The sequence below is a fragment of the Choloepus didactylus genome, chromosome 1 (assembly GCF_015220235.1).
Source record: "Choloepus didactylus isolate mChoDid1 chromosome 1, mChoDid1.pri, whole genome shotgun sequence".
Lineage (NCBI taxonomy): Eukaryota > Metazoa > Chordata > Mammalia > Pilosa > Megalonychidae > Choloepus > Choloepus didactylus.
The window spans coordinates 77,405,608-77,672,807 of NC_051307.1; the positions used below are offsets into that span (position 1 = coordinate 77,405,608).

The window sequence follows — 267,200 nt, forward strand, 5'->3', positions numbered from 1 at the left end:
GAGCAAAAACATTCCAAGTAGAGGGAGCACCCTATACAAAGAAGTGGAGTGGGGGTGGGGTGGGGTGGGGTGGTGGGTAGCAATAGAACAGGGTAAGTCAGGGCAAGCCTGGAAGTGGGACCTGGTAACACCAGTGGGGTCTACTGACTATTGAAAGTCTAAGAAAAGAAGGAAGGAAATCTAGATTTCAGTTAATTCAAGGGAAGGTGTATGTACAGCTTTCTCTCTCTTTGAATGGGAGGCTGACCCCGGTCTGTATCCCCAGATTGCCATGGAAGTCACTGGCAGGTGGGAGGAGAGAGAGGTCAGGTATCTACTCCTCTTCGCTCTCTTGCTGCCTGGCAGTGGTTCTGTCAGTGGCTGCATCTTTCTGACTTCAACTCCTGTCAGGAGGCCCCTCTTCGGTGGCTCTAGCTCTTGCTTTCAACTAGGCATAGGGGTGCTGATGGCTTCCTGCTGTTGTTAATCTCTGGGTGCCTTTGCTCTCTTTGTCAGCTCCCTCATCCTAGCTCCTTCATTCGAGAGCCTGTTCAAAAATCCCAGCCAAGATGCAGCCTGATAGTTAGCATGACTCCATTCAGCAGGCAGATGGAGTCCAAAGTCCACTGATCTGGCAGGTGGCAGGAGACACAACTAGAGACAGGATAAGTGGGGTCAGGGGTCTAAGCAAAGTGTCCGATAGTTAGCAGAGAAGGGGCCAGATTCTGGACACAAGTCAATCTTCTGAAGTGGAGCTTATTTATATGCTTCTTGTCTATGTTCCAAACTGGTCTCAGAATATGTTTGTGTGCATGTGGGGGTGGTGGGGGTGGGGGTAGGGTGGGAAGTGATGGGGTGTGTGTGTGTGTAAGCCTTGGGGGGATGGCAGGTAAGGGGTAGGGAGCAAGGCTGTTCTGAACAGACACCTAAAAGGTGGAGCCTTAGGATCAGCACACACCATGGTTAGCAAACATAATCCAGGCCCATAAACCAGAAGTTCTGAACTAGGATGAAGCACAGTGAAGACTGTGTGTTTGTGCATGAGTGAGTCCTGGTGTGCTTTTTTTTTTTTCTGAGGGGGAGGGGAGCTATGACCTCCCAAAGTACATTTCAGCCAACCCTTATGAGTGCTTGCTGTTAGTAACTGTTCTGAGGGCTTTACTTACATCAGCTGGTTAAGCCCTAGCAACAACTACATTAGGTGGGTACTGACATTATGCTAGCTTTCTCCACATGAGGTGAAACCCCAGGTCTCAGTTAGAAACCTGCTGAACAGGAATTAACCCTGGCAGCCTCGTTCCAGAATCTGCTGTCCCCACCACTACTCACTACTGTCTCTCTGCCTGACATTGAAATTGGTATAAAAGGAAATAGTGCGTTGGTGTGTATTATTCATCTTCACGCGCTCAGGACCTAGCACAATGCCTGGCACGTAGTAGATGCTTCATAATTATTTGTTGACTAAATGAATGAACTTTTGCTAGGCAATAGACGGCGTCTCAGAACGGAATGCAAACTTTCCTCGGTGGAAAGAGTTTCTGCCGGGCCCTTCACTCGGGTCCTAAGCGGAGCTTCTGGTTCGCATTTGCATGAACAGGTAAAAGCACAGCAAGCAGTGCCTGAACAAACCAGAAAAACAGCCCTCCGCTTCGGAGCCCCCAGCCTCCCTACCTTGCAGGGGCGAGCCAAGCCTCCTCAGCGCGATCGCGGGCCTTTTGCCCGCCTCGTCCCGCCTCTGCCTCCTCGCTCCGCCCCTCTCGTCGCACCGCGCCGGGTGGGTGGAGTGAGAGCCGGGGAGGCAACTTGGACTTTGCACCTTCAGGTGTGTCCTACCTCCCCTCCGAGCCACTCAGCCCTGCTCTGCCCTTCCATGGAAGGCGCCAAGTGCCCATTGGCCCGGGAAGAGCTGGAGCTCGCGGTGCTCGAGGGGCAGCCAGACGAGCAGACGCTGCTGAATGGAGCCGTGCAGGTCATCCCTTCCTCGGCCGAGGAGCTCCGCCGAGCCCAGGTAAGATCGTGGCTCTGGCGGTAACGCGCTGGCTGCGTGTTCTGAGCGCGCTCTGGGCGAGGATCCGGGCCGGGCAGGGGGGTTTGGCATCGGCAGGGAGTTTCGGATTTCCACCCAGCTCTTCTGGCGTAACAAACAGCGAGGGAGAGTGGCTGGCGTTGGAATATCCTGAATGAAACGCACTGGAAGGAAAGTGGTTCGACTTGAGCTCGCCGGATGACCCTCCGACCCCCGTGGGACCTTAGGAATTCTGGATGTGAGGCGTGGCCGCTCCTTTCCTCTGTCTTAAGAAGTAGAGGTGGTTTTTAAAAGTTAGGTAACTTTTACTTTAGTTTTTCAAGTTGGGAGAACTAGAATGATAGACGGAGGCCCCCCTGTCTTCAGAATCTCTTCTTTCTCTTCCCTTGCACTTTCGCCGATCCTCCCCTTACCTCCCTAGCCCTCCCCCCATCATCACCCACACGCGCTCCCCCACCCATCTCCCACTCTTTCTCCCAGCTCGGCTACTTGACTCCGCAGATAGGAAGAGGGGAGAAAACCTCAAGAGCAAGAAGGGTTTGAGGTGGTGGCGAGGGGAGTGATGGTAAACTTTCCCTGCCCAATTCAAGAAAAATAATTTCAAAGCCCTTATCGCAAAGAACCAGACCGGTCCTCTTACGCTTCAAAACCCTAACGCAGTCCCTGGTGATGTTTAGACTGAGCTGCCTCTCTGATTCAATTCTAGCAATGACGCTAGATTGAGCATTATTAATCTCATCAAATACTTGTAAAGCAGCAAAGACTTAGAATTTTGTGCCATCCACCTTCTGATGAACCCCCCAAGACTGGCTTGAGCTGTATATATGGTCCTTTCTAGGTCCCACTGTCCACCTTACCTCTTTGGCTGCACAACTCTTGCTTTCAGGGATAAACAGGAAGTTCAAAATAGGAGCGCATTGCTTTTGCTCCACATTGATTCCTGGAAATACTGAAAGTCTTTTTATAGGTACCCTGAGAGTAACTTGGTACCTTGTATTTGAATGAAATATGAGCACAACAGAAGAATGAAGATTGAATGAAAATGGACTGGCCACTACTGCAGGTGACCACAACCACGGACTTGCTGTATGGCAGGCAATGCCTAGGCAGCATCTAGGAGTGGGATCTGGGAATACCTGCCTCAAGTTAGATGCATCCAGAACATCCCCAAGACTCTAAGGTTTGGCTCTGACTCCAGAGATCCGAGTTCTGGTGACAGCTTCACTACAAAAAAAACATGTGCCCACGGGCAACATGCTAGCGTCTGTATTTTCCCAGCTGTTGAAGGGTGCTAATGTAATGTGCCCACTGGGCTTCGGTGAGGACTGGGGATGCCTTTAGGAACATGATTGAGAAGTAGAAAATGCTGAGCATATACATGTAGGGTATCAGTATTTTATAATTGTTTAATACCTACCCTGTAGCTATTACTCTTTCCTGGTCTAATTACTTCCTCCTAAGTCAGGTACGGACAGATCCTAGACTTCCTTGTGAGTTAGCTTTCTAGATCACCGAAAGGAAAGCTCTAGTGAGCAACTGGAAGGAGTGAAGTGAAGGTAACGTTAACACAGGAGGGCATTCTAGAGATGCTTGAACAGGAAAAGAAATTAAAAAGAAGGGGAAAAAAATTTCCCTCACTAACATGTGTTAGTCATTCTTTTTGGTTCTATAGAATAAGTTGAAGTGCATTTCTTGAAAAGTCAGTTAATGTCAGGTGTTGACTAGCACACACACGAGGTGTGGGCACTTGAGTTTTGTGTGTAGGTCTCTTTACACTCTGTGTTGAGTTACAGTTTTAAAATGTAGCTTAAGTCCATGTGTTTTCATTAACCTTATGTTTTGTACCTATTGTGTGCCATGTTATTTGGATGGATAAATGCATTTAATGACCACAATAAACCTAAGTGGAAAGTGTCAGTATTCTGATTTGACAGATGAAGAAACTGAGGCTCAGAGGAATTACCTGAAATGATCATGTTCACACAGTGGCGGTTCTGGGGTTTATGAACTCAGGTCTTTTTAGTTCTCAAACCTATTCTATATACATGTAATATATATAATATATAACATATGTAACATTAATATGTATAATTTAAAGATAATTTATACTTGTTTATAATTACCTACATTATAAATTGCATGTTACTATTTTCTATAAATCAGGTAATTGATAATTAGGTAATTTAAGCAAAATGTGAGGAGTTGAGTAGCACATCTGGAATGATGAGAGGTTATGGGTGGATGGGTAGATGGGTGAGGGGTAGGGAACAGTTCTGGGATCATTGGGAAGAAGACATCCTCTATTGTGGGTATTTTCCTGCTTGGAAGTGCTGGCTTAGGGGATTATACAAAGGCAGTTGGAAGAACTTCTTTCCTTTTCTTTATCTGGATTTGGGGTTTTAGGAAAAGTAATACAAGCCACTCAACTCTACTTTGCCTGCCATCACTGTAAACGAAGCAATATTGTTGACTGAAAAGTGAGAAAGATATTATGGGTGATAGAGTGAGACTGGTTTTCTATTATGTCTCATTACATGGGCTCTGACCTCAGTTTCCAGATAGAAGTCTGAGGGATGTTTTAAGTGATGACAGCATCATGAGAATATTAATCAACCAGTAAATTGATGGTTTGGAGGCAGGCAAGATTTATTTGAATGGGCTAGCTAAAAATTAGCCACTTTGCCATACCTTGGATAGCTGTTTAGAATTTAGGGCAAGAATAAATTGGCTCTTTTTTGCTTGGATCAAAGTGAATTAAATCACACCATGAAGATGACAAAGTATAGGTTTTCCTGTGTGCTAAGAAACTTTTCCTTGATATCTATAATAACTGCTCCTAATTGAGCCAAAGAGAAGAAAAGCGTTTTAGATCCAAGAGGTAGTCCTCCCATTCTTGCAAGATCCTACACCATGGATTTAGATCCTGAAGTGAAGAGGGATGCATCTATCTGAGGAATGTTCAGAGGAAAGCCGTGAAAACCCTTAAGCCCTATGATGCTATCATAGAATGTAAGATGCAGTTTGGAAAAATCTCTGGAAGGCACCCTGCCAAAGAACCTGCCTGAGTGGCCTCTCCTAGTGACCTAGAATTTGGGCAAGAGAGAATGAAGAAGCCGGAGAAGGAGGCAGTGTGTCTTTGTGATCCAGTTTTGAGGGGAGACTCAGCACAAATCTACCATACCCTCAGAGCATATTGGAATCTCCTGGGGCACTTCTAAAAACACTAACTCCTTAGTTGAATCTAATGTGAAGATGGCTGAGAAGTGCTGTATTCTATGGTTTGGTTGGGATTGGCTGAAGGGCCATGTTATAATGACCTGAAGTCTGTTACGATTAATCATGCAAGGGAGAGTGGTCAGTGGTCTCTCTCTTGGCTTTGGGCTGACGGGAAGAGGCATTTCCTGTAGATGAGGGCTGTGTAATTCTGGGCTGAGTTCCTCTGGGAAGTCATGGAGTGACAATCTTCCCATTCCACCCCAGTCCTAGTTTATAATCTTTAAGCGACAGCGTAAGTGAAGGCACAAGAGGCCAAGAGGTGCCATGAAACTCATACAGTGCCTCGTTTGAGACTCCAGATCATTCTTCTCTGCACTCATCTTTATGGTTCTGGCTGTTTCTTATCTAAGGACTAAAACAGAACTAGATCTTTTTTGTCTCAGGGGCTCTTAAAATGGAGACAGACATTTTCTGTTCTCTGCCTCATGAATTCCTAATACTGGGGCTCCTTTTTTTTGTCTTGTTTCTTATGGCTCCCTTGGCTTTGGTGGCTTTGGGACAGTTCTGCAGTGTTTGGTTGGGGTAAGAGGTTGCTCTGTCCCTGGACTCCAGAAACACACCTAACCTGGAGGGTTTTCCTCTGTCCTGATATCCTCAGGGCCTTTAATCCTCTCCTCACACCTCACACCTGTGGCAGGCTGGGCCTAGAAGCCAGGGGAAAGTGCACTCAGGGGATCCAAGATTGAACCCTACTCTAGGATTTCTCTAAGTATACTCTTAAAAATCTTGGAGCTCTCAATGACTAAGCAACATACATTTATTAAATTTCTATTACCTGCATGAGGTACAAGTATGGGATATAAGAACAGGTAGCTAAGAACCAACCCCTCCCTCTTTGTGGTTTCAATTTACCTAGGAAGATAAGGCCAGTATCTGTTTGTATTTCAGCATGAAACTAGACAAGGCGGACAGCTCACATACTGGGAGATCTCTCCGTGGGCTGGGCTGGGTAGTAAGGGAGGCCTCCATAAAAGGTGACGTTTCACCTGGTTCCTGAAGGATGGCTAGGCCTCAGACCAGGTGTCTGAGCCCTGGTGTTTCAGATTGAATTGTGTCCTCCAAAAAGAAATGTTCAAGTCCTTACCCCTGGTCCTGTAAATGTGACCTTGTAAGTGTCAATAGGATCTTTGTAGATGTGATTAAGATAAGGCCAAACTGGATTAGGGTGGGCACTAATCCAGTATGACTGCTGTCCTTGTAAAGAGAGGAACTTTTGACACAGGCAGTAAAAGACAGAGAGAGGGACAAAGAGAGAGGGATGACTTTGTGACAGATGCAGAGATTGAGTTATGGATTGCTGGCAAGCCAACCCCAGAACTCTGATGATGGAGGAAGCATAACCTCGCCAATATCTTGATTTTGGGCTCCTAACTTCCAGAATGGTGAGACATTAAATTCCTGTTGTTTACATCAATTAGTTTGTGGGACTTAGTGGGACTTAGTTACAGCAGCCTGGGCAAACAAAGACACTGGTAGAGCAATTTATTCACCTTTGGAGGTTTAAAAAGACAACCAGGGTCTGTCCCGACCTCCCCTACAATCTGATCCACTAGGTCCTGGGTAGTCTAAAATCCTTCCCAGGTGATTCTCATGTGCAGCCGGGCTTGAGAATCTCTAATTTAGAAATTTTGAAGTGTAGTCCCAATGTGGCCTAACAGTTTCCTTTCTGATGGCAACCACCAAAATAAAGAGAGGAAGTCAATGAAGTGTTGATCCAGGGTGTCTCATAAAGTGCCTGCTGCTGCAAGCACTTTACTGGGATTGGGAACTCTCTAAGTACTGACTAATGATTGCTCCCATTTGGTGAGTTCCTAATATTTGCTTATTTTTTATTTTTAAAATTAAAAAAAATCAAAATCTTTTCCAAGAAGTTATAGGTTTACAGAAAGAATAGAGTTTCCAAATAGTACCTAGTTTAGTCTGCTAGTGCTGCTGAAATGCAGATACCATAAAATGAGCTGGCTTTTAACAATGGGAATTTATTAGTTTACAAGCTTACACTTTTAAGCCCGTGTAAAATGTCCAAATCAAGGCATCATCAAGATGATACCTTCTTCCTGAAGATAGCTGCTGGTAATCTGGACTCCTCTGTCAGATGACAAGGCACATGGCGGCATCTGCTGGTCTCTCTCTTCTCTTCAGCATTTCATTGCTTTCAGCTTCTGGCTTCCATGACTTTCTCTCTTGGCTTTCTCTCTGTCTCTTTCTCTGAAATTTTTCCTCTTATAAAGGACTCCAGTAAGAGGATTAAGACCTATGTGAGGCACACCTCAACTGAAATAACCTAATCAAAAAGTTTCTTTTACATTGGGTTCACACCCACAGGAATGGATCAATTCTAAGAACATATTTTTCTGGGATCCATAAAGCCTTCAGACCATCACATTCTGACCTCTGGACCCCAAAAAGATGTGTTCTTTCCTTATGAAATACGTTCATTCCATCACAATATCCTAAAAAAATTTTTTTTAAATCATTTCAGTAACAGTATTAAGTTCAATGTCTCATCAAAATCAGTTACAGATATGGACTGTCCTGGAGAACAATTCTCCTCCATCTGTGGACCTGTGAAACTTAGAACAAATTATCTGCTTCCACTATACAAAGGAGGGCAGGCATAGGGTAAACATTCCTATTGCCATAGGAAGAAATTGGAAGGAAAACAAGGGTCATGGGTTCCAAACAATTCTGAAATTCCAGGGCATATTCCAGTAGATTTTTTTTTTTTCCCAAAGAGAGAAAGAATTTATTGCTATGCAAAAAGCAGATCAGCTGGCCTATCAGCCCAAGAATCTGTCTTCCCCAGTCTAAGGATATATATATATATATAAATATATTTATTGAGATTGTTCACATACCATACAACTATCTAAAGATAGAAAGTGTACAATAAATTGCCCATGATACCATCATACAACTGTGCATCCATTACCACAATTAATTTTTTTTTCAATTTTTAGAACATTTTCATTACTCCAGAAAAGAAATAAAGACAAAAAAAGGAGACTCAAATCCTCCCATACCCCTAACCATCCCACCCCCTCCATTATTGATTCATAGTTTTGGTATAGTACATTTGTTACTGTTGATGAAAGAATGTTAAAATACTACTAACTGTAATATATAGTTTGCAATAGGTATATATTTTTTTCCCTATATGCCTCTCTATTATTAACTTCTAGTTATAGTGTCATACATTTGTATGAGAGATTTGAGAGAGATTTCTAATATTTGTATAGTTAATCACAGACATTGTCCACCACAAGATTCACTGTCTTATACATTCCCATCTTTTAACTTCCAACTTTCCTTCTGATGACATACGTGACTCTGGCTTACCCTTTCCACCACCTTCACATACCTTTCAGCACTGTTAATTATTCTCACAACATGCTACCATTACCCCTGTCCATTTCCAAATGTTTAAGTTCACCCTAGTTGAACATTCTGCTCATAATAAGCAAACACTCCCCCTTCTTTAGCCTCATTCTATATCCTGGTAACTTATACTTCATGTCTATGAGTTTACATATTATAATTAGTTCATATCAGTGAGATCCTGCAATATTTGCCTTTATATCTGTCTTATTTCACTCGATACAGTGCCCTCCAGGTTTCTTCATCAACCCCTTTCTTTTAAGATGGTTTTGTTCACACACCATACATTCCGTCTTAAGTAAACAATCGTTGGTTCCCTGTATAGTCAACGTATTTATATATTCAGCACCATTGCCACTATCTATATAGGGACATCTGCATTTCTTCCCCAAAGAGGAGGAAGAGTCAAAGAAGGCAGAGAGACAAAAGAAAAAGAAAAGAGAAAGAGGAAAAAAAAGAAAAAAAAATTACAGCCAGAAAGCAACAAAAGGAAAGATAACATTAACCTAAAGTAGAATAAAGAGTCAGACAACATCACCAATGCCAGGAGTCCCATATCCTTCCCCTATCCCCACCCCACCCCCACCCCATATGCATTTAGCTTTGGTATATTGCCTTTGTATATTAAAGGAAGCATAATACAATGTTTCCATTAATTGTAGTCTCTAGTTTGCATTAATTGTATTTTCCCCCCAATCCTACCCTATTTTTAACACCTTACAATGTTGACATTCATTTGTTCTACCTCATGTAAAAACATATTTGTACCTTTTATTACAATTGTAGAGCACCCTAGGTTTCCCTGAGTTACACAGTCCCAATCTTTATCCTTTGTTTTTTGTTCTGGTGTCCCACTCCATTAGATTTTTTTTTTTTTTCTGATACGAAAATATATTTATTCATAATATCCTGTTGAACAGAGGAGAAAAGAGTTTTAAGTTAGAAAAACATGTACAGTCTAATCTTATTTTTTAGAAAAGTTGCTTAAGAAGTCATGTGAAGGTGGAAGTCATTGTGACACCTAAATGGCAACTGTCAAAAGTGATTCAGAGTAATTTATCATTCCCGGCTCCCAAACCCTGGGAAAATGGCTGGCACTGGTATCACTCAGAAGGCAGTCTTTAAACTGTTTTAAAATTCTGCAATAAAATCAACCATTAATTTCATGTTTATTTTATACAGGATCTTTGACAAGTTTATCAGTTTTTAAATGATCAATTCATAACATTTAAAGACAAATTTTCCTCTCAACTAATGATTTTCATCCTGCAACCTATAGTTCAGCTTACCAACTTTTCTCTATAGCCATTTTTCATTTCACAGGATGTGAAATATACAATTATGTATTATAGACAAAAATTGTTCGTTTGTTTTCAAATGATATCTATAAAGAGTAAGTCAAGTTATCAAGCTTACATAAAACTATACTGCACCAATATACCAATATAAATCTCAATTTTCCAATCCATTTATCCCATTCTGTTAGACAGCAGCACTAAGTAAATTCTTACCGCATATACCTCCAAACACCTCTACTCTTTCCCTGTGCCATCATTTTGACACTTACATAAGAATACCTCAATTCAGCAACCAAATTTTTCAACTGCTGTTAAATTAAATGGTGATACATCAAGAACCCAATCTTAGAAGAGTTTTAACATATTAATAGAGTAATACATTATTTACCTAGACTAAATGACTGTGCCTTAGTTTATAAAAGACAAAGATGGCCACATCAATTTAATTCCATATATGATGCTACCTATTCAATTTATTTAAAATTTTAATAAACATAATAATCAAACTAGTGCTCCAAACTTATGCTGTTCACATGGAAAACACTACAAGAGAAGACACAAGAGAGACTGCCTTGCAATAAGAGGTACATATTCCTTCTACAGAGATGGAGAAATAAAAGGACAAATCTAGTTGTCTGAAAGGCAATTCACTGTACACATTTTATTTACAGTTTTGTACACTGTCTTAATATGAACGGGACCGCTTCTCTACTTGAGCCATTTTAACCAAAGCAAAATAACCTACGTAATACAAAGTGTTAAAATACAGCATAAAGATACAAAAACAGACATTCTAATTCTAGTTAGGAATGTAATTATGATGTTACATTTTTAAAAATCCACAATTATGTTTAGGAAATCACACAAACATAGATCACTGATTTGAATGAAACGCATAAATTTGTAGCAAAGCTTTGTAGTTACAAAAAAAAACAAAAAAATTACCAAAGAATGCACAAATTAATGTTTATTCCACCTTTGTGTCATATTCCTGGATCCTTCACCAATGTTACATGAAGAAAAAAACAAAAGCAAAACAAAATGAATAACTGAAATCAGAATCACTAATGTTATCAAGTAGGGAAACAAACAAATTAAAATCTAGCAGCCATCAGCAAGAGTACAGCAAAGACAATGCTGTAAAAAGAAACAAAGAAAATTGCTAGAAAACTGTATGCATCATATTCTTCCAAACCAGCAAAATATGCTCCTGCATACAATGGAACATTGAATTTTTTTTCCTTTAAGGTATAGAAATGCCAAGTTCTTTTTTGAATATAGTGGATGGGTAAATGTGTTTGTAATGTAATTCTACTAAGCTATTACAGAGTGGGCCAAGAACACATTTATGGATTCTGGGGATGATGTGTACTGTAATTCTTTGATTAGGTAGTGGATATGCTAGCCAAAATTAAAAAAAATAATAATAATATATGAACACAGAAGTACAAGACAAAGACGAATGAGACTTCTCTTATATCTTAGCAACATTTAGATGGAAATCAAATTTAAATGCAGTCCACTCTGCTTTTGAAGAGGCTTTGGTTCAGCTTCCAAATCTCGATTGCTTGATGCAGTCTCCTATGAAAATACTCAGAAGGTGTCTTCTTAAACAACAAACCTATTTTTAGTGGTGGAGCCGCTCTTAGTAGCTGTGTCTGCATGGGACTGATAACCAATCACTATCTTTGGAGGAAGTCCTAACCTTTCCTTGTATACCCTCCCTATATGTGTAACAGCTGCTCTGTTTTCACATTCAGTAGTCCATATTGCTATCTTATCACCTTTAGTTCTAACATTAACAACGGCTCCACATACATCATCACTGTAGTCATCAAAAGATTCTCCAATAAGGCACTGCAGTGTCTCTAGCCAAAAGCGATCGAGGTCACTTCGTCTCTGCTGTTTGTTCAATGTAATTAGCTATCGTCCTCCTCTTTTGTTTTTTTCATCTTCCCACATGGGCTCAATACCATCCTTAAAAAGTGAGTAGTCACAGCCAGGCATTAAATTACTAGACAACTGGATATGGTTGTACAGAGCCCAAAAGTCTTCAACAGTATCAAATTTAGAGATCAGTCGAAGGTTTGCTTGCCAAGTTTTGCTTTTATCATTTTTAAAAAACCAAAGCGCCCATCTGTTCTGTAGTGGATGTTTAATATAGTGTTCTGGGTTAGCAACCTCCTGATTAGATTCTGTTTTCTCTTCTTCTGTAGGTGGGGGATTAGGAGTTGGGGTGGTTTCCGGTTCCACAGTCGCCATCTTAGATCGATCTGTCCATTAGATTTTAAGGTCTGAGAGTCATCTATAGAAGGATTCCTTGTCCTCAGGGCCTAATGGAGTGGCAGCCCCACCCATTGCTAGTGCTTGCACAGTTGCCATACTCTTGGCTCCCTCTTATCAAGCAGCATTGGGGTGGTGGCTGAACATTCCCAAATCTCTGGGGTTTAGGCTTAACCCCCTCAGAACAGCGGAGTGGTGGCCAGACCCTCCCCAACCCCTGGGGAATGCACTCCACCCTCTCTGAAGACTGCAGCACTCTTCCTGAACATTGGGGTGGAAGGCTCGCTCTCTGCAACCTCTGGGGCAAACACATCCTTTCCACACACATGGGTGGTTCCACTCTCCTGGCCCTAGGTGTCTTTGCCCCAGGCCTCAGCTTCTATGGTTCTGCCTTTGAAGTCATTTTTCCTTCAATCTGTCCCCTTTCTGTCCCTTTTAGTCTGGGCTGGCTGTGGTTCCATTCATACAGATCTCACAAAAAAGCTTATCATTTTCTCATGCAATACACAGGGATCCAACTGTCAGACAGTAAGACTGTTCCAGTTTGCTAATGCTGCCCATTATGCAAAATACCAGAAATGGATCAACTTTTATAAAGTGGGTTTATTTGGTTACAAAGTCAGAGTCTTAAGCCATAAAGTGTCCCAGCTAAGGGGTTACTTTCACTGGAGGATGGCCATTAGTGTCTGGAAAACCTCTGTTAGCTTGGAAGAATCATGGCTGGCATCCGCTTGCTCCCAGGTTACATTTCAAAATGGCATTCTCCAAAATGTTGCTTTTGGGGCATTTTGTCCTCTCATAGCTGCATCTCCTCTTCAAAATGTCAATTTCAGTTGCTTTCAGCTGTCTGTGTGTTCTTCAAAGTGTCCCTCTTGGCTGTAGCAAGCTCACTCCTTCTGTCTGAGCTTATATAGTGCTCTGGTAAACTAATCAAGGCCCACGCTGAATGGGCGGGACACCTCTACGGAAACTATCCAATCAGAGTCATCACCCACAGTTGGGTGGGTCGCATCTCTGTGGAAACACTCAAAGAATTACAATCTAATCAACATTAATATGTCTGCCCACACAAGATTACGTCAAAGATAATGGCGTTTTGGGGGACATAACACATTCAAACTGGTGCAAAGACCTTCCACAGAACCTCCCTGTATAACTGCACTTCTAATTCTCACTTGCACTGAGAAGTCTGATTGGTTCCATGTTTGGTTAAATCCTCACATGGAGCACTATTCTCTGGGTACTCATTTTCCAGAAGCTCAGAATTTTCCAAACCGTCAATTTCTGTTTTCTTTGTACCCAGGAGTTCAGTTTTCAGTTTATTCCTTTCCTCTCTTATTTTACTATAAGCTGCAAGGAGAAGCCAGCCTGCACTTTCCACATTTAGTTTGGAAATTTCCTCAGCTAAATATCCAAGCTTGTCACTTTCAAATTCTGCCTTCCATCTGACACTAGAACTCAATTTTATCAAATTCTCTGCCACTTTCAAACAAGGACCACCTTTCTTCTAGTTTGCAATGACACATTCATCATTTCTCTGTAAAGCTTCCTCAGAAGTACTTTTAGCACCCATATTTCTATCAACAGTCTCTTCAAAGCAATCTAGGCCTTTTCTATCAAGCCCCTCACAGTTCTTCCAGGATCTCCCCCTTATCTATTTATAAAGCCTTTCTAGCATTTTTGGTATTTTCAATCTCAGCACCCCACTCTTGGTACCAAAATCTGTTTTAGTCTGCTGCAGCTTCTGAAATGCAGATGCCATAAAATGAGCTGGCTTTTAACAAGGGGAATTTATTAGTTTACAAACTTACAGTTCTGAGGCCATGAAAATGTCCAAATGAAGGCATCATTAAGATGATACTTTGTTCCTTCTTTCAGACAGGCTGCTGGCTATCCTGTACCTGTATGTCAGATGACAAGGCACATGGTGGTGTCTGCTGGTCTCTCCCTTCTCTTCCGGGTGTTGTTGCTTTCAGCTTCTGGCTTCCATGACTTTCTCTCTCAGCTTCTGTGGCTTTCTCTGTCTCTCTCTCTCTCTGAATTTCTTCCTCTTCCTCTTACTCCAGTAAGAGGATTAAGACCCACTTGAGGCACAACTCAAATGAAATAACCTAATCAAAAAATTCCATCTACAATAGGTTCACACCCACAGGAGTGTATCAACTCTAAGAACTCTATAAAGCCTCCAAACCATCACACTATTCCTCACCCCCACCCCCTGTATTACCTAATATTTTCATTTTGCCTTAGTGTGGTACGTTTCAAAATGAACTAATGTTATTTTAATTATATTATTAACAAAAGTCCATAGTTTGGATGAGGATTCAACTTTGTGTTGTGCAGTAAAAATGTTTCATTCTGGTAATATATATACAACATAAGATTTCCTATTTTAACCACTTTCAGGAACACAATTCATTGGTGTTAATTTACATTCACAATGTTGTGCTACCATCAACACCACCCATTGCGAAGACTTTTCCATCTTATTTGTTCAGCTGATGTTAATATTTGTTTAGCAAGTGCCTCGTGTACATTATCTCTAGTTTTTGTAACAGCCCTGTGAGCTAGATTTATTATCTATATATTTTACAGTTGAGGACTTTGGGGCCAATGAGTTTCAGTCAACATTGAAGGTTACAACACCTTTAAGTGGTATAGCTAGGACTGGAATCTACATATGTCAGATGTAGAAACAGATTTTTCTCCCACATTACGTTGTTTCTTTCCCAGGGTCTCCAAGTAGGACTTTTCTAAGGGAAGGGTGCAGCAGGAAGTAGAAGAGTCGTGGTATTTTTAGTGGCCGGGGGAGGCTGAGAGTGGGAGTGCCACCAGGATAGCCAGCCTCTTTTGTAACCTGGAGCTCTCCACAGTGATGATGGGGGGAGCAGCAGGGTGGGGTGATGTGGTGTGGGGGTGGCTATGGACAAAAGGGAGAGTGTGTGAGCTTTGCAATCACATGGCAGGGATCGGTCCTGCATCTCTGAAATGGGTTAAATCCCACTTTGAAGTCCTGTTAGTATGAAATGAGATGGTGTTGGGGCTCAGTAACCACAGCAGTTGCAATTGTTTCCTTTGATGCCCCACCTGGCCTCACTGCACCTGTTGGAGCTTATGTCCTAGTGTCTTTTGCATTTGTCCCTTATTACCTAGAGTGTGGGCCATGATAGTAGCCTCTTAGCTTTTTCGTGATGTGCCTCTAAACTATACCTCATTTATTCTGTTAATCTTAAACACATCTCTTGTGCTCCAAAATCTCAACAACTCCGCAAAATGTACCAAATTAAGTCCAGATTCCTCTGGCAGCATTTAAAGCCTTCTCAAATATACTCCAGCCTTTCATGAACTTTCTCTAACCCTGACTCTCCTTGCTCGCCTCTGAAACCCATGTTCCAATCCAGTCATATTATGGATCAACACTGTGGATACTCTTTACCTGTTTGGAATGCTTTCCTCTATTCATCCTACATAATACCTCCTATCTCCCCCACCTCAGGACCTCCAGACCATTTTCTTGCTAACTTCCCTGTGAGGTTCTGCCCCTTATTACATGTATTTGTAGAGTGTAAGTCCCTTGAGATTAGGAAACTGCTGTCTTCATTTCCATATCCCTCGCTCATAGGAGGTAGTCAGAAATGGTTCTTGCAATCAAACAACTGCCTCACACTCTCCCTCTATTTTCTAGGTTAGCCCCAGAAGCTCCTGGAGCTCCTGTAATAAGAATTTGGTGGGAAAGTATAAACTGTGGATGGCCATCACCTCCATTTTCCTAGGTCTCGTTATAGTGATCATCATAAGCTTATGTCTTATTGGAGGTAAGAGTTTTTAAACGTGAGTAAGTTGGCACATTTTAAGAACTTGTTTAAAGCTTATGACATATTGAAATGGAGGGTGGATTTATTGCTATTTCATTATTTATAACATGAATTTGAGACTGGTTTGGAATATGTAGTATGGGTGGGAGATATAAATGAATCTTGACTTTTGTTTTATTTTGGTTGGTTGGTTGTTTTGTAAACTCTGGAAGAAGTCAGCAGACCAGAGTTTTAGTTCTAAACTCTACCCATTGGACCTTGGAGATATTTCTTAAATTTTTATCATACTTAAACACTAATTTATATTTTATTACACCTTCTATACCTGCTTGGTTGAGATTTTTTCTTAAAAAAATTTTTTAGTTGAAATTTTTACTGTACTTTATCTGTTATATCTGTTATATTGTTACAATGACAAAATGAAGATTAATGTATTTGAAATAGTTTTTAAAAAAACTTGATAAAACCCTGTATGCCATTATTATTTTACCTTATTTTAGAAATAAATTTTTTTATAATTGTGTTGTATATGTGTATAAATCAAATACTTTTATTGTGCTGGCTATACACTTTACATATATCTCATTTTATGAATGTAAAAATTATACACAGTTACCCATAAAGTGCATCCACATTATTAACGTTTTGTTATTTTTTCTTATAGTCTTTAACTTATCTACATTTTTTAACATAATTTGAGATCAGATCTTTTTTTTACAATTTTGTGGCCTTCCTTTAGGATTTTAATGTCATATTGAGATCATTTTGAAAAGTCATTAAAAATTCTTTGTGAATATCATTTTTTATGACTGCATGATTTAGTCCTTCAAACCATTTGTTGAACTTCTTGTTTTTAGTCTTTTAGATGGTTATCAACTTTTTATGGTTATTGTATTATTAAGGTTTTTATGATGCATACATATAGCACCTTACAGTGTGTTCCGGTTTGCTAATGCTGCCATTATGCAAAGTACCAGAAATGGATTGGCTTTTATAAAGGGGGCTTATTTGGCTACAAATTTACAGTATAAAGGCCACGAAAATGCCCAAATCAAGGCATCAACATGAGTATACCTTCACCAAAGGAAGGCCAATGGTGTCCGGAAAACCTCTGTTAGCTGGGAAGCACGTGGCTGGCATCTGCTGATCCTCAGTTGTGTTCCGGCTCCTGTCTCAGTTTCTGTGCGTTCTTCAAAATGTTGCTCTTGGGGCGTTTTGTCTTCTCTTAGCTGTTCCAGAGCAAACACTGGGCTAGCATCTCCAAAGTGTCAACAAAAGTCTGCTTTCAGTGGTCATCTCCAGAATGTCTTTCTCAGCTGCTCTGAGGTCCTTCTGTGTGTGAGCTCTTTTTATAGGACTCTAGTGATTAAATCAAGACCTACCCTGATTGGGGGGGCCCATATTTCCATGGAATAATTTAATCAAACGTTTCACCCACAGTTGATTGAGTGACATCTCCATGGAAACAACCAAAAGATTCCAACCTAATCAATACGAATATGTCTGTCCACAAAATTGCATTAAAGAATATGGCTTTTGGCGGGACATAACATATCCAAACTAGCACACAGTGGGTAATCATTTGAATTTCAAAATAGAAAGAAGAAAATTAGTTTTATTTGTATGTGTGGTGTTGATGCTGGAGGGGGGTTCCTATGGAACTGGGTAGTCCTGAGGGAGAGCCAGTCTCCCTGAGGGTTTGACTCTCAGTAGTGGGGGGCACCTGAGTGGCTTGAGAAGGAGTCTGGGAAGTTTTCCCCAGGAACCACATTTGTTTTTCCCTCCTCCCAAGCCCTTAATCTCCTGTTTCAGGGCTTGATCATCCTCAAAGAATAGGAAAACTGTGATGACATGTGCCAACCCCCAGCATGTTTCTCAAGCACAGGCACTGTGTTTACTTGCGAGGCATAGTTAGGTGAGTAGTTGATTCTTTGAGGCCATAGGCTCACTTCAGGTAGGAAGAAGTTAGCAAGAGGCACCACACCTCCTTCATCAGGCTGAGGACAATCATTTGATGTCAACATTGATGCTTCCTCTTCATGTCACCTCCCACATGTGAGTGTTGAAACTAAATTTGAGTCACATGATCCTGTCCTATCACAGCTTCTTGGTGCTATCCTGAAAGGTGGCTGATTTGTCTGTCTGGGGCCTGTAACAAAGGATGATTCAGCCAATCTAGCTGATTTAATATTCAGGAATTCTAAAGCATAAGACCCAATAGCTACCTTCCGTTCTCAAAAAGTCCTTCTCTCTCAACTCATAAAGAACAACCTGCAGATGAAGGTATTCCATTTCCCCCCCAACAGTTTCTCAGGAATACATGAAAGTTCATAGGAAGATATAAGGGCAGGATTTTTTAACATTTGTGGTACAAACATTTCCAATTTGATTGTAAATTTGTGTTTTAAAATATGTTAACATTGTTAGAAAGATTTAGTGTGTGTGTATATATATGTGTATATATATATTTTTTAATTAGGGAAATACTTTCATTTTACTCTGCAGTTCAGCGCTGGCAGGCCATGTGGAAAGTCGTGGTAGACAGCAGGGGAGTGCAGTAGGTTTTTCAAAAAAGGTGCGGGGACAGGGCTCCCTTCTGCCAGCCCCAGCCCCACTGGGAGCAGCTCTGTAGTCACTTCTGGGATGGCAGTCTGCAATAATCAGCCACTACATAATTGCCAAACCCATTGATATGAATCATTTATTTGCAGAACATCTGAGCACCTCCTTGAAACTGCGGAAAACATTGCTCCCTGGGAGAAGGGCAGTGCTGGGAGAGTCAAGGGCAGTGCTGGATTTGTCAAGAAGCTAAGGTTCCTCATGAACTGTATATGCCTCCTGCTTTCCCTCTTCCCAACCCCTTAATTGCCTGTCTCAAGGCTCTGCAGCCGCCAGCCTGGGGCTCAGAGGGTGGTGGATTGTTAATAAGTGTCCAGTTTAGTTGGCGTAGATATAGCAGAAGACAGGAAATGCACGCCAGAATGGAAAGGGTAACTAGGAGGGGACAGTGGAGTACCAAGGGCAGGGTGTTTGGTGGGGAGGATTGTGTCACTGGCAATGTAAGAATTGTGAGCCTATGGTGATAATATAACACCGAACAACTTGCAATCAGTTTTATTATTGTTGTTAACTCTAAACAGATGGTGCATCCAGTTTCACGGGGCTTTCCACCACTCTGCCCATTGTCGATGTGAAGACAAATTCAGGATTCTGGGTTCAGCTTAGGGAATTGAGGGAGGGGTTGCCTGCCCAGTGTGGAGGAGAGATTAGCACTCCATCAGGTTCATAGTAGACACTGAAATCCTTTTAAAAATGGCAATTTTACGGGCAGAACCTGGGGAATCCTGTTGAGTCTGGAGGCCTGGTTTTGTCCCAGTTCTTCAGGGAAAAGATATTAGTGGATTTTCTCCTTCTCACTAAGGAATTATGAACTCTTTGGTATAACGGGAAACCTTCAAAAGGCTGTTTTGTCCTGCTTCCTTGAAGTCATTTTCTTTTTGGATTATTTGGAGAACCAGCTAAGTGTCCTCAGGGGTTTTGCTTTTTATGGTAATTTGCCCCATTCTGAGTGTGGAGAGACCTTGAGTAACATCTGAAGAATGAAACCCTGCCTTGGTTTGGTCAAAAGATTCTAAATGTTGCTAAAACCAACTGTGGCATGCAAGGAGATGCTTAGAAATATGATTTAAGGGTGATTTAACTCTGTGGGGACCCGTATCTGCTATTCCCCAGCATTAAAGATTCTGCCTGACCCCTTTTCTATCTTAACCTACAGGTCCTTCTGTGAGTAGGAGATGTAAGCTGTGGTGCCGAGATGTAAGCAGGGACTTCCAAGTGACACAGTGTTGAGTGGATTTGTTTTGCCTTTGAGTCGGGAATTGGAGCCACATCTTACGAGGTCACATGGTCCTGACTGGCAGGTTTCACAGGGCAGGTTTCCCATGCTGTAGGGTGACTCATGGGAAAATCCACGGCAGATAGCGTGAGCAAGCTCTAAGCTACCCAAGGTCTTTGGGGTCAGGAACACAGTAGCAACTCTGTAGTCTCAGTCTTTGAAATTTTTTTCCCGTTTTCACATATGTGTTCCTCTTTCTCTCCAGTCTTTGATGTTTCTCCACTTCACCAAGACTTACTTCTTCACTGGTGCTTTCCAAAGCCTCCCCTCCAGCTTTTTCCAAACTGTGGACCCTCAGGAACCCTGATCTCTCTCCAGTCATCCTCAGGTGTTTCCCAATTTAGGCTTCTTTAAGAAGATGCTAACATCTTCTCTCCTTCCAAACAATCTTCCCTCAGAATTATGTGCTGCTTTATTTAGATATATTAAATTTTATTAGATATATTTTTCTCTCTCTCCTTTCACTGGCAAACTTCTTGAAAGAGAAGCCTGCATTTGCATGTCACCTTTTCCTCACTCCTAAACCATTCGTATCCATTTTTTACTTCCCAAATTTTACTTCCTGAGGTCACCAGCAATTTCTTGGTCATGAAATCCAATGGCCTTTCTCCCACCTCCTGCCTTATTTGCAGCTTTCAGCTCTGTCGACTGCACTGTACTTTCCTGGGTCAGCAGAACTCCTGGATCTTAGGTGTCTTTTGCTATTTTAGCCTTTTGCCTCCACAGCATGGGTGCCTGAGGCTTGTTCTCAACCTCCTTGCTTACCTCAGTCTTCTTTATTTCCCTTGGAGAGCTCATTCACTCCCAGGGCAGTGGCCATCCCCTCAAGGAGGTGACTCCTAGATCTACATCTACACACTTTTCCTGAGTTTTAGTCCTTCTCTTTGCTCGAGATCTCTACCTGGACATAACCGTCATCATCTCAATCATTATCCATGTGAAACTACAATCCATTTGGATCCCCTTCTCTAATTAGCTCATCCTTTATAGTTTCACAGAGAATCATGGCACCAAGGTTTAGTCCAGCTCTGTCAACATCTGCTTGTATAAGTTGAGGCAAGTTTGTTAATCCTCTGGGCCTCAGTTTCCATATTTGCACAAAAGTAAATAATTTCTGAGTTTGAGTCCATAAATATACCCTGGCTCTGTGACTTACTAGCTTGTTGATTATGCATTTCCTCTAGGCTTCAATGTCTTCATTTAAAAATGGGAACAATAATACTTTAACTCATAGGGTTGATTTGAGGATTACATGAGAATAATGACTATAAAGTGCTTAGTGGAGTGTCTTAATACAGTAGCCATTATTCTTCCTGTTACCCAGGCTTGATGTTTTGAAACTATTTTTGATTTCTTCTTTTCCCTCTTATTTAGGTTATGACCAAATCTTAGCAATCCTTCCTTGGTAATGTCTTGAAATTGACTTTCATCACTGAGTGCCTCCTTTGTGCAAGGCACTGCTCTGGGTACATTACATGTGGTTGATTCTCATTCTGCAATACAGGCATTAATATTCCTATTGAGGAAACAGCCACAGAGATTTAAGTGAGTTGCTCAAGGTCACACAGCTAATAAGTAGCTGAGCTGGGGTTCAAACTAAGTCTGGCTGACTTTAAAACTCGCTCTGTTCCCATGATCCTGGGCTTTCTCATTCATCCCTTCCTGTTCCCATAGCTGTCAGTAAAAATTGGTCTCCCACCATCTTAAGTCTAATGGCCTCTCTGTCTCCCATCTCTCTTGGTTCCATTTCCTCCCATACCTCATCACCAGATTAACCTCCCCAAGTGCCAGCCTCCACCTCCCTCCTAGGAGACATGTAACACCTGGTACTAAAAGCCTCCTTCTCTGGCCTTAGTTCTTATACTCCAGCTGAAGAGCTGGTTTCATTTTACTCCAGTGTACCTTGTATGTTTTTGTGAGTTTTTTTTTTTTTTTTTAATTGTGAAATCACTTTAATTTCTCACAATAGTGGCTTTCAAGCCTGTTCCAAAAGAGCTCTCTTCCTATTCCTGGACAGTATGTCAGGCAGATCCCATAGCTTTTCAGTTGCTTACAGTTTTTAGTGAACAATCTCAATCTATTTAAAAATTTTTTTATTGTGGTAATATATATGTAGTATAAAATTTGCCGTTTAAACTTTCATACGTGTTCTGGTTTGCTAATGCTGCCATTATGCAAATACCAGAAATGGATTGGCTTTTACAGAGGGGGTTTATTTGGTTACTAATTTACAGTCCTAAGACCATAAAGGTGTCCAAACTAAGGCATCAACAAGAGGATATCTTCACTGAAGAAAGACTGATGGCTTCCGGAACACCTCTGTTAGCTGTGAAGGCGCGTGGCTGGCATCTGCTGATCCTTTGCTCCCAGATCGTGTTGCTTTCAGCTTTTGATTCCAGTGGCTTTCTCTCTGTGTGTCTGGGAGCCCTCTCTTAGCTTCTCTGGGGAAAACTGTGGGCTTCATTTCTTAGCATCTCTGAATGTCCTGTCTGTATCTCCAAGCGTCAGCAAGCATCGGGGTCTGTGTTGGCTCTTAGTTTCTCTCTTAAATACTCAGTGAACTAATCAAGACTCACCCTGAATGGATGGGGCCACATCTCCATGGAAATAATTCAATCAGAGGTTCCACCCTAATCAACAGACTGATAAATCTGCCCCCACAAGATTGCATTAAAGAACATGGCTTTCTGGGGGACATAATATATCCAAATAGGCACAATGTGTACAACTCAGTGGCATTAGTTACGTGCACAATGTTGTGCTACCATTACCATCCATTACCAAAGCCCTTTCATCACCCCAAACAGAAACTGTACCAATTGGGCAACGACTCCCCCATTCCTAACGTACTTTCTGTCTCTATGAATTTGCTTATTCTAGATGTTTCATATAAGTGGAATCAAAACAATGTTTGTCCTTACGGGTCTGCACTGTTTCACTTTGTGAGTTTTTCTTTTCTTTTTTTTTCTTTTAAACATGTTTTCTCTACATGGAAAGTGCTACCCAGATTAAGTCTCATTAGTGACGTGAAAACTCCCCTGACTGGCCAAGTCTAATATTTTGTTTTTGTTATTATTTTAACAAATGCGACTAGATAGTCAGGTCTTTGTACAGATTCATTATTTGGATAATTCAAGATAAGTCTGTCATTAGAACTATTATTGGAGACCTCTTTTCAAACTTGGCATCTCTTCTTGGTGTCCTTGAGTTTAGCAGTTAGTTGAATCCTGTATACACCATTTGGTGTCCTCTTGTTTTCTCAGGTGTTGATATATGCTATTATAATCTGTGGTGGTGGGACATAGAACTCAAAGATGTCCACTGCAGTATTATTCATAAACAGTAGAAAATGGAAAACTCTCAATGTCAGATTTAGGAGAATGGGTGAGCCTTTTATGAACATTAGGCAGTTATTAGAATAATATTTGCAAGGAATTACAAATACATGGTGAATGGCTTTTGATATCTTAAACAACAACAAAAGAATCAAGACAAATTAAAATCATGGAGAAAACAACCAAAGCAGGATACAAATTATCTACTCATTAAGACCTCAACTATGTAATATAAAATGTATGGAAAAACTCTGGATTAAAGAATTATTAGCATTTTTATTGCTTTGGTACAATTTCCTATACTTTCTAATTTTTTTGCAATGAGTGTATAACTTATCAGACAAAATGTAATGACTTACAACAAATAAGGATGCAGGGATAATGTCCTATATTGAGGATTCCCAAGACCTCTCCTAAGTTCAGTGATTCACTAGGAATATTCACAGGACTCAGCATAGAGTCTTAGTTAAAGCTATGATTTATTATAGCAAAAGGATATAAAGCAAATCAGCAAAGGGAAAAGGTGGACAGGGTGAAGTGTGGAGGAAACCAGGCACAAGCTTCCAAAAAGTCCTCTCCCAGTGGAGTCACACTTAACTCTTCCAGCAACAGATGTGACACTATGTGTGAAATGTTACCTACCAGGAAAGCTCACTAGAGACTAAATGTCCAGGGTTGTATTGGGGCTGGTCACGTAGGCACTCTCTGCCTAGCACATACCAAGATTGTAGATTCCCAGAGGAAAGCAGGTGTTGCATAAGCCACATTGTTTGAACAAACAGTTTAGGCTCCTGAGCCACTCTTCTTTTGTTGTTGTTGTTGAGATATATTCATATACCATACAATCATCCATGATGTACAGTCATCTGTTCACAGTACCATCATGTAGTTGTGCATTCATCACCCCAATCTATTTTTGAACATTTTCCTTATACCAGAAAGAATCAGAATAAGAATAGAAAATACAAATAAAAAAGAACACCCAAATCATCCCCCCCATCCCACCCTATTTTTCATTTAGTTTTTGTCCCCATATATCTGCTCATCCATCCATACACTGGATAACGGGAGTATGATCCACAAGGTTTTCACAATCACACTGTTACCCATTGTAAGCTACATTGTTAAACAATCAGAGTCAAGGCTACTGGGTTGCAGTTTGTTAGTTTCAGTATTTACTTCTAGCTATTCCAATACATTAAAACCTAAAAAGTGTAATCTAAATAGTGCATAAGAATGTCCACCAGAGTGACCTCTCGACCCCATTGGAAATCTCTCAGCCACTGAAGCTTTATTTCATTTCATTTCGCATCCCGCTTTTGGTCAAGAAGATGTTCTCAATCCCACGATGCTGGGTCTAGATTCATCCCTGGGAGTCATATCCTGCGTATATCCCCTGGGAGTCAGGTCCCAGGTAGGGAGGAGGGCAGTGAGATCACTTGCCAAGGCTGAGCCACTCTTTTAGTTTATGGTGGGAACCCTCTTGGAATCCAAGTTCCCAGATGTCAGCCAAGGGCCAGCTTTGCAAGCAGGTCTTTCTAAGGCTAGCAGTCTCAGGCCTGGTGTGCTAACTTTTTTCAGCACACCCCCTTGCTCCCTAATGCTGCACTTTTCCAGATTTCCTCATGGAATAAGTATCAGGATTCTTATGTCTTTTCACCTGCTCTTTCATCATAAACACTGAATTTATTCCACTATGGTTTTCTTGAAGTCCAGGAAAAGAGGCAGATTGCTGTTATGTTTGGAGCATAGGATTTGAGGGAAAGATCTGCGGCAACCTTATCCACCCACGCCTTTCTCAGGGGCAGGGAGGTGGTCCCCTGTGTGGGCCCAGCTGGTGAGGCTGGTGTGGAGCCAGGGAGAATAATTAGTAGCACTGGTGCCAGCTTCTAGCTCCCAGCTCCTGACTTTGTATGTTTTGCCTTTAACACTGTTTAAAAATCAGTTAGCTAACAGTCATTAGAACACAAGCAGCAGCACAGGACTCATTGTTCCAAGACTGTAATTACTGTGTGCCCTCGGCCCCCGAGACCTGCTTGGTTTCCCTTCTGCAAATATTGGGTTAACCTTCTCCTGTGGGACACATTCCAGAGGAGTGACTTCACAGTCTCCACAGACTTCACTCCGCCGTCTTCCCTGGGAGACTGGAGATAGGGGCTCACATGCTCATTTTCCAGTCCCACCTTTGATCTGTTCGGTGATGTCACTTCCTCACCATGGCTCTTGGATAGCACAGAACTGGAGTGTGATGCAGTGCAGTGACTTGCTCCCACTCCCTGTCCCCCATCAGTCATTGTCCGCGTCCTCAGTACTGTAGCCCAGCACCTCCCTTGACACCTGTGTACGTAGCTAAGCTGCAGGTTCAGTTTCACAATGAAGTTCATGTTCTTTGCACGCCTTCCAGCCTGCCTTCCTCTCAGCCTGTATGCAGTAGAATCTGGACCCCTTAAAGCATAAAACAATCAAACAAAAATTTTATCATGGTAGTGACAAGCTTCCTGTTATCATTTCGTCTTATTGAGAGGAGAAAACATTTCTGTTTTTAAAAAAATAAGCATTATTTTTAGTTGCCAAGAGATGGAAACAACCCAAATGTCCTTCAACAGATGAGTGGATAAAGAAAATGTGGCATATACACACAATGGAATACTACACGGCAGTAAGAAGGAACGATCTCGTGAAACATGACAACGTGGATGAACCTTGAAGACATAATGCTGAGCGAAATAAGCCAGGCACAAAAAGAGAAATATTATATGCTTCCACTAATGTGAACTTTGAAAAATGTAAAACAAATGGTTTATAATGTAGAATGTAGGGGAACTAGCAATAGAGAGCAATTAAGGAAGGGGGAACAATAATCCAAGAAGAACAGATAAGCTATTTAACGTTCTGTAGATGCCCAGGAATGACTATGGTCTGTTAATTTCTGATGGATATAGTAGGAACAAGTTCACAGAAATGTTGCTATATTAGGTAACTTTCTTGGGGTAAAGTACAAACATGTTGGAAGTAAAGCAGTTACCTTAGGTTAGTTGTCTTTTTCTTACTCCCTTGTTATGGTCTCTTTGAAATGCTCTTTTATTGTATGTTTGTTTTCTTCTTAACTTTTTTTTCATACAGTTGATTTAAAAAAGAAGGGAAAGTTAAAAAAAAAAAAAGAAAAACAAGGAAAAAAAAAGATGTAGTGCCCCCTTGAGGAGCCTGTGGAGAATGCAGGGGTATTCGCCTACCCCACCTCCATGGTTGCTAACATGACCACAGACATAGGGGACTGGTGGTTTGATGGGTTGAGCCCTCTACCATAGGCTTTACCCTTGGGAAGATGGTTGCTGCAAAGGAGAGGCTAGGCCTCCCTATAATTGTGCCAAAGAGCCTCCTCCCGAATGCCTCTTTGTTGCTCAGATGTGGCCCTCTCTCTCTAGCTAAGCCAACTTGAAAGATGACATCACTGCCCTCCCCCCTGCGTGGAATCAGACACCCGGGGGAGTGAATCTCCCTGGCAACGTGGAATATGACTCCCAGAGAGGAACGTAGACCTGGCATCGTGGGACGGAGAACATCTTCTTGACCAAAAGGGGGATGTGAAAGGAAATGAAATAAGCTTCAGTGGCAGAGAGATTCCAAAAGGAGCCGAGAGGTCACTCTGGTGGGCACTCTTACGCACAATTTAGACAACCCTTTTTAGGTTCTAAAGAATTGGGGTAGCTGGTGGTGGATACCTGAAACTATCAAACTACAACCCAGAACCCATGAATCTCAAAGACAATTGTATAAAAATGTAGCTTATGAGGGGTGACAATGGGATTGGGAAAGCCATAAGGACCACACTCCACTTTGTCTAGTTTATGGATGGATGAGTAGAAAAATAGGGGAAGGAAACAAACAGACAAAGGTACCCAGTGTTCTTTTTTACTTCAATTGCTCTTTTTCACTTTAATTATTATTCTTGTTATTTTTGTGTGTGTGCTAATGAAGGTGTCAGGGATTGATTTAGGTGATGAATGTACAACTATGTAATGGTACTGTGAACAATCGAATGTACAATTTGTTTTGTATGACTGAGTGGTATGTGAATATATCTCAATAAAATGAAGATAAAAATAAGCATTATTTTTAGAGTGGGTTTAGATTTATAGAAAAATTGCACAGAAAGTAGAGAGAGCTCCCAAATACTGCCCCCCCATATAGTTTCCTCTATTATGAACATCTTGCATTATGGTGGTACCTTTGTTACAATTGATGAACCAATATGGACACGTCATTAGTAATTAAAGCCCATAGTTTGCATTAGGGTTCACGCTCTGTGATGTATTGTTCTGGGGGTTTTGACAAATGTACAATGTTATGTATCTGCCATTATGGTATCATACAGAATTGTTTCATTGACCTAAAAATGCCCTACACTCCACCTCTTCATCCCTGCCATGCCACCCCCAAACTGGCAGCCACCGATCTTTTTACTGCCTCTATCATTTTGCCTTTTTCAGAATGTCATACAGTTGGAATCATACAGTATGTAGCCTTTTCAGACTGGCATCTCTTACTTAGCAATATGCATTTAGGGTTCCACCATGTTTTTTGTGGCTCAATAGTTCATTTCTTTTTATCAGTGAATAACATTGCATTGTATGGAAACATTTCTGTTTATTCTTGGCTTACCATGTCCAGATTCTACCCTTGAGGAATGGGCATCATTTTTTTTTTTTTTGAAGTGTAGCAGCCAGCAAAAAAATAAATTTATTATTTTATGTGTGTTTAACTTTATTTTTGTCCCCCCCCCCCACTCTTTTTAGCAACTTACATTGATGAAGATGAAAATGAAATACTTGAATTATCGTCAAATAAAACATTCTTGGTCATGGTGAAGATTCCAGAAGAATGTGTTACTGAGGAGGAGTTGCTTAACCTGCTTACTAAGAGGGTAATTATGTCTATGTCTAATTATGTTTACTGAGTTTTTCTCATCAAAATATGAGTTGGCATAGAGCTATAGAGTAAGTAGCTTCAGTCTTGGGCTCCTTATCTGGATTTGGGCAGAAACTGATCCTTAGAAATCTATTTCCTGTAGTGTGAAAGCCAGAGGGAGGAGCCCTGGTCTCTGGCTAAATGCATCCTGGCTGATGATGTTCTATTTACTCACCCTTGCTTATATTTGATTTGACCTGTAGTATTTGTTGAGGGTCTACAATGTGCTGGATGACACTCCAGGTGGCAGGCCCATATAGTCTGTGCCCCAAATGGACTCACAGTCTAAGTAAAGGAAACAACTGAATGATTATAAGACAGTGTGATGTATTCTACCATTGAGATACACACAATGTTCTATGGAAGTACAGAGGAGGGGCATCTAAATTCCCTGAGGTGGGGATGGAAGCTTGGAGGGCCTCCTGGAGGAGGTGATACTCAGATTGAATCTTAAAAGTTGAGATAGGAGTGTTCTAGATAAAAGAGCGTGACACGTTAGTGGATCTGCAAAGGGTGTGGTGGGGACCTGCTGAAGAGTTAGGCTGAAGAGAAAGGTGGGGGTCAGATCATAAGGCACTGAAAGATTTTACTGGGGATTGACAAGGTCAGATTTTCATCTTAGCCTGGCTGTCTGATGGTGGAGCAAGACTGGAGGCAGTGAGCTCAGTTTGAAGGCTACCACGATAGTCTGGTTGAGAAATGACGGGGACCTGAATGAGAGCAGTGCCAGGGAGGATAAGGAAGATTTAAGTGAGGTTTAGGAGGTCCTCTCAATTCCACAGGACTTAGTGAGTGATTGAATTTGGGGGTGAGGGAGAGCGTGACTCCAGGCTCCTGGTTGGGGGGCTGGGGAATGGATGGTGGTATCATTCGTGAGGTGGGGAATGCGGGAGAATGAGCCCTTTGTGACACGTGGGGCCCTGCAGCCAGGCCACGAGGATTGGTTGGGGTGTTCTTGGTCATCTCATCAGCATCTGAGCGGCTCACGGCCAGACCCAGAGAATGTTTTGGGAAGAAAATTCTGAACAAGGCCAGCCTGCCGCCCACTAGACTTTCCTCTAGTTGATAGGTCCAGTGGAGTGAGCCTTCTTTATTTGGCTTCCATTTGGTTCCTACAAAAACTCCTCAACAAGGCAATTTCATTTGGTCACCCCAATGTGAGTTTCTAGGTACCCAAGAGCAGGACCTTTGATTTCTCCTGTTCTTATGAGTCTGGACCCTGCAATGATTATTCTGCGCTTCTCTTCTTCCATCTCCTCCTTATTTATATCTTATCTGAAGTTCTTTTCCTCCTTTCCGTTGACCTGCTTTCCAGAGCAAGTTACTGAGTGAATAGTCCCTTGCTACTTTCCTCTTCTTTTTCAGTTGAGGGGTTTTGCAATTTCTAGGCAGAAATGTTACCTGCTACAGACGGGACATTCTATGCCAAAAGGAAAGAAATGCTAATTATTCACCGTGGAGCCATGTCTCTTGCAAAGAGCCAGGCATGAGCAGATTTTCCAGGGTTTTTTTTGTTTTTTTTTTGAATCTCATCCTTGTGTAATGACAAGGGATCAGGGAATCATAATGGTATGGGGCAAGTAACAGGCCTCTTTGAGCAAGTTCCATCTCTGATAAATGAAAATAGCTGTACCTGTATACCTCACAGATGCACATGAGATTGCACATAAAGAACTTTGAAAAACATTTTTTTTGAAGAATTATCTGATTTACAGATGAAGTAAGGCACAGTGAGGCGAGAAGTTTCCTGCCTCCTGCTCCCCAACCAAATATGTTAAGGCACAGAAATGAAGAACTCAAGAGATTTTACTGTCTTATAATCAGGTCAAGAGCCCCTTCCTTCCACTTAGGCCAGCTTCCACAAGTTTCTGGATATGGAAGGTAAATTGAAAAATTATGTTCTTTTCCTTATTTGCTTTTCTAAATACAGTTTACCTAGTTCCTTTTATGTCTCACTGTCAAATTTTTCTTCTCTCAAGATTGAAACTGTTACTCTGCTTAATTCAACCTGTTAGCTATGTGATATAATACCTCTTCCCTTCCTTAATTCAGGAGTTAACGATGGCACCTCTGATAGCCTAGGGAAGACATCTCCCTTACTCTGGAAGCTGGTTTCTAATTAGCCATGGTGTCAGACACTGGTCATCAGCTCCCCGGGATCCCAGGCCTTGTAAGCACAGTGTGGGAGACACCAAAGAAGGGGTGAGGGGCCCCTGTTTGATCCTCTTGGGGCCCAAAGTAGACAGTATGATTAACAACCCCCACATATTTAAATATGTCCTAATTATAGGAGGGGAGCATGCCACCAATGAGAATCTTAGAATGGCACTGTAAGTTATCTAGTTCAGCACTTCATCAATTAACCAGTTAAATTTTTTTCTGAGAACCTACTATGTGCAAGGAAGGAAGGGAGGGAGGGAGGGAAGGAGGGACAGAGGGAAGGGAGGAAGGAAGGACAGACAAGATGCCTGCCATAAGAAGCTCAATCTAAAAGGAAGGCAGGCACATTATTATTATTAATTTTTTTTAGTGCTTGAAAAAAAATCCCCTCTATAGCATCCTCCTCTTTCTCACTGTCATTCTGAGCAGTCCTGAGAACACTGCTTTCCTAGTTCCTAAGTTCTATGTGACTCTTGGCCTATTGTCACCATTCTTTTCTGTGGGATCCAAGAATTTTAAGATTGCGGAGGTTTTATTCCAAAGTTCCTATTTTATACTTTTTTATTGTCTTCTTTGATATTCAGAAGGTGACAATTTCCTTTATTGTGTCAGCCTCACAGGGTAGTGTAGTGAAATGTGAAGAACCTGGGGTTCTAGGATTGAATTTTGGCTTCACCACTTGCTAGCAGAGTGACCTTGGGCAGGTTGCTAAACCTCTCTGAACCTTGTTTTTTTATCAGTTAAAAGGGAAAATTTATTATTGCCTGTTATGTGTGGTTCTTATAAAATCCCCACAGTAATAAGATTACAGCAGTATGAACAGTAGGTACTCTCATTCCCTGTTATGTCTTTGAGAGATTGAATGGAGAGAAAGGTGGGTTAAGTGGGAATGTGCTGCTGGAAGCACAGCCTGCTCGAGGCTTCATTCAGCATTGGCTGGCAGACAAGATGGGCAGTGTGCTCCTCTGGGCACTGCCACTGGGCATGTTCTGCTGCTGCTACTGGATCAAGTCATGGGCCACTAAGCAGTAATAGGTGCAGCTGGGTGCAGCTGCCTCAGCACGTTGGTACCTTTGGATGCTGGAGAGATTTCCAGAACATCCTCAAGACTGGGGCTTCAGGCTGGGATAGAGGGGCTGGGCATGCTCTCAGAGGCCTGGCCATGGACTCACTCCCACCCTGGAGCTGGGTCCATGTGAGGGAGTGTAACCAAAACCCAGCACAGTCCTCTTGACGTATGCTAGAACCGATCTGCTAGAAGACAGGCCATTTAATCTTCAAGTGTAAACTTAAGAGAAATACAATAAATGACTTCAGCCACATGTCCTGGAGTACTACTAGGTTTGGATTCACATCTCTGAAACGTGAAGAAAAGACTAAGCAAAGCCTGGGAGAAGATATTGGTAGCATAAAAACTGACAGCTAATATCCAGAATATAAAACCAACCACTTCAGATAAATAAGGAAAAGACAGACACCCCTAGTGAAAGTAAGGAAACTAATATCAGAGGTGAGAAATCTCAAATACTTAATAAACACATGAAAAGATGTTCAGCCTCACTAGTAAGCAAGACAATGCAAATTAAAAGATGGGAAATACCATTTTATACTGTTACCATTTAAAAATCTGGTAACACTAAGTGCTGGAAAGGATGCAGGAAATGGAACCCTTATACATTGCTGGGAGGAGGGTGAAATGGGGAGCAATTTGGCATTATTTAGCGTGTACCTACACTTTGACCCTTCCATTCCATTTCTTGGCCTGTACCCAAGGAAAACTCTTGAACACTTGCAAGAAGAGGTACACAAAGGCATTCAAGGATGGTTTTGAGGTTTGCTAATGCTGCCAGAATGCAAAATACCAGAAATGGATTGGCTTTTATAAAGGTGGTTTATTTGGTTACAAATTTATGGTATGAAGGCCATGAAAATGTTCAAATTAAGGTATCAACACAAATATACCTTCACTGAAGGATGGCCAATGGCATCCGGAAAACCTCTGTTAGCTGGGAAGGCACATGACTGGTGTCTGCTTGCTCCCAGGTTGCGTTTCAAAATGGCATTCTCCAAAGTGTCAGCATTAGCTTTCAATGGCAGTCTTCAAAATGTCTCTCTAAGCTGCAGCAGTGAACTTCTATCTGAGCATTTATAGGGCTCCAGTGATTTAATTAAGACCCACACTGAATGGGCAGGGTCACACCTCCTGGAAATAATGTAATCAGAGTTATCACCTACAATTGAGTGTATCATATCTCCATGGAAACAATCCAGTCCAAAGGTTCCAACCTAATCAAGACTAAATACATCTGCCCCCACAAGATTGCATTAATGAACATGGCTTTTTCTGGGGGAACATAATATATCCAAACTGGCACATTCCACCCCATGGATCCCAGAAAAACATGATCTTTCCATATCCCATCACAATATCACAAAAACTTAAATCATTTCAGTAACAGTGGGTAAGTAAACGATCCCATCGAAATCAGTTCCAAGCATGGTCTGTCCTAGTGCAAAATTCCCCTTTGGCTGTGGACCTGTGAAACTCACAACAAGTTATCTACGTCCAATATACAAAAGAGGGACAGTCATAGGATAAACATTCCCATTGCCATAGGGAGAAAGTGAAAGGAAAACAGGGTTCACAGAACTAAAACAATTCCTAAAACCTGCAGGACAATACATTTGATTTTAAAGTCTGAGAGTCATTGATAGAATGACATTTTATCCTTGCGATTTGAGAGAATGGCTGTGCTACCTTTTCCAAAGGCTTATGCAGCAGCCCTTTTCTCTCCAAACGCTGAGGTGAGTGCTCCAACATATCCACACACTGGGGAGACCACCTTCTTCTTGGCCCCACCTGCCTAAAACATTGGGTTGCTACCCAGACTCTGCCTCTCTGGGGCAAAGGCCATCCCCTCTCCAAACAGTGGGGTGGCAGCCAGGCTCTCCCCAATCCCCAGGGAATGTGCTCCACCCTCTCTGGGGCCTGGAGTGGCAGCACTCTTCCTGAACATCAAGGTGGAAGGCCCACCCTTGATCTCTGGGGCAAACTCACCCTTTCCATGTGCATGGGTTGCTCTGCTCTTCTTGCCTGAGATTTCTTGACTCCAGACCTGATTTGCCATGATTCTGTCCTTGAAGAAATTTTTCCTTCAATTTGTTCCTTCTCTGTCCCCTCCAGTCCAGACCGGCAGTGGTTCCTTTTGTACAGATCTCACAAAAAATTTGTTAGCTTGGCATGAAGCATACAAGGGTCAAAACCATCAGATAATAGGACTTTCTGCAAATCCTTTCTGTATAGCTCCGTCTCCAATCTTGGCTTGTACTGAAATAGCAGTTGGCTTCCATGTTTGTTTAAATCCTCACATGGGGCACCATCCTCTGGGTTCTCACTTCCTGGAAGCCCAGAATCTCCCAAGCTATCAATTTCTGATTTCTTTGTATCCAAGAGTTCATTTTTCAGCTTATCCCTCTTCTGTTGCATTTTACTATGAGATGCAAGGGAGAAGCTAGGCTGCATCCTCCACATGTAGTCTGGAGAGCTCCTCAGCTAAGTATCTCAGCTTGCCGCTTTCAAATTCTGCCTTCCATCTGGCACTAGGACACAATTTTGCCAAATTGTTTGCCACTTTAAAACAAAAATCGCCTTTCTTCCACATTCATCATTTCTGTTTAAAGCCTCATCAGAAGTATCTTTAGAGTCCATATTTCTACCAACAGTCTCTTCAGAGCAGTTGAGGCCTTTTCTATCAAGCTCCTTACAATTCTTCCAGAATATTCCCCTTATCCATTTAAAAAGCTGTTCTAACATGTTTGGTATTTGCAAACTGTTTCTGTTGGTCCTTACTAACAGCTATTGAGAAAAAAGCATTTGCCAGCTCAATAGCTACCAGGTACCAGAGGATGTGTTGATTTGTTCAAGCAATGATGCCACATCTGGAACAACAGCTGCAATTGGAGTCACCACTTAGTTAAGCTTATGATAATCTATTGTCATCCTCCAAGACCCATCTGTTTTCTGCACAGGCCAAATAGGAGAGTTGAATGGGGATGTGGTGGGAATCACCACCCTGCATCCTTCAAGTCCTTAAGAGTGGCATTAATCTCTGCAATCCCTCCAGGAATCTGTTGTTGCCCCTGGTTTACTATTTTGCTAGGCAGGGGCAGTTCTAGTGACTTCCATTTGGCCTTTCCTACCATAATAGCCCTCACTCCACAATGTGAGGATTCTGCCAGTTGCTGAGTATGTTTGTTCCAATTGTGCTTTCTGGAACTGGGGAATAACCACAGAATGGGTCCGAGAACTCACTGGACCCACTATGAGATGGACCTGAGCTAAAACTCCATTGATCACCTGACCTGCATAGCCCCTACTCTGACTGGTGAACCACAGTGACATTTTGGGTCTTCTGGAATTAATGTCACTTCTGAACCAGTATCTAATAATCCTTGAAATAGCTGATCATTTCCTTCTTCCCAATGCATAGTCACCCTGGTAAAAGGCTGTAGGTCCCCCTGGGGAAGGCTGGGAGGAAGATTAACAGTATAAATTTTGGGCAGTGTAACAGGGTCCTTCTGCAAGGGTACCCGGCCTTCCCCTTATTCAAGGGGCTCTGGGTCTGTAAACTGTCTCAAGTCTGGGAATTGATTAAGGGGCCATGACTCTGTTTTTGTAATTCAAGTTAGACTTTTGTTCACTTGACCTAGAATTCTACTGCTTATACAGATCAAAGAAGAATTTAGTAGACTGCCCATCTATTTTTTTTAATTCATTTTTATTGAGATATATTCACATACCAAGCAGTCATACAAAACAAAGTGTACATTCAGTTGTTTACAGTGCCATTATATAGTTGTGCATTCATCACCAAAATTATTTTGACATTTTCATTACCACACACACAAAATAATAAGAAAAAAAATTAAAGTGAAAAAGATCAATCAAAGTAAAAAAGAACACTGGGTGCCTTTTTTTTTTTTTTTCCTTCCCCATTTTTCTACTCATCCACCCATAAACTAGACAAAAGGGAGTGTGGTCCATATGGCTTTCCCAATCACATTGTCACCCCTCATAGCTACATTCTTATAAAATTGTCTTCAAGATTCATGGGTTCTGGGTTATAGTTTGATAGCTTCAGGTATTTACTGCTAGCTATTCCAATTCATTAGAACCTAAAAAGGGTTGTCTATATTGTACATAAGAGTGCCCACCAGAGTGACCTCTCAGCTCCTTTTGGAATCTCTCTACCACTGAGGCTTATTTCATTTCCTTTCACATCCCCCTTTTGCTCAAGAAGATGTTCTCCATCCCACGATGTCGGGTGTAGATTCCTTCCTGGGAGTCATATTCCATGCTGCCAGGGAGATTCACTCCCCTGGGTGTCAGATCCCACGTAGAGGGGAGGGCAGTGATTTCACCTGCCCAGTTGGCTTAGCTAGAGAGATATGCCCATCTATTTTACTTCTAGTTACTCCATGATCTGCTAACCAATGCCATAAGTCTCTGCGAGTCAGATTATTTTCATTGCTGCTTTGAGCCTGTTTTCCACTATGGTAGCCATGCCCACCTAGTCTTTGGTGATTAACTGCTGCTGCGTGACTTCTGCCAACTTGGGATCCAATTATCCCTATTGTGTTTAAGGATTCCAGCTCAGTGACAGCAGTTCCCACAGAAATATCTGACCTGAGGAGCGACTATGGAGCTCTTCAGGGATGATGGAGCTAGTCTCACAAGTTTATTTCCTCACAGGCCTGGTAAAAGGTGTGTCCTCTGAACATTCCAGGGGTGTGTGAGCAGGTCTTCCCTGATAAATCCACTCTAACATTCCAATCTAAGCTTTTTTTTTTTTTTTTCAATTAAATTCAGTTTTATTGAAATACATTCACACACCGTACAATCATCCATGGTATACAATCCACTGTCCGCAGTATGATAACACAGTTATGCGTTCATCACCACAATCTATCTCTGAACATTTTCCTTACATCAGAAAGAACCAGAACAAGAATAAAAAATAAAAGTGAAAAAAGAACACCCAAATCATCCCCCCATCCCACCCCGTTTGTCCTTTAGTTTTTATCCCCATTTTTCTACTCATCTATACTCTAGATAAAGGGGGTGTGATCCACAAGGTCTTCACAATCACACTGTCACCCCTTGTAATCTACATTATTATATAATTGTCTTCAGGAGTCCAGACTGCTGGGTTGGAGTTTGGTAGTTTCAGGTATTTACTTCTAGCTATTCCAATACATTAAAACCTAAGACATGTTATCTATATAGTGCATAAGAATGTCCACCAGAGTGACCTCTCGACTCCATTTGAAATCTCTCAGCCACTGAAACTATTTCGTCTCATTTTGGATCCCCCTTTTAGTCAAGAAAATACTCTCAGTCCCACGATGCCAGGTCCACATTCATCCCCAGGAGTCATATTCTGCATTGCCAGGGAGATTTACACCCCTGGGAGTCGGGTCCCATGTAGGGGGGAGGGCAGCGAGTTCACCTTTCGAGATGGCTCAATTAGAGAGAGAGAGGGCCACATCTGAGCAACAAAGAGGTACTCAGGGGGAGACTCTTAGGCACCATTACATGCAAGTTTAGACTCTCCTTTGTGGTAATGAGCTTCATAAGGGCAAGTCCCATGCTCGAGGGCTCAGCACATCAAACCGCCAGTCCCAATGTTTGTGACAACATCAACACCAGTCCAGGTGAGGATGTCCAACACATCCGCACCTTCCCCCAGATCCTCGGGGCTGGGGAGGGGGAGGCTGTAAATATATTTTTATTATCTGCCCAAATTACTCTGGGATGTGTCACTATTTCACTCCAGCCTATACTGACCTACCGTATCTCACTTCTTATTCAAAGTTCCATGCAATTGTGGTGTTTGAACAAATCGACTGTAGAGTTGTACCATTTAGAAAATTTAGATCCTGTACCAAATAGATATCTCTTCCCTTGGTCTCATATGGAAGTTGAAGTTTTAAAACACAATCAGTTTCAACCTTTACCCTTTGGCCTGGCTTGCCCTGGTCTTGTCCAGACCTGCTTCATTCATATCACTAATTGAAGTCTGGGCTCTTTTTCAGCCTTTTTTTTTTTTTTTTTTTGACAGTGGCTGTATGCACTAATACTGACATTCATATCTGCCGAGCTCTAGCTCTGTGTTTCAGGTGTCTCAGAGATATGCATTGTTCAGAGACCAATCAGGTTATACGCTAGGGGATCAGCATCTCAAAGTTTAGAGATAGGCATTACAATTCAGGGATAGAGTTAACTGCTGTAAGAGCTTACAATCTAGGAACTATTACAATTATTATGTCCATGTTAGGCTATGTTCTAAGAGTCAATTCTTGAGTTTACACATTGTAGTTAGTCCGTATTGGTGAGGCATCATCCCTCTCACCATGTTTTCTCTAACACTTTTACTCCTATATATATATTTTCCTACAATTTTATAGATTTATATTCACATACCATACATTTATCCAGTGTACAATCAGTTGTTCATGGTATCATCATAAAGTTGTACATTTATCACCACAACCAGCACCTGAACATACTGATTACTACAAGAAAAATTGTTTTTTTTTTAGCAATAAGAAAAAAATGATAAAAAGAAAAGTAACATGTCATACAATACAATATACTAGTAAGGACAGCAAATAACACAGCTACCAAGAATCCCATATTCCTCCCCTATATCCCCCTCTCATATACATTTAGCATTGGCATATTGCCTTTGTTACATTTAATGGAGGTATATTACAATGTTACTGTTGACCATAGACTCCAGTTTGCTTTGATTATGTTTTTTCCTGAATACCATCCCCTTTTCAACTCTCTACATGGTTGACACTCATTTGCTTTCCCACATGCAAAAACATTTTTATATTTGTATATTTAGTAACAGTCATTGGCCACTCCAGTTTTTGCCACGTTATACAGTCCCAGTCTTTATCATCTATCTTTACCTCTGGTGTCATACATTCTCCTATCCCACCTCTTTCAGCTTTACTCACAGACATCTTTGTTCAGTGTACTTACAATACCGTGCTACCATCACACAGTATTATGCTATCTATTTTTGGATCTATGCAATCAATCCTAAACATTCTGTAGTCCTTCAGCATCAAATGGCTGATCTCTGCCCTCTTTCTATCTCCTGGTCACCTGTGTTGTCAGCTTTTAACTCCCAAATTTTGTTCATTAATGTCTGTTTGTATTAGTGAGACATACAGAATCTGTCCTTTTGTTTCTGGCTAACTTCACTCAACATAATGTCCTCAAGGTTCATCCACATTATTACATGATCCATGTCTTTGTTCTGTCTTACAGCTGCATAATATTCCATCATGTGTATATACCACAGTTTGTTTATCCACTCGTCCTTTGATGGACATTTGGGCTGTTTCCATATCTTGGCAATTGTGAATAATGCTGCAATAAACATCGGTTTACAAATGTCTGTTTGTGTCTTAAGTTTCAGTTCCTCTGAGTATATACCTAGCAATGGAGTAGCTGGGTCATATGGCAAATCTATATTTAGCTTCCTGAGGAACCTCCATACTGTCTTCCAGAGTGGTTGCACCATTCTACATTCCCACCAACAATGAGTAAGTGTGCCTCTTTCTCCACATCCTCTCCAGCACTTGTCATTTTCTGTTTTTTTGGATAATGGCCATTCTGGTAGGTATGAGATGATATCTCATTGTGGTTTTGATTTGCATTTCCTTAATAGCAGTGAAGTTGAGCATTTTTTCATATGTTTTTGAGCCATTTGTATTTCCTCTTCAGAAAAATGTCTGTTCATGTCTTTTGCCCATTTTTTAATTGGATTGTTTGTCTTTCTGTTATTGAGATGCAGGATTCCTTTATATATTTGGGATATTAAACCCTTATCTGATATGTGGTTTCCAAATATCATCTCCTATTGTGTAGGTTGCCTTTTTACTTTTCTGACAAAGTCCTTTGATGTACAAAAGTGTTTAATTTTGAGGAGATCCCATTTGTCTATTTGTTCTTTGGTTGCTCGTGCCTTGGGTGTGAGGTCTAAGAAACCACTTCCTATCACAAGATCTTTAAGATATTGCCCTACATTTTCTTCTAAGAGTTTTATGCTCTTGGTGCTAATGTTTAGGTCTTTGATCCACTTTGAGCTAATTTTGGTATAAGGTGTGAGATGGACATCCTCTTTCATTCTTTTGGAAATGGATATCCAGTTCTCCAAACACCATTTATTGAACAGGCTGCTCTTTCCCAGTTGCTTCAGCTTCACTGCCTTATCAAAGATCAGTTGTCCGTACATGCAAGAGTCTACTTCTGAGCACTCAATTTGATTCCATCGATCAGTATATCTGTCCTTATGCCAGTATCATGCTGTTTTGAGCACTGTAGCTTTGTAATATGCTTCAAAGTCAGGTAGTGTGAGACCTCCCACTTCATTCCTCTTTCTCAAGATATTTTTGGCTGTTTGGGGCATCTTACCCTTCCAAATAAATTTAGTTATTGGTTTTTCTATTTCTGTAAAGTAAGTTGTTGGGATTTGAATTGGTATTGCATTGAATCTGTAAATCAGTTTAGGTAAAATTGCTATCTTAACTATATTTAGTCTTCCAATCCATGAACATGGTATGTTCTTCCATTTTTTCAGGTCTTGTTCAATTTCTTTTGGCAGTTTCTTATAGTTTTCTATGTAAAGATCTTTTGTGTCCTTGGTTAAGTTTATTCCTAAATACTTGATTCTTTTGGTTGCTATTGTAAATGGAATTTTTTTCTTGATTTCCTCCTCTTGTTGCACATTACTTGTGTATAGGAACACTACGGATTTTTGTGTGTTGATCTTGTAGCCTGCTACTTTGCTGTATTCATTGACTAGTTCTAGTAGCTTTGCTGTAGATTTTTCTGGATTTCCTACATATAGAATCATGTCATCTGCAAATAGTGAAAGTTTTACTTCTTCCTCTCCAATTTGGATGCCTTTTATTACTTTTTCTTGCCTAATTGCTCTAGCTAGAACTTCCAGCACAATGTTGAATAACAGTGGTGATAGTGGGCATCCCTATCTTGTTCCTGATCTTAGAGGAAAAGCTTTCAGTCTCTCCCCATTGAGTGTGATGTTAGCTGTGGGTTTTTCATATATTGCCTTTATCATATTGAAGAAGTTCCCTTCTATTCCTATCCTTTGAAGTGTTTTCATCAGGAAAGGATGTAGAATTTTGTCAAATGCCTTTTCTGCATCAATCGAGATGATCATGTGGTTCTTCTGCTTTGATTTATTGATGTGGTGTATTACATTAATTGATTTTCTTATGTTGAACCAGCCTTGCATACCTGGAATAAATCCCACCTGGTCGTGGTGTATAATTCTTTTAATGTGCTGTTGGATTTGATTTGTGAGTATTTTGTTGAGGATTTTTGTGTCTATATTCATTAAAGAAATTGGTCTATAATTTTCTTTTTTTGTAGTATCTTTGTCTGGTTTTGGTATTAGGGTGATGTTGGCTTCATAGAAAGAGTTAGGTAGCTTTCCCTCTTCAATTTTTTTGAAGAGTTTGAGCAGGATTGGTACTAGTTCGTTCTTGAATGCTTGGTAGAATTCACATGTGAAACCATCTGGTGCTGGGCTTTTCCTTTTTGGGAGCTTTTTGATGACTGACTCAATCTGTTGGTTTGTTGACGTCATCTATTTCTTCTTGAGTTAATGTTGGTTATTTATGCTTTTCTAGAAAGTTGTCCATTTCATCTAAGTTGTCTAGTTTATTGGCATATAGTTGCTCATAGTATCTTCTCATTATCTCCTTACTTTCTGCAGGGTTGCTAGTTGTATTTCCTTTCCCATTTCTGATTGCATTTATTTGCATCTGCTCTCTCTTTTTTTTCTTTGTTAGCCTAGCCAGTGGTCCATTGATTTTATTGATTTTCTCAAAGAACCAACTTCTGGTTTTGTTGATTCTTTCTATTGTTTTCCTGTTCTCAATTGCATTTATTTCTGCTCTAATCTTTGTTATTTCTTCCCTTCTGCTTGCTTTGGGGTTAGTTTGCTGTTCTTTCTCTAATTCCTCCAGGTGAGCAGTTAACTCTTCAATTTTTGCTCTCTCTTCTCTTTTAATATAGGCATTTAGGGCAATAAATTTCCTTCTCAGCACCACCTTTGCTGCATCCCATAAGTTTTGATAAGTTGTGTTTTCATTGTCATTTGCCTCGAGGTATTTACTAATTTCTCTTGTAATTTCTTCCTTTACCCACTGGTTTTCTAAGAGGGTGTTGTTTAGCCTCCATATGTTTGTGAATTTTATGACCTTCTGCCTTTTATTTATTTCCAACTTCACTCCGTTGTGGTCTGAGAAAGTGTTTTGTATAATATCAATATTTTTAAATTTGCTGAGACTTGCTTTGTGACCCAACATGTGATCTATCCTAGAGAATGTTCCATGAGCACTTGAGAAAAAAGTGTATCCTGCTGTTGTTGGATGTAGTGTTCTATAAATGCCTGTCATGTCTAGTTCATTTATCATACAATTCAACATCTCTGTTTCTTTAGTGATCCTCTGTCTAGATGTTCTATCCATTGATGAGAGTGGTGTATTGAAGTCTCCAACTATTATTGTAGAGGTATCTATTTCTCCTTTCAGTGATCACAGTGTTTGCCTCATCAATTTTGAGGCATTCTGGCTTGGTGCATAAATATTTATGATTGTTATGTTTTCTTGATGAATTGACCCTTTTATTAATATATAGTGTCCTTTGTCTCTTTTAATTGTTTCACTTTTGAAGTCTAACTTGTCTGATATTAATGTAGCTACTCCCGCTTTTTTCTGGTTGTTGTTTGCATGAAATACCTTTTTCCAACCTTTCACTTTCAGTCTATTTTTGTCCTTGTGTCTAAAGTGAGTTTCTTGTAGACAGCATATAGATGGGTCCTATTTTTTAATCCATTCTGCCAGTCTGTGTCTTTTTATTTGGGAATTTAATCCATTTATGTTTAGTGTTATTACTGTAAGGGCAGTACTTTCTACTACCATTTTGTTTTTTGGAATTTATATATTATATCTTATTTTTTCCTCTCCTTTTACCTTTCCTGATAATCTTCATTTCTGCACTCTTCTCCAACTCTCTCTCTCCTGTCTTTTCCTATCAGCCTGTAGCACTCCCTTTATTATTTCGTATACTGCCGGTCTCTTATTCACAAACTCTCTCAGTGTCTGTTTGTCTGAAAATGTTTTAATCTCTCCCACATTTTTTTTTTAATCATCATTTTATTGAGATATATTCACATACCACGCAATCATACAAAACAAAGTGTACTTTCGATTGTTTACAGTACCATTACATAGTTGTACATTCATCACCTAAATCAATCCCTGACACCTTCATTAGCACACACACAAAAATAACAAGAATAATAATTAGAGTGAAAAAGAGCAATTGAAGTAAAAAAGAACACTGGGTACCTTTGTCTGTTTGTTTCCTTCCCCTACTTTTCTACACATCCATCCATAAACTAGACAAAGGGGAGTGTGGTCCTTATGGCTTCCCCAATCCCATTGTCACCCCTCATAAGCTACATTTTTATACAACTGTCTTCGAGATTCATGGGTTCTGGGTTGTAGTTTAATAGTTTCAGGTATCCACCACCAGCTACCCCAATTCTTTAGAACCTAAAAAAGGTTGTCTAAAGTGTGCGTAAGAGTGCCCACCAGAGTGATCTCTCGGCTCGTTTTGGAATCTCTCTGCCACTGAAGCTTATTTCATTTCCTTTCACATCCCCCTTTTGGTCAAGAAGATGTTCTCTGTCCCACGATGCCGGGTCTACATTCCTCCCCGGGAGTCATATTCCACGTTGCCAGGGAGATTCACTTCCCTGGGTGTCTGATCCCACGTAGGGTCTCCCACATTTTTGAAGGAAAGTTTTGCTGGATATAGAATTCTTGGTTGGCAGTTTTTCTCTTTCAGTATCTTAAATATATCATGCCACTGTCTTCTTGCCTCCATGGTTTCTGCAGAGAAATCTGTACATAGTCTTATCGACCTTGCCTTGTATGTGATGGATTGCTTTTCTCCTGCTGCTTTCAGAATCCTCTCTTTGTCTTTGGCATTGGACAATCTGACCAGTAAGTGTCTTGGAGTAGGTCTATTGGGATCTATTCTATTTGGGGGTACATTGTACTTCTTGAATCTCTAATTTTCTGTCTTTTATAAGAGTTGGGAAATTTTCAGTGAATATGTCTTCTATTACTCTTTCTGCCCCTTTCCCCTCTCTTCTCCTTCTGGGATACCCATAACACGTATATTTGTGTGTTTCATGTTGTCACTCAGCTCCCTAAGACCCTGCTCATATTTTTCCATTTTTTTCACCATCTGTTCTTTTGTGTGTATGAATTCGAATGACCTGTCTTCCAGTTTACTGATCCTTTCTTCTGCCTGTTCAAATCTACTGTTGTGTCCCTCCATTGTGTTTTTCATCTTCTCCATTGTGGCCTTCATTCCCATGAGTTCTGCCATTTGTTTTTTTAAGTTTATGAATTCTTCTTTATGGTCATGCAGTATCTTCTTTATATCCTTCAGCTCTTTTGCTACATCTTCCTTCATTTCATTGAATTTATTTAGCATTAGTTGCCTCCACTCCTGTGTCTCATCTGAGCTATTAGTTTGTTCCTTTGGCTGGTCCATGTTTTCATGTTTCCTGGTATGGCTTGTTATCTTAAGTTGTCTAGGCATCTGATTTTCTTGATTAGTTTATTTTGGAGCTTGTTTTCTATCTTTTACCTAGCGGTTTTCTTGTTGGTTGGCTTTGTTCTCTGGCCTCTGTTACTCAGTTCAACTTATTCTAGACCTCTAACTTAGGTTCTATTTAGTTGATCAGAATTTTTCCCCTCTTGTTTTTTCTGTTTCTTGCTCTGCCTCTATGTAACCTTTTTTGAGTGGGTCTCCTCAGATATGGTCGACCCTAGTCAGATTTTCCCAGTCTAGTGAGGCCCAGGTCTCATTGGGAGGGTATGGAGTTTTCCTGAGAATGAGACCCTTCTATGAGGCATTTAGAATTGGTGCTTTTCCTTTCCTGTCCATCAGGTGGCGCTTGCCAGCCCACAGCTCCCCCACCAGTGTAAGGAGGTATGTAGACTTTAGTTCTCCTGGTGACTCTGATCCTGTCAGGGGCGTGGCTGACTGAAGCTGGAATCTGAATTCCAGCCCCTGGGGTCTGAGTTCCCAAAAGGAGGACTGCCAGTTGAGCTGGACCTCCCTCCACTCTCCCAATCCTCAGAACTCCAGTTGTCTCTTAGGGGCACTATTCCCTTCTCCCCTCTCCTCTTTGGGGCCTCTCCAGGTAGATTCCTTGGTCAGCCTGAGTTGCCAATTAAAGACAGGGGTGGAGACCTTCAGTAGTGAATACAGAACTCAAAGGCACTGTGGGTACTCTGTCTCCCCCAAGCCCAGCCTAGTCCCTCAACCTGGGCCTTCCAATAGAAAATAACCACATATCTTACTTTTAGATTAAAAAAAAAAAAAATAGAAATGAAAAACAAGAAAAAGAAAAAAGAAAAAAAAAAAAGTCTCTTTTAAAAGTCTTTCCCCAGCCTGGAAGTTTTGTCAGCGTCAGAATAGAGCATTTAAAGATATGCTTTGGGCTATTGTCTGATAATTACTCTCCAACAGCTTCAGTTCCACCCCTGCCAGGGGGCTATTGAAATGCAAAAAGATAAGGGATCAGTGAGAAGCCAGAAGGGACAAAATGTAGGGGAAAAAAAAAATGGCTTTTTTGGAGTCTGGGAATGGGTGCCCGCTTTTACGTGCCCCCACTTCTCGGAGCCCAGCCCTTCTTTAGCACCCCAGCTCCCAAAATTAGTTAATTAATTTGTTAATTAATTCTGCAGTTGAGGCTGGGTTGAGCCTCCCCTCTTGCCCTCAGCAGATTGCTGTTTTTTGTTTTTTTTTTTTCTCCCCCCCTTTCAGGGAGAAGGCAGCAAGACAGTCTGTGAGGTCTGGGTGGGGAGGGGCGCCAGACCCCTGATCCGGGGATCTTACAGTGTTCGCTGCGATCTCAGCTTTTCCTCCAATTCCAAACTTGTGTCCAAAGTGTGACTGGTTACTGGAGACCCCGAAAACACTGTTTCATATAGTTCTTGGGTAATTGCCAGCTGCTTGCCACGGTTTTCCCCTGGGCAGGCCTGGCTTAGGGATGGATAGTGACATAAGGACATCAAAGCTGCTGAAGCATTTAAAGACACAAAGCTCCAATCTAAGCTTTTGAATGCCCTCCTTTACATTATACCTGGGCACTTCTGGCATTCTGACTTCATGTCATGTCAGCCACCTTTTGATCCATGTTTTAGCCAACCACCCAACCAAACTGTTAACATCTTCTCTAACCCCTTGAGCTACAATGCTGAATGCAGAATCTCTGCTTTGTGGGCCCATATCATTAAATTCAGCCTGATCCAACTTTATATTCCTTCCACCATTGTCCTACACCCTTAATACCCATTTCCACACATATTCCCCTGATTTTCTCTCTGTATAAATTGGAAAACTCTTGCAGTTCTTTTGGAGCATAGTGTACTTCCTCATGGGTCACACTTTGTACCTAACCCTTTGGGGTCTGTTGGGACTTTAGCCTAGTTATAGGTCTTGAAGCAAAGGCTAGTGGTGGGGGTGGGTCATGAAAAAAATTAGAAGTATCCCTCAAGCCATTTACCTCAGGACATTCTATTGTAGTTTCATCTTGTGAAACAAGATTAATCTCTCCAGACAGAGGAATGGGGGCTGCTTCCTCAGGGGAGGTGATTATAGTTTAGGAGGCACTGATGGTTGATCGCTTTAGGTGGAGTTTGGATGGCAGACTCCTCAGGGCAGACTGGAGATTGGGAGGCTGTTTCCTCAAAGCAGGCTGGAGGTTAGGTAGCTGTCTCCTCAGGGCAGACTGGAGGTGGAGGGGCTGTTTCCTCAGGGCAGACCATTATGGGTGTATCTAGCAAAGACTCAGCAGAATCCAGACTTCCAATGTCCTCACTGCTATTATCATCAATCCACATGTTCCCATCCCAAGTTTCAGGATCCCATTCTTTTCCAATCACCATCTTTACTTTAACAGCAGACACCCTGTGAGGTTGAGATTTTAGTTTACATTGTAAATCTGCTACTTGCACAATGAGACTCTGGGTCTGGTTTTCAGAAATCTCAAGTCTGTGGCCACAGGAAATAAGCTTTTCTTTCAGGGCACACATAGAAACCTTTACTTTTTTTTTTTTTTTTAACAGCACTAAGTTTCAAATTTGAAACCTTTAGCTCATCCCTTTCTCTTATAATTTTATCTAGCATATCTAAGAGCAACCAGCCAACATCATTATACCTCTTAATTCTGCAAAACTTTGTTAAGGTGTCAAAAACACTGTCACCCAGAGCTGTGCTTTGTACAAGAGTATGATTAGGTGAATCAAATGGTGATATTTTGCATATCTCCATTGCCAACTCACTCCATGGACTGTCAGTGCCATCTTGAGTACTGGAAATGGAGTCATTAGTGACCTTGAATCTAATCACAGTAGAAAACCAATTGTAAAACCCATTTTAAGATTCTGTTTCTCAAGAATCACTCCTGGTACCAAGCTGTTAGGGTTCTCTAGGGAAACAGAACCAACAAGAGATCTGTAAATATAAGATTTTATATAAGTGTCTCAAGCAACTGTGGGGATGCACGAGTCCAAATTCCATACAGCAGGCAGTGAACTGGCAACTCCAATGAAGGTGTTCAATGAACTCCTCAGGAAATGCTTTACTGGCTAACCAAAGAAGAAGAAATGAAGGTCTTCTCTCTCTGTCTCTTAAAAGTCTTCAACTGATTGGATTAAATCCAGCCGATTGAATTCTCTCACTGTGGAAGACACATCCTTTGTTGATGCACTCATTCACAGCTGCAGTCAATTGACTGATGATATAATAAACCAGCCTTCTGGTTTATTAACCAGCCACAAATGTCCTTGCAGTAATGGTTAGGCCAGTGTTTGCTTGACCAGACACCTGGACGCTATCATCTGGCAAAGTTGACACATGAACCTAACCATCACAGATGGTTTCTTTAACATAATATGTAATAGCAGAAAATTGGAAACAACTTATGTGTGCATTGGTAGGGAAGAATAGAAGCTAGTATAGCCACTTAAGGGAGAATCTATGGGAGTTAGATTGAGTGAACTCCATCTGTACGTACCAGTATGGGTAAACTCAAATGTAATTTACAGTGTAAAAAAAAAAAGCAAGGCATAGAAGATTATGTAGGGTATGGTACCTTTTGTTTGAATAAAAATACAAATTGTTATTTTTATATGGCGGGTAAGACATTTATAAAAATATGCATGGAAAGTATACGTGCCAACTTCAGAATAATGGTTACTGCTAGGAAAGGGAGGGAGGGGAAATGGAATAGTGTGTAGGAATAACTGGTTTTATTTCATTTCTTAAAGAGTTGAACTAAATATGGCAAGATGTGAAAGTATGAATCTAGGTAATGGGAACACATGTGCTGTGCCAGTTTGGATGTATGTCCCCCAAAACGCCATGTTCTTTAATGCAATATTGTGGGGGGAAGAGGTATTGGAATCCTTTGATTTAGTGTTTCCATGGAGATGTGACACAATCAACTGTGGGTGAAAGGTTTGATTAGATTGTTTCCATGGAGGTGTGGCCCTGCCCATTCAACGTGTGTCCCGATTAGTTTACCAGAGCCCTAAGAAAGCTCAGACAGAAGGAGCTTAATGCTGCAGCCAAGAGAGACATTTTGAATAATGCACAGGAGCTGAGAAAGGAGCTGGAACACAACCCAGGATCAGCAGACGTCAGCCAAGTGCCTTCCCAGCTAACAGAGGTTTTCCAGACACCATTGGCCTTCCTTCGCTGAAGGTATACTTGTGTTGATGCCGTACGTTGGATGCTTTATTGCCTTAAGACTGTAACTTTGTAACCAAATAAACCCCCTTTATAAAAGCCAAGCCGTTTCTGGTGTTTTGCATAACAGCAGCATTAGCAAACTGGAACACGTGACTTTACTTTTTATATGTAATATTTCATGCATAAAATCAAATCCTCATATCATGTTGATTATAGACCAGCCACACTTTGTCCCTTTGTCCTGGGGAAGGTGCTATACCTGTTGCTTAGCATGGCTGCGTTGCCTTGCAATGTGAAGCTCTGGAGAAAGGAGAGGAGAAGCCCTGTCCGATGATGTGCTGGGTGCTTAGTGGTCTCTGCCAGTCCTCCCACAGCCACTTTGGGCGTTCTCTTCTTCCTGTTCTCCTTGGGCTCTGTGTGGGTCCAGCTGCTCACCACTCTCACCATTAAGGCCACAAGGTGTATCAGTGCTGAGAATTCCAGCCTCATTGCTTGGTCCCTATTGGATTCTTTTAAATGAGTGTTCACTTGAGTTCTGGTTTAGGGTAGGCTCTATTTCTTGGTCCAGAGCCTCTAGGCAAGTAATGCCTAGCTAGGAATTACTTTATCTGGGAGTCGTTTTGTCTTTTCAGGTGATATGCAAAATTATCTATCAGGAGTATGTATGGTGGTTGTTTTATTTGTTGTTGTTTGTTTTAGCTCACAGATGTGTACAGTTCATCGCCATCTCTGAGTCGTTACTTTACTTCAGTTGAAATAGTGGACTTCAGGTAAGCATGTGGAGTGTTACATTTTAGCCTTTTTCCCTGGAAAGAGTCCTCCCCTCCCCCCTTTTACCTGGCATGACTTTTCTGAGTCTCAGAACACTAAGAGGACCAATAATAGATAGAATCCAGAGTTGTCAGGGCTGGGAGGGTCACTTATGAACCACAAAATAAACTCCATTGTTTTACAAATGAGAAAAAATGAAGCCCAGATTAGTTACATGATTCAGCCGAAGTCAAACAGAAGAAAGAAATGCCAGTTCCCTGTAAACCATTCCTTTTGAACAGTGGATGCTCAAATAAGCTAAGGAAAGAAATAGAATTGGATCTCAGATAATGATGTGATATAAGTGATATACTCCTTATACTGGCCTTTGCTTTCAAGGAATACAAGTAATATTCAAAATATAAAGATACATACTAGAGAAAGAGTCACCTTCTGCCCCCTACCCCTACCCTTAGACAATGTATGTGCCAATCAATTCCACACACTTAATCAATTCTACTCCCTTCTACAGAATTAACAACTATCAACAGTTTGGCGTGATTTCTTCTATACCTGTATTTACTGTATATAATATACCTGTATGCATATGCACACACACATATATTTCTTCTTTTTTAATTTCCCTCAGCTATTTAATATTCTTGAGATATCAAAAAAACAGTATATGCAGGTAGAGGAATCATTTTACTATCTTTTTGTATCATTAGGACTGTTGACGGGGATTTAAACAAGATTTACATGACCAAGTATTATTATCCACTCTTCCTAAGTTATCCCTGGAATGTGACCATCAAAGACTATATTAAATTGGGATCTCCCTCTCAAACCGTACATTTTCCAGAGCATAAACTTAGTAGACGTGGGAGGGGAAGCATGTAAAGCAGGCTGTCGTGCTGCGTGGTAGTACCAAATGGGCCTGAAGCCTGTAAACACATACAGTTGCAGGTTGCCTTGGCAACAGCATTATTTCTCCCTCCTTAGAGACTCCCAGTGTGCATGTCGCCTTATGCTGACATCTTCTGACGTTGCTCATTTTAATCATTTTAGCCAGATACCATTGGTATTAAAGTGTCGGCAGAAAAGGGAGAAATGCATAAAATGTTCCGACCCACCACACTTTCCTCCATGCCCTCACCCTAACTGAGCAGAATTAAGAGAGGAAAACCCTGAAAGCCTTAAGGGTCTTTGCAAGAATCCAGTCCCATTTTATGGGTCTAGAGGGGGAGGGAAGATGTAACAGGGGTGGGGGGAAAATCTGTCAGAAAGCTCAGTCAAACATGGCTAGAAATGTGTGGCCAAACAAAGTGAGAGAATTGTTTTTAAAAGTTATTTGAAAGAAAAACCAAGGGATGTTTAGTATTTTGGCTAAAGAAATTCTGTCTGGAAGATATTTTTGTTTGTGTTGAGAAAAGTCCAGGCACAGTTTCTAAAACATTGAATTGAGAAACAAAAAACATTGCCTCCAAAAGGATATCTCTGCTGCTGCTGCCGCTGCACTCAGTCCTGGGCTGGTCCAGCTGGAAACTGAGAAAATACCTGGCTCACAGGACCTACTCCAGCGGTGGGCAGGTGCAGCCCACAGGGTTCCTGAGATCCGGCTTCTCCCTCGGAAGTCGTAAATTCACCCGATGGCCTGACCCAATGGGACCAGTCAGACTGGGTCAGGCTGGGTCAGGCAGCCTGAGCCTCTGACTCGGCTTCTGACCTGACCTTCTGAAAGTCAGCCTCTGGTGCTTTTCGTAAGCTGGAGTCCTTGCCTGTGGGAGTGCAGAGTGACAGTCTGTAAAGGCGTTGACTATCATTAGCGATAATTGGAGAGGGTGGAGCACAGGGAACTAGTAATGACACCTGCAAACTAGGGTAGCTGGATTCAAGTTTGGAAGTGCATTTTCTGCTTACCTGTAATACCTAAAAGTGTCACTCCTAAAAGCATTGCTCAAGAGTCCAGACTGAATCTTACTCATGTTTGAACCAGCGTTTGGCACACTTCTTGCCACCAGGAGAGTTTATAAACAGTTCTGTCAGCCACATCAATATGCAAGGATTGACCTATGCAACCTGTGGCCACAAGAGGGAGCTCCTTGCCTGTCTGCAGCAGGGCAGCGTTACGATTCCCTCTAGTGCCCTGGGTGTCCATAAAACTTGTCCTGGGGTGATATCCCAGATGCGGCCACCTGTTAATTATTTTATTGCTGGCTCTTAATCTGGGCCATCTTGAATCACAGTAATTGCATAAGTGTGAAAAACCTAAATGTTGAGGTAGTATTTAATTAGCAACATAAGCCATTAATTAACTGATAACTTTATGATTATCTTTCTTTTGGAAATGGGAAAGATGAGTTCTAGGAAGATAGAAACTCCTCCCTTTCCTTAGGTCACATTACTGAGAGTTCCACAACTTGGTCCTGCTGCTGTAGGGGCCTCTGGACCTGTAAATGGGACAAAAAGCTTCTCACATTGGGGACAAACTGGTAGGTCTGAGTTCCTGCTGTGCACAGGCAGTCTCTGTGGCGTTCAGGGGTTCTGGACCCTGCCTGAGGTGGGGAGCTTTGGGGCCATATTTAACCATGTTTATAGGCTAAATAAAGAACTGGTTAAACTGAATAGCACTGACACTTGCTGGGGCAGGGAGAGAATATGGAGAAGGGAATATATGAGGAGAAAAGGGCAGGCTTACCTAGCTTGTCTTAGGGAATAAAAGATTGGCATTGGGGCAGACAATATGCATGACAAGCCTTGGGATCTTCCTTGATAGCTTGGCCCCTTTTCTCTCTTTGGTGGCCTCTCCCAGTGGGAGAGGGGGATGGGTACTGGGTGGAAGAGGGAAGTTAGAATCACTGCAGTTTATGTGGACCAATGGGAGGATTCTTCTAGGACTGCACTTTCTTCCAGGACAGAATATCACTTGCATTTTCCACTGGAAGAACATGCTAAACTAAAAAATGTTATTGCTAAAATTGATTTCCTGAGTTGCAACATGATTTTCTTCATGTGTTTTACTATCTCTGTTTGGTTTGCCTTATAGTGGTGAAAATGCTACAGTAACTTATCACCTGCAATTTGGAGTTCCGTTGGAAGATGACAGTTTTATGAAGTATATGATGAGTGAGGAGTTGGTGCTGGGCATTTTGCTGCAGGATTTCCATGATCAGAACCTATCTGGTTGTGAAACTCTGGGACTTGATCCAGCATCCCTCTCTCTCTCTATGGTAAGTAAAGCAGGTAAAGAAGATGATAAAAAGTAAACATGTTGAGGGCCGATAGTCACCTTTGGTGACTTGGTATTGTGTCAGACCATTCATTCGTTTATTCAGCCCATGCTGTCTATGTGTGGGTGATTGTTCTGGTTTGCTAATGCTGCCATTAAGCAAAATAACAGAAATGGATTGGCTTTTATAAAGGGGATTTATTTGATTACAAAGTTATAGTCTTAAGGCCATAAAGCATCCAAGGTAAGGCATCGACAATCGGGTACCTTCACTGAAAGATGGCCAATGGTGTCCAGAAAACCTCTGTTAGCTCAGAAGGCACGTGGCTGGTGTCCATGTGCTTCCAGGTGGCATCTCAAAATGGCGTTCTCCAAAATGTCAGTGTCAGCTTCCAATGGCCGTCTTCAAAATGTGTCTCTCAGCTATAGCTCTCTGCTCCTGTGCATTCTTCAAAATGTCTCTCTTGGCTGCAGCTCTCTCCAAAATGTCATTCTCAGTTGCTCTGAAGTCCTCCTGTTTGTGAGCCCCTTTATAAGATTCCAGTGAACTATTCCAGGCCTACGCTGAAGGGGCAGGGCCACACCTCCATGGAAACATTCAATCAGAGGTCACACCCTAACCAAAGGTGTCATTCACAGTTGGGTGGGTCACATCTCCATGGAAACAACCTAATCCCAATAACCCAACCTAATCAACACTAACATGTCTGCCTCCACAAAATTGCATCAAAGATAATGGCGTTTTGGGGGACATAATACATCCAAACTGGTACAGTGATGTTCCAGGTTCTACAGAGGTAACACAGTCCCTGCCTTCACAAACCAGGTAGTACAGCTGGAAAAAAAATCATGGGAAGAAGAGACTATGAAGATGAGGATTTTTAAGTGTTTCCTTGTCCCAGTTGACCCACATTCTAAGGCCCATATCCCACTTGACAATACATTAGCAATCTTCATGGAAACAGTGAAGTAAGTGTTGAAGACTTTGAATTAAAGGGTTTAGCAAAATTGTTGAAAGATTATCCCAAGATGGGGAACTTATTTTTTTTCTGTTGAAGGCCATTGAGTCCTTTAAGAAATTAATAGAGGAGCATAGAAAGGCAAAATATTTTCTTTTCTTAGAAAACTATAACATATTTACTCATCTACTTTAAAATTAAGAACAGAATAAGGAAATTTATATTTATTTAATATATGTAGCAAACACCCCACTTGTCAGGTTCTGAGGTCTTGAAACTCTGTACAAACACAGCAAAAAGGAAGGCGGGAGGGAAAATGACTCCAAGCCTTTGCAATGTCCTTCTGCATCTCTACTGAAGCTTTACCCCTCACTTCTCTCTTTTCTTTTTTCACCTCTGATTCCTCACTTGGAAGCATGTGGGATTTTGTTGTTTTAATGCTAACAGTCTTGGATATTTTGTTTTCTCCGTCACAATTCTTCAGAAACGCTTTCTGACACATTAATAGCTGCTGAATAAATATCAATTGAGTTAATGGAAAAAACAAACGAGAAGGAACTGTAGTTAGCACCAGGCCTTGCACCTGCATCTAGAATCAGAGGAATAGGGCAGAGTGATTATAAGTACAAACATGTTACTATGTAGTGAAAGGACAGGTGTTTGTTAGGGTGACAATTTTTTTTGATGAGGGGAGGGGAAAGTAGACTGATCTTGGCTTAAGAAGGCAGAAAATTACATAAAGCTGTTCTTAAAGATTTCTTTTCCCAAATGAATAAAAAGAATGACCTTCAAGGAGCCAAATTTTAGCTGATTGGAAAAATCTCATATAATGAGATATGAAAGGTATATGAATGTTACCATCACAGAGCATCTTGAGGAAAAAATGTGTGTCTTTGGGCCAGGAAGACGACATACATGTAGAGAGTGAAGTGGCTGTGCTCTATTTACAAGAATTTTTTTTAAAAAAACAAAATTTCGACCCTGATTTGTACATAGGCAGGAGGTCAACCCCGTGGCAGCTGCTACTGTCCCGTGACGTGTCTTGTGTCTTCTGAGGCCCTCTCTATTAAATGGCAGCACCAGCCTTCCAGACGCAGGCGGAAGAGGTGGGAGGAGGGTGAAAGCGGTTGAAGATGATGAATTTGGGAGGTCTGACAGGGTGCAAGAAAGGAGGACTGTGTGCTCAGTCAAAGAGCCTCAAAGACATTTCCTCTGGCAGACACTATGGCAGCCTCTGGGAATGCAGCCGCAAGCTAAAAATGTCCCTGCTCCTCAGAAAGTTCTACTCTTTTTCTCTCAGAGTTTCTTCTGTGGGGTTTTTCTAGGATCCCAGGCCCTAATTCCAGGGCAAGAATTTGCATATCTGAGGTATTTTGTATTTTCAGGAATATTTACCAGTCCCCACTCAAATCAGAGGTTAGGTATTGATGAGTTGGAATGTGGGGGAGGAAGAAAAAAGAACCAGAGAAAACAGGCCCAGGGAAGGGGTTAGTTCAGAGGCAAACCCCAGAGAGGGAAGAGATGCTGAGGGGAAGGGGCAGGGGGTGATTTGGAGGCTGCTGGGAGGGATCAATGAGGCCAAGTGGATTCTTAGGCCAGCTTCCCCCATTCACATGAGCTGTGGGTGTGGTGGGGTCACACTCAGTCCCCATGACTAGTGGGGCAACCAGTTTCTCACAGTGATAATGTTCTAATTCTTCAAAGAACAAAGATTCTTAAATCTGTTTGGCTCCTATGCCCCCTTCAAGAATTTGAAGACAGCCATGTACCTTTTCCCTAGAAAAAAAATTCCCACACAGAGTCCCTCCCTTCATACAAAATTTTGCAACTAGTTCCAGGGATTCCAAGGCTCCCCGAAGCCAGACCTGCATGTCTGTACGTTAGAGGCGGAACCTTAAATTAGATGGCAGTTTGGATTTGTATGTGTCTGCATGTGTGTGCCTCTCATTTTCTAATTTGCAAATGCAGTGGCTGTTTTGACATGGCTGTGGGCATATTTTTATGCCTTATGAAAATAAAAACTTCCCTTAATGTATTATTATAAAGCAATTTTGAAAGACTCCCTTACCCCACCCCTCACCCTGACCCTATCTTCAAACTTCACCTCATGAACAGGGTAGGGCCGAATAAAGTGGGGAAGTCTGTTTTCACAGATGTCAAAGAATAACTCAGTGTTAGTTATTTTTGGACATGGGTTAGTTATTTTGTGCTGTTTTTCTCACACGTGAAAGAATCGGCTAGTAAAATGAGTAAGAGAGAGGAGGAAAAAGTTCCACGCAGTGGGGACAGTGAATCTTGTTTGCATATTTTGGGGATAAACCGATGAGCCAGCTACTGGCAGGCAGGCTAGTGCGAGTGTTGTATCCTTGAAAAGGTTTCCTGGGTTATCCAGGAAAACCATTTTGGTTGTTTATGGATTCTCTGGAAGACTTGGAGAGTTTAGAGGCAGAGCAGTTCTTCTCCAGGTTGGGGGTTGGGGGACGGTTGTTGTCTTCCAGGGGTGTTTGGAAATGTCTGGAGACATTTTTGAGGCCAGGGGTGCACACGACTGCACTCCACAGCAAAGAATTATCAAGCCCTGAATATCAGTTGTGCCGAGCTTGGGCAGCTGCTCCAGAGCACACAGGCGTCTCTGCAAAGATCTGCTCCTGTTCTTGGCAAGAGCACCTCTGCCTTAGGCCAGAGCTTTGCCATTTCCCTCCTCCTAAGTTCTCACATTACATTGTGCAAATTCTTAAAAGCTGAAAATTTATAGGTATTTTTGTGGTTAGTTTATGAGAAAGGGTTGAATACTAAAATGTCCCTGGCATCAAAAAGGCCACATCAAAATAATTGCCGTATGTCATAAATTATACCCAAACAAACAACAAATGATAAATATTTTTGCCTTTTGAAAAGTAATCAGAGTTGTGTGTGTGTGTGGGTACACATTGACTGAAGAGTCAACTTCCTCTGTTGGGAATTTACAAACATTCTGATTTTACTAACATAAGGCTTTGTCAGTGATTTAAAAATTAGTGACTTTTACTTGTCTGCATTTTCTTTACAGAATGAAGGTCTGTCTATGTCTGAAAGCAGCCCTACACTGAGTTCTGGAGATGAAGAAAATTCATTCCACTTTACAGAAAAGATTCCATGAATTAATGTAGAAGTGCTTGCCCGTGGCTGGCGGGGTGGAGGCTGACCGTTATCTCGTTCTGCTTGGTCACGCAGCCTGGCTCCCTGCCCAGCACAGCAGTGCCCGAGTGATGCCCAGGCTGGGTGGTGTCTTGAAAAAGGCATGAAGCTCGAAGCCTGATGGGGCTGGGGGGCGGTGGGGTGGGCAGACTGTGCAGCATGAAGTCTCTGCTGTTTTGCAGCAGCGGCTGCTTGCACCCACACGTGGACACTTTCCCTTTAGTGTCAGGGTGCTGCTCTGCATGGGGTGCCTGCTTGCAGACGGGAGCCCACTAACCCGTGCTGGTGGAGAGGGAAACGGGTAATGTGAGCCACCGGGACCAGGGAGAGGCGAGCAGCTGGCCAGGTGAGGGAGACCTGAAGCATTTCCTCACTGAAATTCCTCCCCCTCTCCGTTATACGTGATCTACCTCTAAGCAAGGCTGTGAAGAAGAGGAAGGCGCTTCACAGGACCAGCGCAGCATAGTTTTGTGTCTACTTTCATAACCTCTAGCTGGATATCCTAGCAAACCTGTCTCCGTCACCTTGGAATATGTTACTGTGTTATAGAAATATGTATTTATATATATGTAGCTATGGAAATATGTGTTTATTAATCATTTCTTAACTTCACGTTGTTCCTGTCCCTTCTGAACACCTGTTTTGGAAGCATGGGTCTGTGTGAGTTTTGGACATATTACTATCATTTTGGATAGTCTACCGATTTATATCCTCATAAACTTCCACCAGAGAATCGCTAAGACACTTGACATCTGCTGTGGATAGTGCACGTTGGCTTTTCATTGCCCAGAGTGAATTCCCTTCCTTAAGATCCAGTGCCTCCAGGCAGTGACTGTGTATCTTATTAAAGGTGTTTGTGAAGCAGGAACAGGCATTCTCTTTTTGAAATGAACTGTTGGAAGCTTAATGCCAGATCATTTGGGGGTGGGGGTAGTTTCAGCGACTGTGTTGGTGAGCTACAGACACAGAACTGCCTGTCGCGGTGGAAACGGCCCTTGTTTTGTGGGGGGAATTGCTTTGCTGGTGATTTTTCCAGCAGAAAGGGTTTTGTGGTCATATAATGAGATCGCTAGGCTGGAAGTCAGGGGGAGGCACAGCTGCCTGTAGGTCAGTGTGTGTATCTCAGGCCAGATTTGACCTGAGCTCTTTATCACACATGGAACTGGACAGTGTGAATTTGCTTTCGTATTTAACTAGAAGAGACATTTATTGTAACTCTGTCTCATTTTAAGGATAGTTCCTTAAACTAGTGAAACTGATGAATTTCCCCTCTTCCTCTTTATTTTTTACATGTCAAATGTGAACTGCCTTGTGTTTGTATTTTCTGCAATATAATTAAGAACTTTAAAAGAGATTGATTTTAAAACATTTGCAATAAATTATTTTTATGGATGCCTTGTCACACTCGTGTACTTCATAGGTGTTGCCTCGCCAGCCCGTGCTTTGGGCTGGCGTTTTCTTGTAATGGACGGTGTTGGAAGTGATCTTTTCATTTCCCTGAGGGGTAGATTCCTCTTCTGAGTGGATCAGATGGGGCTGGACAGGGTTCTCCCTCCTGTTCCGGTGAGAGCCAGGAGGGGCCTTCCATCCCTGCACTTCCCCTGAGGCCCCCCTTTGGCAGGGCCACGTGCCTGGAAGAATCTGGGGCTGGAACACGGCCGCTTTGTCTAGAGACAGAGTGTGATTTTGTCCTTCCCTTCTACGCTGGAAAGCACCAAGATGCAAGTACCTTGTTTTGGCTTTTGACTACTTTTCAAGTCAGGGAGGACTTAATATAGCTTTGACTTTTTTGCCCACATGGGTAGAAAGAAATGACCTTTGTGACTAACCGTTTTGAGGAGTGTGAAAAATGACAATTTACATACACACTTCTGCTACTGGAGGTAAATTTCTCAGCCATCACACATCTTAATAACAAGCACAATGCCTGGTGCATAGTAAGGTTTCAGCATACAACTGTGAAATAATTGAAGAATTGGAGAAGAAAACTGTTCTTTTCTGGCAAAGCCTTAGATATGAATAGAATGGATACAACCTGACCAGCAGAACCTCCTCCCAATAGAAATGCTATCCACAAGTTCAATTCTTTTTTCATTTTCAATTTAATTTACTTCTATAGATTTTCTTAATGGTGTGTTCTGTTGAAGGCTGTAGGGGATACCACAGAAGGGTAAGCCAGTAATAAAAGAACTTGCTAGTTTTAAAAGGGAATGACTTTTATTATCTTGGAGGGTCTTCACAGACAAAACAGAAAACAGCAGGGAAAAAATACCCAGTAGTAAAAATAAAGCCAAAAATGTAAGGTTGTGTGTGGTCAGAAAAAAAGTGGTCAGTGTAGTTTAACTGGAGAAGTGTTCACGTAGGAGGGAGACCTCAAGCTGAACCCTGAAGCACCAGTGGGGTTTGGATGAGCAGATCTTTCTTCCTTTACACGTTTGTGTCTTCTTTGTATGTTGTGCAGGGTCTCTACTTTTCCTTCTAGATATGGACTCGGGGTATGGGCCCCTGTCCTATTCAGAGTCTGATCTGATCAATGCTAAGGAAAACAGGAGAAAGCTCTCAAAGTTCTCCCTTCTCTGCTCTCATTTCTGTTTCATTGCTTTAAAATAAGTTATTTGACAATGTTATTACATTGCTGGCAGCTTCATCCATAGACATCTTTATTTTATGATTAGAGATCATAGACCCTTCATGTCAGAAGGCGGTCCCTCACCTTATGTTTGGGAAGCCAAGGTCTGGAGAAGTAAAAGGACCAGTCCAAGGCCCTGTGGTTTGTAGCTGGCATAGCCTGGCTGCTGTATATCCATGTATGATGACCTGCCTCTGGCCGTGGCAGGCAACCCAGGTTGACTTCTGGGAATCTATAAGGAGTACGAGTGGACAGAGGAAGGGATGAATTGGGAGGGTTGACCACCAGATTCTAGAAGACTGTATGATGAGAATGATCACTCAAAGCATTGCAGCATGCCTTGCAAAGAGCCCTCTGTAGGAAAGTGGGAGTGTCTTGCATTCTCCACTGATCAATTTAACAGTTGGCAGAACCCAGGTACACTTGGACCAAGTGGCTTTCTTAGCTAAAGGAGCCAAGCTTAGAAAAGAACAGTCAGAAAAAAGTAAGCCAAGTCTTTTATCTGAAGTGTCCTGCAGAATCCCAGACACTCATCTGTCATCCTCGTCTGCCTCTACCCTTCCATCCCTGAGCATACTTGAAGCACCTGTCCCCCATGTTGGCTCCAAAAAAATCAGTGTTTGCACTAATTTCTAGTCAATGGTAGATTTCCTGACCTGTGTTTATCCTCTTCCTGTTGCCCTCATCTGTTATAAGTGAGAATTTATTCACAGCATAAAGGATTATTTATAGATGCTGGTATGAATGTAAAACGGAAACCACATTAAACCGTTGCTGCATAAATTGAAACTGCCCTTTGTGAACTCTGGCTATGTACATTTAACAACATTGTGGTTGGGGGTTTCCTGCTTGCATTTGTGAATTGAGAGAGTAATTGAAATGCTTGGCCTCAGTTTCTTCATCAAGAACAGGGATTCTTAAACTGAGGGGTTACATTCCTAACCCTTGAAAATGTCTACACATTGCATGTATGGTTATACTATGGCCATCTTCTGGGAAGAGGGTCCATAATGGTCATCAGAAATCCTGAAATCTTTGGAAAACAGGAACAGTGTTCTGTACTGACATGTAGGTATTTTGAAACACTCCCAAGTGGCTCTCCTACTCAAAAATAATTCCCCAAATAATATATTATGTATTATATATAATGTCTCTAAATTTCATTATAAGAACAACTTTCCTTGGGTAAGCCTTTATACCTAGTGTGTTCCTGGCTAAAATGCAAATGAGACAGGTAATACTTTTGCAGGTAAGGACCCAAACAAATATGACTTATGTGATGCTAAGAATATTGAAAACAACCAATTTCCACAGTGATACAATATTAATGTGAAAAATTCTGGCACAAAACACTAGTGATACCATGTTTCTGTTTCATTGGAAAGAATGGCTTCACAACCTCAGCAGTTTTTCTCCATTCATCATAAAAACTGTTTTGCTTGCTCTTTGATATTATTTATTTGGCATGTGTGACAGATGATTTATGTATGTTAGATATAATCCTCCCATTTATGAAAAAGAAAGCCAAACCTCCAAGTAATTTATGTACTCAAGGTAACAGAATGAGGAAAAAAATAGAACCTGGATTTAAGTCATTGGTTATCTGACTCCAATGTCCACAATCTTTCCCCTAAACCATGGTACTTCTGCAATATTCCCTGCTACCACATATGCATCCTTTTGAACATAAGTGAATCTTTACCAAGAGTCAAAGTTAGGGTTCTAAATTAAGGAATTCTGTTAAGAATAGGAATTTTTAAAATGCAATTTTATTGAGATTTCACATACCATACAATCATCCAAAGTGTACAATCAGTTGTTCACAGTGTCATATATAGTTGTGCATTCATTACCACAATCAATTTTTGAGCAGTTTAATTACTCCAAAAAATAAAAATAAGAATAAAAAGAAAAACAAAAGTAAAAAAGAACACCCAAAACATCCCATCCCTTCCTTCCCTCCATTATTCATTTACTTCTGGTCCCCATTTTTCTACTCATTTGTCCATACACTGGATAAAGGGAGTGTGAGACACAGTGTTTTCACAATCACACGGTCACACTATATAAGCTTTGTATAAGCTATATAGTTATATAAACATCTTCAAGAAAAGAGGATACTGGATTGCAGTTCAACAGTTTCAGGTATTTCCTTCTAGCTATTATTACACTAAAAATGAAAAAAGGATATCTATCTATGTAATGTATAAGAATAACCTCCAGAATGACCTCTTGACTCTATTTGAGATCTCTCAGCTACTGAAATTTTGTTTCATTTCTCTTCTCCCTTTTGGTCCAAGAAGGTTTTCTCAAGCCCATGAAGCCAGGGCCAAACTCATCCCCATGAGTTATGTTCCACATTGCCAGGGAGATTTATACCCCTGGGAGTCATGTCCCATGTAGAGGGGAGGGCAGTGAGTTTACCTGCAGAGTTGGCTTAGAGAGAGAGGCCACATCTGAGCAACAAAAGAGGTTCTCTAGGGGTGACTCTTACGCACAATTATAAGTAGGGTTAGTCTCTTTTGCAGTAACAAACTTAATAAGGGCAAGCCCAAGTAGGGCTTGGCCTGCTAAACTGGTAGTCCCCAGTACTTGCGAGAATATCAGGGATTTCCCAGGTTGAAAAGTTTAATATTTCCACATTTCCCCCCAGTCCCTCAAGGGGGCTTTGCAAATACTCTTTCTTCTCTGCCCAGATTACTCTGGGATGTATCAGGGCTTCATGCTAACCTATACAAACCAACCAGATCTCACTCCCTTTTCAAGTTTCCATGTAATTATGGTGTTTGAATAAACTGACCATACAAGTTAAATTATATAGTGTGCTACAGAAAATATAGATTTTCCACCAAATAAGCATCTCTTCCTCTGGTCTCACACAGAAGTTGAAGTTTTAAAACACAGTCAAAATATCATCCTTTACCCTTTAGTCTGATTTACCTTAGTCCTAACCAAGTCCATTTTGTTCATATCTCTAATTGAAGTCTGCTCTCTTTTACAGCTTCTTTAACATTTGCTGTATTGGGTAATGCTGGCATTCATAGCTGCCGAATTCTGCCTCTGAATCTCAGGTGTCACAAAGATACCCGAAGTTCCAGGGACTGACCAGGGTATAAACAAACAGCTCAGCATCTCAGAATTTAGAAACAACTGTTACAACTTATGAATAGATGTGACTGCTGTAAGAGTTTGCAATCTAGGAACCTTTACAATAAGCTTTCCCTGATAACCTATGCTTTCAGATTCAATTCGCAGAGTTCACACATGATAGTCCATATTAATGAGGTATTATACTGTTTGTCTTTTCTTTTCTGGCTTATTTCACTCAACATACTGACCTCAAGGTCCATTCATCTAGTTGCATACCTCACAACTTCATTCCTTCTTGCCTCCGCTCAATACGCCATTGTATGTACACAGATCACCATTCCGTTTACCAGTTGATGTACCCTTAGGCCACCTCCATCCATTGAAAATTGTGAATACTGCCACCATAAGCACCACTGTGCAAATGTCCATTCATGTCCGTGATCTCAGTTCTTCCAAGAATATACCCAATAACAGGGTTGCAGGACCATATGGCAACCCCATGCTTAGCTTCCTATGGAACCACCACACTGCCTTCCAGATGGGCTGCACCATTCTACTTCCTCACCAATGGTAATTAGGTACATCCTTCTCACCACACTTTCTGCAGCACTTGTATCCCTCTGTTTATTTTTTAAACAGTTTTATTCACACACCATACAATCCATCCTAAGTATACAATGATTCCTGGTATAATCACATGGTTATGCATTCACCACCACAATCTATATGAGGACATTTCCATTTAGTCCTCAAAGAGGTAGAGGAGAAAAAAAATGAAGAATAAAAAAATAAAACATGGAAGAGAAAATGAAACTAAAATAAAATACAATGAAAAGGTCACAACAGCAACAGCACCGAGAATCCCACACCACTCCCTTATATCCCCCTCTTTAAGACATTCAGCTTTGGTACATTGCTTTTGTTACAATTAATGGAAGCATATTACAATGTTACTGTTAACTACAGTCTCTAGTTTGTATTGATTGCATTTTCTCCCCTATACCTTCCAGCTTTCAACATCTTGCAAAGTTGACGTTCATTTGTTCTGCCTCACGCAAAAACATTCTTGTATTTGTACATTTAATCACCATCATTGACCACTCTAGGTTTTGTTAAGTTATACAACCCCAGTCTTTATCTTCTCTTTCCTTCTGGTGTCATACATGCCCCTAGCCTTCCTCTTTCAACTGTACTCACACTCGGCTTTGTTCAGTATACTTACAATATTGTGCTATCACATAGTATTGTGCTATCCATTTCTAGATCTATGCAATCAACCCTGTTTAACATTCTGTACTCCTTCAGCATCAAATGGCCAATCTCTACATCCTTTCTATCCCCTGATAACCTGTATTCTCAATGCTAACTCTCAAAGTTTGCTCATTAATGTTACTTTGTATTAGTGAGACCACAGAGTGTTTGTCCTTTTGTTTCTGTCTAATTTCACTCAACATAATTTCTACTGTCTACAGTTTTGTCTTTCAGATTTTATATGTCATCTCTTGTTTCATTTGTCTTCATCTCTACACTCTTCTCCAAACCTCTCTCTCTTGTCTTAAGAATAGGAATTTGGCAGAGGACAAGACACAAAAATGTGACTGACTCTTGCTGAAGACTGTCAGCTGGCTGAAGTCTCAACAAACCTGAGTTGACACATCAAACATCAAACCACTGTGTTTATCCTTATTAGGTTCTTAGCACATTTAAAATAAAGTTATTTAGCTTTTTTTTAGCTAAGATAACAAAACATGAATTAAACATATAATGCATGTACTGCTTATCTCAACAAACCTAATGTTATTTTAACATCCCTAAATTAGGTCAGTGGCCATGAATTACATACAATAGTAATTTGAGAACAGAGGTCTGAACATAGAAACATTCTAATTTGCTAATTGTTTTCACCTGACTCATATCACATGTGGTTTAATATTTCCTTACCATGTTATTGGCACCAGATCTTATGAGTTCATATCCGTAACCTCAAAATTTCTATTTGTTTAAGTTTAGCTTTGGGTATGATCATTTAGGGCAGGGGCCTCAAAACTTTTTTCTGTAAAGGGCCAAATAATAAATAGTTTATGTCTTCGTAGGCCCTAATATCTCTTTTACAACTCATCAACTCTCCCATGGTTGAGTAGCCACAGAGAGTAGATAAACAAATGAGCATGGCTATGTTCCAATAAGACTTTATTTATCAAAACAGATGGTGGGCCAGATTTGGCCTGTGGGCCATAGTTTGCTGACATCTGGTTTAGAGGATAGACATTAATTCTAAGAAAGCTGAAGGAAAGGTGAGGGAAAATAAATAATCAGGACATGAAGAGGAATGCTTACTAGAGAAGGTGTGTGTGTGTATGTGTGTGTGTGTGTGTGTTGTTTTCCCACACAGTCATTTTATCTGTACTTTATACATAACACTATTTAATATATAACTATATCATATGATTGAAGTTCTTATATGTAATATATGGGAAGAGCATTGAATTGGAAGCCAGGATATCTCAGTTGCAGTTCAAGGTCTGCCACTAATTTGCAGTGTAACATTGGGCAAATTACACTCTCTGAGCCAAAAGAAAAATGGGATTAGAGGATCATCTTGAAAGGTCCCTCTACTTCATCATTCTTTGATGCTAGGCTTTTACCTACTGAAATTTCTAGGAAGAAATGTAAAGTTATAAAAATTAATATATGGTTAAAATTATGACAAGAACCTGGTCTGGAACCTCCTGATTCAACTCCCATAATCAATCTGGGTTCAATGAGTCAAAGGACAGTCACATGGAAGGACACTGCTTGGAAGTTTGGAGTGAGAGGGAGGCCACAGGCTCCCATCTTGGGGCTGAGCTGAAAGGCCACAAGTGAAGAGCCAGACCACAGTGGAAGAAGTGGACTCGTACTTGGGTACACTTAGCATTATGGATCAAGATTCCTAGTGACGTCATGGGACAATTTTGTTAACATTGCATAGTAAGAATCGGAAGAGAAGAGACAGTAGGGCACTGAGAGCCCTTCCTACTGCTGAGAAGAGCAATCCATTTCCTAAACTACTTAGAGCCAAAGACGGTAGCTGCCATCTCAAATAGTGGTATTCACTGTTTGAGTTGATCTTTGGATGCAGGATGCTGAATGGGATCTAAGGGGCCCACTGGTTTGTAAACCATGCTCTGCAGAGACCTCTGTGGAAGGTAAGCTGGAAGGGCTCTGTGCTCCAAGTCTGTTTCAATCAGAATCCCCCCAGCCACCCACTTTTATTTGCTTCACAGTTGGGTTGACCGCTGTGAAACAAATGTTGGTCCAACCACTTCATTATAAATAGGAAAACTGAGTCTGAGAAGGGGCCATAAATAGACACGGCGGTTGCAGTGAGTGAGGGGTGATTCCACTGGGCGTGAGCAGTTCATATTCTGCTTCTGGGGAAGGTGGCAGCCTAGAGGTGGAAGGCACACGGAGAAGTGAATACTCAGTCTCAGTTCCTCCCCAGGACTCTCTGGGCCTCTCAGCATGGGGGAAAACGTTCTCATAGTCCCCTTCAGCTGAGTTCCCTGACGGCCTTCTCGTGAGGACTCTGTGATTGATGAGGGTGTAGCACAGTTCCTCCGAGGAAGTCTGCTCAGCATTTTCCTGCTAGTCAAAAGGACACTGATGATCATTAAGGTTTGACCCCATTGCCTTCCCGCTACACCTAAACCTCCACACAGGACTGACCCTGGGTAAAATCTGTCTTCCATGACCACCATCTTGGCCTCCCCTCCTTTTTTTGGCCATTTTTCCTAAATGGCTGCTCCCATCCCAACTACTAGTCAGGGAGCCAGTGTTCTCATGCTGCCCAGAGCTCACAGCCTACCCTGTGTGTCCCCTCTGCCCCATGCTCCAGAGTGACCTCCAACTACCCCAAATGATTCCTACTGTCTCCAGGCCCTGTGGACAGTCGTTAGAGAATGATCTGGTGACATCTCAATTAACCATTCATTCTAAAGATATTTGCATTTTTAAAAAGGGAAACAACACAAGGGAGGGTCTCACTCCCTTGGTGGAATCTCAGGAGACAAAAAGTGAAGCAGCTAAGTGAAGAGGAAAGGATATGGATTTTGGAGTGAGACTTGGTTTTGAATTCTGGCTCTGCCTTCTTGTCAGCTGTCTGACCTTGGGTAAATCATTTAACCTATCAGTTTTCTCATCTGTAAAATGGGAAGGTAATAGTAGTACCAGTTTTATATGGTTGTTGTGGTAGTTACATGAGAAAATACATGTAAAGCGCTCAATATACCGCCTGGCATAAACTAAGTGCCCAATAAATGTTCGTTCCTTTCAATAAGCTGTACAAAGACGGTGGCTGCTGCTTTGACCTCCAGGCCCTGCACATGGTCCCTGGGTCCCAAGCATGGACATTTGACATCTTTCTTCTATGTTAAGGTCAGAAGGGGTCTGGGAGCTAGCTTCTCCTGCCCTCTGGGGTATTTGCATTTCTACCATCATTTCAGAAAGACTCATTACCTGGATGGGAGCAGATGACATCCCTTCATCTGGAGAAAGAAAAAACACTCAATGAATTTCAGGTCATGGGGAGATTTGAGGGGACAGGAGGAAGGGGGGCTGGAATATAAGCAACCAGAGAGCTAAGGAAAAGCCGGAGTAGCCCCCATCAGGCCATCCTGATCGATAGCAAGTCTCTGGAGAGTGACAGGGACACATAAGCAAGAAAGAGCCAGAGCTGTACTGAGGCTGAGAGGCTGAGGTGGGGAGACACACTCGTGGGTCTTTGGATAAGAAATAACACGTCCATTCCTCCCTCATTCCTTCCCTCCCTCTCTCTCTTCCTTCTTCCTTCATTTTAAACCCACCCTGTACCAGGCACTTGGGGGACAAAGAGGAATCCAAGCAGTCTCTGATTTCAAGGGGCTCACAGACTAGCAGACAAGAGGTTATGAGAGATTCACAAGGCAGAGAGGAGAGAGATCACTTCAACCCAGGTGAGAAGGGATGGTGCTTGTGTAGGATCGGTGGCCAAGGAAAGCTTTACACAGGAAGACACTCTTAAGCTGTGCATTCCTTTTCTTGTACTGCTGGCAGATTTTTCAAAATCCAATTTACTTAAAATCTACTGGCCCTGGCCACTAAGCAAAGAAGCAAACTGACACACTTGCTAGCCCCTTGCAAACATGACAGCTGGATAAGTACACATGTGCTCTCCCATGAAAGCCTCATGCTATTGCCCTACACAGGGGGCAGGTGTGTCCATGCAGGCCACTGTGTCATATGTGAGAGTACATCCCCTCATCAAGGACATCAGAGGTTCATACGTCTGCACAAGCTCCCAGGGTCATTCAGGACTTCCCAGATTATCACTACCAAAGAAAGGGTCTGCGGGGTCTCAACATTAAGCATCTTATTTCTACCATGTTTTGCTCTGATTGTGTTTGAGGTTTCCTGGAACCTACAATTTCCCTAAGTGAAATGGCAAGGGGTGGGATGGCTATGTTATTCATTTACACACCCTAAGAGACTAGTTTTGAAGATTCAAAGAGAATGAACTAGGCTTCCTCTTTAAACTCAGGAAAGCAAAGGCAAAACTGCATTGTCTTCCTAAGAATTGCAGTGGCCTGTCATCAAGCCTATGCTTTCTTATTCTGTATCTTACATATGCAGCTATTCACTACCCTTCCTCTAGAATTTTCTTTCTTACTTCAACACTGTTCTGTCACTGGAGACTATTGTACTAGCCTCCTAAATGGTCTTCAGACATCTGCTCTTGCATTCCCTGCTACAGTTTGTTCTCCACATTGCAACTGGGGTGATCTCTTTAGCACAGATCTGATCATACCTGCCCCTGTTTAAAGAATTTCAGTACTTCCTGTAGTTCTTCAAAACAAAGACCCAAATCCTTAACGTAGCCACAAGGCTCTTCCTCTCTCCCCATCTCCCTGGCCTCCTCACAGTTCCTAATGGTGCTTGACCATCTCACTTTTCATCCCTCAGATCTCAGGGACCAACTAAGGGATATGAGATCACAGTCTAGTGGAGAAAAAGGGATGCAATTGGCTAAATTGCAGCAAAATGTGTTAAGTAGGCCCAAGTGACTATGGGGGCAGAGAGTAGAGGCAGTTTGGAAATGTAATTCTATCAAAAGTGAAAATGTTGGGAAATCAATTTCTTACCTTCCTTTTGGGAATGTTGTCTCTCTTTAAAAATATGTATTCTTTTCCTGTAAAACAAAAGGAAAATAAGTTGGTTGCATCAATATTCAGAAACCTTTAAAGAAAATAATTACACTACCTGATAAAAACTTATTTTTAACACTTCAATTTGTGTTACCATCTCTTTCAGCATAAAGAAATTAGAGGATAGAAAAGAAGGAAATTGAAGGATGAGACCAAGTAGAAATCAATTTCTTTGTATTCCTTCCTCTTTCTCTCCCTCACTCTTGCTTTCTCTCTTTTCCTTTTCTAAGTCTGACATGGAATTGATTTATAAATGGAGAACTGTGGTGTCATTATAGGCAACATAGTTTTGCAGATTTTTTTGTTCTGACAAAATAGCAATTTCTTTTATACCATGCGAATGAAGGAGCCAAGATTTTTTTTCCAATCCCAATCTATGATCTCCTAAAGAAAATAACAAACAAACATCTCTTGCATGAGCACAGAGGAAACTCCACCTATAGATGATCTAGGAAAACACACTGTAGATAAAATGGAAGGCATTATCATCTGTAGGAAGGGTGACCATATGCCCAGTTTGCTCAGATGGTACTGGTTAATGACAGTTATCAATCACCACGCGGCTGTTAACTATTTTTAGCATCCCCATTCACTCTCAGAGGTGTCCTAGTTTGGGTGATAAACTATGTGATCACCCCAGCAATAAGTCCTCGGTGCAAGTGACAGAGATGTGGGGACTCTGGGATTTACAGTGTGACTCAGGGGTCTGTCTCCACACCAGTAGCCAGTTTCATCCTTGCTTCTGAGGCTTCCCTGTCTGAGAGAGGGCACTACCCTTGACACCACTGTTCCTGTTTTCCACCAGACTTGAGGGGGCTGCTTCCTGGATCGACTCTCAGGTGACTGTGTCTGGAGAAGCGACAGGCCTCGGCCTGCAGGGAATTCACAGAGATATCTTCAGGTAACTGAGAGCAACACCACATTGAAACCACAATTAGGGAAATAACTCCTGCAAGCAACTCTCCACTCACCACGGAAGGCAGAAACACCTTTCAGCGATGTGGCAATCCCAGCATCTAAAATATCCAAGAGACGACATAAATCACCAGGTTGTTTTCGGCAGCTTTGTCATTTCTGTGGAAAACACCTTTTCCCCAAGAAAGCATTCATCCGAGGTGACTTGGACACATCTATCATACTGGAATGCTTTCATTGCACTGGCACATCAACTGGCCCTTTGGAAATATGAAGGTGACACTACCAACTCCTAATCACTACTTTCTCACTCACATCCTACCTGCATTTTGCTTTAATTTTCTTCTTAAGACAGTTTTTTTTTTTTTCCTTTTTGTTTCCAATCATACATCTAACACATACTGAGTCTTTCTATATACCAGAAAAAGTGCCAGGAACAGGGGGTTGAAATGTGAATAAGAAACAGTCTGTATATTTAAGGAGCTAATGTCTAGGCATAAAATTAAGAATTTATATTCCAGTAAAAGGGTGCTAGAGTTATTGGGTGAACAAAATGCTGTGAAGATCCAGGGAGGATACGTCTCAGACAACACTGATTCTCAGGGAAGGTCAGGCCATCAGATATTCCATGGAGCCCCCATCTCCTTTGGCTGGTGGCATTTCAGATCACCCTCTTTTCCTATGTCCCACCTCCCAGGGGAATGAACTGACACCTGGGACACCAAACCTAATCCTGTAAAGAGCCCCTGGCCAGCTCTCATTTCCCAAAACCCTTACCTTGTATCCTAGGGATTCCTTTTACTGGGGTATAACTCAATTTTACATGATGATAATGAGATGATCATCGAAGAAATGAGAATATGTTCCAAATTATTGAACTCTACTAAGTGTCAGGCTCCAAGTGCACATCACACACACAGAACCCTTCAAGGTATGCATTGCATTATTTTTCAATTAAAAATGAGGAAACTTAGGTTCAGAAAACTTAAGCCAATTTCTCTACCTCTTTAGATGATTTCTGCTTACCTGCTTGAAGGGAGTATGTACCAGATTAGACCTCATGGTGGCAGGAAGATTAGTATTTATTTTGATCTTAAAATAGCAACTAAAAGGGTGGTGTGTCTTTGAGCTCTTTGCAGAGCATGAAGGACTCAGGAGAGCAGCTACTCCCCGGGCCCTCAGAAAAATTTTTCCATTTCTTAGCTGGTAGCCTATTGCATAGACCTCTTTTGATAAAGTCCTTCTGCCCTTCAGCTGTTCTCTGCCAGCTGCTGATTGCCATGCTGGGAAGAAGGCAAACCTATAAGGGGTTTAACGTAGTAAACTTAATGCCTGTCAGGTTCCTTCCCAATCACCTAACTCCCACCCCAAAGAGCAGCTGTCTTTTTCTCTTTCTTGCCGTGTTGCTCCTTCCCCCATTCCATCACCCCCAGTTCCTCGTAGGAAGTTTGGACTCACCTGTATTCCCTCAACAGATGGTTCCCCATCTTCTCAGTCCCCTCGGCACCTTGCCTCCAGTCCCCTTTGACACTTCCTTCTCAGCCTGCTTTGTACTCTGAGAGGGCAGCCCCTGACTTGAAGAAGGGGCTGTGTTGCTCTGACCACCAGTGAGAGAGCCGAAAGGAGAAGGTTATCACTCTTCACAGGGAAGGAAGAACCCAGGGGGAGGAGATTACAGGTGTACGTATGCAGAACTTCCTAAAACGCCGGAGCCTGACAGGCTATTGGCCTTAACCAGAACTGACGGTCAATGACAGCTTTGAGCCTCTGGGGAATCCCAGATCCGCGATTACAGAAGGGCCATGGGATTTTATAGATGGGCCATGGGATTTCTCACTTCAGATACCTAAATTTATTAGGCACAAACCGCTTTGTCTTCTTAGAAATGTCAGAGGGGGAAATTTTGTTTAAATAAGGGAAAGGTTAAAACAAAAAGTCAAACCACAGATTTGTAGAAAGTATTTGCAAAACATATATCTGATTAAAAAAACTCACATCCAGAATATATAAAGAACTTTCAAAATTTAATAATGATAAAACAAATACCCAATAACAAAATGGACAAACTATTTTTTTAATCATCATTTTATTGAGATATATTCACATACCACGCAGTCATACAAAACAAATCGTACTTTCGATTGTTTACAGTACCATTACATAGTTGTACATTCATCACCTAAATCAATCCCTGACACCTTCATTAGCACACACAAAAATAACAAGAATAATAATTAGAGTGAAAAAGAGCAATTGAAGTAAAAAAGAACACTGGGTACCTTTGTCTGTTTGTTTCCTTCCCCTATTTTTCTACTCATCCACCCATAAACTAGACAAAGTGGAGTGTGGTCCTTATGGCTTTCCCAATCCCATTGTCACCCCTCATAAGCTACATTTTTATACAACTGTCTTCGAGATTCATGGGTTCTGGGTTGTAGTTTGATAGTTTCAGGTATCCACCACCAGCTACCCCAATTCTTTAGAACCTAAAAAGGGTTGGACAAACTATTTTTTGAACAGATACGTCACCAAAGAAAATACATGGATGTTAAATAAACAACTCATAAAAAGATACTCAGCATAGTTTGTCATTAGGGAAATGTAAATTTAAACTGCGATGCAATACTTCTACATTAGAAATGCTAACATGGAAAACAAACCAAAAACTGATAATACCAGTGCTGATAAGAGACACAGGGCAGCTGGAACTCTTCACGTGTTGCTCTTGGGAGTGCAAACTGGCACCACCACTTTGGAAAACAGAACGGAAGTTTCTTATAAACATAGACTTACCTTACAACCCAGCAGTTCCACTCCTAGGCATTTATTTATCCTAGTGAAATGAAAACATATATCCTCTAAAACCTGTATGCAAATGTTTATAGCTGATTTATTCATAATTGCTAAAAACCTGGAAACAACCCAAATAATCTTCAACTGGTGAACAGCTAAACAAACTGTTGCACCTACACAATGAGATACTGCCCAGCAATAAAACAGACTGGATCGCTGATATGCACAACAGCATGGATGAATCGCAATTGCATCTTGCAAAGTGAAAGAAGCCAGTCTCAAAGCCTATCTTTTGTGACATTCTGTAAAAGTCAAACCAATAGGAACAGAAAACACATCAGTGGTTTCCAGAAGCAGGGGACAGGGGAGGGTTAACCTTCAGAGGTGCATGAGGGGCATTTTTGATGTTGTTGTTCTGTATCTTGATTGTGTTTGTGGTTTTACATGACTGTATATATTTCTCGTAATTCATAGAACTGCATATTGAAAATGGTGCATTTTATTGTATGTAAATAATACTAATAGAATAAAAGAGTTTGAAAAAGAAGGAAATGATCTTGGGGATAGGAATCATGGACTTTTTTTTTGTATTATCCTTACATTTGATGAGTGGTTCTAGTTTGGCCACGCATTTGTTCTGCCATTCCTTCAACAAGTATATGTCGAGTTCCTACTATATCCTGGGCACTCTGGGTTTAATGGTGAGCAATACAGGGGCCCTCATGGCGCTCCTTCAAATGAAATAAAGTCCACAGATAGTTTATTGCTTGTCCTTGAGTAATAGAGAGGTGAGGCCTCAGAACAGGCAAAAGGATGGACAGGGGGCTTAGAAAAGACAGGTTTAGAGAAACTGGGCTGCTAGTTGTGCAACACTAGGCACGTCACACATCATTCTCTTCATGTTCCGTCACTGCTCTACAGACTTCAGACTAACTCGGTGGGGGATTTCCAGGAGCCCTTTGTCAGAAACTTACAGAGAGGTGGACAACCCCAGCCAAGGAGACAAAAATATTCAGGAGTAAGGGGGGCCTGTGAGGGAAAAGAGGGCTTCATGTATGATGCGAATCATATTATTATTTACAACAAAATATTGTCACCATTCAATTTTTCATTAATCCCCTAGGTAATTAACTATAGGAAAGATGTTGGAGCAGCAGATTTTCTTATCTTGGGAATATCTGAAATACAGGAAAACCCTCTTATCAGTAAATTAGATGAAATAGAGAAGCAACAAAAAACTACCAAAAAAAAGCTTTATTAAAAATTTCGGATGTCTACTGTATATAGGTCTAAGGAAACTGGGGCTGCCCAATCTGTCTCTTCCATTCTCCCTTTGCCAAAACCATTTCCTTTCCCAGGCTGCTAAATTACAATAAATTTTAGGGAAAGTCTTCCAAGTCCTCTAAGGCCTACTTTTCTGCATATCAGAAAAAGTACCTTCCAGTTTATTAGAAATTCTGGGATGGCAGCCATCGGTTTCCCATTTGGTGCATTAAGAAGGTGTGTGCAGGTGAGAGAAAGAAAGAAATTGTGAGATAGACCATGTCTTGACACACTGTTACAACTAACCCTTCTCTTCCTCATCACTTTCAAGCAAATACAAACAAATAAATAAAAACTAAAAAAAATCATTACGGTTTAAAAGTCCTCCTCTCTAATGTGCCCCAGCATTGTGGAGGAGGGCAACGGGCTTAGCAGGTGAGTGGGGCTGTCGGTGACTTCTCACCAGTATGAATTAAGACATCCCCAGCCCTGGGTAGGTCAGCTTGTGCAGACAGCCTAGAGGCTGTCCCACGGGGGGCTGAATTACTTCCAAAGTTGTCCGAAGACTGCTTTGAGTCCAGAGTCAATGTAGTAGGGGTGAGGCTTGGAAATCAACCTGTCATTGTGTCGTAACTTCCTAACTTTCAAGCTTCAGGTTTGATTAGGCCACTAGATGGAGAAGCTGAGCTGTGGAAACACTAGCTGCTAATAATGAAAATTTCTTATGATTGTATGAGGTAGCAGGAAAGATTTGGACATTTATAATATGCACATTTATTGTAATAAAACCAACTCTGAACTAAATAATCTACCTCTACTCTACAAATGAAAGTATAGCACCACCCACACAGAGAAGCCAAAAATACCACAAATCTTTGAATCATAGCCAGCCCTGCCTTTCTTTATAGAATTGAACCAGAAGTAAAAGGCAGATGATGGAGAAATTGTGGAAGATTGAGTTGAGATCTTCAAATTGGTTTCCCTATCCTTTGGCATTACTGTATAAGATTCATTACGATCGATGAAAAAATGTGTTGCTATTTCTCTAAGATTATCGGATAATATAATCAAAGTAACCATTTACTGGGAACTTTCTATAATTGAGGCACTGTATTAAATGCTTTAGATTGAGTTTCTCATTTATTCATGGATGAATTTTATGAGATAAATATCTTTCTTTAACAGACAGGGCACCCAGGTTCATAGAGATTAAGGACATCCCAATAGGAAGCAACAGAAGTAGGATGTAAACTCAAAGAAGGCATGAACTTTTTCTATTCATTGTCCTTTTCGATAAGTACTCATTGAAAGATGAACTTGGCTTTGAACCCTGGTCTATAAAACTCCAAAGTGTTGGGAAATATGCAGCATATTGGGTGTGAATTGAGTAGCTTTCAAATTCTGAGCAGGCCTCAGGCCAAGGCAGGTGGGAGGCCTTTGGGATTAGATTCTAAGAAATCCCCTCATTCTTAAAGACTTGAATGGGGATGAATCCAGCCCAAACTCACCCCTTTTTAACTTTTCTGAAGAGAGAAGGGGTCTGGGAGAGCTATTTAGGTACAAGAAAAATTCTTTGGAGTATTTTATGATAAAAGAGTTAGTTTACTTAAGATTTCTTATACAGCCAGGAATTTAATAGCTCAGTTAAGGCTTCCCTGTTGTGTTTCTTAAAAAAGCCTTATAGAGAGGGTGAAAGCTACAATAGTGGGATAATATTGAGGAACATTCCTGAGTATAACTTTCTGCCTTTTTCCTTCCTAGCCCAGAATATGGGCTGGGTAGGAGTCCTGGCTAATGTCAGAGAGTTATATGTTTGAAAACTATGACTATAATTGCTGATAGTCCTCATCAGGGAGTGTTTGGTTTTAAAGAATAGATAGCAACAGAGTTCCAGTTACTTTCTGGGTGAATTTTGGAGCTGGGCTTTGGTTTTCTTGTGGAGGGAATAGCATATAGTTGCACTAACTTGCCAGGAGCAACGTTTTTCCCAGAAGGTTATTTTTAGCAGTGGTAAGTGGGACTGCCTGGAAACAAAACAGTGACCCGGTTCATTGAAAGGGCTCTGATAGAGGACACCAGCACGTGGGGGTCACAGCCCTTCACTGTCATTGTTTGGGCTATGAATGACCTTGGGAATAATTTTTCCTGGTTCTCATTTGCAGGACTAAAATAGAATATGGACACTAAGATAAATATCAGGAGAAAAAAAATTAAAAACAAAATCCGAGACAGAAGGACCTTGGAAAACATGTTAGCTAAAATTTTAAAAAGAGGACAGTGTTCTGGGCATCATAAGCAAATCAGTGGGTTTCCTTGGACAGGCTGTCTAGCACCTTCTCAGACCAAAGTCTGTGCATTACATGCTTTCAGGAAAAGGCAGAGCCCTGGGTATGCAATCACCCATACCTTTCTGATGAGGGTGACACTAATACTGGGATTATCTCATATTTCAGTGCCTAGTGCAGAGAGCTTTTCCCCTGTAGAGATGCATACAATCCAGTACGTAAGTCTGGTATGACACAGACAATAACTAATATTTTGGGAGTGTATCTTTCCTTTCTCCAGTAAAATCTAGAGAACCTAAAAAAATTATGACAAATATGCTTGGAAGCTTTGAGTTCTAGTATCATCATGTCTAATTGAGTGACTCTGAACAATTTATCTGGATTCTCTAGGCTTCATTTGGTCATCTGTAAAATGGATCTAATGATGGCACCTATCTCCTAAAGCTCTTTTGATGATTGCATGGGCTAGTGAGGGTAAAGCATTCAGAATAGTGTCTGGTGCATAGTGAGCGACAGTTACTTTTGGTGGAGAGCACTTCTTCTCCCTCTTTGTGCCTTGTTCCCAAATGAGGGCTTAACTCTCTACTGCCTTAAGGTCCTAGCCTTTTGCTACCTTTTCATTCATTCTACTGAGGTGGAGTGGCCTACCTGGTTGATGAGTTTGGAAGCAGAACTTGGACATTCTTTGCCTCGCCCCTTCTTCCTGACTTCTTCTGAGAGTGAATCTGCCCTTAGAAATCTTGAATTTTCTACTACTCTCAGCTATGCGGTAAGCTTGTTGATAAATACCTGCGGTAGTCATTCTGTCCAATTCTGGAAGACAGAAGGCAGCCATGTTCTCATGTTCTCATATGCCAGCTTAATCAGTAATAAAGGTTTTAGTGTGAGTGTGTGTTTAATCTGTAACTGCTTCAACCCTTTTTATTAGTTTTCAGTTGGCTCAGAACTCATTAGTGGACTTCCTCAAAACTCCCAACGATTATTACTGGGGAAAAACTACACACATACAACAAAACTGGTTGAGGTTAGTTTTGGAGAGAAGTGCTAATGTTTTGATTTGACTTTCCAACAGAAACAAACCAAATTGTCTTCTCCACAATTACACCTTTGTGAATGAGTCTCAGTGCCTACCATATTTGGTTCTCTGAATATGTGCCCACCACAAATTGTAGCAAGAACAGACCTCTCTCTCTCTCATATATATATCTTTTTAAAATTCAATTTTATTGAGATACATTCATATACCATAGTCATACACAGTGTACAATCAGTTGTTCACAGTACCATCATCTAGTTGTGCATTCATCACCACAATCAATTTTTGAACATTTTCATTATCATAGACAAAAAAGAATAAGAATAAAAGTTAAAGTAAAAAAGAACACCCAAAACATCCCATACTCTCCATCCCTCCCTATTATTCATTTACTTTTTGTCCTCATTTTTCTATTCATCTGTCTATACACTGTATAAAGTGAATGGGAGCCACAAAGTTTTCACAATCACACGGTCACACAGTATAGGCTACATAGTTATACAATCGTCTTCAAGAATAAAGGCTACTGGACTGCAGTTCGACAGTTTCAGGTATTTCCTTCTAGCTATTCCAATACACTGAAAACTAAAAAGGAATATTTATATAATGAACTAGAGTAACCTCCAGAATGACCTCTCAACTCTATCTGAGATCTCTCAGCTACTGAAATTTTGTTTCATTTCTCTTCCCCCTTTTGGTCCAATAAGGCTTTCTCAATCCCTCGATGCCAGGTCCAGGTTCATCCCAGGGAGTCATGTCCCACACTGCCAGGGAGATTTATACCCCTGGGAGTCATGTCCCATGTAGGGGGGAGGGCAGTGGGTTAACCTGCAGAGTTGGCTTAGAGAGAGGCCACATATGAGAAACAAAAGAGGTTCTCTGGGGATGACTCTTAGACACAAGTATACGTAGGCTTAGCCTCTCCTTTGCAGTAATAAGCTTCATAAAGGCAAGCCCCAAGATTGAGGGTTTGGCCTTCTAAATTAGTAGCCCCCAATGCTTGTGAGAATATCATTAATTTCCCTGGTGGGAAATTTAATATTTCCACATTTTCCCCCAGTCCCTCAAGGGGGCTTTGCAAATACATTTTTATTCTCTGCTCAAATTACTCTGGGATGTATTGGGGCTTCACATTAACCTGTACAAACCAACCAAATTTCACTCCCTATTCAATGTTCCATGTAATTATGTTGTCTGAATAAACTGACCATACAAATTAAATTATATTATGTGCTACAAAAAACATAGATTTTGCACCTAATACACATCTCTTCCTTTGGTCTCACACAGCAGTTGAAGTTTTAAAAACACTGTCAAAATTGTCTCTTACCCTTTAGTCTGATTTACCTTAATCCTAACCAAGTCCATTTTGTTCATATCTCTAATTGAAGTCTGATCTCTTTTTTCAGACCCTTTAGTATTTGCCATATGGGGAAATTCTGATATTCAAAGTTGCCAAACTCTGGTTCTGAGTCTCAAGTGTTGCACAGATACCCAAAGTTCCAGGGACTGACCAGGTTATACACAAAGAGCTCAGCCGCTCAGAATTTAGAAACAGCCATTACAACTCAGGAATAGTTGTAACTACTGTAAGAGTTTACAATGTAGGAACCTTTACAATAAGTCTTTCCCTGAGTTGCTCTCAGACCCAACTCTCAGAGTTTGCACATTATAGTTAGTCCATATTAGTGAGGCCTCATAATGTTTTTCATTTCTGGTTTATTTCACTCAACATACTGTTTGTTCTCAATGTCCTTTCACCTCACAACTTCACTCCTTCTTGTTGCAGCTTAATATTTTATTGTATGTATACACCACAGTTTGCCATTCCATTCATCAGTGGATGTACCCTTAGGCCACTTCCATCCACTGCAAATCGTGAATACTGACATAACAAAGCCCACGGTGCAAAAGTCCATTTGTGTCCCTCTTTTTAGTTCTTCCAAGTATATACTCAATAAAAGAGTTGCAGGACCATATGGCAACCCCATGCTTAGCTTTCTGTGGTACCACCACACTGCCCTCCAGATGGGCTCCACCATTCTACTTCCCCACTAATAGTGATTAGGTACATCCTTCTCTCCACATTTTCGGCAGCACTTGTATCCCTTTGTTTATTTTTTAGATGGTTTTATTCACACACCATACATTCTATCCTAAGTAACCTACCTTATGGGGTTGTTACGAAGACTATATGAGTTCATAACTGTATAGAACTTGCTACATACATAGCCTACAGAAAGCACAAAATGACTCTTAAATGTTAAGATTATTTTGAAAATAATGGGCCAGGTATTGTGCTCATTGTTGTAAATACAATGGTGAAACAAAATGAATAATTTTTTGAAGTTTCGTTTAGGGCTGATTTATGTGGTTCAGTCTGAATCCATTTCCATTCTTTAATATTTTTACTCTCTGAGAGCCTCCAGTTTTGTAAAGTGCAATGAATGAAAAAATCAATACTTGGATCAAAAGCAACATCTAAAAGACATTTTAATAGTGTTTTATTTTTCATAAAACTTGTACAATGTACAAACTATCTGGGCAGCAAAAGCTTATTTTCTGGTTCTAAGACAAAAACTTACTCTAAGATATTATAATAGAAATTTAAAAATATGTTTTAAACTAAAAAGTTGGAAGGTCCAAACTTTTTTTCTGTGTGGCACTAAGAGCTTCCACATGGGATGCCAGCTTGAAGTTGTTCCCTCTTGATTTAGAGAAACAAGTTTCAACAACAGGAAGTATCTCAATATAGAACCAGATTTGTTTCAGTCTTCAAAATATTCATGTCAACCATTCCTAACAGAACTGGGAAGGAAAAAAAAACACAAAAAAGCTTTAGAATCTTTCAACATTATACCACAACCCAAAATATGTTGTACTAAAAGATGAATTTCATTCACACAATAAAACTCTCTTGATCATTATTGTTACTATTTCCACTCCCTTTCCCCGAACTATTATTGCTGGATATCATGGACAGTAGGAAAGAACAGATAATTTTCAAACAATTTAACTTGATTCATTTCTAATAGTTTTATAATCATTTTTTTTTCATTATAAGGGTGACAGAATCACATAAAATAAGAGGCAAACAAAATATTTTTAATCTCATGATCATTTAACCATTTAGATTTGTTTTTTTCCTCACGTTTTTCATGTTAAAAAATGTTGCATGTACAGTTTTGCTTTCCCTTTTACAACTGACCTTTATTTTCTTGTTTGGATGTCTGTTGTGAAATTATATACTTTCTTATTGTTGGACAAGCACACATCTGTTCTACACACAATTTAAAAACTCATCAAAAGGGAGAAAATGCTTGGTAAATTTAAACCCATAATCAAGGATTAAATCAAGCAAACCGTAACAGGATTAGGGACTCTTCTAATGGAAGGCAAGAAAAGGGCTAAAAAATGGTCTACATCCTTATGATGTTCAAATAAAGAGATTATAAGGCTAGTATAAAATGTTTTAATTTAAGAAATTAAATGTGTTGATCTTCAGAGTGGAACATGCACAGAAAATTATGTTTATGAAGAATTTTTAAAATTTGGGGAATTTTATAATACATAAAGTAAAAATGGATATAAAGCCATATATATACAAAGACACAAAGATATAACAAGCAAAGAAAAAATACATGAGAGGAACATATTAATATTTGAGTAATTATTCCTGGGTGATGGATTATGAGTAATTTTTGTTTGTTTATAATCTTCTGTATCTGATAGGCTTGTCCACAAGAGTATACTACTTTTATATTTGAAAAATTGATGTCAATGAACATCAAATGTATCAATCAAATTTATCATTAAATCTTACGATTATTAAGGATGACAGATCTTTTCAAAGTTAAAATTACACACTTTCATTTTAAATTAATTATATAACATTTTAAAAATAACATTTATATTTTAGAATGTGTTTAGAGTTACAAAAAAAGTGCAAAGATATTACACCAATGTTCCTCAGTTTCTCCTATTATTACCACCTTAAATGTGTGGCATATTTGTTATAATTAATGAACCAATATTGATACATTATTATTAAACAAAGGACATAGTTTATTCAGATTTCCTCAGATTTACAAAGGTCCTTTTTTTTGGTCCTAGGATTTCATCCAGGATACCATATTACATTTTTTTAAATTCAATTTTATTGAGATATATTCTCATACCATGCAGTCATACAAAACATACATTCAGTTGTTCACAGTACCATTATATAGTTGTGCATTCCTCACCAAAATCAATTGCTGACCATTTTCATTACCATACACATGAAAATAATAAGAATAAAAATTAAAGTGAAAAAGAACAATTAAAGTAAAAGAGAACATTGGGTGCATTTTTTTTTTTGCCCCCATTTTTCTACTCATCCATCCATACACTGGACAAAGGGGAGTGTGGTCCATATGGCTCTCCCAATCACATTGTCACCCCTCATAAGCTACATTTTTATACAATCATCTTCAAGATTCAAGGGTTCTGCGTTGTAGTTTGATAGTTTCAAGTATTTACTGCTAGCTATTCCAATTCATTAGAACCTAAAAAGGTTGTCTATATTGTGCATAACAGTGCCCACCAGAGTGACCTCTCAGCTCCTTTTGGAATCTCTCTGCCACTGACGCTTATTTCATTTCTCTTCACATCCCCCTTTTGGTCAAGATGTTCTCCATTCCATGATGCTGGGTCCAGATTCCTCTCCGGGAGTCATATTCCACGTTGCCAGGGAGATTTACACCCTGGGTGTTAGATCCCATATAGGGAGGAGGGCAGTGATTTCACCTGCCAAGTTGGCTTAGCTAGAGAGAGAGGGCCACATCTGAGCAAGAAAGAGCATTCAGGAGGAGACTCGTAGGCACAATTATAGGCAGGCCTAGCCTCTCCTTTGCAATATGCTGTGTGGTTTTTTTTTTTTTTTTTAATTTTTAACCCAGTGGCATTTGCACTAACATAGAGTAATATTAAGCACATATACAAACACAAATATTTCCCCCTAGACTACACATTTTGAACAGCCAACAGTCAGCCTGGTCTACTTACAGAGTGCCACAGATCTTTATCTCATGTCCTCTATTAGAAAACCCTCCCCCTCTCTCCTTAAAGGCTGTTTATTCTCAATAGCCAGCTGTTTTTCTTTTGAATTCCTTTAGCTTTAGTTGGCACTATTCATAGTGTATCTCATATTATGTAATTTTCTTCTGGTATGTTTTGTGTTCCTAATTAGAACATCAACTCTTGAGAATCAAAGTCATAACTTATTGCCTTTCTATAGTTTCCACAGTACATGGCAGCCTGAAAAATGACCTGCTGAATTGGGAGCAGCCAATATTGCATGTGAGATTAAACAACAGAATACAGGAGGGAAACCAGGTAACAATAAAGTTTCAGGAATCTAGATAAAAGAATCTATTTTTAAATTAATTTTCCAGATTAGAATTTAGAAATATTGTCATTAGAAGAATCATCTGACTAGAGGAAAGTGCTGAGTCACTCCATCACACAAAGGGCAAATTAACTCTGGCTTCGGTCTGTATCTTCGAGGGACAGGTGCACTTCTGTTCAAGTTAGGAGAACTGAGGCAGCTTACCAGATGTTATTCGAGGGGGACCTCAAATGCAGAGATCTCATTATTGTCATTATTATTATTCTGTTTCATGTCTCCATGTGATTCTGCAGGTTGTTGATTCTAGAAATTGAGATAGGAGGGGGGATCAAATTGTTAGACTGTTAATAAGGTCAGATTTATACAGCAGGATTGGTGTCGAATCTGGTCTACAGAGAAGGGGACCCAGAACTGGACTTCCAGCAGAGGGAGCACTCCGTGCTCCATCCTGAGGACTGAAACACTTTGTAAGGAGCTGCCTGAAGTTGTGAGAAGCCTTTGACAGGCCTTTTCATTATGCAAAGGTAAAGCCACAATCCTGGGGGAGTGGTAGGGAAAGGGTTTGTGGGGAGTGGAAGGGAGCTGAGCCAGAAACATAACCAGTATCTAACATCAGGGAGGAAAAGTATCTACTAAACAACACAATTTGATGACCTTCTCTATATGTCTCACTAGCTGATGTTTCTACTATCTAATGGGCTGACTCTCACTCGCACACTGTTTTCTCTATTAACAACCATCATACATCATCAACATTCTTTTTAACTGATGAAAAAGCAGCACTTTCTGAGAATATGTACAGGAAGAACATTAGCTCCTCTGGTTCTTCTCTCCCCCCTCATGTCTCCAAATATGCTATTAAGATGAATCTTACAAGCATAACATCAGGCTGGGGCTAAAGGGAAAGATGGTTTAATTGATGAACTGTAGAAGCTATTAATTTTTGTCTTAAGACCTCCTCATCTTTTTTTCACATTGTAATTTCCATTTGCTGTTCCCTAGTCTTCCCCAGCAGCAGCGTTTTGGATAATTATAGGAGGTGCCCGCACCTTTATTTTTTAGAGATAAGTAGTTTATGACGTTAGGAAGGGATTAGCAGAGAATGATGGTACTAATGTTTGTGGATTGCTTGCTGTGTGCCAAGCACTACATAATATACTTTCTGTTTCTTCAATCCCTACAATAACACTATGAGATAGGTCTTGCTACAGTTCCCGTTTTATAGATGGGGAAAGTGATGCTTAGGCAGGTTAAGAAATTTGCCCAAGGTCACCCGGCTAATAGGTGGTGGGACCAAGAGTCAAAGCCAGGGAGTCTCATGCCGGAGCCCATATTTGTAGCCCCAGACTATTCTGCCAGCAGTTCCAGGCCGAAAGCAACAATCAGGGAAAGTTCCAGGAAAAGTTTCCCCAGGAAGTCTCCAAAATGTCTAGGGAGGGACTGAACTTCCTGCTTTCCTGCAGGGTGGGAACTTTGGTATTAAAGAAGAGTGTTGGTCTCTTGAAGGCTAGAAAACTTGGACTTGACCTAAAGAGAGAAGTGAGAGAAACACCTTCAAGTTTCCCACAGAATTTATAATCTCCTTGCATTTAATATACACTGGATGAGGAAAGATTCAGGGGAGAAAGAGTTTGTGGTCTCAGATCACACCTAATGCTAACAGAGCAAATGTACTTAACTGATATTAAATTAAGTTAATATTCTTAACAACCAAATATACAATCTTCTGGCTAGTGTATTTATAGCAGAATTTTCTCAGATTCTAGGTATTATAAACAGCATCTCCTGGAGGTAATACAATAAGCCTGGCAAAAATTAGAATTAAAAATAATTCTCAATTCCATCTGGAGTGCCCTAAAATCCAGACACAGGTAGGTGTAGTGAGGTCCTCTCACTATATTTTTCTGCTCAGTTTCAATTCCAGGGCCCTAAAGTCTTTTTATAACTTGGGATTCTGTTACAAAGTTGCACCAACATTTTGGAAATCATAAGATATCCACATGACCTACTCAAATTACAGTGGATCCTGAAATTCATATTTGTGTGACTTTCTAAACAACCTGTGTTAGACTGGGATAGATTAGATTAGAGCATTTATTATTCAACTCCTCCTTCCTGCTAGGCAGTGTGGGTACAGGGGCAAATTGCCTTTGTGTTGGAAGATCCCACTTGCACAGCCTGAGGTAGCAATGGAAGTCTAAAGACATGTACAAGTTGGAGAAACGGAAGGAGCTCATGTACACTACAGCTGTAGTTACCCATGGTAGCTCCTGGCTGTTAATGTGACTCAGAAAGAACATTCTGGCATCCACTGAACTTTGCTTATATTTGTCATTTCCTTAATGTTTACCTAAAAATTACAATTTCCACTGTACCCTGCTAAAAGAAACTGTTCTCTCAAAAATCTACAAAATAATTAGGAGGTGAACTCCTTCAGAATAAGAGAAAGACATGGTAGTTTCATAAATTCCAGACTCTTTTAGTCAAAATAAAACTTTTTAAAAGACTTCTTTAAATTTACCTCTTTAAAACTTTCTTTATCTTGAGGGTCTTCTTCCCATTTTCTATTTTCGACTGGTTCAAGAAAAACTGTGTTAGTTCAACCACAGAAACAAGTGATTGGTTTTCAGTTTAAACCAAATTTAAGCATGGTTCAAATCACTCACACTCAAGACCCTGATGTGAAATTGGTGGTAATTTCAATTGATTGGAAGAAGGGTCACTTTTTAAAAAGGAATTGATAGTTCTAAAAATATACAACAAATGTGCAGAAAGTTTGGCAAGTAGACAAAATCATCTGTAGCCCCACTATCCCCAAATACTTTTACATTTATATGAATTATGAGTGCCAGGCTCTAGGGTAGCCAGTGGAGATACATAAGAAGGCAAAAGAATTAAGGTCCTTGTCTTCTTGGAGTGTTCAGTCTAGTGGAACAGACAGACCAACAAACACACAAATACAAAATGATGTCATAGAAATAGGGCTGTGTCCACAGCATACTATGGGAGCATACAGGAGAGTCACAGCATGGTTTTGTGGATTTAGGATGTATTTGTGATGGCTTCTTGGAGAAGCAGCTGAGATTTAAAGGATAAGAAGGAGTTAGCCCAGTGAAATGGAAAGATGGTGGGAGAGGCATGTTTTGAGGGTTTCTGGCAGAGGGAATAGTGTGTGTAAAGGCTCAGGAATGAGAGAACTCCAGATGTAGTAGGGGAACTAATAGTGACTTTGTATGGCTAGGGTTTGGAAAGTGAGGATCAGAAAAGGGTGGTGAAGGAGCAGGTAGTGAATGTTCCAATACCTCCTGTTTATGCTTATCTTAAGGTCAATGGGGAACCACAAGATGATTGTTTTGTGTCCATCTGGATTTAAAATTACTTAATGGTAATGTAATAAAGCTACCATGCACTTAAAATTAGCATTATACCATTATGCAATTTCACATTGATATTTTTACTTGACATATACCATTGGTATATTCCAAGTTTCTACATGGAATATTAATTTTTTAATGCCTATACAACATTCAATCATGTTGATTGATGTGTTACTTTAATTACCCATTTGTTTATCATCATTTTTATTACTTATAATTTTTCATTCTTATAAATAATGCTCAGTTACCATTTTCATTCTTTTATTTCTTTATGATAAATGTATAAGATTAATTAATCAAAGGATGCTTTATGGTCAATGGGTATGATAATTCTTTAAAAACTCACTAGTAAAGTAGACCAAAAATTTAATTACTGCTTTCTTGAAATATCAAAGTTGAGCATTTTCCAATATTTTGTTTTCAATGAACATTCTCTTCTGTGAATTGTCCTTTGCTTATCTATTGATCTATAATATTTTTATTCAGCAGAATTTGTAAATTAATTTCTAAATTTCTAAACTTAGAATATTATTTCCCCTTCCATGAAAGGATAAATATTAAATTCTATTATTATTAGTTATTCCATAATTTGGTTCTTTACTCTTCAAGTTTTAACTCTATCTCAAATTTATTTTCCAAATTTTAGTCAATGGCTTATTAGTAGTTATTAAACAGTCTTTTATGTAATGATTCATCATATACTATGTGAAATTCTTATAAAGAATAGGCTCTATTTCAAGGTTATCCATTAAGGTTTGATGATTTACATCTTGTTCTGACAGTAAACACTTTTTATTATTAGTATGGATGTAGAAAATATTCTAGTTTTTGAGAGGAACTAGTAGTTCCTTCATTAATCTTTATTTCATATTATTTTTATAATGAATGTTTTTTCTTGTAGATGAAATACAGAATAAGTGCTAACCATAACCTAGATATTCATAGTCTGAATTCATACATTGGATATCAAATATGGCAGTTAAAAGAATTCCTTGATACTCCAGGCAGAATAGATATATGGTTATTTTATAAATAGATATATGGTTCCAAATAGATACATGGTTATTTCATACAGAGAAAGTAAGTTCTCACAATTGCTCAAAGAAATCTAACTCACCTGTTGATACTGATGAATAAGAATGTTTACATGAAGGTACATACTTTTTAATGTTCCATCTGAATTTTTTCATATCAACTGAAGTTTGAACAATCATTATTTTTGTGAAATTTTCAGTGCCTTGTAGCTGAAAGTCCACAGAATACAAATGAATTTCTGAGCAAATATCCAACAGTGAAATTATCACTGGCAAGCTGCTATCTTAGTCCCTATCCAAATATCTGAGAGCAAATGGAAAATATCAATAGATATAGATGTCTTAAAATACCTGGATACATTGAGTTTGTAAAATTTGATTCCACATACTCCATTTTTTTTTCATTTTTTCTTCATTTCTCTTCCAAATGAGAAAAATTATCAAGACTTAATCACCAATGGCCTCTTAAAAAAATCACCCAGTTTTAGTAGAGTTTGTTAGAAAGATAGACTAAAAAACTATAGATTTCAAGAAACCATTTCACCTTGTGGTTGTGTTCACTATGCTTTGAATCACATCAGCACCTCAATCCACAGTGAGCAGGGCTCCGAGCCTAGGTCAGTAGGCAGAGCTGGGCAGGTTTCACGCTGCTTCAAGTAACCCTTGCTTGACTATCTAAATTCCTAACCAGCACTCAAACCAAAGTTCTGTTATTACATATTCAAGAACAGAGGTAAGGAGTGCCAACGTTAAGAATAATGTTTCACTTCCACTCTTTGAGCATCATACCAGCAATGTGGCTTCCACTTAGAAAACTTTCTTGTGACAGTTTTTCACTTCAGGATCCCTCCTATCCCCATCACACTTTTTCCTTGTGTCCCAAATCTACCCTGTAAGTACTTCTGTCACAGCTGTCAACATTTTATAGATGTATTTACATATATATTTCTTTCCATTTGGTTGAGAGAGCTCTTGAGGGCTGACTGCAAGTTTCATCTAGCACTGTTTCTGTCAAATATTAGCTGCTTAAAAACATATATGGCTAATTTAATAGACTCTAGGTCCCTCTTTCAATTTTTCTATAGTTGTATTTTTTGGTCCTCCAATTCCTCCTCATGTGTGTCTCTGACTCTTCCCCAACATACACAAGCACACAAAAACACAGTCTTCTTTCTTTCCCACCTCATATGGTGCAGGTTCTCATTTTGATTGAGAACTCAAATAACTGGAGAATTCAATTAACAGCTTACACAGGAGACATCACAGACACATCTACTGGGCATCTTCCAGTTGAAGCCTAGTGCCCCACCCTTCTATTTTGTGCGGGACTCTACGTTAAACCTGAAACCTGGAACAAGAGGTTCCAGCTGCTTCTCAGGGGGCGGGGGGAAATCTCAGTGTCAGCCCCTCCCTGGAGTTATATGATACCCTGCCCTTGGCAGCACAGCTTTGTCTTTCCTCTCCAGACTCCAGCTGAGGCGTGCAGAACTGCCATCCACTGGCCCTGGTAGGCCACAATGGGATCTCCTTCCCTGCTTTTTGGGACCCTTTGTGCTGGGTAAGTAAGAAAACGATTGTCTGCAGAATGTTTCTGTTGTGCCTGAGCCTGTCCCACATGCACCATACAGCAACTCACCCCAAGCTTCACTTTTACAATCACTTTGGCAGAAGCTAGGCAAATACCACTGGAACTCAGTTCAGCGTGGGACTGGTAGAACCTTCTTAGGTTACTGATGGCACAGTCCTGAGAAAGTGGTCCTTCTGGTATGTATGAATGATCTTAGGACCCTCTTCTGCTGTGTAAGACTGCAACAAAATCTAACTATGGCTGAAATATACAATCTGGCTTACTTTGTTGACATTAGACTGGAATAGCTTGATTCTTGGGTTGCCCAGTGACAAAGCAAGCAATGAACATGTGTGTGTGTATTTATGGAGTGGTGGGGGAGAGGGAGAGGATGGGAGGGTGGAAAGGCCAATATTGTAGTGAAAATTTTTCTCATGTTATTACATTGTTGTATGTATGGCATATTGGCTGAAGATATGAATTAGTATTTCTTTACCTGATGGCATGTTATAGGAATTAAAGAAGGTGCCCTATAAGCTTTCCGTAACTGACAATCTTCTACAGCTCCGTGTATGAGGATAACATAGATTACAGCTTCATCGTAAATATTAGTTTTGGTGTTCATTGGTATATCTTTTACATAAACATTACCAAGCTTTAATTGCATCTTGTAGTTCCAATCCTATAAGTAAAACACAATTTCATAGTCTATTATTTGTTTGTCAAGTTTATTATAAAATCCTGAACAGTTAATTTCTAACAGTATTTTAATGTGATTCCAGTTGAAGAGAAGGATGAAATCACATAAACAAGCTCTTACCTCATAAGATAAATTTTCCCTGATTTTTTTGGCAGTAATAGAAAGTCCAATTTTTAGCCACATTTTATATTCTATGAGAGGACAGCATTGCTCAAAAGCTTCATGCAAGTGTGCTTTGGAAATAAAACATGTCTAGAAAAAGGAGGGTATAAGGAAAGTTCAATATTTCATTCTGTGAACTTATAGTTTAAGGAAGAAGGTTTTCTCATTTATATATATATATAATTAAGGTTAAGAATTTAAAAAATATATATCATTAAGATTAAGAGTTTAAATTATGTAAGATACATGTTTATGACCTGGAAAATGTACATTATGTTAGTAAAATGCATGTTAGTAAATGTTTATGCAATCTTGTCATATGTTGAATTTTAAAAGGTCACATGGTCCAATGAGAGGTTCATTATTATACTTACAGGTTCTGAAATAATAGAAAACAAATTACAATAAAATAAAATAAAAATCATTTGACCTTTGAAACTAAAGATGTAAATATGTTCAAAAATCCATTATTTGAGGGGAGCAAACTTTTTGGGCAACAGTAAAAGACTGATGTTAAGAATGAACAGATAATTGGCTATTAGGAGTAAAGCTGCTATGAACATTCACTTTAAATCTTTGAGTATATATATATTTTTATTTCTCTTGGTTAAATATCTACAAGTGAGATTTCTGGGTTGATACGATAAGTGTATGTTTACTGCCTGTTTTCTGAAGTGGTTGTAACATTTTACACTTCCATCAGCTATGTGTGACAATTTCAGTTGCTCCACATTCTTTCCATCACTTGGTATACCAGACACTTTATTTTTAGCCAGTGTAGTAGGTGTGCAGTGATACCTCGTTGTGGTTTTAATTTGCACTTCTCTGAAAACTGACAATGTTGAACATCTTCATGTGTTCAATGGCCATTTGTATGTTCTTTGGTGAAGTGTCTGTTCAAATCCTTTGCCCAATTATAAACTGGGTGATTTGTCTCCTTATTTGTGAGTTCTTTATATATCCCTATGTCAAGTCCTTTGTCAGATAAAGGTATTGTGAAAAGCTTCCCCTGTCTGTGGCTTTCCCTTTTTTTGTATTCTTCATGGTGTCTTTTGAAGAGCAGACAGTTTTAATTTTGGTGACATCCAGTTTATCAATATTTTTTCTTATGGTTAGTGTTCTTTGTGTCCTGACTGAGAAATCTCTGCCTAATTCAAGATTTCCTATTTTTTCTTCAAGAATTTTTATAGCTCTAGGTTTTGTGTTTGTGTCTATGATCATTTCAAATTAATTTTTGTGCAGAGTATATGGGATTGAGGTTGCTTGCTTCTACATGGATATTCTGTGTTTTCAGTAACATTTGTTGAAAGCACTATTGTTTTTCCATTGAAATATTTGGGGCCTTTGTAAAAAATCAATTGACCATGCATGTCTTAACCTGAAGTCAATACCACATAGTCTTGATTACAATAGATTTAGAATAAGTCTTTAAATCAGGTAGTTTGAAGCATCTAATGTTAATCTTGTTTTTCAAATTGGTTTTGTTTTTCTAAGCCCTTTGAATTTCCATATAAATTTTACCAAGTATCTTGTAAAGTTCTACAGAAAAACAGCCTGTTGGGATTCTGATTAGAGTGCATTGAATCTATAGATCAATTTGGGAAGAATGGACATCTTGATAATATTTTGCCTTCAATCCATGAATATAAGATTTCTCCATTTATTTAGATCTTCTTTAAGTTCTCTAGAAACTATTTTGTAGTTTTCATTGTAGAGGTTTTGCACATCTTTCGTTAACTTTATTCCTAATCATTTTATGTATTTGGGTATTTTTTTTTAAACGTATTAAAAATTTCATTTCCAATTGTTTGTTGCTAGTACATGAAAGCACAATTAAGTTTTGGAATTTGAAGTTGTACATTGACACCTTGCTAAATTCACTTACTAATTCTTGTTTTTGATTAATTTTTGAGGATTTTTAAAATGCTGATATTATGTCATCTGCAAAGAGAGACAATTTTAGTGCTTTCTATTTTTTATATTTATTTCTTTTTCTATCCCTATTGCACTAACTAGGAACGCCAGTATAATACTGAATGGAATTAGTGAGAGTGGATATTCTTGCCTTATTCCCAATCTTATGATCTTAGTTTTTCACCACTAGGTATGATGTTAGCTACAGGTTTTTCAAAGATGATCTTTGTCAGGCTTAGGAAGTTCCCTTATAATCCTAGATGTGAAGAAATTTTATGATGAAATGAGTGCTGAATTTTGTCAAATTGTATGATGTGGTGAAGCACGATGATTGCTCTTCAAATGTTTAAGCAAGCCTTGCATTCCTGAAATAAGCCCTATATAGTTAATGTCCTATCTTTTTATATACTTATGGACTCAATTTGCTAATAATTTTAAAGTAATTTTTGTAACTATGTTCATGAGGGATAGGGGTTTTTGTCAACTTTTCATATTGGGTTACACTAACTCCACAATATTAGCTGTGAAGGTTTTCCTTGTCTTCTGTTTTCTGAAAAAGTTTATGTAAGTTTGTTATTATTTAATGCTTAAAGGTTTAGTAGAAGTCACCAATGAAACCATCTGGAGTTTTCTTTGTGGGGAGGTATTTGATTACAAATTCAAAAGATTTTAATAGATATAGGGCTATTCAAATTTCCTACAGATATATGTTTGTGTTTCCCAAGGAAATTTGTCCATTTCATCTAAGTTGTCACATTTATTTGTATAAAATTGTTTATAATATTTTCCTTTTACATTTGAAATGTCTTTGGGATTTTTGGTGATATCTCCTCTTTATTCTTGATATTAATTTGTGTGTGTGTGCATGAGTGCGTACACACATTCATTCTCTCTCTCTTTCTACATTAATCTTGTTAAGGATTTATCCATTTTATTAATATTTTCCATGAACTAACTTTTGACTTTGTGAATTTTCTCTATTGTTAATCTTTTGTTCCTTATTTACATTTAGTGCACTCTTCCTTTTCCAGCTTATTAAGGTGGCAAATTAGATAATTTATTTTAAACATTTATTCTTTTCTAAAAAAAGTATTTAAAACTTCAAATTGTCCCCTTAGCACTTACTCTTTAACTATGTCTCACACATTTTGATATGTTGCATTTTCATGAAATTTTCATCATTATATATTTTCTAATTTCCCTTGTTATTTCTTCTTTGACCCAATAGGTTATTCTGAAGAATATTATTTAATTACTTACTATTTGGGAATTCTCTAGGTATCTTATTGTTATTAGTTTCTAATTTAATTCCATCGTGCCACTGTGGTCAGAGAACACATTTCCATCTTTTAAATTTTTGAGACTTTTTTTTTTTTACAGAGCAGCATATGGTTTATCTCAGTGAATATTCATGTGCATTTGGAAAGAATGTGTATTCTTCAGTTGTTGGATGTATTAATCTATAAATGTTGACTAAGTTGAGTTTCTTGATAGTGTTATTTGATTGTCTGTTTCCATACTGACTTTTTTTTTGTTTCTGATCTGCTTTTCTATCAACTGCTCTTATGGGGAGTGATAAAATCCCTAAAAGTGATTATGGATTTGTCTGTCCATTTCTCCTTTTAGTAATGCCAGCTTTTGCTATAAGAATATTGTAGTTGTGTTATTAAAGGTATCAATATTTGGAATTATATGTGTTCCTGAATTGCCCCTTTTATCATTATGAATAGTTCCTCTTTATCTCTTGTAATATTGCTTTATTTGAAGTCCACTTAGCCTAATGTTAATATAGCTACACCATCTTTCATATGCTTACTGATTCAACACATTCATATCTTTAAATCTAATATACATTTCCTGTATACATAAATAGGGGGATCTTACATTTTTCAAAATTCCAAGATGACAATCTCTGCCTAAGTGTTTAGATGATTTACATTTAATGTAAATATTAGTATTATCTGCTTTAAACCTACCATCTTACTATTTGCTTTTCATTTACGTGTTCTTCTTTGTTCATCTTTTACTCCTTTCATATTTTATTTTGGGTTAATTGGATTCTTTTTTATCCCATTATTTCCTCTATTGGTTTCTAAGCTATATCTAATATTATTAGATTTCATTTGTTGCTCTAGTGCTCACAATCCATGGCATAGTACCACTTCACATTTCACACCCAATCCTTTACCCTTTCCACTCCTAACTTCACACCAGATACTTCACAACTTCCTCTTTCCATTTTACAAATGTATTACCTTTACAAGAAAATAATTCCAAGTACGCACCCCCATTCTGGGTGCTATTGTCATATCTCTTACTCTATATGTGATATAAACCCCTCTTACGACTGTTTAAAGCAAAAAATTGTATTTCAAGGAAATCAGTGAAAGGAAAAAAAAAACAACAACTTGTTTATAGTTATTTATTTATTTACCATTTCTGATGTTTTTCTTCCTTACTTAGAGATCTGATTTTCTGTCTGGTGGCATTTCCCTTCAGTCTGAAAATATTGTTTAACATTTATTATAGTGCAGGTCTGATGAGAAATTCCCTAAGCTTTCATTTATCTGTAAATTATTTTTTTTCCTTTCCACAATTTAAGATATCATTATATTATTTTCTGGCCTCAATTGTTTCAAGAATTTGGTGATAATTTTTATCTTTGTTCCTCAGGATATCACATGCCCTTTTACTCTCACTGCTTTCCAGACATCTCTTTCTCTTTGGCTTTTAACACTCTGATGTGCATGTGTGTATGTGTGTGGGGGTGAGGGGAGGAGTTGGGGGTAAGTGTGGGTGAGTGTATTTGTCCTGCTTGTCATTCACTCAGCTTCTTGGTACTGTAAGTCAAAGTTTTCATCAACTGGGAAAATTTTGGTCATTATTTAAAAAATAATTTTTCATGCCCATTATCGCTCTCTTCTTTTGCAACTTCCATTCACAAATATTAGGCCATTTTAAATCCTCAAACAGGTATCTCAAGTCTGTACATTTTTAAAAATCATTGTTCTCTTTGTTTTTCAGTCTATAATATTTCTTTTATGTATCCTTCCATTCACTGACTCTTTTTACTGCCATCTCCAATCTGCTCTTTTTAATTCTGAAATTTCCATTTGACTCTTTTCTATCTCTTCTCTCATTAAGAACATATTTTCCTTTAATTATTTGAACATATTTCTCTTTAGTTTTTTGAATCTATCTTTAATGATTGCTTTAAAGTCTTTGTCTGCCAAGCCATATTCTGGTCAATTTCAGTGTTGATTTCTATTCACTGTACCCCCTTTTTTTCACACTGTGGTTTACATGTTTCTTTGCTTGTCTAGTTATTCATGATCACTTACTGAACATTTCTGATGATACACTGTAGAGATTCTGGATTCTATTATCTTCCTCTGAGAAATATTGATTTTTGTTGTAGTAGAAAGTTCATTTACTGTCTGATCACCTTGATCTTTGTTGGCTGGGTATTATGATTTGCTTAGGTAAATATCAGTGAAAAACCTTAAGTATTTTCCAAGCCTGTGTAACTTATTGGTACTTAACCTGCAAACTCTGCCTCCACTGTGGATTCTGTCGGGTTTGATCTTTGGCTTTGTTAGAGTGGACTTAGGGCAGGCCTTACTTTAGGTCACAGTCCTTACATCTGAGGCCTATTCTTTCTGTTTCTCAGCTGTATGCCTGAAGTGTTAAAGGACTGAACTTTCAAAGTACCTAATCCCTGGCACTCCTTGATCTCATGGCTTTGTTCCATTCTTAACAATCAAAAAGGACAAGTCTAGTTTTGTGTCATCCTGTTCATGTGCAACCCAGCCCTCAAACAGGGACTTGCGGAGAACCACACACAGACTTTTAGAGTCTGAGCGTAACTCTTTCTCCTAGGCCCTGCACTGCAGCTTCCAGCATTGCAGCTGCTCCCATTTCTGATTGTTTCCTTCTCAGTTCAGCAGGATTATCAGCTTCTGCTTGGATTCTTGTTTGCTGCATCACGGTTGGTAAACTGTCCTAGGAAAACATCATGGTGGACATGGGGCTTACCTGTGAGTTTCCCTTCTTTCAAGGATTTCAGACTTACAGTGCCTGTTTTCCAATGGTTGAAAACATTTGCCTCATGCATTTTGTTAAGTCTTATGGTTATTTATGGTAGTTGTGCAGCCAGAAGCAGAAGGCTAGAGTATTTTTATGCAAATCCCAGGCATCGTATAATTTCACTTGTAAATATTTTAATATGCATCTCTGAATCATAGACATTTTAAAGATATAATCATCATGTGATTATCATACCTAACAAAATTTAAAAATGTTCTCTTAATATCATCTAAAATTCTGTTCATATTAAAATGTCCTCAAACAGGTCTCTTTACAGTTGGTTTGTTCAAATTGGAATAATTCTATTTGGTTATTATATCTCTTAAGCCCCTTTTTAAAAGCTTTCCCTTGCCTCCTGCCCTTCCTCCTACACATGCATTCCTCACACTTTTTATTCCATTGACTTGGTGGAGAAATGAGATCATTTGTCCTAGAATGTCTCTCATTCTAGATTTAGCTGATTTCCTTTTGATACCATTAAGCTTGCTTCTCTCTTTCTTACATTGCCTGCAAACTGGTTAGATCTAGAGACTTGTAGAGTTTCAGGTTATCTCCTTTCTTGTGCAAGAAGACTTCATAGGTAAGATTGATCAGTGTTCTTAGGTGGTATCAGTCAGTTCTCTTCATTATAAAGTTTCCTATTAAATTCCACATAATAGTTTTAGTAACTATTGATGATTGTTGCCTAGGTCCATTATTTCATTAGAAATGGCAAAATGGAGATTTTCTATTCCTCTGATTCTGCATTTGTTAGCTGTAATTCTTCCATAAAGATGAACATTTCCTCTTCATTTTTTTCAGATTCCTTGATAAAGTTCTTAGAGGAAAGGCAGGATAAATGTTTAATTTTGTTCCTTTTTAAAAAGAACAATCCATTTTCAGAATAATAAGTTGAAATCCTAGCAACCTCTACGAAAATTAAAAAAAAAATGGTATCATTATCAACTAATGGACTTTTATATATGTGATGGATTTTAATTGATTACAGTCATTATTCTTTTTGATATTCTGATTAGGCCAGTGCGAGCCCCTGGTACCTAGAGGATTCTGTCTTCAATTATGCCAAGGAAAATTTCCATCAACTCTGCTTAACTTTCTGTTAATAGATTCTAGCTCACTGACTTGTTCCCTTTCCTTGCTGTGAAAATTATGGTATTCATAGTTAACATATCCCACCCAATTTCTCCATGAAAGAGCTCATATAATAATTTTTTTTTCCTGATTTAATCCTTGTTAGGTTAACTTTCACAAGCCATTTTGTCAGGACACTTTACTGGATGAGTATAATTATATAACAAATTTTTTTTCTCTAACATTCCTTTTTCTTTTTTCTTTTTTTTTTTTTTTTACACTATTCCTATTTAAAAAAAATAGACACCAAACTTTCAACATATACTAAGTACAGAAACAATCTCAAGCAACAGATTTAACAAGGGACAACGGTAAGACATACAGTGATATTTTCTGACCTCCACTACAGTTTTGCACTTGGCAGAATATTTCATAGGTTCATTGGTTAGGCAGTTTAACTCTCCTATTATTTCTCCACTGATCAAATAGTCTGTGTAAGTTATCTGATTATCTTTTTCCTCTGATTCCCAGAGTATTTGGTCAATTCCCAAACCTGGCTTTGATCTTTGAAGCTGTTGTGGACAAAGAAAGAGAAAAATACATATATCAATTAACTGTCTAATTTATGACCATTTTTCCTTTGGTTTTAAAATTTTGAGTATATATATATATATTTTGAGAATACCTTTACTCCCACCTTTATAAGTAAATTTTCCAAATTAGCAATGAGTTGGAAACAAGGCACTGTTAAATACCCTGACCTTTCTGGTTGCACCTGCTCAGCCAACCATGAGCAGCCTTAGATTGTGTAACAATTCATATTATAATTTCCTATCTTAAAATATTATCCTTTTGATGGTTTCTTGTTATCTGTGAAAAAATATGGCTAAAAAGGTGGATAGATGGTGTTATCCATTGTGTCTGAACACAAAAATTGTAATTTGGACTAGCTGTGGTCCTAAGAAAGAAACAATGCAGTTCTTAACATGGAAAGCGATTAATTCCAAATTTTATAAAGTTTTAAACTAATATTCACAAAAGCATTTGTAACTCTGCCTTACCTTAACCATGCCTGAAATAATGATAAAGATTCCCCTGGGCTCATCATCCTCCTCAAATATATCATTTCCGCAATCAAATGTTACAACTCTGACTCTTTCCTAAAAAATATCACCAAATACATGGGATGTTGACATTTACATTAAAAAAAGACTTTTGAATTTTTAAAGTAAATATCACTTAACAAGTCTCCTGAGGTATTGCATTAGTAATAAATTTGTAAGAGGAAACAAGGATTATGAATAGCAAATAGAGGAAGGTATCCACTATTAACATAAATTATATTCATGGATGTATATAATTTCAGATGGAATATTTATACATGGATTGGTAAATAATCTAGGGGTAAGAATGCAAAGGGTTTCATCTGGATGAAAAGTAATGGGGAAAGATGCAGGCTAATGGCACATAAATGTCTCATACATATTCATGCTCTAAATGACTGGTAAAATAAATAAATAATTCAATACTTCAAAATACTCTAAGCAGGTAGAAAAATATAATTGGTGTTTCAGTACCAGGTAGGAATAGAAAAAAGAATGTTACGAAAGCAAGTTAGATCCATTATTTGTTCATTCCACAAATGCTTCTTAAACACTCACTTGTATTATTCAAATGTTAGGTGCTGGAGAATTTAAAAGATGAATGAGCTAAAAATTATAGTAGAGGAAAGAGATGAAACAGTAATTGTAATGTAAAGTACTCAATGCTATAATAAAGGTATATACTGGATACATTGTTGGCATCTTTGGTCCTCCAAACTTAGGACAGATCATGGATTAGTCTACAGGTGGCATTTTGACCCCCAAACCTACTTCTTTGAACATCTTTTCACTCACCTTCCCTTCTGTCTCCTGTATCTTTAAGCTCTATCTCTTTATGACTCTTTTCCACACAATAATGCATCTCACACAAGTATTTTTCACTCTAAAAAAAATTCTCTATTGATCATGCATCTTCTATGACCACTTACCAATTTCCCTTTACTCCCAAATATCTTGAAAGAATAGTCTATATTCATTGTTCTGATTTCTTTCCCACTCCAACCTTTGCATTTCATCTCCACTATTCTACTGGAGTTGTTATTTTAGAACAACCAGTGTTGTTCATATTATCCAATACTAAAGATATTTTTCAGTTCATATCATATCAGAACTTTCTGATGCACGTGATGGTGTTACTACACATCCTCCTCTTAAAGCGCTCTACTCTGTGGCCTCCTTGACCTTGCATTTTCCTGGTGCTCCACACCTTTGTGACTACTTCTCTCTAGCTCTCTCAAAGACAACTATTCAATGCCCTAAGGCACTTTTGCCAACCACTGCTCCTCTCACAACATGCACCCCCAAAGGACAATCTAAACACTGTGTGCTGATAATTCCTCAGCCCCCACTGAAATTTGGATTTACTCATTGCACTGCCACCTGGGCATTCTACTAACTACTATTCCTTGCAAACCAATTCTCCTCTTGGATTCTCTTTTTCATTGGTAATACCATTATCCACCCAGACACTCATGCTTTAAAATTAATATGTGTCTCTCTCCTTTCTTACTTTCCCATGATAGCCAATCCATTACCAATCCTTAATATTTTATTACCTTCTAAACATTTTCTGAATCTGTCTTCTATATTTCCATGCCCACCATTGCTATCCCAAATCAGACCTTTATTGAATCATGCATATTGCAGTGGCCTCCTAACTGGCATCCCTGTAGGCAATGTTTTTACTCTGATATAGGTCATGCACAGAACCAACAGAGTCATTTTTATCTAAAAAGTGAAGCTAACTATCTCTATTGCAGATAATCCTGTTATGGTTCTCCATTACTGGCAAAATATAATCTAAGCTTCTTATAAGAACTCTTGCCTTCCTCTTTTTATTTCACACTTTGATTTGACACACTCAAATGTTGTTGAACTCTTAAACCCTATGCTTAATTCCCTTAACAGGTTATGATTTATTCTTCCCCTCATATGACTCTTTACTCATGTTTTCCTTACTTCCTGGAATGCCTTTTATTTGCCTTGTTGGCCTGATTAATAAACTAGACTGTGAACTTATTGAGACTGGGATTTTATACCTCATTTATTTGGGAGTACTAGAGTACCTTTAATCATTTGATTAAAAATTGTAGGCTCTAGAATTAGATTGTCAGATATTGAATCCTACTCCACCACTAACTATTTGTACTTGAGAAGTTATTGAATCTTTCTTTACATTGATTTCTTCATTTGTAGAATGGGGATATGACTGTTCTTATGATATAGTGCTGTTGAGGATATTAAATGACATAATTCATGTAAAAATCTTAGACTATTGCCTGGCAAACAGTGTGGATTCAACACATGTTAATTTTTATTATGCACATTCCCAGGTCTTACTTAACATTATGTCTCACAAAAAGTAGTACGACAATACTACTTATAATAATTTATGAAATGGATTCATTCATTGTGAACAAATAAATATGAATTATGAATGAATTCAATAATCATGAAGGACTTCTGTTATATAAATGAATGAAAAGGGCAATAAGCATTTCAGTGGCATGGTTTCCAGAGGCACAACAAATAGGGAAAGTTTGAAAAAAGAGAAAACAAAGAGCATTTTAAGAAAAGTAAATAATATCCTGTGGTAGGCTGAATTATGTATCACCTCCAAAACACGTTTTTGGTGTTAGTCTGCATTCCTGTATGTGTGAGCCCATTGTAAATGGAATCTCGTAAAGATATTGTTTTAGGTAGGGTGTGTCTCAACTGAATGAGGGTGGGCCTTAATCTGATTACTGGAGTCCTTTAAAGCAGAAGAAATTCAGACAGTAAGAGAGAAAGCCATGGGGAGGAGCTTAAAGCCAGAAGTCAGCAGGAACCTGGAAGAGAAAGCAGAAGACGTCACCATGTGATGATGGGTAAGCCAAGGAACCGCAAGGATTGCCAGCCTGTCAGAACACTGCCTACCTGGGAGGAAGAAAACCATCCAGCCTAGGAAACAGTGAGACAATAAACTGTCATTGTTTAAGCTAACCCATTGTGTGGCATTTGTCATAGCAGCCTGGAAACTAAGACACACCCACAAAGGAATAGGAAACAGTGTAAAGTACTTGGGTCACCATGAGTGGACGTTGTAGCTACAAAATAGAGGGTGTGTGGCACATGGGCAACAGAAGATGAATGTGGAGAGGGAGGCAGGAAGCAGATTGTAGAAGGACTTTGCATATTACTCAAAAGTATTTTAATTTTATCCTGTAGCCAATAAGGAACATTCAAAGACTTCCAAACTGGAAAGTATCATGGTTAAACCTTTATTTTTTAAAAGATAATTTGCTGGCACACTGAAGATGGTATCACTAGGAAATAAAAATGTTACCTGAATGAAGTTTATATGGTCCGGGTCTTTATCTAGCCATGGAATGTGATACAACACTTCTTCAATGGTAAGAGGCCTGATAACAGATTGAAAATCAAGCACCTCTCTCTTTTTGGCCATGATTAACTAAAAATCACAAAATTTTAGAAAGTAGATGAACCAAATTGGCATTCACAGAATGTTTAGAACAATTATGGTCTTGTATGATTTCCTATTCTTTCTCTTTTGGATTTTTGTTCTCCCAGGGAAACCACCATCCTCTCCCCTCTTACAGTATTTGTTTTCTAACTCCTTATATTATCATTATCCTGAAGTCATAGATTAAACTATCAAATATAAAGACCTATTAAATTTCAGTAATTAAGACAGTGTGATATTGGTTCAATGTTAAATAAATAAAGCAATGACTCAAAATAGAGTCCAGAAACTCAACCACACATGCAGTCATTTAATTTATGACTAAGATTCCACTGTAGTGCTATGGAAGATGACAGTCTTTTCCACAAATGATGCTGGATCAGTTGATTATCCATATAGGAAAAAATGTTGACTTTGACTTAGCACTGTTATGTAAAGCATTCTAAATGGCGTTGCTTCTGTTCATTATTTCTATTTCCTACAGGGTAAACTTTCCTCATAATCAGGTAAAATGGTCTTGGTTTTCTAAGTTCAAAACTCATAGTCTTTTTTACTCATAAACACATCCATCTCTTTCTATTCTGGGCTTTTGACAGTGTTACGTTCCAGAGCATGGGCTCTGGAATCAAAAAGCTTGCATTGGAATACAACCTTCACACTTCATGGGTGTCTGACCTTAGGCAAGTTTCCTCTCCTATAAAATAAGGACAACAAGAATACCTAAATCACAGGGCTGCTGTAAAGATCAAATGAGTCAAGATTTACTACTACTGTTTATTAAGCTTTTATTTTTATCCTCTATATATTGTTTTACCATGTTCTTCTGCAGGTTTTCTTCTAGTGTTCTTTTTTTCCCTTTCAATGAAGATGCTCCTTTTTTCACAGGTCCTCTCATTATAGTCAAGTAGAATTACACACTGGACCATTAAACTGTAAAGTAAACCTCACACTAAAACAAAAGTCTGCATTGATCATGGTGAGTTTGTTTATTCATGCAAGACACACAGGCATCCTGTGGTAATGTAGTAGCCTACAGATGTGGTAATGTAATTACCTATAGAAGCCAGACTACTTGTGTCTTCGGGATATTCTTCCGAAGACCTCAGGAAAATTATGGAACTGGGGTGGCAGGGGGAGCTGAGAGACAATATATCAGTACAAAATCTTCTTTTAAAAATTAGTTCATTAATTATACAAGTGACCCATAGGAACATTTCTGAGAAAAAATTTCATTCTCCCTCTCTCCTGCCCACTCCTTTCTCCAGGTGTAACCAATATGAAGAGTTTGGTATATATTTGTGTAAATATTTTTCTAAGTATTACATAATATATGTGTATATAGAAGTTTTTAAAAAATCATGTTAGTCTTATTATGCATATTGTTCTACAACTTACTTGTTTCTATACTAACAATATATCTTGGTGAATTTTTCATGTCAGTACATGTAGATTTATCTTATTCATGTTAACATATATCATGCTTATTTGCATGGATGAATCATAATTTACCTCATTATCCCAAAATTGATGGATTCAGTTGTTTGTAATGTCTCTGTTTGAGTATGTATCTTTGATTTTAAACGTCTATAGGACAGAATTCTACATGTGTAATTGCTAGTTCAAAGGGTATACATATTTCAAACTTTCATTTGCTAAATTGCCCTCTGGAATAGTTGCATTTATTTGCATTTTATTTGGGCATATTTTAATTGTGATTGTTCTCTCATAACTTCACCAGCATTCATCGCTGAGCATATGTTTTCCATTATTGCTGATCTAACGAGCAAAACAAATGGCATCTATTAATGTCTCAGTTTCTATTTCCTTGGTTTACTAGAGATGTCAAACATCTTTTCAAATGTTCTTTGGCAATTTTTTCTTTTTACATCTGTGAAATGCCAGTCTCATATCCTGTTTTCACTTTCTGTAGTGTTCTTTACCCTTTTTTTCCATTGATTTGTGGGAACTCTCTAAGGATAATGGCTACTACTATTTTGTGTGTAATTTTTGCTACAAATGTTATCTTTTTTTTTTTTAAATCTTCATTTTATTGAGATATATTCACATACCACGCAGTCATACAAAACAAATCGTACATTCGATTGTTCACAGTACCATTACATAGTTGTACATTCATCACCAAAATCAATCCCTGACACCCTCATTACCACACACACAAAAATAACCAGAATAATAATTAAAGTGAAAAAAGAGCAACTAAAGTAAAAAAGAACACTGGGCGCCCTTGTCTGTTTGTTTCCTTCTCCCACCTTTCCACTCATCCATCCACAAACTAGACAAAGGGGAGTGTGATCCCCATGGCCCCCTCAATCTCACTGTCCCCCCTCATAAGCCAGATTTTTATACAATTGTCTTCAAGATTCATGGGTTCTGGGTTGTAGTTTGATAGTTTCGGGTATCTACCACCAGCTACTCCAATTCATTAGAACCTGAAAAGGGTTGTCTATATTGTGCGTAAGAGTGCCCACCAGAGTGACCTCTCGGCTCCTTTTGGAATCTCTCTGCCACTGAAGCTTATTTCATTTCCTTTCACATCCCCCTTTTGGTCAAGAAGATGTTCTCCATCCCATGATGCCGGGTCTACATTCCTCCCCGGGAGTCATATTCCACGTTGCCGGGAGATTCACTACCCTGGGTGTCTGATCCCACGTAGTGGGGAGGGCAGTGATTTCACCTTTCAAGTTGGCTTAGCTAGAGAGAGAGGGACACATCTGAGCAACAAAGAGGCATTCAGGAGGAGGCTCTTAGGCACAATTATAGGGAGGCCTACCTTCTCCTTTGCATCAAGAGTCTTCCCAAGGGCAAATCCCGTGGTAGAGGGCCCAATCCATCAAACCACAGTCCCCTATGTCTGTGGGCATGTTAGCAACCATGGAGGTAGGGCAGGCCAATACCCCTGCATTCTCCACCAGCTCCTCAAGGGGGCTCTGCATATTTTTTCTTTTTTTAAAAAAACTTTTTTTTCCTAAGTCAACTGTATAAAAGCTAAAAAAATTAAAAAAAAATTAAAAAAACATACAATAAAAGAACATTTCAAAGAGACCATAACAAGGGAGTAAGAAAAAGACAACTAACCTGTTCTAGTTTGCTAATGCTGCGGAATGCAAAACACCAGAGATGGATTGGCTTTTATAAAAAGGGGGTTTATTTGGCTATACAGTTACAGTCTTAAGGCCATAAAGTATCCAAAGTAACACATCAGTAATCGGGTACCTTCACTGGAGGATGGCCAATGGCGTCCAGAAAACCTCTGTTAATTGGAAAGGCACATGGCTGGCGTCTGCTCCAAAGTTCTGGTTTTAAAATGGCTTTCTCCCAGGACGTTCCTCTCTAGCAAGCTTGCTCCTCTTCAAAACGTCACTCACAGCTGCATTCCGTTCCCTCTCCTTGAGCCAGCTCATTTATGTGGCTCCACTGATCAAGGCCCACCCCGAATGGGTGGGGCCACACCTCCATGGGAGTATCCCACCAGAGTCACCTCCACAGCTGGGTGGGGCACATCTCCATGCAAACAACCTAATCCAAACATTCCAACTTAATCCCCACTATTCTGTCTGCCCCACAAGATTGCACCAAAGAATATGGCTTTTTCTGGGGGACATAATACATTCAAACCAGCACATAACCTAAGATAACTACTTTACTTCCAACATGTTCCTACTCTACCCCAAGAAAGTAACCTAATATAGCAACATTTCTGTGAACTTGTTCCTACTATAGCCATCAGAAATTAACAGACCATAGTCATTCCTGGGCATTCCCAGAACATTAAATTTAGCCACGATAGCTTATCTGTTCTTCTTGGATTATTGTTCCCCCTTCCTTAATTGCTCTCTATCGCTAGTTCCCCTACATTCTACATTATAAACCATTTGTTTTACATTTTTCAAAGTTCCCATTAGTGGTAGCATATAATATTTCTCTTCTTATGCCTGGCTTATTTTGCTCAGCATTGTGTCTTCAAGGTTCATCCATGTTGTCATATGTTTCACAACATCGTTCCTTCTTACTTCCGTGTAGTAGTCCACGTGTGTGTATATACCACATTTTATTTATCCACTTATCTGTTGAAGGACATTTGGGTTGTTTCCACTTCTTGGCAATTGCGAATAATGCTGCCATGAACATTGGTGCGAAGATATCTCTTTGTGTCACTGCTTTTCGATCTTCCGGGTATATACCAAGAAATGCAATCTCTGGATCGAAGGGGATCTCTATATCTAGTTTTCTAAGGAACTGCCAGACTGACTTCCAGAGTGGCTGAACCATTATACAGTCCCACCAACAATGAATAAGAGTTCCAATTTTTCCACATCGCCTCCAGCATTTGTAGTTCCTGTTTGTTTAATGGCAGCCATTCTAATTGGTGTGAGATGGTATCTCATTGTGGTCTTAATTTGCATCTCTCTAATAGCTAGTGAAGCTGAACATTTTTTCATGTGTTTCTTGGCCATTTGTATTTTCTCTTCAGAGATCTGTCTTTTCATATCTTTTGCCCATTTTATAATTGGGCTGACTGTACTATTGTCATTGAGTTGTAGGATTTCTTTATATATGCAAGATATCAGTCTTTTGTCAGATACATGGTTTCCGAAAATTTTTTCCCATTAAGTTGGCTGCCTCTTTACCTTTTTGACAAATTCCTTTGAGGTACAGAAACTTCTAAGCTTGAGGAGTTCCCATTTATCTATTTTTTCTTTTGTTGTTTGTGCTTTGGGTGTAAAGTCTAGGAAGTGGCCGCCTAATACAAGGTCTTGAAGATGTTTTCCTACATTATCTTCTAGGAGTTTTATGGTACTTTCTTTTATATTGAGATCTTTGGTCCATTTTGAGTTAATTTTTGTGTAGGTTGTGAGGTAGGGGTCCTCTTTCATTCTTTTGGATATGGATATCCAACTCTCCCAGCCCCGTTTGTTGACAAGACCATTATGACCCAGTTCAGTGACTTTGGGGGCCTTATCAAAGATCAGTGAGCCATAGACCTGCGGGTCTATCTCCAAATTCTCAGTTTGATTCCATTGATCTATATGTCTATCTTTGTGCCAGTACCATGCTGTTTTGACAACTGTGGCTTTATAATAAGCTTCAAAGTCAGGGAGTGTAAGTCCTCCCACTTCGTTTTACTTTTTTAGAGTGTCTTTAGCAATTCGAGGCATCTTCCCTTTCCAAATAAATTTGATAACTAGCTTTTCCAAGTCTGCAAAGTAGGTTGTTGGAATTTTGATTGGGATTGCATTGAATCTGTAGATGAGTTTGGGTTGAATTGACATCTTAATGACATTTAGCCTTCCTATCCATGAACATGGACTATTTTTCTATCTTTTAAGGTCCCCTTCTATTTCTTTTAGTAGAGTTATGCAGTTTTCTTTGTATAGGTCTTTTACATCTTTGGTTAAGTTTATTTCTAGGTACTTGATTTTTTTAGTTGCTATTGAAAATGGTATCTTTTTCTTGAGTGTCTCTTCAGTTTGTTCATTTCTAGCATATAGAAACATTACTGACTTATGTGCATTAATCTTGTATCCCACTACTTTGCTAAATTTGTTTATTAACTCTAGTAGCTGTATTGTCAATTTCTTGGGGTTTTCCAGATATAAGATCATATCATCTGCAAACAATGACAGTTTTACTTCTTCCTTTCCAATTTGGATGCTTTTATTTCTTTGTCTTGCCGGATTGCCCTGGCTAGCACTTCCAGTACAATGTTGAATAACAGTGGTGATAGCGGGCATCTTTGTCTTGTTCTTGATCTTAGAGGGAAGACTTTCAGTCTCTCACCATTGAGTACTATCCTGGCTGTGGGTTTTTCATATATGCTCTTTATCATATTGAGGAAGTTTCCCTCAATTCCTACCTTTTGAAGTGTTTTTATCAAAAAGGAATGTTGGATTTTGTCAAATACTTTTTCAGTATCTATTGAGATGATCATTTGATTTTTCCCTTTTGATTTGTTAATGTGTTGTAATACATTGATTGATTTTCTTATGTTGAACCATCCTTGCATGCCTTCAATGAACCCCACTTGGTCATGGTGGATGATTTTTTTAATGTGTCTTTGGATTCGATTTACAAGTATTTTGTTGAGGATTTTTGCATCTATATTCATTAGGGAGATTGGCCGGTAGTTTTCCTTTTTTGTAGCATCTTTGAGTGGTTTGGGTATTAGATTGATGTTAGCTTCATAAAATGAGTTAGGTAGTGTTCCATTTTCTTCAATGTTTTGAAAGAGTTTAGGTAAGATTGGTGTCAATTCTTTTTGGAAAGTTTGGTAGAATTCCCCTGTGAAGCCTTCTGGCCCTGGGCGTTTATTTGTAGGAGGCTTTTTTATGACTGCTTGGATCTCTTTGCTTATGATTGGATGGTTGAGGTCTTCTGTTTCTTCTCTGGTCATTCTAGGTTGTACATAAGTTTCCAGGAAATTGTCCATTTCCTCTACATTATCCAGTTTGTGGTCATACAGTTGTTCATAGTATCCTCTTATAATTTTTTAAATATCCTCGGGATCTGCAGTAATGTCACCTTTCTCATTCATTATTTTGTTTATATGGGTCTTCTCTCTTTTTGATTTTGTCAGTCTAGCTTGGGGCTTGTCAATCTTGTTGACCTTCTCAAAGAACCAACTTTTGGTGTTATTTATTCTCTATTGTTTTTTTGTTCTCTATGTCATTTATTTCTGCTTTAATCCTTGTTATCTCTTTTCTTCTACTTGGTTTAGGATTGGTTTGCTGTTCATTTTCTAGCTTCTTCAGTTGATCCATTAGTTGTTTGATTTTGGCTCTTTCTTCCTTTTTAATATATTTGTTTAGTGCTATAAATTTCCCCACTCAGTACCACTTTTGCTGCATCCCATAGGTTTTGGTATGTTGTGTTCTCATTTTCATTCAACTCTATATATTTAGCAATTTCTCTTGCTATTTCTTCTTTAACCCACTGATTGTTTAGTAGTGTGTTGTTTAACCTCCAGGTATTTGTGAATTTTCTAAGTCTCTGATGGTTATTGACTTCTAATTGTATTCCATTGTGGTCAGAGAATGTGCTTTGAATAATTTCAATCTTTTTAAATTTATTGAGCCTTGTTTTATGTCCCAGCATATGATCTATTCTGGAGAAAGTTCCGTGAGCACTAGAGAAGTATGTGTATCCTGGTGATTTGGGATGTAATGTTCTATATATGTCTGTTAAATCCAATTCATTTATCAGATTGTTTAGGTTTTCAGTTTCCTTATTGGTCTTCTGTCTGGTTGATCTATCTATAGGAGAGAGTGATGTGCTGAAGTGTCCCACAATTATTATGGAAACATCAATTGCTTCCTTTAGTTTTGCCAGTGTTTGTCTCATGTATTTTGTGGCACCTTGATTGGGTGCATAAATATTTATGATTGTTATTTCTTCTTGTTGAATTGCCCCTTTTATTAGTATGTAGTGGCCTTCTTTGTCTCTCAAAACATCCCTGCATTTGAAGTCTATTTTATCTGAGATTAATATTGCTACACCTGCTTTCTTTTGGCTGTAGCTTGCATGAAATATTTTTTTCCATCCTTTCACTTTCAAGTTCTTTGTGTCCCTGTGTCTAAGATGAGTCTCTTGTATGCAGCATATTGATGGTTCATTTTTTTTTAATCCACTCTGCAAATCTATATCTTTTAAATGGGGAATTTAATCCATTTACATTCAATGTTATAACCATGAAGGCATTTCTTGAATCAGCCGTCTTATCCTTTGGTTTATGTTTGTCATATGTATTTTTCCCTCTCTCTATTAATATCCTTTAATGTACCCATAACGAATCTCTTTAGTACTGAACCTTTCTCCATGTCTCTCTCTCCTTTCTTTGTTTCTCTGTCCATAGGGCTCCCTTTAGTATCTCCAGTAGGGCTGGTCTCTTGTTAGCAAATTCTCTCAGCATTTGTTTGTCTGTGAAAAATTTAAGCTCTTCCTCAAATTTGAAGGAGAGCTTTGCTGGATAAAGTAATCTTGGCTGGAAATTTTTCTCACTCAGAATTTTAAATATGTCGTGCCACTGCCTTCTTGCCTCCATGGTGGCTGCTGAGTAGTCACTAATTAGTCTTATGCTGTTTCCTTTGTATGTACTGAATTGCTTTTCTCTTGCTGCTTTCAGAACTTGCTCCTTCTCTTCTGTATTTGACAGTGTGATCAGAATATGTCTCAGAGTGGGTTTATTTGGATTTATTCTATTTGGAGTTCACTGGGCATTTATGATTTGTGTATTTATGGTGTTTAGAAGATTTGGGAAGTTTTCCCCAACAATTTCTTTGAATACTCTTCCTAGACCTTTACTCTTTTCTTCTCCTTCTGGAACACCAATGAGTCTTTTTTTTTTTTTTTTTAATCATCATTTTACTGAGATATATTCACATACCACGCAGTCATACAAAACAAATCGTACTTTCGATTGTTCACTGTACCATTACATAGTTGTACATTCATCACCTAAATCAATCCCTGACACCTTCATTAGCACACACACAAAAATAACAAGAATAATAATTAGAGTGAAAAAGAGCAATTGAAGTAAAAAAGAACACTGGGTACCTTTGTCTGTTTGTTTCCTTCCCCTACTTTTCTACACATCCATCCATAAATTAGACAAAGGGGAGTGTGGTCCTTATGGCTTTCCCAATCCCATTGTCACCCCTCATAAGCTACATTTTTATACAACTGTCTTCGAGATTCATGGGTTCTGGGTTGTAGTTTAATAGTTTCAGATATCCACCACCAGCTACCCCAATTCTTTAACCAATGAGTCTTATATTTGGATGTTTTACATTATCTATCATATCCATGAGGTCCATTTCGATTTTTTTTATTTTTTCCCCATTCTTTCTTTTGTGCTTTCATTTTCCATTCTGTCATCTTCCAGGTCACTGATTCGTTGTTCAACTTCCTCTAGTCTTGTACTATGAGTATCCAGAATCGTTTTAATTTGGTCAACAGTTTCTTTAATTTCCATAAGATCATCTATTTTTTTACTTAGTCTTGCAATGTTTTCTTTATGCTCTTCTAGATTCTTCTTGATGTCCTTTATATCCTGTTCCATGCTCTTCTTGATGTCCTTTGTATCCCATGCGATGGTCTCATCATTCATCTTTAGTTCTTGATTAGTTGCTCTAGGTACTGTGTCTCTTCTGAGCTCTTGATTTGGGTGTTTGGGCTTGGGTTATCCATATCGTCTGTTTTTTTCATATGCCTTAAAATTTTCTGTTGTTTTTGGCCTCTTGGCATTTGCTTAACTTGATAGGGTTCTTTTAGGATTTGTAGACCAATTGAAATCCTTATCTCTAATTTGTCAGAAGTATAGCTTCATGGAGTACACTTTCTGTGACTAACCAGCAGGTGGCGTCCACGAGCCACCTGTTCCCCTCAAGGCAGTTCTCCCCTGTTTTGCCTCTGTGGTGAGTGGGGGAGTAAGTCTTGTGGGGTCCAATTGGTGTACCAAGCTTGAGTGTGTAGTTGGTGTTGCCCGTCCTGTATAAGGGGCATGTGTCTGGGCTGTCAGGGAGGGGGGTGACTCTAACAATCAAATCTCCCTGGTGTTCCTGGAGTTTTATAGCTGCTGCAATTGTCTAATCCTTCAGTTCAGTCCTGCCACAGTTTGTCTCTGCCGCTGACCCACAAGTCCTTGGTATTGGTGTGTGGCCCCTGAGACTTGCATCTGGGTCCCTCTTCCAGGCCTTGAACCCTCTGGTCCTCTGTTGAGGGATGACTGTGCTATGTCACTGGTGAGTGCCGTCCCCCCAGGGCAGTTCTGAGCTGCCAGTCTGTGTAGGGAGGCTCCCAGTCTGCTGAAATGATGTCTGAATAAGGCTTGTTAATTCCCACTGCCCCACCTTCCCAACTCTGGGACAACCAGCTGAGGGTGCAGGGAAGGCTAATGTCCATGCCCAATTTTGTGGTGTATGTGTGTTATTGGAAGCACTTCTGTCATACTCGGTTGTCTGGGGCAGCTCTGGGCTATGGGGCCGGCGATGGGCAGGAGTGTTTCCTGTCCACCAGGATGATGGCTGTGAGCTGACACCCCTCTTTTCTTGGGAAGTTGTGGTGTTTAGTGAATTTTCTCAGCCACTGGATTATTGCCTTTTGTGTCAGAGCTCTCTTAGTTCTGCTCTTGTCTTGACCTGCCCAAATTGCACGTCTTTGAGGCTTTCTGTATTGGGCTTCTTAGAGTAGTTGTTTTAGAAAAAGAAAAAAATAAAAGGCCCTCTTGGCAGATCTCATGGGTTTTTGAAATGCTAAGAGACAAAGCAATTAGGGCTATTAAGGAAAGATCCAGGGGGCAGAGAGATCAGTTTTTCTTCGGGATTTGCAAATGAGCCTCAGGGCCTGAGCTCTGCCCTTCCCCTTTGTATGTTCACCAGAACTCCAAAAAGCCTCCGCTTTTATTTTTGGGTTTGTCTTGCTGTTTTTTGCTATGCCTATCTCCTCTCTGCTGGGCTGGCTGCTCTCAGATTCTCTGGTGTCTGGTCTCAGTCTATCTATGGTCAGAGTTTGGATCAGTAGAATGAGTTTCCGATAACTGCTGCCACTGCAGTTCTCCCTTCTCCTTCCCAGAGCTGACGGCCCCTCCTCCCACGGGACTGAGCCTGGCAGGGAGGGGCATGGGTCCCCTGGCCGCAAAAACTTACAGATTTCGCTGATCTCAGCAGTTCCACATTTTCATGAGTGTTGTATGAAGTATGCCCAAAGTCAGATTGCTCTACGGTGTCCAGTCCACGCAGTTCCTGGCTTTCTACCTACTTCCCTGGAAGAGTAACTAAAACATACACCTCACCAATCCACCATCTTGCCCTACCTCTGACATATGTTTTTGAAAAAAGTTTTATTGGGACACAGTCATGCCCATTCATATACATATTGTCTATAGTTGTCCTGGCAATACAATGGCAGAATTGAGTTATTGTGGCAAGGACCATATGGTGTGCATAGCATAAAAGATGTACTATCTGGCCCTTTACAGAGAAAGTTTGCTGACCCCTGTCCTGCAAAAACATGTATTCAGGTCTTCAGTACAGTTTTTCAGATTAAAAACACCCATGGGTGTTGCATATTTTATGTTAGGTACATACCTAAGGATTTTAGAATTTTTAATTGCTATTGTAAAAATAATATTTTTCTACATTTTCTTATTTTGCATTAGAATTTTGATTATTGGTCCTGTTTATGGATACCTTTTTAATTATCCTGTGGGTTTAAAGTTAATTCCTTAGAATTTTAAATTAAACAATAAACTAATATCAGCTTTCTGTCCTTTCTTTCCAGAATTTCCATTTCTCAATGTTCTTTCTTTCCTTCTTGACCTGGCTAAGGCCTCCAGTATAACATTCAATACATAGAATGACAGTGGTCAAAAGTAGGCTATATATCAAATTATCTATCTATCTATCTATCTATCTATATAGATAGATAGATAGATATAAAATAAGTATATCTTTTAAAAAATATCTTACCTTATTAATTTCAGAAACTTCAACTTTATGAATAATTCCTTTTGACCTGAAAACCTTAACAATTTCTCTAGCCATACTGAGCATAACATTAATTTCCTCCTTCGTTTTCATAGTGATGGCAATTTCTGGGTGATCATATTCTAAGTAGCCTGAAGATAACAAATTATTTTCAGATGAAATAAAGACAGTATTTTAAATATTTCATGGAGTACACCTGTCAACATAGGGAAATGTATTTCTCCCTTATGGGATTGCTGTAATCAAGCTTTATTTACTGGTAGTGCCAGAATTCTGCCTGTCATTCTCTTCACAGCAGCTCATCTCTGTGCCTAATCCTATGGAGGACTGATGGGTCCAGTCCCAGGATTAACAGTTACACTGATCTTGCCTGTACTGGACACTGAGTAGCCATTCTGGGCTCTATGGCTGGAGCTCATGACTTACTTTCCTATTCCATTTGAACCAGAATTTGTGACTACAGACTGTGTGCTTAGATACTGCTTCTGATCAAGTCCTCTCACTTAGCCACAGTCGTTGTCCTCTCACCCTGCCTGTGCATCTGGATGGCTTATCCATCTGTGCTCTCCTGCCTGTCTGATCTGGATTCTGGACACCCACCATAGTTTATGTTCCTAGAGACTACATGTGACTTCTAATATGAGTCTTTAAATAAGAACTAAAAGGCCTTCATTGGGGCATAAGGAAGAGAGAACAAGTGTGGAGAGATTTTACACTCTTTCCACTCAAACTAGAAGATGAAGACATTTTGATTGCTGAGATTTTCCCTTTTAGTACTAGTAGTAACTGGGTTTCCTCAAAGATCAGTATAGTTATCAAAACCATTGCCTTTTTAAGGTAGTGATGATAAGAGATAGTCATGCTGAATCTTTGGGATGAGAGATACCTACCTAGCTCTTTCATAGCACGTCCTGTATTCCTTGTTATCCGCCTTACTAAAATCTATAAAACAAAAGAAATGATATCACCATTGGGAAGACAGATTGCTGTAAAATATCCTTATATTTGCAAATGATAGATTTTGTAACCTAAATTATAGCTTGAAAGAAAAATATGATGGAGAGCTTTTCAAGGGTTAGAATTGAATTTTGTGCAATGAAAGGTTTCTTTGCTCCAGGAAGAGTGATAGAGAGGATAAGAAGTGACACTACTCAGGTCAACTTTGAAAGGCCTGAAGGTGAGTTGTACTTTGGTGCTACGAGTTGTAGGATACTACTGATTCTAAACTCTGCAAGCATGATTAGGTACTTTCCCATTTAGCTTTGTGAGAGTCTCCAAAGTTGAGACAAGGAGGCAGCTTTCAACCTTTAGTGAGGTAGACAGCTTAGCCCAGCAATGTGAGAGCTGAATGAAATCTAAAACTGGACAACATTTTAGAGATTCAAGACCTCTCTTATTTTTTTACTGTGTGACCTCAAATTCCTGTGCTAAATATGAATAACTAGAAAGGGTGATAAATTTCAGGAAAAAGAGTTTTAAAGTCAAAGTTGGTGAAGAGGGGAAGGATACTGTTTTCTGTATTCTATCACATGGTGAATGTTCAGTTTTCTCAACTACAAAGATTTGGGCATAGGAAATATAACATTCAAATGTTCTAAACTACTCTGAAAAGCAATTATTTAACTCCATGTGGCCAATCAACTTTTGGGCACAAGTTAGTGTCAATGTGCCTCAGTCTAGTTCTAAAAAATCTAGAACTTATGCCCTAGAACTCTCTTTGCCGTTTACTAGTATACAATGCTTGGCACAGTCACTTAATGCCTCTTGCCCTCATTTTTCTCACCTGTATAATGAGGGAACTAGTCTAGGTTTCCCTCCAGATTAATTATTGCTCCCCTTTTCCATTTGCCATATCACCTATCTTTACTTCCTTTACTAATTACTGTGAGAAAAACAGGGATAGAAAGAGGTGGAAAGAGCCTTTGGTCATATGAGGAAGCTCTGTCTCTCCAATGCAGCCATCACCCCTCAAGTTCTGGTATTTCCTATTTCATACATCTGTAGCCTGGCTGACCCTGGAGCTGGCCTTGGGAGGGGGCCAACCACTGCCCATGAGTTTCACGGTAGCCTCCCCAAGGAGAGAAAGGCACCTTCTAAAAGCTCAGAACTTGCTACTATGGCACAGACATTTCTTTAAGGAGGCATTTGAGTAATTTTAATGTAGACTAGTTTATTAAGTTTTTACAAAATTAATTAGCAAACCAGGGATCAAAGACCACTCTACATAATAGACAGAGGAAAGACTAGAACATGATGGGGGAGGCTAATAAAGGAGTGGGGGAATTAACCATTTTCTTAGTATTTAAGGTTTTCCTTACCTGTTTAACCTGTTTAGAACTTGCAATCTGATCAATTATAGTCATTATGTCTCCTTCACCTTGGACATATCCTTTTAGTATAGCATACCTGAAGGATAGCTGATGACTCATTCTTTTGTCTATTATCTGCAGCAACTTTGGTGTTATGAGCTGAAAAAAACAGGACTATCATTTAATATAAATTATACAAATTTTAGTTGATTAGTTTAACCAAAATAGATAAGAAGCGAAGCACTCTCAAAGTTAACTACCCTAGCCTATCAAGATTCTTATTTATTTTATTTGTGGTGTCTTTAAAACTTCATGACTATAGCTACTTCCCTATAACTAATAATGTTGGGCACCATGTGAAGTTTATGACTTTATTCTTCTTATTTCCCTCACAGAGAAGCAGATGCTATTTTCAAATGGCTTAAATTCTTAGAAAACAATGTGATTAATCTGGACTTACATCTTTGTGATGAAGTCCATAAAAGACTGCAGGTTTTATATACTAAATCCCCTACTAAACCTCCTATTAGGGGGGCCACTGGGGTTGGGACCTCCCCTTTCTCCCCATGTTCTTTGTTAAATTCCACAATTAACTTCTCTCCAGTCAATTTATTTGCTGAGGGTTTAAGTCTCTAGATCATCCTTTAGCATTTTGTAGCCTCCATCTCCAACAGAGCTAGTTGTTTTCTGTTTTCCCTGTATGTGCTCCATAACCCCTATATTCTGCCCTCCAACCACCTGCTAATAATCCCCAAAGAGCTTATATTCATCTTTTAAAATTCAGCTCACTTAACAGCTCAAGTATCACCTGATAAAGGAATTCTTTTCTATCCTACCCAGCATTCTTGCATACTGCTGCTTTGCACTTATCCTACCATATAACATTGGAATATGGGGATTACTTGTCATTTCCCTTCTAAAATAAGCATCTTAGGGAAAGAGCCTATATATAATTTGTCTTCATATTCCAAGGACCTGCCATTTGACATAAGGTAGGGTTCAAAGTTTCCTGAACATATAAACAAACTTCTTAGGGGGTTTAACAACTTCTTTACCTAAACTGTTCAGTAGACTCTTTATATCCTTCTATCGGAAGAATTAACTAGTCGTTGGAATACATTAGACTTGCCTCCTTGGATCTAATTACACAGTAGAATTACTTACAGTCCCATATGCTACTGCTTGCATACTTTTAGACCTGGTTGATTCCTTAGAACATAACTCCCAGTGGCAAAAGTAATTTTTAGACATATATAATAAAGCTGTAAATGTAAAGATTCTAATCTGTTAGCTTTAGTTCTCTAGATGAACTATGCCTTATTTGGTTTTATATCTCTCATATCTCTGGACGTGCTTTTATGTGTTATCTTGTTTGTATATGAAGAGAGAAGGTAGAGGGAGGAGAGTATATCTGTATCCATATACACTTCATCTGCTGTGTGAAGGAAAGTTCAATGTCATTGAAATAATCATACAGAAAACAAATAACCCACCATAATTGTTACATAAAGGATTTATGCATTGTAAAAAAGACATACTAGATAATCAAAGGTAATTTCTGATGCCATGATTTTATAATTCTATAAATTTATATAATAATGAAAGTGTATTATTGGTTCTTAATTTGTATGAATGCATGCTATATGCTTTGTCACTCTGAATGGATTGCATGGATGTTTGTCTTCTTGATTTCTGTCTTTTATTCCCATGGTGTATTAGTTAGGATTCTCTAGGGAAACAGAATCAATGAGAGGTGTCTCTGACTATCAAATTGTAAAAGTGCCTCACGCAACTGTGGGTATGCATGAGTCCAAATTCTGTAGAGCAGTCAGCAAACTGTCAACTCCAAGGAATATGTCCGATGAACTACTCAGGAAACGAACCGGCAACTTCGACGAACTCCTCAGGAAATGCTTCACTGGGCAGCCAAAGAAGAAGTGAAGGTCCTCTATCTGTCTTCCTTATAAGTCTTCAACTGATTAATTGGATTAAATCCAGCCAATTGCATTCTCTCATTGTGGAAGGCATGCCCTTTGGTGAGTCGTCAGTCACAGCTGCAGTCAATTCACTGATGATTTAATAAACCAGCCTGTTGGTTTATTAACCAGCCTCAAACGTCCTCACAGCAATTGTTAGGCCAGTGTTTGCTTGACCAGACAGCTGGGTACTATCACCTGGCCAAGGTGACACATGAACCTAATCATCACACATGGTATCCATAAGAATAAGCAGTACCTTGGGGTTAATTTGTATTTGTATTAATATGAAATTTCTCATGTGCTCTCTGTTCACAGGAAAAGTCGTATTTCTACACTCAAGTGCTAAATGAATTTCTAATATAATTCAGATATTCTTAATAAAAATGTTATAAAACTTAATTTGTCAAAAGTTAACTAAATTTAAAATATAACCTAACAGATAGTGTTGATCATAAAACTAGTAAACTGATTTCAGTCCATATTTCATGAAATACTCAGCAGAAATTTGAAATTGCATGATTTAATTGTTTCTTACCTTCAAAATGCGTAGTATACGAAGAAATCGAACAATTTTTATGAAGACTACAGTTTGAATCCAGCTAAAAGTATAATTAATGAACTCCGTCTCAACAAGTATTAAATCTATGATGCCAGCTATTGTAATTGATAACTCAAACAGGTTCCAAAAATGTGAAAAATAATCTTTTCTCATTGCTCCTATCTGTTGATTTAAAAAGAAAGTACATTTATTGTGGGTTTTTTTGTTTGTTTTTCTTTTTTTTTGCTTTACCACATCATTTTCCATAATAACAGAGATATCACAGTTAGGTTTTTCTCTGATCTACCTTGAGACTCTACTTGTCTGGAATATCACCAGGAAATCAAAATTAAACAGACAAACTAAATTCATCAACTTTATCCTGTAGTAAAAGAGAGGAAAATTCAGGATCATTGATTTAGGATTGGGTATGTAGTGCAGGAATAGATGTAAAGAAATGGATTTAAATAATGACGCCACTAATAAGTAGCTGCAATGGAAAGGCAGACAAACTCACACACAAACAGTTTGCCCAGGTCCTTCAGTTTAACAAAAACAGCTCTGTATACCACAAAAGTCCTGAGGGTGATATTTCATTTTACAGTAGAATATGATTGAAAGCCACAAAAGTTATGAGTAATCAAGAAAAAGATTCAATTTGTGATACATTTGGGCAAGATTTTTATTAAAGTAGTTCTAGATTTAGAGTTTATTTATTAAAAGGTTATGTTTTTATTCACTAAATTCAATTTGTGTAATTTCATTCTGGGATGATGGTGAATAAAAGCCATCTTTAATCGATTATCCAAGCAAAAGTCTATATTTTATTAGAAGTACCTTGGAAATTGCACAAACTCTTTTCTCCATTTCAATAAATATGTTTGTAGGGCTAACATGCAAATTCATTAATGCATGCATGTTCAAAGTACAATTCAGAAGATATTTATGTTTTGCTCAATAAACATATATTCCTACACTAGAGGCCTCTATGAGGATTTCTAAAAAAATAGGTCAAGTAATATGAAAGTCTTTTTAATCAGATAACTTTAAGCTGAAAAATTGCCTCTGCTTTTTTTTCCTAAGTTTATTACTTGGTTTTTCTAATTTCTCCCACACACATCTAAAGAGCTAGTGATGACTGGAAGTATTTGTTGATTCAGAGAACATTCTTTACAAATGCCTGCAAAGGATAATATTTTTATTATTGCACATGGCAATTTTCTAGCACTAGGCATAAGACCACTTCAGAATATGCAGTTCCCTTTCCTTGTATTAACTACATAAATTTTAAGGCATTAATATTATAACTTAATCTGAATTCTGGAAACAAAGATTTCATTGCCTTGAATCCACAGCTTAGAAACTTTTTCTGGACAATTCAGCAGGGTAAGCTGAATGCCAACTAAAGGAATAGTTGAGGTAGGTTTCTCGTTGAATATGAAATTTCTAGTAGAATATGAATGTTTTGGAAGGAACTTATTTTATAGGTTAAAGTGAAATATACGTGCAAGTTTTAGATCTCAGGTCTATACCTTCATGTTTCATTTCACTTTATGTCACTATTGATTCTTCTAATAATTTTTCTCCTGAGTTTGTAATACTGGAACAAGTAATCTGTAAATATTATGGAATTATGATATAATTTGATGGTTTAATATAATAGCACGTCTTCTTAAAAATGATTTGAATTTAGACATGTTAAAGTAAAATATATGCTCATACTAGTAAATGATTATATCAATTTAAAATGAAAATTGTTAAAATATTGAAGCATTTATTCCAAGACAGAAAATATTCAAAATACCTAATATTTTATGATAGTTCATTCATTTCTTTCTTTTTTATTTCAAAAAGAAACAAAAAACAACACATTGAAAACCCACTATAGCTAAGAGAGTGGGGATGTGCCAAAGATCATTGTGGATTCCACCTTGAGAAACTGTGTTTCCAGTGTATGTTTAGAGAAGATAAATTTGTTTTGACCATGCTGTTTTGAATGCTTGCACAGTGTTTGTTGGAGAGATCTAGTCAGCTGTTATCTAGACGGTCTGAGGCTCTAGATAACATTTTAGCTGGAGACATAAATTTAGGAGTCATTAGATTATTAATAGCAGTTGACGTCAAGGAAGTGGATAAGACAGCATGACCTGTAAAGCCTTTTATTACTATGTCTCCTGCTTCATTTCTATATCCTCCCTATGAATTTAGCATCTCACCAGTCCCCACCCCCAACTAACCCTTCCTTAAGCACTAGTCGTTGGGAATGATGTTCCTTGCATGCATCATATTATTGCCTCCAAGCTTTTCCTTGTTCTGTTGTCCAGAATGCCATATATGCGTCCTATTCTTTGACTCATTCATTATTCAAAATTTAGCTCAAGCATCTCCTTCCCTGGAAAGCCTTGCTTCTCTGACCCCACTATTCTAGGTAAGGAACCACTTCTGTTTGTTCCCAAGGCCCCTTGTATATATCTCTACTATAATACTTAAGGTATAGATCAATTTGCCTTTTCTTACCAGCCTGATTCCCTGACCCCCACCTCATTCTGATTCCAAGAAATTGTAGGATATACATATATACTTAACTCAAGAAGAGCATATGGGCCATTATAAACTAAGAAGTTGCCTTCTTGTTTATAAGCAGACTCTTGTGATAGCCGTTGCTCTGGAGCTTGCCTATATTTGGCCAGGCTGAGGAAACTCATTGTCTGAATATGAGAAGCAGAGGAGTAGATCTTGGTCTTGTGAAGTCCTGCCCAAGTCACCCTTTAATCCTCAGTAGATGTCTCATTTCCTTTGTATTAAAACACAGTATTGGTTGGGTTATTCCCTCAGGAACTTAGAAAGAACTCTTGTAAAGAAAATGATTTTATGCCGATGTCAAGGATCCAGAAATGTGAAGGAGTTACCTGGACGTCACTAGAGTATAGTAACAGGAGATGAAGTGGCACAGAATAAAAGGATTGGGTAAGTTTCAAAGGAGGAAGTATTTATTGAATGCAAGGATGTCAAATAATGGTTGGAAGTTCAGGCAATCCTATCTTCTGGCCCAAAGATGCAGAAGAATGATCAGCATGCATTCCCTTGAGAAAGAGACCAATTTCTCTAATAGAATGAAGAGTGTTTTAGGAAAATGTTGAAAATATAAAGAAGGAGATTTTAAGACAGACTTGTATATTGGAAAGAACAGGGACTTTGAGGGTTTAGATCACAACTCTACTATTCATTTGCTATGTGACTTTAGATAAGTTACATAACATAGCAGAGACTGTGGTCCCTCATCTGTAAAATGCATGGTATAATATTTACCTTTATAGGATTACTTTAAATATTTGAAATGTTATAAACCAGATGACTGGTGATACATGGTTGCTGATCATTTATCATTATTGTTATTAACATAATGAAGATTTTAAAATGTACAGTAGGAAAGGGCAGAACTGAACTCAATAGAAAGAAGAATATATGAAAGGATAAGTGACTGCAAGGTAGCAATTTGGGCAGTGAGGATAAATCCTGAGTTAACTAGAAGAGAGAGACAAGAAGAGGATTTGCCAGATTGGGAGGATCCTCTCTGCTATGAAGTGTCATATTATCTCTGCAGTTGGTTCTTGCATCTTAAATGGAGCTGACTGCTTTAACCCCACCCTTGGCAAAAGACAAAGACTAATGGAGCCAGAGGGACCTTCTTAGATCATTTAGGTCAGCCCTGTCGTTTTATAGAAGAGGAAATTTAAGTTTGGAAAGGTTGGAAAAGTTGGTCAAAAAACCAGAGCTCTGTGCTATTTCTACTGTAATGCATTTTAAATGATTGCAGGGGAATCTGCACCTTCACCCTCACCCTATTACTAACTCTAATCCCAATTGCTTTATTTGCTCAGACTTCTTTCCAACTAACTTTGAATTTACAAATATAATATGATTTTATTTGAGCTCATTTTTTTTCCTCCAATATCATGGCTTTGCAATAGCCTTGTAATTTTCCAGCAAAGATTTGAGATTTATTCATTTTATCTAAACATAAGATATAATTCCTATATTTAAATTTTCTGACTAAAATATTTTACATTTCAACTTGTTGGTCTATATGATGCAATACTACTATCAGTTTGTGGTCATGTATTTCCATCATTTAACAATTACCTTTTAATTGGAGTTAAAAATCAAATTATGAAAGTTTTTCAAGTATAAAAGATACCTATCTATTGGCATATATATATACATATATATATATTATAAGAATAATGTGAACTTTTTTTGTAAGCCCATCAGGTCACTTTATTGCAGCAATAACACTCTATTTAGAAATTAGAAGGGATCAATTTTACTGGAAAACTAAAGTAATAACTCTTGGTCCAAAAGAAACACAAATCTTTATATTAGCATTTTTCATTTTCTTGGTTTTCTTGTATATTTTAGACTTTTAGAGCTTTTCTTACCAAACAACATATTGCTAATATGAATATTGCTAACAGGAATATTGCAAATACTTTTGAAACTCACTCGGCATCTCTCTGACACACTTCATTTAAAATTTATTTTTGAAAATACAAAATCAATGCTTAAAACATTCATATTTTCTGTTGATTCACCTTGAACTAACATGAAAAATTAAAGTTAATTTGTCTTGAGAAGTGAGGGAGAAATTGTCTGTATTTAGTATTTAAAAATAAAGTTAGGAAATCTCTCAGACATATAACATGTTCACATGCAAAAAATATTTAATTACCTTTATTATGGCTTCTAGGATATAAATTTGAAGAAAATAGGAGTTAGCATGTCTTAATTCATGCTCATAGATTTCATTTATTTGGGGTATCCAAGAAATTATAATTGGGAACATATTCATGATAATCACAAGGTATCCAACACATTCAAATTCATCAGTAAATACTATTTTATGGCATAGACGAAAACAGCAATATCTGTCAAAAAAAGTTTGATTTGATAAAAGAATTACATCAAATGATTCTCCCTATATACTCAGTTCTGCTCCAATAAACAATAGCTACAGAGCCTTGTTTAATTCTGGGAAGCAGCCAACATTAGCCAACAATTTCTGGCACCCTGCTTCGGATTTTGTCTTTTTAATTTCCTCCTCTGCTTAAAGTTTTTTTTTTTTTTTTTTTTTTTTGAAATACATTCAAAGTTATAGGAACAGTTGCAAAAACAATACTAACCCCATACACAGAATTCCATCATACCCTGACCCCCCTCCCCCGATAGCCCAATCCACCAACTTTAACATGCTGTCACATCGCTATTTCTTTCCCTCTCTATCTATCATCCATCATCTATTGCTCTGTCTTCTGAACATATGAGAGCTAGCTGCACACATCCTTGAACAAACACTATAATTCACATATACACTTCCCATGAATAAGAATATTCTTTTATGCAATCCCATTAAGCGCAGTTAAGAAGTACAAGAGATTCAACAATGATACAAAGTTTACATTCCATATTTCCTTTTCCTTATGTCTCAACTGTGTCCCTTTGAGCCTCCTGTCCTCCATCCTCCAATCCCATCCAAGTTCATGCTTGGCATTTAATTGTCATCTATTTAGACTGTCTTTTTTTTTTTTTTTAATTGTGGAAACATATATACAACCTAAATCTTCCCATTCCATCCCCTCCCTAGCCTTCCATTAGTGGGATTAATCACATTTAGAATGTTGTAATGCTCTTTCTCACCATCCATTACTAGAAATTTCCCTTCACCTCAAACAGCAACCCTACACTCATTTCTTAACTCCCCATTGCCCCTTCCCCCATTTCTCTTAACCCATACTCTACTTTTCATCTCTATGGCTATATTCTCTGATAATTTCTTTGTGTTTCCCGTGGGGCTTAAAATTAACCTCTTAAATCCATATCAGTCTTGTTTTTCTTTGATACCACCTTCATTTCAATAGAACACATAAACTATGTTCCTATACTCCTCCATTCCCCCACCTTTATATAGTTATCTAAAATAACATATTTTATGTTGAGTTCAAAACCACCGGTTTGTCATTAGAGTTTGTGTATTTTACATCATGTAGGAAGTAAATAGTGGAGTTACAGTTCAAAAATTATTGACTTCTATTTGTATTCCATTATGGTTGGAGAATGTGCTTTGAGTATATCCAATTTTCTTTTTAATTTATTGAGGCTTTTTATGTCCCAGCTTATGGTCCCTTCTGGAGGGAAAGATTCATGATCCCCAGAGAAAAATGAGTGTCCTGGTTATTTGGGATGTAAGGTACTACATATGTCTGTTAAAATTCTCTATATCTCTTTCTCCTTTCTTTGTTTCTCTGTTGGTAGGGCTCCCTTTAGTATCTGAAGTAGGGCAGGTCTTTTATTGGCAAACTCTCTCAGCATTTGTTTGTCTGTGAAAAATTTAAGCTCTCCCTCAAATTTGAAGGAGAGCTTTGCTGGATAAAGTATTCTTGGTTGGAAATTTTTCTCTCTTAGAATTTTAAATATGTCATGCCACTGCCTTCTCGCCTCCATGGTGGCCACTGAGTAGTCACAACTTAGTCTTCTGTTGTTTCCTTTGTATGTGGTGAATTGCTTTTCTCTTGCTGTTTTCAGAACTTGCTCCTCAGTATTTGACAGTCTGATCAGAATATGTCTTGGAGTGGGTTTATTTGGATTTAGTCTATTTGGAGTTTGCTGGGCATTTATGCTTTGTGTATTTATATTGTGTAGAAGGTTGGGGAAGTTTTCCGCAACAATTTCTTTGAATACTCTTTCTAGAACTTTACCCTTCTCTTTCCCTTCTGGGGCACCAATGAGTCTGAAGTTTGGACGTTTTATTTTATCTGTCGTATCCCTGAGATCCATTTTGATTTTTTCAATTTTTTTCTCCATTCTTTCTTTTGTTTTTTCATTTTCTGTTCTGTGGATTTCCAGGACACTGAGATGTTGTTCAGCTTCCTCTAATCTTGTATTGTGAATATCCAGAGTCTTTTTAATTTGGCCAACAGTTTCTTTTATTTCCATAAGATCTTCTATTTTTTATTTACTCTTGCAATATCTTCTTTATGCTCTTCTAGGTCTTCTTTATGTCACTTATATCCTGGGCCATGGTCTTCTTGATGTCCTTTAAATCCTTTGCCATGTTTTCATTCCTCAATTGTAGTTCTTTGATTAATTGTGCCAGGCTCTGTGTCTCTTCTGATATCTTGATTTGTTTGCTCGGAATTGGATTCTCCATATCGCCTGGTTTTATCATATGCATTAAGATTTTCTGTTGTTTTTGGCTTCTTGGCATTTGCTTTGCTTGATAGGGTTCTTTCAAGTTGTAAAAAAAAGATACCAATCTAATTTTTCAGAAACACAGTTTGGTGATGTACACTTTCTCTAACTAACCAGCAGATGGTGTCTGTGAGTCACCTATACCACTCAAGTCATTTCTCAACCTTGTTCCCGTGGTGTGTGGGGAAATGATTCTTGTGGGCTTCAGTTGGAGAACTCAGTTTGGGTGTGTTGCTGGAACTATCCGCCCTGAATGTGGGGCATGTGTACGGGTGGCCAGGGAGGAAGGGCAAAATTCAAATCCCCCAGGTTCCCAGAGATTCAAGGCTGCTGCAAGAGTCTAAGCCTTCATTTCATTTCAGCCCCAGACCCTCTCTCTCACTGTCCACAAACCACCAGACTTGGCATAGTGTCCCTGGGTTCTCCGAGCAGGTTCCCCCTCCCAGCCATGATCCTCCAGGACCTCTGCTGAGGGAATGTCGTGCTATGTCACCAGTGCATGCCATCCCTCAAGGGAAGCCCCGGGCCGCCGGGCCATGCAAGGGCGCTCTCAGCCTGATGCAAAGATGGCTGAACGGGGGTCTCAACCCCCTCCTTCTCTCACAGTTCCTCCTTCCCAGCTCCGGGACAACTGGTGGGGCTCTGGGCTGTGGGCATGGCCCTGGGCAGGAGTTTATCCAGCCCTCTGGGGAGCCAGCTGCTAACGGCGGGGTTTCTTTCTGCTTCTGGCTCTCCCCTCTGTTCCTCCAGCCCCGAGGGTATCTGCAGCGGGCTATCTTCCAGGCCAGACACTGAGAGGCCAGCCCAGCCCCCTCTTGCTGTGTTTTACTGCGTGGTTCCCACTATCGCAACTGCAGCCGTTCCTGGGTTTTTCCATTTTTTTTTTTTTTTTTTTTTTAAAAAAGAGCCAGTTGGTCTCCAAATGCCAAGCCCTGGCTTCCCCAGACCGCCACACGGCTGCGGGTCTTCCAGCCAGCTTACTCACTCGTTTCAGAATGCAGACTCCCGGTTTCACCAAGTATATGGCCCCTGTGGTACTAGGAGACCTCATCCAGCTGGTGTATCGCTGTAACCAGTATTCTGGGTCACTTCCTGGTTTTTATCTAGTGTTTTTCATGGAGGTGTTTTTTTGCCCTGTCTTACCTAGCCACCATCTTAGTTTCTCCTCTGCTTAATGTCTTAAGGCTAGTTTCCTCTCTTTCCTTCTTTCCTTCCTCACCTCTCATTAATTTCCTTTTATTTTACTTTTAATAGAAATACTTGGAGACATAAGAAGGGATAATTCAAACCAGAAATACTAAAAATATAAAAGAAAGGAAATCTCTCCCAACTTCCAATAATTCCACTTTACAGAGATGACTACAATTAACAGTTTGAATATTCTAATCTTTTTAAGTTTATATAATCATTATCTATAAACACAAAGGGAATTATATCACACCTTTTGTTCTGTAACCTGCCTTTTTTCACTTAACTGTGTATCATGAGCATCCTCCCTTGTCAAGGTATAACGTATGGAACAAAGCCCAGGATGTGTGGTAGTGTAATAGTATAGATCCAAATTTTATTTTTAAAAATTTAAATTAATGTAGATATTTGGAAAACAATTTCCATACCAAATATGCTAAAGAGTGGAATTTTGGAAGTGGGAGGGGGTATTTACTTTTTATATAGTTTTATTTTCTTTTTAATTATTCAATGCATTATCATTATTGAAACTGAAATGAAATGATTAATCTACTGAAAGAAGATTGTATAAGTACTGGATCACTTCCTTATTCTCAGGGGTAGATCTGTGTTATGTATGGCCTGAAGCTTTTACAATTTGGGGCCCAATTTAAGAAAAAGAAAATGAGGTTATGAATAAGAAACATGATCGTGTGATCACATCATGCAGACCCTCCAAGGCCTTGACCAGTGCCTGTGTGGGGAGGAGCAATGTAGTGCAAGCCTTGGCAGCTTCCTGGTAACACCGCCTCTGCCCATTCTTGGTCCTCTCTCCAGGCTCCTTTTCTTGATCTCTTCCAGGAACAGTACCACATACGTCAAAGCACTGCAACTGAGGTTACCTTTGATTAAGTTTTTGGTTGGCTATAATCTGTCATTTATGCCAAATGTGAATTGAAGGGGATAGGCTGGGCAACACCCATAATTCCTTTAAATCTTTAATGTTAATGATAATTTCTGCAATCCCTCCTGAATGCTATATTGACTCTTATCTACTATTTTGTCTAGGGGTTCCACTTGCCCACTTGGCCCTTTCCACCATAATCGTTCTTTTTCTTTAGGTCAGAGATTCAAGGAGTGTTCAGCTAGACAGTAAATGTATTCATCCTAATAATACACTCAGGGACTAGGGGAAAAAAAAAACCCTGAAGTGGATCTACTGGACTCTATTGGACAGATTGGCCCAGAAACTCCATAAATCATCTATCTTTCTAAAAGTTCCACTTTAACTTGAGGACCATGGTAACATTTCAGGTCTTTGGTGTCAGCATGGTCTTAAATTTCATATTCAAAAGTCCTAAAAAATCTGGGTATTCTGTTTCCCTCAGTGCACAGTAACTGGTAAAATGACTGAACAACATTTGAGAAAAGACTGATAGACTGTTTATCATATATTCTTGTGGTGTTGTTGCAGGTTTTTTCTCAAGAGCTCTGGTACTGAAAACTGACTTAGATATAGAAGGGGGGTGGTGAGGGATCATGGTTTTCCTTTATAGTAGCTCATCTCATCACTTTGTTCACTAGTTACCTCTTGCTTTCTCTTTGGACAAGTCAAATGGCACCCTAGTTAACTAACTGTTCATCTATAGTGCCCTTTATTTGTTAGCCATTATTTGTTAGCCATCTTCATAAATTTCTGTAGATCAAGGCTTTCTGATTGCCACTCCAGGTTTGTTGCTTATAAGATAAATTATTCTCCCCTTATTTCTGATACTAAAATGCTTCCATCTGGTTTCTGTTATTTCTGAATCCTAAAAACACTTTTGATATTGGAGAGACCAATTCCATGGCAGCATCTCCTACTGTCAACAATGGCCTGCAGAGGATATCTATTGTTGAGCTTATCAGAGAGCTTCTCTATTGCCTTAATTAAGGGAATGTCCTCTGGGTCTTCCCAGGGAGCAAGGTCATGTGATTGTTTCTTACATAATAAATCTAGCTAAACATTCTCATTTTTATCAACTGCATTTCATTTACTGTAGGTCACTGGCATGGTCAAACTTCAAAGAACCATTGTAGGAATGTAATAATATCAGGAACAACTGTCCTTGATAGGCTCTTCTTGAAGTCAGAGTATTCATGAGAATGAGGGGATTCAAGATTCTTGGGTTTGTCCAACCAAATTTTACCATTTCAGGTCTCAGGGCTCTGGTCATTTTTCTATCAGGTCCTTGACATTAACATTAAAATCCTGTCAAGGCTGTGCATTTATTCTCCTTTGTGTAGCTCTAGCTGCCTCACAAAAGATTAGATATACTATGTTGATTTTATTATTCAATTCTGAGTAACTTAAGTTGCATTTTTTAATTTCAATAATTATATATATTTTTTCCACTTTTCTAATTTGGTCTATTTTAAAGTTTGCTTTGTTCTTTTGGACTTGTTCATGTTTGTGATCATCTTTTATTAATTTAAACATTTCAATAATATTTATTTTATAGTCTCCATTGAGTAATTCTAATAGCTGATGTCTTTGGAATATAAAACTATTGTAATTTCTACTGACTCTTTTTCATTGGTTTGTGTGTTTGTTCATGCTTGATGGTAGCTTCATCTGTTGACTAGAGAGCTCAATCATGAACTGAATGCTATTTAGGACTTAGCAATAAATGCTAACATAAGTGCTTGCCTAGTGCCAGTCCCTGAGATAAGAACACATACACCATTTATGTAATCTTTATAACAATTCCATGAGGTAGGCAGATGACAAGACAATTAACAAATTTTAGTACTTACTATGTGTTAGCCACTTTGCCAGATGCTTTATACATATCAGCTAGCTTCTATAATACATCATAGATATAATTTTAACATGAGAAAACTGAAGCTTGAAGAGCTAATTCAGCTAACAAATGATGTATCCCAAGATTCTAAACCAAGTAATCTGTAGTCCTACTCACTTTAATTAAGATAAATGATATTTATGATATAGTCTAAAGGACACATTGACTGTTGGGGATCATTTTCCTAATATCTCTCTCTACAGTTACATCAACAAAAATAATTACTCAGGAAGTTGTAGCTTTATCCATTCTAGAAGGCTTTTAAAGAACTGCAATGCAAAAATATGCTTTCATTATTTGAGTATTGTAGATTGAAGATGGCCACAAATTCTTCGATACTTTTATTGAGAAGAAGGGTCCATATTTCCACCGCTTAAATCTAAGAAATTTCTCTCACTGCTTTGACCAGCAGAATACAGTAAAAGTGATGCTGAGCTTTGTGGAGGCCAAGATATTAAGAGACCATTAACCTCCACTTGTCTCTTTAAGCACTCACTCATGGAATCCCATCACCGTGCTACAAGAAAACTCAAGTAGTCCAGTGGCGAGGCCTACATGAAGAAGAACTGAGGCATCATCCAGTTGCCTTTGTTGTGTTCCCACCTAACAGCCAGTAATAACTTGATATTCATATGAGATTGCATCTTGGAAACTCGTCTTCCAGTCTCAGTTGCGTTATCTCTGCAGATGCTGTATGGGGCAGCAAAAAACTGACTCCACTAAACCCATATACATTGAAGATTTGTGAGCAAAATAAATGACTGTTATTGTTTTAAGCCACTAAATTTTGGGGTGATTAGTTATGTAGGGATAGAGAGCAACAATATTGAGAAATAAAAATGATTAAAATGTAATCACAGAAGGAATAGTTCTGAGTCATCTGCAAAACTGTCACCAGAAACATTGTCCATAACTTATTCAATATGTTTTACTGTTAATCTACTTGATAGTTTCTTCATAAGTCTTGGTTACAGAAAAGAAATCTCTTGCAAAAAACGTCATTACAGAGTGACATCATCAGAAAAGGTGGAGTAGAAAACTCCAGAACTCCATCTCTCCCCAAACTCAACTAATGCAGTGGCAAAAACTGTCAGAATCAACTTCTGAAGAACTCTGGAATCCAGTAAAAAACTTAAAACAGTCAGGAGAAAACTTGGTAAAGAAAGAAGTTGCTTCTTTGTGTTAAGAGAGTGCTGTGGCATTTTAAATTGCCTGCCTTCCATTCCTCACATCCCAGATTGGCAGCAGTCATGAGGACAGCAGCCCAAACTCCTGGCACAGATTTCCAGAGGGAGAAATACAGACTTTATTCAAAAAAATATTATGGTTGTATTTTTCTACCTGTCTGCCAGCTCTCTCAAGGACTTGTGCAAAAGCTTCCCCTTGTGTGGCCCTATGTGGAGCTTTCCCAGGGCTGGCATTGCTTCCTGAGAGTCTTTAGCTGAAGGAATTTAAAGGCACAGGTATTGACTGCACAAGCCTGGGGCAAGGAACAACACCTGAGACAAGTAAAAAACAGACTGAAACACTGATACATGTGGGAGTAAAACCTTTAAAAAGCTCCTGTGTATACAGGAGAATTGAGAAAGTTACACACATGCCTAGGGTGGGATACATACTCATAAAAAGCCTGAGAAAACCCCAAACTTTCACCACTAGCTGGTCTTCAGGCTTCACACAACTAGGAAGAAAGTGCTAAGGCTGAAATGTAAACAGCTTGGATAAGCACTGAATAAGTGCCCCAAATAGAATAGAGTCAATCTGGAAAGACTGGAAGTGCATTGTTCTTTCTTTCTTTCTTTTTTCTTTCTCCTTTCTTTCATTTCATTTTTCTTTCTTTCTTTCTTTCTCTCTTTCTCTCTCTCTCTCTCTCTCTCTCTCTCTCTCTCTCTCTCTCTCTCTCTCTCTCTCATTCCTCCTTTCCTTCTTTTCTTCTCTCTCTCCCTTGCCTTCCTCCCTTCCTTCTTTCTTTCTTTCCTTCTCTCTCTCCTCTCTCTTTCTCTTTCTCTCTCTTTTTCCTTTGGCTCAGGCACTTAAAGTAACTCTGTAAAAGTAACTCTTAAAAGGACCACTCAGCTAAGAAATACAGACTTCAGTTACCACACATGACAAAGAATACAGTCTTTACAAAAATATTTTAGAAAAGTCACTAGACTTTTCTTTTCCTTTTTATTCAAATAAAACCCCAGAAGAGGTAGCAATAACAAACCCTGGAGAGGAGAGAGAATCTGATTTCCAAAATTGCTACATTATAATAGTCAAAATATCTAGTTTCCAACAAAAAGTTACAAAACATGCAAAAGAACACCAACATGTATGGCCTATACACAGGAAAAAATAAATTAATGGAAACCATCCATGAGAAAGCCAAAGCTTTGGACTTACTAGACGAAGACTTTAAATCAACTGCCTTAAATACGGTCAAAGATGTAAAGGAAACCATGGGCAATGAACTAAAGGAAACCAGGAGAATGATGCCTCAACAAATAGGGAATATCAATAAAGAGATAGAAATTATAAAAAGGAACCAAACAGAAATTCTGGAGTTGAAAAGTACAATAACTGAAATGAAAATTTCACCAGAGGGGTTCAAAGGCATATTTGATCAATCAGAAGAAAGAATCAGTGAATTTGATGATAGATCAATTGAGATTATCCAGTTTGAATAGCAGGAGATAGAAAAGTGAAGGAAAAATAACAGCCTGAAAGACCTATGGGAAATCACAACCATGTTAACATACATATAATGGGAGTCCCAGAGGGAAAGGAGAAAGAGAAAGGGGCAGAAAGAATATTTGAAAACATTGTAGCCAAACACTTTCAATTTGATGAAAGACATGAATCTTCACATCCAAGAATCACAATGAACTCCAAACAGGATGAACTCAAAGACACCCACATTGAGACACATTATAATCAAATTGTCAAAAGACAAAGAAAACATTTGAAAGCCATCAGAGAGAAGTGACAATACAAGTGATCTTCAATAAGATTGACAGCTGATTTCTCTTCAGAAACCATAGAGACAAGAAAGCAGTGGGTTGACTTATACAAAGTGCTGAAAGAAAAAACTTCCAACAAAGAATTTTAAGTCAAGGAAATCTTCCTTCAAAATAGAAGGAGAAATTGACATTATAAGACAAAAACAGAGAGTCTGACACTAGGAGAACTGCCATACAAGAAATGCTAAAAGGAGTTCTTCAGGCTAAAAGAAAAGTACACTAGACAGTAACTCAAATCTGCATGAAGAAATGAATAATGGTATAGCTAGCCACATACCTTTATACATAATATAAAAGCTAGTAGTATTGCATATTTAGCTTGTAAATCCTCTTTTATTTTCCTACATTATTTAAAAGATAAATGCATAAAACAATAATTATAAAGCTATTTCAGTAGGGACACAAAATATAAAGATCCAACTTGTGATAATAGCAACACAAAGGGTAGAGGGTGGGCAGACTTGCAAGAAGCTGAGTTTTTATACTATTGAAATTAAGTTGGAATCAATTAATTACTGAATAAAAAACTTTGTTTTAAAGTTAAGATGTTAATTGAAATATCCTAGGTAAAATTAAAGAAAAGAAAATCTAAAAATATGTACAGAAAAAGAAAGAGATGTTATCTTAGTTTTCCATCTGCTATGACAAATACAAAACAATGGGAATTATTTGGATCATGGTTTTGAGGCTATAGGAAGTCCAAAATCAAAATTTCACAAGACTTCTTTTTTCCTATAGTATGCACATTCTGGTGCTGACTGCTAGCAATCCTTGGCTGGTATCTCTGGTTCTTTCACATGGTGATGTCATCTTCTTTTTCACTTCTGTGACTCCTGGTTCTCTTTATAAGAGCTCCACTAATCTAGACTAAGACCTGGCCTCATTCAGTTGGGCTACACCTTAACTAAAAATAACATCTTCAGGAGCTTCTATTTTCAATGGATTCACACAGTAATTCAGATTAAGATTAAGAACATGTCTATGTTGGGATACATAATTCAATCTATACAAAGGTGATTCAAAGTACTACAGTAGGAAAAATAACAATTAATCACTAAAACAAGACATGACCCAACTATATTCTGTTTACAAGAGACTCACTTTAGATTCAAAGGCACAAACTAGTTGAAAGTGAAAGGGTGGAAAAAGATATTCATGCAAATAATAACCATAAGAGAGCTGGGTTGGCTATACTAAATCAGACAAAATAGACTCTAAGCCAAAAATTGTTTCAAGAGACAAGGAAGGACATTATATATCAATAAAATGGTCAGTCCATCATGAATATGTAACAATTATGAACATATACACACCTAACAACAGAGCCCCTATATGAATCAAGATATGTTCCTAGAATAAAATAAAGAAAAAAACCCATTGGATTATACAACACAGTGAACCCTTTTGTAAACGATAGTTAATAGTACAATTATGAAAATGTTCTTTCATTAATTGTAACATATATGCAAGGTATTAATAATAGGATGGTATGTGTAAATTTTATTTTATGCAGGATTTTTCTGTAAACATACAACTTCTGTAATAAAAAAAATTGACAAAAGAAATGACAGAATTGAAGGGAGAAACAGACAGTGCTACACTAATAGTTGGAGACTTCAATAACCCACTCTTTAATAGACAGAACAACTAGAAAGTAGATCAGTAATGAAATGGAGGATTTGAGCAATACTGTAAACCAACTAGGCCTAACAAACATATAGCACACTCCTCCCAAGATCAGAAGAATATATATTCTTCTTCAAGTGCACATAAATATTGCCTAGGATAGAACATATATTATACCTCAAAACAAGTTTCGATAAATTTAAAAATTGAAATCATACAAACTATCTTCTCTGATCAAAATGGAATGCTACTAGAAATCAAAAACAGAAGAAAAATTGGAAAATTCACAAATATGTGGAAATTAAACAACACACTCTTAATCAACCAATTGGTCAAAGGAGAAATTACAGGAGAAATTAAAATAGAATTTCAAATTAATGAAAATGAAAACACAACATACCAAAACCTATGGGATGCAGCAAAACCAGTACTCAGAGGGAAATTTATAATTTAAATGCTTTCATTAAAAAAAGAAGATGCAAAATTAATAACCTAATTTTAAAGAAGAGTAAGTTAAAACCAAAGCTAACAGAAGGAAGGTATAATAATTTTCTAGGGTTGCCATTACAGAGTACCACAAACTGGGTGGCTTAAAATAAAATTATTCTCTCATATTTCTCAAGAAGAAAAGTCAGAAATCAAGGTGTTGCTAGGGCCATACTCTGTCTTAAGTCTCTAGGGAAGAATCTGTCCAATGCCTGTCTTCTGGCTTATGATAGCCTCAGGCTTTCATTGGCTTATATGTCAGAACAACTCCAGTCTCTGCCTCTGTATTCACATATTCTTATAAGGAGACCTGTCATACTGAATTAGGGGTCTACCTTGTTCAAATATGACTTCATTTTAACTAATTACACTGCCATGTCCCTATTTCAAAGACAGACCACATTCTGAGGTACTAGGGATTAAGATTTAAGTGTATTTTTTGGGGGTGGGGACACAATTTGACCCATAATAGAAGGAAATAATTAAAATTAGAGCAAAGATAAAAGAAATAGAGAATAGGTAAATAATACAGAGAATCAATGAAACTGAAAGTTGGTTCTTTGAAAATATCAGAAAAACTGACAAACATTTAGCTAGATGGACTAAGAAAAAACAGAGACAAATTTCTAAAATCAGAAATGGAGATGGGCAAATTGCTACAGACTTTACAGAAAGAAAAGGAGTTAGGATAATATGAACAACTGTATGCCAACAAATTAGTTAACCTAGAGGAATGGACAATTCCTATTAACACCACCCAAACTGACTGAAGAAGAAATAGAAATTTGGAACAGAACTATAACAAGTAAAGAGATTGAATCAGTAATCAAAAACTTTCCAACAAAGAAAAGCCCAGACTAGAGAGTGTCCCTGCTGAATTAGGCCAAATATTTAAAGAAAAATTAACACCAATCCTTTTCAAAATGTTCCAAAAAATAAAAGAGGGGGACCACTTCCTAACTTATTCTATGACGCAAGTATTACCCTTATATCAAAGCCAAAGACACCACAAGGAAACAAGACTATAAACAAATATCAAGTATGACTGTAGATGCAAAAATCTTCAACAAAATGCTAGAAAACAAAATCCACCAGTATATTAAGAGGATGTTACATCATCACCAAGTGAAAGTTAATCCCAGAATGCAAGATTGATTCAACAAAAGAAAAATCAATGTTGTACACATTAACAGAATGAAGGAAAAACAACATATATTCATGTCAGTTGATGTGGTAAAAGCATTTGACAAAACCCACCACATTTCATGATAAAAACATTCAACAAACTATGAATATAAAAGAACTTCCTCAACAAATAATGAGCATTTATGAAAAACTCACAGTTGACATTATCCTCAAATTCCTCCTAAGATCAGGAACACTTCTATTCAACATTATACTGAAGGTTCTAGCTAGAGCAATTATTAAGAAAAAGAAACAAAAGTCATCCAAATTGGAATGGAAGAAGTAAAATTATCTCTATTTGCAGATGACATGATCCTATAAATAGAAATTCCTAAAAAATGCACAAAAAACTATTAATGGTAATAAGTTCAGAAAATTTGCAGGATACAAAATTGTCACACAAAATCAGTTGTATTTGTGTACACTCATAATGAAATACCTGAAAATGAAATTAAGAAAACAATTCTATAGAATCAATAAGAATAACATATTAGGAATAAATTTAACCAAGAAGTGGCATGACTTGTACAATGCAAACTACAAAACATTGCTGAAAGGAATTGAAGAAAACCTAAATAAATGGAAAGACATAAAAGCTGTTCATGGATTGGATGGCTTAATATTGCTAAATGGTAATACTAGCCCAAGTGACCTCCAGAATAAATGCAATCCCTATCAAAATCTCAATGGCCTTCTTTTCAAAAATAGAAAGATTGATACTAAAATTTATATGTAACTGCAAGGAAACCCATGTTTCCAAAACAATCTTGAACAAGAACAAATTTGGAACACTCACACTTCAGAATTTCAAGTCTTACTTCAAAACTACAGTAATCAAAACAGTGTGGTACTGGCATAAGGACAGAAACACAGATCAATTGAATAGAATTGAGAGTCCAGAAATGCACCCATACATTTATGGTCAACTATTTGCCACAAGGAGGCCAAGATCATTTAATAGGGGAAGAATAGTCTGTTTAACAAATGGTGGTGGAGCAACTGGATATCCACATGTAAAAAATGAAGTTGGACCCAACTGTTGGGGATTGAATCATGTACCACACAAAAGATGTTCAATTCTTAATCTGCATTCCTACAGGTGTGAACCTATTTGTATATTTAAAGTGAGTCAGGGTGTGGACTCATTTGTGACTAGGATATTTGAATATCCTGTTTACATAAGGTCAAATTGAATCAGGGTGGACCTTAATCTAAATTACTGGAGGTCTCATAAAGAGAGGAAATTTGGATGCAATCGGTCAGAGAAAGCCGTGGGAGGAGACCATTTGACTGAGACAGAGATGAAAGTCAAGGAACCTGAAAGATTATGGCAAGCCAGCACCAAAATGCTACAGATTTGGGGGAGAAAGCATCTCCTGCCAAGACTTTGATGTTGGACTTCGAGTCTTCAAAACCATGAGACAATAGATTCTTTTTGTTTAAACCAACCCATTTGATGGTGTTTGTCATAGCAGTTCTGGCAGACTAAGACACTGACCTCACACCTTATATAAAATGTAACTCTCAATGGATCAAAGACCCAAATGTAAGTGCTAAACTAAAATACTCTTATGCGAAAATATGAAGGTAAATCTTCATGACTTTATATTAGCAATGGATTCTTAGAAATGATACCAAAGGTACAAAAAACAAAAGAAAAATTAGATAAATTGGACTTCATCAAAATTAACAACTTATGTTTATCAAGGACACTATCAAGAAAATGAGAGGAACTGTGTGGACTGGACACCACAGAGCAATCTGTCTTTGGGCATACTTCATACAACACTCATGAAAACGTGGAACTGCTGAGATCAGCGAAATCTGTAAGTTTTTGCGGCCAGGGGACCCGCGCCCCTCCCTGCCAGGCTCAGTCCCGGGGGAGGAGGGGCTGTCAGCTCCGGGAAGGAGAAGGGAGAATTGCAGTGGCTGCTCTTATCGGAAACTCATTCTACTGATTCAAACTCCAACCACAGATAGACTGAGACCAGACACCAGAGACTCTGAGAGCAGCCAGCCCAGCAGAGAGGAGACAGGCATAGAAAAAAAACAACACGAAAAACTCCAAAATAAAAGCAGAGGATTTTTGGAGTTCTGGTGAACACAGAAAGGGGAAGGGCGGAGATCAGGCCTTGAGGCGCATATGCAAATCCCGAAGCAAAGCTGATCTCTCTGCCCTGTGCACCTTTCCTTAATGGCCCTGGTTGCTTTGTCTATTAGCATTTCAATAACCCATTAGATCTCTGAGGAGGGCCGTTTTTTTTTTTTTTTTTTTAAATCCTTTCTGCTTTTTCTAAAACAATTACTCTAAGAAGCTCAATACAGAAAGCTTCAAAGAATTGAAATTTGGGCACGTCAAGTCAAGAGCAGAACTAAGAGAGCTCTGAGACAAAAGGCAATAATCCAGTGGCTGAGAAAATTCACTAAACAACACAACTTCCCAAGAAAAGGGGGGTGTCCGCTCACAGCCACCATCCTGGTGGACAGGAAACACTCCTGCCCATCGCCAGCCCCATAGCCCAGAGCTGCCCCAGACAACCCAGTGTGACGGAAGTGCTTCAAATAACAGGCACACACCACAAAACTGGGCGTGGACATTAGCCTTCCCTGCAACCTCAGCTGAATGTCCCAGAGCTGGGAAGGGGGAGCAGTGTGAATTAACAGAGCCCCATTCAGCCATCATTTGAGCAGACTGGGAGCCTCCCAACACAGCCCAGCAGCCCAGAACTGCCCTGGGGGGACGGCACTCACCTGTGACATAGCACAGTCATCCCTCAACAGAGGACCCAGGGTGCACAGCCTGGAAGAGGGGCCCACTTGCAAGTCTCAGGAGCCATACGACAATACCAAAGACTTGTGGGTCAGTGGCAGAGACAAACTCTGGCAGGACTGAACTGAAGGATTAGACTATTGCAGCAGCTTTAAAACTCTAGGATCATCAGGGAGATTTGATTGTTAGGGCCACCCCCCCTCCCCGACTGCCCAGAAACACGCCCCACATACAGGGCAGGCAACACCAACTACACACGCAAGCTTGGTACACCAATTGGGCCCCACAAGACTCACTCCCCCACTCACCAAAAAGGCTAAGCAGGGGAGATCTGGCTTGTGGAGAACAGGTGGCTCGTGGACGCCACCTGCTGGTTAGTTAGAGAAAGTGTACTCCACGAAGCTGTAGATCTGATAAATTAGAGATAACGACTTCAACTGGTCTACAAACCCTAAAAGAACCCTATCAAGTTCAGCAAATGCCACGAGGCCAAAAACAACAGAAAATTATAAAGCATATGAAAAAACCAGACGATATGGATAACCCAAGCCCAAGCACCCAAATCAAAAGACCAGAAGAGACACAGCACCTAGAGCAGCTACTCAAAGAACTAAAGATGAACAATGAGACCATAGTACGGGATATGAAGGAAATCAAGAAGACCCTAGAAGAGCATAAAGAAGACATTGCAAGACTAAATAAAAAAATGGATGATCTTATGGAAATTAAAGAAACTGTTGACCAAATTAAAAAGATTCTGGACACTCATAGTACAAGACTAGAGGAAGTTGAACAACGAATCAGTGACCTGGAAGATGACAGAATGGAAAATGAAAGCATAAAAGAAAGAATGGGGAAAAAAATTGAAAAACTCGAAATGGACCTCAGGGATATGATAGATAATATGAAACGTCCGAATATAAGACTCATTGGTGTCCCAGAAGGGGAAGAAAAGGGTAAAGGTCTAGGAAGAGTATTCAAAGAAATTGTTGGGGAAAACTTCCCAAATCTTCTAAACAACATAAATACACAAATCATAAATGCTCAGCGAACTCCAAATAGAATAAATCCAAAAAAACCCACTCCGAGACATATACTGATCACACTGTCAAACATAGAAGAGAAGGAGCAAGTTCTGAAAGCAGCAAGAGAAAAGCAATTCACCACATACAAAGGAAACAGCATAAGACTAAGTAGTGACTACTCAGCAGCCACCATGGAGGCGAGAAGGCAGTGGCACGATATATTTAAAATTCTGAGTGAGAGGAATTTCCAGCCAAGAATACTTTATCCAGCAAAGCTCTCCTTCAAATTTGAGGGAGAGCTTAAATTTTTCACAGACAAAGAAATGCTGAGAGAATTTGCTAACAAGAGACCTGCCCTACTGGAGATACTAAAGGGAGCCCTACAGACAGAGAAACAAAGACAGGACAGAGAGACTTGGAGAAAGGTTCAGTACTAAAGAGATTCGGTATGGGTACAATAAAGGATATTAATAGAGAGAGGGAAAAATATGGCAAACATAATCCAAAGGATAAGATGGCCGATTCAAGAAATGCCTTCACGGTTTTAACGTTGAATGTAAATGGATTAAACTCCCCAATTAAAAGATATAGATTCGCAGAATGGATCAAAAAAAATGAACCATCAATATGTTGCATACAAGAGACTCATCTTAGACACAGGGACACAAAGAAACTGAAAGTGAAAGGATGGAAAAAAATATTTCATGCAAGCTACAGCCAAAAGAAAGCAGGTGTAGCAATATTAATCTCAGATAAAATAGACTTCAAATGCAGGGATGTTTTGAGAGACAAAGAAGGCCACTACATACTAATAAAAGGGGCAATTCAGCAAGAAGAAATAACAATCGTAAATGTCTATGCACCCAATCAATGTGCCACAAAATACATGAGAGAAACATTGGCAAAACTAAAGGAAGCAATTGATGTTTCCACAATAATTGTGGGAGACTTCAACACATCACTCTCTCCTATAGATAGATCAACCAGACAGAAGACCAATAAGGAAATTGAAAACCTAAACAATCTGATAAATGAATTAGATTTAACAGACATCTACAGGACATTACATCCCAAATCACCAGAATACACATACTTTTCTAGTGCTCACGGAACTTTCTCCAGAATAGATCATATGCTGGGACATAAAACAAGCCTCAATAAATTTAAAAAGATTGAAATTATTCAAAGCACATTCTCTGACCACAGTGGAATACAGTTAGAAGTCAATAACCATCAGAGACTTAGAAAATTCACAAATACCTGGAGGTTAAACAACGCACTCCTAAACAATCAGTGGGTTAAAGAAGAAATAGCAAGAGAAATTGCTAAATATATAGAGACGAATGAAAATGAGAACACAACATACCAAAACCTATGGGATGCAGCAAAAGCAGTGCTAAGGGGGAAATTTATAGCACTAAACGCATATATTAAAAAGGAAGAAAGAGCCAAAATCAAAGAACTAATGGATCAACTGAAGAAGCTAGAAAATGAACAGCAAACCAATCCTAAACCAAGTACAAGAAAAGAAATAACAAGGATTAAAGCAGAAATAAATGACATAGAGAACAAAAAAACAATAGAGAGGATAAATATCACCAAAAGTTGGTTCTTTGAGAAGATCAACAAGATTGACAAGCCCCTAGCTAGACTGACAAAATCAAAAAGAGAGAAGACCCATATAAACAAAATAATGAATGAAAAAGGTGACATAACTGCAGATCCTGAAGAAATTAAAAAAATTATAAGAGGATATTATGAACAACTGTATGGCAACAAACTGGATAATGTAGAAGAAATGGACAATTTCCTGGAAACATATGAACAACCTAGACTGACCAGAGAAGAAATAGAAGACCTCAACCAACCCATCACAAGCAAAGAGATCCAATCAGTCATCAAAAATCTTCCCACAAATAAATGCCCAGGGCCAGATGGCTTCTCAGGGGAATTCTACCAAACTTTCCAGAAAGAACTGACACCAATCTTACTCAAACTCTTTCAAAACATTGAAGAAAATGGAACACTACCTAACTCATTTTATGAAGCTAACATCAATCTAATACCAAAACCAGGCAAAGATGCTACAAAAAAGGAAAACTACCGGCCAATCTCCCTAATGAATATAGATGCAAAAATCCTCAACAAAATACTTGCAAATCGAATCCAAAGACACATTAAAAAATCATACACCATGACCAAGTGGGGTTCATTCCAGGCATGCAAGGATGGTTCAACATAAGAAAAACAATCAATGTATTACAACACATTAAAAACTCGAAAGGGAAAAATCAATTGATCATCTCAATAGATGCTGAAAAAGCATTTGACAAAATCCAACATCCGTTTTTGATAAAAACACTTCAAAAGGTAGGAATTGAAGGAAACTTCCTCAACATGATAAAGAGCATATATGAAAAACCCACAGCCAGCATAGTACTCAATGGTGAGAGACTGAAAGCCTTCCCTCTAAGATCAGGAACAAGACAAGGATGCCCGCTGTCACCACTGTTATTCAACATTGTGCTGGAAGTGCTAGCCAGGGCAATCCGGCAAGACAAAGAAATAAAAGGCATCCAAATTGGAAAAGAAGAAGTAAAACTGTCATTGTTTGCAGATGATATGATCTTATATCTAGAAAACCCTGAGAAATCAACGATACACCTACTAGAGCTAATAAACAAATTTAGCAAAGTAGCGGGATACAAGATTAATGCACATAAGTCAGTAATGTTTCTATATGCTAGAAATGAACAAACTGAAGAGACACTCAAGAAAAAGATACCATTTTCAATAGCAACTAAAAAAATCAAGTACCTAGGAATAAACTTAACCAAAGATGTAAAAGACCTATACAAAGAAAACTACATAACTCTACTAAAAGAAATAGAAGGGGACCTTAAAAGATGGAAAAATATTCCATGTTCATGGATAGGAAGGCTAAATGTCATTAAGATGTCAATTCTACCCAAACTCATCTACAGATTCAATGCAATCCCAATCAAAATTCCAACAACCTACTTTGCAGACTTGGAAAAGCTAGTTATCAAATTTATTTGGAAAGGGAAGATGCCTCGAATTGCTAAAGACACTCTAAAAAAGAAAAACGAAGTGGGAGGACTTACACTCCCTGACTTTGAAGCTTATTATAAAGCCACAGTTGCCAAAACAGCATGGTACTGGCACAAAGATAGACATATAGATCAATGGAATCGAATTGAGAATTCAGAGAGAGACCCTCAGATCTATGGCCGACTGATCTTTGACAAGGCCCCCAAAGTCACCGAACTGAGCCATAATGGTCTTTTCAACAAATGGGGCTGGGAGAGTTGGATATCCATATCCAAAAGAATGAAAGAGGACCCCTACCTCACCCCCTACACAAAAATTAACTCAAAATGGACCAAAGATCTCAATATAAAAGAAAGTACCATAAAACTCCTAGAAGATAATGTAGGAAAACATCTTCAAGACCTTGTATTAGGAGGCCACTTCCTAGACTTTACACCCAAAGCACAAGCAACAAAAGAGAAAATAGATAAATGGGAACTCCTCAAGCTTAGAAGTTTCTGCACCTCAAAGGAATTTCTCAAAAAGGTAAAGAGGCAGCCAACTCAATGGGAAAAAATTTTTGGAAACCATGTATCTGACAAAAGACTGATATCTTGCATATACAAAGAAATCCTACAACTCAATGACAATAGTACAGACAGCCCAATTATAAAATGGGCAAAAGATATGAAAAGACAGTTCTCTGAAGAGGAAATACAAATGGCCAAGAAACACATGAAAAAATGTTCGGCTTCACTAGCTATTAGAGAGATGCAAATTAAGACCACAATGAGATACCATCTAACACCGGTTAGAATGGCTGCCATTAAACAAACAGGAAACTACAAATGCTGGAGGGGATGTGGAGAAATTGGAACTCTTATTCATTGTTGGTGGGACTGTATAATGGTTCAGCCACTCTGGAAGTCAGTCTGGCAGTTCCTTAGAAAACTAGATATAGAGCTACCATTCGATCCAGCGATTGCACTTTTCGGTATATACCCGGAAGATCGGAAACCAGTGACACGAACAGATATCTGCACGCCAATGTTCATAGCAGCATTATTCACAAATGCCAAGAGATGGAAACAACCCAAATGTCCTTCAACAGATGAGTGGACAAATAAAATGTGGTATATACACACGATGGAATACTACGCGGCAGTAAGAAGGAACGATCTGGTGAAACATATGACAACATGGATGAACCTTGAAGACATAATGCTGAGCAAAATAAGCCAGGCACAAAAAGAGAAATATTATATGCTACCACTAATGTGAACTTTGAAAAATGTAAAACAAATGGTTTATAATGTAGAATGTAGGGGAACTAGCTGTAGAGAGCAATTAAGGAAGGGGGAACAATAATCCAAGAAGAACAGATAAGCTATTTAACGTTCTGGGGATGCCCAGAAATGACTATGGTCTGTTAATTTCTGATGGATGTAGTAGGAACAAGTTCACTGAAATGTTGCTATATTATGTAACTTTCTTGGGGTAAAGTAGGAACATGTTGGAAGTTAAGCAGTTATCTTAGGTTAGTTGTCTTTTTCTTACTCCCTTGTTATGGTCTCTTTGAAATGTTCTTTTATTGTATGTTTGTTTTCTTTTTAACTTTTTTTTTTCATACAGTTGATTTAAAAAAGAAGGGAAAGTTAAAAAAAAAAAAAAAGAAAGAAAAAAGACAAACAAGGAAAAAAAAAAAAAAAGATATAGTGCCCCCTTGAGGCGCCTGTGGAGAATGCAGGGGTATTCGCCTACCCCACCTCCATGGTTGCTAACATGACCACAGACATAGGGGACTGGTGGTTTGATGGGTTGAGCCCTCTACCATAAGTTTTACCCTTGGGAAGACGGTTGCTGCAAAGGAGAGGCTAGGCCTCCCTGTATTTGTGCCTAAGAGTCTCCTCCTGAATGCCTCTTTGTTGCTCAGATGTGGCCCTCTCTCTCTGGCTAAGCCAACTTGAAAGGTGAAATCACTGCCCTCCCCCCTACGTGGGATCAGACACCCAGGGAAGTGAATCTCCCTGGCATCGTGGAATATGACTCCCGGGGAGGAATGTAGACCCGGCATCGTGGGATGAAGAACATCTTCTTGACCAAAAGGGGGATGTGAAAGGAAATGAAATAAGCTTCAGTGGCAGAGAGATTCCAAAACGAGCCAAGAGATGACTCTGGTGGGCACTCTTACGCACACTTTAGACAACCTTTTTTAGGTTCTAAAGAATTGGGGTAGCTGGTGGTGGATACCTGAATCTATTAAACTACAACCCAGAACCCATGAATCTCGAAGACAGTTGTATAAAAATGTAGCTTATGAGGGGTGACAGTGGGATTGGGAATGCCATAAGGACCAAACTCCACTTTGTCTAGTTTATGGATGGATGTGTAGAAAAGTAGGGGAAGCAAACAAACAGACAAAGGTACCCAGTGTTCTTTTTTACTTCAATTGCTCTTTTTCACTCTAATTATTATTCTTGTTATTTTTGTGTGTGTGCTAATGAAGGTGTCAGGGATTGATTTAGGTGATGAATGTACAACTATGTAATGGTACTGTAAACAATTGAAAGTACAATTTGTTTTGTATGACTGCGTGGTATGTGAATATATCTCAATAAAATGATGATAAAAAAAAAAAAAAATAGACAGTTGGGAATAACAACTCCTAATGGATTAATTTACCTTCCCCTACCTCACACACACTCCCACTCCTGTGAGCTAGTTAAATTGAAATGGGTTGATAATTTAAATATTCCATAATTTCATTCAGCTTTAGTTGACTGGGTTGTTTGAGTGCTACTGGCTCAAGGAATTAAGATTCTCATTGTATGACTAAATTAATGGGGATTTCTCCCTAGTATCAAAGTCATTATTTTTCTAAAAAAAAAAAAAAAAGAAAATGAAAAGACAATCCATGGGATGGAATAAATTCAACGCAAACCATATATGTGACAAGGGGCTTGCATCCAGAGTAAATAAATAATTCTTACAATTAAACAACAAAAATATATACACCCCAATTTAAAAATGGACAAATGACTTGAATAGACAATTCTCCAAAAATGATCAATGAGCACATGAAAAATGCTTTACATCACTTGTAATCAAGGAATTGCAAATCAAACCACAATGAAATATTACCTCATGCCCTCTATGATGGCTAGAATAAAAAGTCAGATAATAGCAAATATCAGTGTTGATGTGGAGAAATTGGAACCCTCTTACATTGACAGTGAAAATATGAAATGATGCAGCCACGGTGGAAACAGTTTGGCAGTTCCTCAAAGAGTTACACATAGAATTACCATATGACCTAGCAGCTCCACTCTTAAGTATATACCAAAAGAATAAAAGCAGGTATTTATTCAAAAAAATAGTTGTACATTGATGTGCATAATAGCACTATACACAATAGTGAAAAGTGGAAACATTTCAAAAGTCTATCAATGGATGAATAGATAAACAAATGTGGTATACCCATACAGTGGTATATTTAGCCCTAAAAAGGAATGAAGTATTGACACATGCTACAATGAGGATGAACCTTGAAAATATTATGCTAAGTGAAAGAAACCAGACAAAAAAGGACACATATTGTATTATATTAAACATCCCGAATAAGTAAATCTATAGAGACAGAAAACACACTGGTGGTTGCCAGGCCTGTGGAGGTAATGTAGAGTCACTGTTTTATGGGTATGGGATTTCCATTTGGAATAATGAAAAATTCTGGAACTAGATAGAGCTTACAGTTGCACAACATTGTGAATGTACTTAATTCCACAGAATGGTACACTTTAAAATGGTTAATGATTTATTTTATGTTATGTGAATTTTACCTCAATAAAAATATTATTATACCTATGTCTTCTTTTCCTTAAGTAACTTTTTGCATGAATATAAGTAATTTAGTTGTAAACCACTCCAAAATATTTTTCAAAATATCCAAAGTGATTAAAAATTAAATAAACAGGTAACCAACCTAATATGAAATGTAATAGCTCTTTTTCATTACATTTAAAAGCACTTACCTTGATGGGACCCCTTTTTCCTTTTTAGTATTGTATACCCAATTGAGCAGTATTTTTCTGATAAAGGTAAGTGATTTTTGACTTTCAGAGTAGCTCTTTATTGTCTCATGACTCATATGCCTAAAATAAAAAGAAATCTTAAAACATATTTAATAATATTTTGGGATAGGTTTAATGCAGTACTGTCAGAAAGTGGGAAGATGACTTTTGCCAGGGATGACTGGGAATGAGACACTTTCATAGCCATAGGTCTAAGTCACGAAGTTTTAGAAATCGAGTAGTGATATAATCATGAAGTTAGATTGTAGGGCTCACTCTCTGAGTGTAAAAAATTAGAGACACATACTTAAAAAAAGAAAGAGTTCAAGATTCAGGGAGATAAAGCAAACCATGAGTCAAGTATTTTGGATTCAGACACATCTGAGTTTTCATTTTGGATTTCCAGTTCTCTGGTATGACAATGAACAAATTACCTCACTACTCTGTTTGACCCATATCCAGCTGGGATAATTAAATGAAAAAGTATATATAAAGCATCCAGCCCATCTCACACATCTTCCTGTCTCTTTCTTTTGCCTTCAAGGCAAGTAGTCAGGGAACTTATGGGTAAAACACACGTGGTAGAATAAAAGGGTTAAAATGGCAGTGTCAGGTAATCAGTGGTCATAAAACCCTCCAGAGAGATTTTGGTAGTACTTGCCTCATGTTGTCAGCAGGTTTCTGATGCTTTTGTATTGAGACAGCTCAGATCTGTATGCTGTGGTTTGGTCTTGCTTAGCCAATTCTCTTGGCTTTACATGAAAAGTTATCTGCTGCTAACCAGATCATTTCATTGTCTTCCTCAGGATAACTTGGGCCTAAGGCCTCAGGGTCTGAGGACCTAAACTAGCAATGTGGCTTAAAAGAAGGCACTGGTGACCTAAGTTCAAAGGTGGACTTTGGCTTTCCTATTGATTATATGTCCTCATTATATGGGCAGTTTGCCTGCTACAGAATTATTGATGCAATTTAAAAGAATGAAATCATTCAATTCTCCATGATTCAATATAATATAATATAATATAATAATGCATATAACTATAATATATAAAATATTATAATAATGTTGTAGGTACATGGGAAATCTTGAAAATGTATACAACTGATTGATTCATAAATTAAAAAGACATTTATTGAACACCTAACTATGTTTACTAATTGCAGGGTATAAACCATAAGCAAACAGCATCCACTACCCTAAAGGATTCAGCAGACTAGTGGGGAAAAACATGCAAATAAACTATTGAAATAATGTGTAATGGGTATTGCCACAGAGATAAATAAGATAGCACTCTGGACCCACAAAGACAAGCAGTTAATATAGTCTTGGGGAGTCAGGAAACTTTCCTGAAGGAATTAATGTCTAAGCTAAAATATGAACATTTCACTAATCAATAAGTGTGTGAGGTTTTACAGCCAAAATTCCTAGGTAATTCAGGCTCCCGAATTTCTATTTTATCATTTCCATTGTTTAGATCTGATTTCAGAAAACAATATCATCTCTTTAACTATATAGCAAGGCAGCTTGACTTTGAATCCCAGCTCTGTAAATTATAAATTAAATAACAGTAAGCAAATTATTCTTTGGGCCTCACTTTTGTTACCTTTAAAATGAGGATGATAATAGCACCTATCTTATAGGATTTTTATAGGATTACATTGGTTAATACATGTAAAGTGCATAAAATTGTGCCTGCCTATTTCCAAATTTTCACAATTGTATAGACACTTAGCACAGGCTCTGGTGCTTTTGTCTTCTACTTCCTCCTCCTTATTATTCACCTATTCTGTTACTTCTTGCAAATGTTTTGAGCTTGACTTCTCATATTGTTCATGACTACTAAATTTCATCTTATTGGTTTTAGCTCATCTTAGAACATAAAATAAACATCATTTTGAATATTCATTTTATCCCCTAGTATATTATAATTAAACATTTAATCAAATAGGTTCATTTTGTTCTATTTCTCTTCCTCTACTCCTGGAGCCTGCGGGCCAGGGAGCTTAAGTGACTAGCCTAATGTCACACAGCTCTTTAGTTGCCCAGTTGGAACCAGATTGGTTTCTGTTTCAGTGCTCTTCTACTACACCACATCATAGCTCCTGGCTGTGTGTCATCTGCAAATTTGATAAACATGCCTTCTATCTCATTGTCCAAGTCACTGATAAAAATAAACAGGACAAATACTTCTTAAACTTCTTCTTGAAGCAATGATGCTAAAGATTCATTCAACACCCACTATGTGTGCTTGTTCACTCATCTGTAAATCCATCCTACCCAAATGTTATGTACCCACTAAACCAGAGATCCTGGGCCTTTTCCCTTCACATGCCAAAAGTCTCCTATCAGTCTCTGTGGATTTAATAGATTTCTTACTTTCTCTTGGGAGAATGATGGAAATAACAAGTTGACCTATTAATTATTGTTCTCAAACATATCACACTAAGATTTGCACACTCTCTGAGAAAGATGGTCACATTATTGCCAGAAAAAAAATGCTATCATGTAAATCTTGCAAATCTTTGCATAAAAATGGCAGAGACTGCTGTTTGATGTTACTACTGACAGCAGAGTGGCCATTAATCTGCCCAAAATGAGGTAGAGGGATTATGATTGGATTGGCAAATCATTTCTTCCCTAAGAGGGCTTTTAAGAGGAAGCAAAATACAGTTCAGCTTTTAAAAAGACATGCTGTTGCAAACAATACCCACCCCAAAGTGTGGACATGTGTGTTTTTCTTTTGAGGGAGCAGGTATTCTTGGATGAATATAACAGAAATAGTTACAAAGCAGAGCGGAGAAAGGAATGTGAGTAATTTATAACTGTTGTTTAATATTGTTTTGGATAGAAAATAAAGGAACAATGGAAAATCATTTTTAACTAGTCAGTAGAGCTTCTGGTATCTTGATATTTCTCTCTCATTGTTCAACTTCAAAGAACTAAAATTAGTCCTAACCTAGAGAAGGTAAGCATCCTTGATTTTTGCAATAGCCAAATATAATTATTTAACCTGAATTCCTACAATTTGTTTCCAGAGCCAAAGTAAGATTCATCATGTGTTTTTTAGATAATGATTGATAAATTCGGTGAATGTTCCATTCCCCAAATTTACCAATCATTATCTAAAAAATGGAAAAAAAATTGACATGACTTATTTTTAGTGAAATTGTGCTGGTTTCTAAAAACAAAAACTTTATCTTATTCATGCTTACACACTATGATTTAAAAAATATGCCTCAGAATTTTGCAAAGGGCAGACATGACCTTTGCTAGGGACAGATATGAACTTTTGGTTCCTTAACCCTATCTTTGGTCCAAGTCCCCTTAAAAACATCAACAATTATGTATGTATATAGAAAGTTAGTAGGTAAACAAAGCCAGTTTTCATTCCTTTGCCCTCAGAACAGAAGTAGCCAAGGTGGTCAGGTAAGTCAGACCCTCTAGCAGTCATCTATTGTTCTGATTTCCAGGGCACAGCACTAGGCCTCTAATTTCCATAGGCTTTCTTCGATGGTGGCTCTTTGGGAAAATAGTGGCTTTCCTCTTCGTAGTTCTTTTACACTTCTCTTGGAGCATCCATTGTTCCTCTTGCCCCTGTCTAAGCTCTCCACCCCTTTCCTCATTGGACTTGCTTTTCTTGTCACACAACATCCCAACACATAGAGCTATGGCAGGAATGATCAACAAATGGCTAAATCAACTTCAAGGCAGCCAAGGAAAGAAGCAAGTACTAAATACAAATGTAGTCAACAGAAAGTTCTCTGGGGGTTAGAACATTGTTTTACTAAGCTTGATATTCCCCATGGTTACTGGCATATAGCTTTGTACATACTAGAATTCAATATGTATCTCTTACATGTATGAATAACAATGTAATATGTTCCCAAATTTGCTTTCATCCTTCTTTATAAGCCCTTTCAACCCTTTGCCTCCCCACTTCCTCCACTCCTGCCCCAGCACTGTTAACCTTCTCTTTGTGACCATTTACTCCAGGTCATCATAGGCATATATTGCTTCTGCCTTGGGGATTTAAAGAGGAAAAATCAAGGCAGTGGGTTGAATTTCTCAATACTTGTTCTTGCTGTTAACATCTCTTGGATGATGCAGTGATAATACTTTTCAGCATGTCATTCATTCATTTAAAACCTTCCACTGTACACTGCATATCTGTATTCTTTAAGGTACTTATCATACTGCTTTAAATTGATCACATTTCTCCAATCCTTCCCCCACTTCCCCAAGTCTACTCAGGTCCCCTAAGCATTTGAAGGGCCCGGAGTAAGAGGACAAATGGAGATCTTTGTACCATTTATGGAAATATTTAAATATTAAATAAAGAAAACAAGATTTTAAATAAGATATATTTCTCTTTTTGCTTTGGCATATATAAAGTTGTAATGATTTTCAAGGCTTGAAATGAAGTTAAAACTCAAGATTCCTTGAAATTCTATACTTGAACTTCAAGGAGAAGATGCTCTATTTTCTGACAGCTTCTCTTTCTACACACAGCTTTATCACTCACTGTACCACAAGTAGCCTGCCATACATATGAGTGGACAGCAGGCTGGCACATTTAAACTCCATCCATAACCCTGTGCAAATAGCCACCTCTTGGCAATCCCTTAAGTTTAGGGGTATGCACAGCAAAGGCCCAGTTTGCTTACGGGATGATGGACTAGGAGAAGAGGCCCAAGTAGACTCTGGAAGTGATCTTGGAACCATTTCAGTGGGGAATTTTGGTGTCCTTGTTACCAGGAGTGTGGTCTAGAACTAGAAGGTAGGTCTGGGCTTGTAGTGAACATTATTGTGACTGAAATTGGAATTCAACTCTTGCCCCTGCCCAATCATACATCCTTCTCTCCTCCAAAGGGACTTATCTGAGGGCATTCCCTACTACATTGATTTTGAGGAACTTACTGATTACTAGGGAGATTTACCTCTAAAGAAATCATTACAAGCATATACTGAGTATTAAGAGAGGATGACAATGAAATGCTACCTGTGCATTTGGAAGATGTGCTTAAAAGGAGTACAGAAGAATTTGCCCTTAGTAAGGCATGTGAACAGTCTAAAAGGAAGAGTAACTCACCATAGTTCAGCTTTCGGGGACAAAAGGAGCACAGCAAGAACATTCCAGTGAGAAAAAGCAGCTTTTTACAAAGGATAGTTGAGGCAGCTCAGCTTGTGAGAGCTCTCGACCTGCCTTTCCAACCAGCTGCTATACGTGAAGGCTCACGGCACACTGTGACTCTGAGATGGATCAGCAGGTGCTATACCCATCATCCTGTGCACCGAGCACATCTGCTAATACAGCAAAACTGGGATATTAAAAAAAAAAAAAAAAAAAAAAAAAAAAAGCAGCTTTTTAAATGCACAGAGGTGTGAATAGTCAAGTAAGTCTGGGAAACTGAAAGTAGATGATGTGGCCTGGGTGTGGAGTGCAGAGCAGGCAGTGGCTTGGATACATTATAGTGGATGATCACAAGTTACCAGACAAAAGCAAGATAAGTCATTTGCACAATTCCCTAAATGCAGTGGATTAGAATGGATGTCCTCTCTTGACAATATACTTACTCTCCCTTCTTCTCGCCAAAGCTTCCTGCTGCACCTACCAACACCTGGACTGCACTCTGGCTCAGAGTTTCATTCCTGTATTGCCTCTGGTAGCTAGCCTTAAAAGAAACGTTGAGTCAAATCATTATGTGTCATGGAAAACAATGACAACTTATTCTTCCCTTTACAATAAAATACTTTGTGATAAAGAAGTCAAATCATTCCTATGAGTCTCATAGCTTTATGAAAAGACTCTTTCTTTGGAGTCCAGTCCATGAGATTAGTTCAGATCAGCATGTCCCAAACTGGTTCTGCAGGAAACAAGGGTCCATTTTCTGACAGCTACTAGATGTTAATTAGGTTTCAAAAAAAATATATGGAGGTCTGTGACCCAAGTCTGGAAACTGCTACAAGCTGTATCCCCATCTTAAAAGTTCATAATGCATATTAGAATATTAAAAGTTTGGAGAAAATCCTGTAAGAAAGGACCCTGGTTTACATCTTTATTTAATTCCATTTTCCTTAATGTTTGACAACAGAATTCTGCTTTCTTCAGTCTGTTATAAGCCCCTCTTTACGGACTGCAGCTAATCTGCAGAACACATTCCTTCATTCAATAAACATATATTGAGAACCTATTCTGCTCTGGGCACTAAGTTTGATGCTGAGAATACCACTGTGATCGAGATAGACACTGTCCCTGGCCTCAATGTGCTGAACATGGTTGGAATCACTGTATAGATTGACTTTCTAAGCCAGGATGTGGGATATAAGCAGAGGTTCCACAGTTCTCTAGAAGGCATGGATAATAAAGCACTGTTTTGTTCTTGGGGAATATTAAAAAGGGATAGCAATTTAGATTTGAAGTTGAGAGAACAAAGGTTTTTTTGTCCATAATGACAGGAATTAAAAAGAGTAGCATTCTTCTCCTTAAATTTCATTAAATACTTATAAAATAAGATTAAAACATCTTCAGTATTCCTTGAAGATAAAAATTGTAGTTAAGGGAAAAATGAGAAAGCAGAAAATAATAGGGGACCCATGAAAGTTTGGCAACATAAAGTCAAGGCTGTCAGATACAAGGACAATTTTAATTCTTAGAAAATCCCCTAAAATTTAAAATCTAAGAAGAATTTAGGGAATGGCTGATTCCTAAAAATAACTGCCATTTATTGAGCTCTCCACTACTCTACTGAACTAAGTTATTTATATATGCTTTATGTAAAATTAATTATTCTTTGAAATAACTTTATGAGGAAGGTATACTTATCTGTATTTTATAGGCTCATAGAGTTAAGTCGTTTCCCTAAGTTAACATTACAAACCCAGATCCCTCTGAATTTAAAGACTGTCTTCTCCCCATCATATTTTGCCTCTATGGCATCACTCTGTTTTTTCATGCTGTGCTTCCCTCTTCCAATATACAATGACAGTGAAAATACTGCCTCAGTAAAACAAGAACTGGCTGAAATTTAAATAAAAGACCTTAAATCTTTGAAAACTATAATAGGCCAGTTAATATTACTGTTGGGAGCAGAGAACATTAGAATTGAAACTGCACAAACCAAATCAACAAACCAAGATAAACATGAACATATATATAGAATAAAGTTGGACTAAAAAGATGTGTCATGATCTGAGGATCTAGAGAACAGAGCAGAGAGATTCTACCTGCTTAAAAAAAACATAGGAGTTCCTGATCAAGGCATAACAAGTAGCACAAAATCATCAATCAGGGATACAATAGAAGAAAACATAGCTAAGACATGAAATCAGAAAGCTATATTCATGGAATATGTATCACAGAGAATGTAGGATATTAGAAGTGGAAAGAACCTAAGAGGTCATTCAGTCAGCATAGGTTTTCCCTTTTACCGATGGAAAAATAAAGACTAGAAAGAAAAAGTCCTAAGTCCAAATCATATTAATAGAAAAAAGCAAGACTCACAATGGAGCTGCCTGCCTTGTGCTTGAAGGCTCTTAATTCTATATTTTCCTGAAAACAAGTAAACATGTTCTCATAAAACGTTTAAGCTACAAGGAAACGTTTAAGCAGGAAAGGAGGCCACTTTTAATTTCATGCATACTAATTCTATAAATATTATTCCATTGTTTTCACATGACTGTATCATGAGTTAGATTTAACTTTCGTATTTTTAGGTCTGAAAAGACTTTACAGATTTACTAATCAATCACTCTTTCTACAAAATGAGCTAGAAGCACTTGCCAAACTGTGAGAGGGTGGATTTTAAATACATTCTTGACTGAAATGTTGTTGCTGGAAATAATCAGTGAAAATTATAAAATAATATCAATTAAGAAAGCATATTTAGAAAAGGTTTGTTGCTTATAAGAATAACTAAAAAGCATAATTGTTAGAACAAATCTTAAGTATAAAATATAAAAGTTAACATTAAAAGAATACAAAGGAAGTTATAAAACATCAAACTAAATTCACCTTTGTATTCTCAGCCACTAGTGAAGAGCCTAGTAAATTATTTCTTTATTTTGTTAATCAAAGTACAGGCATACCTTGTTTTATTGCACTTCACTTTATTGCACTTTGCAGATATCATGTTATTTACAAATTGAAGGTTTGTGGCAACCTTGAGTCAAGCAAGTCTACCAGTGCCATTTTTCCCACAGCATGTGCTCACTTCATGTCTTTGTGTCACATTTTGGTAATTTTTGCAATATTTCAAACTTTTCATTATTATTATTATATCTGTTATGGTGATCTGTGATTTTTGATGTTAGTATTGAGATTATTTTGGGGTGCCAAGAACTGCACCCATATAATGGCAAACTTAATTGATAAATGTTGTTTTGACTGTGCCACTGACCAGCTGTTCTCAGAGACACAATATGGAAATTAGGCCAGTTAATAATCCTTTGGTGGCTTCTATGTGTTAAAATGAAAGGAAGAGTTGCACATCTCACTTAAAATCAAAAGCTAGAAATGATTAACCCTATTGAGGAAGGCATGTCAAAAGCCAAGATATGCTGAAAGCTAAGCCTCTTGAGCCAAATAGGTAGCCAAGCTATGAATGCAAAGGAGAAGTTCTTGAAGAAGTTGATTCCAACCCTCATGGAAGACTTTGAGCGGTTCAAGATTTCAATGGAGGAAGTGACTGCAGATGTGGTGGAAATAGATAACTAGAATTAGAAGTGGAGCATGAAGATGTGACTGAATTGTTGCAATCTCATTATAAAACTTAAATGGATGAAGAGTTGCTTCTTACTGATGAGCAAAGAAAGTAGTTTTTGAGATAGAATCTATGCCTGATGAAGATGCCGTGAACACTGAAGAAATGACAACAAAGTGTGTAGAATATTACATAAATTCAAGTGATAAATCAGTGGCAAGGTTAGAGATGACTGACTCCAATTTGGAAACACTTTCTATTGTGGGTAAAATGGTACCAACCAGCATCACATGTTACAGAGAAATCTTTTGTGAAAGGAAGAGTCAATTGATATGGCAGACTTCATTGTTTTCTTCTTGTAAGAAATTGCCACAGCAACCCCAACCTTCAGCAACCTCCACCTTGATCAGTCAGCAGCCATCAACATTAAGGCAAAACCCTCCACCAGCAAAAAGATTATGACTTACTAAAGGCTCAGATGATGGTTTGAATTTTTTTTTTTTTTTACCAATAAAGTATTTTAAAGTTAAGGTATTTGTATTGTATTTTTAGACATAATGCTATGCACACTTAATAAAATACAGTATAATGTAAACATAACTTTTATATGCACTGAGAAACCAAATAAATCCATGTGACTAGTTTTATTGTGATATTTGTTTTATTTCGGTGATCTGGACTGAAACTGCAGTATCGCCTAGGTATGTTTTTATAGGAAGATTGAGAGAAGAGAAAAATGGATAAATGTGTCCACTCTAAAAGGGAGCCTACATTCATCATTTTAATTAGAAAGTTATAGATACATAGAGAATTCTTGATGTTTATAATACTTTATAAGATATGGTTAGATATCCGGGAGTCACTTTAAGGTTGGTTTACCAGACAGAAACAGGATATATATTCCAGTGACAAAAGAAGAGGAGGTAAGGAAAACAAAGGAAAGGAAAGGAAAGGATAAGGAATAAGGCAGGCAGACAAAGGAAAGGAAGAAGGGAAGGGAAGGGAAGGGAAGGGAAGGGAAGGGAAGGGAAGGAAAGGAAAGGAAAGGAAAGGAAAGGAAAGGAAAGGAAAGGAAAGGAAAGGAAAGGAAAGGAAAACTGTAATAGCAAGAGAGGCATCAAAGAAGACAAAATTTGGGATGCCAAAAATAGACCAAGTATTAATTCTTATAATAAATATTAACTAGTCCGAAGAGGTTCAGATTAATTAACTAAATTAATGAACACTAATTGAGCATGTACTATATACTACACATTATGTTATTCACTAAAGATATACTGATTAATAAACCATAGTCTTTAAACTCAAGGAGATTGCCTAGGTTTGCTTGCTGTGCCTAGGGGGGGAATGAACTCTATTAAAACGCAAAATTCAACAACACAATGCACAAAAAGAGACAACAAGCAAAAAGACATATAGTTTTTTCAAGCCTGAGAAAATCCTGCATGCATGTGTACATGTATACATGTACAAAATATGTGTGGCAACAGGGGTAGAGGTGGTGGTGGTTATGGTGGTAGTGGGATATCCTTGAATCTTGAGTCAGGCTGGAAGAGTTATTACAAAATTTGGTTAGCCAATGCATTACTTAGTTGGAAAAAACAGAATTATTTGGAAAAGTCAACTGAGTGATGGGATGTAGCAAATTGTGTTTGATGCAATGGCATCAAAGGGAGAACTCATGGTGAAGCTGGTCAATGCCATGGAAAAGATACAGAGTTCATAGATGTTACAGGTCCTGGTCTGAAAATGGTCATCTTTACAGACATTTGAGGGTCATATTTAGCAGGAGTCAGACATTTGGACAGACACAGATTATGTAAATGTGCCACTGGTGCGTCTTTCCACAAGATGCTGTTACATTTTTCTTTGTTTTCATTTTCTATTTCATTGAAAATATTTTGATTTGGGGGCTTTTGCAGAAAAAAAAAGAAATGTGATTTATATTGCCTAAATGACATACCAAATTGCATGTACTTTTGGTTAATTCTATAACATTTTTGACAATTACAGGCTATTTTCTGCAAACTCCCCCTTATTACTCTCCTAACCCAAATGAGCAATTGTTTCAACTTAAAGAAGCAAGCTTAGTTCCTCAAATTCACCCAGGACAAACCCAGGACTAACCCTACTCCACTTGTTTCTGGATCCCTTTTCTACTCTGAAATCCTGATCTAGATTTTCTTTTACTCTGTTCCACTGCTTTCTTTGACTAACTCCCCCCCACACACACACTCATTTCTGTTGGCTGGACAAATTCAGACAGCTTGCCCACTTTGTCTTTACTTCAGGAGCTTCTCTCAGAGGCTGCTCCCCCACCCCAGGAGGAATTCAATAACTGGCTTTTGTCCATTTACCTCACACATCCATGGAGTTAACAGGTTTAGAAGAGATGGAAGAGCTGGCAGGGCTTTTTTTTCCCCCATGTTAATTTAATCAGTGGGAGGAAATTATTGCCCTGAAGGTGCCAATCTAACTTGGAAAAACAAGCAGGAAACATGTGGAAACAAGTGGAACAAAGCATAATGTAGGCATAAGCTTCATCCTTCTTGGCACTGCCTCAATTGCTTAAAGAAGTTATTCAAGTCCCCGGCAAAACTGCTTTTGAGACTTAACTTGTCTGCCAGGACTGCTTAAGAGGGAATAATCATACCTTAAAGACTTCCCATTTCCTAAGTTAGACTGAGCAGGTAGAGTGCTTGGAATCTGCATGGCTGGAATAGTTGAGAAATATCTGCTAGCCCTGTACGTAGGGGAGAAGGCCCAACGTGAACATTCTGAGAGCTTGCGGAGTGAGTCATAGCATTTGGTCAAGAGCCCGACCGGAACAGAAAACGGTAATGAAGCTATTAACAATTTCCCACAGAGACCTATATGCTGAGATGCTACAGAGTTTCTCTAATTTTTCCATGACAAACTAGCTTGGACCCGGGGAAGGGCAGTGTCATGGAACTGACTATGTAACATCTAGATGAAGGTCAAGTGTCACTGTAATTCCTGCCTTTGGGATCTGTGAAATTCCCTATTCCTCATAATAAAGCACTTTTAGCTTAAGTTATCTAGATGTTTTTCTCCCCAACCAAATTCCTAAGATAATGCCAAACTTCCTTTTGCCTTTGGAAATAATCTATGAAGTTATGCAGGTGAACATAATCAAGATGTCTTCAGCAAGGTAGAAAATATACAGTATAATTTAGGTCACAAATAATTTTAAAGAATATAATAAAATACTGACTATTTGTGCCGACAAAAGACGCTTGTTGGCCAGCTCCATTGCTTCAATGTTAAGGGTTTCATCTATTTCCTTGTTACAGTCTGGACATTTCACCTTTTGATGTCCTGTTGTTTCTTCTTGGCTCAACTAAGTGAAACACAAATCAAAGATATAAAAGGAATACATGAATATTAACATATTATTAGCATAAACCTCAAGCAATTGGCATGCCAGTTTGGTTTGACAAATGAGAGAAAATCTGGCACATATACACAAATGTTCAGATGTCTTTTGCCACAACGTTGTTCAGTTATCCTGTGTTGTCATTCTTTGGGGGAAGAGATTATATCATATCCTTACTTTTACATAGCATTATTAATAGTTTATAAAAGTTACTGCATATATGATCATCCATTTAACCAGTGGTTATCAAAGCATGGACCCCCAGAAGCATCAGTATCACCTGTGAATTAATTGTTAGAAATGCATTTTCTCATTTCCCACCAGAGGCCTACTGAATCAGAAGCTCTGCTTGGTGGGCCCCAGCAATCTGCATTTTAGCAAACCCATTAAGTGATTGTGATGTGGCTCAACGTTGAGATCACTGCTTTAAATTAATCACTTAAAGTAGATAGAAAGTGAAAATGGCATTAATGAAATGAAAATACGGATAAGCCTATAATGCACATTAGAAAAACCAAAGCTTAGAGAAAATAAATGATTTGCTCAAGCTCTTAAAGCTATTTATTAAATGGCATAGCCAGGATATAAACCTAGGTTTTCTGAGTCCCAAACGAGTGCTCTATGTATAACATTTTAAATCCCTCAGGCTGTTGTTTGATCGTCTGCTTTCTGAAACTGAGCAAATAACAGAGTGATGGTCACTAACCCTGAATCAGCATTAAAATCTTCTGGATAGTGGGTTAAAAACACATTCCTGGAACCCTCCCCAGACCACCTGCATCAAGTATCTTCTGAGTAGGAGCTGGGAAATCAATATTTTTGACAAGCTTTCCAGATGATTCTGATGCAGCTAGGTCAGCAAAAAGGCCACAGTCTGATAGATTTGGGAGCTATTAAAGAAAATCCTTGGGTTTGGCTTGGTACTTGTTCCATCCAGAAATCCTGGCAATATTCTTGAAGGTACAGAGTTAGGTTCTGAGTCTTCACCTGGAGCTTCAAGCACTTTTTTGTGGATTTAAGATGGGTTTGAGGGGATCTCTTTCCAAAGACACCAATTATCTGACCTTTGTACTCCGAGAAGTTGGGCCCTCATATTGTGTGATGCAGAAAAACATTGCAACGAAAACTGAAAGTGACATAGCAGATGGCAAAACAGCAGCAGCACATTAAGGTCCTTGGACGACCTTTGCTATTTTCCCTTCTGGAAACCAGACTGATTGATGACTGAGAGCTCTTGAATGATTAATAAGTCTGACCACAGAAATTCCAAAGCGTATCTCAGAAACAGATGACATTTCATCCACAGCTAAACTTATGACACTGGCTTTGAATTCTATTTCATAAAAAATATTAACCATAATCTAGGGCCTAGTAAATGCTTATTTAGGGATAGGTAGTATCCTAAGTAAATTCTGAACAAATGATTGAATGAAGACCTGTGCTCACCTTGAACATGGTCAAGAACTAGCCACTTTCTAAGGCCCACTCTCCTCCTCTATGATACCTTTTAAAACCAGCTCTAATGTACTGTTTCATCTTTTGAATTTACAGCATTATTTATTGTCTATATACTCAAAGCAGCTGTGACTTCTACTTTGCCTCACAGTGATCACAAAATTCCTTATGCATAGTAGGAAAGCAATATATATTTGTCATTGATAGATGATGTTCAAAGATCTCTTCCTATTATGGTAAATAAGGAGTTACAAATGCAACTCGTCTTTCAGTTACAAGTATTAAAATATGAATTAATATTTATAACATGATTTATACTTATATAAACTCAAATCTGTCTAATTTGAAAGAATAAACAAAGATACTACTTGCTTACAGCATGTGGGTATTGAAGTATAATTGCTCTCTCAACCATATTCCAATCAGCATTAGCAAGATCTTTGTCAAATTTGAGTGTGGAGGCTGTAGATTTGATTAGCTCTTGGAAGTGTTGAAATGTACAATGAAATGATTTATATTTTGTTGATGTGACATCACGAAGACCTTTGATAAAAGAGCAAATTTCATAAATAGTAAGAATACCACCATTTTGATATGGATTATAAAGCTTCCTTTTGTCCTTATCTTAATATATTGTCACTAAGTATTTTAAAAATTTAAATATAGACAGCATATATTGTTTTATAATGGTAATACTAACAATTTCAGATGTTTCTATTTTCATGCCCCTTATCATAAAAGCTAAGGTACATAATAATAATAATAATAATAATAATAATAGTAGCTAATGTTTATTGAGTACATACTAAATCTGGGAAGTTATCTGTACTAAATGTAACACTTTGTGTGTATTAAGTCTTTTGACCATCTCCACCACCTTTTAAAGTCAGTCCTTTTACCAGTTGAACAGATGAGGTAGCAGAAGCACAGACGTTTTAGGTAAATTGCTCTGGATCACACATCTGGCTAGTCAGTGGCAGACAGCTTGACTCCAAATCCTATGCTTTTAATCATTATGCTAAATGATTGATTAACTCACACACCAGAAACAACTTTCAATATCAATTCTGAAATTCATGGAATGCAAAATAACTTGCACAAGGTAGACAGTAGACACATATTTGTTCATTAAAAGAGACCTAAGGCCTCATTAAAGTTTGAAGGACCCATTCTATCAGACACATATTCCTTTGTTATTCCATAGAAGCTTCTGTGGAAAGCAATAATGTTCTGGGAGCAAATACTCATTGTTTTCAGGGCAAGTAAACAGATGCTGCATGGTAAGAATTTTAGGTTTATTTAGCTACTAAGAAGAACATATGATACTCCTTGCAAAACCTTACCTCTTAATCTGTTCTTCCCACTTTTCTATTTTGAGGCTCAGAAAATTAAAAAAAAAAAGATTTTGCTTTGTTGTTTAAGAGGGAGGAAGGGAGGCTGGGAAATGTGATATCAGATTCATAAAAACCACCTTTAGAATGAAAACTCTGTAACAGAAAGAACTAAATAATAGTTCACAAAAAAAAATGGGTTAATAGCATCAGAACAGTTTATTTCTATCTCTTTAACTGCAATTATCTAGTTGCGCAAACTTGGCCAAGAACCTTTGACCCTGGACCTCAATTTCTTAACTGTTAAAAAGTAGGGGATCAAAATAGGCAGAGGTTCTTAATCAGGGTGTGCATAAGCATCATCTGAGAATTTTTCCAAAATATGCTGAATGTCTTCTGTTTCCCCTCTAAATGCTCTTCTCCACACTTCTGCACCTGCTCTCTGGCCCAAGAGGCTGAAAAGTATGGATTACATCAAACAGTTTTCCTACTCTGAGACTTTATGTTGGCTTGGATCAGGAGATGAAAGGGAGAGAGATGAGTGAGGTTGTGCTATTTTTTCCCTCACTCCATCCCTGCAGACTAGTTGTATTCCTTGATCAGAGTCTACTGCTTCTCTTAGGCTGCTGACTGCATGATTCTCTTCATTCTGGTTGTGGTAATTGTTCCCACACGTTATCTTTACGAACTAGGTGTAGCAATAGTTCATTTTTACTAGCCCTGGTTATCGCACTATCCCTTGTAGTTTCCACATCTTTATTAGACTTCTCTTTGTTAATAAATCCTGCTTTAATTACCCTAATTTGATTGTGCCATTTGTTTTCTGTTGGGACCTGGTTTGGTAAGCATTTGTTCAGATTGTAACCCAGATCTATAGAATTAGAATATCTAGTTTGGGGGCAGGCATACGTATTTTTAAACAGTCTTCTCCAGAAAAATCTTATCTGTTCTTCTTAAAAGTTATAGAATACTTCCCTAAGCTCTCCCTCATCCCTTTAAATATCATCTATTTGCTAATAATTTCCAAATTTACATTTCCAGCATAGACTGCCTTCTTAAGAAAACTTATACATGGATGCTCATAACAGCATTATTCTTAATAGCCAAGAAGTGGAAATAACCCAAATGTCCAGCAACTGAAAAACGGATAAACAAAATGAGGTGTATCCATACAATGGAATATTAGTCATTAGGAATGAACTGCAGTTACATGCTACAACCTTGAAAACATTATGTTAAGTGAAAGAAGCCAGATGCAAAAGATGGCATATTATATAGTTCCATTTATGGGAAATACCCAGAATAGGCAAATCTCTAAAGATAGAATGTAGATTAGTGGTTTCCAGGGAATGGGAGGGGAAATTGAGACTGACTGCTAACGTGTACCACTTCTTTTTGGAGTGATGGAAATGGTCTGAAATTACACACCTGTGAAGGTTGCCCAGCATAGTGAATCCACTAAAAATCACTGAATTGTACACTTTAAAATGGGGAATTTTATGTTACATGAATTATATCTCAAAAAAAAGAAAGACATAAATTATAAATTTATCATCTGCCCCTTCTTTTTTAGCATATACTTTTGACTTCCTCTTCTTTTTTTAGCACATACTTTTGACTTATTTTCTTAGAGGTGAACCTGGGAACTGTAATTAACATCTTAATTTACAACAATCTAGTTGAGATTAATACAATTTAATTCCAATAATATACAAAAACTTTGCTACTATATAGCTTCATTCTCCCCTTTATATTGTTATTGTCACAAATCATATTTTTATACATCATGTGCCCCTTAATATGCTGTATAATTATTATTTTATGCATTTATCTTTTAAATCATATGCAAGAATAAAAGAGGATTTATGGGCCAAATGAACCACACTACTAGCATTTATATTTACCTATGTAGCTAGCTTTGCCATGTTATTTATTTCTTCATGTGGATTTGATTTAATGTCTAGTGTACTTTCATTTAGCATTTCTTGTAGGGCATGTCTGTTAGCATCAAACTCTCCCAATTTTTATCTTGGGATATCAATTTCTCCTTCATTTTTGAAGGATAATTTTGCTACATTTAGGATTCTTTACTGACAATTTTACTTTCAGCATTTTAGATATGTTATCCCACTGCCTTCTGGCCTCCCTGATTTCTAATGAGAAATCATTTTTTAATCCTATTGTGGCTGCCAGATTAATGGCAAGTCTCTTGCCTCTAGCTGCTTTCAAAATTCTCTTTGTCTTTGTCTTTTGATAATTTAATTACAATGTGCCTAGATGAGGATCTCTTTTTGAGTTTAACCTACTTGGAGTTTGTTGAACTTCTTGGATGTATAGATTAGTGCTTTCATCAAATTGGAAAGTTTTGAGCCATTATTTGTTCAAATACTTTCTTCCCTGTTTCACTTTCTCCTGTCTTTCTGAGATTCCATTATGCATATATTGATTGAGGTTACCAATGCTGTATGAAGCTCTGTTCATCTCTTTTAAAATTTTTTTTGTTGTTCTTTCTGTTCATTAGACTAGATAATCTCATATGACCTGTCTTGAATTTCACTGATTCTTATTTCTGACTTCTCAATTCTGCATGAGCTCCTCTAGCGGGTTTTTCCTTTTGGTTATTGTACTTTTCAACTCCAGAATTTGTATTTGGTTCCTTTTTATAATTTCCATCTCTTCATTGAAATTCTCTACTTTTTAAGACATTGGTATCTTACTTTCCTTTAGTTCTTTAGACATGGTTTTCTTTGACTCTTTGAACACATTTAAAATAGCTGATTTGAAGTCTGTCTAGAAAACACAATGTCCAGTCTTCAGAGATAGTTTCTATTGAATGCCTTTTTCTTGTGTATGGGCTATACATTTTATTTCTTTGTATATCTCATTTTTTGTTGTTGAAAACTGGTCACTTTTAATACTATAATATGACATTTCTGGAAATCAAATTATCTCCTTTCCACAAGGTTTATTTCTGTAACTACTTATTGTAGTTGTTGTTTGTTTGTTTAGTGTCTTTTCTGAGCCAATTCTGTAAAGACTATATTCTTTGTCCTGTGTGGCAACTGATTTCTCTTCTATTAACTTAGTGGTCAGCTAATGATTGGACAGAGATTTAGATAAACACCTCAAATCAAAAAAATGTTCCAATCTTTGTCTAGGGGTTCTACGTGCATGTTGGAGCATACCTTCAATACTCACCCAGGCAATTTGCAACTCTGCCTTAGCATTCACTTCTTGCTTTCACCAAGACTTGAAATCAGCTGGAGGTGGGCGCTTATGCTTTCTTTGGTCTTTCCTGAGCATGTGCACAGCACTGATCATACATGTGACCTATAGATTCTCAGGACTATGTTAGAACTTTACAAAACCCTTATGGACATATCATTCCTCACCCTTTCCTCCCAAGGCTTTTAGTCTATTCTTTGACCCAACTATTATCTGTCAGGCAATGGGAACTAAAACATTTGCTTGTAATTGTTTTTTAACAAACAACTTTCACCCTCCCTGGGTAGCAGCTTTAGCACTAGACCTGTTCCAAGTCAGGTGAAATAAAGACATTGCCTTTTGATCCAGTCTCCTAGGGAGTTGTTAGACAGATCAAAACACATAATTACAATTCCTTGTGAATTTAGGTCCTTTCTGCTCCTCTGGTACTGGGAATGCATGCTCTTATTTTTAAGGCACTGGCTGATCTGGAGAGCTGGAGAGGGGACTGGGTTAAGTAAAATGCCACAAAGCTCACTGTTCTTGCTGCGATTAAGCCATTTCTTCTTTGAATTAATGTTCCCTGGGTAACAAGAAATCTTTGGTTTGTTTTTATGGTCTTGAAGAAATTGATTCTGACAATTTTGCTAGTTTTTGTTGTTGTTGTTGTTTTTCGGGGGGGGGGGATGGAATTTTAGTGTTCTTCACTCTGCCACTTTCACTGACATCACTTATCTTTCTGGAGTTGATTAAAAAGAAGTTCTCAAGGGACTTGGGAATATTCTGGTCTCTTTTTAGCTGATTAGAAAAAGCTGCCTGAGGCTAAGATCAGGAAATTATCACTCCACCAGCATAGAAAAAACCAGTTACTGGACAAATAAATATAGGAGCCCTATTTTAAATTAATATTACTTATAGTCTGTTACTGTAATCAAACAATTAAGCATAAGAAGTCCTGGTTAAAGAAGAGCACTAGAATTCCAAAGAAATGTCAAAGGAAATGGGAAAATGACAAGAAAAATGCTAATAAATTTTGCATTTTAAAATGATCAAAACGGGAAATACTTAAGAAAAAATGTTCCCATGCTGTGTTTACATTCCAACTTTCATTATATGAATGCTCTGAACTTTTTCAGGGAATAACATATATTTAAGAAATAGTTAAATGTTAATAAATATAAATAACAGCTACATTTTAACAAATAATTTGATTTTGATGAGAGCAGAAACGTGTTTTAAAAAGTTCTTTCTATAGCTAATGGTCTAACAGGTTGCAAAAAAATAAATTTAGTATTTCCTAAACTGTTTTCCTATGTTCATATAAGGTCAAAAGTAATTACACAGGTTTCTTTACTACAGGACTTCTCAGTGCTTGTAAGATATTACTGTATACTTTAAATCTTCCAGATGGGAATACGATATACACAGCTTGCTAAACCAATCTCTCCTCTCCTATCCTCACAAAGAATACATATTGGCCTCTGTGCAGGTTTGTATATATTATGTCCCCCAGAAAAAGCCATGTTCTTTGATGCAGTCTTGTGGGGGCAGACGTATTAGTGTTGATTAAGTTGCAATCACTGGATTAAGTCACTTCCATTGACATGTGACCCACCTAAAAGCAAAGCCTTGTAACTAACATTTCTGCTTCTTCTTTCCCATAACCCCCAGTAAGTTATCCACAGCATCTAGACTGGTCTTTTTAAGACCTTACTCATATAATGATTCTTACTTGCTTAAACCAATCAAATAACTCCTTTTACTCTTAAAATAAAATACCAACTCTTTATCAGGATTTACAAGGCTCTTCATCATCTGACTCCTTCCTACCTCTTCCATCTGGCCTTCCTCAACTCTCCACTCTATTCTCTAAGTTCCCAACCCTTCAAACCTTTCTATCTATACTTGAATTTACCCTCTCTTTAGCTCCTCAGGAATTTAGCACCTCTTGTGTCCTATGTTTTATTTCATTTTGTGGTTTGTGTCCTTTGAGACCCATATAACTCTTTGGTATTACCTTATTTGAATTGTGTAATGTCTGTTTCTCTTCACTCTAATATAAGCATCAGCTCAGAAATGCCTTTAAATAGAGACTCAATGTCCTCTTCAATTAGGCATTGTTGACTTGTATTTATATAGATTCATCATTATTAGTACTTCTTTAGCATTTTTAGTTATCTTCCTCTTCACTCACCATACAAATTAGTAGATCTTACCTAGTTTAGTAACTGCCATTGGCAAAATAAATCTATTGAAAATCAGGGTAACTAAGCATACTGCCACTCCATGAAATAATATCTAGAATAAAAAAGAATGCAGAGTAAGTAATCATGGTAATTTCACATAATACACTCCATATTTAGTGATGTAAATTAAGATAGGTTGTACTATATCAATGGATGATCTTAGATGGGGAGGAATTTGGATGTGAGGCATGAGGAAAGTACTCTGGAGATTCTCTGTCTTCCTGCATGTATGTTGTCTAAAGTATTTGTAACCAAACCAAAAATCAGGACCCATGGTCTGACAAGTAAATATGTGCTTATGGAGATAAAAGAACACTTGTCCCTAAATTCCACTGCTGTACTTCTTGGGCTCTGGGAATATGCCCGCATTTCCTTTATCAATTCTTACCCACTGTGCATGGCTACATTGTCCTCTGCCTAGCATTACCAGTATTTGTGTGCCGAATAAATCCCCTCACCTGGGAAGAGAGAATAACTGAGAGGCTTTGATATGTTTGCTCCACCTCATAGTTTGTCTCTCTTGCACTCTTTCACTGTCAGCAGGGAGGAGAAATTCATGTCTTCGGTGCCACATGATTTCTTTCTTCACTTAAAATACCATGACAATCTCACAGATGTGTGGAGAAACGCTTTCTAGACTGACTCTACATATTTGTGCTGATTTATGGAATTCTTTCTTGCAGAACTTTCATGAACCCCCCAGGCACTACTCTGTTCTATGACCACAGAAGGAGTTTGGTAACACAGCATGAAACCAGGTTAGACACTCTCAACCCCCCACTGCACTATAGAATCACTTGGGAAACTTTAAATATTAGTGCCCAGGATGCTCCCAGTGAATATTCTGATTTAATTATTCAAGGTGCAGCCCAGGCATTGGTAAAAAACAAAAGAAAACAAAACAAAAAACCCTGAGATATAATCTACATACAGTGAAATGTACAGTTTGATGAGTTTTGACAATGCATACACCCATGTAACCCACAATTCTATCCAGATGTAGAGCATTTTCATTTCCCCCAGAAATTTCTCCAGTGCCCCTTCCCAATCAAACCCCCACCCAATGAGAGGCAACCACTGTTCTGATTTCTATTTGTGTAGATAAGTATTGCTAATTTTAGAAACTTCATATAAATTGAACCATACATTATGTGTCTCATTGTGGTTTTAATTTTCATTTCCCTGATAAGGAATGTGATGTTGGACATCTTTAATGTGCTTATTTGGTATATATCTTGCTTTGTGAGGAGTTTGTTCAAATCTTTTGCCCATTTAAAATATTGGGTTGTTTTCCTTTTTATTATAAAACTTCAGGGGTTAAATATATATATGCTTTGTACATATGCATACAAATATATGCATTGTGAATAATGTCTCCCACTCTGGTTTTTCTTTCCATTTCCATAAAAGTACCTTTTGATAAACAAAAGTTTTTGATGTTGTTGAAGTCCATGTTTTTCTCCTTTTATACCTAGCATTTTTTGTGTCTTAAGAAACCTCTGTCTATCCCAGAGTCACAAAGTAATTGTCTTATGTTTTCTTACAGAAGCTTTCAATACTTCAAAATTAAATTTATGTCTATGATCCATCTTGAATCAATTTATATTTAGGGTGTGAGCTAAGAATAGAAGTTTTATTTTCTTTTTTCTAATGACTATAGCTATTTCTTTTCCCCATTGAACTGCTTTGGCATATTTGTAAAAAATAATTTATTATAGAAATGTGAAACTTTGCTGTACTTTTTATTGTATTCCATTGATCTATTCATTTATTCTTATGGCAACACTCTGCTAGTTTGATTACTATATCTTTATAGTAAGTTACAGTAAGTCCTGAAGATGGATAATGTTAGTCCTTAGACTTTGTTATTCTTTCTCAAAACTTGTTTGTATATTATAGGTCTTTTGCATTTACTTATAAATTTTAAAATCAGCTTTTCTATATCTAAAAAAAATCTGATGGGATTGAGATCATGTTGATTATAGTGTTCAGTATGGGGAAAACGGACATCTTAAAAATCTTATCTTCCAATCCATGAATGTGGTATATTGCTCCACTTATTTACATCTAAATTTCTATCAATATTGTTTTGTATTTTTCAATGTACAGGATTTGCACATGTGGAAAGGAGCCCCTTAGATGGCTCTCAAGGATCTCCACCCCCTTGTATCTACATCCGCATGAAATCCATTCCTCTTGAGTGTGGACTGGGCTTCCTGACTCAGTTCTAATAAATAAAATATGGCAGACATGATGGGTTGTCACTTCAAAATTAGGTTATAAAAAGGCTATGGCTTCCATCTTGGGCACTTGCTGTTTCTATATCTCTTGCTCATTCTGAGTGAAGTCAGCTACCATGTCTCTATGGAGAGACCCAAATGGCAAGGGACTGAGGAAGGCTTCTGGCCAAGAGCCAGCAAGTAACTGAGGCCTTTAATGTAACCATTTGGAAGGAACTGAATTCTGCCAACATCCACATGAGTGAGCTTGGGAGCAGGTTTTTTCAGCCACAGTTGAACCTTTTGATGATTGCAACTCCAGTTGATACTTAACTAAAACTTCATGAAAGGAACTGAATCAGAGAGCCCCAGACAATCTGCACTCAGATTCCTGGTCCACAGAAACTGAGATAATAAATGTTTGTTGTTGAAGCAGTTAAGTTGGGGGATAAATTGTTACCTAGCAACAGATAGCTAATAGACATATTTACTTTATTACTAAGTATGTCATATCTTTATGCTATTGTTATGTTATTTTTATTTCATTTTCATGATTGTTGCTAATATGTAGAAATATACTTGTTTTATATATTGAACACGTATCCCATGATCTTGCTAAATTCACTTATTAATCTAGTAATTATTTGGTACATACCAGTATGTATGCCCTTTTCCCCCCTATTGCACTGCATATAGCATTGAACGCAATGTTGCATGAAGTGTAGATAGCAGACATTATTGTCTCATTTCCAAACTTAGAGGAAAAGCATTCAATATTTTACTATTAAGTATCATGTTAGCTTTAGGTACTTATAATGCCCTCTATTAGTTTAAGGTAATTTCTATCAAATTCTAGGTCCCAGGAAGTTTTTTTTTTAAAACTCATGCATGCCTTTTTGGCTCACCACTGCCTTCCTCACTCTGAGATGACTGGTAGCAGGTGCATGCAGGGCTGTCTTCCACACCAGATGCTGAGGTGTTCATACAGCCCATTCCTGCCGTGTTTCACTGTGCGGTTCTCACTGCCTTATCTGCAGCTGCTTTTGGGTTTTTTAAAATAGAACTAGTTCTCCTCCAAATGCCAACCCATGGTTTCCCCACACCGCAGTGTGGTAGCAGATATTCAGTGGGCTTGCTCACTAGTTTCAGAACACGGACTCCTGGTTTCACCAGGTGCATGGTCCCTGTGGATTTGGCAGACCTTGTCCTGCTGGTGCAGCTCTGGAACTGGTGTTCTGGGTAACTTTCTGGCTTTTGTCTAGTGTTTTTCATGGAGGTGTTTTTTTGCCCTGTCTCTCCTAGCTGCCATCTTAGGTTCTCCAATGCCATGTTCTTTAATGTAACCTTGTGGGGGTGGCCATGTTAGTTTTGATTAGATTAGCTTATTTGGATTAGGCTGTTTCTATGGGGATGTGACCCACCCAACTGTGGGTAATACCTTTGATTAGATCATTTCCATGGAGGTGTGGCCCCACCCATTCGGTGTGGGTCTTGATTTTATCACTGGAGTAGTATAAAAGTTTGTAAATAGAAGACCTCTGAGCAGCTGCAACTGAAATAGACATTTTGAAGATGTCCATTGAAAGTAGACTTTTACTACTCCAGAGTTTGCCTGGGAGAAACTAAGAGAATGACTTCAGATGCCTAGAGAGAAACATCCTGGAAGAAAGCCATTTTGAAACACAACCTGGGAGAAAAGGAAGAAAATGCAGGCCATGTGCCTTCCCAGACAACAGAGGTTTTCCAGATGCCAATTGGCCATTCTTCTGTGAAGGTACCCTATTTGACACCTTAGTTTGGACACTTTATGGATTAAGACTCTAACTTTGTAACCAAATAAACCCCCTTTATAAAAGCTAAAAAAAAAAATCATAAATGGAAGTTAAATTTTGTCAAATGCTTTTTCTGTATCACTTGAAATGATCATATATGTAATGATATTTTATTGTGGCAATTTAGGGAAATATATTGATTGATTTTTGAATGCTAAACTAACTTTGTATTTTGGGGATAAAAGCAACTTGGTTATAGTGTATTATCCTTTTTATGTATTGTATATTTTGTTAACTAAATCTTTTTCTAAAGGACTTTTGCATCATGTTTGATCAGTATTTTATTTTTCTTGTTATGTCTGTTGGTGTTTGGTATCAGATAGGATGGTCACATAAAATGGATAAGGAATTGTTCTCTTCTACTTCTATTTTATGGAGAGTTTGTGTAAAATTAGTATTGTTTATTCCTTAAATATTTGCTAGAATTCACTAGTCATGCCATCTGAACTTATATTTTCTGTTTCTTCTTGTGTCAGTTTTGGTAAGTTGTGGTTTCTGAAGAGTTTAACTATTTCCCCTAAGGTGTTGTATTTCTTGGCATAAAGTTGTGCATAGTTTCCCCTTTTTACTCCTATAATAATTGTAGAATTTGTAGTGAATATTCATTTTCATTAACGGTATTGGAAATTCTTTCTTCTTCATCTTTGTCTTTGTCTTCAATTTCTCCCTTGTCGTCTTCATCTTCTTCATCTTCCCCTCTTCCAATCCTCCTCCTCCCATTCTTTTACAAATTAAACATTTAACTTGGATATAATTGTATTATTAGTATAATGAATGTAATAGTGATTCAGTTTCTCAGCATCCTCACCAGCATTTAGTGTTGTCACTATATTCATTCCTAATCTTACAGGGGAAAGCATTTAAGTCTTTAAGTCTTTCATTAGTAAGTAAAATGTTACCTGTAAGGTTTTTTTTTGTTTGTTTGTTTGTAGCTTTTCTTCATAAATTTTAGGAAGTTCTCCTCTATTCCTCTTCTTTTGATGGATATTTTATCATAAATGGATATTGAATTGATTCAAATGCTTTTTCTGCATCACATGATTGATCATGTGATTTTTCTTCTTCAGTCTGAGTATATGGTGGATTATACTGATTGATTTTGAAATATTGAAACTGCCTTGCTTTCCTGAAATAAACTCCATTGGGTCATAGTGAATAATTTTCATATATTGCTGAGTTAAATTTGCTAATATTTTGTTAAGGACATTTGCATATATATTCATGAGGGATATTGGTTAATGGTTTTCTTTTTTTGTACCATCTTTGGTTTTGGTATCCAGGTAATTCTAGGTTCATAAAATAAATGGGAAAATATTCCCTCATCTTCTGCTGTCATTTGAGTTGTTTTTATAAATAAAGTGTTCTTTCTCTTTCCCTGCTTTTAAGATTTTTCCTTTGTCTTCAGTTTTCAAATGTTTGACTATGATGTATCTTGGTTATCTTGTCTGGGGTTCACTTCTTGACTGTATGCTTTTGTCTTTTGCTAAATTTAAGAAGTTTAAACATTATTTCCGAGTTCTTTCTTCAGTCCTGATCTCTTTTCCTCTTCTTCTGATACTCTGGTAACACAAATATTAGATTTTTTGTTATATTTTTGTTTATATTTTTGTTCCCAGTTTATTTTCTCTATGTTGTTCTGATCTGGTAATTTCTATTGTTTAATCTTCCAGTTCTCTGAACCAGTCTTCTGTTCCCTCATTTCTTCTCTTCAGTCCATTCTATGAGTGTTTTTAATTGTTACTCTATTTTTCATTTTGTTTTTCTATATGACTTCTATTTTTTTGCTATTTTCACTTGTCTTCATTTCCTTCAAGTGTGTTCATAATTGCTTGGTGCATATTTTTTATGATGGCTATTCCAAGTTCTTTGTCAGATAATTCTAATGTTTGTCATTTTGGCAACTTATAATTATATTTTTCATTCAGTTTGATTTCTGACTGAAACCTGAACACTTTGGTACATGTTATTAGACCATGGATCTCATGTAAATTTTCTTTTTGGGCTGGTTTTCTTGGACTCTGCTCTGTGAAGAAATGTGGGGGTGCCCCCTCATTGTTGTCAGATGGAAGTGGAAATCCAGGTTCCCCAATAAGTCTCCATTGAAACCCAAGGGGGAAGACTCATTGTAATTTCTAGGCAGAGGTGGAAGTTCTTGCTCCTCCAATTATACCACTGATATTGCCTGATCTTGATAGTTGTGGGGATGACCTTACTGTTGAGTACTGGTGGGAGTTCTGACTCTACACTAGTCATCTTCTTTCTAGTGGAGAGGGATAAGGGCACCTTGGTACTGCTGGGTGGGGATGGAATTTCAGGCTTCCCACATAGTGTCCACTGACACTGTGGGTGGGAGCCTTGCTGCCACCCAGAAGGGATGAAAGACCCAACTCCCTACTCCACCTTCTCTGACACCAGCAGAGCAGGGAGGTTCAGGCCCCTCATTACAGCCTGGAAAGGCATTTTACTCTTATATATGTTGTCAACCTCATAATATATTACTAACTTTTAATTAAATAATTAATTGTCCTTTAACAATTAAGAAAAGAGGAACAAATGTTTCTGTAATTATCACATATTTATAATTTTTGACTTTCTTTGTGTAATGCTGTTTGTATCTGATATCATTTCTCTTTAGTCTGAAGAAATTCCTTTAGCATTTCTTACAGTGAAGATATACTGGTGATGCATTCTTTCAACTTTTGTTCATTTGAGAATTATTTTACCTTTTTGTTTGAGGGATATTTTATCTGTAAATAGAATTTTAGGTTGATTTTTTTCCTCCCCCAGCATGTTAAAGATACTATTCCATTGTCTTTTGGATTGCATTGTGTCTAATAAGAAGTAAGTGGTGCTCTTACTTATCTGTGTGTGTGTGTGTGTGTGTGTGTGTGTGTGTGTGTGTGTTTTACTCTGGCTGCTTTTAAGCTTTCTCTTTCTCTTTGGTTTTCAGCAATTTGACTAAAATGTGCATTGGTGTGGATTTCTTTTTGATTTACCTGCTTCAGGCTCATTGAGTTTATTGGATCTGTGGGTTGGTTTTCTAAAATCAGATAGGAAAATTTTGGTCATCATTTCTTCCAATGTTTTCTCTACCTTAATCTTTCCCTTTCCTTTTTGGACACTGCATTAGTTAGGGTTCTGTAGGGGAACAGAATCAACAAGAGATATCTATAAATATAAGATTTATAAAAGTGTCTCAGGCAACTGTGGGTATGCACAACTCCAAATTCTGTAGGGCAGGCAGCAAACTGGCAACTCCAATGAAGATGTTCAATGAACTCCTCAGGCAGCAAACCAGCAACTTTGATGAACGTGTTCAATGAACTCCTCAGGAAACAAACTGGCAACTTCGATGAACTCCTCAGGAAATGCTTCACTGGTCAGCCAAAGAAGTGAATGTCCTCTATCTGTCTTGCTTCAAAGTCTTCAACTGAATGGATTAAATCTTATTCTCTCTTTGTAGAAGACATGCCCTTCATTGACATCATCAGTCACAGCTGTAGCCAAATTGGTGATTTAACAAACCAGCCTTCTGGTTTATTAAGCAGCCACAAATGTCCTTGCAGTAATGGTTAGGCCAGTGCTTGCTCAACCAGATACCTGGGTACCATAACCTGGCCAAGTTGACACATGAACCTAAACATCACAGACACCAATTAAATGTATGCTCCCCTGCTTGATATCATTCTAAAAGTCATTGAGCTGCTATTCATTTTCTAAATAGTTTTTTTCTCTATATTTCAGTTGTCTAATTTATGTCAATCTATCTTAAAGTTGACAGATTCCTTTTTTTCTTCCATTAAGCTTATGAAGTTAATTTTTCATTTCAGATATTTTTTCACTTCTAGAATTTCTCTTTGATTCTTTTTTGTAGTTTCAATTTCTTCATTGATACATCCCATGTCTTTACTCCTTAAGTCCATTTTTCCCCTTTAAATTCTTGAAAATATTTGTAATAGTTCTGCTAGTCCAACATCTGTTCCATCTCTGGGTCTGCATCAATTGAATAATTTTCTCTCCTAATTATGGGTTACATTTTTCTTCTTCTTCTTCACATGGATGGTAATATTTAATTTTAGGCTGGACTTATGGATGCTACATTGTCGAGATTCTTGATTATGTTGTCTTTCTTTAAAACATCTTGAGTTTTGTTTGGTAGGTAGGCAGTTAACTTACTGGCAGGTCAAATTATCTCACCAAGGTATGGTTTTGGTCTTTCTTAGAGTGGGTCTAGAGTAAACCTTACTCCAGGGCATATAATCCCTATTTCTAAGGCATAGCCTTTCTGGGTCTTACAACTCAACCCATGTGATATTCATTGAGGTTTCTACACTGTGGCTAGTCAGAACTTCAGTGTCCATTACCATGTGGCCTGCAGAATCTCCATTCAGCTCAAAGCTCTCTTAAAGCTGTTTTCTGCTGGTCATTTCCAATTCTCTTTTCACACATGCACAGATTACTGTTGGACTAATTATTCCATGGGCCCCCATGCAGATTTTTGGTGTTCCTACATAGTTCATCCTTTCCTGATATCCTGAAGTTGTTTCAGTAGATTTAAAGAATTATATTTATCTCCCCCTTTCCCCACTCAGGGACACTACTTTTCTGTTTGTCTCCACTTCTCTGTGCCACAGTTTGGAAGAAAGTCAGCGTGAACATTAATTCACCTCATGTGTTTCATTTCTCTTAAGGATCTAACCATACAATGTCTCTAGTCCAATACCTGAAATCAGTTGCTTCATATAAGTTTACCAGTTTTTGAGTTATTACCATGGAAGGTAAATCTCATATCTATTATTTATCATGCCCAAAGTCAGAATTCCACAGGTATTGTATTTTTTCTAAAAGCTCCCCAAGGATTCTAAAGTTGAGGACCACTAAATTAATTTAATGTTTTAATAGTAATAAAAGCTAACACTTATATAGCAGGCATATAATAGGCATACAACCTTCTAGGTTTATTTAATCCTTACTATAATTCTGTAAAGAAGATAACAATACTGTCCCAATTATAACATGGGGAAACTGAGGCACTGTAATTTATCCAAAGTCTCATAACTTGTGAGTGGTAGAGGCAGGATTAAAAAGGAATTCTGTCTTTGAAATTAGTATTTTTAATGCCTCAATGTTATGCCTCTCAATCAAGTTTAACAAGATACTGTAGGGTTAAGCTAGATTAAATTGAGAAAGGAGTATTAATTTCTTTTCAAGTAATTATTGGTAGTAGGGAGATCTGACCCAGTGCTTTGATTTACTAAGGTTTTATTTCAAAGCAGGTCTATGTGGTATCATCATCATCATCATCATCATGATTATCTTTCTATTTCTCACAATAACCCTTTGGGGTAGTGGTGTGCTAGAGCCAGCTTGTATCAGTTCATGAGGACTGACTGCTAAATTTTCAGAAAATTTGTGAGCTGACTGACATTCTCTTGGTAGGAGTGATTATACTGCAGAAATTGACAAATTCTACAAAACAAGGCTTCTCACCTGTGCCCCTCCATCTAAGAAAGTTCATTCTTAAACACTTCCCAGCACACCAGTGGTATTATTGTTAAATCTGTTTGGAGATGAAGAAACTGACACTTGGGGGTGGGGTTGAGAATTAAACTTGCTGAAGGCCACACAGCAAATAATAGTCAAGGTAAAAGTTTCAGAGCTCATATCTGTGTGCAATGCTCGCTATTACAATGGGCAGTTTGTATGGTGATGACAATGATCTTGATTATTTAATCATGCAGAGATAGGTTAAAAAAGTAGAGGGAGGTCATGTAATATTAGACAATTTTGGTTTTAAAAGCCATGTTTCAGAATTTGGTGTTTTAGTGGTTGAACTGACTATTATTTAATTAGACATTGGTAATTACTTTATAATCTTTTCTTTACAATTGGAGTTTATGTGGAATAAAACAGAATGGAAGTGTTAGTGTGATGAAGGAATTTAGGAATCCCTAAACTTGAATGGGGAAATAGAAAGTTGCCAGTTATTTCTCCTCTCCTGAGTATTGCTATCATAGCATCCTCACAGCCCAAGTAGGGTTGAGCTCCCTCACAGCTGTGTATTTTTTGTGCACAGCGACCGTCTTATAAACTATTCAAATAAAATTACAGCTTTCTTTACTTGAGATTTTTCCCTCTGAGATCCAGGGGCATTGTCAGAGTAGGCAAGTAGAAGGGCCATGTTTATATTAGGCGTCCCTCTCATTTCACTGCACACCATTATGAAGGCCCAGCGCCAGCTGAACCCATGACCAAGTCGAGACAGAAGAGGACTCAGTAGTAGAATGACCCCAAGTCTAGAAGACAAAATAATTTTTTTATGTTATTTTTATCACAGACATTTCTTTCCCTTTCATTCCACTTTATCCCAATCTATTCCTGTGGAGTTGCCAACTCTCAGACAAATGTGCCATTCTTCATGCCCTGTTGACATAGCACAAAGGAAGACAGAGAAGTTCTACACAGTCATAAGAATGGCAATAGTCTTTTTGTTTCTTTTGCTAGGTGAATAATAGGGTAAACCCACATCACCCTTGAGTGGTGCTTTTTCAGGAGGAAAAACAAAATCTAGATACAGTTTTGTAGGTGTATTCTGGATCCCACAAAAGGAATAAAAGTAAATCTAATGAGTAAGAAGAGAGGAAAATGTCCAGTATTGGTCAATTCATTTTTATTTCTTTTCTATGCCACACATCATTCCTAAAATTTACATTAATTGTACCTGATAATTTGGGACTAATTTCCATTTACTTGACACTAGCAGACTTGATATCAACAACTCAACTAATTTTCCAATTCTAAGAGGCAAAAAGAGTCTGTCCATGTAGCTGAAAAGGAGATGACATAGAGGAGAAAAAAACACTTAAAAAGGAACCTCCCATTTCTTCAATCTTCATCACTCAAATTGCTAACATTTTACTTCCTACCTAGGAAAAATTCAAATGACATTCTTACCTTAAAACAACCAAGGTGAAGTAGATATTTAATGAATAATATATATCAGCAAATGATATATATAAATATGTATATGCAGGAATTAGAACTCCAGTGAAAGTAAACACCATAAGAAAAGATACAAATGATAGACAATTCCAGAATCTGCATTTAAAAAAAATTTCACAGTTAATTATAGTTAATTAATCTAACATATATATTGTAAGTTTTATCTATGCTTGCAACCACAAATAAAGATGAATAAGGGATTTACTGACAATCAAGGGGCTTAAAATCCAACTGGTCAAAGAGAAGCACTAAGGCAACTAAACAAATAATTCTAAAGCAATTTTAACCAGTTTACACTGCCTACATATCAGTGTCATTTTTTTTAGACTGACTTCGAAATAAATGTTTTGCTTTAAGCTATGCTATTTGATAGAATTCAATCATTCAGGTATCATAGTGATAGAATTAAGGCTTTGCCTCTAGTCTAGCTAGCACTCAGAAGATGTGACTCTCTTATTCATACGAATGTCCTTTGAGATTCTCCATTTTGAACTTGTGTCAGTGTGATAATTCAAGTGCTCCAGAGCCCTGAAAAACTCTGCATCATTCCCAAAGCTCAGGAATCAGTTTCTAATCAGCAGCAGGAAGAACAATTTTAACATCAAATACCAATATTGGCCATGAAACTTCAGTGACATGGTCCGGACGCCTATAAAATCCTATACCTTTAAGCTTCAGACTTCTGAATTCATCCTATTTTCTGTAGCGTTCTCCAAAATTGCAAATATCATGATTTCCACTCAGAGTCTCTGTTAGCACATCTGTTGCCTTTGTGTGATTTAGGTCAAGTTCCTCCTCTATGTGTGGAGCATTAGAAAAAATGCCTTTGCATGCTGCCAAAGATTCCACCCTCCTCTCATTTGAGTGTCCTTGAGAAGGACACAATTTTGCACAGTTGTACTCATAGTCTTGCTTTAATTTAGTTTAGCCATACTTTCTTGTACAATACTACCAACCCTCTTCAAATGCCTTAGTCTTAATCTTTTAATCTGCTCTTCATGGCATCATTTCATCATCTTAGAACACTAGTCTTCTATCCCTATTGGCAATACCATGCTGAGTCATATCAGAGTGTGAGGCAAAAGGAACTGTCAGTAATACTGATTCTGTTTTTATTTACATTTTTGATATTTTGTCCATAGTAGATTTTTCATATTAATTTCAAATTTTAAAAATATTTCATTAAAAATTTAAAAATATTCATCAAAAATCATTACTTATCATGATTACTGAATTTTGGACCACCCTCTTAAATTTTGTGCCTGAGGCAAGTGCCTCACTTGCTTCACCCTAATCTCAGTCCTGCCTTGTGGATATAAGATTTAGACTGGAAATTACTGAGTAGATGGTCAGAGACTTGAGGACTTAGTGGAGCAATAGAGCCAGCATGAACCCCAGGGGAGGTTACAAATTTAGTCTAAAATTAGAGGAGAAGAAGGCACAGGCAATAGAGTTCTTACAAAGAGTTTTAGTTGAGTAGTTTGCAAGTTGAGAACTTTCTTTGACCAAGTAGATTTAGTTGTGGTTACTACTATAATATTACAGGTTCCAATGTATGAAGTAAAGTGAAAATATGCTAGCTACTCACTTGAGAAGGAGTGCTGCAATTCCTGGTTTAAAACTGGTAGAATTTAAAAAAAGTCCCATAATAGACAGAGTAAATATTCCAGACATTCCACATAGCTGACCTATTTTAAAAAGAAATAAACATAAAGCATTAACTTAACATCAGTAGTGGCACAGATTTCATCAATGATGATAATATATATTTGATAGTACAGTTACTTTATAGAGAGGCTATAACACTATTATCAATTGGAAAATATTGCAAATTATTACCATCACCCATCAACCTTTTTCCTAGAGAGCTTCACACTTTCACTTTTGTAGTAAAGTCTATACTGGACATCTTTGCATTGCTTTGGTTCAGATCACTGGCAAAAATATGGAACTCACAGAACTCTTCATAGGATGTAGAGCCTGCTCTACAAGGTCTAACTGCCCTCTGCAAAGTCTAATTGTCCCAGAGGGTGATGCTTGGGTAGAATGGAAAGAAACTGATGATTTTTTTTTATGGGCTAGCCCATCCATATACTTTTTTCTCATGAGATAGTAAGAGATTGGAATGGTTTGGCCCTGTGATTGGACTAAGGAAGTCGAGCCAGCAGAGACCCTAATGAATCTACTTCCCTAGTTTAATTTTTTTTGGGGGGTACTGAAAAGTATAAAGAACTGTTTGTGGAATATTCTTAAAAGTAGCTCTATTAGAGCTGAGGTTTCCCACCAGCCTTAAGAAAGCAGAATGTTATTGCTGTGAAAAATTTTTAAAATATGGTACAGTATAGAGATTATATATATATTTTTAAAAACTGCCCATAACTCCACTCCCAAGACTGAAGACGTAAGAGTTAAAGAAAGTTTTGATTAGAATATCCATTAAGGAGAGTACTGTATTGGCCTAGAAGAAATAATTTGATAAACTACTTGAAAATAGAGAATGACACCCAAAGTATACCTTCAAGCATTAAAGGGTTTTTGACAAATTTCTATACTTGAGACAAGTAGTGAAAATTAAGTAGGTAAGTTGGAAAACTGAGGAAATAGAGGTAGTCATCAGCTCTCATACAACTGTGAACTACATTATGCAACTTTCTCTGTGAGGTCCCCTTATCCCAATCTTCAGAAGAATTTACTAAGAATCAGAAATTGCTGTATATTCAAGAGAAGACAGAAGAAATTATGAGAAAGTAAGCCTCAGAAATTTTCAGAAATCATGAAGACATCTTTGGATTTTCATAGACTATAGAAGCAGGAATTCAAAATAATTGGATCTAGAGCTTTGAAACTAGTGAAGAACCCAGTGAACACCAAGGCTATATATGAGAGTGTAAAATTCTTTATATATCTTATAAGCCAAGCATATAAATTGTTATTTAAATCTTTTTGTAGCCATACTTAATTTTTTTTGTCCAATTGTTATTAAATTCCCTGGAGAGGCATGTTAAAATATCTCAGTGAAATTGTGATTTTTGTCAAATTCTTTATTTTCTAATGGTATTTGCTCTCTATATTTTGGTACATTGTTTTCTTTTGTATAGCTATTTAATCTGTTATCTCTTTTTGTAGATTCTTTTAACCAAATCTTCCTTCTAGGTCAACTGAATATTTTTTACTAGCTTTTGCCTAGCACACATTTTCTCACATCTTTATTTTGAATTTTTCTGTCATTTAGTTTTAGGGATAGGCCCCTCACTTACAAATATAAAAGGTGAGGTACAAAATTGAAAAGCTAAGGCTTATATGATTCACATCATCACCAAAAACAGTTGAAATCCACAGCTGGATCAGTTTTGAACTTAGCAATCCACACATGAAACTTCCTAGGAAATGTGATGCCATTTCATCAGCAACATCATGTACTGTAAGAAAGGGGAGTAAATAAAAAATAGTTAATAGACCTTATTTGCCCTTAAAATTAAGTGATACTACGGGTCAACTTTTCTTCTTGTCATTGTCTTTAAAAATAGCTCATAGACTTTGAGTAGATGTGTAGAACTTTTTTTCTTAGTTGAAAGAGTTTCTTTTCAAATATTGAACGCCATGTATAAGTTTGTAAAATCCAGTCAGTTTAATTTAAAAACTTCTTTCAGTCCTTTTTAAGGAATATTTATTTATTGAGTCTCTACTCTGTGTCAGATGGTATAATAAATTTTGGAAATACAAGAGTGAAAAAAAAAGTGGAAAATATCTAAACTCATAGAATTTATATTCTAGATCTAAGGTAATATATACAGGAAATACAGAAAAAGAAATGCCACAGTAGCTGCACCATTTTACAACCCCATCAACAATGCACTAGACTTCCTATTTCTACTACAGGTAGTTTCAGAGTGGAAAGCTCTGTGAGTACCAAAATGGGTCATATTCCTTTACACTCTCCAAACTTTGGGAGGGATTGTGTGTATGGTTATCTGGCTTTTTCACACATCACAGATGGCTAATGTGGAGCATTTAAATAAGATCCACTTTCCTGTGCTAAATTGAATTTCCAGGTTCACCACAGATATTCTCAACTTCCTGGATCTGAGAAAACTAACATTGGAGACAGTATCTAGACTGTCTGAAAGAGACTGAAAGGAAGAGATGAAAGGGGTGGATATCCACAAAATGGGTCTTCTTGGGAAAGAATGATCTTCACTTCTGAGTTTTAGGCATCTGTTATAAATATGTAAGGCAGGGGTCAGAGTAATGGTAAAAAGGTCCCAGGATGCTCAACACTGAAGTATCCGCCAGGGACAAGGAAAACCGTTACAGCTAAAATCTCCCATTCTTGAGTGGCTGGGAAAGTAATTTGGGATATTGACTTGGGAAAATACTAAATGATCTGCTGGTCATAATATTTGGTGATCCTACAAAAGCTGCTTATTCTTTATTACTGGGGGAAGAGGGTAGTGGAAGGATCATACCGCATAATGATAGCTGGATAGATAGAAAAAATACTCAATATGATTCTTTAGCTAGAAAATGCTTAGTATAGTCTTCAGTAGCAAAAAAACAAAAAACCTGTTTATTAAGACCACTGCACTCAAGCAGCCTTGAGTTATCCTAAGCATATAGAAGCCCTTGTTAAAATAACTAGCTGTTGCTCTATTCTCAACAACAATAAAAAATTTATTCTCTGTTCCCGGGAACTTTCCCAGCATTGTGTGCAGGAGGATGTGAGGGATGTAACCATATGGTCTCATAAGCAGGACCTTCTTAAAACACAAGTCTGAATGAGGCGAGGACTTCAGGATAGCAGCAGATGTGACCAAACAGCTTTCTCTCTTCTATTTTTTTCCCCTTCTGCTTTCTTCTGGGTTCTGGCCATTTCTTTGTGTGTTTGGGGTTATAAAAGACCAAACCACTCTTCTCACTCTGAACTGGTATTGGAAAGTTTTTTTTCTTCTAGTTCTTGGTAATGCATCTTCAATAAGCTCACCTTCTCACCAAAACAAAGAGACTTGTTTCTCTGTTTGATGTGGGATCAGGTGGGCCTGACTATTTAAAACCATGCTATGTAACATTAACAATAACAGTGGATTATTTGGCATCAGCCAGACTTCTCAGTGTATGTCTTAGTTTGCCAGGCTTTTATGACAAATACCACACAATGGGTTGGCTTAAACAATGGGAATTTATTGGCTCATGGTTTTGGGGCTAAAAGTAATCCAAAATCAAGTTATCAGCAAGGCTTGTTTCCTCCAGAAAATCTGTAGCCTTCTGGTGCTGGTTGCCAACAATCCATGGAGTTCCATGGCTTGTATTTCTGACTCCCATCATGTGGTGATGTCCTCTCCTTTCTGGCTCCTGTTACTTTCAGATTCTTTTTTTAAGGCCTCTAGTTATCTGGATTAAAGCCCACCCTGGTTCAGTTCACCACACTTTAGTAATAACATCTTCACAAGGTCCTGTTGACAATGGGAGCACACCCACAGGGATGTGGATTAAGATTAAGAACATGTTTTTCCTGGGATATATAACTCAATCTACCACAGTAAGTAAGAAGTTGGAGTAAACCAACTTCTTAGTATTACTATGAAAATATTTTGACTTCAGGGACACCCTGAAAAGGTTTTGATGGTCCCTTCCGCCTCCTGCACTAACTCTTCCCCCCACCCCTTGAGATTCAAAGATCACATTTTTTTTTTCTTTTTCAGATGGGCTGCCCCATTCTACTTCGCCACCAGTGGTGTATCTCTCTGTTTATTTTTACACGGTTTTATTCACACATCATCCATTCCATCCTAAGTAAACAATGGTTCCCTGTAGAATCACGTAGTTACTCATTTACCACCACTGTCTATATAAGGACATTTCCATTTCTTTCACGAAGAGGAAGAGATGAAAAAGGTAGAAAGACAAAAGAGGAAGAAAAAGAAAAAGAAATGACAACTAAAAAGCAACAAAAGAAAGGATAAAATTAAAATAAAATACCATAAAAAAGACAACAGCACCAATGCCAATAATACCAATACTGGTACTATGTTTCTTGATGTTTCCAACTCACTGCATTTTCTCTTTCTTTCTCAGAAAAACTTGAATTCTCCTTAAAAAGTCAGAAATGATGTTTTCTTCCAATTAAACATTTTATTAAACATTTTTCACCCAAGTAATTTATGCTTTTTGCCTATACAATTTCAAAGATCACATTTTGAGAACCTCTTTTCTAGGAGGAATGTTTAGGGTTTTGATCAGGGAGGGACACATGAGATACTTCTGGTGATATCAGTAAAACTGTTCTTCTTGTTCTGAATGACAATTACAGAGCCATACACCTTATAATCATTCATTAAAATTTACATACATCTTTTATTTTATATTCACACATACACACTCACACACACATACAAAAAAGGAAAAAAATACTTATGGCTCAGGGCTATATGGCTGTGACAAAATGAAAGAGCTCATGGGAACTCTTATAATCCCTCTGCTTACAAGCGCTGCTATCAGACCCAGTAGGTAACCACATAACTCATAATTCCTACCTGAGTTGACAGTTTTCTATGTTCTCTGTAGAGAGACAGTCTCAGTTAAAAGGAAAGGGAAGCCAACTGCTCTTACTACTAGTGGATGCACTACCTGGCTTATCTTCCAGGCTCACCTTCAACACATAAAATATAACATCTCCCATCCTTCTTGTTAAGCATTCTGGTTCATCTCAGGCTTGTGGAATGGTACTCTAAGCATCATCATGAAAATTCCCAACTCAGCCTCATAAGCAAAATCACAATGAACATCAAATAAAGCATGTGTGACAGTCCTTTGCAAAGGCAAATTTACAATTATACCAATACGCATTATTATATTTCTACAAGCATAACTTATGGTAAGATCTTACAAAATCCATGTCAGCTTTCAGAAAATACAGGATTATGATTTTTTAAAATGTAGGAAAAAATAGATCCTTACCTAAGGAATAGTTCATCTTACTATGCATGTTATCGCTGACATGCAAAACAATAGTAAATACAACTAAAGACATAACAGAGGTCATCAAACTTTCGCCATTAATTAAAGTTGTGAGGACTCTGGAAAGACCTATGGAAGGAGAAAGATTTTTTTTTAAAGTGTGAAAAAAATTCGTCCTTATTAAAGAATAACATTTTATCAGTGTATCAGTTTCTTAGGGCTGCCATAACATTATACCATAAACGAGGTGGCTTAAAACAACAGAATTTTTTTTGTCTCACAGTTCTGGAGGCTGGAAGTCTGAAATCAGTGTGTTGGCAGGGCCATCACACTTGGCATTCCTTGGCTTGTAGATGCATCACTCCAATCCCTGCTTTGATTTTATTTGTTGTCTCCACATGGCCTTCCTTGTTATCGCCATCTTCACATGGCATTCTCCTCTCTGATGTGTTTTCAAATTTCCTCTTCTTGTACAGACATCAGTCACATTTGATTAGGGACTGCTCTAATCCAATTTGGCCTCATCTTAACTAATCACATCTTAAGAAACCCATTTCCAAACAGGGACACATTTATAGGAGCAGGTCTTAGGATTTAACCATGTCTTTTTGGGAAACACAATTCAACCCATAACAATCAGCAAGTGGAAGGATCTACTTTGCTATGGATTTATGCCACATCATTTACTGTAGATACTTGAATAAACATTAGTCATGGTTGAGAACTCCTTTCAAGGAAATTTAGCTATATATTAACTGCAAATTAAGTCTAGACCATCATAATTAGTTACTAAATTAATTGTGGTTGATTGTAGTTTATATAAATCAGTTAACTAGACCCCTCATCCCATGTTTCACAGTACATATGAAAACATGATATTCATTATATATTTTTTATTTCAGTGATTTGGACTGTATAAATACATCTATCGTGAGTCACATGCATTTAAGGTAAGATAGAGACCAATGACTAATGGATAAAGTAAATTCATAGACCAATGCTTTATAACATGGCATGAAGTGAAGTGTTAGGTAATTCAAGATAATCTAGCTATAGCTAGAAGTTGTCTGAATTTCCTATATATTCCTTTCAGTGGTTTTAGAAGTCAAGCTCAATATATGGAGAGCACTCTGATATTACCTACTTCATCCTAATTTTACTCTATTTGTGACTATATACTAAATTTAGATATCTTTCAGTTGTCATTTTTCTATCATTAAATGTGCCTGCAGTGGCAAAACTATATCTTTGAACATCTTGAGTGATTTTTCTAAAAGTTCATGGGAAGGAAATGTCATTACATGGTAAAAAAGTCCTTTTTGTGACCTGATGTTCTAAATGTGACCTCAACCTAACTACAATAAATGTGCTGATGGGAGACCAGGAATTCCAAGGTAGACTGTTTCTGTGGTAGATCCAGTGCCTTGATAATTCAGTTCTTCAACTCTCCCTGTATCTACCTTTTGCTCTTAAGACTCTGCAGTTTCTCTCACTAAAGAAGTAGAATCTGTTTGGTTATGAGGCTTGATACATGCAGAGTCTTGAGAAAGCCCTTGAGCATTTATGCTTCCTCTCTCAGATGCTTTCCACCATCATGGCAACATTCCCCGGCTACCTTATTGGAGGAATGTGAGACACACATGGAGGAAAGCTGCGTCTTCTCATTTGAGGACATCCTAGGTTACTTAGCCCACAGATGATTCTCCAGCTAATTGTAAATTAGTGAGCCTCACTGAGGTTCAGCAGAGCCCAGACCATGTGATCACAACTGCTCAGACTCACAAGAAATAATAAATTGTTGTTTTAAGCCACTATGTTTTGGAGGTTGTTTGTTACTCAGAAAAACTTAGGTGGCACTCTTGTATTATTATTCCACTTTAGAAAATGCAACTATAACAAAATGTGAATATTCTGAAGTAAATATTAGATTTTGGGACCTAAGAGGAGTCAACAGACCATGAAAAGCTCAAGCTACATAAGTGTCTTCATGTACTCTACTGATAACCCGAGGTGGATTTTTTTTAAGGATAAACTAAAAACTATAAAAATCTTGCTTTGAAAGCTCAGGCAAAAATGTTTTCAAGAATAAAGTACTTAAATTTTTTTTTTTCTGAAAGATGCAATTTGAGGAGAAAAAATTCCAAAAGTAATGGTAAGTATGGGATAACATATATTAGAGATAGCCAAAATTTATGAGAATGACCTTTCAAGTACCCAAAGAAATTATTTGTATTCAACAATGGCCAGCTAGAAAATCAGTAGAACACTAGATTATGAGATTATGAAGTGAAGTATGACATGCTTTCAGGTAGCTTAGAACTCCTCCAAATCTTTTGAGTAGAAAAGGGGTTGGCATTGACAGACAAATAGAGGCAGGAATGTGGTGTAAAAGTAGGGTGGGGAAGAAGAGAAGAATCAAGTTTGGGTGATGGGTGCTAGTATTTCTTTCTTTCACCTCACTTTCACCTCTGTCTCTTAGCCTCCCCTTCTCGAAGAACCAGTTTCCCTTTATTCATATATTTATACTTGATGTCTCTCTTTGCCTACTGTAGTTCTACTACCTCAGACAGCTCTTTTCCTTTTAAACGGACATAAAATGAAATTGAAAAGAATGTATATATGTATGTATATATTCACACATACGTTTATGTGTGTGTATTTGTGTATGTGTGTGCCACATTAAAATTCATTTTAAGACCATCCTTTAAATTCTTGAAAAGTGGCTGAGGAAAAACAAATCAGGTCATTGTTTTTCTTGTACAAGAATCTTGTATTCTTTTGTTTTTCTAGGTTAAACTCACATTTTACTTTTTAAATATAGATTTTTTTTCTTCCAAAATAATATACACTGAAAAACACTATATGGTTGGTGATTTTACTGTTTTTTACTTTGCAGGCTTTTGGTCCTAATGGTGGCAGTGACTCCAAAAGTTAATTAAAAAAAAAATGGCATTATCCTAATGACAGTTTTTTAAAAGGAAAAGTAATGTTGGCCAACAGTGATATCACAATGTATATACAATCTTGTCATGCCCCCGAAACTGCTCTTTTGGCTCAAGATAGAAGCACATATAAAGCCAAGGATTCCAAATAACCTGTTGCCCTATTCCATAGTTAGATATAAGGCTTTTTGGAAATAAAGTAAACTCATCACTGGCATTTCCGTCTGTTCTAAGCATCACCACCAGAATCCCTATGCTCAGTCCTCAGTCCCTCACTATCCCACTTCACTATCCCACTTCAAATACTGAAAACATACAATGACTAAAATATCTCACAGCAAAGATAAGTTAAATACAAAAGATAATATTTTAAATATAGGAAAAGAGATATACCTACCAAGGTCTCTTATAGTAGCTGCAGTCAGCATGGGATCTGAACTCAGAAGGACAGCTGAAAATAATAATCCTGGGGTGGTCTTCAAAAGCAATTTATTCACAGATGTCAGATGCCAAAAAATTAAGGCATAATTCACCAAAAAGCCAGGAACTGTAATTAAAACTATCTGCAAAGAGATTTTACAAAAAAGAAGACTCAACCTGCCTTTTTATTCCATTTTAAAAAGCAAATGACAAAGAATTATTGGAGCTGTAGAATCATACTCAGTCCATCAGAGGGAAATTTCAAGTTATCTAAACTTAGCAACTATGTGCTTGCAACTCTGAAAATAGAGTCAAAGATTTCAATGAGAATTATAGGACCTAAGAGATACCAGTTGTATCAAATCTCATAATAAAATAAAAAAGGAACTTCTAATCTTCTTTATGAGGCAATTGAATATAGATACATATGAATGTGTGTGTACATATATAAGTGTGTAGGTATAAACACATTGTTTTAACTATGCATAGGAACCAAGACATATAATAATGTGGCAAAGAGAACAGAAAGTTTAGAAAGAGGTCACAAAGGAGAAAAAGGAAAGGGGGACATGACCATAGAAAGAATGTAGAGAAATAGCAGAGGTCTATAGAAAAGCTGAGAAGAGAGATACAATTTATTCTAGCACTGGAATGTGGCTTTTTTGTACTTCATGTACTCCATTTATTCTAGCACTGGAACTGGAATTGGAACTGGAACTTTATGCTTTCCCACCATTGCCTTGCACTTGATAACTCTTTTTCTACGTAGGGTGGCCATTGACCAAGATGCCATTTCCAATGTGACTTGGAAAAAATGTGATGATTGTGCCTGAAGGCACCTGTGAGAATTCAGATGAACTGAACAACTTAAAAGCTGTCTTTTCTGATTATTTTTCTCTTTCATTTGTTCAAGACAGTCATGCAGAGTGAGTGTGGGGAATGAGCACTGGACACTTAATTCAGGAGACCTGAGTACCAGTGCTGAGGGGTTTTGGCCAAGACATTTAAGTGACAGAACAATGATAGAATGCTTATATGGTGCAGTGGCCAGGCACTCCTGACAGGGGGGCTTTGGTGGTTAAAGACTGATGACAGCATAAGGATGGTGGAAAAAAAGCAAGACCCCCTAGATGAGTTAGCTCTGGGATGGCTGGGTTCTCATTTTAAAGATTTGGTAGTCAGGAAAGTTGTATTACTAACTCCTGTTCAAAGGAACAAATTGAAATGAGGCTCTGAGACAAGAGGACTGAGAATCAGGAGGCCCTAATCTTTTTCACCAAAATAGCTGTTGATACCTTAATAAATTGAATGGCATTGTTTGCCAAAATGGCTGCAGTAAGACTGTGAACGTAATTAACACTACTGAATTGTATATTTCTAAGTGGACATAATGAGAAATTTTAGGTTGTATGTATGTTACCAGAATAAAAATTAAAAGAACAACATAGAACTGTATAACACAAGTGAACCCATGTAAACCATGGACTATCTTTACATTTAATAGTATAATTACAGTAATATTGTTTCATCAGTTGTAACAAAGGTACCACACTAATGCAAAATGTTATTAATAGGCAAAAGTATGTGTGTGGGGGTGGTTTATGGGAATTCTGTATTTTCTCATGATTTTTCTGTAAACATACAACTGCTCTAATTAAAAAAATAAAGTGGTTGTGGTAATTCTGCTCCATGTATCCATGGCATTGGGTAGACCCTTCCCACATGGATTTTAGGTTTAGGTGACAACCAGCACTAAGCATATCAACCAGTAGACACAGAGTGAGGCCATCAGCATCATCTTGTTGCCAGCTGACTCCCCAGCTGAACAGACATGCAGGGGGTGTTCCAGCAGAGATCATCTGAGCCAGCCCAAATCACTTTTATATTTCTATTCTTTTCCATTTCATTTTGTGTGTGTGTGTGTGTGTGATTTGTCTGAACTCCCTGTGCCTGTATTCTGTTTAAAGTTGATAAATTACTCTTAATATTTTTGCTTCTAATATAGTTTAGGTAACGAGCTTATGTTTACAAAACTTTGATTACTTTGAAAGAAAGGTCCACTTTACTTAAGATGTGGAACATTTTTGTACTCAGAGTTTTTCCTTGAAGTGGCCGAAATCTCACATGATTGAAAAAATCTTTAGTGTTTGTGAATTAGGATTATAGCTGTTTATTGCTTTCTTCTCTGTTTTTGTTCCTTTACACTGAGGGCAGAAACTTTAGAAAGCAGATATTTAAAACATCACTTTAATCAATAATTTCCTCTTACTGGACTTCTTTTAAAACATCTCAGATAAAAATTATAAACTGGTATTAAGTTTTTCCAGTCAGATTTTCAAATTAATTTTTCCTCAGTAACATTTTCTTATGTTTTCAATATGCTAGGCATTTGCCAAGATATTGTTTGGTATCTAAAATATGAAGCTGAATTTACTAGTCCCCCCAAACCCCACCCCATCCTCTCTTTTTCTTTGTTTCCCATTTTGTAGCAAATTTTTTTTAAAACCTGAACATGATAACATAGCAATTAATTTGCGAATGATATTATAAAAAAAGAATATTTCTTACCTGCCAAAGTAACTTTTGGAGCATGTATACATCTATGTCAAATGCTACATTAAAAATAATTATTGGTGTAAATATATCAAAAAATAGTTCTGGATTCATCCATTGTATGGCATTTGCATATCTTTGAACCTAATAATGTAAAAAATAGGTTATTTTCTCATTTATCCATTTCTCCATACTCTATTAGTAAAGAATACATGCCAGACACTCCTATCTCTAGCAAGAGAGACAATTAAAAAACATATATAGCAACATAAGTGCTAAGTCTTAACTCTGTTAAATTTTCATAAATTTCCATCATATTATTTCCAGTTACAGAGGAAAGTTAATGTGTAACCCTCTGCCCATTTTATTATTTTTAATAGCATATAGGAAGTATATTGACATGAGTGCTAGAGAATATGTAGGAGATTTTCTGGAATACAAGAGGTAGAAAAATTTCACATAGATGGCTATGAGACCATAAAGGAGTAAATGCTCATATCAAATTTCAGAAACTACAAATAATTAGCCATGGTTTATATAGAAGATATGTGTGGTGTGGAAGAACGGTAAGATTAGAGACTGGAAAGTTTTGCAGTTCATGAAAGAACTAAATAATGATGTTTATGATGAAATACTTAGTTGATTTTTGTAAATCCCGTTATGGACATTCATTCAGCCCATTCAGAAAACACTGAGTACCAATTACAAGTGACATTGTATTTGGGAGATAATTCTCCATGGGTCTCTTGTGCTTCCCCATATCTTGTGTTTCTCCATATTTCGCTTTTCTTCTGAACTATCTTTTCAAGAATGTATGTAAGGCTAACAGCTTTGGAAGACAGAACAAGTTTCTTCCTCCAGAACAAAGGGCATGCTTGCTACTGTCCGATATAATAAAGATAATGTCTTCCTCTGGGTCAAGAGGGTAAAGAAGCTTACTATCCCTTGTAAAAAATTCGTGTTCTCTAAACTCAGGTTTCTTCTGTAATGGAACTCATTGTGGGTGTCTGTGTGTTTCAACCGGCCTGCTTTGCTTCTCCTTATGGGAACTGGGGTTCAGGGACTCTGCACAAGATAATGCTGATATTCTGGCACTATTGCTGCTATGTAATAAAGTCTTTGTCTCTGACCTAGGAGTCCCATGTCTTCTGCCAGTATCCATGGCTGGCTAACTTGTTAGCTTGCAAGAAAGGTCAAATCTCAGACCCTTCACGAGTCTCGACCTATGGTCTCTTCTTTTAAAGAGTTACTGACAAATAGGTAAAGTTAAGTTCATAGGTGTATTTAAAATTGTAATTATGTCAAAAGCATATGGTTTTAAAATCTGTTCATGATTGAAAATTGAGGTAGTTCCATTTCTGGTTATTATGTGAATACATGTTTCCCACATTTAAAAATTTTTTAAATGTCACTGGCTACATTTGTTTGGGAAAGTCAATACTTTTCAGACAAGGTCTAATTTACACTCTGATTAATTATAACAGGGGTTCACAAACTATGGTTCATAGGACACCTTTGGCCCAATGCCTGTTTTTGTAAACAAAGTCTTACTGAAACACAGACATGCCAATTCATTTATGGCTGCTTTTGTGCTACAATGGAAGAGCTGAGTAGTTAGAACATGGACTGTATGGCCTGTAGAGTGTAAAATACTTACTCAATGGCCTTTTGCGGAAAAAATTTGCCAACCCCTGGGCTAGAGGACTATTTAATATGTCAGTAATGCATTTTATATCCCTTATAGTAAGAATTCTCTTTCTCCCTTGCCCGACTTCAACTGTTCTCAATTATTTTGTAATACTGTACCTGCTTCGACTCTACTATAGTATGCTGTTCTTCTCACTTCCCACTCCAGGCAAGAGGTTCCAACTTATTTCTCTTGGTATATTTTAAGCCAGGCACATTTAGACACTGGCCTCTATTCTAATGTAAACCCTATAAAAGATTCCTAAATGTGGAAATGGATTGGTTCAATATCAGATTTTTTTTTTTTTTTTTTTTTTTGTTACTACAAAAGTCCTGGACCAGCAGCACAAAGTCTCCCTGGGCCCTTATCATGTTAGTCAGACTCTTGCCTGCGCTTTTGAATTCTGCTTAGAAAGTTATTGGCCACTCAGACTCTCAGAACTTGGATGTTGGCTCTTTCTGAACTGCCTACCTATTTTCAGACTTAGGCTCTGTTTTGACTATGTTTAGATAGATCTCAACTCTTCCAGGCCTGGTTCTTTTTCCTACATATTAGATCTGATGCCACACACTTTGTAAGCAGTGGGAAAGCACTGAAGCAAAGAGTATTTAGCAAATTTTCTCAAGTCATTTTTATATTTATATGACTCTTACATATAATGAAGAATATCCATATTCACTGTACCCACCTGGTCAGATGTAAAACTTAATATTTCAAAGCTGCATCCAAGTAAAAATAATATCACAGGGAGAGGAATTGGAAAGTCTTTCAAGTGCATGTTCAAAAATGCTGCAAAAAATATGTCATTACTGAAAGGCAATGAAATATCACATTTATAGGACTTATTTATGTGGCATGTTTTCTTAATACCGATGACAATGATATAATGTTCCATACTCATTTCCTATTTTCCTATAAGGAAAACCTTCCTTCACACTTAAGCATACAAACAGTGTAACTGCTAATCTAACAGGTTCCTGATTCACTTCTTCTCTGATTTATCTAATTTTCTTAATGTTTTTTAATAACTAATTCCATCAATTCTTGACTCTTGTGTTACTACTGAAATATTTATAGTACAAACAAATCAGAGATTAATTTCTTTAGCAATCCTGCAATGAGAAGTTAATAAATAAATAACTTAAACTTCAAAGAAAACTCCAGACTAGTTAAAAAGGAGGAACCAGCTATAATAATTTGTCCAACGAGAAAAATGTATTATATATAGGAGTGACATCAACAAGATGGTAGAGAAAGATGTCCCTGGCAACTCCCTCCCAGAAAGAGTGAAAAATAGGCAGAATCTGTAAGAACCAACTTCCCAAGAACTCCAGAAAGTGGTTGAGGATAGGAAACAACATAGTGAATGCCAAATCAGGAAGAAGAAAACCTAAAAACAGTAGGAAAGAGGTGTGATGTATTTTCTTGCCCTGACCCCTCTTTCTCCCTTGGCTTAGTGCTGCAGGCTGTGAGACCAGCAGTGACTTGGTGGTCCATGCACATTCCTAGTGTGGGCCACTGTTGCACGGTTATTGGCATATCTAACTGCAAATTTGGTGTGTGTGGATGTCCACTCCAGCCTGCTCCCTGGAAGACTGATTCAAGGTACTCTTTTGGGTCACCTAAACAGTAATTTACCCTAGGAAGAGATGTGGTACAGAGCAGTGGAGTGGAGCCAAGCAGACTGTAGCTGCCTGAGGCAAAAGACTGATAATGAAACATAGAATACAGTGCCTGGGTCCCTGGAAGAGAAGTTGGCATGAGAATCTCATTTTTAGGAGAAAAAACATTCACACATACTTAGGAATTCTTGGACCCTACCCCACATTGTCAGGGCAAGAAATGTGCTCAAAAATATATGAGAAGATCTTAGCTGTTCACCCAGGCTGGTCTGTGAGTTTGGTATAAACTAGGCTAAGCATTGAAGAAGGACATCAATACAGAACCCTTGGGGAAGGGGAAGAATCTGACTTTCAAAATTAACATATCAAACTTTCAAATTCCCAGACTTCAACAACAACAAATCACAAAGCACACAAAGAAACAGGAATAGAAAACCCATTCAAAGGAACAAAAAAAAAAAAAGCAACTGAAATTATCTTTGAGGAAGTTCAGACTTTGGGCCAACTAATCAAAGATGTTAAGCCAACTCTCCTAAATAAGCTCACTGTTGAAGGAAACATGGATAAGGAATTTCAGGAAATCAGGAAAGCTATTCATGAGCAAAAGAAAGAATTAGAAACTATAAAAAGCAATCAGACAGAAGTTCTAGAGATGGGAAACATAATAACTGAAATGAAAATCACACTAGAGGGAGTAAAAAACAAATTTGTACAGACAGAAGAAAGAATCAGTGAACTTGAAGATAGGATAATTGAAATTATTCAGTCAGAGATGCAGAAAGAAAAAAGAATGAAAATATGTGAGCAGAACATAGGGGACTTGTGGGATACCAGGAAGCATGCAAATATAAGCACAATGGAAGTCTCAGAAGGGGAAGAGAAAAAGTAAAGTGCAGAAAGAAAATCTGAGGAAATAATGGCCATAAATTTCCAAAATGCCATGAAAGACATGAATATACATATCCATAAGCCCCCAGAATTCCATATATGATATATTCAAAGAGATCCACTCTGAAACGTATTATAGTCAAACTGTTGAAGGACAAAGACAAAGAGAATCCTAAAAGTGGCAAGAGAGAAGATATTCATCTCATATAAGTGATCCTCAATAAGATTAAGTGGTTTCTCATCAGAAAACATTGAGGACAGAAAGCAGTGGGATGCTATATTTAAGGTTCTGAAAGGAAAGAAATTGTCAACTAAGAATTCTATAACTGGCAAACTGTCCTTCAAAAATGAGGGACAAATTAAAATATCCCCAAATAAACAAAAGCTGAGGAGGTTTGTTATCACTAGAACTGCCCCAAAGCAAATTCTAACAGGAGCCCTTTGGGATGAAAGAAAAGGACACTAAACAGTAACTTGAAACCATTTGAAGAAATAAAGATACACAATAAAATTAATAATATGGGTAAATATAAATTCCAGTATTATTGTATCTTTGCATGCAATGTTACCTAGTATCTCTTACATCATCTAAAATACAAATATTTAAAAACTAATCATATTTATATGTTTTGAGACACAAAATATAAAATGAAAGATGTAATTTTTGACAAGGATGACATAAAGAGTACAGACAGAGGAGTATAGGAACAGAGACCATGTACGCTACTGAAGTTAAGTTTGTATAAATTGAAACTAGATTTTATGGATTTAGGATATCAAATGTAAACCCCATGGTAACCACAAAAAGTATCTCAAAATATACACAGAAAATGAAATGAGAAGGAGATCAAACTGTTTTGTTACAAAATATAAAGTACACACAAAAGATGGCAGCAATGGAGGAAATTAAGGACAAAAAAGGTATGAGATACAAAAACAAATGGTAAAATGGCTGAAGTAAATCCTGTATTAAAAATTACTTTGAATGTAAATGTATTAAATCCTCCAATCAAAAGGCAGAGCTTGGCAGAATGGATAATGAAAACATGATCCAACTGTATGCTGTTTATAAGAGATTCATCTTAGGCCCAAAGGAAAAATAAGTTGAGAGTGAAAGGATGTAAAAAAAATATTCCATGCAAATAGTAATCAAAAGAGAACTGGTACAGCTACACTAATATCATACAAAATAGACTTTAAGTAAAAACAGTTAAACAAGGACAAAGAAGGACACTATATATTAATAAAATGCTTACTCCACTCAGAAGATATAACAATTATAAACATATATGAACAGAGCCCCAAAGCACATAAAGGAAATATTAACAATTGACATTAGAAATAATAGTTGGAGCTTAAATACTCCACTTTCATAATGGATAGGACAATTATAAAGTAGATAATCAAGGAAAAATAAGACTTGAACAACTCTATCAAACAGACACCTATAGAACACTCTACCCAATGAAAGCAGAATACACCTTTTTCTCAAATGCATGTGAAACATTCTCCAATATAGAGTATATGTTAGTCCAGAAAACAAATTAAAATTATTTAAATCATACAAAGTATGTTCACTGACTACAGTGGGGAATGTAGCCAGAAATCAATAACAGAAGGAAATTTGGGAAATTCACAGAAATGTGGAAATTAAACAACATACTCGTAAATAACCAATGGATCAGAGAAAAAAATAAGGGAAACAAAATACTTTGAAATGAATGGAAATATAAACACCACTACACACCTATGAAACATTTCACACACAATAACAGAATACACATTCTTTTCAAGTGGACATAGAGGGACCATGTGTTGGTTTGGAGGCTGTATGTATCTTCAGAAAGATTCATGTTCTTTTAATGCATTACTATTGGTGCAGACCTGTTGTAGGTGGGGATCTTTTGATTAGGTTACTTCAACTGAGATGTGACCCACCCCATTCATGGTGGGTCTTAATCCTTTTTCTGGAGTCCTTTATGAGAGGATAAAAGACAGTGAAAGCCCAGAGAGCTCAGAGAGAAAAGCCCTGGAGAAGCTAAGAGAGGACACACAGAGGAAGTCACTGGAACCAGAAGCTGAAAGCAATAAAACTTGGAAGTGAAGTAAAAGCAGACTCTGGCCATGTGCCTTCCCAGGTGACAGAGTTGTCCTGGATGCCAGCAGTGTTTCTTCAGAGAAGTTACCCTCCTGTTGATGCCTTAATTTGGACATTTTCATGGCCTTAGAATGGTGACTTGGAAGCTAATAAATTCCCATTGTTAAAAACCAGTCCATTTCTGGTATACTGCATTTTGACAGCTTTAGCAAACTGAAACAGACTAAGTTAGGTCACAAAATAAGTCTAAATAAAGTTCAAAAGATTCATTAGAAAATCAATATCAGAAGGCAAATTAGAAATTCACAAATATGTGGACAGTAAACAACACATGCTTAAACAACCAGTGAGTCAGAAGAAATCACAAAGGAAATTAGAAAATTCTTACAAATGAATTAAAATGAAAACAACATGCAGAGGGGCAAGATGGCAGCATAGAGAGGAGTGGAAGCTAAGTAGTCCCCTGGAACAACTACAAAAAAACAGAAACAACTAGTAAATAATCCAGAATAACTGCGGGGGGACAAACGAGACCATCCACTCATCATACACCAACCTGAATTAGGAGGAATGCCCGAGAACACAGCATAAAATCTGTAAGTAAAACCTGTGGAACCAGGTCGGGAGACCCCCTCCCCCACAGCCCGAGCTGCGGAGCCTCATGGTGCCAGAGAGAAGCTCTCTCCCAGCAAGCGAATACAGCTCAGCTGAGCTCCAACTGGGGTTTTAAGTAGCGAATGTGAACTGCTCACTACAGGTATGCAGCCCCAAAAAACAGACAGAGGCTTTGGGTGACGACTGAGCTGGGAGAGCCAGAGGGTCACCTTGACTGGGTCTGAAGGGGACTATCTGTTTCTTTTTCGGCTCAGTGGAGAAAGCCCCAGTCATTTTAAGTTTCCAGGGCTGTGACTAGGGGAAGGGCGGAGACAGCACAAGCAGAGAGCAAGACCATTGAAATGCTAATGACCTCCACCTGGGGGCTCTGTCTTCTCTAGGAGGAAAGGGGTGGGGCCCTTTCCATTCAGAACCAGACCCCAGAGCCTGGGGGAACACAGCCATACTGCCTCACACCAGTCAAGAATTATAGGCTAACAGGTGTCACCTGCTGGGCAGAAAAGCACAGTGACCTGAGGCATCAAAGGGTGGAGCAATTTTCTGAGATACACCCGCAGGGAAACCAGATACTGAATATTTCTTCCCTCTGGGACCTGAGCCTGTTCTGGTCTGGGAAAACCTGATTTGGATAACCAAGGAAACCATGCTTAGACAACAGAAAATTACAACCTACACTAAGAAAAACAAAGTTATGGCCCAGTCAAAGGAACAAACGTACACTTCAACTGAGATACAGGAATTTAAACAACTAATGCTAAATCAATTCAAAAAGTTTAGAGAAGATATTGCAAAAGAGATAGAGGCTGTAAAGGAAGCACTGGACATGTATACGGCAGAAATCAAAAGTTCAAAAAAACAACTAGTAGAATCTATGGAAATGAAAGGCACAACACAAGAGATGAAAGACACAATGGAAACATACAACAGCAGATCTCAAGAGGCAGAAGAAAACACTCAGGAACTGGAGAACAAAACACCTGAAAGCCTACACGCAAAGGAGCAGATGGAGAAAAGAATGAAAAAATATGAGCAACGTCTCCGGGAACTCAAAGATGAAACAAAGTACAATAATGTATGTATCATTGGTGTCCCAGAAGGAGAAGAGAAGGGAAAGGGGGCAGAAGCAATAATAGAGGAAATAATTAATGAAAATTTCCCATCTCTTATGAAAGACATAAAATTACAGATCCAAGAAGCGCAGCGTACTCCAAACAGAAGAGATATGAATAGGCCTACGCCAAGACACTTAATAATCAGATTATCAAATATCAAAGACAAAGAGAGAATCCTGAAAGCAGCAAGAGAAAAGCGATCCATTACATACAAAGGAAGCTTAATAAGACTATGTGCGGATCTCTCAGCAGAAACTATGGAGGCAAGAAGGAAGTGGTGTGATATATTTAAGAAAACAACATGCCAAATTTTATGGGACGCAGCAAAGGCAGTTCTGAGGGAAATTTATAGCTGTAAATGCCTATTAAAAAAAGAGGAACGACCCCCAAATCAATAACCTAATGTCACATCTTGAGAAACTAGGAAAAGAAGAACAAAGTAAACCTAAAGTTAGTATAAGAAAGGAAATAATGAAGATTAGAATGGAGATAAATGGCATAGAGAATAGTAATACAAATAGAGAATCAATAACACCTAAAATTGACTCTCTGAAAGATCAAAAACATTGACAAACCTGATAAAGAAAAAAAGAAAAAGATGCAATAACTAAAATCAGAAAATGAAGATAGATAATCTACTACTGATCTTGTGTAAATTGAAAGGATTATAAGAGAATACTGTGGAAAATTATAAAACAAATATTATTTAGATGATATGGACCAATTCCTATAATTATACAGAAATAAACTGACTCAGGAAGAAATAGAAGACCTCAACAGACCTATATCAAATAGAGATTGAATCAATAATCAAAAAACCCCCCCAAAAAACAAAATTCCAGGGCTACATGGCTTCATTGGTGAATTCTACTAAACAATGAAAGAAGAATCAACTCCAATATTTCTCAAACTTTTCCAAAAAAATTGAAGAGGAGGGAAGTCTTCCTAACTCATTCTATGAAGCCTTCATTACTCTATACTAAAGCCAGATAAAGACATGAGAAGGAAAACAGAACAACAAACCAATTTCCCTAATGAATAGAGATGAAAAAAATCCTCAAAAAATACCAGGAAAATGGAATTCAACAGCATATTAAAAGGATTATACACCAAGACCACATGGAATTTATCTCATGAATGCAAAGGTGATTCAACATATGAAAATCTAACAATGTAACAAAACACATTAATAGAGTGAAAAAAACACACACACATGATCATAGCAACTGACACAGAAAACAGCATTTGCAAAATGCTTTGATGATAAATACAGTCAGAAATCTAGGAATATAAGGTAACTTCTGAACATGATAAAGGGCATTTATGAAAAACACACTGATAGCATTATACTCAATGACAAGACTGAAAGATTTCCCCCTAAGATCAGAAACAAGACAAGGATACCTGCTCTCACCACAGCTTTTCAACAGTGTACTGGAAATTCTAGCTAGAGCAATTCAGCAAGAAAAGAAATAAAAGGCATCTAAATTGGAAAAGAAAATGTAAAACAATCTCTGTTTGCAGATGACATGATTCTTTCTATAGAAAAATCCCAAAGAATCCACAAGTGAACCAATAGAGCTAATAAACAAATTCAGCAAGGTTGTAGGCTACAAGATTAACATTCAAAAATCAGTTGTGTCTGTTTAAAAAGCTGAAAAAGAGTCCAGACTTCTATTAGAAATATGAATGAAGCATATCTGGTTAGGACTAGGGCAAATTGGGCCAAAAGGTAAAGAACAGTACTGACTGCATTTTTAAACTTCAACTTCCATGTGAGATCAAGGGAAGAGATCTATATTTCCTATACAATTTAACTCATACAGTTTGTTCAAACACCAAAATTACATGGACCTGGTAGGTTTGTATAGGTTAATGTGAAATAGTGACACATTCCAAAGTAATTTGGGTAGAGAATAAAAATATATATGCAGGGTCCCCCTGAGGAGCTGGAGGAAAACATGGAAGTGTTGGACTTCCTCACTTGGATTGCAGCTGATGGTCTTACAAACATTGAGGACTGGCAGTTTGGTATGCCAATCCCTCTATCTTGGGGCTTGCCCTTATGAAGCACATTACTGCAAAGGAGAGGATAAATATGCTTATAATTGTTCCTAAGAGTCTCCTCCTGAGTACCTCTTTATTGCTCAAATGTGGCCTCTCTCTCTAGCTAACCCAACCTGGCAGGTGAACTCACTACCCTCCCCCCCATATACAGAATCTGACTCCTAGGGGGGTAAATCTCTCTGGCAACACAGGATATGACTCCTGAGGATGAATCTGAACCCAACATTGTGGGATTGAGAACATCTTCTTGACCAAAAGGGGGATGTGAAATGAACCAAAATAAAGTTTCAGTGGCTGAGAGATTCCAAATGGAGTCAAGAGTTCACTCTGGTGGGCTCTCTTACACACTATATAGATAACCCTTTTTAGGTTTTAATGTACCGGAATAGCTAGAAGTAAATACCTGAAACTATCAAACTCCAACCCAGTGGCCTTGACTCTTGAAGATGACTGCATAACAATGTAGCTTATAAGAGGTGACAGTGTGATTATGAAAGCCTTGTGGATCACACTCCCTTTATCCAGTGTATGGATGAATGAGTAGAAAAATGGGGACAAAAACTAAATGAAAAATAGGGCAGGGGGGATGATTTTGGTGGTTTTTTTTTACTTTTATTTTTTATTTTTAATTTTACTTTTTCTGGTATAAGGGAAATGTTCAAAAAATAGATTGGGGTGATAAATGCATAACTATATGATAGTATTGTGAACAGTTGATTGTACACCATGAATGATTGTATGATATGTGAATATATCTCAATAAAACTGAATTTAATTAAAAAATCAGTTATGGGTCAGTGAGAAGAGGAACAGATAAAGAACAAAACAACCAACAAGAAACCCTAGGCAAAAGAGATAAAAACGACCTCCAGGATAAACTAAGCAAGAAAATCAGATGCTAAGACAACAGAAAATATCATGACTCATACCAGGAAGCATGAAGATATGGCCAAGCTAAAGGAACAAACTAACACCTCAATGGATATATGGGAGTTGAAACAACTAATTAAAGATGTTCAAACAAATCTTCTAAATCAAATTAACAAGTTGAAGGAAAATATGGCAAAATAGATGAAGGAATAACGAAAACACAGGGTCTCCAAAGAGAAGAACTAGAAAGCTTGAAAACAACAAATGGCAGAACTTATGGGAATGATAGTCACAATAGAAGAGATGAAAAACAAAATAACAGCAGTTTTGAACAGGCAGAAGAAAGGATTAGTGAACTAGAAGGCAAGGCATCTGAAATCAAACACACAAAAGAACAGATAAGAAAAAGAATGGAAAAATAAAAGCAGGGTCTCAGGGAACTGAATGACAACATGAAGCCCAAGAATATATGCATTATGGGTGTCCCAAAAGGAGAAGAGAAGAGAAAAGGGGCAGAAAGAATAATGGAGGAAATAATCAATGAAAATTTCCCAACTCTTATGAAAGACATAATATTATAGGTCCAAAACAGATTCAAATAGACCTACTCCAGACACTTACTGATCAAATTGTCCAGTGTCAAGGACAAAGAGAGAATTCTGAAAGCAGCAAGAGAAATGTGATCCATCACATACAAGGGAAGCTCAATAAACTTAAGTGTGACTGCCCTCCCCCCTATGTGGGATCTGACACCCAGGGAAGTAAATCTCCCTGGCAATGTGGAATATGACTCCCAGGGAGGAATCCAGACCCAGCATCATGGGATGGAGAACATCTTCTTGACCAAAGAGGGATGTGAAAGAAATAAGCTTCAGTGGCTGAGAGATTACAAAAGGAGCTGAGAAGTCACTCTGGTGGGTACTCTTATGCACAATATAGACAACCCTTTTTAGGTTCTAATGAATTGGAATAGCTAGCAGTAAATACCTGAAACTATCAAACTACAACCCAGAACCCATGAATCTTGAAGACAATTGTATAAAAATGTAGCTTATGAGGGATGACAATGTGATTGGGAATGCCATATGGACCACACTCCCATTTGCCAAGAGTATGGATGAATGAGTAGAAAAATGGGAGCAAAAAAAAAAAAAAAAAAAAAGGCACCCAGTGTTCTTTTTTTACTTTAATTGTTCTTTTTCACTTTAATTTTTATTCTTATTATTTTTGTGTGTGTGGTAATGAAAATGTTCAAAAATTAATTTTGCTGATGAATGCACAAATATATAATGGTACCGTGAACTGAATGTATGCTTTGTATGACTGCATGGTATGTGAATATATCTCAATAAAAATGAATTAAAAAAAAAAGCTTAAGTGTGAATCTCTCAGCCAAACCCATGGAGGTGAGAAGGCAGTGGTATGATATATTTAAGAAACTGAAAAAAAAATTTCAACCAAGAATTCTATATCTGACAAAACTGTCCTTCAACACTGAGGGAGAGTCAAAAATGTTTATAGATAAACTGACACTGAGAGAGATCGTGAACAGGATATCTGCTCCCTACTAAAGGCAGTGCTACAGACATATAAGAAAAGACTGGAGAGAGACATTTGGAGAAGAGTGTAGAAATGAAGATTAGCAGTAGGGATAACTAATAGGGTAAAAAGAGAAAAAAAAGTAAGATATGACAGAAAAAATGGTTGAAAAAAGTACTGCCACTATAGTAACAACATTAACTGTTAATGGATTAAACTCCCTTATAAAAAGACACAAATTGGTGGAATGGATTAAAAAAAAAAAAAACAAAAAAATCAAAACAGGATCCATCTATATGCTGTCTACAAGAGATTCACTTAAGATCCAAGGACAAAAACAGGTTGGTAGTGAAAGGTTGGAAAAATATATTTTATGCAAACAACAATGAGAAAATAGTGGGGGGTAGCTATACAAACATCAGACAAATTAGACATCAAATGTAAAACAATTAAAAGAGACAGAGAAGGATACTGTGTATTAATAAAAGGAACAATCCATCAAGCAGGCATAACAATCATAAATATCTATGCACTGAGCCAGAGTGCCCGAAAATATATGAGGCAAACACTGACAACACTGAAGGGAGAAGTAGACACTTCTACAATAATAATTGGAGACTTCAATACACCACTCTCATCAATGGATAGAACATCTAGACTGAGGATCAATAAGGAAACAGATTTTGAATAATATAATAAATGAACTAGACTTAACAGACATTTACAGAACATTGCACCCAACAACAGAAGGATATATTTTTTTTTCTCAAGCACTCATGGATAATTCTCTAGGATAGACTACATGTTGGGTCACAAAGCACGTCTCAAAACATTTAAAAAGATTGAAATTATACAGAACCCTTGCTCAGATCATAATGGAATTAAGTTAGAAATCAATAACAGACAGAAAGCTGGAAAAGTCACTAATATATGGAGGTTAAACAACACATTCTTAAACAAGAGAAATCAGTAAATATCGAGAGGTAAATGAAAACAAGAACACAACATATCAAAACTTATGGGATGCAACAAAAGCAGTGCTGAGAGGGAAATTTACTCCCTAAATACCTATATCAAAAAAGAAGAAAGGACAAAAATCTAGGAATTAACTCCTCACCTGGAGGAACTAGAGAAAGAACAGCAAACTGACCCAAAGCAAACAGAAGGAAAGAAATAACAAAGACCATAACAGAAAAAATGAAATTGAGAACATGAAAACAATAGAGAGAATCAATAAAAACAGAAGTTGTTTTTTTAAGAAAATCAGTAAAATTGATGGACTCTTACCTAGGCTGATACAGCAAAAAAGAGAAAGGTTGCAAATAAATAAAATTAGAAATAGGAGGAAGGACATAACTACTGACCCCGCAGAATTAAGGGAGATAATGAGAGGATATTATGAGGGGATATCATATATTATGAGCAGCTATATGCTAACAATCTAGACAAGTTAGACAAAATGGACAACTTCCTAGAAAGCATGAAAAACCAACATTGACTAGAGAAGAAATAGAAACCTCAACAAACCAATCACAAGTAGATACTGAATCAGTCATCAAAAGGCTCCCAAAAAAAGAAAAGTCCAGGACCAGATGGCTATACATGTGAATTCTACCAAGAATTCAAGTAAGAATTAGTACCAATCCTGCTTAAACTCTTCAAAAAAATTGAAGATAGGGAAATCTACCTAACTCATTCTCAGAAGCCAACATCACCCTAATACCAAAGCCAGACAAAGATACTATAAGAAAAGAAAACTACAGACCAATACTCAACAAAATACTTGCAAATCAAATCTGGCAGCACATTAAAAGAATTATACACCATGACCAAATGGGCTTTATTTTAGGTATGCAAGCGTGGTTCAACACAAGAAAGTCATTTAAAGTAATACATCTCATCAATAAATTAAAGAGGAAAAACCATATGATCACCTTGACTGATGCAGAAAAGGCATTTGGCAAAATTCAGCATCTTTCTTGATGAAAACACTTCAAAGGAGAAATAGAAGGAAACTTCCTCAGCATGATAAAGGGAATATGAAAAACCCACAGCTAACATCATACTCAATGGGGAAAGACTGAAAGCTTTCCCTCTAAGATCAGGAACAAGACAAGGATGCCCACTGTCACCATTGTTATTCAACATTATGCTGGAAGTTCTAGCTAGAGCAATTAGGCAAGAAAAAGAAATAAAAGGCATCCAAATTGGAAAATCAGAAGCAAAATTTTCACTTTTGCAGACGACATGATCCTACATGCAGAAAATCCTGAAAAAATCTACAGAAAAGCTACTAGAGCTAATAAATGAGTACAGCAAAGTAGCAGGATATAAGCTCAGCATCCAAAATCAGTAGTGATTCTATAAACCAGTAGTGAGGACTCTGAGGAGGAAATCAGGAAAAAAAAATCCATTTAAAATAGCAACTAAATGAATCAAATATTTAGGAATAAATTTAACCAAGGACATAAAAAAAACCTACACACCCTTCACAATCACACTGTCACCCCTTGTAATCTATGTTATTATATAATTGTCTTCAGGAGTCCAGACTGCTGGGTTGGAGTTTGGTAGTTTCAGGTATTTACTTCTAGCTATTCCAATACATTAAAGCCTAAGAGGTGTTATCTATATAGTACATAAGAATGTCCACCAGAGTGACCTCTCTACTCCATTTGGAATCTCTCAGCCACTGAAACTATTTCGTCTCATTTTGCATCCCCCTTTTGGTCAAGAAGATACTCTCAGTCCCACGATGCCGGGTCCACATTCATCCCCGGGAGTCATACTCTGCATTGCCAGGGAGATGTACACCCCTGGGAGTCGGGTCCCACGTAGGGGGGAGGGCAGCAAGTTCACCTGTCGAGATGGCTCAGTTAGAGAGAGAGAGGGCCACATCTGAGCAACAAAGAGGTACTCAGGGGGAGACTCTTAGGCACCATTACATACAACTTTAGACTCTCCTTTGTGGTTATGAGCTTCATAAGGGCAAGTCCCTTGCTCAAGGGCTCAGCACATCAAACCGCCAGTCCCAATGTTTGTGACAACATCAACACCAGTCCAGGTGAGGATGTCCAACACATCCGCACCTTCCCCCAGATCCTCGGGGCTGGGGAGGGGGAGGCTGTAAATATGTTTTTTATTATCTGCCCAAATTACTCTAGGATGTGTCACTATTTCACTCCAGCCTATACTAACCTACCATATCTCACTTCCTATTCAAAGTTCCATGCAATTGTGGTGTTTGAACAAATCGACTGTAGAGTTGTACCATTTAGAAAATTTAGATCCTGTACCAAATAGATATCTATTCCCTTGGTCTCATATGAAAGTTGAAGTTTTAAAACACAATCAGTTTCAACCTTTATCCTTTGGCCTGGCTTGCCCTGGTCTTAACCAGACCTGCTTCATTCATATCACTAATTGAAGTCTGGGCTCTTTTTCAGCTTTTTTTTTTTTTTGACAGTGGCTGTATGCACTAATACTGACATTCATATCTGCCGAGCTCTAGCTCTGAGTTTCAGGTGTCTCAGAGATATGCATTGTTCCAGAGACCAATCAGGTTATACACTAGGGGATCAGCATCTCAAAGTTTAGAGATAGGCCTTACAATTCAGGGATAGAGTTAACTGCTGTAAGAGCTTACAATCTAGGGACTATTACAATTATTGTGTCCACGTTAGGGTATGTGATTGGATGTTTCTTTGGAGTTGTGATCACTCAACTGTAAGCAAGATATTTCATTGGATAATTTCCATGGAGGTGTGGCCCTGCCCATTCAGCATGGGCCTTGATTAGCTCACTGGAGCACTATAAGAGCTCAAACAGAAGGAGCGAGCTTGCTACAGCTAAGAGGGACACTTTGAAGAATGCACAGAACCTGAGAGGGTAGCTGCAGATGAGAGACAGCACCATTGAAGATGGCCATTGAAAGCAGACTCTTGCTCCAGAGAAGCTAAGAGAGGGCAAACACCCCAAGGGCAACTAAGAGTGACATTTTTGAGGAACAGCAGCCTAGAGAAGAACATCCTGGGAGAAAGCCATTTTGAAACCAGAACTTCGGAGCAGACGCCAGCCACATGCCTTCCCAACTAACAGGTTTTCTGGACACCATTGGCCATCCTCCAGTGAAGGTACCCAATTGTTGATGACTTACCTTGGACACTTTATGGCCTTAAGACTGAAACTTTGTAACCAAATAAACCCCCTTTATAAAAAGCCGAAAAAAAAAAAAACCTACACACAGAAAATTACAAAGCATTGCTAAAAGAAATAAAGGAAGACTTCAGTAAATGGAAGACCTATACTCAAAATGATTTATAGATTTGATGTAATACCAATTAAAATCTCAACAACTTACATTGCAGAAATAGAAAAATGAATAATCAAATTTATTTGGAAGGGCAGGGTGCATCAAATAGCTAAAAATATCCTGAGAAAGAAAAATGAAGTGGGAGGTTTCACACTACCTGACTTTAACGCATATTACAAAGCTATGGTGGTCAAAACAGCATGATACTGGCATAAAGATAGATGTACTGACCAATGGAATTGAACCGAGTATTCAGAGGTGGACCCTCCCATATACAGACAACTGGTCTTTGATAAGGTGGTCAAGTCAACTCAACTAGGACAGAGCAGTCTCTTCAACAAATGATGCTTGGAGAACTGGATATCTATATCCAGAAGAATGAATGAGAACCCCTATCTCACACCTTATACAAAAATTTATTCAAAATGGGTCAGGGACCTAAACATTTGAGGTAAGACCACAAAATGTTTAGAAGAAATTGTAGAAAATACTTAAGGAACATGTGATAGGTGTTGATTTCCTAGACCTTACACCCAAACTGCGAGCAATGAAAGAAGAAATAGATGAATGGGATCTCCTCAAAACTGAATACTTTTCTACATCAAAGGACTTTGTTAGGAAAATAAAAAGGGAGCCTACACAATGGGAGACAATGTTTGGAGGCCACATATCAGATATGGATTTACTATTCAGAATATATAAAGGGATATTAAAACTCAACAACAAAAAGACAAGCAACACAATTAAAAAATTGGCAAAAACATGAATAGACACTTTTCCAAAGAGGAAATACAAATGGCTCAAAAACATTTGAAAAGAAGCTCAACTTCAGTAGCAATTAGAGAAATGCAAATCAAAACCATAATGAGATATCATCTCACACCCACTAGAATGGCATGTGTGTGTGTGTGTGTGTGTGTGTGTGTATAAAACAGAAATAAAAATCAAGTTCTGGAGAGGATGTGGAGAAATAGATACACTCATTCACTCTTGGTGGGAATGTAGAATGGTCCAACCACTCCAGAAGGCAGTTTCACGGGTCCTCAGGAAGCTAAGTTTAGAATTGCCACTTGATCCAGCAATCCCATTACTAGGTGTATACCTGGAGGAACTGAAAGCAGGGACATGAATGTACATTTTCACACTGATGTTTTTAGCAGCATTATTCACGTTAGCCTAGAGATGGAAACAACCCAAATGTCTATCAACAGATAAGTGATAAACAAACTGTGGTATATACACACAATGGAATACTACACAGCGATAAAACAGAATCAAGTCACAAAGCATGCAACAATGTGGATGAACTTTGAGGATATTAGGTTGAGCGAAATAAGCCAGAGAAAAGGACAAATACAGTATTGTCTGACTAATATGAACTAACTATAATGAGCAAATTCTAAGAGTTAAAGTTGAGAACACGGGTTATCAGGAGAAAGAGGGTAGAGATCGGGCACTTGATGTGAAGGAGTACAGAACATTCAACAGTATTGATTGTAAAGATCCAGAAATAGATAGCACAATGCTATGTGATGGTGTCACAATATTGTAAGTATAATGAAGAAAGCTGGATGTGAGTATGGTTGAAAGAGGAAGGGTAGGGGCAGATACCAGAAGGAAATAAAGAGGACAAAAAAGGACTGTATAACATAATGAGACCTAGAGCGGATGATGATGGTTAAATGCAAAAATACAAGAATGTTTTTACTTCAGGGAGAACAACTGACCATTGCAAGGTGTTATAAGTGGGATGGTATATGGAAAAAATATAGTTAATGCAAACTAGGGTATATGGTTAACAGTAACATTGTAGTATTTTTTCATTAATTGTAATAAAGGCAGTACACTAAAGCTAAATGTCAATAAGAGGGGGACTTAAGGTAGGGGGATGGGATTCTTGTTTTTTCTCTTTTCTCTTCTCCTTTCTTTGCAGAAAAAAATGGAAATGTTCTCATATAAACAGTGGTGCTGAATGCATAACTATGTGATTATACTGGGAACAACTGATTGTACACTTAGGATGGATTGTATGGTGTATGAATATAACTGTTTAAAAAATAAACAGAAGGATACAAGTGCTGGAGAAGATGTGAAGAGAGAGATATATCTATTCACTGTTGTTGGGGAAGTAAAATGGTGCAGCCCCTCTGGAGGGCAGTGTGGTGGTTCCACAGGAGGCTAAGTATAGGGTTGCCACATGATCCTGCAATCTCGTTATTAGACAACTTGGAAGAACTGAAAGCAGGGACATGAATAAGCATTTGCAAACTGCTGTTTATGGCAACATTATTCATGATTTGCAATGGATGGAGGTGGCATAAGTGAAAAATCAACTGATGAACAGAAGGGCAAAAAGCAATGTATACATATGATGGAATATTGAGTGGCTGCTAGAAGGAATGACATCATCTGTATTTTAAAACTTTAACTTATGAGTGAGACTAAAGGAAGAGATGTTTATTTGGTCCCAAGTTTAAATTTTCTACAGCACACTATCTAATTTAACCTATCTGGTCAGTTTATTTAAACAACTTAAATACATGGAACCTAGAGTAGGGAATGATATCCTTTTATTCTGTACAGGTTAATGTAATATCCAGATACATTCCAGAGTATTTTGGGTGGAAATAAAAAAGTATCTGCAAAGTCCCCTTGAAGAACTGGGGAAAAATGTGGAACTATTAAACTTCCTCACCTGGGAAATTTCTGATATTCTCTTAGGCACTAGGGACTCAAAATTTAATTAACCAAGCCCTCAATCTTGAGGGTTGACCTTAGGAAACTTATTTCTCTAATGGCAAAGCTAGGCCTGCATGTATTTATGCCTAAGAGTCACCCACAGAGAGCCTCTTTTGTTACTCAGATGTAGCCTCTCTCTTTAAGCAGACTTTGCAAATAGACTCATTATACTTCCCTCTACAATGCACATGACTCCCAGGGATGTAAGTCTCCCTGGCAACATGGGAGAAGACTCCCAGAGAAGGGCCTGGCCCTGGCATTGTGGGATTGAGAATGCCTTCTTGACCAAAAGGGGGAAAAGAAATGTAATAAAATAAAATGTCAGTTGCTAAGAGATTTCAAACAGAGTCCAGAGGTCACACTGGAGGTTAGTTACTCTTACGCAAGCTTTAGCCAGATATTGCAAACCACCACAGTATGCCAAGCCCCAACCAACAGTATTCCTGAAAACTCTAGTCTCTATAAAAATTTTTCTTTGTAAGTTTATTTTTTCAGAAACTTAAGGCCTCCAGATAAGCCCTGAAACCCAGAGGTACCAGTCTCTCCAAGTATGTCAACCAGTTTCATTCCTCTACACCCCATAAGGTCAATACCCCTTTACAGCATGAAGAAATTTTAAATGGTCATTGCCCAGACATCCCTGAAGATGGAAAGAAATGTCATATGTGAGAGAGGAGGTGTGACTGACAAATTAGGATTAACAAATGACTGTGACTACTGACTCATTACATAGTTAATTCTTTTTAGTGTCTAGTGTTTTAGAATAGCCAGAAGGAAATACCTGAAGTTGTTGAATTGTAATCCAGTAGTCCTGATCTTTGATAATGATTGTTTAACTACATACCAAAAAAAAAAGTCAGTTGCCCTTGTTTGCATGGATCTACTTCTGGATGTTTTGCTCTGTCCCACTGATCTTTTTTTTTTTTTAATATTCATTTTATTGAGATATATTCACATACCACACAGTCATATAAAACAAATCATACATTCGATTGTTCACAGTACTGTTACATAGTTGTACATTCATCACCAAAATCAATCCCCAACACCCTCATTACCACACGCACAAAAATAACCAGAATAATAATTAATGTGAAAAAGTGTGCTTCAGGTTTTAAAGCAGGGAAGGATAGTGAGGCATTTGCCTTGGGCCCCAAATTTAAGGGGCACCAAAAAACTCAGGAAATAGTATTTGAATGCAAGGTTTTAAAAAATCAAAAGTAATGCAAAAAGTCCATGGTGAACAAAATATCAAAATTTCAAATACAGATAACATTGGTAATGGTGCCATGCCAAGCCATTTAAGAGCATGATGCAAAGGTAGAATATCAACAATACTAATTTTTTTTTTTTTTAGAGATAACAGTAAAAATAATGTTTATTGTTTATTTTCTGATTACAACACAAATATATGCTCCTTGAATAAAATTTGGAAAACATATAAAAGTTTCAAAGAGAAAAAGTAAAAATTAAATATAACCCAACTTTTTAAAGTAACCAAATTTCTTATTATATTTCACTGAGTTTTTTTTTTATCTTCATTTTACTGAGATATATTCACATACCACGCAGTCATACAAAACAAATCGTACTTTCGATTGTTTACAGTACCATTACATAGTTGTACATTCATCACCTAAATCAATCCCTGACACCTTCATTAGCACACACAAAAAAATAACAAGAATAATAATTAGAGTGAAAAAGAACAATTGAAGTAAAAAAGAACATTGGGTACCTTTGTCTGTTTGTTTCCTTCTCCTATTTTTCTACTCATCCATCCATAAACTAGACAAAGTGGAGTGTGGTCCTTATGGCTTTCCCAATCCCATTGTCACCCCTCATAAGCTACATTTTTATACAACTGTCTTCGAGATTCATGGGTTCTGGGTTGTAGTTTGATAGTTTCAGGTATCCACCACCAGCTACCCCAATTCTTTAGAACCTAAAAAGGGTTGTCTAAAGTGTGCGTAAGAGTGCCCACCAGAGTGACCTCTCGGCTCCTTTTGGAATCTCTCTGCCACTGAAGCTTATTTCATTTCCTTTCACATTCCCTTTTGGTCAAGAACATGTTCTCCGTTCCACGATGCCGGGTCTACATTCCTCCCCGGGAGTCATATTCCACATTGCCAGGGAGATTCACTCCCCTGGGTGTCTGATCCCACGTAGGGGGGAGGGCAGTGATTTCACCTTTCAAGTTGGCTTAGCCAGAGAGAGAGGGCCACATCTGAGCAACAAAGAGGCATTCGGGAGGAGGCTCTTAGGCACAACCATAGGGAGGCCTAGCCTCTCCTTTGCAGCAACCGTCTTCCCAAGGGTAAAACTTATGGTAGAGGGCTCAACCCATCAAACCACCAGTCCCCTATGTCTGTGGTCACGTTAGCAACCATTGAGGTGGGGTAGGCGAATACCCCTGCATTCTTCACAGGCTCCTCAAGGGGGCACTACATCTTTTTTTTTTTTCCTTGTTTTTCTTTTTTTTTTTTTTTTTAACTTTCCCTTCTTTTTGAAATCAACTGTATGAAAAAAAAGTTAAAAAGAAAACAAACATACAATAAAAGAACATTTCAAAGAGACCATAACAAGGGAGTAAGAAAAAGACAACTAACCTAAGATAACTGCTTAACTTCCAACATGTTCCTATTTTACCCCAAGAAAGTTACATAATATAGCAACATTTCTGTGAACTTGTTCCTACTATATCCATCAGAAATTAACAGACCATAGTCATTCCTGGGCATCCCCAGAACCTTAAATAGCTTATCTGTTCTTCTTGGATTATTGTTCCCCCTTCCTTGATTGCTCTCTATTGCTAGTTCCCCTACATTCTACATTGTAAACCATTTGTTTTACATTTTTCAAAGTTCACATTAGTGGTAGCATATAATATTTCTCTTTTTGTGCCTGGCTTATTTCGCTCAGCATTATGTCTTCAAGGTTCATCCATGTTGTCATATGTTTCACGAGATCGTTCCTTCTTACTGCCGCGTAGTATTCCATCGTGTGTATATACCACATTTTATTTATCCACTCATCTGTTGAAGGACATTTGGGTTGTTTCCATCTCTTGGCAATTGTGAATAATGCTGCTATGAACATTGGCGTGCAGATATCTGTTCGTGTCACTGCTTTCCGACCTTCCGGGTATATACCGAGAAGTGCAATCGCTGGATCGAATGGTAGCTCTATATCTAGTTTTCTAAGGAACTGCCAGACTGACTTCCAGAGTGGCTGAACCATTATACAGTCCCACCAACAATGAATAAGAGTTCCAATTTCTCCACATCCCCTCCAGCATTGTATCATAGTACTTCTGTTTTTTGTTTTACTTTGTTTTGTTTGTTTTTACTGTGCGGCCAGTGTCTTTGGGCATGATGCTATCTAACCATTGTCAATGTGAGAACATTTCTGAGGATGAGAAAGACAAAAATATGTAGTTCACAAACTGTTTGTTTAATGGCAGCCATTCTAACCGGTGTGAGATGGTATCTCATTGTGGTCTTAATTTGCATCTCTCTAATAGCTAGTGAAGCTGAACATTTTTTCATGTGTTTCTTGCCCATTTGTATTTCCTCTTCAGAGAACTGTCTTTTGATATCTTTTGCCCATTTTATAATTGGGCCGACTGTACTATTGTCATTGAGTTGTAGGATTTCTTTGTATATGCAAGATATCAGTCTTTTGTCAGATACATGGTTTCCAAAAATTTTTTCCCATTGAGTTGGCTGCCTCTTTACCTTTTTGAGAAATTCCTTTGAGGTGCAGAAACTTCTAAGCTTGAGGAGTTCCCATTTATCTATTTTCTCTTTTGTTGCTTGTGCTTTGGGTGTAAAGTCTAGGAAGTGGCCGCCTAATACAAGGGCTTGAAGATGTTTTCCTACATTATCTTCTAGGAGTTTTATGGTACTTTCTTTTATATTGAGATCTTTCGTCCATTTTGAGTTAATTTTTGTGTAGGGGGTGAGGTAGGGGTCCTCTTCATTCTTTTGGATATGGATATCCAACTCTCCCAGCCCCATTTGTTGAAAAGACCATTATGGCTCAGTTCAGTGACTTTGGGGGCCTTATCAAAGATCAGTCGGCCATAGATCTGAGGGTCTATCTCTGAATTCTCAATTCGATTCCATTGATCTATATGTCTACCTTTGTGCCAGTACCATGCTGTTTTGGCAACTGTGGCTTTATAATAAGCTTCAAAGTCAGGGAGAGTAAGTCCTCCCACTTTGTTTTTCTTTTTTAGAGTGTCTTTAGCAATTCGAGGCATCTTCCCTTTCCAAATAAATTTGATAACTAGCTTTTCCAAGTCTGCAAAGTAGGTTGTTGGAATTCTGATTGGGATTGCATTGAATCTGTAGATGAGTTTGGGTAGAATTGTCATCTTAATGACATTTAGCCTTCCTATCCACGAACATGGAATACTTTTCCATCTTTTAAGGTCCCCTTCTATTTCTTTTAGTAGAGTTATGTAGTTTTCTTTGTATAGGTCTTTTACATCTTTGGTTAAGTTTATTCCTAGGTACTTGATTTTTTTAGTTGCTATTGAAAATGGTATCTTTTTCTTGAGTGTCTCTTCAGTTTGTTCATTTCTAGCATACAGAAACATTACTGACTTATGTGCATTAACCTTGTATCCCGCTACTTTGCTAAATTTGTTTATTAGCTCTAGTAGTTGTATCGTCGATTTCTCAGGGTTTTCTAGATATAAGATCATATCGTCTGCAAACAATGACAGTTTTACTTCTTCTTTTCCAATTTGGATGCCTTTTATTTCTTTGTCTTGCCGGATTGCCCTGGCTAGCACTTCCAGCACAATGTTGAATAACAGTGGTGACAGCGGGCATCCTTGTCTTGTTCCTGATCTTGGAGTGAAGGCTTTCAGTCTCTCACCATTGAGTACTATGCTGGCTGTGGGTTTTTCATATATGCTCTTTATCATGTTGAGGAAGTTTCCTTCAATTCCTACCTTTTGAAGTGTTTTTATCAAAAAGGGATGTTGGATTTTGTCAAATGCTTTTTCAGCATCTATTGAGATGATCAATTGATTTTTCCCTTTTGACTTGTTAATGTGTTGTAATACATTGATTGATTTTCTTATGTTGAACCATCCTTGCATGCCTGGAATGAACCCCACTTGGTCATGGTGTATGATTTTTTTAATGTGTCTTTGGATTCGATTTGCAAGTATTTTGTTGAGGATTTTTGCATCTATATTCATTAGGGAGATTGGCCGGTAGTTTTCCTTTTTTGTAGCATCTTTGCCTGGTTTTGGTATTAGATTGATGTTAGCTTCATAAAATGAGTAAGGTAGTGTTCCATTTTCTTCAATGTTTTGAAAGAGTTTGAGTAACATTGGTATCAGTTCTTTCTGGAAAGTTTGGTAGAATTCCCCTGTGAAGCCATCTGGCCCTGGGCATTTATTTGTGGGAAGATTTTTGATGACTGATTGGATCTCTTTGCTTGTGATGGGTTGGTTGAGGTCTTCTATTTCTTCTCTGGTCAGTCTAGGTTGTTCATATGTTTCCAGGAAATTGTCCATTTCTTCTACATTATCCAGTTTGTTGCCATACAGTTGTTCATAATATCCTCTTATAATTTTTTTAATTTCTTCAGGATCTGCAGTTATGTCACCTTTTTCATTCATTATTTTGTTTATATGGGTCTTCTCTCTTTTTGATTTTGTCAGTCTAGCTAAGGGCTTGTCAATCTTGTTGATCTTCTCAAAGAACCAACTTTTGGTGATATTTATCCTCTCTATTGTTTTTTTGTTCTCTATGTCATTTATTTCTGCTTTAATCCTTGTTATTTCTTTTCTTCTACTTGGTTTAGGATTGGTTTGCTGTTCATTTTCTAGCTTCTTCAGTTGATCCATTAGTTCTTTTATTTTGGCTCTTTCTTCCTTTTTTTTTTTTATTTTTTAATCATCATTTTATTGAGATATATTCACATACCACGCAGTCATACAAAACAAATTGTACTTTCGATTGTTTACAGTACCATTACATAGTTGTACATTCATCACCTAAATCAATCCCTGACACCTTCATTAGCACACACACAAAAATAACAAGAATAATAATTAGAGTGAAAAAGAGCAATTGAAGTAAAAAAGAACACTGGGTACCTTTGTCTGTTTGTTTGCTTCCCCTACTTTTCTACACATCCATCCATAAACTAGACAAAGTGGAGTTTGGTCCTTATGGCGTTCCCAATCCCACTGTCACCCCTCATAAGCTACATTTTTATACAACTGTCTTCGAGATTCATGGGTTCTGGGTTGTAGTTTAATAGTTTCAGGTATCCACCACCAGCTACCCCAATTCTTTAGAACCTAAAAAAGGTTGTCTAAAGTGTGCGTAAGAGTGCCCACCAGAGTAATCTCTCGGCTCGTTTTGGAATCTCTCTGCCACTGAAGCTTATTTCATTTACTTTCACATCCCCCTTTTGGTCAAGAAGATGTTCTCCATCCTACGATGCCGGGTCTACATTCCTCCCCGGGAGTCATATTCCACGTTGCCAGGGAGATTCACTTTCCTGGGTGTCTGATCCCATGTAGGGGGGAGGGCAGTGATTTCACCGTTCAAGTTGGCTTAGCCAGAGAGAGAGGGCCACATCTGAGCAACAAAGAGGCATTCAGGAGGAGACTCTTAGGCACAAATACAGGGAGGCCTAGCCTCTCCTTTGCAGCAACCGTCTTCCCAAGGGTAAAACTTATGGTAGAGGGCTCAACCCATCAAACCACCAGTCCCCTATGTCTGTGGTCATGTTAGCAACCATGGAGGTGGGGTAGGCGAATACCCCTGCATTCTCCACAGGCTCCTCAAGGGGGCACTACATCTTTTTTTTTTTTTTTTTCCTTGTTTGTCTTTTTTCTTTTTTTTTTTTTTTTTAACTTTCCCTTCTTTTTTAAATCAACTGTATGAAAAAAAAAGTTAAAAAGAAAACAAACATACAATAAAAGAACATTTCAAAGAGACCATAACAAGGGAGTAAGAAAAAGACAACTAACCTAAGATAACTGCTTAACTTCCAACATGTTCCTACTTTACCACAAGAAAGTTACATAATATAGCAACATTTCAGTGAACTTGTTCCTACTACATCCATCAGAAATTAACAGACCATAGTCATTTCTGGGCATCCCCAGAACGTTAAATAGCTTATCTGTTCTTCTTGGATTATTGTTCCCCCTTCCTTAATTGCTCTCTACTGCTAGTTCCCCTACATTCTACATTATAAACCATTTGTTTTACATTTTTCAAAGTTCACATTAGTGGTAGCATATAATATTTCTCTTTTTGTGCCTGGCTTATTTCGCTCAGCATTATGTCTTCAAGGTTCATCCATGTTGTCATATGTTTCACCAGATCGTTCCTTCTTACTGCCGCGTAGTATTCCATCATGTGTATATACCACATTTTATTTATCCACTCATCTGTTGAAGGACATTTGGGTTGTTTCCATCTCTTGGCAATTGTGAATAATGCTGCTATGAACATTGGCGTGCAGATATCTGTTCGTGTCACTGCTTTCCGATCTTCCGGGTATATACCGAGAAGTGCAATCGCTGGATCGAATGGTAGCTCTATATCTAGTTTTCTAAGGAACTGCCAGACTGACTTCCAGAGTGGCTGAACAATTATACACTCCCACCAACAATGAATAAGAGTTCCAATTTCTCCACATCCCCTCCAGCATTTGTAGTTTCCTGTTTGTTTAATGGCAGCCATTCTAACCGGTGTTAGATGGTATCTCATTGTGGTGTTAATTTGCATCTCTCTAATAGCTAGTGAAGCTGAACATTTTTTCATGTGTTTCTTGCCCATTTGTATTTCCTCTTCAGAGAACTGTCTTTTCATATCTTTTGCCCATTTTATAATTGGGCTGTCTGTACTATTGTCATTGAGTTGTAGGATTTCTTTGTATATGCAAGATATCAGTCTTTTGTCAGATACATGGTTTCCAAAAATTTTTTCCCATTGAGTTGGCTGCCTCTTTACCTTTTTGAGAAATTCCTTTGAGGTGCAGAAACTTCTAGGCTGAGGAGTTCCCATTTATCTATTTTCTCTTTTGTTGCTTGTGCTTTGGGTGTAAAGTCTAGGAAGTGGCCTCCTAATACAAGGTCTTGAAGATGTTTTCCTACATTATCTTCTAGGAGTTTTATGGTACTTTCTTTTATATTGAGATCTTTGGTCCATTTTGAGTTAATTTTTGTGTAGGGGGTGAGGTAGGGGTCCTCTTTCATTCTTTTGGATATGGATATCCAACTCTCCCAGCCCCATTTGTTGAAAAGACCATTATGGCTCAGTTCGGTGACTTTGGGGGCCTTATCAAAGATCAGTCGGCCATAGATCTGAGGGTCTATCTCTGAATTCTCAATTCGATTCCATTGATCTATATGTCTATCTTTGTGCCAGTACCATGCTGTTTTGGCAACTGTGGCTTTATAATAAGCTTCAATGTCAGGGAGTGTAAGTCCTCCCACTTCGTTTTTCTTTTTTAGAGTGTCTTTAGCAATTCGAGGCATCTTCCCTTTCCAAATAAATTTGATAACTAGCTTTTCCAAGTCTGCAAAGTAGGTTGTTGGAATTTTGATTGGGATTGCATTGAATCTGTAGATGAGTTTGGGTAGAATTGACATCTTAATGACATTTAGCCTTCCTATCCATGAACATGGAATATTTTTCCATCTTTTAAGGTCCCCTTCTATTTCTTTTAGTAGAGTTATGTAGTTTTCTTTGTATAGGTCTTTTACATCTTTGGTTAAGTTGATTCCTAGGTACTTGATTTTTTTAGTTGCTATTGAAAATGGTATCTTTTTCTTGAGTGTCTCTTCAGTTTGTTCATTTCTAGCATATAGAAACATTACTGACTTATGTGCATTAATCTTGTATCCCGCTACTTTGCTAAATTTGTTTATTAGCTCTAGTAGCTGTATCGTTGATTTCTCAGGGTTTTCTAGATATAAGATCATATCATCTGCAAACAATGACAGTTTTACTTCTTCTTTTCCAATTTCGATGCCTTTTATTTCTTTGTCTTGCCGGATTGCCCTGGCTAGCACTTCCAGCACAATGTTGAATAACAGTGGTGACAGCGGGCATCCTTGTCTTGTTCCTGATCTTAGAGGGAAGGCTTTCAGTCTCTCACCATTGAGTACTATGCTGGCTGTGGGTTTTTCATATATGCTCTTTATCATGTTGAGGAAGTTTCCTTCAATTCCTACCTTTTGAAGTGTTTTTATCAAAAAGGGATGTTGGATTTTGTCAAATGCTTTTTCAGCATCTATTGAGATGATCAATTGATTTTTCCTTTTCGAGTTTTTAATGTGTTGTAATACATTGATTATTTTTCTTATGTTGAACCATCCTTGCATGCCTGGAATGAACCCCACTTGGTCATGGTGTATGATTTTTTTAATGTGTCTTTGGATTCGATTTGCAAGTATTTTGTTGAGGATTTTTGCATCTATATTCATTAGGGAGATTGGCCGGTAGTTTTCCTTTTTTGTAGCATCTTTGCCTGGTTTTGGTATTAGATTGATGTTAGCTTCATAAAATGAGTTAGGTAGTGTTCCATTTTTTTCAATGTTTTGAAAGAGTTTGAGTAAGATTGGTGTCAGTTTTTTCTGGAAAGTTTGGTAGAATTCCCCTGTGAAGCCATCTGGCCCTGGGCATTTATTTGTGGGAAGATTTTTGATGACTGATTGGATCTCTTTGCTTGTGATGGGTTGGTTGAGGTCTTCTATTTCTTCTCTGGTCATTCTAGGTTGTTCATATGTTTCCAGGAAATTGTCCATTTCTTCTACATTATCCAGTTTGTTGCCTTACAGTTGTTCATAATATCCTCTTATAATTTTTTTAATTTCTTCAGGATCTGCAGTTATGTCACCTTTTTCATTCATTATTTTGTTTATATGGGTCTTCTCTCTTTTTGATTTTGTCAGTCTAGCTAGGGGCTTGTCAATCTTGTTGATCTTCTCAAAGAACCAACTTTTGGTGATATTTATCCTTTCTATTGTTTTTTTGTTCTCTATGTCATTTATTTCTGCTTTAATCCTTGTTATTTCTTTTCTTGTACTTGGTTTAGGATTGGTTTGCTGTTCATTTTCTAGCTTCTTCAGTTGATCCATTAGTTCTTTGATTTTGGCTCTTTCTTCGTTTTTAATATATGCGTTTAGTGCTATAAATTTCCCCCTTAGCACTGCTTTTGCTGCATCCCATAGGTTTTGGTATGTTGTGTTCTCATTTTCATTCGTCTCTATATATTTAGCAATTTCTCTTGCTATTTCTTCTTTAACCCACTGATTGTTTAGGAGTGTGTTGTTTAACCTCCAGGTATTTGTGAATTTTCTAAGTCTCTGATGGTTATTGACTTCTAATTGTATCCCATTGTGGTCAGAGAATGTGCTTTGAATAATTTCAATCTTTTTAAATTTATTGAGGCTTGTTTCATGTCCCAGCATATGATCTATTCTGGAGAAAGTTCCATGAGCACTAGAAAAGTATGTGTATCCTGGTGATTTGGGATGTAATGTCCTGTATATGTCTGTTAAATCTAATTCATTTATCAGATTGTTTAGGTTTTCAATTTCCTTATTGGTCTTCTGTCTGGTTGATCTATCTATAGGAGAGAGTGATGTGTTGAAGTCTCCCACAATTATTGTGGAAACATCAATTGCTTCCTTTAGTTTTGCCAGTGTTTCTCTCATGTATTTTGTGGCACCTTGATTGGGTGCATAGACATTTACGATTGTTATTTCTTCTTGCTGAATTGCCCCTTTTATTAGTATGTAGTGGCCTTCTTTGTCTCTCAAAACATCCCTGCATTTGAAGTCTATTTTATCTGAGATTAATATTGCTACACTTGCTTTCTTTTGGCTGTAGCTTGCATGAAATATTTTTTTCCATCCTTTCACTTTCAGTTTGTGTCCCTGTGTCTAAGATGAGTCTCTTGTATGCAACATATTGATGGTTCATTTTTTTTTTATCCATTCTGTGAATCTAAATCTTTTAATTGGGGAGTTTAATCCATTCACATTCAACGTTATAACCGTGAAGGCATGTCTTGAATCGGCCATCTTATCCTTTGGTTTATGTTTGTCATATTTTTCCCCTCTGTCTATTAATATCCTTTATTGTACCCATACCGAATCTCTTTAGTACTGAACCTTTCTCCAAGTCTGTCTGTCCTTTCTTTGTTTCTCTGTCTGTAGGGCTCCCTTTAGTATCTCCAGTAGGGCAGGTCTCTTGTTAGCAAATTCTCTCAGAATTTTTTGTCTGTGAAAAATTTAAGCTCTCCCTCAAATTTGAAGGAGAACTTTGCTGGATAAAGTATTCTTGGCTGGAAATTTTTCTCATTCAGAATTTTAAATATATCGTGCCACTGCCTTCTCGCCTCCATGGTGGCTGCTGAGTAGTCACTACTTAGTCTTATGCTGTTTCCTTTGTATGTGGTGAATTGCTTTTCTCTTGCTGCTTTAAGAACTTGCTCCTTCTCTTCTCTGTTTGACAGTGTGATCAGTATATGTCTTGGAGTGGGTTTATTTGGATTTATTCTATTTGGAGTTCGCTGAGCATTTATGATTTGTGTATTTTTGTTGTTTAGAAGATTTGGGAAGTTTTCCCCAACAATTTCTTTGAATACTCTTCCTAGACCTTTACCCTTTTCTTCCCCTTCTGGGACACCAATGAGTCTTATATTCGGACGTTTCATATTATCTATCATATCCCTGAGGTCCATTTCGATTTTTTCAATTTTTTTCCCCATTCTTTCTTTTATGCTTTCATTTTCCATTCTGTCATCTTCCAGGTCACTGATTCGTTGTTCAACTTCTTCTAGTCTTGTACTATGAGTGTCCAGAATCTTTTTAATTTGGTCAACAGTTTCTTTAATTTCCATGAGACCACTGATCTTTATATCTATCTCTGACAATGCTATACTGTCTTAGTCATCCTACCTCTATTGTAAGTCTTGAAATTGGGTAGAGTGCAAAGTTAGTGGTCAATAAGAGGAGGTGTATGGGGTATGGGATGCTTGGGGTCTTCTTTTTTCTTTTCATTTGTTTTTCTGGAGTAATAAAAATGTCCTAAAAATGATCATGGTAAGTAATACACAAATATGTGATGATACTGTGAACTTTGTTCACTTTGGATGGCTTATATGGTGTGTGAATGTATCTCAGTTAAATTATATTAAAAAACTCAATTACATTTTTATACACAAGCAATGAACAATATGAAATGGCAATTAAGTCAATTCCATTTACAATATCATATGAAAGAAAAAAATATGTAGAAATAAATGTAATTGAGTAGGTGAAAGACCTATTCAATTACATTGGGAAGTAGAAAACACTGCTCAAGGAAATTAAAGAAGGCCTAAGTAAGTGGCAAGACATCCTGTGCTCATGAATAGGAAGACAATATTGTTAAGATGTCAATATTACCCGAAGCACTCTACAGAGTCAACACAATCCATATCAAAGTCCCAGTAGCCTTTTGTGAAGAAATAGAAATGTTGATTCTCAAATTCATATGAAACCACAAGGAATCCAAAATAGCTAAATCTATCTTGAAAAGAATTACAAAGTTGGAGGTCTCCCACATCCAGACTTCAAGACTTACAACAAAGCCACAGTAATCAAAACACTGTGGGACTGGCATAAGGATAGACATATAGATCAATGGAATATAATTGAGAGTCCAGAAATAAACCCATACATCTATTGTCAACTGGTACTTAAAGGTGTCAAGACCATTCAATGTGGATAGAACAGTCTGTTAAACAAATGGTATGGGACAACTAGATATTCCCTAGGAAAAGAATGAAGTTTGATCCTTACCTCATACCATATACAAAAAAGAATTCAAAATTGATCAAAAGCCTAAATTTAAGAGATAAAGCTATAAAACTATTAGAAGAAAACACAGGTGCAAATCTTCATCTTGGCAATGATTTCTTAGATATGACACAAAAAGCACAAGCAACTTGCCAGTTTGAAACTGTTATGTATCCCAGAAAAGCCAAGATCTTTTAATTCAATTTTGTGGGGGCAGATCTATTGTGGGTGGGACTTTTTGATTAGGTTGTTTCCATGGAGATGTGACCCTGCCCATTCTAGGTGGGTCTTAATTAGTTTACTGGCATTCTCTATGAGAGCACAAAAGGCAGAGACATTTTGAAGAGATCTCAGAGACACTTAGAGAGAAAACACCCAGAGACATTTAGGAGAAGGCCATTTTGAAACCGGAGCCCAGGAGACATGGAAAAGCAGATGTTGCCATGTGTCTTCCCATGTGACAGAGGAACCCTGGATGCCATCTGCCTTTCTTCAGTGAAGGTATCCTTTTGTTGATGACTTAGTTTTGTGACCTAATAAACCTGCTTTATAAAAGGCAATCTTTCTTGTATTTTGTATTCCAGCAGCCTTAGCAAACCAGAACAGCAACAAAGGAAAAACATAGACAAATTGGGCTCTACCAAAATGTAAAACTTTTGTATATCAAAGGACATTATCAGTAAAGTGGAAGACAACCTACAGAGTGGGAGAAAATATTTAGAAACCATATATCTGATAAGAATTTAATATCCAGAATATATAAAAATGGCTACAAATAAACAACAAAAGACAACCCAATTAAAACATGGGGAAAGGATTTGAGGAGACATTTTTCTAAAGACGATAAACAAATGAGCCATGTGTACATAAAAAGATGCTCAACATTATTGGTCACCAGGGGTATGTAGATCAAAACCACAATAAAATGCCACTTCACAACCACTAGGATGACAATTATATAAACAATGCAAAATAACAAGCATTGATGAGGATGTAGAGAAATTGGAACCCTTATATATTTGTTGGTGGGAATGCAAAACGGTGCAGCCACTGCAGAAGTCAGTTTGGCAGTTTCTCTGAAGGTTTATGGAATTACTGAAAGACTCAGCAATCCCACTTCTAAATATATACTCCACACAATTGAGAGCAGAGACTTAAACAGATATTTGTGCACCCTTGTTCATAGTGGCATTGTTCACAGTGGCCAAGAGGTGGAAGCAACCCAAGTGTCCATCAACAGATAAATGGATAAACAAAATGTAATTTATACACACAATGGAATATTATTCAGCCCTACAAAGGAATGGGTTGTGCTACAACATGGATGAAACTTGACAATGTTGAGTGGAATAAGCCGGACACAAGAGGATAAACGTTGTATGATTTCATTTATATCAAATGTCTAAGATAAGCAAATTCATAGTCAGAAACAAAATTACAGGTTAACAAGAGCCAGAGATGGAAGGAATAGGGAGTATTGCTTAATGGGTACAGAATTTCTGTTTGGGGTGAAGAAAAAATTTTGGTAATGGATAGTGGTGATGATAGCACAACATTGTGAATCTAAATAATACCATCAAATTGCACACTTGAGAGTGGTTAAAATGGGAAATTTTGAGTTGTGTATATGTTATGACTATAAAAAGTTTAAAAAATCATCATCTATTACATATTAGAAAGCTCGTAAGGACTCTAACTAACGTTTATCATTGCTACCAAGTTCAATAAGCAATATCACAACACTGCCTTCAATTTTAATTTTTTTGGTCTTTGTAATACAGTCCTCAATTAGGTAAAGGAAAATGCAAAAAACATACCATTTAAAAATTTCTACAACGTTGTTTTCTTCTCATAAGAGCTAGACATAATATGCCATTTGGGAAAAGTGTCTCCCTACCAAGTAGGTTAAAAAGTAACCCAACCAATTTAAACCAAATAAGGCTTCAGTGGCTGAGAGATTTCAAATGGAGTCAAGAGGTCACTCTGGTGGACGTTCTTATGCACTATATAGATAACACTTTTTAGGTTGTAATGTATTGGAATAGCTAGAAGTAAATACCTGGAACTATCAAACTCCAACCCAGTAGCCTTGACTCTTGGACACCAATGTATAACAATATAGCTTATGAGCGGTGACAATGTGATTGTGAAAACCTTGTGGATCGCACTCCCTTTATCCAGTGTATGGATGGCTAAGTAAAAAAATGGGGACAAAAACTAAATGAAAAATAGGCTGGGATGGGGGGGATGACTTGGGTGTTCTTTTTCACTTTTATTTTTTATTCTTATTCTGATTCTGGTGTAAGGAAAAGCTTCAAAAATAGATTGGGGTGATGAATGCATAACTATATGATGGTACTGTGAACAGCTTATTGTACACCATAGATGACTATATGCTATGTGAATATATCTCAATAAAACTGAATTTAATTTTTTAAAAAAGTAACCCAACCATACAGAGGTTCAAAAACTCTTTGCCATGTGAAAAAAAAGAGGTGGGATGTCTATCTTTAAAACATGAATCAAACTATAATGTCAATAACTGAGATAACCAAAACATTCCCCAAACCTTGATTTTCTGCTTATCTGCTTCTATTCTCCTGTCACTTATATCTAATTAGCAAAGAAGAAGGTGTGAACACTTTGAACCCAATAAAGATGTAGGCAGATTATTGTTATATGCATTTGATTGAAAATATTGGGATATAGGTATAAACTTAGGAACAAAATTCTAATTTCCTATTGCAGTTACTTTCCTTAATTCCATATAGTGGCTTTTATAAGGTATATCCTTAGAGGAAACTCAGATGAAGAGAGAGTCACACCTACCTCCAACTATACAGATTAAAGACAATATTAGAAGAATTTCAGGGAGATCCTTTGGAGCACTCAAAAACACATTCTTGAGAAATTCCAGCCATGAGCTACTAATTCTTTTGTTAGGAAAGGTGGCATTTGTAATTTCGTTTTCTGAGTGCATCATGTTGTCCCTTACAATCTTTCCTCAGTCCATCTTTCATGGCTCTCTGAAAAACACAGATAGGATTAAAGGAGTATAAGATTTGTCTTCTTGATAGACTTCTAATGTTTTTCTTAAAAAAAAAAATCCTAGATTTCTCCTTTAATTATTTCTTGTTGTTATCTTAGGGTCTGCCAAAACTAGGGATGCCTCTCCCTAATATGATGCTTTCAATTAAAATGAAATGGAAAAGGCACAACCTCAAGTGACAGCTACGGTTCAGTGTGACCCTGTGTTCACCTGCAATGCCAAGAACTACTCAGGTATTATCCACCTGGCATCTATCCAACTATTTGAAAGAAAGATTCTTCATTTAACCATTCACCAGTCATTGGCACTACAAGCTGGTGCAGGTCACTTAGCTCCAGGGTAGATAACTGTTGGGTTTGTCCTCTGTTTTTCTGAGTCTCTGGAAGCATGTTCTGGCAGCTACACAAAGTGGGAAATGGGATGGGGGAAAGACTATTCTGATCTCTTTTGATGTTTTATCCAGACACAAATTAATTGACCATGACGATCTTCAATCATAGCCTTCTTTCATCTCATTTGGACACTAATGGACTGGGTTTTCTCTAATTTTTATATATTTATACAGCAACCAGCAATATAAGAAAAATATTGAAACCAAAAGGACATAACTAGGGAGATATTACATGTTCTATCTCATTACTTTTTGGAAGAGGAACAATGTGGACTTTGATGTATTTTGGTTTGAAGCAACAGATAATAGTCACAGTTAGTTAATCAAACATGCTACCCATGGAAAAGAAAAGTAAATTTTTTACAGGAGACTTAAAGCTCTTGCAGGGGATTGTACTAATTCTATCTTTTATAACAAAGGCTCAACACGTTCTACTGTTCACACTTAGCATCTCATCTGGCGGCCTTGCTGAGCAACCAACTAGTAATTATTAAATTTCCTCTCATAATTAAGCAATTGCTTTTTTTGGTTGCTAATATATAATTTATGTGTTCTTATATACTCATTCCTGATCATAAAATCAAAATTCTAAAGAGAAAAATTAAGTAAATATATTCATGCCTATTATGAGCACTTTAAAAATATGAGCAAACATTTCAAAGCCAAGAAAAAAAAATCACCCACAAGCATACCATCCACTTGGTATTATGTTACCAGCAACAAAAAGTCTTGCAAACACCATTTATAATGGTTGTATTATATTAGCTCTAAGGTAAAAGTGCAGATTCTGTGATTGGACTGCTTGGATGCAAAGGCTGATGGGCTGCATCTTTCAGGTTGAAAGACTTTGAGCAACTTACTTAAATTTTGGTTAGCCTCAGTTTTTCATCTATATACTTTTCTGGTCTGTGTAATTCTTCTCCCTGTATTTATTATTTTTATTTGTTTAACTATGTAAATTGATACCTGGGTACCGTTTTCCGAGATTCTCATTTAATTCATTCTGGGGGTGCAACTGGGGCTCCCCAGGTGATTCTAATGTGTCACCAAGGTTAGGGACCACTGTAATCCACCCAATTCAAAGGCAGTGTTGCTCAATTTTCAGTCTCAAACCAACTTCTTTTCAATATTTTTGAGTCAAGTTTTCTGAGAAAAGGATAGCAATGTCAGTCATCCAAACACTACCTGGAACACATTTGTAGTTGATTAGGGTTTATTATTTGTTGAAGCGAGGGAGACTACTCACCAAGGGGAACCATTGGGTGTCCCAGTTAAGAGGTTGCTAGAAAGAATGTATTATAGGATCTGGGCTTTGTCTGGGTAATTTTGAAGATCTAAGGAATTGGGAATTCACTCTGTATTGGATGCTTTCAGAAAGCAAGGACAGTTCTGTGATTGGGTATCTCAATCAATCTTATTAGGGAGCACAGAATAAAGTGAGGATAAAGCTGTAATGGGTAAAGCAGCAACTATCACTTTAGCTGAAAGAGGGAATTTAGGTATTTTATGGATTGCAGGGTGACCTTGTTTTTGTCTCACATTATTATGGTCTTAGAGTGACTTATCTGATGTTGGTGCTCGGTGTGACTGTTTATGTCTAACAGAACAACATGGCCTAACTGTGAGCATCAGGTTAACTTTTACTAACAGCAAAACCTAGCTGTGAGTGTTAGAACAGTTCCCCATGCCAGTGGCTGTTGCTTTATTTTTTCTCAAGGGATTTCTAAATTACTTAACTTCCCCTGAACATGGCAGGAGCTGGAGATCTTGATGATAATATAAACAATAGAGAGACAAACAGTTCAACTATGCCCCAAAAACAAAGATTCTCAACTTTGGCTGCACATTGGAATCACCTGAGGAATTTGGAAAAGTACTGATGCCTGGGTGCCACACTCAGAAGTAAATTTAATTGATTTGGTGAGCAACTTCTGTATTGAGAATTTTAAAAGCTTGCCAGTAATTCTAATAAGCAGCCATGGTTACAAAGCACTGCTCTAGGGGAAGTCCCCACCATTAAAGACATTTTGATTTGGCAATATCTGCCCTTAATTTACATCAAACTGTTCAGGAAAATATTGTCAATGTCATCTCTTAACTTGTCCCACTATTACTCCAAGGCTAAGCATCCTAGACCATACAAACTATAGGAAAACTATTTTCTGCATCATAATTACACATTTATAAATGCTTGCAGAATTTAACATATTTAAATATAAACATAGTTAATATAGTTAGTATTATAACTTGATTGTCTGCCTATCTGCTGTTGTTTTCCACATGAAAAGGATATATGGCCCAATAAGCATTTTTTCTCATTTCTAAAATTGTTTAAAACTTAAATAAGCATTTACAAATTCAATCTTAATAAATTCTTTTTAGAAAATAAAATTACCCTGGGTCTTGACTTGCCTTGAAATTCAGGGATACATATGATCAAGTTCAAAAGAATGTGACTATCTGGCTATGAATATTTGGCAGTTACTCATTTTGGTTTCCTCAACCTCTCCTCCAAATTCTCCTAATGGAGAAGCAAGCTCATCTTAAGTTGGAAAGCAATTGCTACTATTACTCCATTTAAACATTTTAAAAGGCATGGGTAGAGAACTATCAGTGAGAATAAACAGATTTTCAGTGTAGTTAAAACTCTTCCTCAGCTTAAATTGACTTCTGACAGCTTCGAATACATTTATCAGTCCATGTCTCATTAAGGAAAAAATATTGGTCGATCCTTACCACATAGACTCTCTAATTTACCAACAAATTAGCTAATATTTCAATTCCCTTTGTATGTAGAGGTAATCAATGATTGCCTTCTCAAAAACGGCATGTGGATTTGTCCCCAACAGTCAGCCTTGAAAAATTCTCTATCACACTACTTCCGGGAAAGTAGGAACATCTTCCTTTAAATGGCAATATTTTGCAGGAACTAGATAACAAAATTATACTGAAGAGGGCACTGTGTGGGGATCCAGGTAATCTTCACTAGTTGCAAAGCTCATATCAACAGCTAAAGCTGGGTTTCTCCTCAGTAAATCTCACCACACAACCCTGCAGCCATCTTATTCACTGAAGCATTTCTTAAAAAAAAAAAAAAATCCTAGATTTCTCCTTTAATTATTTCTAGTGATTATCTTAGGGTCTACCAAAATTAGGGATGCCTCTCCCTAAGGTGGGAATTTGGTGGGTGATCTATTGAACTCCTAATGCTTCTTCACTAAGAATGAATCCTTCCTCTATATACCAGAGAAGATTCACAGCTTCACTCTGTTTTCCTCTGACTTGATTTTCATGCCTCATTAATCCAAAAGGAACATGTGTCAAGTGAATAGTTTGGGAAAGAACTGACATAAGAAGTGTAATGAAAGAGGGGCAGGGGCTAATGGGCAGAGATTCAAATTGAGAGGAAGTTTGATCTTTGGGAAAGTCCTTGATTGGCTGCCACAGGAAAGGTGGAAACTCCAAGAGGGAATGGCTGAGTCGACACCAGAATACTGTGGAGGTGTGTTTCTCTAGGAGAGAGAAACTACCTGTGGGGAAGGTAACGACCACCCTGATAGGGAAACTAGGGAGGGCTCACCTTTCAGAGCTTTAGGAGGAGTACCCTGTGATACGTACGTGAGAACTGGAGCTCAGCGATTAAGCTCACCGGAAAACTGCCAAGACCAACTGCACCCTCGCAGACCCTTTCAATAAGCCCCGCCTCTGGTCTGCACCCATTGGCTTCGGGTTGATAACTCCTGACTTGATTGGCTGATGAAATGCGGTCTAGTAGGTGCTCCGGGCAGCAACATTGCCCCGGAGCACTTAAGGCAGCCTTTGAAGCGTTAAGACTATGTGGTGCACTCTTAAAACAAATAAGCAAGTGGTGAAAAGAGACTCCAGAAATTGTGTTATGTTAAAGTTTTGGGTCACTGGACTTCGGACAAAGGCCAGTAGACACTGCTTTCTCAGACTTCTAGCAGGAGTGAGCTTCCTGGATAAGTAAGATAAAATAGAAAATACTTTGAAATATGAGAACACAGGTTGCTGGGTTAGGAAAAAAAAAAAAAGAGAGAGAGAATTGCTTGTTCTGGGTATACTGAAGAATAAAATCAAGACAATGAGGCAAGGTGGGCTTTCACTCAGAGAAGTATGTGGAAATATTCAGTAATGGTGATATACTCATTTTGTCTAAATGCTTTATTTTAGATATGTAAAGAATATTTTAACTTGAATTACTTAATAATAATAACAAAGCCAATTTTCATATCCCTACTCTCATCACAAAATATGGAAGGAGAAATATCGTAATTATTTTGAAATCTAGATTCTTATTTTGCATGTGTTTTTTTTTCTTTTTATACTTTCATCTTTCTCTTAGACACAGCCTTTGTGAACCTATTTTGATGCTTCTGAGAAGGGATGCTGATGTGCAGAGAAGAGAGGTCAAGGTGTGGGAAAGAAAAAAGGAAACCCACCAAAGACAGAAATAAATGCTAAAGAGTACTTACTGGTAATTATCCTCCTGGATTGCAGAAAAGCAGCATTCATAGCTCTTGTTCAAAGTCTCCCAGTGGCCACAAAACAATAGACTATATTGAAAGAGATTCTCCTCACAAAGTTAATAACGTAAATCCATTTTAGGGATTGGTCTGTTAGAGAAACTAAAAAGTGATGAGGTGCACATGTTTATGAACTCAATGTTGAGATTGTTTCTGAGTAACTGTTTAAATGGAAATATAAGAATCATGCATGTATCTTCTATTAGTGCTATAATTAGTAGAGCAAATGAAAGCTTCAGTCACTGTATCTAAATTTTTATGAGAAAGATGTTGATGTCTCTTTTTAAGTTACTTTTTTATTTTTTTCTCTGTGCTTCATCTCTGTCTTCAGTTCCATCCTTAATTCCACCCAATGGCTATAAGGAATAATTATTTTTCTTTTTTTTCTCTGATTTATTTAGTTGTTGGAATTCAATGGCAAATAAATAGTTATATTTATTTCTATAATACAATACTGTGGGTGATTTTCTTTCATCTGTTATTTACTTTTAAAATTTTCACCTTTATTAAATTAAAATTTTATGTATACTAATCTCTATAGATCTTTGTGTGGTTTCCTCTTCCATTTTTAAGTGAAGGCCACCTTTATGATTAAGAAGTTAAATACATATTAAAACCTATTTACATCCAGGTTTTAACAGGTTAATTTTAAAAAAATGGTTTGACCCATGTCCATTCAGAATTATTTTGGTGTGTAGTAAATAGCACGTTAAAGGATAAGCAAGGTCAGGATTACATTTGGCTGAGTCGATCAAGGAAGGCTCTTCAGAGGAAGCAGGATTTGAGCTTTATTATGAAAGGAAGGAACTGGTTTAATGGATGAGTTTGGGGAAGAAATGAGGGTGTCTGGCTAAAAATTCACCATATCTGCATTATTTCTACATACATGAGAGCCTTGGAAATGTAGAGAAAAGGGAAAAGTGATTACTTCCCGTAAGTAGCTTACTTGTATATAAAAAAAAATAGTTGTCAGTAGTGTAGTATATACTATAGTAGAAGTAGTTAGGTTAATTATTCAAGAAAATTACAGTTTTTTTCTGAGAATTAATAGGAGGTTGGTACAAATGAGGCAATGATTTAGTAGATTTTGATGGATAAACTAAGCTTAAGTATACAGTGGATTTTGGGGAAAACTATCATGTGCTCAAGATATTGTAAGTAGTTTAGTGAAATGGGCATTGGGTGGTACCATCAGCCTTGACAGATAAGGATGTAGGTTGGAGGCTGTATGTTTAAATGAAGCTGAACAGTGAGTGTAGTCGGGATTAAGGTACAAAGAGCTGGTGTTGAAGCAGATGTGTTAAAAGAAAAGAGATAAAATAAAGGTCTCAAAAATCGTGTAATTCTGGATTGCAAGGATATCCAGTGTATGTCCCTTAGAGTGTTTGCTAATGTAAAATAGAAGAGCATTTGTTTTAAATTTTAAATTATAACGTGTTTGAGGTGCACAAATATTAGATTTCCACCTAAAAAAAACTTTTATATGTATCCACCATGAAACTAAAACCCATAGAAAGATACAAGGTCTTTCCAGCACCCCAAAATATCTCCTGTCCCCCTTCTGAAACAATATTCCTTCTCCCAGAATTACCATTATTCTGATTCCTATGATCATTGATTATTTCTGCTGTTCTTGAATTTCATATAAATGGAGCCATATGGCATATATTCTTTTGTGTCTGACTTCTTTCACTCATTGTTATATCCATGACATTCATCTACATTACTGTGTGTAGCAATAGTTTTGTTTTCTTTTCTTTTTTAGTTGCTGGGTAGAATCCAATTGTATGAATGTCATCAATTTATTTACCCATTCTATAGTTGATGGACATTTGAGTTATTTTTAGTTTTGGCTACCACAAATAAAGCTTCTATGACATTTTTGCACATGTCTTTTGACGGACATATTGACTCAGTTCTCTTGGGTGTACACCTAGGAATGGGTTAGTGGGGGAAAAGCATGCAAAGAACAGCTTTAATGAATATGGCCAAAACATTTGCCAAGTGATGTGCCAGTTTAAATGCTCACCAATCTTGTCAACCCTTCATATTGACAATTTTTTTTTTAATTTTAGTTTTTCTGTTGCGGTTTAGCATTATTGCATTTGTAGATTTAATTTTAATTTAACTGATTAATGAGTATTTAACACCTGTCTTTTCATGTTTACTGGCCATTTAGATATTCTTATTTGTGAAGTGTCTAAGTCTGTTGCTCATGTTTTTTTTTTTTTTTTTTAACTCAGTTTAAAAGTAGTTGCCATTATCAATAAATACTTCAGCCTATATTTCTTAAGGACAAAGACATTCTCTCTTCTTTTTTACATTCATTTTTATTGAGATATATTCACATACCATGCGGTCATACTAAGCATACATTCAGTTGTTCACAGTACCATTATATAGTTGTGTGTTGAACCCCCAAATTAATTTTTGAACATATTCATTACCACACACACAAAAATAATAAGAATAAAAATTAATGTGAAAAAGAACAATTAAAGTAAAAAAGAACACTGGGTGCATTTTTTTTCCCCCCCATTTTTCTACTCATCCATCCATACACTGCACAAAGGGGAGTGTGGTCCATATGGCTTTCCCAATCACATTGTCACCTCTCATAAGCTTCATTTCTATACAATCATCATCAAGATTCATGGATTCTGGGTTGTAGTTTGATAGTTTCAGGTATTTAGTGCTAGCTATTCCAATTCATTAGAACCTAAAAAGGGTTGTCTATATTGCGCGTAAGAGTGCCCACCAGAGTGACCTCTCGGCTCCTTTTGGAATCTCTCTGCCACTGAAGCTTATTTCATTTCTCTTCATGTCCCCTTTTTGGTCAAGAGGATGTTCTCCATCCCACAATGCTGGGTCTAGATTCCTCACTGGGAGTCATATTCCATGTTGCCAGGGAGATTCACTCCCCTTGGTGTCAGATCCCATGTAGTGGGGAGGGCAGTGATTTCACCTGCCAAGTTGGCTTAGCTAGAGAGAGAGGGCCATATCTGAGCAACAAAGAGGCATTCAGGAGGAGGCTCTTAGGCACAATTATAGGCAGGCCTAGCCTCTCCTTTTCAGCAACAGTCTTCCCAAGGGCAAGTCCCATGGTAGAGGGCTCAGCCCATCAAACCACCAGTCCCCTATGTCTGTGGTCATGTTAGCAACCATCGAGGTGAGGAAGGCCAACACCCCTGCATTCTCCACCAGCTCCTCAAGGGGACTCTGCGTATTTTTTTCATTGTTTTTTTTTTAATTAACTTTTTTTTAAATTAACTATATCAAAAAAAATTACAAAAAAAAAGTACAACAAAAAAACATTTCAAACAAACCATAACAAGGAATTAAGAAAAAGACAACTAACCTAAAATAACTATTTTACTTCCAACATGTTCCTGCTCTACCCCAAGAAAACAACCTAATATAGCAACATTTCTGTGAACTGGTTACTACCATAGCCACCAGAAATTAACAAACCATAGTTATTCCTAGGCATTCCCAGAACGTTAAATTTACCCATGATAGCTTATCTGTTCTTATTGGGTTAGTATTCCCCCTTCATTAATTGCTCTCTATCGCTAGTTCCCCTACATTCTACATTATAAACCATTTATTTGACATTTTTCAATGTTCACATTAGTGGTAGCATATAATATTTCTCTTTTTGTGCCTGGCTTATTTCGCTCAGCATTATGTCTTCAAGGTTCATCTATGTTGTCATATGTTTTACGAGATCGTTCCTTCTTACTGCCGTGTAGTATTCCATCGTGTGTATATACCACATTTTATTTATCCACTCATCTGTTGAAGGACATTTGGGTTGTTTCCATCTCTTGGCAATTGTGAATAATGCTGCTATGAACATTGGCATGCAGATATCTGTTCGTGTCACTGCTTTCGGATCTTCCGGGTATATACCGAGAAGTGCAATTGCTGGATTGAAGGGTAACTCTGTATCTAGTTTTCTAAGGAACTGCCAGGCTGATTTCCAGAGTGGCTGAGACATTCTCTTATATAACTACAGTACAAATTATCAAATTCAGGAATTTTAACATTAATACAATATTATTTTCTAATAGACAGTCTGTCGTGGCTTGGAGTTATGTACCCCAGAAAAACATGCTCTTAATCTTAATCTATTCCTGTGCTGTTGTACATAGGATCTGTTGATGAGATTGCTTCAGTTAAGGTATGACCCAAAGGAATTAGAATAGGTCTTAATCTATTCCTGGAGGCCTTGTAGAGAAGGCCACAGAGGGAGAAAACATGGGGAGCAGCCAGAAGCTGGCAGTCAATGGAACCCAGAGATAAAGGAGAAGACACCACTTTGTGCATTACCATGTGATGGAAGAGCCAGAGAACCCCAAAGATTGCCAGCCAGCCAGAAGGTACCGACTCTGCAAGGTATTTTTCATGGCAGCCCTGGCAAACTAAGACAAATGGTGATTACCAGATTTCTCCACAGAAAAGTTGCTTTCCCCCACCTTTGCAATTTGCAAGTGTCACTCATATTTTAAAATGAAATTATGTGAGACTCTCCCTTCTGGGAAAATGGAGCTAGAAGTACCTTTCCTTATTCCACCCAGTAAGTACAGCTGAAAGCTAGGTCCAGACATTATATAAAATAAAAATGAGAAGATTCTGAAAAATGGGGAGAAGGTGGCAGACCATATAAGGACAACAAGCCTAATAAAAGACAAAATGATGAGTCCCCTGGGTTTTCTTTTTGCTTCATATATCTCAGACTGGATAGTGGAGAAGTTAGCAACCTGGAACTGCCAATGGGTACAATTGTTGAAAATCCAGGAAAAGCCTGCTCTTGCTAGCCAAAGTTCCATGAAAGGGACAGCCAAGCAAGATAGAAAACATTTGCCAACAACAGCTCTACTCTAGGCAAATCCCACAGAAAACTTTTACTCCATCCCCTCTCACACCAGCAAAGGCCATATGGGAAACTTAGACTTCACCTTTGTCAAACTATAACAAGGTGTCAGAACCCAACTGCACCTCTACCAGCAAGGTGTCAGAAAAGGCGTGCTGGGAGCTGGAACTCTCAGACCTGCCAGGCAATAAGAAGCTCTCCCTCCCCAACTTGTGTGTCTGGGGAAACCACATGGAGCACCTGGACTTCCACCCCTACCCAGTTGTAACGAGGTGCACCTCCCTCTTCTCACCGAGATGGTGTCAGAGGAGACTAAGTGGAGAGTCAAGACTTTCACCCCCATTCAGTGGTAACAAGACCAATATCCCATAGTACCCGTGGAGGCCATGTGGGGAGCAGTCATGGGGTGTCCCTCCTCCTCCCAGCTGGGATGGTATCAGTGGAGGCCTGCTGGGGAGCCTGAATTCTCACCCTTATCTAGCAGTAACAAGAATGCATCCCTTCCCCAGTCATAGGGGGAGGCCAATGATCGAAGAACTTGACCTTCCATCCCCGCCTCTCAGTAACAAGGTGATGTCACCTCTTCCCTGACCAGAGCAGTACCGGAGGAGGCCTGCTAAAATACAGGATTTAAATAATGTCTGGGTGTCAATTGAAAAATCATTAATCATCCCAAGAACTAAGATCATCTTAACTTGAATGTGAACAGACAGTAAATACCAATTCCAAGATAACATACATGTTGGAAGTATCTGAAAAGGATTTTAAAGCAATTATCACGAGAAAACTTTAATGAATAATTATGAACACACTGAAACAAATGAAAAGATAGAAACACTGAGAAAAGAAATAAAAGGTTCCTACAGAGAAACAGATTATTGAAAGAAAAAACAACTGGAAAATTTAGAAGTAAAAAACACAATAAGTGAAATAATATTTTTAAAAATAAATGGGAGAATCTAAGATGGCAGCATAGAGAGGAGTGGAAGCTAAGTAGTCCCCCTGGAACAACTAAAAAAACCAGAAACAACTAGTAAATAATCCAGAATAACTGCAGGGGGACAAACATGACTGTTCTAGTTTGCTAATGCTCCCGGAATGCAAAACACCAGAAACAGATTGGCTTTTATAAAGGGGGTATATTTGGTTACACAGTTACAGTCTTAAGGCCATAAAATGTCCAAGGTAAAACATCAACAACTGGGTACCTTCACTGGAGGATGGCCCATGGCATCTGGAAAACCTCTGTTAGCTGAGAAGGCACGTGGCTGGCATCTGCTCCAAGTCCTGCTTTCAAAATGGCTTTCTCCCAGGACATTCCTCTCCAGGCTGCAGTTCCTGAAAACTGTCACCCTTAGTTGCACTTGGGATATTTGTCCTCTTTCAGCTTCTCTGGAGCAACAGTCTGCTTTCAACAGCTGTTTTCAAACTGTTTCTCATCTGCAGCTCCTGTGCTTTCTTCAAAGTGTCCCTCTTGGCTGTAGCTCCTCTTCAAAATGCCACTCTCAGCTGCACTGAGTTCCTTCTGTTTGTCAGCTCATTTATATGGCTCCACTGATCAAGGCCTACCCTAAATGGGTGGGGCCATGCCTCCATGGAAATTATCCAATCAATCATCACCCACAGTTGGGTGGGGCACATCTCCATGAAAATACTCAAGAATTACAATCTAATTAACACTGATAGGTCTGCCCACACAAGATTACATCAAAGATAATGGCATTTGGGGGAACACAACACATCCAAACTGGCACAGTGACCGTCCACTCATAATACACCAACATGAATTGGGAGGAATGCCCGAGATCACAGCATAAAATCTGTAAGTAAAAACTGCTGATCCAAGTCGGGAGACCCCTCCACCCACAGCTGAGCTATGAAGCCTTGTGGTGCCAGAGAGGAGCTCTCTCTCAGCAAGTGAATATAGCTCAGCTGAGCTCCAACTGGGGTTTTAATTAGCAAGTGTGAACTGCTCACTATGAGCTACGAATCCCCTACAAGCAGACAGAGGCTTTGGGTAACGACTGACCTTGGAGAGCTGGAGGGTCACCTTGAATTAGCTCTGAAGGGGACTTAATGTTCCTTTTTCGGCTCAGTGGAGAAAGTCTCAGCCATTTTCAGTTCCGAGTGCTGTGACCCAGACAAGACAGAGAGAGACCACTGAAATGCTAATGACCTCCCCCCTAGGGGTTCTATCTTCTCTAAGAGGAAAGCAGTGGGGCCCAGCTCTACTACCTGCCTTCCATTCAGAACCGAACCCCAGAGCCTGGGGAAAAACAGCCACACCTCCTTACACTAGTCAAGAATTACAGGCTAACAGGTGCCACTTGCTGGGCAGAAAAGCACAATGACCTGAGGCATCACAGGGTGTACCAACTTTATAAGACACACCCTCAGGGAAACTGGATACTGAATAGTTCTTCCTTCTGGGACCTGAGCCCATTCTGGTCTGGGAAATCCTGATTGGGGTAACCAAGGAAACCATGCCTAGACAACAGAAAACTACAACCTACTCTAAGAAAAATGAAGTTATGGCCCAGTCAAAGGAACAAACTTACACTTCCACTGAGATACAGGAATTGAAACAACTAATAATAAGTCAATTCAAAAAGTTTAGGGAAGATATGGCAAAAGAGCTGAACCGTATAATGAAAACACAGGACGTACATAAGGTAGAAATTGAAAATTCGAAAAACCAACTGGCAGAATCTATGGAAATGAAAGGCACAACACAACAGATGAAAGACACAATGAAAACATACAACAGCAGATCTCAAGAGGCAGAAGAAACACTCAGGAACTGGAGAACAAGGCAACTGAAAGTCTACACACAAAAGAACAGATAGAGAAAAGAATGGAAAAATACAAGCAACATCTCCAGGAACTTAAATACAAAATGAAAAGCAAGAATTTGAGTGTCATTGGTGTCCCAGAAGGAGAAGAGAAGGGAAAAGGGCAGAAGCAATAATAGAGGAAATAACCAATGAAAATTTCCCATCTCTTATGAAAGACATAAAATTATAGATCCAAGAAATGCAGCATACCCCAAACAGAATAGATCTGAATAGGTCTATGCCAAGACACTTAATAATCAGATTATCAAACATCAAAGAAAGCAGCAAGAGAGAAACGATCTGTCACATACAAAGGAAGCCTGATAAGACTATGTGTGGATTTCTCAGTAGAAACCATAGAGGCAAGAAGGAAGTGAGGTGATATATTTAAGATACTGAAAGAGAAAAACTACCAACCAAGAATCCTGTATCTGGCAAAACTATCCTTCAGATATGAGGGAGAGTTTAAGATATTCTCTGACAAACAGACAATGACAGAGTTTGTGAGCAAGATACCTGCTCTACAGGAAACACTAAAGGAAGCAGTGCAGACAGAAAGGAAAAGACAGGAGTGAGAGGTTTGGAAAACAATTTTAGGAGAATAGTAACACAGCAATGTAAGTACACCAAACAAAGATGACTGTGAACCTGGTTGAAAGAGGAAGGCTGGGACCATGTGGGACACCGGAACAAAAGACGAACGATAAAGACTGGGACTGTGTAACTCAGGGAAACCTAGGATGCTCAACGTTTGTAATAAAAGGTACAAATATGTTTTTACATGAGGTAGAACAAATGCATGTCAACATTGCAAGTTGTTAAAAATAGGGTGAGATTGGGGGGGAAATACAATCAATGCAAACTAGAGGCTAGAATTAACAAAAACATTGTATTATGCTTCCTTTAATATAACAAAAGCAATTTACCAAAGCTAAATACATATGGGGGGGGTGGGGAATAGGGGAAGGGTATGGGACTCCTGGCATTGGTGATGTTGTCTGACTCTTTATTCTACTTTAGGTTAGTGCTCTCTTTCCTTTTGTTGCTTTCTCGCTATCAAGTTTTGTTTTGTTTTTTTATTTGTTTGTTTTTCTCTCTTTCTCTTTTCTTTTTCTTTTGCTTCTCCACCTTCTTTGACTCTTCCTCTGTCTTTGTGGAAGAAATGGAGATGTCCTTATATAGCGAGTGGCGATGTTGCTCAATACATAAATACATGACTATACGGGGAACCAACAATTGTTTACTTGGGGCAGAATGCATACTGTGTGAACAAAACCATCTTTAAAAAATGGGTTGATGAAGAAATCTTGAGGGCACTATACTGAGTGAAATAAGACAGACACATAAAGGCAAATATTGCAGGGTCTCACTGATATGAACTAATTATAATATGTAAACTCATAGACATGAAATATAAGTTACCAGGATATAGAAATGAGGCTAAAGAATGGGGAGCGGTTGCTTATTATGAGCAGAATGTTCAACTAGAGTGAACTTAAATGTTTGGAAATGGACAAAGGTGATGGTAGCACATTGTGAGAATAACTAATAGCGCCGAAAGGTGTGTGAAGGTGGTGGAAAGGGGAAGCTCAGAGTCACGATGTCACCAGAAGGAAAGTTGGAGGTTAAAAGATGGGAATGTATAAAACAGTGAATCTTGTGGTGGACAATGTCCATGATTAACTGCACAAATATTAGAAATCTCTCTCATTAAAGTAGAACAAATGTATGTCACTATAACTAGAAGTTAATAATAGAGAGACATATAGGGAAAAAATATATACCTATTGCAAACTATATACTACAGTTAGTAGTATTTTAACATTCTTTCATCAACAGTAACAAATGTACTATACCAAAATTATGAATCAACAATGGAGGGGGGCATGGTTAGAGTATGGGAGGATCAGAGTTTCCTTTTTTTTTTTTTTTTGTCTTTATTTCTTTTCTGGAGTAGCGAAAATGTTCTAAAAATTGAAAAAAAAAATAATTATGTTGATGGATGCACAGCTGTATGGTGGTGCGGGGGGCAATTGATTGTACACTTTGGATCTTTGGATAGTTATATGGTATCTGAATAATCTCAATAAAAAATTTTTAAAACAATAACAAAAAACAAAACAAAACAAAGAAACAAAATCTCTACTTGTCACCATGTTACATTTGAGATGCCTACTACAAATCCAAATGGGGATGCCAAGCAGTCAAAGAATACAGAAATCCAGAGTCAGAGGAAAGGTCAGGCAGGGCTGGAAAAATAAATTTGGGAGTAATGAGCTTATAGGTAGTATTTAAAGCAATAAGATCTTGATGTCCCTAAGAAGATAGTATAGCTATTATAAAAAGAAGATAGCCCAGGACTCAAGCCCTGGGATAATCCAACATTTAAAGGAAAGTAAGGAAAGAGAAAAAGAATGGTTACTACTATAGCAGGAAAACCAAGAGATTTGTAAGGTCAAGGAAGCCAAAGAGGAAAATGTTTCAAGTAAGAGGAGGTGGGTCATTCGTGTTGAATTATCTGGGAGGAATTATGGTAGTTATCTTGAGGCCAAAGAAGTGTTCACTGGATTGAGCAAAATTGAGGTTATGGCCTTGCAAGAGCTATTTCAGTAGTGTAGGTGGGAGTAGGAACAGGGAAGCCCAATGAAAATGGGTTGAAGATATAATGGAAGCTGAAGCTATGGAGGAATGGAGTGGAGACAACTCTTTCAAATAGTTCTAGCTATGATAGAAAACAGAGAAAACAATCAGTAATTAGAAAGAATTTTTTTTTTTCAAATAGCTCAAAATTATAGGGCAACACTTCAAACTGCAGATTTTTTTTTAAGTGGGGATTTGTCCCTACATGATTAAAGATTCAGTGGAATTCTAGATGTGGTCATCTGTGTCAACATTTTTGTTTCATTTTATTTTTTATTTTTCTTGCTCCCTTGTGTGTATGCTTACTTGTTGAATATATATATTTGGGACCATTAAAACTTTTTCACTATAATATAAAAATAAAAAATACTCAATAAATGGACACAACAGCAGCATGGAGAAAACACAGAAATTATGAGAGAGGAAGGTTATTCTTAATAGAGATTTATGAGCAATAAAAAAGAAAGGGCTTATTGCCCAGAATTTGTCCTGAATGTGCACACATTATTGTGTATGTGTGTATACATGGTAGGGAGTAAGTGTATATGTATAAATGAAGATGAACTATTGATCTCACTCTAGAACAATAAGACCAACTGCAATTCTCTGAGAATGTTATATGTTCCAATGTCTAGCCCAGCCTTCAACCCCCCAGTTTTGGTCTATTTGGCTAAATAATAATTCTAAAAGATTCCAGATAAAAATCACTACCCTAATTTGTAAGGCAGAACATACAGTCCTTAAGACAGTACTTATTGAAACAGCAATAACAAAAATGCAGGGGATAAAGAAAAATCCTCACTTTCAAACAAATTGTTTGTGCTAACTTATGCTATGAACTAGTGTTGAATGAGCATGGCTTTTCCAAGATTCCAGTAGGAAGAAGATATTCTGGGGAAATTTCTTTGAGTTTGTGTGTATGAAATGGGAGTAGACAGGTGGCTAAATTGGAATAAGAAGGAGGAAACAGTAAATCAAAAGCACCAGGGTATGCTTTACCTGTATTTAAAATAATATGTTGGAAGAGGAGTTTATAAGAAGATGTTTCAGTTTGCTAAAGCTGCCTAAATGCAACATACCAGAAATGGATTGGCATTTAACAATGGGGATTTATTAGCTTCCAAATTACAATTTTAAGAACATGAAATGTCCAAATTAAGGCATCAACAGAAGGATATCCTCTCTGAAGAAAGGCTGCTAGCATTTGGGACACCTCTGTCACATGGGAAGGCACAAGGCTAGCGTCTGCTGGTCCTTCTCTCCCAGGTTTTGTTGCTTTCAGCTTCTGTGGGTGTGTCCTTATCTCTCAGCTTCTCTGGGGCTTCTCTTTTATCCCCCCATAGAGGACTACAGTAAAAGGTTTAAGACCCACTGTGCTAGTTTGGATATATTACACCCTGCAAAAAATCATATTCTTTAATGCAATCTTCTAGGGGCAGAAGTATTAATGTTGATTAGGTTGGAATCCTTTGATTGAGTGCTTCCATGGAGATGTGACTCAGTTAACAGTGGTTGAATCCTTTGATTAAATTAGTTCCATGGAGATAAGAACCCCACCCATTCAGGGTGGGTCTTGATTTAATCAATGGAGTCCTATAAAAGAGCTCACAAACAGAAGGAGCTCAGAGCAGCTCAGAGGGACATTATGGAGAGAAAAGGTCTGCTGGCGAAGCTAAGAGAGGAACCCAGATGCTTAGATGCACAGGAGCTGGAGAAGCTAAGAGAGGGAAAAACACTCCAAGAGCAACATTTTGAAGAATGCACAGGAGCTGAGAGAGGAGCTGGAACACACCCAGAATCAGCAGATGCCAGCCATATGCCTTCCCAGCTAACAGAGGTTTTCTGGACGCCATTGGCCTTCCTTGGGCGAAGACATACTCACACTGATATCTTAATATTGACATTTTCATGGCCTTCAGACTATAAATTTGTAACCAAATAACCACCCTTTATAAAAGCCAATCCATTTCTGGTATTTTGCATAATGGCAGCATTAGCAAACTGAACACCTACCTTGAATGGGGTGGGTCTCTTTCCACAGGAGTGATATGTTTCTTTCCATTTTAATATGCAAATAGTATTTAATTTGAAATTGTTTACAGAATTTACAGGAAAGTCAGTTTAAAAATTTCTACTCCAGTTGTTTGCAGAGGTGGGATGTAGGAATTTAGATGCCAAGAGGAGTATTTTTTAGAAATTTAACTTATCTCCTTGGAGAGCTGTATTCACACTTGACCTCACACAAAGTGGATAAACTAGTTTGTGTCTATTGTGGGCATAGGTAACAGGGCATAAAAGATTAAAAAGGAGTTTGTAACACTCCCCAGAGAAGAACAAATTCAACTTTCTTGTATGTCCCCAGGTAAGTTTCCAGAGCGTGTGTTTGAATCATGTGATAGCTACAGAACAACAGACAAGTATGTTTAAGAGAAATATATTCATAACAAATATCTGAACATTTTGAGGTTGGGTATGTTTTAAGAAAGGCAATGCAGGTGGTTAATGAGTAACTCATTTAAGCAGGAAATTCAAAAAGCTTATTAAATTTTGGTTTCAGTGCTGAAGTTCAGTGAGGAAGTTCAGTAAGGAAATATAATACTCCAAACATTATGAAGAATTTGTCAATGGGTTTTCTGCTCCATCCCATTCTCCTGCTCCTCATGCTTCCCTTCTGGATACAAGGATCAGGTAACTTTTTTCACTTTTTCTCTCAGAGGCGTTTGTCTGGAAATGAATGAGAAATATCAGATGGTTGTCTATTTACTTTTAGGGAGTTAGGTAAATAGGGCATTATGTTTGGGTCTGCACATCAATCACGTATTTCTCCAATTTGTAGACATATGGTGAACAGTTTAATTTGTGCATATTTGAGACAGAGAATGATAATAACAAGAGGATAATAATTTTAAAAAGGTAATAAGCATTGGTCCTGAAGACTGCTCCAGTGGCTCAAATTAGAAGCCATAAGTTGGAATCAAATGAGCTTTTGTAAATTGCTTTTTTTTCCTCTCAGTATTTCCTGTGAATATCTTCCTGCAGTCTGTTTGAGTTTGGTTTGTTTTGAGAACTTTCTTAGTTGTTAAGAAGTTTTTCATTTTTAAGTTGTCAAGTCTGTTGTTTCCTTTGGGGCTTTGCCTAGCATTACAAGCTGAGGTACTCTTGGACACCCTAAGGATTTAATAAATATTCAGTCATATTATCTCTGCATCATTTTAATTATTTGATTAAACATATTTAATTCAAATCTGTCTATATTAATTTGGTTCATGATAGAGGCAATAATCAATATTCTATGATAATTCAAGAGAGTAAAATATCATGATAATTTCAGGAGAGAAGAAAAATCATAACATCAGGTTAAGAAGTTCTTCCTAGGGGAAGTAGCATCTGAATTCAATTAACTGGCTTAGTCAGTAGTTGAATAGTAGATAATATGTGCAAAAGGAATTGATAGCTGGTAGAGGAAACAAGCTTGTCTGTGATACTCCTCCCTAACTTCAGAATCTAAAATGCAAGATGAAAAAGAATGGCTCTGTCATCAAGTAGCTCAGAATCTAGGGGGAGAGGCAAGTATGTGAACAAACAATGGTGAAAGGGTGTGGTAAATGCAATGATAGAAATGGATATGGGTTTTAATTTCTTTGGCTGCTCAAGCAAATACCATGCAATGATTTCACTTAAACAATGGGAATTTAATGACTCACAGTTTTGAGGTTAAGAGAAAGTCAGATTAAGGCATCATCAAGGTGATGCTTTCTCCCTGAAGACTGTGGTGTGTAGTGGGGCTGGTTGCCAGTGACCCTTGGTCCTTAGCTTGCCACATGGGGTGCAAGGCACATGGCAGCATCTCTTGGTCTCTCCCTTTTCTTCTGGGCTCCACTGATGTTCAGCTTCTGGCTGCTCCTTCTCTGGCTTCCTCTTTTTCTGTCTGAATTTCATTCTGCTTATAAAGGGCTCTAGTAACAGGATTAAGAACCATCCTGATTGAGGTGGGCCACACCTTAGCTGAAGTAACCTCATAAAAAGGTCCTATTTACAATGGGTTCACACCCACAGGAATGGATTAAGTTTAAGAACATGTTTTTTTGGGGTATATATAGCTCCAAACCATCACAATCTGAAAATAATAATGGACACTAAAAGTAATGATTGTTACTTTTTTGTGTTGCTCTTTGAATTCACTTATGTATTATAGGGTCCTTCCTTGAGTGCAGGGACCATATCATTCATGGAAACTAAATTGTCTATGGTGGTTTGTAACATCTATATGTTTTTATCTGATATTCATGATACCCTGTGAGTCAGAAATCATTAAGCCACATTCTTCAGTTGAAAAACCTAAGACTTAGGGAGTTAAGGGATTGCTACAAGACCACACTCATAGAAAGCAGACCAGGTGAGATATCCTCATAGATCTTTTGTTGAAAAGATCTTATGTGCTAGCTGTACAACAAAGCTATTATATGCATTTGGTTATTCCACAGTGATGTGTACATAGTTCGGAACCTTGGACAAATATTTGGAAAAAATTCGCTTATAATTGCAACACAAAAGAAAAATGACTGAAAAACAGAACATAATATAAGTGAAGTTGAAAAAGAATCATGAAAATTTCTTTTTAACTTCTGCATTTAAGTAAAACAGATATACAGGAAAATGAACAAATCTTAAGTGTACAGCTCAATGAATGTTTGTAGTGGTCAAATCAATATATCCAGCACAGATCAAGAACAGAACATTAGCAGCATCCCAGAAGATTCCTTTATACCCTCCTCCTCTAACTCTCCCTCTGCCCCAAGAGTACCTCTATCAGAACTTCTTACACCATAGATTAATTTTACCTGTTGCTGAACTTTTTAATAAATGTCACTGTTCAGTATCCATCAATTAATGTTTGGTTTCTTTGACTCAATGACACATTGTTGAGATGTACCCATACTGTTGAGAGTAGATGCAGTTCTGTTTTCTCATTGCTGTATAATATTCCACTGTGTGAATACCATAATTCATTTGGGTAATTACTTGGTTTTGGCTACAAATAGGGCTCCTATGAACATCCTTGCACATGTCTCCTAGAGAGCATACATATGCATTTCTTTAGGTATATATCTAGACATGGATTTACTGGTTATAGTATATGCATATTTTCCAGCTTTAAGATACTGCCAAAGGAGATGAATGAATTTACACTCTCGTCAGCAGTGTTATGGGAGTCGTGTTTTCTACACATCCTTGCCAGACTTGATATGGTCTTTCATTTTAGTGATTCTGGTGCTTGTGCTCAACATCTTAATATGTTTACTGGCTATTTAGACTGTCTCTTTTGTGGTGTGCCTGTTCAAATATTTTGTTGCATTTTCTATTGAGTTGTCTGTCTTTGTCTTGATTTGTGGAAGCGTTTATACATTCCGGGTACAAGTCCTTTGTCAGATATATGTATGCTAACTACTTCTCTCTGCAGATTGCCTTTCCACTGATGAAGATGTATCTTTTGATGGATGGAAGTTATTAATCTTAAAATAGGCTAACTTTCACTACTTATTCTTTATCATCTTTATATTTCTAACAAAGAAATGAGAAAGATATATGCCTTATTTAAGAAACCATTGGCTGCTCCAGTCACATAGATGTTCCTCAACACTTTCTTCTAAAAGCTGTATTGTTTTCTTTCACTTTTTGATCTTCAATGAACCTGAGAAAGATTTTTGTCTCTGATATTAGGTGTGGTCAATATATAATTTCCCATATGCACACACAATTGGCACATCATTTATTGGAAAGATCATCCTTTTCCCAGTGCTTTGTACTGTCCCATTTGTTATGTTTATCAGATGGTGATATGCATTTGGGTCTGGTTTTGACATTCTATTATATTGTATACATCTATTTGCTTATCTTTCCACCAACATTGCATTATATTACTTGAGCTTCATATCTGGATAGTAACTCTTCTATTTATTGTCTTGATTTTCTTTTGACCCTTTTCATTTCCACACAAAATCTAGGATCAAGTTATCAATTTATAGAATTAAAATTTTAAAAACTTGCTTGCATTTAAATTAGGTTTTCTTTGAATCTAAAAATTATCTTGGGGAGTACTGACATCTTTATGCTTTTTCCTATCTAGGAATAAAGTATACCTTTCCATTTATTTAAGTCTTCTTTAATTTTCTCAATAATGTATTGCAGATTTTAGTGGAAAGGTCTTGCACATCTTTCAGTAGATTTATTCCTAGACATTTCTTTATTTCTTTTTATTTTGGGGGATGAGTTACTGTAACTGTTTTCAAACTTTTATTTTCTTTTTGCTTATTGCAGATATATTGAAATAAAATAAATGATAAAAAAACATACTGTCTTTTAGAACAATATTGGAATTACATAAAAATTAAGAAGTGAGTACATGGCGTTTCTATATATCCCCTCATCCAATTTTCCGTATTATTAACATTACATTAGTATGGTATGTATTTTATAATTAGTGAACAAATATTGATACGTTATGAGTAAAATCCATAGTTTATTCAGATTTCCTTAGTTTTTACCTAATGTTTTTTTTTGTTTCAAAATCCCATCCAGGAAGCTACATTATATTCACTTATCTTGACTTCCCAGACTCTTGGCTGTGACAGTTTCTCAGACTTTCCTTGTTTTTGATGACTTTGACAGTTCTGCAGAGTACAGTCAAATATTTTGTAGAATGCTTCTCTATTGGATTTTGTCTGATATTTTTCTCATGATTCGACTGGATTTATTGGGTTTGGGGAGGAAGACCACATAGGCAAAGTGCCATTTTCATGACATCAAGGGTTCATACTAGCAATTCTTATGCTACATGGTATACATATGTAATACAGTTATATTTTCTTTTCACAGTCTTCATTCCTCCTTAGGAATTCCTAAATGATTTTTTTAAATTTGCATATATTAAGTTCATTTGGCAAATGCATAAAGTCATGTATCCACCATCACACTATCATACAGAATAGTGTCATTGGCCCCCCAAAGTGTCCTGTGCTTTATCTATTCAACCCCTCAAAGACCAAAAAACAAACAAACAAATGAACCCTGGCAACTGCTGATATTTTTATTGTGCTATAGTTTTATCTTTTCCAAAATGTCATGTAATTATGTAATTGGAATCATACAGTATTTAGTCTTCTCAGACTGGGCTTCTTTCACTTAGCAATGCACATTTAAGGTTTATCCATGTTTTCTCATGGCTTGACAGTTTTCAAATCAGTTGGGTAAATACCTAGGAATGTGATTTCTGGATCATATAGTAAACCCATGTTTACTACAGAAAAACTGCTAGATGGTCTTTCAAACTGGCTGTACCATTTTGCATTCAAATCAGCAATGAATGAGAGTTCTTATTGCTCCACATCCTCACCAGCATTTGGTGTTGTCATTTTTTGGAATTTTAGCCATTCAAGTAGGTGTGCAGTACAGTAGTATCTTATTGTTGTTTTAATTTGCAATTTATTAATGACAAATGATGCAGAGCACCTTTTCATATGCTTATTTTGCATCTGGATAGCTTCCTTTTTGAGATACCTGTTTCGACCTTCTGCTCATTTTTAATTGGGTTGTTTGATTTCTTATTATTGAGTTTTAAGAGTTCTTTGTGTATCTTTGTATATTGTGGATACAAGTCCTTCATCAGATATATATTTTGCAAGTATTGTCTCCCAATCTGTATCTTGTATTTACGTTCTTTCTACAATGTCTTTTGCAGAACAGAAGTTTTTAATTTTAATAAGGCTCATCTTATCAATTTTCTCTTTCATGGGTTGTACTTTTGGTGTTGTACCTAAAAATTCATCCCCAAATCCAAGTCATCTAGATTTTCTCCTATGTTTTCTTCTAAAAGTTTCATAGTTCTGAGTTTTACATTTAAGTCTGTGATCCATTTTGGGTTAATTATTGTGAAATGTTGTAAAATATTTATCTAGGTTTTTTTTTTTTTGTTTTTTTTTTTTGCATGTGGGTGTCCAGTTGATCCAGCACCACTTGTTGAAAAGACTATGCTTTCTTCATTGAATTGCTTTGGCTCCTTTGTCAAAAATCAATTGACTATATTTGTGTGGGTCTGTATCTGGGCCTTCTGTTCTGTTTCGTTGATCCATATGTCTATTCTTTTGCTAATATCAGGCTGGCTTGCTTACTGTAGCTTCATAATAAGTCTTGAAATTTAGTAGGTTCAGACCTCCAACTTTGTTTTTATTCTCAGTGTTAGGTAAGCTATTCTGGGTCTTTTGTCTTCCCGTTCTTTTGCATCATTTTGTCAATATAACCAAATAGCTTCCTGGGATTTAGATTGGGATTGTGTTAATTCTGTAGATTGAATTGAGAAAATTGACATCCTAACAATTTTGAATCTTCCTATCCACTAAGATGGAATATCCCTTCATTTATTTTGATCTTCTCTGATTCCTTTTAATCAGAGTTTTGTAGGTTTCTGCATATAGATTTTGTATATAGTTGGCTAAATTTGTTGGTTTAAACTATTCCATTTTTGAGGATGCTATTGTAAATTGTGTGTTTCGTATTTTAAATTCCAATTATTCATCATGGTACATTGGAAAACAATTGACTTTTGTACACTAATCTTGTATCCTGTGACCTTGCTGTAGTTGCTTATTAGTTTCAGTTTTTTTTGTTGTTGATTCTTTAGTACTTTTTAATAGAAAATCATATCATCTTTGAACAAAGAGAGTTTTCTTTCTTCCTTCCCAATCTGTACACATTTTGTTTCGTTTTGTTGCCTTATTGCATTAGCTAGGACTTCTAGTATTATGTTGAATAGGACTAGTGTGAGGGTACATTCTTGCTTTGTTCCTGCTGTTAGGGGGGAAGCATTCACTTTCTCACCAAGTACGATATTAGCTGTAGATTTTTTGTAAATGGTATTTGTCAAATTGAGGAAGCACCCCTCTATTCCTAGTATTTTTTGCTTGGACTTTTTTTTCTTGATTGGATACTGGGTTTTGTCAAATGCTTTTTCTGCATCAATTGATATGGTCATATGATTTTTATTCTTTAATCTACTGATGTGGTGGATTACTTTAATTGATTTTTGAATATTGAAACTGTCTTGCACACCTAGAATAATACTCACTTGGTTGTAGTGTATAATTCTTCTTCTTCTTCATTTTTACACTGTGAGATTTGATTTTTTTTAACATTTTGTTGAGGCATTTTCCACCTATTTTCATTAAAGATGGTTTTCCCTTCTTCTAATGTCTTTTTATTATATAGATGGTGTTTATTTATTTATTTATTTTAACGTAATTTCAAACCTAACAGAACAGTAACAAAAATAATATAAACCCCATACTGAGAACTCCAACATACCACTATCCACCCAACCCAGATACCCAGACACACTAATTTTAACATTTTGTCACATTTACCATATCATTCTAAATCTATCAATCTATTTTCTGAATACTTGAGCATAGGTTGTATACATCATGCTCCTTGAACATTTATTACTGCTGTATACATTTCCTTAAAATAGAATATTCACTAGGGTAACCACCTTAAGTACAGTAATCAAGTTCAAGAAATTTAACCTTGAAATAAAGCTTATAGTCTATATTCCAATTTTTTCATATGTCCCAATAAAGTCCCTTTGAGTCTTTTCTCCTCCTTCGTTCAGTCCCATCCAGGATCATGTACTGGATTTCATTGTCATTGTATCTTTTTATTTTCATTTTTTTTAATTCATTTATATTGAGATATATTCACATACCATGCAGTCATACAAAACAAAGCATACATTCAGTTGTTTACAATACCATTAGATAGTTGTGCATTCATCACCAAAATTAATTTTTGACATTTTCATTACCACACACACACAAATAATAATAAAAATTAAAGTGAAAAAGAACAATTAAAGTAAAAAAGAACACTGGGTGTTTTTGTTTTTTTCTTCCCCCATTTTTCTACTCATCCATCCATAAACTGGACAAAGGAGAGTGTGGTCCATATGGCTTTCCCAACCACATTGTCACCCCTCATAAGCTACATTTTTATACAATTGTCTACAAGATACATGGGTTCTGGGTTGTAGTTTGATAGTTTCAGGTATTTACTGCTAACTATTCCAATTCATTAGAACCTAGAAAGGGTTGTCTATATTGTACGTAAGAGTGCCCACCAGAGTGAACTCTCAGCTCTTTTTGGAAACTCTCTGCCACTGAAGCTTATTTCATTTCCTTTCACATCCCTCTTTTGGTCAAGAAGATGTTCTCCATCCGATGATGCTGGGTCTAGATTCCTCCCTGGGAGTCATATTCCACGTTGCCAGGGAGATTCACTCCCCTGGATGTCAGGTCCCACATAGGGGGGAGGACAGTGATTTTACCTGCCAAGTTGACTTAGCTAGAGAGAGAGGGCCACATCTGAGCAACAAAGAGGCATTCAGGAGGAGGCTCTTAGGCACAATTATAGGGAGACCTAGCCTCTCTTTTTCAGCAACAGTCTTCCCAAGGGCAAGTCCCATGGTAGAGGGCTCAGCCCATCAAGCCATGAGTACCCTATGTCTGTGAGTACATCAGCAACCATCGAGGTGGGGAAGCCCAACACCCCTGCAAGTAGGCTCTGCATATGTTTTTTTTAATTAACACTTTTTTTTTAATTAACTATATTAAAAAAATTTTAAAAGACATGCAATAAAAAAACATTTCAAACAAACCATAACAGGGGAGTAAGAAAAAGACAACTAACCTAAAATAGCTACTTTACTCCCAACATGTTCCTACTCTACCCCAAGAAAATAACCTAATATAATTTCTGTGAACTTGTTGCTACCTACCCATCAGAGATTAACAAACCATAGTCCTTCCTGGGCATTCCCAGAATGTTAAATTTACCCAGTGAGAGTTTATCTGTTCTTATTGGGTTATCTTTCCCCCTTCATTAATTGATCTCTACATTCTACATTATAAACCATTTATTTTAGGAGCGTGTTGTTTAACCTCCAGGTGTTCGTGAATTTTCTAAGTCTCTGATGGTTGTTGACTTCTAATTGTATTCCATTGTGGTCAGAGAATATGCTTTGAATAATTTCAATTTTTTTTAATTTATTGAGGCTTGTTTTATGTCCCAGCATATGGTCTATTCTGGAGAAATTTCCATGATCACTAGAGAAGAATGTGTATCCTGGTGATTTGGGATGTAATGTTCTAGATACGTGTTTGTTAAATCAAATTCATTTATCAGATTGTTTAGGTTTTCAATTTCCTTATTGGTCTTCTGTCTGGTTGATCTATCTATAGAAAAGAGTGATGTGTTGAAGTCTCCTACAATTATTGTGGAAAAGTCCATTGCTTCCTTTGGTTTTGGCAGTGTTTGTCTCCTTTGGTTTATGTTTGTCAGATTTATTTTTTCCCCTCTCTCTCTTATTGTCCTTTAATGAACCAATATTGAATCTCTTTAGTACTGAACCTTTCTCTCTATCTTTCTCTCCTTTCTTTGCTTCTCTGTTGGTAGGGCTCCCTTTGGTTTCTGGAGTAGGGCAGGTCTTTTATCAGCAAAATCTCTCAGCATTTGTTTGTGAAAAATTTAAGCTCTCCCTCAAATTTGAAGGAGAGCTTTGCTGGATAAAGTATTCTCTCTCAGAATTTTAAATATGTCACACCACTGCCTTCTCGCCTCCATGGTGGCCACTGAGTAGTCACTACTTAGTCTTTTTTTTTTAATTTAATAAATTTTATTTTGAAAGAAATTCAGTCTTACAGGAACAGTTGCAAAAACAGTACAAACCCCACACATAGAACTCCATCATACCCCGACCCCCCTCCCCCAATATCCCGATCCATCACCTTTAAGATCCTGTCACACCACCATCTCTTTCTTTCCCTCCCTCTCTCTCCCTCCCTCCCTTCCCAGCTATCATCCATCATCTATTGCTCTGTCCTCTGAAAATATGAGAGCAAGCTGCACATATCTTTGAACAAACAATATAATTCACATATACCTTTCCCATGGACAAGAACATTTTTTTATGCAATCTCATTAAGCGCAGCTAAGAAGTTCAAGAAATTCAACACTGATATAAAGCTTACATTCTATATTTCCTTTTTTTTTTTCTTGTGTTCCTTCTGTGTCCCTTTGAGCCTCCTCTCCTCCATCCTCAGATCCCATCCAGGGTCATCCTTGGCATTCAATTGTCATCTATTTAGACTGTCTTTTTTTATTTTTTTCAATTGTGGAAACATATATGTAGCTTAAATCTTCCCATTCCACCCCCTCCTTAGCATTCCATTAGTGGGATTAATCACATTTAGAATGTTGCAATGCTATCACCTTCCCACCATCCATTTCTAGAAGTTTCCCTTCACCCCAAACAGAAACCCTACTCTCATTTCTTAACTCCCCATTGCCCCTTCCCCCACTTCTCAGAACCCCTACTCTACTTTTCATCTCTATTGTCATATTCTCTGATACTTTCTTTGTGTTTACCATGGGGCTTAATTTTAACATCTTAAATCTATAACAATCTTGTTTTTCTTTGCTACCAACTTAACTTCCATATGACACATAAACTATGTTCCTATACTCCATCATTCCCCCACCTTTTTGTAGTTCTTGTCAAAAATTACATATTTTACATTGAGTCCAAGACCACTGATTTATCATTACAGTTCATGTATTTTAGATCCTGAAGGAAGTAAATAGTGGAGTTATAAATCAACAATACAGTAGTATTGGTATTTATATTTACCATGTGATCTTTACTGGAAATCTTTATTTCTTCATGTAGTTTCAGTCTATTGTTTAGTGTCCCTTCCCTTCAGCCTGCTCAACTCCCTTTAGCATTTCTTGTAGGACTGATTACTGGTGATGAAGTCCCTCAGCTTTGGATTATCTGAGAATGTTTTCATCTCCCCCTCATTTTTATCTTCCAGGTGTTTGTGAATTCTCCAAGTCTCTGATGGTTATTGACTTCTCTTTGTATTCCATTGTGGTCAGAGAATGTGCTTTGAACAAATTCATTTTATTTTATTTTATTTTATTGAGGCTAGTTTTTATGTCCCAGCATATAGTCCATTCTGGAGAAAGATCCATGATCACTAGAGAAGAATGTGTGTCCCAGTGACCTGGGATGTAATATTCTATATATGTCTGTTAAAATTCTCTACATCTCTCTCTCCTTTCTTTGTTTCTCTGTCAGTAGGGCTCCCTTTAGTATCTGTAGTAGGGCAGGTCTTTTATTAGCAAAATCTCTCAGCATTTGTTTGTGAAAAATTTAAGCTCTCCCTCAAATCTGAAGGAGAGTTTTGCTGGATAAAGTATTCTTGGTTGGAAATTTTTCTGTCTCAGAATTTTAAGTATGTCATGCTACTGCCTTCTCGCCTCCATGGTGACCACTGCGTAGTCACTACTTAGTCCTATGTTGTTTTCTTTGTATGTGGTGAACTGCTTTTCTCTTGCTGCTTTCAGAACTTGCTCCTTCTCTTCAGTATTTGACAGTCTGATCAGAATATGTCTTGGAGTGGGTTTATTTGGATTTATTCTATTTGGAGTTTGCTGAGCATTTATGCTTTGTGTATTTATATTGTGTAGAAGGTTTGGGAAGTTTTCCCCAACAATTTCTTTGAATACTCTTTCTAGACCTTTACCCTTCTCTTCCCCTTCTGGGACACCAATGAGTCTTAAATTTGGATGTTTTATTTCATCTATCATATCCCTGAGATCCATTTTGATTTTTTCGATTTTTTCCCCATTCTTTCTTTTGTTCTTTCATTTTCTGTTCTGTGGTCCTCAAGGAGGCTGAGTTGTTGTTCAACTTCCTCTAATCTTGTATTATGAGTATCCAGAGTCTTTTTAATTTGGCCTACAGTTTCTTTAATTTCCATAAAATCTTTTATTTTTTATTTACTCTTGCAATTTCTTCTTTATACTCTTCTAGGGTCTTCTTTAAGTCTTTTATATCCTGTGCCATGGTCTTCTTCATGACCTCTATATCCCATGCCATGCTCTCATTGCCTGTCTGTAGTTCTTTGATTAATTGCGCCAAGTACTGTGTGTCTTCTGATCTTTTGATTTGTGTGTTTGGGTTTGGGTTCTGCATATTGTCTGGTATTATCATATGCTTTAATACGAATTTCTGTTGTTTTTGGCTTCTTGGCATTTGCTTTACTTGATCTTTAATTTGTCAGAATTGCAGCTTGGTGGTGTACACTTTCTCTAACCAGCAGATGGCGTCCGTGAGTCACCTATTCCCCTCAAGTCAGTTCTCCCCAACTTTGTGGTGTGTGGGGTCTTATTCTTGTGGGGTCCAATTGGTGCACTTAATTTGCGTGTGTTGTTGGTGCTGTCCACCCTGAATGAGGGGCGTGTGTCTGAGCATTTAGGGAGGAAGGGCAGTTTTAATAATCAAACCTCCCAGGTGTTCCCGGAGATTTAAGGCTGTTCTCTGCCACTGACCCAAAAGTCCTAGGTATTGGCGTAGGTTCCCTGGGATTTCTGAGTGGTTCCCCCTTCCCTGCTGTGCTCTTCCAGGACCTCTGCTGAGGGATGGAGGTCCATGCCACGTCACAAGTGTGCGCCAGCCTCCAGGTAAGCCCTGGGACACTAGGCTGTGCAGGGACGTTCCCAACCCGCTTCAAAGATGGTTGAATGGGATGCATTAACTTCCCCCTTTCTGCACAGCTCCACCCTCCCAGCTCCGGGACAATCAGCCGTGGGTATATGAAAGGCCACTGTCCATGGCCAATATTGTGGCATGTGAGTGGTGCTGTGGGAAAGACTCCATGTCACGCTGGGTTTCTTGGCACGGCTCTGTGCTGTGGGTTCAGCCCCAGGCAGAAGTGCCCCCAACCGCTGGGGTGATGGCTGCAAGTCATGCATTTTTTTTTTTTCCTTTTGGCTCCTCTTTGCTCCCCTGGGCCCAAGACAATCAGCAGTGGGTGTGGGAAGGGGTATCCTCCACACCAGACACTGAGGCGTTAGCCCAGCCTGCTCCCGCGTGCAGCTGCTCCTGGGCTTCCTTTTTTTTAAAGAACTAGTCCATCTCCAAATACCAACCCACTATTTCCCCACACCACAGTGTGGCTGAGGGAGTCTCAGTTGACTCACTCACTTGTTTCAGAATACAGACTCCTGGTTTTACCACATGCACGTTCCCTGTGGATTTAGCAGAACTTGTCTGGCTGGTGCTACTCTGGAAGTGTAGTTCTGGGTCACTTTCTGGTTTTTATCTAGTATTTTTCACAGAGCTGTTTTTTTGCCCTGTCTCATCTAGCCGCCATCTTAGGTTCTCTCCTACTTAGTCTTATACTCTTTCCTTTGTATGTGGTGAATTGCTTTTCTCTTGCTGCTTTCAGAACTTGCTCCTTCTCTACAGTGTTTGACAGTCTGATCAGAATATGTCTTGGAGTGGGTTTATTTGGATTTATTCTATTTGGAGTTCACTGGGCATTTATGCTTTGTGTATTTATATTGTGTAGAAGGTTTGGGAAGTTTTCCCCAACAATTTCTTTGAATACTCTTTCTAGACCTTTACCCTTCTCTTCCCCTTCTGGGACACCAATGAGTCTTACATTTGGATGTTTTATTTTATCTATCGTATCCCTGAGGTCCATTTTGATTTTTCGATTTTTTCCCCATTCTTTCTTTTGTTCTTTTATTTTCCATTCTGTGGCCCTCGAGGTCATTGATTCATTGTTCAGCTTCCTCTAGTCTTGTACTATGAGTATCCAGAATCTTTTTAATTTGGTCGACAGTTTCTTTTATTTCCATAAGATCATCTATTTTGTTATTTACTCTTGCAATTTCTTCTTTATGCTCTTCTTGGGTCTTCTTGATGTCCTTTATATTCTGCACCATGTTCTTCTTCATGTGCTTTATATCCTGTGCCATGCTCTCATTGTTTGTCTTTAGTTCTTTGATTGATTACTCCAAGTACTGTGCCTCCTCTGAGCTTTTGATTTGGGTGTTTGGGTCTGGGTTATCCATATTTTCTGTTTTTTTCATATGCTTTAAAATTTTCTGTTGTTTTTGGCCTCTTGGCATTTGCTTTACTTGATAGGGTTCTTTTAGGATATATAGGATTATTCAAAGCCTAATCTCTAATTTGTCAGATCTACAGCTCGGTGGAAAACACTTTCTCTAACTAACCAGCAGATGGCATCTGCAAGTCACCTATTCCCCTCAAGTCAGTTCTCCCCAATTTTGTCTTTGTGGTGTGTGGGGGTCTGATTCTTGTGGGGTCCAATTGGTGTACCAAGTTTGGGTGTGTTGTTGGTGCTGTCCACCCTGAATGTGGGGCGTATGTCTGAGTGGTTAGGGAGAGAGGGCAGCTTTAATAATCAAACCTCCCAGGTGTTCCTGGATATTTAAGGCTGTTGCAAGAGTCTAAACCTTCATTTCAGTCTTGCCACAGATTGTCTCTGCTACTGATCCAGAAGTCCTTGGTATTGGCATATGGTCCCTGGGATTTCCGAGCAGGTCCCTCTTCCAAGCTGTGCCCTTCTAGGGCCTCTCCTGAGGGAAGGTTATGCTATGTCACAAGTGTGTGCCATCCCTCAAGGGAAGTTTTGGGCCTCCAGGCCATGTAGGTACATTCTCAGCCTCTGTAAGGATGGTTGTATGGGGTGTGTTAATTTCCTCCTTTTTGCACCACTCTGCCTTCCCAGCTCTGGCACAATTAGCTGTGGGTACGTGAAAGGCTATTGTCTTACCTGATATTGTGGCATGTGCACGTGATGCTGGAAACACCTCCTGCCACACTGGGTATTTTGGTGCAGCTCTGGGCTGTGACTCCAGCGCTGGGCAGGAGCATTCCCAGCCCACCAGGAAGATGGCTGCAAGGGGCATGGTTATTTTCCTCTTTTGACTCTCCTCTGCCTGCCTTGCTCTGAGAAAATTAGCAGCCAGTGTGTGAAAGGCTATCTTCTACACCAGATATTGAGGCATTCACACAGCCCATTCCTGCCACGCTTCCCTGTGCGGTTCTTGCTGCCATATCTGCAGCGTCTTTTGGGTTTTTAAAACTAGTCCAACTCCAAATGCCAACCCCCAGTTTCCCCAGACCGCAGCGTGGCTGCCGGCTGGCGGGCTCACTCACTCATCTCAGAATGCAGACTTCCAGTTTCACCAAGTGCACGATACCTGTGGTTCTAGCAGACCTTGTCCAGCTGGTGCGTTGCTGAAACTGGTGTTCTGGGTCACTTTCTGGCTTTTATCTAGTATTTTTCACAGATGTGTTTTTTTTGCCCTGTCTCTCCTAGCCGCCATCTTAGGTTCTCCCCTGTAATATCTTTATCTAGTTTGGGTATTAGGGTAATCCTGGCCTCAAAGAATAAGTTGGGAACTGTTCCATCTGCTTCCATGTTTAAAAAAATCTCAGCTATTATTGTTTTAAACATTTCTTCTGCTCTATTTCATCTTTCTTCCAATTATGAATATGTTACTCCTTTTGAAAATTTCCCACAGTTTTGGATATTCAGTTCTATTTTTTTTTTCATTCTTTTTTCTCTTTGTTATTTCAGTTTGGAAAGTTTCTATTGATGTATCTGCAGGCTCACTGATTCTTTCTTTGACCATGTCCAATCTATTGGTGAGCCCATCATAGCATTCTTCATTTCTGTTACAACATTTTTATTTCCAGCATTTCATTTTGGTTCTTTCTTAGAGTTCCCAACTCCCTGCTTATATCACCCATCTATTATTCCATGTTGTCTGCTTTTCCCATTAAAATCCTAACATATTAATCCTAGTTATTTTTAATTCCAAGTCTGGTAATCCCCAAATCTGTGCTATATAATAATCTGGTTCTGATGCTTGCTCTGCCTGTTTAAGACTGTGGGCTTTTTTCTTGCCTTTTAGTATGTCTTGTAATTTTTTGTTGAAAACTACATGTGCTTTATTGGGTAATAGGAACTAAAGTAAATAAGCCTTACATGTAAATTTTATGTTAAACTGGCTAGGAAATAGGCTGTGTTTATTGTTTACTCTAGTGTCCTTGTTTTCATCTGTGCTTCTGTATTTGGATTTCCCTAAAAACTCTTTCTTAAATAGAATCTGAGTTTTGCAGCTATTTCAGCTGTAATCCCCTCTTATACTAGAGGTCTGTTAATGTGGAGGGAAGGGAAGCATTCTAAAATCTTATCATTAAATCTGAGTCTTGGTCCCTGGGCTGAGACCATCACAACTGTTTCTTACCTTTTTATTCCCCTCTCCCCACCCTTAGATGAGACAGAAAGACCAGGGCAGACTAAAATTGGGTCATTTCCTTCCTGCCTTTGTGAGATAAAGCTCTAGTAAAATATTATTCACTGGAGATCAGGCCTTTGTTTTGGAAAACAGACTGGGCTTATTTCAAAATGGTTACTTTTACCTTCCCTCTGCCAAACACTTGAGATGATCTTTCTTAACTGTTCACTATAACTACCTGATGGTGTTCTTGGAAGTAAACTCATGAAAATGTGAAGACTCCCTGAGACCCTAATGAATTTATCACTTTTAAAACTAGAACTCAGCCTCAAGGAATTGGTCAAAATTACCAGTGAAGTGTTCCCACTAGTTTATGTATCCAGCAGCTTCACTAAAGGTGAACTGATCTCTTCTGTTTTTCCTTTTACTTGCCTCTCTCTCTCCAGATTTGGGGTGGGGAGGTGATTTGTCCTTCACTTTCAATTCTTTGATGGGTCTAAGAGGAGTCATTTATTTTCAGTGCATTCAGTTTTTTCTTGTCGTTAGGATGGGAATAATCAATTCCATGCTTTTTACATGTTACATCTGACACCGGAAATCTTATAGTTGATTTTGGAAAATTGACCTTGAATCCAGGTCCTGCTGAATTGAGTTATTAATTCTAATAGTTTGTCTGTAGATTCTTTCTAATTCCCTATGTCTGCAATCATGTCATTTGCAAGTAAAGACTCTTTGATTTATTCTCTTCCAGTCTTTATTCTTTTCATTTGTTTTTGTTGATTTATTGTCCTGGCTAGGAACTCTAATAGAGTGTTGGTGGGAAGTGGTGATAGTGGAAATCCTTGTCTTGCTTCTGAATTCAAGGGGAAGCAGTCACAATTTCACCATAAAGTATAATGTTAGCTGTAGATTTTTTCTGGTTACTTTTTATTATGTGAAGGAATTTCCCTTATATACCTAATTTGATACCTGTTTTTTCCATGAGTAAGTATAGAAATGTGTCATTTTTTTAATTATTAAGATGCTTGTATAATTTCTCTCCCTATTTCCTGTTAATATGGTGATTTATATTGATTGATTTTTCAAATATTAAACCACCTTACTGGAGAGAGGGGAAGCCTTAGTGATAATGCTTATCCTTTTTAATATATTGATTGATTTGATTTCCTAATATTATTGTAGGATTTTTGCATCAATAGTCATGAGAGACTTGGTCTATAATTCTTCTTTCTTGAAATGTCCTCATTAGGCTTTAGTATCCAGGTTATGTTTCCTTAATAAAAAAGAGTTGATACATACTTTCACTTCTTCTATTCTATGATATGATTGTATTATATTTGTATGATTGGTTTTATTTCTTCCATAATTATTTGGAAAAGTAACTCAGGGCCTCATTTTTAAAATTTTTTCCTTTAATAATAAATTAGATACCTTTATGAATATCTCACTACTCTTGTTTTCTATTTCCTTTTGTGTCATTTTTGCAAGCTGTGTTTTATAATTTTCAAAATTATTTGCATATATTTGTTTATATCATTCTCATTCACTTTTTTTTTTTTAATCATCATTTTATTGAGATATATTCACATACCACGCAGTCATACAAAACAAATTGTACTTTCGATTGTTTACAGTACCATTACATAGTTGTACATTCATCACCTAAATCAATCCCTGACACCTTCATTAGCACACACACAAAAATAACAAGAATAATAATTAGAGTGAAAAAGAGCAATTGAAGTAAAAAAGAACACTAGGTACCTTTGTCTGTTTGTTTGCTTCCCCTACTTTTCTACACATCCATCCATAAACTAGACAAAGTGGAGTTTGGTCCTTATGGCATTCCCAATCCCACTGTCACCCCTCATAAGCTACATTTTTATACAACTGTCTTCGAGATTCATGGGTTCTGGGTTGTAGTTTAATAGTTTCAGGTATCCACCACCAGCTACCCCAATTCTTTAGAACCTAAAAAAAGGTTGTCTAAAGTGTGCGTAAGAGTGCCCAGCAGAGTGATCTCTCGGCTCGTTTTGGAATCTCTCTGCCACTGAAGCTTATTTCATTTCCTTTCACATCCCCCTTTTGGTCAAGAAGATGTTCTCCATCCCACGATGCCGGGTCTACATTCCTCCCCGGGAGTCATATTCCACGTTGCCAGGGAGATTCACTTCCCTGGGTGTCTGATCCCACGTAGGGGGGAGGGCAGTGATTTCACCTTTCAAGGTGGCTTAGCCAGAGAGAGAGGGCCACATCTGAGCAACAAAGAGGCATTCAGGAGGAGACTCTTAGGCACAAATACAGGGAGGCCTAGCCTCTCCTTTGCAGCAACCGTCTTCCCAAGGGTAAAACTTATGGTAGAGGGCTCAACCCATCAAACCACCAGTCCCCTATGTCTGTGGTCACGTTAGCAACCATTGAGGTGGGGTAGGCGAATACCCCTGCATTCTCCACAGGCTCCTCAAGGGGGCACTACATCTTTTTTTTTTTTTTTCCTTGTTTGTCTTTTTTCTTTTTTTTTTTTTTTTAACTTTCCCTTCTTTTTTAAATCAACTGTATGAAAAAAAAAGTTAAAAAGAAAACAAACATACAATAAAAGAACATTTCAAAGAGACCATAGCAAGGGAGTAAGAAAAAGACAACTAACCTAAGATAACTGCTTAACTTCCAACATGTTCCTACTTTACCCCAAGAAAGTTACATAATATAGCAACATTTCAGTGAACTTGTTCCTACTACATCCATCAGAAATTAACAGACCATAGTCATTTCTAGGCATCCCCAGAACGTTAAATAGCTTATCTGTTCTTCTTGGATTATTGTTCCCCCTTCCTTAATTGCTCTCTACTGCTAGTTCCCCTACATTCTACATTATAAACCATTTGTTTTACATTTTTCAAAGTTCACATTAGTGGTAGCATATAATATTTCTCTTTTTGTGCCTGGCTTATTTCGCTCAGCATTATGTCTTCAAGGTTCATCAATGTTGTCATATGTTTCACCAGATCGTTCCTTCTTACTGCCGCGTAGTATTCCATCGTGTGTATATACCACATTTTATTTATCCACTCATCTGTTGAAGGACATTTGGGTTGTTTCCATCTCTTGGCAATTGTGAATAATGCTGCTATGAACATTGGCGTGCAGATATCTGTTCGTGTCACTGCTTTCCGATCTTCCGGGTATATACCGAGAAGTGCAATCGCTGGATCGAATGGTAGCTCTATATCTAGTTTTCTAAGGAACTGCCAGACTGACTTCCAGAGTGGCTGAACCATTATACAGTCCCACCAACAATGAATAAGAGTTCCAATTTCTCCACATCCCCTCCAGCATTTGTAGTTTCCTGTTTGTTTAATGGCAGCCATTCTAACCGGTGTTAGATGGTATCTCATTGTGGTCTTAATTTGCATCTCTCTAATAGCTAGTGAAGCTGAACATTTTTTCATGTGTTTCTTGGCCATTTGTATTTCCTCTTCAGAGAACTGTCTTTTCATATCTTTTGCCCATTTTATAATTGGGCTGTCTGTACTATTATCATTGAGTTGTAGGATTTCTTTGTATATGCAAGATATCAGTCTTTTGTCAGATACATGGTTTCCAAAAATTTTTTCCCATTGAGTTGGCTGCCTCTTTACCTTTTTGAGAAATTCCTTTGAGGTGCAGAAACTTCTAAGCTTGAGGCGTTCCCATTTATCTATTTTCTCTTTTGTTGCTTGTGCTTTGGGTGTAAAGTCTAGGAAGTGGCCTCCTAATACAAGGTCTTGAAGATGTTTTCCTACATTATCTTCTAGGAGTTTTATGGTACTTTCTTTTATATTGAGATCTTTGGTCCATTTTGAGTTAATTTTTGTGTAGGGGGTGAGGTAGGGGTCCTCTTTCATTCTTTTGGATATGGATATCCAACTCTCCCAGCCCCATTTGTTGAAAAGACCATTATGGCTCAGTTCGGTGACTTTGGGGGCCTTATCAAAGATCAGTCGGCCATAGATCTGAGGGTCTATCTCTGAATTCTCAATTCGATTCCATTGATCTATATGTCTATCTTTGTGCCAGTACCATGCTGTTTTGGCAACTGTGGCTTTATAATAAGCTTCAAAGTCAGGGAGTGTAAGTCCTCCCACTTCGTTTTTCTTTTTTAGAGTGTCTTTAGCAATTCGAGGCATCTTCCCTTTCCAAATAAATTTGATAACTAGCTTTTCCAAGTCTGCAAAGTAGGTTGTTGGAATTTTGATTGGGATTGCATTGAATCTGTAGATGAGTTTGGGTAGAATTGACATCTTAATGACATTTAGCCTTCCTATCCATGAACATGGAATATTTTTCCATCTTTTAAGGTCCCCTTCTATTTCTTTTAGTAGAGTTATGTAGTTTTCTTTGTATAGGTCTTTTACATCTTTGGTTAAGTTTATTCCTAGGTACTTGATTTTTTTAGTTGCTATTGAAAATGGTATCTTTTTCTTGAGTGTCTCTTCAGTTTGTTCATTTCTAGCATATAGAAACATTACTGACTTATGTGCATTAATCTTGTATCCCGCTACTTTGCTAAATTTGTTTATTAGCTCTAGTAGGTGTATCGTTGATTTCTCAGGGTTTTCTAGATATAAGATCATATCATCTGCAAACAATGACAGTTTTACTTCTTTTTTTCCAATTTGGATGCCTTTTATTTCTTTGTCTTGCCGGATTGCCCTGGCTAGCACTTCCAGCACAATGTTGAATAACAGTGGTGACAGCGGGCATCCTTGTCTTGTTCCTGATCTTAGAGGGAAGGCTTTCAGTCTCTCACCATTGAGTACTATGCTGGCTGTGGGTTTTTCATATATGCTCTTTATCATGTTGAGGAAGTTTCCTTCAATTCCTACCTTTTGAAGTGTTTTTATCAAAAAGGGATGTTGGATTTTGTCAAATGCTTTTCAGCATCTATTGAGATGATCAATTGATTTTTCCCTTTTGACTTGTTAATGTGTTGTAATACATTGATTGTTTTTCTTATGTTGAACCATCCTTATATGCCTGGAATGAACCCCACTTGGTCATGGTGTATGATTTTTTTAATGTGTCTTTGGATTCGATTTGCAAGTATTTTGTTGAGGATTTTTGCATCTATATTCATTAGGGAGATTGGCCGGTAGTTTTCCTTTTTTGTAGCATCTTTGCCTGGTTTTGGTATTAGATTGATGTTAGCTTCATAAAATGAGTTAGGTAGTGTTCCATTTTTTTCAATGTTTTGAAAGAGTTTGAGTAAGATTGGTGTCAGTTCTTTCTGGAAAGTTTGGTAGAATTCCCCTGTGAAGCCATCTGGCCCTGGGCATTTATTTGTGGGAAGATTTTTGATGACTGATTGGATCTCTTTGCTTGTGATGGGTTGGTTGAGGTCTTCTATTTCTTCTCTGGTCAGTCTAGGTTGTTCATATGTTTCCAGGAAATTGTCCATTTCTTCTACATTATCCAGTTTGTTGCCATACAGTTGTTCATAATATCCTCTTATAATTTTTTTAATTTCTTCAGGATCTGCAGTTATGTCACCTTTTTCATTCATTATTTTGTTTATATGGGTCTTCTCTCTTTTTGATTTTGTCAGTCTAGCTAGGGGCTTGTCAATCTTGTTGATCTTCTCAAAGAACCAACTTTTGGTGATATTTATCCTTTCTATTGTTTTTTGTTCTCTATGTCATTTATTTCTGCTTTAATCCTTGTTATTTCTTTTCTTCTACTTGGTTTAGGATTGGTTTGCTGTTCATTTTCTAGCTTCTTCAGTTGATCCATTAGTTCTTTGATTTTGGCTCTTTCTTCCTTTTTAATATATGCGTTTAGTGCTATAAATTTCCCCCTTAGCACTGCTTTTGCTGCATCCCATAGGTTTTGGTATGTTGTGTTCTCATTTTCATTCGTCTCTATATATTTAGCAATTTCTCTTGCTATTTCTTCTTTAACCCACTGATTGTTTAGGAGTGTGTTGTTTAACCTCCAGGTATTTGTGAATTTTCTAAGTCTCTGATGGTTATTGACTTCTAATTGTATTCCATTGTGGTCAGAGAATGTGCTTTGAATAATTTCAATCTTTTTAAATTTATTGAGGCTTGTTTTATGTCCCAGCATATGATCTATTCTGGAGAAAGTTCCGTGAGCACTAGAAAAGTATGTGTATCCTGGTGATTTGGGATGTAATGTCCTGTAGATGTCTGTTAAATCTAATTCATTTATCAGATTGTTTAGGTTTTCAATTTCCTTATTGGTCTTCTGTCTGGTTGATCTATCTATAGGAGAGAGTGATGTGTTGAAGTCTCCCACAATTATTGTGGAAACATCAATTGCTTCCTTTAGTTTTGCCAATGTTTCTCTCATGTATTTTGTGGCACCTTGATTGGGTGCATAGACATTTACGATTGTTATTTCTTCTTGCTGAATTGCCCCTTTATTAGTATGTAGTGGCCTTCTTTGTCTCTCAAAACATCCCTGCATTTGAAGTCTATTTTATCTGAGATTAATATTGCTACACCTGCTTTCTTTTGGCTGTAGCTTGCATGAAATATTTTTTTCCATCCTTTCACTTTCAGTTTCTTTGTGTCCCTGTGTCTAAGATGAGTCTCTTGTATGCAACATATTGATGGTTCATTTTTTTTGATCCATTCTGCGAATCTATATCTTTTAATTGGGGAGTTTAATCCATTTACATTCAACGTTAAAACCGTGAAGGCATTTCTTGAATCGGCCATCTTATCCTTTGGATTATGTTTGCCATATTTTTCCCTCTCTCTATTAATATCCTTTATTGTACCCATACCGAATCTCTTTAGTACTGAACCTTTCTCCAAGTCTCTCTGTCCTGTCTTTGTTTCTCTGTCTGTAGGGCTCCCTTTAGTATCTCCAGTAGGGCAGGTCTCTTGTTAGTAAATTCTCTCAGCATTTCTTTGTCTGTGAAAATTTAAGCTCTCCCTCAAATTTGAAGGAGAGCTTTGCTGGATAAAGTATTCTTGGCTGGAAATTCCTCTCACTCAGAATTTTAAATATATCGTGCCACTGCCTTCTCGCCTCCATGGTGGCTGCTGAGTAGTCACTACTTAGTCTTATGCTGTTTCCTTTGTATGTGGTGAATTGCTTTTCTCTTGCTGCTTTCAGAACTTGCTCCTTCTCTTCTATGCTTGACAGTGTGATCAGTATATGTCTCGGAGTGGGTTTTTTTGGATTTATTCTATTTGGAGTTCGCTGAGCATTTATGATTTGTGTATTTATGTTGTTTAGAAGATTTGGGAAGTTTTCCCCAACAATTTCTTTGAATACTCTTCCTAGACCTTTACCCTTTTCTTCCCCTTCTGGGACACCAATGAGTCTTATATTCGGACGTTTCATATTATCTATCATATCCCTGAGGTCCATTTCGAGTTTTTCAATTTTTTTCCCCATTCTTTCTTTTATGCTTTCATTTTCCATTCTGTCATCTTCCAGGTCACTGATTCGTTGTTCAACTTCCTCTAGTCTTGTACTATGAGTGTCCAGAATCTTTTTAATTTGGTCAACAGTTTCTTTAATTTCCATAAGACCACTGATCTTATATCTATCTCTGACAATGCTATACTGTCTTAGTCATCCTACCTCTATTGTAAGTCTTGAAATTGGGTAGAGTGCAAAGTTACTGGTCAATAAGAGGAGATGTATGGGGTATGGGATGCTTGGGTCTTCTTTTTTCTTTTCATTTGTTTTTTCTGGAGTAATAAAAATGTCCTAAAAATGATCATGGTAAGTAATACACAAATATGTGATGATACTGTGAACTTTGTTCACTTTGGGTGGCTTATATGGTGTGTGAATGTATCTCAATTAAATTATATTAAAAAACTCAATTACATTTTTATACACAAGCAATGAACAATATGAAATGGCAATTAAGTCAATTCCATTACAATATCATATGAAAGAAAAAAATATGTAGAAATAAATGTAATTTAGTAGGTGAAAGACCTATTCAATTACATTGGGAAGTAGAAAACACTGCTCAAGGAAATTAAAGAAGGCCTAAGTAAGTGGCAAGACATCCTGTGCTCACGAATAGGAAGACAATATTGTTAAGATGTCAATATTACCCGAAGCACTCTACAGAGTCAACACAATCCATATCAAAGTCCCAGTAGCCTTTTGTGAAGAAATAGAAACATTGATTCTCAAATTCATATGAAACCACAAGGGATCCAAATAGCTAAATCTATCTTGAAAAGAATTACAAAGTTGGAGGTCTCCCACATCCGGACTTCAAGACTTACAACAAAGCCACAGTAATCAAAACACTGTGGGACTGGCATAAGGATAGACATATAGATCAATGGAATATAATTGAGAGTCCAGAAATAAACCCATACATCTATTGTCAACTGGTACTTAAAGGTGTCAAGACCATTCAATGTGGATAGAATAGTCTGTTAAACAAATGGTATGGGACAACTAGATATTCCCCAGGAAAAGAATGAGTTTGATCCTTACCTCTTACCATATACAAAAAAGAATTCAAAATTGATCAAAAGCCTAAATTTAAGAGATAAAGCTATAAAACTATTAGAAGAAAACATAGGTGCAAATCTTCATCTTGGCAATGATTTCTTAGATATGACACAAAAAGCACAAGCAACTTGCAGTTTGAAACTGTTATGTATCCCAGAAAGCCAAGATCTTTTAATTCAATTTTGTGGGGGCAGATCTATTGTGGGTGGGACTTTTTGATTAGGTTGTTTCCATGGAGATG

General features: G+C 37.9%; 3 protein-coding genes and 1 pseudogene across 4 annotated transcripts; 1 reads left to right on the plus strand and 3 right to left on the minus strand.

Moving 5' to 3' along the window:
* The first annotated feature begins 1,785 nt into the window (after positions 1–1,785).
* Positions 1,786–57,785, plus strand: C1H3orf52 (chromosome 1 C3orf52 homolog). Its single transcript, XM_037835329.1, has 6 exons — positions 1,786–1,987; positions 15,926–16,055; positions 28,082–28,209; positions 49,003–49,073; positions 52,100–52,283; positions 56,291–57,785. Exons 1-6 carry the CDS (start codon positions 1,850–1,852, stop codon positions 56,378–56,380), a joined length of 741 nt encoding a protein of 246 aa, XP_037691257.1. The 5' UTR covers positions 1,786–1,849; the 3' UTR covers positions 56,381–57,785.
* Positions 11,553–12,227, minus strand: LOC119533260 (annotated as a pseudogene).
* A 5,686-nt stretch (positions 57,786–63,471) lies between the features above and the next one.
* GCSAM (germinal center associated signaling and motility) lies at positions 63,472–70,913 on the minus strand. 2 transcript variants are annotated; one of them, XM_037835350.1, is made up of 5 exons: positions 70,732–70,913; positions 69,330–69,374; positions 68,296–68,342; positions 66,635–66,663; positions 63,472–65,761 (listed from the first exon to the last, which is right to left on the minus strand). In XM_037835350.1, exons 1-5 carry the CDS (start codon positions 70,758–70,760, stop codon positions 65,447–65,449), a joined length of 465 nt encoding a protein of 154 aa, XP_037691278.1. In that variant the 5' UTR covers positions 70,761–70,913; the 3' UTR covers positions 63,472–65,446. The 2 variants fall into 2 exon arrangements, with proteins under 2 accessions (XP_037691278.1, XP_037691273.1); XM_037835345.1 differs by having other exon boundaries at positions 63,472–65,764.
* A 12,473-nt stretch (positions 70,914–83,386) lies between these two features.
* On the minus strand, positions 83,387–229,084 carry SLC9C1 (solute carrier family 9 member C1). The gene is made up of 27 exons (XM_037813191.1): positions 229,017–229,084; positions 224,788–224,984; positions 191,947–192,047; positions 189,587–189,715; positions 186,996–187,161; positions 183,657–183,785; positions 179,960–180,121; positions 178,291–178,390; positions 176,655–176,798; positions 175,822–175,996; positions 165,620–165,701; positions 159,245–159,411; positions 157,252–157,377; positions 150,892–150,989; positions 145,278–145,397; positions 121,576–121,771; positions 116,844–117,029; positions 114,339–114,488; positions 112,911–112,962; positions 112,003–112,151; positions 100,379–100,504; positions 97,012–97,110; positions 96,349–96,522; positions 88,838–88,969; positions 88,514–88,699; positions 86,534–86,660; positions 83,387–83,496 (listed from the first exon to the last, which is right to left on the minus strand). The coding sequence occupies exons 2-27, from the start codon at positions 224,939–224,941 to the stop codon at positions 83,387–83,389; spliced, it is 3,540 nt and encodes a 1,179-aa protein (XP_037669119.1). The 5' UTR covers positions 224,942–224,984; positions 229,017–229,084.
* Positions 229,085–267,200: the final 38,116 nt, after the last annotated feature.

Coding starts and splice junctions, on each gene's coding strand:
- C1H3orf52 (XM_037835329.1), top strand. CDS start 1,850: ATGGAAGGCGCCAAGTGCCCATTGGCCCGGGAAGAGCTGGAGCTCGCG. Junction 1,988..15,925: donor AGGAGCTCCGCCGAGCCCAG/GTAAGATCGTGG, acceptor TCTATTTTCTAG/GTTAGCCCCAGAAGCTCCTG. Junction 16,056..28,081: donor AAGCTTATGTCTTATTGGAG/GTAAGAGTTTTT, acceptor CACTCTTTTTAG/CAACTTACATTGATGAAGAT.
- GCSAM (XM_037835345.1), bottom strand. CDS start 70,760: ATGGGGAACCATCTGTTGAGGGAATACAG. Junction 66,664..68,295: donor ACAACATTCCCAAAAGGAAG/GTAAGAAATTGA, acceptor TTCTTTCTCCAG/ATGAAGGGATGTCATCTGCT. Junction 65,765..66,634: donor TGTCATCTGCTCCCATCCAG/GTAATGAGTCTT, acceptor CCTTTTGACTAG/CAGGAAAATGCTGAGCAGAC.
- SLC9C1 (XM_037813191.1), bottom strand. CDS start 224,941: ATGATGCACTCAGAAAACGAAATTACAAATGCCACCTTTCCTAACAAA. Junction 114,489..116,843: donor GTATACTACGCATTTTGAAG/GTAAGAAACAAT, acceptor TGTTTTTTTCAG/CTCATAACACCAAAGTTGCT. Junction 83,497..86,533: donor TTATTCATCAGTATCAACAG/GTGAGTTAGATT, acceptor CCCACCCTGCAG/GAAAGCAGGAAGTTCAGTCC.